Source organism: Schistocerca americana, chromosome 1 (genome assembly GCF_021461395.2).
Source record: "Schistocerca americana isolate TAMUIC-IGC-003095 chromosome 1, iqSchAmer2.1, whole genome shotgun sequence".
Taxonomy (NCBI): Eukaryota; Metazoa; Arthropoda; class Insecta; order Orthoptera; family Acrididae; genus Schistocerca; species Schistocerca americana.
This window is the reverse complement of record NC_060119.1, coordinates 1118771341-1119059698: the sequence shown is the minus strand read 5'-3', so window position 1 is coordinate 1119059698 and position 288358 is coordinate 1118771341. Positions and strand designations below refer to the sequence as shown.

Here is a 288358-nt window from a genome sequence, read left to right as displayed (position 1 = left end):
GGACCAACCCAAGAATATTGCCAAATAGGACTAACAGGAGTTATTGAACGTATACAGAGAAGGGTAGCAGGAATGGCCACAGGTTTCTTTGACCACGGGGGGAGTGTGGAAAGATGTTGAAGCAACTGAACTGGCAGACTCTTGAAAAAGACGAAAATCATCTCTAGAAAGTCTACTAACAAAGTTTCGAGAATCAACTTATAATGGCGACTCTAGGGATATACTAACCCCTTACATATCGCTCCATATGGATCATAAGGATAATATTATTTTAATTACAGCACACACAGAGGCATTAAGAAACGTAAACTGAAGGACGCCAACTGGAGTGTAAGTGACACAGTGAAGCCCTCTGGTCAGCTGCGGCGGCCTAAATACATGCTGTCGAGGGGACGCTGGCGGTGTGTTGCTTGTTGGTGTGGCTCTGGCCTCTCTCTTGAGAGGCGCGCTTGCTCCAGTGTCTACCATCGATCTTCATGTTGCTCTTTGCCGACTGGTATGTTGGCGACAGCTTAAGTCCTTTTGCCACTGTTGGGTTGATTTTGGGGGAAGAGTGTCATCAGTTTCATAGGATTAGGGAAGGATGGGGAAGTAAGTCGGCTGTGCCCTGGCAAAGGAACCATCTTGGCATTTGCCTGAAGCGATTTAGGGAAATCACGGAAAACCTAAATCAGGATGGTCGGATACAGGATGAACCATTGTCCTCCCGAATGTGAGTCCAGTGTCCTAACGACTGTGCTACCTCACTCGGTTTTTGCCACCATCTGAGGGCCTTTTGTGTCTGTTCTGAGCGGCAGTGTGTCTGAAATTTTTTCCTCGGCCACCTACAGGAAAACAACATGAATTCAGTGCTTTGTGTCACTGTTCTGACCTCCACTGCAGAGCAGTCAAAAGATGGGATGAATTGCGGATAAGAGAGGCTGTAAGTATGGCCTCATCATGTGTCACATACACGATGGCGTTGGGGAGAATTGTGGTGAAATTTAGTGTCAATGTGACATCATTAATACGCCTTACATCTCACATGGACATCTGAGATTTGGCCTTTTTTCAACTGTATCGCCACCTTGATATTTGAAGTGTCACCGAGACTGAGGGTGACGTGGCTAGGCACCGCGTTTTTGCACCATTGTTACAGAGGAAGGTTGTATGCACCTTTGAGCCAAACTTCAAGCTTATGCATGGCAATGGGAGACAATCACGGGGTTTTGGAAAAGAGATACTTTTTTATATGCTTTGTGCTTTAAAGATAAGAGCTTGTCTCCAACGAACATTAATACTTTTTATGTATCTAATCTCAATAACAGGATGATATGCAGAACGTTTTTGTATAAAGATATTTATTTGTAATAGCCGTTTGAATCCACCGAGATTCCCAAAAAATGCCTCTATCTTTAAAAAAATTCCTTTATCTATTCATGCATACATGGTCACGAAGTGGTGTTATCGATGTAATAAAAAGAGACCTGTATCATCTTCGCTTGGGGGAAATCATACAGTGAGATTACCACTAGTGACATTGTTAACTATGAAACCAAAGAAACTGCTTCGACAGAGGACATACATTGCCGGACAAAAATAGTACAGGCTTTTAGATGTTTCACATTGACTCAAGATTTATTGTTGAAAACTATTCTGGGATATCAGATATCGCCCCAAACTGAAATACCCATATTAGTACGTGGTGTTGCCTTCATGGGCGGCAATGCAAGCTCTGACACTGGCTTCCAGTCATTGTACAGATAGCGAATACTGTCCTGGGATACGTTATGCCACGCTTGCTCGACCTGATCATGTAGTTCTGTATGAGTTGTTGGTTGACAAGTAGCACAAGTCACTTCTCGTCACATCATATTCCTCATGTGCTCGATTGGAGACAAGTCCGGAGATCGTGCTGCCCATGGAGGTTGGTGTACGTCTTGCAAAGCACGTTGAGCGTCACTGGCAGTGTGAGGGCGAGTGTTATTTCTGCATGGCCGCCACCATCGGAAGCTGCTACACCCATCACAGCGTACGGCGCCGCCAATGGTCCCTAAGTATCGCTTTGTGAGCTATCTCGATCTTTTCAGGGTTTATGGCAACAGTCAGCGCAGGGAAAGAGGAGTAATCCAGAAACGCATTGACGCTTTTATGTACTTGATTACAGGTCTTGATGGTTTGCAGTGCCTCCACCAGAACCAAATTGGTGGATGTCATTTGTCCCACGATTCTGCTGCTTTTCTTCCCCCAGATTCACGTCCTCACAGGACTGCACGGCCTTTTTAGCCGCTCACTGGTGCCACCAGAGTACTCCAGGAGGAGCAGGTGGATGATGCCACATAGCCCCCACTGTCCCCGCTCACTGGCCCGGTGGACGTGGACCCGTCGTTGCCGTCGCCGTCATCGCCCCAGGACACACCCTCAGGCCTGGACATGTGCCCTGGCAGCAGTTTTCTGGAGGATATTCCTATTGCCGTGCAAGCCAGATGGCAGGGTATGGGAGTATGCTGTCCTCCACAGTCATGGCTCCCAGCTCATCTCTGTGTACAGCATCCTGCCTCCCCCCACCCCTCCCCCACCCGTTGTCGTTCTCATCTTCCCTACTCAACAACAGTGTGGCATTTCGAGGGAGAGGAATGTGCTGGCGCAAGTTTTCATCAGAACACCAGTCGGCAAAGAGGTAGAACGAATATCGATAGTAGACGCTGGATCAAATGCGCCCGTCATAAGAGAGGCTAGAGACACACTGACAAGCAACACACTGCCAACGCTCTCTCGACAGCAAGTATTAGGCCGCCGCCACTGACTGGAGAGCTTCACTGACTCACTCACATTCAAGTTGGCGTCCGCCAGTTTACTCGCAGGATACGATAGCACAAAGCGACTAGAGGTTACCAGCCACCCATAACAACATCCTCTCCCTTTCTTTCTTATGTTACAAGACTCTACAGTGGTGACAAATACACAAGTGAAACCACCCCTTCCCATTGAACGTTGATCCCTATACACATTTCATGGTCGAAAACGAGAATTCACAGTGTGATGAGGAGCAGGACGACATTCTTGCCAACAATCAACACTGCTGACCTCTATCTCTTCCCTCTCGCCCCCCCCCCCTCCAACCCCCCCCCCCCCCCCCGAGACGGTTCATCCCTACTCTAAGGACATCATGGGGCTGCAACCACCACACTAAACATCACCTGACCTGTCTGGAGTGTACTGCGATAGCAAATTTTACTCTAGTATATGGGGTGGAACAACTAGAGACAAATCAAAACCATCCGACGAATTTTTGGCGTGATCCAAAGCAGCAAAGAGTGTTTATACTTTTTCAACCCTCCCATGTCGCGCCCTCCTATGATGTGACCTCAGCTGCTGCAGCACTGAAATTTGCGTGAATAAAACGGCAAAGGACCCCTCTATGATTTCCCCCCCCCCTCCAGTTTGGCAATACCCTCAGTGTCAACCATGCACCACTGTTGAGCATGTTAAAAATGTATCTGTCACAGACTTCGATACCCATTCATCTGAGTGGCGCCTTGCGACTGCTCAAGCTCCTAAGGGCAGGCAAACCGATACCTCTTATCCTTTGCATCGTTACAGAGGAAAGCTGTTGGCGCCTTTAATCAATATTTCAAACTTACACGTCGCAATGGGAGCCAGTTACATGGTTTCGAAAAAGTGATATGTTTTTTCTGCTCAGCTCAGCGCATTATTCTTTAAGAAATAGCAGTGTACTCATATTTTAGTTAGGTATGTGTTATACAGGTAATTTGTAAGGTGTAAAACAATGGCATCGAACGAGTTGATTTTCACGCTTTGGCACTGCCGATAACCGCTGTACTTTGGCGTCATCGCCATCGTCATGTAAATGTTAAGTAAGCAGTAATAGATAAATAAGTACAAGAGGAAAAAGCAGTATATTCAAAAGCAGCGGTTTCCTGCTAATCTTACGATGTTCACTTCAGTTTGTGCAAGTACAAACACTGTTTAGCGATATTGAAAGGGGCTGGCCGCTGTGGCCGAGCGGTTCTAGGCGCTTCAGTCTGGAACCGCGCTGCTGCTACGGTCGCAGGTTCGAATCCTGCTTCGGGCATGGATGTGTGTGATGTCCTTAGGTTGGTTAGGTTTAAGTAGTTCTAAGTCTAGGGGACTGATGACCTCAGATGTTACGAGTAAGTCCCAAAGTGCTTAGAACCATTTGAACCATTTTTGATAGTGAAAGGTGAACAGAGTGTGCGGCATTAGTTTCTGATACTTGTTTATATTTATTAACGTTTAATTTGACTCTTTCCACTAGTATGAAGGGTCTACTTCATGACCCAGAGAAAAATATGAAAGACTGAATGACAGTCATCGTGCTGCAACCATATGTATAGCGACTTCCCCAGTCTCTAAATATTTGCAGTAGTTCGCTTTGCAATAAGGTGCACCCTAACATTCGCCTAATAAAATATGGGTCAATACGGTCGGCAGGTATGGCGTCAATTTATGCTTTTAAAGACCTTACATGCTCATATTAGGTTTTACATAATCAATTTGAATTACCTCACTCCAAAAACGACTTGTGGAAGTGAACTTAGAAAATGATGAAGTCTTTCAGTTCATGGCGGTCCAGCGCGAAAAATCTGTCGGAAAACAGTTTATCTACTGTCTGCAAAGATTTTGAGTTTTCTCGCAATTCTTTAAATATGTTATGTTAGTATTCTACAGAGATATTGTATCAACTTTTGCGCTTCTACCACTTGAAATTGTGGAATTATTGAATCCCATAAGGTATTAACTAAATATTTGACGTTTCAATGTTTACACCGCTCACTTCTCCCTTAACGATATGAGGTGCTGGGCAAAAATCCTCGTAAAACTGGTTTACACGTAAAAATATTTTAGTTACAAGAAATCACTCTGTTTGCGATCTGTTTCGAGATATGAGATCTTCAGACACTAAACATAATCAATGTTTAAACAGCGACAGTAATACTTAAATGGTACGTTTTTCCATGCTCCTTCAACTCTACTCCAGATTTAATAAACAGTCCAGGCCAGGCCAGCGCAACAGCCTAATACCTCCTGCGTCGGACGACGTCAGGATAGCACTAGCAACATGCTCTTGTGTTAGCTTGTTGGAAAATACGAGAGTAGTTTGAAAAGTTCTCGGAATGGAATAGAAAGAAACGCCTGATCTCGTCAGCGAAACTTTTTTACTTTTCGATTTAGTCTCCCTCTACACTAATGCACTTGGTCCAGTGGTGTTCTAATGTCTTGATCTCATCTTGAAAATCTGATTCCTCCAGGCCTGCAAAATTCACCGTCAACTTCGGGTATCAGTTCTTCATTCCAAGAAAATATCCGTGCCTGAGGAAAATTTTGAGCTCGGGAAAGAGATGGAAGTCTGATGGAGTCAAATCGAGCTAACAAGATGGGTGTGGCAACAATTCATATTTTACGTCATGTATTTTTCCGTGGCAACGACGCTTGTTTCTGGGCGCGCATTGTCTTGATGAAAGATGACTTTCTTCATTGCCAAACCCGGCCTTACCCATTTATTGTAGTTAGCTCAGGAGGTTTTGTAGTTGATGCAGGAAGTCAGTGTAGTATTGTCCTGTAATTGTTTGACCAGTGGAATATAATCTACCAACAGTATACCTTTCGCATCACAGAAAGCTGAGGCCATGACCTTTCTGGCTGACTGTATTGCCTTTTCTTTCGTTGGTGATGGTGGTGGTGGTGGTGGTGGTGGTCGTGGTGAATCAACATGTTTCCACTGCAGTGTCTCTGTGGTATAGTAGTGTACTCACGTTTCATCCATGGTCACAAGTCGGGGCAAAATATGTTTTTGTTTGCTCTGAAAACATGTCAAACGTTGTTCGGACATTTCCATTCTGACACATTGCTGACCCTCCGTTAACAGTGGCAGCGCCCATCTAGCAGATACGTTTCTCACATCCAATTCCACTGTCAAAATGTGGTATGCCCGTTCATATGACATCCCTACAGCTTCAGCAATTTCTCGAACTTTCAGTCGACGATCCTCCATGACCATTTTATGCCCTTTCGCAATAATTTGCGGGGCAGTGACACATCTTGGCAGAACACTATGTGGATCATCATTTAAGCTGTGCCGACTTAATTTTGTTGTTGTACCACGGTGGGTTTATCCCGTCCCTCACAGTTTTACTCGGCACGTACCTGTCTAAAACGCATTTTACGATTGCCTTGAACTTTTTCCATAAACACTCAACATTGTCAGTGTCGGAACAGAAATTTTCGTTTTGATCTGTTAGATCAAAACGCACGCACTACCAAGTTAGAACACTGTGTGTTTTGAGGATCAAACTGACTCACATTTTCACCTTCACCGCAATAATTTACGTTTATGATTCACTCTCCAGTCAACCACTCAGCAAACAAATGTCTTGAGATAATCCGCAATGTCGTCGATTTGCTGTGGCCGATCTGCGCCGAGAGCCAATCTGTCTGGAGGATAGTCTAAAAGGCTTTTATTTCTCTACGTTCGGTAGCTCCTACATAGATATGTTTCAGGATCCGGATCTCTCCACAAAGTAAATCATGCCTCAACTGAGAGAGATACGATTTTGTCTAAGTGCCTTCGCGAGTGCTTTGATTTTGTTTACACTTAGTTATTCTTTCAATTCTTTGCAGGTCTCACTTCCGGAGATAATAATGGGCGGATAGATGTATCACAATGATGTATACTGGATAGTGGATATATCCGTAGGATGACCAGTAGTGGGTCAACTCGTATGGTGCCGAAATCCCCACTTAACCTTAAAGTGCGTTTACACCTGTACAATTTTGCATACCCACAAGGTACATGCGTCCGCTGAACAAAGAGGCAAGGGACGCAGTCAGCGGTGCAAAGTCACGCATGCCGTTTGTTTGTACACGTGCGCCATCTTGCGCAGTTCCCGAAGCTTTCCCACTCCAGTCGAGGAGACGCAGTCTTGTGCCCGTCCGCGGTTCGTTTTACTATCTCTCACTGTTAAAGGTTTAGTTTCTTGCGCGTATTCAAGTTTACCTTTGCATTTAAACTATGGCCGGGTATCCTGACGAAAAACACGTCGAATTTAAGGGGGCTGTCGTGTTTTCCCTTGTTTGTGGCTTATCACTTCCGCAGATTATTAAGATAGAATAAAACCAAACGACTGTCTACAGTTCCTCAAAGGTAAATGTAATCTGGAAATAATAATGTTAAGCCACGACAAAATAAAAGAGCCTTCGTGTTTCCAACGAATATATGCTGAAGAGTAATTCTACGGCTCTTGATGTGCCGAAGCCGTCCTGGCTCTTTAAGAGTTACTTCAATACACGTACTGTTTGCATCGACGAGAGAAAATAAAAGAACAGCGAAATCATGCTTGTAATTGAAATGGCTTGTATGGGTACTGCAAGGCTACATATTTGTCGTCTGAAGCCCACAAACAGTAGAAATTTCATGTCAGTTCAAAATCTCGCTGGACATGCAGCCACACTTCTCTAGAGATCGGTAGCTGAAAGTGTCCAAACAAGAAGCTCAGATAATCTAATTAACTATAAACGATAAGCATCAACCGAATGTTTTGTTAGCCAGAGAAAGAAGCGTTCAGTCGTGACCAATGTATCTTAATGTAATTTTCTGAGGATTTTATCAGAGTTTGGCAATCTTCTGGGATGATATTACATATCGAAGCAGTAGATCCCTTGAAATGGAACATCAACACTGGCATTGTGTAACGTCCCCTTAGAAAAATTTATGAATTACTGTGCTGGTAAACCACTTACGTTATTTGATTTTCAAACAGCTGAGCTAAACTGAACGTACTCAGACATTCACTAAAGTGACACACAATATGTTTAGCGCAACGCAATCTGACTTTCAGTAATCCCTACAAAAGAATGGCCCTGACTAACAATAAACTATACCTTTAATTAATTCTTACCTCACAAAAATCTTCGTTACTCGAACTACTGCAATACAGCGAACGCCAATACTGCCAGCTAAATAAAAGATTCAAACTACTGAAGGGACTAACTGCTGATAGGCATAGTTAGCAAATGAAAGATTTTGATAGAGAACAAACAATGTATTTACCTTAATAGTGTTCAAAAGTCATAATATATATATGAGTTCCTTACATCCAGTCTTACAAATTTACTGTCTCTGTCCAGATCATCCGCTCTCAAAACTCCGCCATCTCACTCCCCACATCCACCACTGCTGGCGGCTCACCTCCAACTGCGCAACGCTACGCGCTGTTAACATCCAGCTGTCCAACACTACAATAGCAAACAACAATGCAAACCAGCCACAGACTGCACACAGCACAGCCAGTGATTTTCATACAGAGCGCTACGTGGCGTTACCAATAAAAAAACCTAAACAGCCTACTTACAATTGTCTTTGGTGGAAAGAATCTGAAGTGTCAGAGCAAATCTTGTCACCACTCTCTGTGTTGTGTAGTTTCCTTCACTATCAGTGATACAACAGCATGAAGTCACGTCTAAAATTTCAAACCAGATTGTTGCTACCATTCTTTTTTTCTTTCACCACACTCGCACATGCCTTATGCAAAATATTTGCACTACCCCAGTAATTTCTCTTATTTCTACAATTTTGTCTTTGTCTCAAACAAATACCAACAAGTTCGATGGCAGCTACAGCTGCTAGCAAAGCGGGTGTTTCGAACTTTGGGATAGAGTAAGCGCTTCTACCCAGGGGTGAATGGAATCACGCATGCGCACATGTTGAGAAAGAGACGTACCGCTTCACACATACCTCTTCTTGTACATGAGGCAAAAGAGAGCTCACAGCACTTGTGTGCGAACCGCAGACAGAATAAATTTTCGAGCTTTCTCCTTGGTTTCCTTTGCTGCTTACTCAATGTAGAGACTGAATAACGTGAACGATGGAGGCTACAACCCTGTCTCATTCCCCACACAACTGTGCACCTAAAGTCTGGTTTCTGCCCAAGTTATAGATTTTTCACTCCCTGTACTCGACGAAGTAGGAAATACCCTTGCCGTCTGCTTTTTTGCTGTATCTTGTGATTTCCGCATAAAGCTAGAATGTTCCTGGACGTGTCAACTCTATCCTTCCTCAGTCATATAATGTTATTTAGCTGACAAACCACAGCCTAACCGTGTTGTTCAGTCTTTCGTCGTATTTTTTTAAATATTTTTTTATGCATGCTGTTGTAAAACGAGTGTATGTGATAACGGTCAGCAGTCTGCAGAAAACTGGAACGACTTGTGACCAAGTTTTTTTTATTGAGTATAATGTAATAACATAACTACTTTATAGCAAAATTATACGTAAGGCAGATGTCTGGCCGCAGCAAGCAAAAAATACCCATGTAAACTAATGTATTCAACTGATGAGTGTAAATCCTCGAAACACGTCGCCATCATATATACAAAGTGTGGCTTATGCAGACAACTCATTTACTTTTTCTTTTATCACAAACAAATTAATTACAACCTACAAAGCGGGTGCAGTGGGATGTACCCTCTGGCATGTACTTCACATGTTCTGCAGATTATGGATGCAGAAGAGTATCAGATTTAAAAATACACAGTCCTACATGGATGAAATAAGTTAGGGTCAATTTACGACACAATGTTGTTAAGATTGTCAGCTGTCTGAAACCGAGAGTGGCTCGTGCGCTAGTCTCGAAATTTTCTACACGTCAGCAAGTGATCGCAAGAAGCCTCTCCCGAACCTTGGCGAGAGCACTGATTGGCCTCTGGGGTTTTGCAGTCGTAGAGGTATGTGTAATCGTACTTCTTAATAACAACATCCTTCAGACCTATGCCAAATCTCAGGATCCTTGTGCTGCTAAGGATGAAGTGTAGAGAAAGAAGAGGTGAAACGGGGTGCTGGCGCACAACCACTCTTCTCGAATCCCACCAATAGGACCGCCGGGCTTAACGCCCCCAAATCGATGGACCTCATCATCATTAGTGCGATACCGCCCCACTCCAAAACACAGTGCGGAGAGGTTTGAAATTTTATCACGGTCATTGGTGTGAGATTTGGCAATCGGGAACCCTATACCGTCTCTCTTTCACTTCGTGTCCGAATACCCGCAGCGAGAATTTCTTCCTCAGTTAACACAAAAACTGATTAGTCCGTGTACAAACGTTATTCGGCGACCTCGCCAACGACGGTGAGTTGCGTGTCCGTCGACTGCGCCTCATTAGGCGACACTACTCTGACAATGGTGGCAGGGTAATCACACACTTTGTCAAAGATAACCAGTCCAGTTCGTTAACAGCGTGTTCGAGCTTCTCTAGTTGCCCTTGAAATGCCTTAATCATTCCCTGTACGATGTCGTAGTAACATTCTTTGACTCCCACTTTTAACCTACCATGAAGTTTGATTACAGCGCACACTCTGCTGAAGAGTGATGACCATTACTAAAGCTTCCATCTTACAGTAATTTCAAGAAACATTAGCCAGCAATTCACATAAAATTTTCAGAACTTTAACGAAAAGAATAGTGAAGTGAAAAGTTGAGAAGTTGCAAACCGGTTTACAATTCGAAACTACCTTAATTTAGAAAATTAAAGATAATCTGCGAATCATTTATAAAAGGTGTGAATCGTGGTCTCTATGAAAATAGCACGAAAATAAGTTAGAAGCAGTAGTTTAGAGGATGTTGTGGCTAATCTGTCACGAGACCATGAATTATTCTTGGTGATCGACCTAAAGTCTACCAGTTGGCTTGCTCGAGCCTCGCTGCACTACATTCTTGTCATCGAGTCAGATCAAACAGCAGGCGAAAGAGGCCTAAATTAAATCACGTGATAATCGCTATTTTCAACAGTTAACAAGCCTTGAAATTTGCTAGTATTGGTCTGCATGGGGTTAGAGTAGAGAGATCGTGTCTACGCACGACTGCTAAAATTGCAACTTCAGTGGTACACACACACATCAAAAAAGTTTTGCATCACCTCGGTTCCAAGTGTTCCGGAACCTGTACAGAAAATTGGAATAGAGATCAACATAAACATCATTTTCGCCCGTTTTATTGCTCATGGAAACCACAAATTGCATGTTGTACCACCATACAGAGAGACCTCTAGAGGCGGTGGTACACATTGCTGTACTCAACTGTACCTCTAATACCCAGTAGCACGTCTTCTTGGATTGATGCGTGCCTGTATTCCTCGTGTCATACTATCCACAAGTTCATCAAGGCACTGTTGGCCCAGATTCTCCCACTCATCAACGGCGATTCGGTATAGATTCGTCAGCGTGGTTGGTGGGTCACGTCGTCCATAAACAGACCTTTTCAATCTATCCCAGGCATGCTCGATATGGTTCATGTCTGGAGAACATGCTAGTCAAGCGATGTCGTTATCCTGTAGGAAGTCATTCAGAAGATGTGCACGATGGGGGGGCGCGAATTGTCGTCCATGAAGACGAATGCCTCGCCAATGTGCTGTCGATATGATTCCACCATCAGTCGGAGGATGTCATTCACGTATCGTACACCCGCTACGGCGCCTTCCATGACCACCAGAAGCGTACGTCGGCCCCACATGATGATATCATAAAACAGCAGGGAACCTCCACCTTACTGCACTCGCTGTACATTGTGCCTAAGGCGTTCAGCCTGACCCGGTTGCCTCCAAACACGTCTCCGACGATTGTCTGGTTGAAGGCATATGCGACACTCATCGGTGAAGACGACGTGACGCCAATCCCGAACGGTCCATTCGGCATTTTGTTGGGCCCGTCTGTACCGCGCTGCAAAGATGTAGTGGTTGCAAAGATGGACCTCACCGTAGACGCCTGGAGTGAAGATGCGTATCATGCAGCCTATTGCGCGCAGTTTGAGTCGTAACATGACGTCCTGTGGCTGCATGAAAAGCATTATTCAGCATTGTGGCGTTACTGCCAGGGTTCCTCCGAGACATAATCTGTAGGTAGCGGTCATCAACTGCAGTAGTTGCCCTTGGGCGACCTGAAAGAGACATGTCATCGACAGTTCCTGTCTCTCTTTATCTCCTCCATGTCCGAACAACATCGCTTTAGTTCACTCCGAGACGCCTGGACACTACCCTTGTTGAGAGCCCTTCCTGGCACAAAGTAACAATGAGGGCGCGATCAAACTGCGGTATTGACCGTCTAGGCGTAGTTGAACTACAGACAACACGAGACGTGTATCTCCTTCCTGATGGAATGACTGGAACTGTTCGGCTACCGGACCCCCTCCGTCTAATAGACGCTGCTCATGTACGGTTGTTTACATCTTTGGACGGGTTTAGTGACATCTCTGAACAGTCAAGGCCACTGTGTCTGTGATACAATAGCCATAGTCAACGTCTATCTTCAGGAGTTCTGGGAATTGGGGTGATGCAAAACTTTTTTTGATGTGTGTATAAGCTTTGTCTCTTCGCAATATTTCTCGCACCCAGATATAATGACACTGCTCAATAGTCAGCTTCAAGTCAAGCAAACACATTGACAAATATACTCCAATATAGTTCAAGCTACTAATCACATGTCACAAATTACTAATAATTCAAGCACGATATACTGTTCCGCATTCCATACAGACATTGCGCCACTTGAGTCTGTTGCATCTCATTCTGTCCCCGCAAATGCGACTGTACAGTGTTTCGACCACGTCAGACCCACAGTCTCAGTATAGGCCTAGACGTTTGACGCCAGAGATGTTGCGAGTGGTGAAGCAGGAAATCCACAGCATGCTGCCAATGGGTATTTGCAGAGTTTCGAGTAGCAGCTAGGCAGCCCCAATCCATGTGGTATCTAAGAAGAGGAACGGATGCCGTCTATGTGGCGATTATCGGCAGCTCAATGCGAGGACCATCCCGGATCGAGACTTCTCTGACAACATTCGTGATAAGGCTATATTTTCCATTATTGATCTAGTCCGGGCTTATTATCAAAGCCCCTTTGCCGTAGAAGATATCTCCTAGACAGCAGTGACAGCACCTTTCGGTCTTTTCGAGTTTGCTAGGAAGCCTTTTGGTCTGTGCAACGCACAACAGACGCTTCACAGTTTCATGGATGAGATGACTAGGGACTTAGACTTCTGTTATGTTTACATAGATGACATTTTGATGATGTCTGCGACGGAAGAAGAACCTTTACGCCATCTGGCTCAGATACTTAAACGTTTACGCACACAAGGCATAGTAATCAATCCTTCAAAGTGTACTTAATAAGCGAAAAATGTGCAGTTTCTGAGTTACCCGGAAGACTGGAAGCCAGAAACAAGTACCCTCGTCCTATCACAGTCAGAGAGCTACTCCGGTTTTTAGGAGTCATAAATTTTTACCAAAGATTTGTATACAATCACGAATCGATATCGGCGCCCATGAATGAATTTCTTAAGGGTATTCCAAAGTCAAACGAAAGGTTGGATTGGACAAGCGAGGAAGACGACGCTTTTCAAGCCGTAAAAGCAAAAGTTGCAGACGCTGCACAGTTAGCACACCCTGTGGCACATACTCCACTTGCACTTACGGTTGATGCCTCGTCTATCGCCGTTGGCGCTTTACTGTAGCAACAGGCAGCCCATAGCGTTCTGCAGTCACAAGTCATCTTCGTAGCAACGTTGGGCAATGTATGGGCGCGAAATGTATGCAGCTTACGCCGCAGTCAAGAAATTCAGCCATTTACTCACTATTTATACGTTTCCTGTACGTTGCTGTAAAACCAGAGAAAGCATCGCCGAGGCAACTATGCCATTTAGATTACATTACTCAATTCACCACCTGCTTTGTTTATATACAAGGGAAGCTGAACTTAGCAGTGGATGCGCTATCACGTGTAGAGACATGCTCACCTGTTGAAGCTGTAGCGGCTACCAGTGATTTTGATGCCCTTGCACAGCCCAACAACGTGATGATGAGTTACTAGATTTGTTGAAACAACCAAGACGACTGAATTTACAATGTGTCGGGATACCTAAAGTAAATGTTGAATTGTATTGGGATCTATCTGGAATGCAGCTCGTCCTTTTGTGTCGCAACACTGTCGAGTACAAGCAATGGCATCAGTACACAATCTGGCACATCCAGGAGTACAATCTATTACTAGATTGGTCAAACAAAATTTCATATGGCCTGGAATGCAGGATTGTAAACATCTGTCAAGCAACGCATTGCGTGTCAGAGGGACGAAATCACGCAGCAAGTCAGAGCACCTCTAGGCGTGCTTCTGTCACCGAATTAACGTGTCGAACATGTACACGTCAATATCGTAGGCCTGCTCGCAGTCTCAGAAGGCTATAGTTAGTGTCTTACAGTTATGGACCGATTTACTGGATGGTCTGAAGCATACTTGATGAAGGATATCACAGCCGAATGGGTGTCACAGCCGCAACCGTGGCACAGGCATTTTTTCGGGGTTGGATCGCCCGAGTCGGCGTACCACTACGGATTACCACAGAGCAGTGACGACAATTCAAAGCCTACCTTTTCAAAGCATTAGCTACATTATTAGGCATGAAGCGTATACGCACCACAGCCTATCATCATGTATCAAATACCGTTTAATGGTATAGTTGAACGCCTGCATCACCAACTGAAAGCAGTTCTGCGATGTCACACGACGCAGAATTGGATGGAGACACTACCTGTTGTACTCCCAGGACTACGGACGTCATCGAAAATCGATCTAAAGGCTACGGCAACAGAGCTGTCGTACGGGCAGGCTTTACGTCTCCCAGGAGAATTCTTGCACAGCATGGCAGACGATACAGTCGATGCATCAGACTTTGCTGCTATATTGCGAGAGCACATACGACAGCCTAGACCAACGGCGGCAAGAAGTCAGGCTGCGAGACACTTGTTTGTGTTCGCAGATCTTGAGAATTGCACACACGTTTTCTTACGCAGTAACACAGAACGCAAGCCGTTGTAGCCACCATACGAGAGACAATATCCGGTGATTAACAGAGGCGGCCACACACTCCAGATTAGAATTAATGGTATACCTGCCACCGTCGGCACGTTTTTTGACGCTTTGAACGCAGCAACGACTGCAGGAGGCAAACGAGAAGACAAGGATACATCACCAGAAAACGTCGCCGTGCCCCACAGTCACCACGAGATAATACGGACGCCAGGTGCCTAGGAGAAGAAAATGACACCGAGGACTGGTACCTCTCATACCGTTGGAACCACCGACTGCAGTGGCACAATCCCAGGTTTCAAGAAAGCAGTGGTAGCGCATGCAGGGCGACATGTGAAGTTTAATTTGCGATATCGTTAACACTAGGGGAGGGAGTCATGTAGCATTTCATTTTTTCCCGGCAAATGCGAGCGTACAATGATGTATAAACATTTCGTGTGACTATTATTTGGGGTAGCATTCATCTCACGCTAGGTGAGGAGAACCCTACGTCATAGTGACGTAACACTACGTCATCGCTACGTAAATAACCTAAATCGACTGCATGAGTACGCACATCGATCTTTGCAGTTGTACTGATAACGTCAAAGCCAAAAAAAAAGGGTTCAAATGGCTCTGAGCACTATGGGACTTAACATCTGAGGTCATCAGTCCCCTAGAACTTAGAACTACTTAAACCTAACTAACCTAAGGACATCATACACATCCATGCCCGAGGCAGGATTCGAACCTGCGACAGTAGCGGTCTCGCGGTTCCAGACTGCAGCGCCAGAACCGCGCGGCCACTTCGGCCGGCGTCAAAGCTAAATGTAAATACATGTTTACAAACGAAGTGACAGAAGCTATCTGTTATGCTCATCACGGCTGAATTAATTATTAAGCTGTAATCCCAACAATTTGGGATGTTATTGTGTGTTTCAGGAACGTAATGAATGTCTGAAGGAAGGAACCATAACAAAAGTAAAAAAAAAGCTTTTAGTCATTTTTTTTAAAATCCGATGAATCTTGCATAAATCGTGTGGCTAGATACGTGAAATAATTGATTATTAAGCTGCAATCCAAAGAATGTGGGATATTATTGTATGTTTCATGAACATAACGAATATCTGAATGAAGGAATTATAACCATAACGAAAGTGTCTAGGCATTTTTAGTCCGATTAATCGTGCATAAATCATGTGGATAAAAACGTGAAATAGGGAGAAATTAAAGTGTTTCGTATTTTTATAAAAGCCAATGAATTGTATATAATTCATGTGGGCGGAAACGTTAAACTGAGAAAATGAAGTTCCGAAGATAATAATTCCTGATGTTGCTGGAAATATTAAACCATCTATTTCCATTTAATTTTGCCTTCATGTTGTAAATCAACTAAGAACAATGAACAATGCCGATTCAAGACGCACACAACAGTCGATGTATACAGAATGCACACAACAGTCGATAGGACAACTCGTGAAACTCATGATGACGCGTGCCTACGTCACCTCACCTAGCGTGAAATGGACGCTACCCCTATTGTTTGTCATTATAGTTACTCTTTGATGTTAGAGATTGAGACCATTCCATGCCGCTCTTTACAGTAACCGTTAAACCTTCCAAGCTTGTGACCTGTCTTATAGAGGCGTATTTTATGAAGAAATAAATATTCAATTCTATCAGATGCCACAAGTCGCTGGCTATCCTGAATCAACATTAATTCCATTCCATTAACACATGAAATAAATCTGGTCTGGCGCAGATAGATGTCTGTTATACAATTCAGTACAGGGCTGACATATTATAACGGTACTGTAACGTATTTCATTTCTTCGGGCGCTCCTTGGCTGCCGTCATATTATCTCATAGCTGTCGTCGAGCACAGCCAGCTACTACAGGTCCACCGCCCGCATCGAGAACAGAGAGACTCGAGCAAATGACAGACTTCTGCAAAGTCTACATACATAAAATCCCCCTAACGGGGGACCGTTGGCCTCTTAGCAGTAATTTTAGTCTGTACAAAAGTCCAAATAACCAAACAACGTACTCCCGAAATAAAATAAATTTTGAAGTGCTCCATAGGCGGTCCTTTACAATGTGTAGGAGAGGGAATAAAACATCCTGGACGAATAGGAAAGGCAAAGAACAATTTCTGTCTTTGTGGTATACGTGACGTCACCTTTCAGCATGAAAATGCAAGGAAGCCTGCTGCCCGTGTTGTCCTGACCTTCCTAGATACTGAGGGTGTTCGACTGGTACCCACTGAGAAAATCTCGTCACGGGTTTCTGGGAAGCCACCAATCGCCAGCTTGCTTTTTAGTATTCAATGAAAGTGATGTGAGCTCTATTTTTATTCGATGTATCATACTTCATATCGGTACACTGGATGTTTTTCAACATAAGTCTTCAATAGTCCAAATTAACTAATACATATTCATAAACTTGTTATTTTTAAGTTTCAAACATAACTGCCTTCCACTTACTTGCAGGTACGTATAGGAATTTCTCGATCGACCACCAAATATCGAAAACATTTATGAAAAAAATTTAACATCGTCATCTTTCAGTGTCAACTACAGTTGTTCCATTACACTGTGAGGCCTTAAATAACTTCTTCGCGTTAGAACAAGAGATGCATTGTATAGATTTTATGTCTTGGATTTTCGTTTCTTCTATGTCTACAAAACATAACTTTTTTTTTTGCACACTGATGCCAACTGACACACATGGCAGGGGCTGAGCATTGAATAGCTGGTTAGTGGGAACAGGACCGCATCTTTGACAAGTAGCTTGGTCTTTTCAAGCCCTGATGGTGAGGCTCATTAGGTTAGATGTATTCGGGCTAACTTTAAGGCAGAGAAAGCCTCCTTAAAATGCTCTGACAGCTTCTGTCAGTTGAATGTCAGCATGAAAGACGGTATTCTCTGCAGCTCATCATTAACTCTTCCCAGAGGTTCTAAGAACAAGCAATCTGATCTTTTGTTGTCAGTAGCATTGTCGTGCCAATAGCATGCAGTGAGAAGTAAGTGAGGGAGTTGGGTGTTGGTCACTCTGATGGGCAATTGAAATAACCAGCAGAACACAAAGATGCAAGCCGGAGGATGTTGCTTTTTGGAAATTTAATTTGATTAACCCTGCGGCGGGCGCACTGTACCTCCAATTCAGTTTTCTTCCCGTAATTATATTAGCGTGTCAAGCACACAATAATGGTCCTAGACATGCTTCGATGACGTTATCAGGCTACAAGTTTCACTACTGTCGCATTATAAGACCGTTCATAATAGGCGTGATTGATCTGTGAAGTGGACAACTACACTGGGGTGGCACTGCGTACCGCATGCACCCGCTGATGTAAGTAAATGTGGAATAATCTCTGCTGAAAGTTTCGGAGATCAGAAGCTATATTTTACAAAAACACTTTGACTGAATGATTATTTAGCTACTGAACATTAGTATTATACTTTCTCTATTGTCTTGAAGTTTCGCACAAGGAAAGCATTAACGCCAGACGAAATTGAGTGCCTTCTTCTGGAATCATCTAATGAAGAGGATTATGCTAATTTCTTTGACAGCGATGATGAAGCAGAAATAATCGAGGCTGCAGATTAGTCCAGTGAATCTGAAAAATCATACTATGGCGGGAATGAAGTGAATGAATTACCAGGTGATGAGTGTCATTTTTATATTGGTACGGACCAGGAAACTTTACAGGTAAATAATTCGTTAGTGGTGCCGGGTAAAATAAAATGTAAGAATATAATCAAGGTCTTATCTGGCCCGAAACGCAATGCTGCAGGAATTGAAAGTTTCAAAAAATGGTTCAAATGGCTCTCAGCACTATGGGACTTAACATCTGAGGTCATCAGTCCCCTACAACTTAGAACTACTTAAACCTAACTAACTTAAGGACATCACACAAATCCATGCCCGAGGCAGGATTCGAACCTGCGACCGTAGCGGTCGCGTGGTTCCAGACTGAAGCGAAACGCAATGTTACGGGAACTAAAACTGAAATTGAAAGTTTTGTCAAAGTTTTTGATCCTGAGATAACTGATTGTATTGTTGCGAAGACCAAATACAAAGAACAAGAGATTATCTGTGAATTACGGGAGGGCAGAGACTGCAGAAATATTTCTGCTTCTGAAATAATGGGTCTCTTAGGAGCACTGTTTGTCACAGCTGTATATAAAGGAGGACGCACAAACGTATTACAGCTGTGGGCATCAAATGGCACAGGAATGATTATTCTCAGGGCAGTATTTAGCTACAAGCGCTTTCTGTTCTTGCTCCGGTCACTGAGATATGATGATACTTCAACGAGAAAAGAGCGACTTGCAGTTGACGAAATTGCTGCCATCCGCGATCTCCACTCTTCATTTCTGAAAAACTGTAGAAATAACTACAGCCCAGGGGAGTTCACAACCACAGACCAAACGCTTATTCGTTTTCGTGGAGACCGAGCGAGGTGGCGCATTGGTTAGCACATTGGACTCGCATTCGGGAGGGCGACGGTTCAATCCCGCTTCCGGCCATCCTAGTGTAGGTTTTCCGTGATTCCCCTAAATCGCTCCAGGAAAATGCCGGGACTGTTCCTTCGAAAGGGCACGGCCGATTTCCTTCCCCGTCCCCCCCTAATCCGATGAGACCGATGACCTCGCTGTTTGGTCTCTTCCCCCAAACGACCCAACCCAACTCGTTTTCGTGGACGTTATGATTGTGTGCAGTACATGCCCAATAAGCTTGCCAAGTATGGTTTGAAGTTTTACACAATGTGCGATAGCAAGACATTTTACATTTGTAACTTTGAAGTATATTGCGGCATACACAATCCTGGACCAAATCTTTCATCTTACCAGCCTATGGATAATTTGAAGAGATTAGTTGAACCAATCAAGAGCACTCACAGGAATGTAACTACGAAAAACTATTATAGTAGTTATCCTTTAGGACAGCATCCTCTAGAAAATGGACTAAACTTCATAGGTACGCTGAAAAAGAACAAGAGGGAAATTCCTCCTGAATTTTTGCCAAACAGGTCGCGAGAAACTGGAAACTGTCTTTTCGGAATGATGACTTCTGTCTGGTTTCGTGCCAAACGAAAGTTAACAAGGCTGTGCTTTTTCTGTCGTCAGTGAATGAAACTGATGAAACAGACACTTCAACAGGAAAGTCTGTAGTAAATCAGGACTACAATGCAACCAGAGTTGGTGTAGACACTGTTGATAACATGTGTACATCCTACTCCACTCAGAGTTCAACAAGGAGATGGGACTTGGCCTTGTTTTTCCGCTATCTAGATATTGATGTTATTAATTCCCAAGTGCTATTCTTCGCAAATAGTCCTGATAGAAGGTTCAGAAGAAGAACGTACCTCACAAACCTGGCCTTGGCTGCTCTAATGGAGGGCCAGTTGAAAGTAACGGCTTAACTCTTTACTTTACCAAGGGACATCCAAGGATTTCTGTCACCTTGTCGATCAATCCCCGTAAGTAACGAAGAGGTTGTTAGAAGGTGTGGTGGTAAAAAAATAACAAAACTACTGTGAGTTGCAACAGTTGCAAAAGACTTGTTTTCAAGCAACATAGCCACAACATTGTGACTTGTAGTGATTCCAGAACTTCTCCAGAAGAACAAAGTGTGTGATTGTTGATACGTGTTCAAGATTTTTTTTCTTAATTCGATGTCTTGTTCTTTGTTATGACTATAGAATATTTCCGTTTCTCTTCACTATACATTTTTATAAGACTTGCTGTAATAAAGGCCTACAAAAGCACTGACATCTGTGCTTATAACTGTTTTACTTGTAGCTCAAAACTCCTTCTACAAGTTCTACCAGAAAACTAGAAAATTATCAAAAAGACGGTATTTGATGCTAGGCGTCACTGAGTGCTTCACGCGCCCGCTGGCTTAATTACACTATGCGATCAAAAGCATCCGGACACTCCCAAAAACATACGTTTTACATATTAGGTGCACTGTGCTGCCACCTACTGCCAGGTACTCCATATCAGCGACCTCAGTAGTCATTAGACATCGTGAGAGAGCAGAATGGGGCGCTCCGCGGAACTCACGGACTTCGAACGTGATCAGGTGATTGAGTGTCACTTGTGCCATACGTCTGTAAGCGAGATTTCCACACTCCTAAACATCCCTAGGTCCACTGTTTCCGGTGTAATAGTGAAGTGGAAACATGAAGGGACACGTACAGCACAAAAACGTACTGCCCGACCTCGTCTGTTGAGTAACAGAGACCGTCGACAATTGAAGAGGGTCGTAATGTGTAATAGGCAGACGTGTATCCAGACCATCACACAGGAATTCCAAACTGCATCAGGATCCACTGCAAGGTGGGAGGTGAGAAAACTTGGACTTCATGGTCGAGTGGCTGCTCATAAGCCACACCACACATCACACCGGTAAATGTCAAACGACGCCTCGCCTGGTGTAAGGAGCGTAAACGTTGGACGACTGAACAGTGGAAAAGCGTTGTGTGGAGTGACGAATCACGGTACACAATGTGGCGATCAGATGACAGGGTGTGGGTGTGCCGAATGCCCGGTGAACGTTATCCGCCAGCGTGTGTAGGGCCAACAGTAAAATTCGGAGGCGGTGGTGTTATGGTGTGGTCGTTGTTTTCGTGGAGGGGGGCTTGCACACCTTGTTGTTTTGAGTGGCACTGTCACATCACAGGCCTATATTGATGTTTTAAGCACCTCCTTGCTGCTCACTGTTGAAGAGCAATTCGGGGATGGCGATTGGATTTTTCAACACGATCGAGCATCTGTTCATAATGCATGGCCTGTGGCGGAGTGGTTACACGACCATAACATCACTGTAATGGACTGGCCTGCATAGAGTTCTGACCTGAATCTTATAGAACACCTTTGGGATGTTTTGGGACGCCGACTTCGTGCCAGGCCTCACCGACTGACATCGATACCTCTACTCAGTGCACCACTCCGTGAAAAATGAGCTGCCATTCCCCAAGAAACCTTCCAGCACCTCCAGCATTACCGATGGAGGGCGCCACGAACTTGTAAGTCATTTTCAGCTAGGTGTCCGGATACTTTTGATCACATAGTGTATCTTTAGTTCGCGTGCCACACTGTTAGACTGATTTGAGAAGCGTGAAGATATTCGGGTACAATTATGTTGTTGTTACATTGCTGGGTCGCAGGTAATTTATAATAAGTTTCCGAAAAGCAATATTTCAGGATTTTCTTGTTATTTGTTCTGGTCAGTTAGTCTGGATGACAAGACGAGATTAGGTGAAATCATTTGTTCACATGGCTTCCACTAAGACTTATAGTTTCACCACTTCTTTACCATTTTAGTAAAGTATTATATTGCAGAGTAATATTTTTAATAAGAAGTAATTTTTGTAAGGATGGTTGCAATTCTCAAGGAATGAGTTTCATTATTCACAATACATTTTTTGAGTGATAGTCTCTTTTCAATCATTTAGTATGTCGAGTTTCTACCATTATCTCTCAAATTTCGTTTTGCAATTGTGTGTCGCCGCACTGCACTAAGCGAACACAGTCACTCAAGGTAAAACTTTATGTGCTTAGTATAGCTACTTTTTCTTGCACTGTACAGGGCAATTTTTCTTTTCTTTAACTGGTTTGCTGCACTTTTTACTTTCAACTCTTTTGAGCAGTACCGAGTTTCCGTTGCCACAAGGTAAATCTTGAAAATTTGCTAAGGCCAGTTTATCATTACAGTCAGAACACAGATAAATCATTCATCAAGCTTTGCATTTAAAAATTAATATCAGTGACAGTTTAGGGAAGGTTTAGTTCAGATTTCGTTTCTTTGTCAGACAGACTTATTCTTACAGCGCGCGCACTATGTAATAACTGGAATTTCATTTACTCTGTTTGAGCGCATTAATTTACAGGGCATTTTTTAAAAAAGCATTTGGACGGTTATTCTTTCAAAATTTGATTTCTAATTTTATGTAGAATTTTTATGTTGTTTGTTTTGTGTGTTAGAACTGAAAGTCACGTACTGTAACGTCACGCCTTGTGACACTTTCACTGCACTGCGCCATATAGAATTTCACAGGACAACTTATTTGGTATACATTTTTATCTGTGGTAAAAGTTAACTGCAACACGGTTGTGAAGTTTCAGCTGTATTTGGCGACTACTTTTATCAGATAATGTTTGCGTAAGCACGCCGCTTGCATTGTTCAGATTAAAATTACAACGCAGACACTTGCGACAGTTCAAGTATAGGAAACCAGTTTGCAGCAACAATATTTCAAAAACACAAAAATCATAACTGTTACATGTTTGATTAATTCTGGCATACAGTTTTTACAGCACGGAATGACGTACCCATATCTGGAATCCCAGCTAAGTCAGAGCCGTTGTTGCTGTTTTGTGTACCAAATTTCTCGCCCTCTATACTCATAAATCACCTACAGATTTAATTAGTAGGCCTACCCTTTCTATGCACTATATATACACCATAAGCAAAATTTCGTTACGTTCCATCATTTATAGTCTCGCAGTTTTAATGACCAGCAGTGTAGCAATCCAAACTACTCATACGTATATTGCGTGATAGCTTTATCTTAAATTCCTGGGATCACCTTGGATCACTTAGTTCTGGAAAATGCTTTTGTGGCAAAAACTCGAGACAGAGACAGAACATCAGTAACGATCTGGAGGAATTGTGGAAACCGTATCAAATGGCTGATATCGGGAGAAAGCCGTGTAGCTATATGCTGCCGCACATACTGCGTGATGCGGTCGACACAATAACTGGAAGCCTAGTCCCTTGCGCTGTGAACTGGTCAGTGAGTCTTGCAACCTACTACGTTAACAGGCCTGACGACTTATGCACTGTTGCAGTTACGCAATCGTGGAAGAACTTCCCAGCCAGCTTCAGCGTCTCCGTGTTCTTCTCTGCTCGGTAGGTCACCCGACTCGTTTCCTTACGGAACCGTTGTCATTACAATCAACATGTACTTCATGCAGTCTGTATTCACAACAGATTGGACAGTTGCAAAAGATGCTCAAAGGGAAGAGGTTTCTGAATCTCCTCACTAATACAGTGAATTCCGGCTGTCCTTTCGTGTACAATAAGTCAGTGCGAAATACTTCGTGTTTATCTTCCGTCTCTCAGGCTGAAATCCCCTGCTATACCCGCAGGACAGGATAGGTAGTTTAATTTGTGGGAAGGGGCCAAAATGAGTGGCAGTCAGTTGCGCTCGAGCATACTACTTTATTCATTTGACAAACATTACAAGAGTAAAGAAAACATTGAAAACAAGCCAAACATTAATTTTAGAACTTAATTCCCGGCTAAATGCGCCATTCAATCTCACGCTTCAAGGGCAAAACAACTTCAATTTAAAACCGGTTGAACGCCAATCACTTAAGACTCTAAAACAAGAATTTGAATTTTAAACGCAGAAGGCCTTATCTTAAAACATTTCTCTAAATCACGGCCGGCCGGTGTGGCCGTGCGGTTAAAGGCGCTTCAGTCTGGAACCGCGTGACCGCTACGGTCGCAGGTTCGAATCCTGCCTCGGGCATGGATGTGTGTGATGTCCTTAGACTAGTTAGGTTTAACTAGTTCTAAGTTATAGGGGACATATGACCACAGATGTTGAGTCCCATAGTGCTCAGAGCCATTTGAACCATTTGTCTAAATCACGCTGAAGGCCCAAACGATCTCACGCCCTAAGGGCAAAACAATTGTAACTTAAAATCAGCTGAAGACCAATAACTTAAGGCTCAAAACAGGAATTTGATTTTTAAAAGGCAGAAGGCCTTATCGTAAAATTTCTTTAAATCAGGCTGAAGGATCAAACAATCTCACGCCTTAAGAGCAAAACTACTTTAATTTAAAATCGGCTAGAAGCTATACATAAACAAACAACAAGGACAAATAAGAAAAGGCAGCACATCAAACGGCGCTCAGAAGTTTCCAAGGGCCGGCCTGGAATTCAAACACTAACGCTCGCTTAGGTGAGACAGGCAGTCGGCCCAACAATTCTCAATTCGACGGCAACCCAACCGACAGACAGCCAACGGACCAAGCGAAAGGATAACTTCCGCTCCACCCGACCAGCACACAACAGGGAGCTCAATGGAATAACACAAGTATCGGCGTCCACAACGAATCACACATTCGGCTGTCAAACTACACGCCGTGCTGGACAGCCACAACAAGTCGAGGAAAATACACTGCCTGAGTTTACATCAACGGCGAGGGCAGATAACCGGAAAGTTAGCGGCCACAAGGCAGAAGACTCCGCTGGTGCACTTCAATTCAAAAATAATCAAGTTGAACACAGGAGGGCGGCTAGAATTTCGCCAACTTGGAAACACGTGTTGTTGCTCGCGGGAATGTCCCAGCAGGCTATAACGAAATTCAAACTACACAGTGTGAACAGTTGGGGGCTGGCTGGTAGATTAAGCAAAGACTCAACTTTCATGTCCGAGATCGGTGAGCCCCTCACACTCTTATCGCGCGTGGACGCCGCCTGCGGCCCCCCGCTAGACACGCGCCACGGAGACTTCCTCGCTGCTCCACGGAGGATGCTAAGTTCACCGGACTTGGATACGATGTGACGTCATTATGACGTGTACACGCTACATCGAAAACGATAGAAACCGTATATCGACTATTCGACTTTTGTGAACTTTCGAGAGATTGTGACAGGGTAGCGCTGTGCTCTGCGCCATTCGTTTAAATGTGTTTTGCGTTCCTTGCGTTTAAATCGTGTATTGTACTGTGTTTGTGTCCTGTGCGTTGTTTTTCGTTTGCTCGTCTCTAATTATGTGTTCAGCATTCGAGAAACTAATGAGAGAAAAGCCTACCACCGTGGAATGCTTTGACACTGCATTCAATCATTTCATACGTCAACCAGTACTAGACACTAACCTTTGGTTAAGATTACATTGAGAAATCCACTTCCCCTCGTATTTCATCTCCGGTCGACGATTTTTCTTCAACAATGCCTCATATTTTTCTTTTTAAGTTCGAAATTCAATCATTCTACACATCAGTCATTACTGGACACTACGGTACCTGTCTCTGCGATCCGAGTGTAAAATTACTTGGAATTATGGTTGATAAAAGACTATCTCGGGATGGACATATAAATTACTTAGCTAACAAACTTGCACGAGTTCTCTTTCAGCTATATAAATTAAGAAAAAAAGTCAGCAAGAGTATGCTGCTACAATCTAATATGTACTGACAAGACCAATTGTATGAAACCATACTAAAATGTTGATAATAAATAAATATTATTTTCGGCGTAAGCATTCAATACAATAATCACACAATCTAATCTGGTCGGGACATAAGAAGACTTCACTTCTTTACGTGGTGTTTTCAAGGCCACGGTCAGGAATATTTCTATTAACATCCAGCTCTTTTACTTTGGTGAAATACATATACGCTGCCACACTGAGCTGTTTTCAGAATCGCACGTGTCAGAACAAACCACTAGCCGACGACAGTTTAGAATCTCGAACGTTCGTAAAAGTCGATAGGTTTGTTAATCGACTAAAGCGTATATACGTCATAATGACGTCACATCATATCCAGGTTGGGTGAACTTAGCATCCTCCCTGCTCCACGCCTACCGACCAACTGCCCAGGCCTGGAAACGGTGAAAGGACCAAATATACGTCGGCCGATGAGACGACCAACCGAACGACCAACCAACGGTCGTCCCGCTCCAATCTGCCTCCGTCGGACAGTTCACGTGTGTCGCCAGAGGTCGGCGAGCACTGGCTGTCGGCGCCTCACCGGCGCTCCGTCCCCGACTTCACTGCTGCTGCGTCCCGACTGCACTGCTGGTCCGTCTCCAACTGACTGCCAGACACACGACGACCCGGAAATACTATCAATCGCTCCAGAGATGGTAGGACAGTGCACTTATCGATACGCGCTGCTGCTGCCACTCACGGGCAAGTAAGGCAGGTAGTCAATGACGCCAGTAAATGTAATAAGAAAACGAGGCAGCAGTACCGTAATAGATGACAATGAATAAATGGCATGAACACGAGCCGTGCATGGCTTATAGGCATTCAACAGTTTCAACTAAATGCAAATCAGCACTGGTCAGACCGATTTGTAAGACGGGTTGAAGAACATCAGCGTACGGCTGAAGACCATATTTGCCGAAAAAAAAAACATGTGATGCAAATTTCAGTGGCTCATATCTGGAGACCTAACGACATTTCTGAAGGTATCAACACGGTTTTTGAAAGTCCAAATCATATGAAACTCTGTCCTTTTATGAGATCCATACGCGTGTTGATAGCACACCCTAGGTTCAATTTCCTGCCGGGAATATGCACTGAGTCGTCACTCAGAGATTCAGACAGGCTACAAAATTCAACAGCTCGAAAACTTATCTGCTCCAGTGGTCATAAGACAGCAGCTTATAGTCGTACACTGAATTCGTACAGTACAGGCTCTTCGGGACATCAATGGTCCAAAACAGCATTCACCCAGAATTGCCTATCCGTTTGATTCCATCAATACTACACTACTACAACTACTACTACCACCACCACCACCACCACCACCACCACCACCACTATTACTACTTCATCAACAGGCCCCTGCTGCCCCATCGGCCCAAACCGCCGTGTCATCCTTAGCTAACGGCTTCAGTGGATGCGATATAGGGGAGGGGGTGGAGGGGGCGGCAAGGGGCCAGCACACGCTCTCCCGGCCGTTGTAAGTTATCGTGGCATGAAGTTGCAAGTACACTACTGGCCATTAAAATTGCTACACCAAGAAGAAATGCAGATGATTCACGGCTATTTATTGGACAAATATATTATACTAGAACTGACATGTGGTTACATTTTCACGCAATTTGCGTGCATAGATCCTGAGAAATCAGTACCCAGAACAACCACCTCTGGCCGCAATAACGGCCTTGATACGCCTGGGCATTGAGCCAAACAGAGCTTGGATGGCGTGTACAGGTACAGCTGCCCATACAGCTTCAACACGATACCACAGTTCATCAAGAGTAGTGACTGGAGTATTGTGACGAGCCAGTTGCTCGGCCATCATTGACCAGGCGTTTTCAGTTGGTGAGAGCTCTGGAGAATGCGCTGGCCAAGGCAGCAGTCGAACATTTTCTGTATCCAGAAAGGCCCGTACAGAACCTGCAACACGCGGTCGTGCATTATCCTGCTGAAATGTAGGGTTTCGCAGGGATCGAATGAAGGGTAGAACCACGGGTCGTAACACGTCTGAAATGTAACGTCCACTGTTCAAAGTGCCGTCGATGCGAACAAGAGGTGAGCGAGATGTGTATCCAATGGCACCCCATACCATCACGTCGGGTGATGCGGCAGTATGGCGATGACGAATACACGCTTCCAATGTGCGTTCACCGCAATGTCGCCAAACACGGATGCGACCATCATGATGCTGTAAACAGAACCTGGATTCATCCGAAAAAATGACGTTTTGCCATTCGTGCACCCAGGTTCGTCGTTGAGTACACCATCACAGGCGCTTCTGTCTGTGATGCAGCGTCGAGGGTAACCGCAGCCGTGGACTCCAAGCTGATAGTCCATGCTGCTGCAAACGTCGTCGAACTGTTCGTGCCGATGGTTTTTGTCTTGCAAACGTCCCCATCTGTTGACTCAGGGATCGAGACGTGGCTGCACGATCTGTTACAGCCATGCGGATAAGATGCCTGTCATCTCGACTGCTAGTGATACGAGGCCATTGCGATCCAGCACGGCGTTCCGTATTATCCTCCTGAACCCACCGATTCCATATTCTGCTAACAGTCATTGGCTCTCGACCAACGCGAGGAGTAATGTCGCTATACGATAAACCACAATCACGATAGGGTACAATCCGACCATTATCAAAGTCGGAAACGTGATGGTACGTATTTCTCCTCCTTACACAGGCAACACCAGTCAACTGCTGTTTGTGTATGAGAAATTGGTTGGAAACTTTCCTCATATCAGCACGCTGTAGGTGTCGCCACGGGCCCCAACGTTGTGTGAATGCTCTGAAAAGCAAATCAATTGCATATTACAGCATCTGCTTCCTGTCGGTTAAATTTCGTGTCTGTAGCACGTCATCTTCGTGTCGTAGCAATTTTAATGGCCAGTAGTGTAGCAATCGCTATCAAGAAGCTGAGTGTACACCGTCCAGTCCTCCCACCAAAAAAAATTCCTGACATTACCGGGAATCGAACCCGATTCCTCCGCTTGGAAGCCAGCTGCGCAGACCACAGCTACTGGAGCAGACTTCAATTTGATCAGTACCTGTTGGAATCCACACGTGATGCTGACATAAGATTTTATAATATTCTAATCTACGTACACAACTGGCATGAAAACTGCAAAAACAGATACGTAAGCTAATAACCAAAGTTTACTTATTCTGTGTATACACCGATCAGCCAGAAAATTACGACCACCGACCTACTATCGATACAGCGTCGTCCAGGCGATAGCAGCGTCACCTGGCGAGTAATGACTGCTAGCCAGACACGCGCAGGGTGCATGTAGTATCAGTGAGAGTGCTCTGTGCACGGAATGATGGAGGCGCGCGATCATCTGCATTTGACCGGTGGCAGATTGTGATGGTCCGGAGGCTAGGCACGAGCATTTCGCAAACTGCACGACTTGTTGGATGCTCGAGGAGTGCTGTGGTGAGCATCTTCATTACGTGGCGAAACAGAGGTGGAACCACGTCCAGGCGTCGTGGGGTCGGGCGGCCACTCCTCACTACAGACGTTGGAGCCGGCCAGGGTGGCCGAGAGGTTCTAGGCAGTACAGTCTGGAACCGCGCGACCGCTCCGGTCGCAGGTTCGAATCCTGCCTCGGGAATGGATGTGTGTGATGTCCTTAGGTTAGTTAGGTTTAATTAGTTCTAAGTTCTAGGGGGCTGATGACCTCAGAAGTTAAGTCCCATAGTGCTCAGAGCCATTTGAACAGACGTTGGACGTCGTACCCTGGCAGTCTAGGAAAACAGGTCAGGCGGCGAACTGTAGAGGAACTAACATCAGGCCTTAATGTTGGCGGCCGAGTTTAGGTTCGTTCTGCGCATCTGACGTCACAAAACACAGTCATCCAATGAACAGAGAACGACGTTGCCACAGCTCGACTGCAGTGCAGAGCACGGACGAGTGTCTTCAGTTTTAGAAACGTTCAGTCATAAATAAAGTAATTGAACAAAAGCAATGTCTGGATAGCAGACTTGCTTTTATAGAAAGTTTGGAAAAAGCATTCTTTATACCATTTGCTTCATATTCTATTAATTAATTAAACCAAACAAGCAATAAGCCTCCTAATTCAGGCGATAGCAAGGCAAGGTGTTTGTATTATTCTCACAATAAAGAACAGCGGTAATTGTTTATTTCCTATTGTACTTCGAAGAAACGTGAGTAATTCATAATCATACCAACAATGTTTATCGGTATTTTGTGCAATCTTTTAAAGTCCTTCGGGAAACAAATTGAACACCGAGCTGCGTTAGTGTAATGGTTAAAGCGTTTGATTGCTAAGCGAAAGGTTCTGAGTACAAACCTTATTTAATGCTTAATATTTTCTCTATTTAAAAACAATATCGAAGTGTCTTACTTCATGAATTTTATTCGTTTGAATGTAATTTTTTGAAATTTCTAGTGGCAACTAAAATCGACCATACGGAAAGTATACCATATGGACTTTTACCTCTGCAAACTCTTCAATATTTCGTGCAATGGTTTACTACATCTAATGCTGCACAATAACTGCGTTGAACATCGCAACAAAATTAAGTCATTTATGGGGGGAAGGTATCAGTCAAGAAGTTGTGTAAATATCAAATTTTTGGGCCAAATAGTTTTTGTGAAATCGAATGATAAAGAGTGTCAAAGCAGTCGAAACACCATGTGTCTGCACAGGCGAGCAGTGCAATGATGACAAAATCGCGCACAGCGCGGAATGCGGGGAGCATGTCTCTGTAGCAGCGAAAGGGTTAATGCGGCCGTGGTGGCTTTACTTCACAAACTGCGCGCTCCCCCCTAAACGTTAAGTTTGCGAACTATACTATGGCGCTGCTTCTCTTGGCGCGTACAACTGGCAACGCAGCAATCTCCCGCGTCTGAGCGGGCATGCGCGAACCGTCAAAATAAAAGAATTGAACTTTAATAATAGGCCTCCGCACTCGTCGAGCTATGCATGTGCCAATGTTAACACCACGAGATCGGCAACTATGACTGAAATGGGCACGTGACCATCGGCACTGGAAGTTGGTGCAGCGGAAAAGCATTGCATGGTCTGATGAATCCCTATACCTTCTTCATTATGCTGATGGGAGGCGCGAACCCGTCGTCTTCCAGGGAAACAACTCCTTGACACCTGTACTGCGGGAAGGAGCCAACCAGGTGGCGGCTCCATTATGCTCTAGAGAACATTCGTGTGGCATCCATGAGTCCAGTGTAGCTTGTGCAAGGCATCAAGACGGCCAAGGAGTTGGTGACCACGTACACCCCTTCATGAAGACCATGTTTCCGACAGCAGTGGCATTTTTCAGCAAGATAGTGCTCCATGTCACAAGACCAGGAGTGGGATAGAATGGTATGAGGAACACAGTGGCGAATTCAAATTGTTGTGCTGGCCCCAACTTGCCAGATCGGAAACCGGCCGAACACATCTGGGATGTGATTGAACTGGGCGTCAGAGCTTTTCGACTCCCACCCCGGAATATTCGGGAAATAGGTGAGTAGTGTGTGCATGTGTGATGCCAGCTCCATCCAGCGACCTATCAAGGCTTCACTGCTTCCATGTCACGACACGTCGCTGCTGTTATCCATGCTAAAGGTGGACATGCTGGCTATTAGGCAGGTTGATCAGTTTACGGCAAATAAGGAAGAATTAATAATTTGTAGGTAATCTTAGGGTATTCAGAGCGCGAAATGTAATACACAGACTCGCCTCTTTTGGAGGGAGTAACAACCCCTACACGGCGAGTCCTACATCGACATCTACATCTACATTTATATTCCGCAAGCCACCCAACGCTGTGTGCCACTGTAATTACCTCCCTTTCCTGTTCCAGTCGCGTATGGTTCGCGGGAACAACGACTACCGGAAAGCCTCCGTTCGCGCTCGAATCTCACTAATTTTACATTCGTGATCTCCTCGGGAGGTATAAGTAGGGGGAAGCAATATATTCGATACCTCATCCAGAAACGCACCCTCTCGAAACCTGGACAGCAAGCTACACCGCGATGCAGAGCGCCTCTGTTGAAGAGTCTGCCACTTGAGTTTGCTAAACATCTCCGCTTACCAAATAACCCTGTGACGAAACGCGCCGCTGTTCTTTGGATCTTCTCTATCTCCTCCGTCAACCCGACCTGGTACGGATCCCACACTGACGAGCAATACTCAAGTATAGTTCGATCGAGTGTTTTGTAAGCCACCTCCTTTGTTGATGGACTACATTTTCTCAGGACTCTCCCAATGAATTTCAACCTGGCACCCGCCTTACCAACAATTAATTTTATATGATCATTCCACTTCAAATCGTCCCGCACGCATACTCCCAGATATTTTACAGAAGTAACTGCTAACAGTGTTTGTGATGAAGTGCTAGAGGTGATAGCCTACGCAGATAACCTCCTCCTACTGGTCGGCGGCCGTAGCCGAGAAGATATAGAGCCCAAGATAGAAAGAGCAATAGAAACACTACAACTTTGGTGCCGAAACACAAAGATGAAGATTTCACCAACCAAGTCCACATACCTTCTTCTAAAGGGACAACTAGTTCGCAATCCAACTGTCAGGACAGAGGGCTCACCAGTTCTCCGGCGACGTGAGACTCGCTATCTCGGTATCATCATCGGCAGGCACATCGAAACCGTAACTCAAAGAGCCCTACAAGTACTCAACAACCTCATCTCCATTGGGCACAAACGATTTCACCTCCCACCACATCTCATCAAACTTTACCACAATAGCATACTCACCTCAATAGTGGGTTACGGCTCGGGAGTCTGGGCACACAGGCTCACGAGGGTGGTGCCCGCCATGACAGTGAGAAGAGTGCAGAGAAATATGATTATGAGATCAGTGGGGGCATAAAGGACTACACCGGGAGGAGCCCTGTTAGTCATAATGGGGCTCTGCCCCTTGGATATCAAAATTCGGGAACAGGCCGCTTGGTACTGGGCAAAGAAGGGGAATTTGGAGGAAACAGAGGAAATTCTAGGCAGCAGGACTGAGAACAAAGTTGAGATTAGGCTAAGAGGGGATCAGCTATGGCAACATTCGTGGGAAGGCGAAGAAACAGGGCGCAGAATTTTTGATTTTCTACCAGATGTTAGGGAAAGGATGGGAATGACATATTTCGAACCAACCCAGGGACTAATTCACTTTCTCACTGGACATGGACCTTACTCGACATACTTATGTCGATTCGGGAAAAAGGCTACATCTGCGTGTGACTGTGGTGTTCCGGAGGGTACTCCTGACCATGTAGTCTACGAGTGCCCCCTTTTCAATGATGTGGCCTCAGTGTTACGCGACCAACTACCGCACAGTGACACATATAGACTGCACAGACAACACGACACTTTTCAGACTATTAACGAACTGGCTAACACGGTATCACAGAAAGTCTTAAAGGACTATCTGAGAGAATTAAACCAGCACCTATAAGAGACTTACCTAAACACCGATAGAGTCCGGTACCCTATTCCCAAACCGCCTGGGCGCGGAAACTCGACTTCCTCAGTCTTGAATCCGCCGCGCCTCGGGACTTAGGGGGAGTGGGGTGCAACCTTACCGATCTGGACAACGCGCCTGATTCGACCTTAGGATAAGTTTAGTTGTAGGACTTAGTTTTTAGACACTATCCTTAGGAACCTGCAGCGATCAACATCTTGGCCCGCCCAGTGTCAGGGGCACGCTCATTGGGGTTAGCTCAATGAACAAGGCTCTATAGTAGGTTTATATTTCAACTGACACATTTGTAACGCTGTAGGCCTTAGTGACTAGTCTATAGTTAGGTTACCTGCTTAGTAGTAAATTAACACACTAATTTGCCTATTGCATTTTCCTCATAGCTTACCTACTAACTAGTTACTAAAATATAACTTAGAATAGCTGCAACTTATACCATTGTATCACTATTTCGGCCCACTAATCACATAAGGCAGTGGGCTAAATTGTACAATTAATAAGTTTTCTGGAAATAAAGAATTAAAAAAAAAATTAACAGTGTTTGTTCCGCTATCATATAATCGTACAATAAAGAATCCAACGAGCGATCTGTTGCGATAAAAACAGTCGCGAGCGCTTGAATTGTCCTACGTGAGCCTACCACGCATGAGGCAGGATGCGACACGCGATGCCACGAAGCGGACGTGATATGTTGGTTTCGTGAAGCTGACGCAGTTTCCGATTTGTCAAGTTATAATATCTAAGGTTTTGATCAGCGTTGTTCAAAACGTTGTGTACATTTACATTTACATCAATGCCCTGCAAAACACTGTGAAGTACATGGCAGAAGGTACGCCCAATGCACCATTTATTAGGGTTTTTTCCCGTTCCACTCACGTATTTTGTGCAGGGGAGCTTTTTTTGCTAGTTCCGATCGTCATGCAACCATACACAGGCTGATCAAAGGGGACACTAATTAGATATGAAACTATTTTAATTATTACCTTTTTTAGACATGCAGGTTAACAAAAAGTCTGGTCAGTAGTTTGACAATCAAGTGGCGAATCAAGTATCATAACCATACAGCTGAAGTTGACTAGTTAAAGCTAATTATGGACCTACATAGCTACTATTCAGTCTTTGATCAGTAAGAATGCTCATACAGCAAGCCGTATTGTTCTACAGGATGTGTGAATTTTGAAGATGGTGACAGGCAATTAAGCCTGGTACTTGGCATCACAGGATAAAAGAATCTCCAGAAGAGTACCAGATACCTGTCTACAGAGTGAAAAGTATTTAAACCGTCAAACTCTGGGAGGTTGTAGAGGACATCAAAACAAATATTTTCCCCTAATGTCATTTTTTCCTATGAGGAATATTTAAACCGGTGGAGGCCGTATTACGCTCCTCAGTTGTCAGAGGCCGTATTACGATCTTCAGTCGTTAGAGGGCGTATTACGCTCTTCAGTTGTAGGCAACTGCTGTCCACCTGTGTAGTAGTGCATTGTCTCTGTTTAGTAATGGAGCGGTACAGCTGGAGTGACTAAACTGATATGGTTGGTGCGCACTACAAGGGACGAGCTGCACAGCGGGTTTATCAACAACAATATCCTAATCGCCGTATCCCACATCTTACGACCTTTGCTGCTGTGTACCAACGTTTGCGTGAGACAGGGTCATTTAGCAGATTACCTGGACAAGGCCGCCGTCGCACGGTAAGAACGCTGCAATTTGAGGAAGCTGTCTAGCAGCATGTGGAGCGGGATCCTTCAATCAGCACACGTGCAATTGCACGTAACATGGGGACGAATCAGACGAATGTAAGAACAGTCCTTCGAGAGCAATTGTTACGTCCATTTCACTTACAGCGTGTCCGCAACCTGGAACCAGTTGATTATCTACCCAGAGCACAGTTTTCGCAGTGGTACCTGGTACAGTGTGAAATGCATCCTACATTTCCATCTTCTGTGTTGTTTACCGATGAAGTAACGTTCGGGCGTGATGGAGTCTTCAACACGCACAATTCGCATGTTTGGAGTGAGGACAACCCATATGCCACAGTTACTAGCGCTCATCAAGTGCGGTTCTTCGTTAATGTGTGGGTCGGTGTTGTTCGGGACTGTTTAATTGGGCCGTATCTGCTACCTAGGCCATTAAATGGCAGGCACTGTTACTATTTTCTAGCCAGAGCATTGCCAGAATTGCTGGAAGACGTCCCGCTCCTTACAAGCCTCCAACATGACGGGGGTTCCAACATGACGGGGCGCCGGCACATTTCAGTCGTCGTGTGCGTCGATTCCTGGACCGACGGTTCCCAGAAACGTGGAATGGCAGAGGTCGTCCTGTACCATGGCCTGCTCGATTCCCAGATATGTCCCCTCTGGACTTTTTTGTGTGGGGAGAGATGCGCAACCTTGTTTACGCAACTCCTGTTGCATCAGAAGAGGATCTGGTTGCCCGGATAGTAGCAGCAGCAGGAACAATTCAGGATACTCCTGGGGTTTTTATCCGTGTCAGACAGAACATGATCCGACAGTGTAACCTTTGTTTACATGTCAACGGAGGCATTTTTGAAAATCTACTGTAATTGAAATTGGGTTGTATTGATGTGTTATCTCTTGGTCATAAAAAAAATGGAAAGTATTTGTTGGTTTAATTAATTTGCCGCCAGAGATCTTCCTCTACCGGTTTAAATACTCCTCATAGGAAAAAATGACATTAGGGGAAAATATTTGTTTTGATGTCCCTTACAACCTCCCAGAGTTTGTCGGTTTAAATACTTTTCCCGCTGTATAAATACCGTTTCAGTAGTTTTATTGGAGAGACTAGTTGGCAAACTGACATCAAATATAGCTGTAAAGCACTCTAAAAGTTCTAAACAAACAAAATGCCTTACTGCAGATTGAAATAATGAGGACATGTAGTTATGTAGCGATTATATCTTGTGACGTAACCACAAAAAATTTCGATTAAAGCTAAGTAGCCCATATAAAATGTCATAAATATTAATGGGTGCAATGCCAAAGCATTCTTCTTTGATGAAAAATTACATTTTGTTAACAAACTAAATGGTTCCATCGAAAAACTGTAGTTACTCCATACCTCGATAAATTAAAAAGTTCCAAGCGCTAATCACATGGCGACGTACGCACATCATTGCATACTGTCATTTGAAAAAAAAAACAACTCATTTCGTTATCTTGAACCGTTTATGAGATACGACAAGTGTTATGACCACATTATTCAAGTTGTACGTGGACTGTACGGCGCGCACTGCGCGCAACCCTCCCATAAAAATACAAGCCATAACTTAGAGAGCAGAGGTGGATGTCGCTCTGCTCTCAGCTTTAAACACAATTTCGATATGTTAGTTACATTTCATATACAGCAATGTCTGACCTAAAATGAACTGCAATGCGTTTTCCCATCTGCAAACTCACAAAATTTCGTGCAGTGATTTATTGAATTTGATGCAGCACAATAACTATGACAGATAACGAAAAGAAATTCGGTACATAACCGAGTGAAGGTACCAGACTGTAAGATGCGAAAGAATCAATTATTTTTCAGTGAATAGTTTTCTTGAAATTGGATGATAAGTACTTCAGCGGGCGGCACATCTGTTCAAGCACTTTACAAACAATTCATGCAACATGGCTGTACTGCACACGTAGGACAGGGTAACCGCACCGTTTTGCATTGGATCGCTCGAATATTTGTGCAGTCCTGCAGTGCACCCTATTCACATCAGATTGCTCACACGGGAGGAGGGATAAGTCGACTGCGCTTCACATCTAACTGAGCTTGTATGATATACATGAATGTATCATTCCACGTTGCTGCAACAGTTAGGTAGCAGCCACCGGCCAAGACAAAGCAGTAACAGGAAGTAACCGATTTTGTGACGTTTTACGAGTTCTAACCAGGAGTGAATTATACGCTTCCATCTGTGTGCTTTGGTAGTAGAGATTTAAATTTCTGCATCTTAATGCAATATTTAATAGACACAGTTCTGGCGTTTCTTTTGTGTTGGAAAGAAACCGATTTTGTGAGATTTTACAAGTTCCTAACCGGGAGCGAATTACACAACTGGCCATTAAAATTGCTACACCACGAAGATGACGTGCTAAAGACGCGAAATTTAACCGACAGGAAGAAGATGCTGTGATATGCAAATGATTAGCTTTTCAGAGCATTCACACAAGGTTGGCGCCGGTGGCGACACCTACAACGTGCTGACATGAGGAAAGTTTCCGGCCGACTTCTCACACACAAACAGCAGTTGACCGGCGTTGCCTGGTGAAACGTCATTGAGATTCCTCGTGTAAGGAGGAGAAATGCGTACCATCACGTTTCCGACTTTGATAAATGTCGGATTGTAGCCTATCGCGATTGCGGTTCATCGTATCGCGACATTGCTGTTCTCGTAGGTCGAGATCCAATGACAGTTAGCAGAATATGGAATCGGTGGGTTCAGGAGGGTAATACGGAACGCCGTGCTGGATCCCAACGGCCTCGTATCACTAGCAGTAAAGATCACAGGCATCTTATCCGCATGGCTGAAACGGATCGTGCAGCCACGTCTCGATCCCTGAGTCAACAGATGGGGACGTTTGCAAGACAAAAACAATCTGCACGAACAGTTTGACGACGTTTGCAGCAGCATGGACTATCAGCTCGGAGACCATGGCTGCGGATACCCTTAACGCTGCATCACAGACAGGAGCGCCTGCGATGGTGTACTCAACGACGAACCTGGGTGCACGAATGGCAAAACGTCATTTTTTCGGATGAATCCAGGTTCTGTCTACAGCATCATGATGGTCGCATCCGTGTTTGGCGACATCGCGTTGGACGCACGTTGGAAACGTGTATTCGTCATCGCCGTACTTTTGTATCACCCGGCGTGATGGTATGGGGTGGCATTGGTTACACGTCTCGGTCACCTCTTGTTCGCACTGACGGCACTTTGAACAGTGGACGTTACATTTCAGATGTGTCACGACCCGTGGTTCTAACCTTCATTTGATCCCTGCGAAACCCTACATTTCAGCAGGATAGTGCACGACTACATGTTGCAGGTCCTGTACAGGCCTTTCTGGATACAGAAAATGTTCGACTGCTGCCCTGGCCAGCACATTCTCCAGATCTCTCACCAATTGAAAACATCTGGTCAATGGTGGCCGAGCAACTGGCTCGTCACAATACGCCAGTCACTACTCTTGATGAACTGTGGTATCGTGTTGAAGCTGTATGGGCAGCTGTACCTGTACACGCCATCCAAGCTCTGTTTGACTCAATGCCCAGGCGTATCAAGGCCGTTATTACGGCCAGAGGTGGTTGTTCTGGGTACTGATTTCTCAGGATCTATGCACCCAAATTGCGTGAAAATGTAGTCACATGTCTGTTCTAGTATAATATATTTGTCCAATGAATACCCATTTATCATCTACATTTCTTCTTGGTGTAGCAATTTTAATGGCTAGTAGTTTATTTAGTCTCATCTGTGTACTTTGGTAGTTTAGTCTTTGAATCTCTGTGTGTTAATCAAATTTATTAGACATAATTCTTCCGTTTTTGTCATTGTCTACAGTAGAGTTTCATAGCGTGTTTCGATAGTTGTTTGTTTGTATAGTGTAGTTTTCCACTATATTTAGTACAGCTAAGGACTGTGATAGCTCTGTGGCGAATGCGAACTGAGTTGGTGACACTTCACTCTCAGCTCCAGGCTGTGTTGGCTTCGCATACACAGCCTGAGTGTGCATTGGATGGGCAGCGCTGTGGTGGACCAGCCGTGGAGGTCCAGTATCACTCACGAGTCCTTCAATCGGTCCACATTGGTGGCCATCCTAGTTAATAGTCGCATCTGTGGACGAGCAGGAGTTCGCCTCGGACAATGGCAATCTCCGAAAGACTTCCCCAGAGTCCAAACGCAAGGCCTCCCCGCTTAGTCTGACAAAAAGTTTCCAGGTGCTGTCTGTGCCTGACGATGTCCCTCAGCCAGATGCAGTCACTCTTACTGTTTCAGAGGAGACCTCTCAGCCTACAAGATGCAGGCAGTCAAGGAGTGAGAGATTATTGACACCTGGGAGCTCCAATGTTAGGCGCATCATATAGGCACTTGGGGACATGGCTGCCAAGGAGTGGAAGAAAGCCAATGTGCACTCTGTGTGCATGCTGGGTGCCATGAAGAGCACAGGGTACAGTCATCTGCTGGTGGTGGCTAATGTTGATACCAATGATGTGTGTCGCTTTGGATCGAAAGAGATTCTCTCTGGTTTCGAGTGGCTACCAGAAGTGGTAAAGGCTGCCAGTGTCGCTTGCGAGATGAAATCAGAGCTCACCATTTGCAGCATAGTCGACACGACCGTTTGCGGACCTCTGGTACAGAGCCGAGTGAAGGGTCTGAATCAGAGGCTCAGACGGTTCTGCAACCGTGTAGGCTGCAGATTCCTCGACTTGCACCATAGGGTGATAGGCTTGGGGTTTCGCTAAATAGCTCAGCACTCCATTACACGCAGTAGGCTGCTACACGGGTAACGGGGGCTGTTTGGACTGGACTTGAGTGTTTTTCAGATTAGAGGGCCTTGGGGAAACACAGAAATGGCTTCAGAGGGTGCAGGTCGAACACAAGAATAACGCAGATATAGGAACCATCGGTACAACAGGTGTAAATTGTCGTAACTGTGTTGGGAAACTACCAGAGCTCCAAGCGTTAATAGAAAGCACTGACGCTCAAATCGTTATTGGCACTGATAGCTGGCTAAAGCCGAATGTAAGTTCAGCCGAAATCTAACGGTATTCAGAAAGGATAGGTTAAATATAGTTGGTGGCGGCGTACTTCTTGCTGTTACAAGTAGTTTATCTCGTAGCGAAATTGAAGTAGATAGTTTCTATGAGTTAGTGTAGATAGAGGTCATTCTTGGCAACTGGAATAAAATAGTAATTGGATCCTTTCACCGACCTCCCGACTCAGATGATACAGTTGCTGAAAGGCTGAAAGAAACCTTGACACTGATTTAAAATATGTACGTGACTCATAGTATTATAATTGATGAGGACTTCAATTTACCTTCGATATGTTGGCGAAAATACGTATTTAAATCCGTAGGTACGCATAAAACATCAACCGAAATTGTGCTAAACGCATTCTCTGAAAATTATTTCAAGCAGTTATTTCATGAGCCCACTCGAATAATAAACGGTTGTGTAAACACACTTACCTATTAGCAACAAATAATCCAGAGCTAGTAACGAGCCTGAAAACGGATACAGGGCTAGTGAACACAGTGTTATCACGGCGAGACTGAATACCGTAACTTCTGAATCCACCAAAAATAAACGAAAAATATATCTATTAAAACAAGCAGGTAGAAATTCGCTCGATGCATTCCTCAGAGACAATCTCCACTGCTTCAAAATTAACAATGTAAACGTAGACCATATGTGGCTTGAATTCAAAGAAATAGTATCGAGAGCAATTGAGAGATTATTATCAAATAAATTAACTAACGGTGGAGCTGGTTCACCCACGGTGCACAAAACAGGTCAGAACTCACAGAAACAATGAAAGAGCATCTCAAATTAAACAAACGCAAAATCTCCCAGATTGGCAATCTTTTATAGAAGCTTGAAATTTAGCGCGGATTTCAATTCGAGACGCTTATGATAGTTTCCAGAAGAAAACTTTGCCTCGAAAGTTGGGAGAAAATCGAAAGAGATTCTGGTCGTATGTAAAGCCTGCTAGCGACAAGACACAATCAATGCTTTCTCTGAGCGATAGCAATGTAAATACTATCGATGACAATGCTGCTAAAGCAGAGTTACTAAACCCACCCTTAAGAAATTCCTTCACCAAAGAAGATATATAAATATTCCTGAATTATAATCAAGAACGGTTGCCAACATGAGTAACCTAGAAGTAGATATCCTGCAGTAGCGGAGCACCTTAAACCACTTAATAAAACAAGTTTCCGGTCCAGATCATATACCGCTTAGGTTCCGTTCAGGCTATGTTGATGCAATAGCTCCATAATTATCAATAATATACAACCGCTCGCTCGGCGCAAGATCCGTACGCAAAGATTGGAATAGCCAATAGGAGTTGTTATTGTCTTCAGTCCAAAGACTGGTTTGATGCAGCTCTCCATGCTGCTCTAACCTGTGCAATCTTCTTCATCTCCGAGTACCTACTGCAACCTACATTCTTTAGAGTCTGTTTAGTGTATTCGTCCCTTGGTCTCCCTCTACGATTTTTACCCTCGGTGATTCCCTCCAATACTAAATTGGTGATCCCTTGACCCCTCCGAATGTGCCCTACCAACCGATCCCTTCTTCTGGCCAAGTTGTGCCACAAATTACCCTTCTCGCCAATTCTGTTCAGTACCTCCTCATTAGTTACGTATCCACCCATGTAATCTTCAGCATTCTTCTGTAGCACCACATTTCAAAAGTTTTTATTCTCTTCCTGTCTAAACTGTTTTTTCGCCCATGTTTCACTTCCATACATGGCTACACTTCATACAAATACTTTCAGAAAATACTTCCTAATACTTTAATCTATAATCGATGTTAACAAATTTCTCTTCTTCAGAAACGCTTTACTTACCATTGCCAGTCTACGTTTTATATCCTCTCTACATTGACTACCATCAGTTATTTTGCTGCTCAAATGGAAAAACTCATCTACTATTTTAGGTGTCTCATTTCCTAATCTAAATCTCTCAGCATCACCTGATCTAATGCGACAGCATTCCATTATCCTTGTTTTGATCTTGTTGATGTCCATCTTATCTTCCTTTCAGGACACCGTCCATTCCGCTCAACTGCTCACCCAAGTCCTTTGCTGTCTCTGACAGAATTACAATGTCATCGCGAAACCTCAAGTTTTTTATTTCTTCTCCTAGGATTTTAGTTCCTACTCCATATTTTTCTTTTGTTTTCTCTCCTGCTTGTTCAATATACAGATGAATAACATCGGGGAAAGGCTAACACCCTGTCCCACTCCCTTCCCAACCACTACTTCCCTTTCGTGATCCTCGAGCCTCATAACAGCCATCTGCTGTCTGTACAAATTGTTAATAGCCTTTCGCTCCCTGTATTTTACCCGTGCCACTTCAAAATTTGAAAGGCAGTATTCCTTAATCTATCTTCTAAGATAAGTCGTCAGGGTTAGTATTGCCTCACGTGTTCCAACATTTCTACGGAATACAAACTGATCTTCACCGAGGTCGGCTTCTACCAGTTTTATCATTCGTCTGTAAATAATTCGTGTTAGTATTTTACAATCGTGACTTATTAAATTGATAGCTCGGTAATTTTCACTTCTGTCAGAACCCGATTTCTTTGCAATTTGAATTATTATATTCTTCTTGAAAGCTGAGGGTATTTCTCCTATCTCATACGTCTTGCTCAACAGATGGAAAAGTTTTGTCAAGGCTGGCTCTCCCAAGGCTTTCAGTAGTTCTGACGGAATGTTATCTACTCCCGGGGCCTTGTTTCGACGTAGGTCTTTCAGTGATCTGTCAGATTCTTCACGCAGTATCATATCTCCCTTCTCATCTTCCTCTACGTCCTCTTCCGTTTCCACAATATTGCCCTCAAATGCATCTCCCATATATAGACCCTCTGTTTACTCTTTCCACCTTTCTGTTTTTCCTTCTTTGCTTAAGACTGGTTTCCCATCTAAGCTCTTGATATTCATACAGGTGGTTCTCTTTTCTCCAAGGGTTTATTTTTTTTTTAAATTTTACTGTAAGTGGCATCTGTCTTACACCTAGTGTATATGCTTCTTCATCCTTACATTAGTCCTCTAGCCATTCTTGCTTAGCCATTTTATTCTTCCTGTTGATCTTATTTTTGAGACGTTTGTATGCCTTTTCGCATGCTTCGTTTACCGCATTTTTATGTTTTCTCCTTTCATCGAATAATTCAACATGTCTTGTGTTATCCAAGGATTTCTACTAGCCCTCGTCTTTTTACCTACTTGATCCTCTACTGCCTTCACTACTCCATCTCTCAAAGCTACCCCTTCCTCTTCTACTATATTCCTTTCCCCTGTTCATGTAAGTCGTTCCCTAGTGCCCCCACTTAAACCCTCCAGAACCTCTGGTTCATTCAGTTTATGCATGTCCCATCTCCTTAAATTCCTGCCTTTTTGCAGTTTCTTGAGTTTTAATCTGCAGTTCATAACCAGTAAATTGTGGTCAGATTCCATGTCTGCCCCTGGAAATGTCTTACAGTTTAAAACCTGATTCCGAAACCTCTATCTTATCATAATATAATCCATCTGAAACCTTCCGGTGTCTCCAGGTCTCTTCCACGTATACAACCTTCTTTCATGATTCTTAAACCAATTATTATCTATGATTAAATTATGCTCTGTGCAAAATTCTTTCAGGCGGCTTCCTCTTTCATTCCTTACACCCCAGCCCATATTTACCTACAACTTTTCTTTCTCTTTCTTTTCCTACTATCGAATTCCAGTCACCCATGACTATTAAGTTTTTGTCTCCCTTCACTATCTGAATAATTTCTTTTTATCTCATCACACGTTTGTTGAATCTCTTCGTCCAATGTAGAGCTAGTTGATATATAAACTTGCACTATTGTGGTAGACGAGAGTTTCGTGTCGATCTTGGCTACAATACTGCGTTCACTATGCTGTTCGTAGCAGCTTAACCACACTCCTATTTTTTTACTCATTATTAAACCCACTCCTGCATTACCCCTATTTGATTTTGTATTTATAACCCTGCATTCGTCTGACCAGAAGTCCTGTTCCTCCTGCCACCGAACTTCACTAATTCCCATTAAATATAACTTTAACCTATCCCTTTTTAAATTTTCTAACCTACATGCCCCATTAACGGATCTGACATTCCACGCTCCGATCTGTAGAACGCCATTTTTATTTCTCTTGATAACGATGTCCTGCTGAGTAGTCCCCGACCGGAGATCCGAATGAGGGAATCTTTTACCTCCGGAATATTTTACCCAAGACCACGCCATCATCATTTAACCACACAGTAAAGCTCCATTCCCTCGGGAAAAATTGCGGCTGTAGTTTCCCCCTGCTTTCAGCTGTTCGCAGTATCAGCACAGCAAAGGGTTTTGGTTGATGTTGCAAGGCCAGATCAGTCAATTATCCAGACTGTTGCCCCTGCAACTACTGTAAACGCTGCTGCCCCTCTTCAGGAACCACACGTTTGTCTGCCCTCTCAACAGATACCCCTCCGTTGTGGTTGCAGCTAGGGGAAGTAATGGAATAAAACCTTGTTCTCCAAGGTAGTGAAATGATGCTGTCGCTTATTGTCTTGTGAATTTATCAGATGATCAAAACCAATTGCAAAACGATATAGATAAGATATCTGAATGGTGCGAGAATTGCCAATTGACTATAAATAATAAAAAGCATGAGGTCATACACATGAGTGCTAAAAGGAATCCATTAATCTTAGGTTACACGATAAATCAGTCAAATCTAAAGGGCGTAATTTCAAATAAATACCTAGGAATTACAATTACGGACAACTTAAATGGCCAAGAACCCACTTAAAATGATGTGGGGAAAGCGAATCAAAGATTGCTTTTTATTGGCAGAATACTTAAAAGATCCAACTGATCTACTAAAGAAATTGTCAATACTACGCTTGCCTGTCATCTTTTGGAGTACTGCAGCGCGATGTGGGATCCTTACCTGACAAGATTAATAGAGTACATCGAGGAAGTTCAAAGAATGGCAGCACGTTTTGTATTGTAGAGAAATATGAGAGAGAGTATCACAGACATGATACAGGATTTGGGGTGGACATCATTAAAACGAAGGCGTTTTTCGTTGTGGCGGGATGTTCTCGTGAAATTCCAATCAGCAACTGTCTCCTCCGCATGCGTGAATATTTTGTTGACGCCGACCTAAATAGGAAGAAACGATCATCATAAAATAAGAGAAACAAGAGCTCGCGCGGAAAGATATAGGTATTCGTTCTTTCTGGGCGATGTTCTAGAGTGGAGTGACAGAATTATTGTGATGGTGGTAAGATGAACCGTCTGCCAAGTACTTAAGCATGATTTGCAGAGTAGATGTAGATAACTTCTATGCCAGAATTCATCAGGGGGTGTGACTAGCTAGTGATGGCGTGCCAGTCTCTCTGCAAAACACGACCAGATGTTTCCAGTGGATGAGAGATCTGGAGAACGTGCTGGCCAGGGTGACAGTCGAATACACCCTGTGTCTGTTGTTGTTGTTGCTGTGGTCTTCAGTCCTGAGACTGGTTTGATGCAGCTCTCCATGCCTCTCTATCCTGTGCAAGCTTCTTCATCTCCCAGTACCTACTGCAGCCTACATCCTTCTGAATCTGCTTAGTGTAATCATCTTTTGGTCTCCCTCTACGATTTTTCCCCTCCACGCTGCCCTCCAGTACTAAATTGGTGATCCCTTGATGCCTCAGAACATATCCTACCAACCGATCCCTTCTTCTAGTCAAGTTGTGTCACAAACTCCTCTTCTCCCCAATTGTATTCAATACCTCCTCATTAGTTAAGTGATCTACCCATCTAATCTTCAACATTCTTCTGTAGCACCACATTTCGAAAGTTTCTATTCTGTTCTTCTCTAAACTATTTATCGTCCATGTTTTACCTCCATACATGGCTACACTCCATACAAATACTTTCAGAATCGACTTCCTGACACTTAAATCAATACTCGATGTTAACAAATTTCTCTTCTTCAGAAATGCTTTCCTTGCCATTGCCAGTCTGCATTTTATATCCTCTCTACATCGACTCCCATCAGTTATTTTCCTCCCCAAATAGCAAAACTGCTTTACTACTTTAAGTGTCTCATTTCCTAATCTAATTCCCTCAGCGTCACCTGACTTAATTCGACTACATTCCATTATCCTCGTTTTGCTTTTGTTGATGTTCATATTATACCCTCCTTTCAAGACACTGTCCATTCCGTTCAACTGCTCTTCCAAGTCCTTTGCTGTCTCTGACAGAATTACAATGTCATCGGCGAACCTCAAAGTTTTTATTTCTTCTCCATGGATTTTAATGCCTACTCCGAACTTTTCTTTTGTTTCCTTTACTGCTTGCTCAATATAAAGATTGAATAGCATCGGAGAGAGGCTACAACCCTGTCTCACTCCCTTCCCAACCACTGCTTCCCTTTCATGTCCCTCGATTCTTATAACTGCCATCTGGTTTCTGTACAAATTGTAAATAGCCTTTCGCTCCCTGTATTTTACCCCTGCCACCTTCAGAATCTGAAAGAGAGTACTCCAGTCAACATTGTCAAAAGCTTTCTCTAAGTCTACAAATGCTAGAAACGTAGGTTTGCCTTTCCTTAATCTTTCTTCTAAGATAAGTCGTAGGGTCAGTATTGCCCCACGTGTATCTTGTTCAAAAACAATGTAACGGGACCTCGAGGATAGGGGACAGCCACTGGCCTTAACTCGTCAGAAACGTATCGGTATTGTCCAAATTATTGGCTATGCGAACCGGAGTGATCGAGTTGTGCACCCAGTGACACTCTGTATCATCAAGCCAGGTGCTGGTCGTGTTTTACAATGAGAAAAGCAATCTAGCAACTTCCGTATGTTATGTACCTTTACAATCGTGCAGGGTCTAGTGAAGAATATGTCTGTCCTCCTGGGCGCTAGTCTTGTGGAGCCGTTGAGATCAGTGTGGTGTTGCAGGCCGCTGTGGCCGCTCGGTTTTAGGCGCTTTGGTCCGGAACCGCGCTGCTGCTACGGTCGTAGGTTCGAATCCTGCCTCGGGCATGGATGTGTGTGATGTCCTTAGGTTAGTTAGGTTTAAGTAGTTCTAAGTCTAGGGGACTGATGACCTCAGATGTTATGTCCCATAGTGCTCAGAGCCATTTGAACCATATAACCCTGTGTGATGTTGAGTATGACCTCGTGAAATCATCTGTTCCATATTCGCGTAACAGTAGCGGCATACCAAACAAGAACGATAAATCGTAGACTTGGAAGGGCTCAATCTTGCCACGGTTGAATTCTGACCCGAGGGATAACACTATCTTCTCAACAACAACCGCAATCAGATGCGATTTCTCAATGACAAATCCACTGTGTAATCTTTCCTTATATAACAAAATGTAAATAATAAAATTTCATGTGGTTCAGTGGCCTGGTGCAAGACTTACATTTGGACGCCACTTTGGCGACTTCCGTGTCTTCAGTCTATCGCAGTTATCCAACCCGGAAACGGGGACATGCCGTTTAACGGGAATCCGAACCACGTGTCGTTTCTGGTGGTTTTTCTTTTCGAATCATTCATAGGTGAAATCTAGGGTTAAAGGCAGACAGAATACAACACAGTCAGAATATTATCCCTCACAAGCTGTGCTGGTTTTTCTAAACACGTCTTGAACGGTGGAGCCGCGAATTAATGGCTAAGTAGTAAGTCACCGGAATTACACCCGGGAGGCCAGACGTTAAGATCCCCATTTGGCCACTGAGATTGAGATGTTCAGTGGGTTCCATACGCTGCTCAAGGAAAATACTGGTAGAGCTCCCTTGAAAGGGACACCACCGATTTTCCTTCCCATCTTTTCTCCAACTCCAGTTTGTGCTCCATCTCTAACAACTCATCGTCAAAGAGATCATCATATTCCTAGAAAGTGGAAAGGGACATAGACTGATTCCCCTGGTGAAAACCTGACACCACAGCGCTTCGTCCACACTGTGACCTTACAACTAGCTTGCCCATCATTTTCTCTAGCAAGTGGAATCCAACCACAGATATACCTAGTTATTTTTGTAGGAACGATTAATTAAGGTGGCAACAGAAAATAACTCCAACCACGACAGCAAGCTTTTTCTCTCTGTCTGTTTCCGAGTATTTCCACAGGAACCATTAGGATCAATCAGTCTCACTTTTATAGGTTTTATGGGCCAGTAAGAACCTACAGTCTGTGTCCCAGTAGTCAGTCGCCCACCGCAACTGACGACTGAAACGTGATAACCAACACAAGGGGGCTACGTTCCTCCGATTGCAGTGCAAGATCTATTCACATGCTTCACTGCATAACTGATTAACTTACGAGAGAGTTTTAATCGAATTTTTGATAAAAATCAACATATCACTTTATCCAAGACAGCTGCACTAATAGCAAAGTAATATGAGTTGACAGACATGATTACACGCCACACAAAACGTTTAGTTTATAAGATTTACACTTTCAACTGTTATTTTTAATTAATTGTTTTTAAATTCGCCTAATGTTGTCCACAATGCGAAATTGATTATAGTCACGTTAATTCTGATTGCAGCAGTGGAAAGAGAAGGAAAATTCCTGTAAGACTGAGGTGTCACACGTGTCTACACTGTAATCAGTAAAGGCACAGACATGACCTATTTTGATTACTGTTGCTAAAGTATGCAGTTGTCTAAAAGAAATTTGTGGCCAAACTACTACACGTAAATTAAGTATGATATCCCAGTTTTATTTAGATTTTTAGTGCCCATCTGATAGCGCATTCAGATTTTTAATTGCATTTGTATATAAAAAGTCGTAAGAGAGGCTGGTGACAGCATGAAGGCATTAAGCGACGTAGAGGCTTGGATTTTCCTGCAATGGGTGCACCGAGGGCTTAAGAGCGTGACGGCTATCATTCTCATTCACAGTTTACGGTTCAGTCTGGTAAAAGGCAGACCTACGGTAGTCTGAGCAGTGATATTCTCACTGACAGAAGTTTTCGCGTCGTCGGTCGCACCGCTTTGAAATACACTACTGGCCATTAAAATTGCTACACCACGGAGATGAGTGCTACAGACGCGAATTTAACCGACAGGAAGAAGATGCTGTGATATGGAAATGATTAGCTTTTCAGAGCATTCACACAAGGTTGGCACCGATGGCGACACCTAGAACGTGCTGACATGAGGAAAGTTTCCAACCGATTTCTCATACACAAACAGCAGTTGACCGGCGTTGCCTGGTGAAACGTTGTTGTGATGCCTCGTGTAAGGAGGAGAAATGCGTACCATCACGTTTCCGACTTCGATACTGGTCGGATTGTACCCTATCGCGATTGCGGTTTATCGTATCGCGACATTGCTGCTCGCGTTGGTCGAGATCCAATGACTGTTAGCAGAATATGGAATTGGTGGGTTCAGGAGGGTAATACGGAACGCCGTACTGGATCCCAACGGCCTCGTATCACTAGCAGTCGAGATGACAGGCATCTTATCCGCACGGTTGTAACGGATTGTGCAGCCACATCTCGATCCCTGAGTCAACAGATGGGGACGTTTGCAAGACAACAACCATCTGCACTAACAGTTCGACGAAGTTTGCAGCAGCATGGACTATCAGCTCGGAGACCGTGGCTGCAGTTACGCTTGACGCTGCCACAAAGGCAGGAGCGCCTGTGATGGTGTACTCAACGACGTACCTCGGTGCACGAATGGCAAAACGTCATTTTTTTGGATGAATCCAGGTTCTGTTTACAGCATGATGATGGTCGCATCCGTGTTTGGCGACATCGTGGTGAACGCACATTGGAAGCGTGTATTCGTCATCGCCATACTCGCGTATCATCCGGCGTGATGGTATGGGGTGCCATTGGTTACAGGTCTCGGTCATCTCTTGTTCTCATTGACGGCACTTTGAACAGTGGACGTTACATTTCAGATGTGATACGACCAGTGGCTCTACCCTTCATTCGACCCCTGCGAAACCCTACATTTCAGCAGGATAATGCACGACCGCATGTTGCAGGTCCTGTACGGGCCTTTCTGGATACAGAAAATGTTCGACTGCTGCCCTGGCCAGCACATTCTCCAGATCTCTCACCAATTGAAAACGTCTGGTCAATGGTGACAGAGCAACTGGCTCGTCACAATACGCCAGTCATTAATCTTGATGAACTGTGGTATCGTGTTGAAGCTGCATAGGCAGCTCTACCTGTACACGCCATCCAAGCTCTGTTTGGCTCAACATCCAGGCGTATCAAGGCCGTTATTACGGCCAGAGGTGGTTGTTTTGGGTACTGATTTCTCAGGATCTATGCACCCAAATTGCGTGAAAATGTAATCAAATGTCAGTTCTAGTATATTTGTCCAATGAATACCCGTTTATCATCTGCATTTCTTCTTGGTGTAGCAATTTTAATGGCCAGTAGTGTATTTCGCGCCTGTTCAGTGGGGGCTGAAAGAGTTATTCTGCAGTGGTCAAGACTGTTGTAACTCTGCCGCGCTTGAAGCTGAGTTGAACTTCGAGCTATTTGCACTGAGTCTGATTTTTAATTCAGTCTGCCACTGGGGACTTTGATTATTTTCGTCACTGATCGGCACTTAAGATTATAGCATCCAGTGCAGATTAGACTAATATTTGTTTGTGTTACTGTGGAGTTTGAGTGCTATCCATTATGTTCATTTTATTTACATAGTGTATTTGCCACCTACTATATTGGGGGCTCTAGCTAAATTCCATTTCACTTAATTATGATGAGATTAGATTAGATTCAGTTTTTCGTTCGTGTAGAATTTGTCACCCACCTACAATTTTTAAACGATCCTAAGAACAATAAGCTTTATTTACTAAACTTATCTACCTGTATTTAAAATATGTTATTTAGATTTAATGCACCTACCCTCATCCTAACATTATTTTACATCTGATTAGTATAACAATTTTATTATTTTGATTTAAGCCAACAATTACTGAAGTCAAATAATCGCCATCTAAGACGAAGTATTACTGAGCGGCACAAACTCTACTGCTATCGTTGGAAGGCGACTAGTTAGTTCAACGAGTCTCGTGTTTGCAAATATTTTCAAACGACGCAAGGCGTCGACAGCGGCGACGGTCAGCTGAGTTGTTTAACCCAAAGTGGCAAGCTGGAAAATGACCTGTAGAATAAAAGTGACAGATTTTTATTCGGTATGCCGATTTAAGTTATCGCAGTGCATTTGGATTCTTATAATAATGGTATGACTTTACTTCGTCATCTACAGTCTCAAGATTAAACGTGTACCGACGATGTTTTTTTTCTTTTCACGTCTGTAACCAGGATGGAGTACGGTGCTTCCGAGATTGCACAGAACGGAAACTTTTAATTCGAGTTCCAATTGCTAGAGAAACTGGTGGGCTGGTTGCAATACCGTCATAATTCCTCTTGGTTGTCTTCTGAAACCGTCGTGGAACTGTTTTAGGGGAAATATTAAACCCGGCAGCACCATCATGACTCATGAAGCTATCAAAAATGTGGACATAAACTAATCATCGGAACTGAATATGCACAATTACGAGCCATAAAACTAGTTGTACAGAACAAGAACACAGCTGACAGAAATTAGGATGTTATTCAAGATATCTTTTATGAGTATGCTGGTAGGGGGCCCGATGACTCCAGTGTCCGTTGCAAGGTAATAACGTAATTATAATTTATTCAGTGTATTATACCAGTTTCCTTTGTTTCGGTGAAAATAAAAATGTATGCCGCCACTAGTCAGCTGATATAGATGTTGATTTCAATATAATGACGTCATCTGCCACCTGTGTCTTCTAAGATATAGGGTAGGTTTTACTCTTCCATTTCAGGTTTCTAGGACGAATAAAATATGGCGAAATCCACCATGAATAGGGAGGCCTCATTATGGTCAGAATACTGTCGAAGGCGACAGCAGAACTGGTGAACCTGCTCCGAGACGTATAATGGAGTGAGATGGCGCACGTTTCCCGTAACCCAGTGATCGTCAAATTGCGGCCCGAATAAATTATTCGTGTGGTCCATGATTCTCAACCGTGTGTTATAACAATATTATCTGGAAACTAACAGCCGAACCCAAAAACGTCAGCCAACATTAGGAGCTTCTTAAGAGTGCTCACTAAAGCGAAACTACTTACAGACACAGTCATATTTTTGGATGTGCTTCATTTTAATTGACAGTGAATTCGACCGCGAGTTATGTTGGCTACTGACATCAGGAGAAGAAGGGTAAGTAGCGCGGCCGCGTCGAGAGTGGAGGACGTGAGAGGAGGAATGTTTTCTTGTTTGTCTTTCAGTTCTGACAACCCAAGGGCGTGTGTGACTGTTACGATCACCTGTTATACGTAGTATAAATGTCAAATGGAAGGAACATACACTGATAAGTCGAAACATTATGACCACTGCCCACCGCGGCGTTGCATGCCACCTGGTAGCACTGCGGGCACGTGACGCGGTAAAAAAAAATGGGTGTAAGCGGCACATACATGGACGGGGGATCACCCTAGCGAAGATGTGGGGGCCGGCCGCTGTGGCCGAGCGGTTCTAAGAGCTTCAGTCCGGAACCGCGCTGCTGCTACGATCGCATGTTCGAATCCTGCCTCAGGCATGGATGTGTGTGATGTCCTTAGGTTAGAAGGGTTTAAGTAGTTCTAAGTCTATTGGACTGATGACCTCCCATGTTAAGTCCCATAAGTCCCACAGTGCTTAGAGCCATTTGAATATATGGGCTCCAAATGGGGAAACCCATTGAGCTAAGCGGCTTTGACAAAGGGTTGATCATTATTACGCAGAGCCTGTGAATGAATATCTCGAAAACGGCGAAGCTGGTCGAATGTGGTCGTGCTACTGTCGTGAACATCTACGGAGAATGGTAGGACATTGAAACTTCCAATAGGTGCTAAATGGTCGGACGTCCACGGCTCTTCCCAGAACGAGTAGTTCGGAGGCTTGATTGCTCAGTAAAGTAGGATAGATGGTGATCTGTGGCATGTCTGCCGAAAGAGCACATTTCTGGTGCACGCAGAAGTGTTTCGAAGCGCAACGTTCGCCGCGCATTGTTGAATATTGAGCTCCGCAGCAGGCCACCCCTATGTGTTCACACGTTGACCCAACGAGATCGTCAATTATGACTGAATGTGCACTGGATCGTCAGGAGTCGACCGTCGATCGATGGAAACGTGTCGGTGTTCGGGTGAATCACATTTTTGCTACCCTAAGCCGAGCGTCGTCATCGATGTGAGCGGCGGCCCGAAACGTGCAGCGCGAGACGGACGCTGGCCGGTGGGAGCAGTGTTATGCTATGGGAGACATTCTCCTGCGCTTGCATGGGACCTTTGGTGGTAATCGAAGACACGCTGACAGCTGCGAAGCACGTGCTTCCCTTCATGCTTGATGTTTTCCCCGACAGTGATGTCATCTATCAGCAGAATAATTGTCCGTGTCTCGGACCCATAACCGTGCTGCAATGGTTTGAGGAGCATTATAGTGAACCCACGATGCTGTCTCTCTACCAAATTCGCCAGATGTAAACACTCTGGAGCCTAGGTGGATCGCTATCGGGCGCAATCATCGCGTTCGCACTTCAGCGGCTCCTTATTTACACGAGTTACATCACCTGTGCCTAGACATATAATGCCAAATACCTCCACAAACCTAGTAACAAACTGTCGGATCTCTGATACGCAACATCAGTGACGTAGCGCCCCAGCAAAACTATCTATAGCAATGGCGCGAAGACTGGCCGCTGGCCCCGCAAGCACTGATCGTTAAAAGTCGACACTATTCGGAACACTTCGTGTATACAGTTCTGTTTCAGTTTCCTGCCTCTCTGAGCGGCCACGGTTTATTGTAATTGCTTGACGAAGTGTCATGTTGTCTGTGTCAGACGATGATTAACTGATTAATACCAGAAACTCGCCGAGCGAGGTGGCGCAGTGGTTAGCGCACTGGACTCGCATTCGGAAGGACGACGGTTCAATCTCGCGTCCGGCCGTCCTGATTTAGGTTTTCCGTGATTTCCCTAAATCGCCCCACGCAAATGCAGGGATGGTTCCTTTGAAAGGGCACGGCCGACTTCCTTCCCCATCCTTTCCTAATCATATGAGACCGATAACCTCGCTGTTTGGTCTCTTCCCCCAAAACAACCAACCAACCAACCAGAAACTCGACTTATATTTAATTGATATATTGAATGTGAGACACATTCATAAATGTTACTAAGTGTTTTAAGAGTCATTTTTCTTCTATTGACTGTGTTGTATTACAGGACCCCTAATTTAATTTCTTACTTCTTGCTACAAATATATAACACATTTCAACATGACCGTCTCTACAACGCACACTGGCCAATTCATGTTACTCCGGGTCAAAATTTATACAGTAGCAATGGATCGGTGCGAGTCGCGAACGCCCGTCAGTTGTCAGTACTAGAAGATAACGAATCATTCGCCTTCTTATTTCTAGTAAGGCTGCAGTGTTTGCGCTACTTGCCCCTCTGCCCCTGAACTAAGTGGATAACTTTACTTAGATCACGGGCAAATTCACCAACGACAGTTAAAAGTAAGCACATTTTAAAATATTACTCTTCCTATAAGTACTTATTGTAACTGAGCAGGAAAAAAGCTCTTAACGTCAGTCGATGTTTATGGTTTCGGCTGTTATTTGCCACATGCGTATTACCGTAAAATTCGGCTGAGAACCGGGGGACGAACTAATATTTGATTCGGCACGCATGCGGCTCGCGGCCCGCAGTTGGAGGACCACTGGCTTTGCCACCTGCAGGACTCGCGCAGTCCGAACACGCACCAGTGCATGCGCCCAGCGGAGCAAGTAATTGGCGAAAGGCTGCCCGGCGGCGATAGGAGCGGATAGGATAGCGTAGTGTAGGACAGCGTAGTGGCGCCGCTTTACCAGGAGGGGGGGGGGGAGGGGAGGGGGGGGGCGGTGCGGTCGTCGCGGCTGTCCTGAGACTCGCGCAGTGTCACGACTGGGGCAGGCTGAGCCGGACGCCGCCGCAAAACACTCTCTCCACCATGGTGAAGCTCACGCCCACCGCCATACGTACGTACATCTCGTCTCACCTTACACTACTGCAGCTGTCTGCGTTCACAACCGAGCTATGCATCGACTAGTGTCGCCGGCTCCCATCGACGTCCAAAATGTATCGGATTTCGTGTATCGAGTTCGACGCCGTCATGTCACCTGTTGCGTGTTACTACCACAACTATTGATAGGGTCGCTTTCGCGCCAATGCTCAACCACCGCACATAGCACACTTGTATCGAATGATGACGTTTGGAAGTTTAAAATGTATCGAACCAAGACGACATGCTAAGTGCGACAGGTTAATTATATAGCCCGTTCTTTGTAGTTCCACAAGTACTACTTCGTATCTCAGATTCCTTCTGCTGTCGCACATAATGAAAAAAGAGCTAGAGATATTTGTCATCTGCTTTCTCCATAGAAGTGTCCATTATCCCACTGGATTACACCCACGTCCAAAATATATCAGGTCACTTACTACGTGTTCGACACAGCCACAAGTCAGTAGTAGCATATGACAAATTCATAACCAAAGACACAGTTGCTTTGGCGCCAGTGAAAAACCAAACTTGTCCCTAGGGATCAAATATTACAGATCGAAACCTGTCGAACTAAAGCAACACAGGAAGGCGTGACTCCTTAATTATGTAGTTAGTTTTTAGAATAATCCTGAATTAAAACAATGTGGATCAATTTCCTGTTGCTGTTACAACCAATGAGTGAAAAACTACTCGAACATGTTTTTGCTTCAGAAGGTCGTTTTTCGCGAAATTGAAATAATTTGATGGTTTGAGAGGCTGGTAATTAAGCATGCGGCGCGGAGTGAAACAGCGACTAATTTCCAATATCACATGAATACCAGAAATCAGTGGAATTTATTTTTCAGTTTATGTACCAGCCTCATATTTTAAGGTATTGTGTATGATTTTCGGCCCACGTGTAAGTGAGAAAATACACAAGTGATCAATTGCAACCGTAGCAACCAACGATGTTAAAGCTGTACCCGAAGATGAGGTTTTCACGCCTCCTGTTCAGCTGTGCGGTAAAGTGTGATAGCTTAATGACGTAGTCACTTTTTTTCAAATTTCCAAATTGATACATGGTAGCTCAGTTTCTTGTTGTAACTATCCGATGAAATAACGAGTAGTGGAATTTTTACTCTCTTTAGATCGCTAATTTTCAGTTGAAATTAAAAAGAAAAACTTGTTGGTTGACATATCAACATTATAGTATCCGAATACGTTACGTGAAATTCAAATTATTTTACGTTCACATTTAATCGCTTTTATTGTGCAGTTTTGTATGAGTTTAGTGCTTTACGTATATTAAAATACAGATCCTGAGTGAAAATTAATCTGAAAAATTCCGAATTGGTATTTTTTCCGTTATTTTTCGACCTGTTTACATTTTCATGGATGCAGCGCTAGCACAGTCTGAATGAAAAAGTTGTCCTGGTGGTGTGTGTGACGTAGAGTTTAAAAGACAGGCGCATCTGAAATGAACTTGTCTGTTCTGAACCGGAACATATCGTTCTTCGTTCCTTCTTACACTAGCACTCACGGTAAACATTCCCTTCTGCCATACGTTGCTCAGCGCGAAAGGGTGTAATTATAACATTTGCTTTTGTAATCCAGTCTTCTATCCTTCCATTGAGTCACTATTTTTTTATTTGCAACTACTTCAGTCCTTAAGCGTTCGTACTGTCGATTTAGACAGCGTAGGTTAATGCTATACAATAGGCAATCGCGCCAGCAGAGGGGTACCTGGTTCTGGACCGTCCAACAACACATACCAAACCATCCACAGTTTCTTACTTCTGTTCTCAGGAGGACGGAGACTGTCACCATGAACAGCATATAAATGAAATGAATTCGCGATTGCGAATATGGACAACCATCAGCTGTAGAACAGAATGACGACAACGAAAATTTGTGTTGGACTGGGACTCGATCGCGGATTTCCCGCTTATCTTGAGCGGTCGTTTTACTATTTAACTATCCGTGCACGACTCCGCCCAGTCTCAAACATCCATATGTTGTCAACGATGCGTCTACAGCCTGTACGCCTATATCCACTATGTGTATTGCTATATATTTCCGTACAGGAGAAACATTTTACTTGGAAGTCGCTTGGCCGGTGTCGGCGAATAAATACGACATTGCTGTGCCTATGTTGCTCCGATTTGTGACGCAAAATTCCTTTGGATATGAATGCATGATGGTTGCCCATATTCGCGAATGTAAATACATTTAACGTATTTCGTTATGTGGTATTCTTCCTGGTGTTGCAGTCTTAATGGCCAGCAGCGTAATTTTGTAAATCTCGTAACAATAACGAAATCGAAACAGAGAACGTCTAAGGCTGAATTGGATCAGTTATAGTGAAACGAGAAATTTGGGTTGAGAAATGTGAATGGCTATATAGTTGAAGACATTCAACTCAAAGAGTTTGACTTTTGGAAACTAGTTGAACGCTAATATTGTACGACGAATTGATTTGCGCATCCTCCGAGGATCGACTGTTTATTCACATTGTAAGTCATTCGGTAGACTTAGAGAAAGCTTTAGACAATGTTAACTGGAATACTCTCTTTCAAATTCTGAAGGTGGCAGGGGTAAAAAACAGGGAGCGAAAGGCTATTTACAATTTGTACAGAAACCAGTTGGCAGTTATAAGAGTCGAGGGGCATGAAAGGGAAGCAGTGGTTGGGAAGGGAGTGAGACAGGGTTGTAGCCTCTCCCCGATGTTATTCAATCTGTATATTGGGCAAGCAGTAAAGGAAACAAAAGAAAAATTCGGAGTAGGTATTAAAATTCATGGAGAAGAACGAAAAACTTTGAGGTTAGCCGATGACATTGTAATTCTGTCACAGACAGCAAAGGACTTAGAAGAGCAGTTGAACGGAATGGACAGTGTCTTGAAAGGAGGATATAAGATGAACATCAACAAAAGCAAAACGAGGATAATGGAATGTTGTCAAATTAAATCGGGTGATGCTGAGGGAATTAGATTAGGAAATGTAGACACTTAAAGCAGTAAAGGAGTTTTGCTATTTAGGGAGTAAAATAACTGATGATGGTCGAAGTAGAGAGGATATAAAATGTAGACTGGCAATAGCAAGGAAAGCGCTTCTGAAGAAGAGAAATTTGTTAACATCGAGTATAGATTTAAGTGTCAGAAAGTCGTTTCTGAAAGTATTTGTATGGAGTGTAACCATGTATGGAAGTGAAACATGGACGATAAATAGTTTGGACAAGATGAGAATAGAAGCTTTCGAAATGTGGTGCTACAGAAGAATGCTGAAGATTAGATGGGTAGATCACATAACTAATGAGGAGGTATTGAATAGAATTGGGGAGAAGAGGATTTTGTGGCACAACTTGACAAAAAGAAGGGACCGGTTGGTAGGACATGTTTGAGGCATCAAGGGATCACAAATTTAGCATTGGAGGGCAGCGTGGAGGGTAAAAATCGTACACGGAGACTAAGAGATGAATACACTAAGCAGATTCAGAAGGATGTAGGTTGCAGTAGGTACTGGGAGATGAAGAAGCTTGCACAGGATAGAGTAGCATGGAGAGCTGCATCAAACCAGTCTCAGGACTGAAGACCACAACAACAACAAGTCATTCGGAGGTACATGACAGCATACAATAACTGAGAAGTTCGGTATTAACAGTACAAATTAAAGGGAAAAATCTTTGTCCACACCGTTGTAAAAAAAGAGAGAAAATAGACACCGTAGGACTGACAACACACACATACATTAATGTTAGTAGCGTGCTTGTCACCGAACTTGTTGTCGTATCTGTGAACACTTGTTCAAATAATAGCTGCGCGCTACACTTCATAGGTTCCTAGCGGCGTAGGACGATCAGATGCGAACTTGGCCTTGTTAGGTAGAATGGAAGAGAAATTACGGTAGAAATGATAACTCGACAATGAGTCGCACCAGTTGGGCTTTCGATGGTATCAGCGTTTGCTGCAATTGCTTCAGTTTTCACGGCCCACTGGCACTATCTTCGCATTAACTACAAGTTTACTGCAGGTAGCGATCAAGGTACAGTGAAGGCCGTCAATAAGTCAGCTACATCTGCCGGCCCTCGTGGAGTAGTGGTAAAGCGCGTCAGGTCGCGGACTCGAATCCCGGTGGAATCGCTGAAATGTTTCCGTCTGCCTTTAAGCTAAACTACACCTCTCAGTGATGTGAAGATTCGCTAGGAACGAAACGTGGTCCGAATCCGACGTTAAAAAGTGTGTCCGCTTCCCCCGCTTGGGCTACTAGGTTAGGTCAGAGACACACATGTTGAAAAGAGGCGTCCATTTGAAAGACTTGCACCAGACTACTGAACTACACGAAATTATTGTTGGCTATATACAGTTGGCTGACAAACAGTAACTTTCTCACTTACGTGACTACAGATTTATTACGCCATGCTATGATTACATTGTTGTTTTAGAATCTCAACTTACAAAATAAACAGTACGAGGTTTACAAGCTGATAATATCACGATATACAGGGTGTTACAAAAAGGTACGGCCAAACTTTCAGGAAACATTCCTCACAAACAAATAAAGAAAAGATGTTATATGGACATGTGTCCGGAAACGCTTAATTTCCATGTTAGAGCTCATTTTAGTTTCGTCAGTATGTACTGTACTTCCTCGATTCACCGCCAGTTGGCCCAATTGAAGGAACGTAATGTTGACTTCGGTGCTAGTGTTGACATGCGACTCATTGCTCTACAGTACTAGCATCAAGCACATCAGTACGTAGCATCAACAGGTTAGTGTTCATCACGAACGTGGTTTTGCAGTCAGTGCAATGTTTACAAATGCGGAGTTGGCAGTTGCCCATTTGATGTATGGATTAGCACGGGGCAATAGCCGTGGCGCGGTACGTTTGTATCGAGACAGATTTCCAGAACGAAGGTGTCCCGACAGGAAGACGTTCGAAGCAATTGATCGGTGTCTTAGGAAGCACGGAACATTCCAGCCTATGACTCGCGACTGGGGAAGACCTAGAACGACGAGGGCACCTGCAATGGACGAGGCAATTCTTCGTGCAGTTGACGGTAACCCCAATGTCAGCGTTAGAGAAGTTGCTGCTGTACAAGGTAACGTTGACCACGTCACTGTATGGAGAGTGCTACGGGAGAACCAGTTGTTTCCGTACCATGTACAGCGTGTGCAGGCACTATCAGCAGCTGATTGGCCTCCACGGGTACACTTTGCGAACGGTTCATCCAACAATGTGTCAATCCTCATTTCAGTGCAAATGTTCTATTCACGGACGAGGCTTCATTCCAACGTGATCAAATTGTATATTTTCACAATCAACATGTGTGGGCTGACGAGAATCCGCACGCAATTGTGCAATCACGTCATCAACACAGATTTTCTGTGAACGTTTGGGCAGGCATTGTTGGTGATGTCTTGATTGGGCCCCATGTTCTTCCACCTACGCTCAATGGAGCACGTTATCATGATTTCATACGGGATACTCTACCTGTGCTGCTAGAAAATGTGCCTTTACAAATACGACACAACATGTGGTTCATGCATGATGGAGCTCCTGCACATTTCAGTCGAAGTGTTCGTACGCTTCTCAACAACAGATTCGGTGACCGATGGATTGGTAGAGGCGGACCAATTCCATGGCCTCCGCGCTCTCCTGACCTCAACCCTCTTGACTTTCATTTATGGGGGCATTTGACAGCTCTTGTCTACGCAAACCCGGTACCAAATGTAGAGACTCTTCGTGCTCGTATTGTGGACGGCTGTGATACAATACGCCATTCTCCAGGGCTGCATCAGCGCATCAGCGATTCCATGCGACGGAGGGTGGCTGCATGTATCCTCGCTAACGGAGGGCGTTTTGAACATTTCCTGTAACAAAGTGTTTGAAGTCACGCTGGTACGTTCTGTTGCTGTGTGTTTCCATTCCATGATTAATGTGATTTGAAGAGAAGTAATAAAATGAGCTCTAACATGGAAAGTAAGCGTTTCCGGACACATGTCCACATAACATATTTTCTTTCTTTGTGTGTGAGGAATGTTTCCTGAAAGTTTGGCCGTACCTTTTTGTAACACCCTGTAGACTTTTACCTTCGTTGTTGTTGTTAGTGATAGTCACATGACATTGCTGTCATTCGCATTACAGACAAAAGTAGATTCTTAGGAGAACATAAGGGTTTTTAATGACTCCAGGATGCCTAAAACTGTTAATATTAATTTAATCTTGTACTGTTGCACAGTTTCGGTGCTAGACCATTTTCAAGTACCTGGATACGTTTCTTAGTCCTTTTATGATTAAATATTTCTGATGGAACGTATTGACGCCTTCTATTAATATTAAATATTTGCCATCGTAGGTATTTTATCATCAAAGAGTTAAGAATCGCATCCATCCTGGAAAAGGCCTAAGGCCGAAAATGTACAACAGTACAAAAATAAAATAAAAATTAATAGTTGCAGGCGTCATGGACGCATGCAACAAATTCGCAGCGACTTTGATCTAGGATCGAAGAAAATAACACGAGAATGTAACAAAAAAGTCGGAAAGAGGACGTACAGAAAATAAACATAAAACGCAAACATACCCAAAAGAAATTATGGCATGCTTCAAATCATTGGAATCTGTCAAGCTGCAAATAAAATTACGCTTTTATCTCTAAAATGTTGAGAAAAGAAGAGGACACGACCACAGATTTATTAGCCATTCCAAAAGTTTTCTGTCACCACCAAAAACAAAGGGCAATTTCGCTATCAGTTTATCAACCACGATCTTGTTAGCAAAGTTGGTGCGGTCTTCATATACAGGGTGTCCCAGCTATCTTGTCCACCCAAAATATCTCTGGAACAATAACAGCTATTGGAAAACGACTTTCACCGGTATCAATGTAGCGCTGGGGCCCATGAATGTACATATTTGGAAACATTCTAAAACGAAAGCATATGTGTTTTTTAACACAAACTTATGTTTTTTTAAATGGACCTCCTATATTTTTTCTTCAGCAATCCATAGCATGACAAAGCACATACACAATTGCGTTGATTGCATCGCAATATTCCCATTACATCCCGAGATATTGAGACGCGAAGTTGACGCTTGAAACACCCGACATGCGCTGCTAGCGCACGTCCTGAGGCTCAGGCGTGAACCCCATGCTGCCCGTAATCGCGATGTGATTGACAAGTGTAATCACACCTCCATACTTATCAAGAGGTCCGAAACGAATAATACCGTCTGCTGCCATCAACTCTCATAAGCACATAATGGTGAGCCTGCTCAGGACGTGCGCTAGCAGCGCATGTCGGGTGTTTCAAGCGTCAACTTCGCGTCTTAATATCTCTGGATGTAATGGGAATATTGCGATGCAATCAACGCCATTGTGTATGTGCTTTGTCATGCTATGGATTGCTGAAGAAAAAATATAGGAGGTCCATTTAAAAAAAACATAAGTTTGTGTTAAAAAACACATATGTTTTCGTTTTAGAATGTTTCCAAATATGTACATTCACGGGCCCCAGCCCTTCATTGATACCGGTGAAAGTCGTTTTCCAATAGCTGTTATTGTTCCAGAGATATTTTGGGTGGACAAGATAGCTGGGACACCCTGTATATGCGTACGGATTAATCATAAGCCAGAAGCGCCGTATACTGTCCAGTCCTCTCACTAGAAGGACATTTAATCCGTCAGATGGATGTTTCCAATTCTCTATATTCGAAAATTATTTCAGGAATACTGACGTTAGCATCCACAAGGCGAATTGGTAGTAATGGAGAGTGCCAGCCTGGAATGTGGACTACAGATATTTTATACATTGCAGAATTCTTAGATACTTCTAGAAGTGAGTAATAAAAAGCAATTCTCTGGGATACAATAAGATTTTCGCGTCGCCTGTAAAATTTAGTTCTTGAGGCACGACATGTCTCAAAACGGACAAACTCATTTACGTCAAAACTGGTAATTTTTGAACCTTGCCTCCCCCCTAGTCCCCCGCGCAAACTTTTCTGCTGACGTCCATGAATACCGATCTAGCTGGATAAAAAAAAAAAAAAATATGTAGACGCATGGTTTAATAAATGCGATCGATCCTGGAAGATACCGCGACGATTTAAGAATTTTACTAATGAAATTGAAACCCTCATCAGGCACAGACAATATCCAGTCGCAAAACTCCTTATGTGATATTAAATCTTCAAACATCGCACAGCTAATTTCCTGTCATATTTTCAGAGTTCGAATCAACAAAATTGTGCCATGTATGTCCGTAATAGCTTGATTATTAGTCGTTAATTATTTTATTATCGTTGTCTAATCTTGCAATCTCTAATAATGATATTGCATCGTTATCTCGGAGGAACGGCAGATTGCTTAAGCAGGGAACTGACATTTTACTTCAAAGAGAATATTTGCCGCTTCATAAGTACCATGAGTCGAAATCACGTTCGATATGACCGTCCGTTAGTGGTAAACACTCTGCTTGAAAAATGTGTCACTCGTGTTAGTGAGCCACGCACATGACAATTTAAACAAAACAAATACTTGTCTCAGTTTTGGCATCACGCTGTTTGTATTCCGTCACACGGGACATACAAAATATGGTAATTTCGTTATTCCGTGAAGATACGATGGTTGTATTTACTTGGGACTGATTTCAATAGATATATACAAGACGGAAGTATCACTAGCTGTCTAAATTTATTCCATAGTAAAATTTGGCGTTCACAAGTTAGCATGAAAATTTACGCACAAATTGGCACAGATACAGAACCAAAATCTCCCACACCTAAAACAAAACACACCACCTGCTCATTTGCGTAGCTGCATAAAATATTTCTCATCTATGAAGTTGCATTTGCTTTAGATTATTTGCACAGAATGTCATAATGACTGAAAAAAGAGACCTTTACAAGTCGTTTAACATAATTATGCGCTCCCATATATTAACGGTACATTTACACCGATGAATATAGTAGTATATAAAAGGGGCAAAAGCTGTTTTGTAACACCAGTACGTTATCTTTACTTTTGCCGTAGTCCGTAAAATCAGTTGCAATAACATAAAAATAATGATCATAGTTGCAGTGATTCTTCCTCAGTTGCTAGCTCAAAGTCTTTTACCTTGTTATTTCACCTAAGTGTATTAGGCATCTTCGGTAGTCAACAAAGGAACCGAAGGAACGTCAGTGTAAACATTTTGTTTTGAGATATGTAGTGCTTCATGGCACCACATTTAGGTTACCTAAATGTTTACGTTACTTTCAAATACAAGAATGCGATTTAGCAGTTAATTTTGAGCCTGTTGTGCTTTGTGTGGATCCAATGAAGCTTGTGTAAGCATTTTAGCCTCACAATTCCTTTGAACAGCACGGTTGTGTCATTTTAATAAATAATGAATAGAAATAAATAATAATAATAGAATTCAGTTACAAAAGTAATAGTCATTCCCATCGAAAAAATACACAGCACTGGAACAGCGTATACTCAAAACATCGAACAAGAAATAGCACAACTAAATCATAAATCAAGTTGGCGAGTTTTTGTATTTAGGGTATTTGGATGAAACGAAAAGGAAAAGAGTTCCGACGTGCTTTTGGCACGCTAAATGAAAATGAAAGCTTCCGGCATCTCTGAGACGGAAAGTTTTCAATCATTGCGTATGAACTCTTCTGACAAATGACAGTGAAACTGAGCACTTAACGTGAAATTAATTCAAAAAGTGAGCCTTTCTGAGCGAGTAACTGAGAAGTGCATGTTGGGAATAACTGAGAGAGACGGGAGACCACACGAACTGCTTAGAGAAAAGACTGCAGTGAAAGGCGTGATGAATGCAATGAAAATGAAATGTTGAGGCATCGTGTAGTTGTGAATTTGATAACAGAGACAAATTTGGTGGTACAAATTGTATACGATATCATGGCTTTAATACAAACATGTTGAAATGAACGTATGTTGCAGTAGCTACGCAGAAATGAAGAGGCTTAAACAGGATAGACTAACGCGATAAGCTGCACCTTCGTATTGAGGATCACACCACCATTTTTTTACGAATCTGTGTGTGTGTGTGTGTTGGGGTTTATGGGCGCTCAACATCGAGGTCATCAGCGCCCTGACACACAGTAAAAGGAACGAATGTGGAGAGACCTAATAAAACTGAAAAACACACTCAAAGCAGGAAAAGAGGGAAAATACGACCTGAGAAGGTAAAACCTAAGGTAAGGGATAACATAGCGACAAGAATGACATAGGAAACCGTCAGTGTCTGGCCACGAATCTGTAAACAGAAACACTGAACGACACATATCTTATGAACAGTAGTCCGTTTTTTTATTAAATCTGTAAGTGAAAGCCCCAGTCTCAGAGCTTAGAATTTTATTGTGTTTCTTATTACGAACTGATAGAGCAGTCGTACTTAACGAATATTATCATCAATCAATTTAGTCATCAACCATTCAACATTCACTACTGAATGAAGGCTACCACCACACTATTCAGTGCAATACTCACTTCATATATCTGCATCCATATCACCATTGCGTGTTTCCTAATGTGATCTACCCACATTTCATACCTCCCGGAAACAGTCAAAGAACTTCCCTGATCTACATTACACCATTTCACCTAGTTGGATGTTTCGCCTGCTTCCATTTAATTTTAATTAATGTCTGTTGGAAATGCCTCGCTGTACAAACGTTGGTCGTGAAGGAAAGGGAAAAACGGAAGGTGCGAGCGTGGAGACGTTTTTAACTAGTCGAATAAGTGTAACAAGACAGTAAATGATGAGAAATGAAACGGTTAGGCAGATAAGATATGAGAAATCTCTAAATTATAACTTTGTGGAAAGCAGATTAAGATGATATGGGCACGTGAAGAGAGTGGATGAGAAGACGTGAACTAGAAAGAGTCGCTAGAAGGAGGGTATGAGCAAGAGAGGAAGGGGGAAGCCAAGGGATGAAAGGGCTAGAAGCAGTGGAGGGAAGTATTCGGAAATCAGAAGAAAATTAGCCCGGAATGGCGACAGAGAGGTAGTGGGAAGAATGCAGAAGATGGAAAGGCTTGCGATACAAACAGACCATTCCAGAGGCGAGAAAATGCACAGCATGATCGCGATAATGGTGATGATACGTCTTCCAATCCAGTAGGTTCTCTTATCCATTTAATTCATCTCCAGACTGTCAGTCTATCCTCAATTTGGCAGTAGTATAGTACGGAACTGTTTCTAACGCCTTTCAGAACGCAAGGAATACGATGTCAGCTTGGCCGTCCTTATCGACTGCCGCCTGGGTCTGGTGGACATACAACGCGAGTTGAGTTTCAGATGGTCCTTAGTTGTGGAATCCATGTTGGTCCTCACAGAGGAGAAACAGAGGAGATTCTTGGTCTCCAAAAAAGATCATAATGCTTGCGCATAAAACAAGTTGCATAATCCTACAACAGCGTCAATGGTATAGGCCTACAGGTCTGTGCACACGACAACTATTCTTGAAAATGGAACTGACAAACCCCCTTTTCCAGAAACGAACTACAAACTCGGAATATGTCAAGGATGGGGAAGGAAATCGGCCCTGCCCTTCCAGAGGAACCATCCCAGAATTTGCCTGCAGCGATTTCGGGAAATCATGGAAAACCTAAATCTGGATGGCCTGACGCGGATTTGAACCGTTGTCCTTCTGTAGCCGCTTAGAACGCTTCCCTCCTCCAGCGGCCTATGACAAACTGCTACTGGAAAGACAGCAAGTTCTCTCGTGTAATCTGTATACCGTACATCTAAGGCGTCAGAAGTGATTTCAACGCTTCACCGGTAGATTTGCAACACGCCTCGAGCAATCCTGTGAAAGGAAGCGGCAAAGGCAAACGATTCGCCGAAGGACCTTGCCCAGAGCGGATACTCGGGGTTCCCTCACCGCTCCACGATTTACGTCATGAGAATGCAGCCAGTGTTCCACCTGCTGCTCGCTATTGCGCAACTCCGCTACATGAACTGCAGCCTCCACTCTCAAGGGGGAGGCCTCAGAGACGGCCAATCGACTCGGCTCATACTGGGCACGTCGCTTTTGTAAAACCTAAAATGAAAGACTGCTAAGATATTTTGGCTCAACATCCCTCCGGGTTTGAGAAAACCTAGCCTAAAGTTCAAGCTGCGCAATCGACTCGAAGTTGACAGGATCGATAGGTAATATTTCATCATATGTGGGGTCCGCAAAGGCACATTTTCCTAGAAATCGAGGAAAGAAACCGTTAGAGCTGCCGCTGACATGCCAAACAGGAAAAATCTGACGTAATAACCAAGTCATCTAGTTGGGAATCAGAGAAATAGTGTTAGATTCTCAAATGAAACAGGCTCTAGCTTTTTTTAAAAAAATTGTATTTGTTTCCGTATCGAAACTGGTAGGAATAGGAGGGTAAATAAGGTAATCAATGAGGAATAAATAACAGACGAATAAATTATTACGCAAATTAATTTCTCAAGCGACTTGTATTAGTAAATAATTAAAATTTGAAGCACCAATTATTCAGGCTATATTATCTCATGCGTGGTACTTATTAAAATTAATTCCGAAAAAGAAATATTGTTAAATGTAAATCAAGTCTGTTTCCTGCCAAATCTTCGGAAGGAACGATGTAGTTGTGCGAAGATTGCATTCAATAGATATTCTTGGTGCCGCGAATATATTTGCTTCGAATGTTTGTATGACAAGTACAATCCAAGTAGTTACTCGAAAGAAAGTGAGGACATGTAACAGAGTGAGTAAAAGAGCGATTGTAAGGCGAACAGAATTAAAATTTTAATTCTTTACTGACCCGGGTCGTTTGAGAAGTTTCTTTGCTTACGTTGTTGTTATTCCTTATTCTTTACTTTATTAACCCTCCTAGTCCTGTCAGTTTCGACACAGAAAAAATACAAATTTCTACACCAGCGACACTTCCGTTGTACAGTGTTTTCCTTATGGTTACACAAGCGGCAGTCGTAGCAGTTTCTTTCCTCGATTTCTAGGACAATATGCGTTTGCACATACGACGATGAAAAATGCTCGGTTTCTAGTTATCTATCGATCCCGGCAATTTTCAGTCGCTTGTGCGTCGTGAGCTTTACGGGTGGTTTTCTCAAAAGCGGAGGGATGTTGAGCCAAAATATCTTAGGGTATTACAGTAACTGCCAATTTTTATTTTGGGGGCGTCTAATTACAGTTGAATGAAACAATTTTTTGAGCCGTACGCTTTTCGCCTTTATTGTTTGCAAATCATTTTCAGTGGCAGATTTCGCGCCTGTTGGTCTACATGTTGTTTTTTCTTTCCTTTGTTATCGCTGTCCATCTTGTTATAACTGCCGCTTGAAACTTTGTTTTCAGACTTCATAGCACTAGGAACTGAACACTCGTTTTGATATTATACGCAACTGAGGACGACAGTCACAAAATTTGAAGCTGTATCGTAGAGTCTTTCTTACACAAGCGACCTGCCAAATATGAGTCGAATCAATTTGGGTAATAATAACCGCTTCGGCTGTATTTAGTCATTTAATATTGGATCACTACCGGTTTCGTGCCACTAAAAGTCACATCTTCATGTGAACATGTGATTAAAACACTGGAGAGGAAAAGCCCGAAATCTTTTTACCCAACATTCGTTATCCGTACGCGGTTCCGTATACATCGGAGAAGCTATCACTATGGCCCGATATGTTTTGGATCCATCCAATATATTGGAAACTGGCAGATTTTAGTCTATGACATACCGTCTTTTAGCGCCGTATTGTTTTGACAGACAACAGAATGTTGGGTAAAAAGATTCTGAGCTCTTCCGCTCTAATGTTTTAATTATATTTTCACCGGAAGACATGGCACTTAGTGCCACGAAACCGGTAGTGATCCAGTAATAAAGGACTAAAAACAGCTGAAGCTGTCATTAATACCCAAGATGAATACTCATACTACAATATTGTATGTTGAACCGATTCAGTTGGCCGTGTCTGAGGCGTTCCCCTTGTCAGTGAAGCTTAAATGACGGCTGATTGATCCATTCACATTCACACACAGAGAAATCAATAGTGTTTGATAGTGAAAACGGCTTCCACAAGCAGAATAGTAAAGGTAAGGAGTACAAGATTTACCGTAAAAGTAAAGAATGGGGATAAAACCAGAATATTTTAGGTGATTCTGTTTCACTGTCAGTTTATGTTATTCGCGGTTTGGCCTCCAGATCAACATAAATCCAAAGCATACCTTTTGCGGCATCACTAATATCATACACCTGCCATTCTCAAACGACAACGATGCAAGTCAATCGGTTGTGGCGCTGCACATTTTTTTTCTATTTTTTGGCATTCGGAGCGCACACAGTATAACATTGACAGCACATCTACAAAAAATTTCAAATAATTACATATAAAGGGCATAGCAGCTATTAACATACCATAACAATATTCTGAAGGTGGCAGGGCTAAAATACAGGAAGCGAAAGGCTATTTACAATTTGTACAGAAACCAGATGGCAGTTATAAGTGTAGAGGTACATGAAAGGGAAGCAGTGGTTGGGAAGGGAGTGAGACAGTTTTTTAGCCTGTCCCCGATGTTATTCAATCTGCATATAGAGCAAGCAGTAAAGGAGCACAAAAGAAAATTCGGAGTAGGTATCCATGGAGAAGAAATAAAAACTTTGAGGTTCGCCGATGACATTGTAATTCTGTCAGAGACAGCAAACGACTTGGAAGAGCAGTTGAAGGGAATGGACAGTGTTTTGAAAGGAGGATATATGAGGAACATCAACAAAAGCAAAACGAGGATAATGGAATGTTGTCAGATTAAGTCGGGTGATGCTGAGGAAATTAGATTAGGAAATGAGACACTTAAAGTAGTAAAGGAGTTTTGATATTTGGGGAGCAAAATAACTGACGATGATCGGAGTAGAGAGGAGATAAAATGTAAACTGGCAATGTCAAGGAAAGCGTTTCTGAAGAAGAGAAATTTGTTAACATCGAGTATAGATTTAAGTGTCAGGAATTCGTTTCTGAAAGTATTTGTATGGAGTGTAACCATGTATGGAAGTGAAACATGGACGATAAATAGTTTAGACAAGAAGAGAATAGAAGCTTTCGAAATGTAGTGCTACAGAAGAATGCTGAAGATTAGATGGGTAGATCACATAACTAATGAGGAGGTATCGAATAGAACTGGGGAGGAATTTGTGGTACAACTTGACAAGAAGAAGGGACAGGTTGGTAGGACATGTTCTGAGGCATCAAGGGCTCACAAATTTAGCATTGGAGGGCGGCGTGGAGGGTAAAAATCATAGAGGGAGACCAAGAGATGCACACACAAAGCAGATTCAGAAGGATGTAGGTTGCAGTAGGTACTGGGAGATGAAGAAGCTTGCACAGGATAGGGTAGCATGGAGAGCTGCATCAAACCAGTCTCAGGACTGAAGACCACAACAACAGTATAGCAAGGCAATGGACAAATACTGGGTGACGCAAACGGAAAAATTTGAAGTTCATGTTGGCAGCCCTGCAGCAGAGGTGAGGGAACGGCGTCAAACTAAAGCAGTAAACGGACATTCAGTTAGGGTGCACACACAGTAACTTCGTCGTACTTGAGCGGGTATGGTAGGAGACAGCAAAATGTAGTACGTTCTCCTGTGTGCAGCCACCACCCAGCAGCACACGCGCATTACAACAGCTGACGCTGCTCACAAGCAGAACTTCTAAGCTACAAGTAGCGAGTCTGCAAACAAGCGTATTTTACACGTCATGCCAGTGCTACCAGCAGCTCGACGAAGCGCTTCGCTCTGCAGGCAACAACACATCACTAACGGCCGCCCCTACGGACAAGAGGTAGGCTCGCTCAGCCCTGAGAAGGACCACGCGTTAGTGAGCTACCAAGTTATCAGAAGCTAGTAAACTCCGACTGTGACAGTGAAAGTGAAAAGGTGGCACCGCATAACAGGCATTTTGTTGGTGTTCCTATAGTCAACTTCTGCATAATCTTCAGCGAAATTAAAGCAGAAGATAGAATGAAAAAAATCAAATGGCTCTGAGCACTATGGGACTCAACTGCTGTGGTTATCAGTCCCCTAGAACTTAGAACTACTTAAACCTAACTAACCTAAGGACATCACACACATCCATGCCCAGGCAGGATTCGAACCTGCGACCGTAGCAGTCGCACGGCTCCGGACTGCGCGCCTAGAACCGCGAGACCACCGCGGCCGGCAGAAGATAGAATGAATTTGATGGATTATACGATGGGTAGTTGTAAATTTTAGTTATCACCTGGACAACATAAAATTACGTAAATAATTTTCATTTGTATGCTAGTATCTGTCTGTAGTCTTGGTACACATCGAAATCTTTCCGACGCAATACCGCAGAATGCCGCTAGAGAACTCAAAACAAAATGGCGCAGCCAATTAGTACAGTGCAGTATCGTGCGGGATTCGTTGTCTGCATTTGAAGGGGAACAACGCTGAAGCAATACATGCGTAGTTGGTGGTAGTGTGCTACAGATAGGCGTCGTCATATGCCCCAATGGTCAGGTGACAGGCGCTTCCAGTCTGGTCAAACAACTCTGAAGTGGCACACCATCTCTCTGCGAAGAACCGACAATCGCAGGAAAACATCACAATCGAGGCGAAAGTCGAGAAAGTGAAAATCATTCAGGGATAGATTTGAGGCTTCTTATTTCGAACATGGCAAACCTCCCCACTGGCTGGGTTCTACGACTGCGCACATCCATCCAGAAAGCTGTCGAACCGAGGCAGCAGCGGAATTGCAGCCAGACCAGATGACTGTTTTAGCCAACTAGTAGCCAGGGACGAGTGCTGGGTGGATCAGGGCGTCCCCGAAACAGAGGAGCAAAGCTAGAAACGGAAACACGTGGATTCATCACTGCCGATGAAGAACATCCAACCATCGTAAGGCAACATTAGATTAGAGGTACTTTTCGTTCCAATTAACCCGTAGTGAGGGCATCCTTCAGAATCTAGAATATGTCAGAAAAATAAGAATACATAATAAACATTTACAATGAAAAACAAATATTCTAATTTAACCTACATAGATCCTAAGCAAAATGATCGTCATGGATGTGGAAAGACTAAAAAAATTGTAAGCATGTGAACATATAAATGGTAATAAATACTTGTCATAAAACATGTAAATGCTCAGTACACTCAGGTGCACATGATATTACTTCTGCTGTTGCAGCCTTGCATCATCAATCATGTTACAACATGACTGAAATTTCTCATTTTGAGAAACTAGAAGGAAAGAGGTCTTTTTCTTGGTAAGAAAATTTCTACAGCCTAGATCGCATAAATACTTATTTATTTTCGACAACTGGTTTCGACAGGCTAAGCTGTCATCTTCTGGACCTCAAAAATTTTTGTTACAAAACGTGTTCATTGTGAGTTGGAACTTAATTTCGAGTTGTCATACTAGAAGATAAAGTACAGCACACTATGCAAAGGTTTGTCTAAAATAAAACGTTTCTAGTCAAAAAGCACCTTGCGCACATGGCCAGCCGGCCGCGGTGGCCGAGCGGTTCTAGGCGCTACAGTCCGGAACCGCGCGGCTGCTACGGCCGCAGGTTCGAATCCTGCCTCGGGCATGGATGTGTCTGATGTCCTTAGGTTAGTTAGGTTTAAGTAGTTCTAACAAGGGGAGGCCACGACGTTTGGAACGCGGATTTACTGCAAACTTCGTACACTCGTAGTACTCCATGAGGACAAGAAAATGTGTAAGCAGTAGCGCGTACTTCTCAAGAGTTATTGAGACAATCGCAAGATAATTTCGGTCCTCGAATGTATATATGTGTGCGTGGCCATTTTAGCTATGAAGCGGGTGCAGCCGACTGGTGCCGGCACGGTAGCTCAGCGTGTTCGGTCAGAGCATTAGCTACCCTTTATAATAAAAGAAACTGAACGAACGGATCATCGAACAAACTGAATGAGCGGCATCGGACGTCCGCTCTGAACAAATTCCACGAACAATATAGAACAACTAAAAAAAAGAAAAGTGTTTGGCGTTCAAGCTGCTGGATCGCTGCATCGAGTTCCGTACGTCAGCTTTTTTTTTTTTTTTTTTCAACAGAGTCATTTTCTTTATTATTTATATTACAATTGATATAATGGGGAAAATACGTGTAATTGGATGAACTTTTATTAAATTTACAATGTTATTGGCAGTCTACTAATTTTTACTATCACAAATAATGTAATATTCGTAACTGTCGACTAGTAAATGACCAAACGCATAAAGTGATACTGGAAGTATATGCTTGTCCGTGATTTGAGAAATCCCTTGCACCTGGAAGGAGCCGGAAACGACTTGTTACCTCCAAGTTTTGACCGGCACAGACGGCTTTCGAAAGATGTACAATTAATCGTCGCTTTCGACATTACGAGTACAAGTTACAGGGTGACATTTTTCGTAAAAAGATGGAAAACATAAAGTTAAACGGCACCAGATGCATTGAATAAATGCTATGTTTCCGCATACGCGAGGTCTTTTGACGTTTTCCGTGGAAAAACAAACCTCGTTAACATTTTCAAAAACCTCTCTTTCAGACGATAGTTTCGAAGCAAACCATGCATAGAGCAGTATTTCCGTAAGAATCGGCGCTGATAATTGGTTTTTGCAGTATCGAGTGTATTTTAATAGCGTCTTCCGAGAAGCAATTTCTCGTTCTCTTTCGATTAAATACGAACAGTTTTGAAGACACGGACAAGCACACATTTTCAGTATCACTTCATGCGTTTGGTCTTTTACTAGTCGATTGTTATGAATATTATATTATTTGTGATAATAAAAATTAGTAGATTGCCAAATAACATTGTAAATTTAATAAAAGTTCATCCTATTACACGTATTTTTCCAGTTATATCAATTGTAATATAAATAGTAAAGAAAATGACTGTGTTGAAAATAAAAAAAAAAAAACTGACGAACAGAACTCGATCCAGTGATCCAACGGCTTGAACGCCAAACACTTTTTTTAAAAAACAAAAATTGGTCTATATTGTCCGTTGAATTTGTTCAGGGCGGACGTCCGATAACACCCGTTCTGTTTGTTCGTTCATCCGTTCGCTCAGTTTTTTATTAGAAAGGGTAGCTAATGCTCTGACTGAACACGCTTTTTTTAATCTCATTTTGTTCGTTTTCGTTCGTTGTATCTGCTCGGGATGGACGTCGAAAGACACCCATTTCAATTCGTTGTTGATCCATTAACTCAGTTTTTTTTTTATTACAGAGCGGCACCAATCCGCTGCAGCCGCTCCATGGTTAAAATGGTCACGCACATATATATATATATATATATTCGACGACCGAAATTATCTTGCGATTTTCTCAGTAGCGCTTGAGAAGTACGCTCTACTGCTTACACATTTTGTTGTGTTCATGGAGAACTGCGAGTGTACGGAGTTTATAGTAAATCCGCGTTCCAAACGTCGTGGCCTCCCTTTCTAAGTTCTAGAAGACTGATGACGTCAGATGTTAAGTCCCATAGTGCTCAGAGCCATTTGAACCATTTTTTGCACATGGCCATGTCCGTATATGCAGCGCTTCACAGATGACTGCTAAATTTTAAAAGCACAACGTAAGGTAAAATGCACAACAGCTCATCTGTTTACGTTAGCTTGGCATGTTCCATTCATTGGTAACCTACCTTAGACGGCGTATTAGTACAAAGAGTTGTACCAAATACGCCATCTACTATCGTTCATGATCCACGTTCCATTCGTGTACCATATGCGTCGTGTAAGGTTATAAACTTGGTAAACAAAGGGCTAAGGCACTATCACGTAACTATATTCCTACACTAGTGTCAAATTTTTTAAAGAATTACGGCACGCTCTTCATTATTTTCGTAATAATTTCAGTAATTTGCGTTTGCAGCAAAAACACCTGAATGTAAAAGGGTTGGTGAGCTAAGTGAATATAATTGTACGCGTTTGGAAATTAATGTATAATTACTGGGAAAATTCTAATCGAGAAAACGTCCTGAACTATATTTTACGATGCTTACGTTAACAACACATGTGTAAGTGACCTTGCGGAGGCACAAGTATTGTCTGACCAATTAACACACAAATTTTCTCGTTAACTTTCCGTGTGAGTATGCGTAACTTTTTTACGCCCGTAAGTTTCCGCAATCATGAGAAAACTAAAAACCTACAGATAATTCACCCTGAAGCAATTATTGCGTTTATTTACTTTGACCAAAAGAAAACATCACAATGTTATCAGCAAAACTAGAGTGGTTCATGTGAGTTGCACTGACACACATTCTTTCCTTGTTTACGCAGCTCAGGCTCCTGTAAAATTCCTCTAAAGTTGCTGCGAACGTTTTCGTGATAAGGCATTCCCATGCCAGACACTTTTTCCAGTTCTGATTTGCCGGCCGCGGTGGCCGTGCGGTTCTAGGCGCTGCAGTCCGGAACCGCGGGACTGCTACGGTCGCAGGTTCGAATCCTGCCTCGGTCATGGATGTGCGTGATGTCTTTAGGTTAGTTAGGTTTAAGTAGTTCTAAGTTCTAGCGGACTGATGACCTAAGATGTTAAGTCCCATAGTGCTCAGAGTCATTTGCACCATTTTTAGTTCTGATTTTCCCGTTTTCCTAATGGAGTCTAGCGGCAGCTGTGTTATTGAAGAATTTAATCTACTGCATACTAACACAGGCGTGATCTATGTCGCGTTTCTCAACGGCAGTTAGTACAGATTTCGTTGAAACCGAGTCAAAACATGTCCCACAATATGTATGAATCCCAGAAAAAGTTGTAATTCATACGCATAGCTCGTGTAGAAATCTCTCTGGCGGTGCAGCTGAACTTCCGAACTTCCACAGTCAGGGCATACCCTGAAGAAAGCCACATGCATACTATCCGAAAGTTGACATTACGATACAATCAACAACCTACAAAAGTTTATGGAAACTGGCCCCGGCCGTGAAAGATCATACTACAATCATGCCCTCCATGAGAACGCTCAAGTCTTCTTTTGACTCGTTTTGATCGAAAACGCATCTCAGACGTGGCTGTAGTTACTTCTCTGATCTGTAGCCTCACCTCATACATAGGATGTTCAGTGGGTAAGCTGGAGGACATGACGACATATTGTACGCGCCCAAGTTGATACAGTGTTTCTCGATTTTCGGAAGGCATTAGGTGCAGTTACGCACTGGTGCTTAATGAACACAATACGAACCTACCGAGCTCAGAAAATACCATTCTTGTGAAAAACAACTAGCTTTTTATTCACACGAAGTAACGAGTGCTACCAAAAGGAAGCCGGCCGCGGTGGTCTCGCGGTTCTAGGCGCGCAGTCCGGAACCGTGCGACTGCTACGGTCGCAGGTTCGAATCCTGCCTCGGGCATGGATGTGTGTGATGTCCTTAGGTTAGTTAGGTTTAAGTAGTTCTAAGTTCTAGGGGACTGATAACCACAGCAGTTGAGTCCCATAGTGCTCAGAGCCATTTGAACCATTTTGAACCAAAAGGAAATTCCTAATTGATACCATATTTCTAGATTTCCAGAAGACTTTTGACACCGTTCCTCACACGCTACTTTGAATCAAACTGCGTGTCTACGGAGCATCGTCTCAGTTGCGCCACTGGATTCTTGATTTCGTGTCGGAAAGGTCGCAGTTTGTAGTAACTGTCGGAATGTCATCGTGTCAAATACAGATGATGTCCAGAGTTCCCCAAAGGAGTGTTGTAGGCTCTTTGTTGTTTTTAAATGTACATAAACGATTTAGGAGTCAATCTGAGCAGCCCTCTTAGATTGTTTACATGACAAATCACAGAAATCTAAAGGCTATCAATACAGTTAAATATGTAAGGATTACAATTACGAGTGAATTAAAATGGAACGATCACATAGGTAATTCTGTGTGGAAGACGAACTGAAGACTCCGTTTTATTGGCAGAACGCTTATAATATGCTACAGGTCTACTAGAGACTGCCTACACTACGCTTGTCTGTCCTCTTCCGGAGTAGTGCTGCGCGTTATGGGATCCGATGGGATCAGATATGACTGACGGGGGACATCGAAAAAGTTCAAAGAAGGGCAGCTCCTTTCGTACTATCGCGAATGGGGAGACGGTGTCATGGATATGACACATGAGTTGGGATGGACATCATTAAAACAAAGGCGTTTTTCTTTCCGGTGAAGTTTTTGCACGAAATTTCAGTCACCAACTTTCACCTCCGAATGCGAAAATATTGCGCTGGCGTCCGCCTACGCAGAGAAAAATGATTATCGTGCGCTGTTCGAAAGTGGAACGACAGAGATATAGTCTGAAGGTGGTTCCACGAACCCTCTGCCAGGCACTTAATTGTGAATTGCAGATTAGTCATGTAGATGTAGATACAGTATGTGACGAGTCTTTGTAACTGGATTCAGGACTGCCAAGGAAACAGAACTCAACAAGCCGTTATTAACTGGGCAATTGTTTCCGGAGTATCACTCGGGAATGTTGTAATATCGTTACTGTTAACAGTATACACCGAGGTGACAAAGGTCATGGGACACCTCCTAATATCTTGTCGGACCTCCTTTTCCCGGCGTTTTGCCGCAACTCGACGTGGAAAGGCATGGCATTGTCTCCCCTGCAGAAATGTTGAGCTGCGCTGCCTCTATAGCCGTCCATAACTGCGAATATGTTGCCGGTGTAGGATTTTGTGTACGAACTGACCTCTCGATTATGACCCATATGTTCGATGGAATTCATGTGGGGGGATCTGGGTGGCCAAATAATTCGCTCGAACTGTCCAGAATGTTCTTCAGAACAGTCGCGAACAGTTTTGGTCCGGTGGCATGGCGCACTGTCATCCAAGATGATTCCATCCATGAATGGTTGCAAATGGGTTCCAAGTAGCCGGACACATCCATTTCCAGTTAATGGTCGGTTCAGTTGGACCATAGGACCCAGTCCATTCCATGTAAACACAGCCCATACCAAAATTTGCAAAGTGCCTTGTTGACAATTTGGTCCATGGATTCGTGGGGCCCGCGCCACACTCGAGCCGTACCATCAGTCATACCAACTGAAACTGGAACTCATCTGCCCAGGCCTCGGTTTTCCAGTCGTCACGAGTCCAGGAGAGGCGCTGGAGGCGATGCCGTGCTGTTAGCAAAGGCACTCACGTCGGTCGTCTGTTGCCATAGCCCTTTAATGCCATATTGCGCCGCACTGTCCTAAGGAATACGTTCGCCGCACGTCTCACACAGATTCCTGCGGTTATTGCACGCAGTGCTATTTCTCTTTTAGCGCTCACTACGCAAACGCCGTTTCACTCGAACGTTGAGTGAAAGCCTTGGGCAACCGTACAGGGCTATTACAAATGATTGAAGCGATTTCATAAATTCACTGTAGCTCCATTCATTGACATATGGTCACGACACACTACAGATACGTAGAAAAACTCATAAAGTTTTGTTCGGCTGAAGCCGCACTTCAGGTTTCTGCCGCCAGAGCGCTCGAGAGCGCAGTGAGACAAAATGGCGACAGGAGCCGAGAAAGCGTATGTCGTGCTTGAAATGCACTCACATCAGTCAGTCATAACAGTGCAACGACACTTCAGGACGAAGTTCAACAAAGATCCACCAACTGCTAACTCCATTCGGCGATGGTATGCGCAGTTTAAAGCTTCTGGATGCCTCTGTAAGGGGAAATCAATGGGTCGGCCTGCAGTGAGCGAAGAAACGGTTGAACGCGTGCGGGCAAGTTTCACACGTAGCCCGCGGAAGTCGACGAATAAAGCAAGCAGGGAGCTAAACGTACCACAGCCGACGGTTTGGAAAATCTTACGGAAAAGGCTGAAGCAGAAGCCTTACCGTTTACAATTGCTACAAGCCCTGACACCCGATGACAAAGTCAAACGCTTTGAATTTTCGGCGCGGTTGCAACAGCTCATGGAAGAGGATGCGTTCAGTGCGAAACTTATTTTCAGTGATGAAGCAACATTTTTCCTTAATGGTGAAGTGAACAGACACAATGTGCGAGTCTGGGCGGTAGAGAATCCTCACGCATTCGTGCGGCAAATTCGCAATTCACCAAAAGTTAACGTGTTTTGTGCAATCTCACGGTTTAAAGTTTACGGCCCCTTTTTCTTATGCGAAAAAAACGTTACAGGACACGTGTATCTGGACATGCTGGAAAATTGGCTCATGCCACAACTGGAGACCGACAGCGCCGACTTCATCTTTCAACAGGATGGTGCTCCACTGCACTTCCATCATGATGTTCGGCATTTCTTAAACAGGAGACTGAAAAACGGATGGACTGGTCGTGGTGGAGATCATGATCAGCAATTCATGTCATGGCCTCCACGCTCTCCCGACTTAACCCCATGCGATTTCTTTCTGTGGGGTGATGTGAAAGATTCAGTGTTTAAACCTCCTCTACCAAGAAACGTGCCAGAACTGCGAACTCGCATCAACGATGCTTTCGAACTCACTGATGGGGACATGCTGCGCCGAGTGTGGGAGGAACGTGATTATCGGCTTGATGTCTGCCGAATTACTAAAGGGGCACATATCGAACATTTGTGAATGCCTAAAAAAACTTTTTGAGTTTTTGTATGTGTGTGCAAAGCATTGTGAAAATGTCTCAAATAATAAAGTTGTTGTAGAGCTGTGAAATCGCTTCAATCATTTGTAATAAACCTGTATTGTCCGTGGTGAGAGGTAATGCCTGAAATTTAGTACCCTCGGCACACTCTTGACGCTGTGGATCTCGGAATACTGAATTCCCCAACGATTTCCGAGATGGAATGTCCCAAGCGTATAGCTCCAACTACCATTCCGCGTTCAAAGTCTGTCAATTGCCATCGTGCGGCCGTAATCACGTCGAAAACCTTTTCATATGAATCATCTGAGTCTAAATAACAGCTCCGCCAGTGCCCTTTTCTTACCATATGACTATCCCATGACTTTTGTCAACTCAGTGTATGTTAGTGATGTGGTGGAGAACGTCGGACGTTCGGTGAGGCTGTTCGCAAGAGATGACCTTGACTAATGACCTTTACTGTACGGAAGTTGCAACGGCAGAAAACTGTATTGAAATCCAGGAAGACCTGCACAGGACCGACAGCTGGTACAGCTACCGGCAGCTGAGCTGAACGAAAGTAAGCGTAAATTATTGTACCTATGTAGGAGAAGAGACCCATTGCTGTCCGATTACAGTATTGCCGATAAATCACTGTAACTACTGTGATCTAACGAGGAGTAACCATCTGGAGCTACATAAGTGGAAAGAACAAACAAAAGTTGTCGTAGGAGAATTAGTTGCCAGGCTGAGATTCGTTAGAATAATCTTAAGCACGAAGAGGTGGCTTACCAAACAGTTCTGGTGATCCTTGAGGTCTGTTCGTGAGTCTGGAACCCTTTTCTAGTTAGATTAATACAAGATATAGAGGGTTGTAGCCTCTCCCCGATGCTGTTCAATCTGTATATTGAGCAAGCAGTAAAGGAAACGAAAGAAAAGTTCGGAGTAGGTATTAAAATCCATGGAGAAGAAATAAAAACTTTGAGGTTCGCCAATGACATTGTAATTCTGTCAGAGACAGCAAAGGACTTGGAAGAGTAGTTGAACGGAATGGACAGTGTCTTGAAAGGAGGATATAAGATGAACATTAACAAAAGCAAAACGAGGATAATGGAATGTAGTCGAATTAGGTCGGGTGATGCTGCGGGAACTAGATTAGGAAATGAGACACTTAAAGTAGTAAAGGAGTGTTGCTATTTGTAGAGCAAAATAATTGATGATGGTCGAAGTAGACAGAATATAAAATGTAGACTGGCAATGGCAAGGAAAGCGTTTCTGAAGAAGAGAAATTTGTTAACATCGAGTATAGATTTAAGTGTCAGGAAGTCGTTTCTGAAAGTATTTGTATGGAGTGTTGCCATGTATGGAAGTGAAACATGGGCGATAAATAGTTTAGACAAGAAGAGAATAGAAGCTTTCGAAATGTGGTGCTACAGAAGAATGCTGAAGATTAGATGGGTAGATCACATAAATAATGAGGAGGTACTGAATAGGATTGGGGAGAAGAGAAGTTTGTGGCACAACTTGACGAGAAGAAGGGATCGGTTGGTAGGACATGTTCTAAAGCATCGAGGGATCACTAACTTAGTACTGGAGGGCAGCATGGAGGGTAAAAATCGTAGAGGGAGACCAAGAGATGAATACACTAAGCAGATTCAGAAGGATATAGGCTGTAGTAGGTACTGGGAGATGAAGAGGCTTGCACAGGATAGAGTAGCATGGAGAGCTGCATCAAACCAGTCTCAGGACTGAAGACCACAACAACAACAACATAGAGACGATTCAACGAAGAGAAGTGTATCTCGTCAAGGGATCGTTTTGTCCGCCCCAGAGCGTTACGGACATACTCCAGTGCCGGAGGGTATAGCAGAGGCGTTGTGCACCATGGAACAGTTTACTGTTGAAATTCTGAGAGTACGTTCTGGCAACATACCAGTTCCTATCGAATACGTCTCGGGAAAGGACCTAGGCAAGAAATTCAGAGAAATTAGAGTCCATTTGGAGATTTAGCGACAATCTTTCTTACCGTGGGGCATCCGCGAATGGAACAGGAATGGAGGGAAAAGAAGTGGTACCAGAAAACTCTCCGACATGCACCGTAAGGTGGTTTACGGTGTATAGATGTGTATAGAAATACAAGAGGCAGTAAAATGAAAACGAGACAGATGGAGAAAAAACTTTTCATTATTACGAAAGTAATTGCCGTGACTGTTTATCCCAATGTGAGACAAGACGGCCAATGCCTTCATGGAAAAATGTTTTAGGATGCCGACCGAACTATGGTTGTATCCAAGCATGCACCTTTTCGTCTGAAGTAAAAATACGGAAGTAAAAATACGGAAATCTGATGGAGAGATAATCGGGATTGCATGGAGCACGAACGTCTGCAGCGTAGTCGAAACAACCTTGGCAGCACGCTGTCAGACATTATCCTGCAACAAAATGATGCTGTCAGTCAACATTCCTGGGTATTTGGACTTGATGTGGCAATCCAATTTTTGCGAAGTGTCCACGTACCGCTGTGTGTTAGTTGTGGTGCCGTGTTCCAGAAAGTCAATGAGCAGAGGTCCGTTGCAGTCAAAGATAAAGGTCATCTTGACTTTCCTGGAGTTGACGTGCTTGCTGTTTCGACTAGGCTGTGCAAGTTCCACTAGACACCCTGAACATCCTCCACATAGTCCCGATATGTCCCACCACGATTTCCACATTTTTGCAGCGCTGTAGAAAGACATTCGTGGCCGTCGGTTTGCTTCGGACGAAGAGGTGCCCGCCTGTGTAATATAACGGTTCCTTGATAAATCGCTAACATTTTTCCATAAAGACATTGACCATGTTGTGTCATAGTGGGAAAAACGTATTAACGGTTACGGCGATTGCTTTGAAATAATAAACAGTTTACTTGCTTTTTAGGGTTCCGTACATCAGTCTGTAAAAATGAAACCCTTAAAGGATTACTTTGTTGACTGTCTGCTCGGCCGCTCAAAACATTTTTCCTCAGTAACGGATATACGTATCATGTTCAAATTTAAGTCAAATATTAAGGTTTATGGTCCTTTGCTGTCGCAAAAATGTGAAACTTCTAAGTCAATGCAGTAACAAAATACGGCCGTTTTCGTGATATATTTTGATACTCGTAAGCTTACTCATCAAAACCTATAGGGTACTTCCCTTTGGTCTACAATCGTGAAGTTTGGCATGAAGAAAGATTTCACAGAACAAGTAATGACAAAAATCCGAAATTTTTAATTTGTAGTTGTATCACATGGAAAAAAATTTGTCATTTGTTAACCTACTGTCTGTCTACTCCTTCGTCTGTTAAGGCCCCTTTTTCTCAGGAACGAGTACACGTATCACGTTTAAATTTATGTCACATAGTGAGGCCTATAGGTCTTAGGTGGCGCAAAACTTTTAAGCTTCTAAGTTAGTGCACTCAAAAGATACGTCCATTTACGCTAAATATTTTGACACAAACTCACTCAATAAAACATGTAGGGCACTTTCCATTGACGTAGAATCACGAAATTTTGCAAGAAGAAAGATTTCACAGTACAAACAAAGGAAAAGAATCAAAAAATTGTTGATTTGTAATTATATCGCACGAAAAAATAGCTTTTGTCATTTGTTATCTGACTTCAAACTTGAAATTAAAACATTCTCGAAAGTTTTGGAACTCATAGGAGCGATATCTTGCCAGTATCGACATCGATAACGGGCAAAAATTGTCGAGATCTCGACATACGAGATCTCGATATACGTAATTAAACGTGTGCGGAACCCTGAGTGCGCGATTTCTATTCAGACTTGGCCAATACTTTTTCCATCTATCTCGTTTTCATTTGACTGCCGCTTATACTAACAGTATGATTATAAAACCGCATCGCAACGCGACACCCTAGTTAGACTAGTGACAAACTGGTTCTATACACCACTGACGTATGCATATCGTCACAAAGAAAAATACGCTCACAGATTTGGATTTACCAAGTATGCTAAGATCCTCGAGAGAAGGTAATAGATGTCTATGGTGAACTCGTTAAAAGCCGGATACACACTCGCGAGCGATTATGTTCGAGACTGCTGATATGCGGAGATACGGCGTTGCTATCGCGACAGGGAATGGAATAGTTTGGCGTGTCACGTGAGTAAGAAGTCGTCAAGGTCTGAGTCGTGTGTCGGTGCGATAATCGAGAGCGGGGCGGGCAAGATGTGCGATATCGATGTATCCGTCCGCGGGCAGGCAGCTGGTAGGCGCCGCATGGCGACCTTTGCCTGCGAGGTCGAGAGGTCTCCGGGTTTTTCATGCTCTACCGTGTTGAGGAGGCGCCGTGAATTCCGAGAATCGGCTGCTAAGAGCAACACCTAGTTGCTGGCACGCAGCGCCGATCACTGTTACGGAATTTAGCGGCATACAGACGGGCTGTTGTTGTTCTGGTCATCCATCTGACTGGTTCGATGCAGGTCTCTTCATCTCTGCGTAACTACTGCAGAATACAGCCATTTTAACCTACTTACTGTAGTCAAGTTACGGCTAGCATCAACAATTTTTACACTCAACACTTTCCTCCATTACGAAAGAAACTCAGAGTTGCATGCGGTACGTCCCAGACGTGATTCAAGGAGCGTAAGTGCAATACCTATTATAAAACAAAGCCTCGATCATACGGGCGAGTGCAATTCTCGTTCTTTTCTCTGAATACTTCATGGAACAGATCGTTGAGTCTGGTCACTGTACGCAAAGAAAATACCGTCACAAAAAATGGTTCAAATGGCTCTGAGCACTATGGGACTTAACATCTGAGGTCATCAGTCCCCTAGAACTTAGAACTACATAAACCTAGCTAACCTAAGGACATCACACACATTCATGCCCGAGGCAGGATTCGAACCTGCGACCGTAGCGGTCGCAAGGTTCCAGACTGAAGCACCTAGAACCGCTCGGCCACATAGGTCGGCAATACCGTCACAGTGAGAACAACAAATTGGATGTACAACAAGTTATATTTGTTATTTGTGGATCGCGTATCCATGGAAAAGTCGTAGGACAGACGTTTTGGAGCGTATGCAACCATCGTTCTCACGCTTTCTGGGCGGTGCCATGGCGTCTTCGACTTCGATATACGCACATAAAAGGCAAAAACTCATTCTCTAGGAACGCCGTGACGGCAGGACGGGTGCCGGCACAGTAGTATGAAGCAGGCTGCAGCCACACTTCCTCAGAAACTGACGGTCTCCCCGGGGTGGCGGATTTGGGGGGGGGGGGGGGGGAGAGCACTCCTACTCCTCTCCCATTGAGATTCATTGACTTTCTTTTGCTGACAACAGGATTTGAGACCACATCGGTAGCGCACCGTCCCAGAGCGAAAAAGCGGAGCTTTTCTCCCAAGCAAACCAGCCCAGTACCCACGAAATAGTAACCGTGAAATAGTCGCAAAGAACCGTCCAGTTTAGCCGAGAGCGCTAATGCGTTGCTTCCTGGACTCGGGTAGGCGCGCCGGCCCCAGATCGAATCTGCCCGGCGGATTAACGACGACGGCCGGTGTGCCGGCCGGCCTGGACGTGGTTTCTAGGCGGTTTTCCACATCCCCCTAAGTGAATACCGGGCTGGTCCCCACATCCCGCCTCAGTTACTCGGCTCGTAGACATTTGAACACTTTCGTACTATTCCATGGATTACACTAGTCGCAGACAGTTGGGGTACACTAATTCCATCCCGGGGGGTACGGAGTGGCGGCAGGAGGGGCATCTGGCCACCCCTTCCACTAACATTGCCAAATCCGATTAACCATGCCGACCCTGCGTAACTGTGGGAAAAGGCACAAGCGCAACAAAGAAAAGAGAGAAAGAAAGAGATAGTCGTAGACAAAGAAACAATATCGTATACCACTATGTGACGGTAATATCACAAAATGTTTTTTGTTACCTCAGGATGTGCCCTATCAACCAACCCTTCTTTTCGTCAAGCTGTGGGATAAAGATCTTTTCGCCCTGGCTGCGTGGGGTAAACGCTCCGTCTTGAGCGCCTTGCCATGGTTCGCGCGGCTCCCTCCGTCAGAGATTCGAGTTCTTCCTCGGGCATGGGTGTGTGTGTTGTCCTTAGCGTAGGTTAGTTTAAGTTGGATTAAGTAGTGTGTAAGGCTAGGGACCGATGACCTCAGCAGTTTGGACCCATAGGGACTTACCACCACCACCACACGTTTTCTACCTGAATCCTTTTCATTGATTATCCTACGTAACCCTCTTATTTTCGGCAATATTCTGCAGCACTACATTCCAAAAGCTTTACACGCATCTTTGTACTAGTAATTATTGTACACGTTTTGCTTCCATATGTCTTTTTATGTTCAGGTTTTTATGTAATTCTATGTAGGTAGGCTGTTTAGGTTTTCGTGTTAGTAACGCCACGTAGTGCTCTGTATGAAAATCGCTGACTGCTTTGTGGCTGGTTGGACTCATTGTTGTAATATTCGTTAGTGTAGAGTTGGACAGTTGGATGTGAACAAATGGTTCAGATGCCTCTGATCAGTATGGGACTTCACATCAGAGGCCATCAGTGCCCTAGAACTTAGAACTACTTAAACCTAACTAACCTAAGGACATCACGCACATTCATGTCCGAGGCAGGATTCGAACCTGCGACCGTAGCAGTCACGCGGTTCCGGTCTGAAGCGCCTAGAACCGCTCGGCCACCGCGGCCGGCGGATGTGAACAGCGCGTAGCGTTGGGCAGTTGGAGGTGAGCCGCCAGCAGTGGTGATGTGGGGAGAGAGATGCAAGAGTTTTGAGCGGACGATCTGGACTTGTGTCCGTCAGAAAAAGGAAATTTATTTAATTGGATGTCACAAAATTATATATAATGACTTTTGAACGCTATTAAGGTATAGACAGTGTTGGTCTCTATCAAAATGTTTCATTTGCTAACTGTGCCTATCAGTAGTTAGTGCCTTCAGTAGTTAGAATCTTTTATTTAGCTGGCAGTATTGGCGCTCACTGTATTGCAGTAGTTCGAGTAACGAAGATTTTTGTGAGGTAAGTGATTCATGAAAGGTATAGGTTATTGTTAGTCACGGCCATTCTTTTGCAGGAATGATTGAAAGTCAGATTGCGTTGCGCTAAAAATACTGTGTGTCTGTTTAGTGATGATCAGAATAAGTAAAGAGAGAAATTTCTGAGACTTACCACCACCACCACCACCACCAACACCACCACCCGTTTTCTACCTGAAACCTTTTCATGGATTATCCTATGTATCGCTCTTATCTTCAGCAATCTTCTGTAGCACTACATTTCAAAAGCTTTACACTCTTCTTGTCTGTACTAGTAATTATTCCACACGTTCCGCTTCCATATTACGCTACACTCAAACAATATTTTCAGAACAGATTCCCTGTTCATATACTGGTGTGAAAAACTTAGCGACGAAGGAAAATTTCGCATGATGGGCCTCTACTACGTAATATAGCTCGATGAAACTTCGACCATACGTATAAAATGCTGCTATAGTATAGTACAGAAGGTAACTGAAAGAAATACACAATGAGACGAACGAAAACCGAGCGTGGTGCCGCAGAGCTTAGACACTGGACTCGCATTCGCGAGGACGACGGTTCAATCCCGCGTCCGGCCATCCTGATTTAGGTTTTCCGTGATTTCCCTAAATCGCTCCAGACAAATGCCGGGATGGTTCCTTTGAAAGGGCACGGCCGACTTCCTTCCCCATCCTTCCCTAAACCGATGAGACCGATGACCTCGCTGTCTGGTCTCCTTCCCCAAAACAACCCAACCCAACGAACTAAAATCACACTTTTATTCAAAAATGATAATTACACTGAAGTCACATGATTCATAACAGGGTGTGTGTTCACAACGAACGGCAGTGCATGCTCTGCGACGTGCTCCCACGCTGGCCAAGAGGTAAGTAAGGGCCGTGCGGTTCTAGGCGCTGCAGTCTGGAACCGCGAGACCGCTACGGTCGCAGGTTCGAATCCTGTCTCGGACATGGATGTGTGTGATGTCCTTAGGTTAGTTAGGTTTAACTAGTTCTAAGTTCTAGGGGACTAATGACCTCAGAAGTTGAGTCCCATAGTGCTCAGAGCCATTTGAACCATTTTTGAGGTAAGTAAGGACTTTCTGTAGCAGGGCGTTCCATTCTCCCACTAGCGTTGTTAACAATTGCTGGATGGTCGTTAGCGTGTGTGGTCGTGCTGCAATACGCGTCCCCAACGCACTACACAGGTGCTCGATAGGATTCAAGTCGGGGTCACGTACATGCCAGTCCATTCGCCGTACATCCTCTCGTTAAAAGAGCTTGTCCCCCTGCGCCGTTCGATGCTATCGCGCATTGTCATCCACAAAAATGAAATCAGAGCCAGATGGATCCCTGAGATGACGTACATGGGGAAGGAGTACGGTGTCATTATAGGGTTGACCGATGAGTGTACAATGTTCAAAGATGTGGAGGTCAGCACTCCCGTGCAGCTTTACACTTCCCCACACCATTAACACCTGCACCACCAAAACGACCATGTTCGCCAATGTTCGTGCGTGCATTGCTTGTTACCGCTTCTCGCCATACGAGGGTACGTCCAGAATCACGACTCAGACTGAATCTGTTCTCATCGGAGAAGGCAGGCGACCCCGGCCTCGTTGGTCCCGTCCTTATGCCATTGGCACCATCGAAAGCGGTACTGGTCACCGTGCAACTGTGGAGCGTGAGACTGTGTGCTTTGCAGTCCTGGTTAATGTCACTGCAATTGCATCCGCTGCTTGACGTGCATCGCTCCTTGTCGGTTGTACGATCAACATCTGCACTACTGGCCATTAAAATTCCTACACCAAGAAGAAATGCAGATGATAAACGGGCATTCATTGGACAAATATATTATACTAGAACTGACATCTGATTGCATTTTCACGCAATTTGGGTGCATAGATCCTAACAAATCAGTACCCAGAACAACCGCCCCTGGCCGTAATAACGGCCTTGACACGCCTGGGCATTAAGTCAAACAGAGCTTGGATGGCGAGTACAGGTACAGCTGCCCATGCAGCTTCAACACGATACCACAGTTCATCAAGAGTAATGATTGGCGTGGCGAGCCAGTTGCTCGGCCACCATTGACCAGACGTTTTCAGTTGGTGAGAGATCTGGAGAATGTGCTAGTCAGGGCAGCAGTCGAACGTTTTCTGTATCCAGAAAGGCTCATACAGGACCTGCAACATGCGGTCGTGCATTATCATGCTGAAATGCAGGGAGCGAATGAAGGGTAGAGCCACGGGTCGTAACACATCTGAAATGTAACGTCCACTGTTCAAAGTGCTGCCAATGCGAACAAGAGGTGACCGAGGCGTGTAGCCAATGGCATCCCATACAATCACGCCAGGTGATACGCCAGTATGGCGATGACAAATACACGCTTCCAGTGTGCGTTCACCGCGATGTCACCAAACACCGATGCGACCATCATGATGCTGTAAACAGAACCTGGATTCATCCGAAAAAATGACGTTTTGCCATTCGTGCACCCAGGTTCGTCGTTGAGTACACCATCGCAGGTGCTCCTGTCTGTGATGCAGCGTCAAGGGTAACCGCAGCCATGGTCTCCGAGCTGATAGCCCATGCTGCTGTAAACGTCGTCGAACTGTTCGTGCACATGGTTGTTGTCTTGCAAACGGTCCCATGTGTTGACTCAGGGATTGAGATGTGGCTGCACGTTCCGTTACAGCCATGCGGATAATATGCCTGTCAATTCGACTGCTAGTGATACGAGGCCGTTGGGATCCAGCACGGCGTTCCGTATTACCCTCCAGAACCCACCGATGCTATGTTCTGCTAGCAGTCATTGGATCTCGACAATCGCGAGCAGCAATGTCGCGATACGATTAACCGCAATCGCGATAGGCTACAATCCGACCTTTATCAAAGTCGGAAACGTGATAGTACCCTTTTCTCCTCCTTACACAAGGCGTCACAACAACATTTCACCAGGCAACGCCGGTCAACTGCTGTTTGTGTATGAGAAATCGGTTGGAAACTTTCCTCATGTCAGCATGTTTTAGGTGTCGCCACCAGCGCCAACCTTGTGTGAATACTCTGGAAAGCTAATCATTTGCATATCACAGCATCTTCTTCCTGTCGGTTAAATTTCGCGTCCTTAGCACGTTATCTTCCTGGTGTAGCAATTTTAATGGCCAGTAGTGTAATTTGGTATTGGACGGAAATGTGGGGCGAGGAGGGTTAAACTCAGGAGGAAGATCAATGTCTGTTTACGGTACGCAGGTTCAAATGGATGTAGATTGGAGCAGTTATTGAAGAGAGGAAGAGGTTTGTTCAGGAGACTCTAGCGTGTAGAGACCGAAGACAATAACAACGTTTATGAGGAAGGTACTAATATATTTGCACCGTTAAAACATGATATCAGAGGAAGTGAATGCGATATTAAACATGTAGTGGAAATAAGAGATTGGACGTTACATAAGAATGAAGCAGTCAGAGTTAAAACTCCAGAGCGAGGAGTTTATAACTCCGCGGAAGCGCATGTTGGCCTCTGCGAGTGGAGTGTGCATCAGACCTCGAGTTACGCAGTGACCCTGAACCTCACCTTCAAAGCGCATTGGAATCTTGTTGCGGTTGCGAAGGCATTAAACGGTGTACGTTACACGTATTGCATTCGTTATACCTACTCGAATACAGAGAAAAAACGTGATGGTGTGCATCGCCTCTGCTATCCTTACAGTTCTTCATCGCCTAAACTTTGTTTACATTTAAACCATCTTCTACGCTAAGGACGCTGTCCAGTCTTCGTAGTAGGTCTTCTCAGTCCTTACATCTGGACTGAAGGGCTATATCTAAGCAGTGCTATCAAACTTTCTTTAGCCTTTATTCCTCTTACGAAATAGTTAAACATCAGACCTAGAATACCGTCCGCTGCGGCCGAGCATTTCTAGGCACTTCAGTCTGGAACCGCGCTGCTGCTACAGTCGGAGGTTCGACTTCTGCCTCGGACATTGACGTGTGTGCTGTTCTTAGGTTAGTTAGGTTTAAGTAGTTCTAAGTCTAGGGGACTGGTGAACTCAGATGTTACGCCCCTTAGTGGTTAGAGGCATTTGAACCATTTTGGACCTAGAATAGTGTACATTATCTTATCACCTGAACACTCCTAAGAAATGGGGAATAGATTATTGTATGTTACGATAGGCAGACCCGCCAGTATAACAGAAGGCCAGAACTATAGTGTTGTCGAAGAGAAGCAGAAGGGGTGGTGAGGAGAGTTCAGTAACTTCGGAAATGGATATTAATTGGACGTCACCCGAGTAACAATTCCATGAGGAACATTTTACATCTACATCTACGTGATTACTCTGCTATTCACAATAAAGTGCTTGGCAGAAGGGTTCAATGAACTACCTTCATGCTGTCTCTCTGCCGTTCCGCCGGCCGGAGTGGCGGAGCGGTTCTAGGCGGTACAGTATGCAACCGCGCGACCGCTACGGACGCAGGTTCGAATACTGCCTCGGGCATGGATGTGTGTGATGTCCTTAGGTTAGTTAGGTTTAAGTAGTTCTAAGTTCTAGGGGACTGATGACCTCAGAAGTTAAATCCCATAGTGCTCAGAGCCATTTGCACCATTTCTACCGTTCCACTCTCGAACGGCACGCGGAAAAAACGAGCACATAATTTTTTCTGTGCGAGCCCTGATTTCTCTTATTTTATGATGATGATCATCTCTCCCTATGTAGATGGGTGCCAACAGAATGTTTTCGCAATCGGAGGAGAAAACTGGTGATTTATATTTCATGAGAATATCCCGTCGCAACGAAAAACGCCTTTGTTTTAATGATTGCTACTCCAATTCACTTATCATGTCTGGTTCACTATCTCCCCTATTTCGCGATAATACAAAACGAGCTGCCCTTCTTTTTACTTTTTCGATGTCATCCGTCAGTCCCACAGCAATATTCCAGAATAGGGCGGACAAGCGTAGTGTAAGCAGTCTCTTTAGTAGACCTGTTGCACCTTCTAAGTGTTCTTCCAATGAATCGCAGTCTTCCGTCTGCTCTCCGACAATATTATCTATGTGATCGTTCCAATTTAGGTTATTTGTAGTTGCAATCCCTAAGTACTTAGCTGAATTTACAGCCTTCAGATTTGTGTGACTTATCGCGTAATCAAATGGTTCAAATGGTTCTGAGCACTATGGGACTCAACTTCTGAGGTCATTAGTCCCCTAGAACTTAGAACTAGTTAAACCTAACTAACCTAAGGACATCACACACATCCATGTCCGAGGCAGGATTCGAACCTGCTACCGTAGCGGTCTCGCGGTTCCAGACTGCAGCGCCTAGAACCGCACGGCCACTTCGGCCGGCCTATCGCGTAATCGAAATTTAGCTGATTTCTTTTAGTACCCATGTGAACAACTTTACAATTTTTTTATTCAGGGTTAATTGTACCTTCTAAAGCAGCGCAAAATCACTGCTGATGATTTGAGTGTGAAGTGGTAACGGAAACAGCAGCCACAGATAAATTAAGAACTACCAGGTTTCATGTATTGCCGAGCACTGCGGAGGGTGGTTACAAAAAAACCCATGAAATTAGCGAAAGGAATCAGTCGTGAGTTTCAAGTTCTACAATCAGTCCACCTAGCGCAATGACTGTGCTTAGGGTTAAAAAATAATGGGGTACAACAGTCGAGCTGATCTTCATAAGCCACAGATTTCTGCAATCAGTGCTAAGCCTCGTCGCTTGATGAGGTGTAAAGAGCGACAGCTATGGACAGTGGACGACTGAAAATGAGTGATTTTCACTGATAACACACGCTAACCCTGTGGCAATGCGATGGAAGGGTTTGGGTTCGGCGAACGACTAGAGAACTTTACCATCATGTGTAGTGCCAACAGCGAAGTACGGGCAGGTCGTGTTAGGAAAAGGAGGTGTTTTCCACGCTTACAGTGTAGTTCCTTATTGCGCTGAAAGAATATGAACAAGTTTTACAGCATTGGGTATTGCTTACAGTAGAAGAACAGTTCGGAGACGATAACTGTTTTATCAGCATGACAACACAAATTGTCATAAAGCATCTGAGAAGCAATGGTTTGTAGACAAGAACATTCCTGACTTAGACTGGCCTGCCCAGGGAATAATGAAATGACATAATTTCAGAGACTTTACTGGTCTCATACAGATTTGATTTTATGTATGTAGAATAAAGTAAAGAGAGAAAATTTGTACCAAGGCCGGAAATCGAACCTACGTCTTCGGCTTACTATGCAGGTGCGTTAGTCACTACGGCACCTTGGCACAGCGATTCACACAACTGCACAGATTAGCCTGACACAGCTCCCTCCTCAACCAAAATTCTCAAATGGTTCAAATGGCTCTGAGCACTATGGGACTTAACTTCTGAGGTCATCAGTCCCCTAGAACTTATAACTACTTAAACCTACCTAACCTAAGGACGTCACACACATCCATGGCCGAGGCAGGATTCGAACCTGCGACGTAGCGGTCGCGCGGTTCCAGACTGTAGCGCCTAGAACCGCTCGCCAAAATTCTCACTGCCGCCCCAGTCTACTTTAAATTCCCGGCAATAATCTATGCAGCTGTTTGTACTACTGTGCCAAGGTGTCTTGGTGGCTAACGCAGGAGACCCGGGTTCGAGCTCCGGCCTTGGTACAAATTTTCACTCACTGCTTCGGTTTATACAAGGTGGTCCATTGATAGTGACCGGGCCAAATATCTCACGAAATAAGCGTCAAACGAAAAAAATACAAAGACGAAACTTGTCTAGCTTGAAGGGGGAAACCAGATGGCGCTATGGTTGGCCCACTAGATGGCGCTGCCATAGGTCAAACGGATATCAACTGCGTTTTTTAAAATAGGAACCCCCATTTTATTACATATTCGTGTAGTACGTAAAGAAATATGAATGTTTTAGTTGGACCACTTTTTTCGCTTTGTGATAGAAGACGCTGGAATAGTCACAAACATATGGCTCACAATTTCAGACCAACAGTTGGTAACAGGTAGGTTTCTTAAATTAAAATACAGAGCGTAGGTACGTTTGAAAATTTTATTTCGGTTGTTCCAATGCGATACATGTACCCTTGTGAACTTATCATTTCTGAGAACGCATGCTGTTATAGCGTGATTACCTGTAAATACTACATTAATGCAATAAATGCTCAAAATGATGTCCGCCAACAATGTATTTGGCAGTACGTGTAAAGAAATTCCTCTCAACTGCGAGTGTTTCGCCTTCCGTAATGTTCGCACATGCATTGGCAATGCGCTGAAGCATGTTGTCAGGCGTTGTCGGTGGATCCCGATAGCAAATATCCTTCAACTTCCCCCACAGAAAGAAATCCGGGGACGTCAGATCCGATGAATGTGCGGGCCATGATATGGTGCTTCGACGACCAATCCACCTGTCATGAAATATGCTATTGAATACCGCTTCAACCGCAAGCGAGCTATGTGCCGAACATCCATCATGTTGGAAGTACATCGCCATTCTGTCATGCAGTGAAACATCTTGTAGTAATATCGGTAGAACATTACGTAGGAAATCAGCATACATTGCAACATTTAGATTGCCATCGATAAAATGGGGGCCAATTATCCTTCCTCCCATAATATCGCACCATACATTAACCCACCAAGGTCGCTGACGTTCCACATTTCGCAGCCATCGTGGATTTTCCGTTGCCCAATATTGCATATTATGCCGGTTTACGTTACTGCTCTTGGTGAACGACGCTTCGTCGCTAAATAGAACGCGTGCAAAAAATCTGTCATCATCTCGTAATTTCTCTTGTGCCCAGTGGCAGAACTGTACACGACGTTCAAAGTCGTCACCATGCAATTCCTGGTGCATGGAAATATGGTACGGGTGCAATCGATATTGATGTAGCATTCTCAACACCGATGTTTTTGAGTTCCCAATTGTCGCGCAATTTGCCTGCTACCGATGCGCGGATTAGCCGCGCCGGTCGGACTGGCCGTGCGGTTCTAGGCGCTACAGTTTGGAACTGCGTGACCGCTACGGTCGCAGGTTCGAATCCTGCCTCGGGCATGGATGTGTGTGATGTCCTTAGGTTAGTTAGGTTTAAGTAGTTCTAAGTTCTAGGGGACTGATGACCTCAGATGTTGAGTCCCATAGTGCTCAGAGCCATTTTTTTGATTAGCCGCGACAGCAGCTAAAACACCTACTTAGGCATCATCATTTGTTGCAGGTCGTGGTTGACGTTTCATATGTGGCTGAACACTTCCTGTTTGCTTAAATAACGTAACTATCCGGAGAACGGTCCGGACGCTTGGATGATGTCGACCAGGATACCGAGCAACATACATAGCACACGTCCGTTGGGCATTTTGATCACAATAGTTACACATCAACATGATATCGACCTCCTCTGGAATTGGTATATGGCCATTTTAACACGGGTAATGTATCACGGAGCAAATACCGTCCGCACTGACGGAATGTTACGTGATACCACGTACTTACACGTTTGTGACTATTACAGCGGCATCTATCACAAAGCGAAAAAAGTGGTCCAGCTAAAACATTCATATTTCTTTACGTACTACACGAATATGTAATAAAAAATGGGGATTCCTATTTTTAAAAAGGCAGTTGATATCCTTTTGACCTATGGCAGCGCCATCTAGCGGGTCAACAATAGAGCCATCTGGTTCCCCCTTCAAGCTAGACGAGTTTCGTTCTTTGTAGTTTTTTTTGTTTGATTCTTATTTCGTGAGATATTTGGTCTTTGCAGGTGCGTTGGTCACTACGGCACCTTCGCACAGCGATTCACACAACTGCACAGATTAGCCTGACACAGCTCTCTCCTGAACCCAAATTCTCACTGCCGCCCCAGTCTACTTAAATTCCCGAGAATAATCTATGCAGCTGTTGGAACCAATGTGGCAAGGTGCCTTGGTGGCTAACGCAACTGCCTAGTAAGCAGGTGACCCGGGTTCGAGCCTCGGCCTTGCTATAAATTTTCACTCACTGCTTCAGTTTAAATGCGTAAAACCCTCGGGAAAAGCTACAACGTCAACTTCGCTTCAAACGCTAGCGTCGAACGTCAATACCTTCTTTATTTTCGGTTCTTCAGGAAGAATGGGTTGCGATTCCGCCACAGACTTTGACACCTCACTGAAAGTGTCGCCGGCAGAGTTCAAGCCATTATAAAGGCGAAGGTGGATACCCCACATTAATATCCACTAACAGGTGCCTGGATGCTTTTGATCGGATAACGTAGATGAAACACAGATGTTCACAAAAATGCGTTTCCAAGTTGAAAGTGGAAACTAACGCCTAGAATAAAAAGAAAAGAAGGAGCTTTTTAAAAATTAAGTTTCGGTTAGCGAATGTGTATATTAATGCCGGTCGTTAGTATACGCCACAGACTAAGCACAGCACGACTCGCTAGCATTTAAGTATTTTATTCGGCTGCAAAGAAAGACTTGGTATAATGGAACACCGCAATTGGAATATAAAAAGTGAAGAATCGACTACTAAAAAATTAAAACGACACTGCGGTACTCATTCACCAAAAAAGTTTCTGACAGTGAATAACTGAAGTTATTGTTCTCAGACAGCACCAAGAATGTCTAGTCTCTCACCGCTGTTCCTCTCGGTTGAGTTTACGCTCTGGGAACTGTTTTGCTACCTCAACAATGACGGAGCATTAACATGGCTGTCCGTCGTTCCGCTGTAGGGGACACAACCTTCGCTCTTCAAAATGCAACGTAACTTTCGTTGACCAGGAACGGTTAGGTAACGCTTGTGGCTGCCTTTTAGAACAAAAGAGCTTACCGTACAAATACGAAGGTTGCGAAGCTGTCGGTCTCTCATTCGAACCCTACAGGGCCATGCGGGTAGCACAGGCAACACAAAATATATCCAGAGATAGTTAACAAATCGGAAAGCGGTTTTCGGGGAGTTATAGCGGTCAATGTGGCGAATTATCTGACGTACGCACGTCATTTTTAACGCCTATAGCTGTCTAATTATGACATCTCGTTTATTTTCTTCAAAGTAAAACAAAATCCTTTCTTTCGTTGGCACTGGAAATAGCCTTCGAAGAGGATTGCAATGACATCAAACTCACTATCTGGTCAAAAGTAGCCGGCCAGTGCGGCCGAACGGTTCTAGGCGGTTCAGTCTCGAACCGCGCGACCGCTACGGTCGCAGGTTCGAATCCTGGCTCGGGCATGGATGTGTGTGATGTCCTTAGGTTAGTTAGGTTTAAGTAGTTCTAAGTTGTAGGGGACTGATGACCTCAGATGTTAAGTCCCATAGTGCTCAGAACCATTTGATCCATTTGATCAGAAATATCCGCACATCTACTAGAGTACATTACTATAGCGTGTATGTCCCCCTTCACTTTTATGACGAACTGAACTCTCTACTGGGGACGCTTTCAACGAGGTGTCGAAATGTCCGTGGACGAATGCCAGCCCATGCAAGAGCCGAAACCAGAGAAGTCAGCGATGGACCCTGTGGTCAATGGCGAAGTCGACGCATCAACTCATCCCAAAGGTGAAATGATAATTAAATCAAGACCCTACGCTACCGACAGGCGTTGATATACATCAACGGGGACAGCTGAAAATGTGTACCCCGACCGGAACTCGAACCTGGAATCTCCTGCTTACATGGAAGACCCTCTAGCCATCTGAGCGAACGAGGGCACAGAGGATAGTGCGACTTCAGGGATTTATCCCTTGCACGCTCCCCGTGAGACCCACATTCGCAACTTAATGTCCACACATGTCCGAAAGAACAGATACTATCTTCATACATCCCAAAAGTATTCCACTGTTTTCAGATCGAAAATCCGAGCAGGCCAGTCCATTCAGAAATGTTATTGTCAGAAAACCATTGCCTCAAAGAAGCTGTGTTACGACAGCTAGCTGTATACCAATTAGGTTCCATTCAGAGTATGCCGATGCAGTAGCTCCATACCGAACAATCATATATTACCGTTCGCTCGACGAAAGATCCGTACCCAAAGACTGCAAACTTGCACAGGTCACACCAATATTCAAGAAAGGTAGAAGAAGTAATCCAATAAATTACGGGCCCACATCATTAACGTCGATATGCAGCAGCATTTTGGAACATATGTTGTGTTCGAACATTGTGAATTACCTCGAAGAAAACGGTCTATTGACAAACACTCAACATGGGTTTATAAAACACCGTTCTTATGAAACATAACTACTCTTTACCCGTATGAAGTGTTGAGTGCTATTGACAAGGGATTTCAGACTGATTCCGTATTTCTGAATTTCCGGAAGGCTTTTAACACTGTACCGCACAAGCGACATGTAGTGAAATTGCGTGCTTATGGAATATCGTCTCAGTTATGTGACTGGATTCGTGACTTCCTGTCAGAAGTCACAGTTCGTAGTAATTGACGGAAAGACATCGAGTAAAACAGAAGTGATTTCTGGCGTTCCCAAAGATAGCGTTATAGGTCCTTTGCTGTTCCTTATCAATATAAACGATTTGGGAGACGATCTGAGCAGCCGTCGTTTATCGACTAATAAAGTGATCATAAGACCAAAACACGATTTAGAAAAGATATCCGTATAGTGCGAAAATTGGCAGTTGGCCCTAAATAACGAAAAGTGTGAGGTCATCCAGATGAACGCTAAAAGGCATCCGTTGCAGTTCGGTTACACGATAAATCAGTCAAATCTAAAGGCCGTAAATTCAACTAAATACCTAGGAATTACAATTCACATAGAAAATCTTGTGGGAGAAGGCTCACCAAAGACTGCATTTTATAGGCAGGACACTTAGAAAATGTAACAGATCAACTAAGGAGACTTCCGACATTACGCTTGTCCGTCCTCTTTTAGAATACTGCTGCACGGTGTGAGACCCTCACCAGAAAGGATTGGCAGAGTACATCGAACAAGTTCAAACAAGGGCAGCACGTTTTGTATTATCGCGAAACAGGGGAGAGAGTGTCAGTGAAATGATACAGTATTTGGGGTGGTCGTCATTAAAACAGAGGCTTTTTTCGTTGCGGCGGATATCTTCTTACGAAATTCCAATCACCAACTTTCTGCCCCGAATGCGAAAATATTTTATTGGCACCGACCTACATAGGGAGAAACGATCACCACGATAAAATAGGGGGAATCAAGAGTTCGTACGGAAAGATATAGGTGTTCGTTCTTCCCGCGCGCTATACGAGGTTGGAATAATAGAGAATTGTGAAGTTGGTTCGATGAACCCTCTGCCACGCACTTAAATGTGATTTTCTAAGTATCCATGTAGATATAGATGTAGATGGGTGCATGCTGATAAAAACAGTCATCGTCTCGGAACAGTTCCTCTACTGCACATAGTGCGCAATGCTGCAATATGTGTTCATACCCTTCCACATTTAGCGTTCTCTTAAGCACAATAAGAGGAACACACCCTAAGGACGAGAAACGCTCCCATGCCGTCACGCTATCTCCTCTATACTTCACTGTTGGCACTAGTGTGATGGCAGGTAACGTTCCACATGCACCCGCAAAATGCAAACTTTCGCATCACATTGCCACAGGGGTACAGAGTGATTCATCGCTCCTGTCAATCGTTTCTAGTCATCCATTGTCCTGTTGCGTCGCTCTTTACGCTTCCTCAAACGTCGCTCACCACTGACAATAGAAATGTATGGTTTATGAGGAACTGCTGACCCCTGTATCCATTCTTCCTAACTCCCTACAGGCAGCCATTGTGCTAGCTGAACTGCTGGTTGCACTTTGGAACTCAGGATGATTCCTTCCGTTGATTTCAAGCGATATTTTTTACACTCGCCCTCCGCGATGTTCGATGTGCCTTGTCGGTCAGTACATGACGTCTTTCTGATCTTGAGTTAACTGTGGCTGTTTCTTCGCGTTTCCACTTCGAAGTCACATCAACATTCGACTTGGGCAGGTTAAGAAGGGCTGAAACGTTCCTGATGCATTTCTTGCTCGGGTTACGTCCAGTTTCACTGAAGCGCCAAGGAAACTGGTATAGGCATGCGTATTCAAATACAGAGATATGTAAACAGGCAGAATACGACGCTACTGTCGGCAACGCCTATGTAAGACAACTAGTGTCTGGCGCAGTTGTTAAGATTGGTTACTGCTGCTACAATGGCAGGTTATCAAGATTTAAGTGAATTTGGACATGGTGTTATAGTCGGTGCACGAGCGATGGGACACAGCATCTCCGAGGTAGCGATGAACCGGAGATTTTGCCGTACGTCCATTTCACGAGTGTACCGTGAATATCAAGAATCGGTAAAACATCTAATCTCCGACATTGTTGCGGCCGGAGAAAGATCCTGCAAGACCTGAAGAGAATCGTTCAGTGTGACGGAAGTGCAACCCTTCCGCAAATTGCTGCAGATTTCAAAGCTGGGCCATCAACGAGTGTCAGCGTGCGAACCATTCAACGAAACATCATCGATATGGGCTTTCGGAGCCAAACGCCCACTCGTGTACCCTTGATGACTGCACGACACAAAGCTTTACGCAACGCTTGGACCCGTCAACACTGACAATGGACTGTTGATAACTGGAAACATGTTGCCTGGTCGGAAGACTCTCGTTTCAAATTGTATCGAGCGGATGGGCGTGTACAGGTATGGAGACAACCTCATGAATCCATGAACCCTGCATGTCAGCGGGCGACTGTACAAGCTGGTGGAGGCTCTGTAATGGCGTGGGGCGTGTGCAGTTGGAGTGAGTGCAGTTGGAGTGGGGCGTGTGGAGTTGGTGTGACACGTACGTAAGCATCCTGTCTGATCACCTGCATCCACTCATGTCAATTGTGCATTCCGACGGCCTTGGCAATTCCAGCAGGACAATGCAACACCCCATACGTCCAGAATTGCTACTGAGTGGCTCCAAGAACACTGTTCTGAGTTGAAACGCTTCCGCTGACCACCAAACTCCCCAGATATTAACATTATTGAGCATATCTGGGCAACGTGCTGTTCAGAAGAGATCTCCACCCCCTCGTACTCTTACGGATTTATGGACAGCTCTGCAGGATTCATGGTGTGAGTTCCCTCCAGCACTACTTCAGACATTTGTCGAGTCCATGCCACGTCGCGTTGCGGCACTTCTGCGTGATTGCGGGGGCCCTTACACGGTATTAGGCAAGTGTACCAGTTTCTTTGGCCCTTCAGTGTACTAGTCCTCGTTCCAAACTACTGAGTTCTTCTGGCAGACTTATTCTGCTGTTACTGTTTCTCTACAGACAACGAAATACTCTCCACTTCCGTAGGCCGCTGTGGTCGAGCGGTCCTTGGCGCTTCAGTACGGAACCACGTGGCTGCTACGGTCGCAGGCTCGAATCCTCCCTCGGGCATGGATGTGTGTGGTGTCCTTAGGTTAGTTAGGTTTACGTAGTTCTAAGTCTAGGGGACTGGTGACCTCAGATGTTAAGTCCCATAGTACTTTGAGCCATTTGAACCATTTTACTCTCCGTTTCCGTTGCTCGTACAATGGCGAGGTCGCCTCAGGTGATATCCAGATGTCATTTCCGCTTTAAATGGGAGTGTGTGGATAGTTTTGTTTAACAGCAAGGTAACAGCGACGCTGAACATCGTCCCGACACCGTGGGAGGAGAACCCTCAACGTCTGCAGTTGTGTACCAAATGTAAGGAAACACATACCGCAGGTACGATTCGTGCGTTTACTATGATGACTGTCATATCAATGACTCGATATGTTATGCTTCAGCACTGATACATGCTATAAACCGATTCCTGGCAGGCAATATTTGACACTGAATGTCATCTGGACTTACTGCAGCACACATCCACGGTACACAGCATGTCACGTCTTCGGAAGTCGTCTGTTTCCTTGTAGGCCTCTGGCGATATTTTCTCCTTCGATAATAGCCCAAAGCTGCTATGTCCAGTCACATAAAGGTCATTTTGTGCTTCCCGAATGACCAGCCCTACGATCTGTAAAAGTTTTATTAAGAAGTCCTTTAATTATCTGTGCGGAATGGGCACAACGTCGGTCGCGCTGATACCCGATGGACTGCCATATGTTTGCTGGGATATTTTTCTGCAGGTGAGAAAAATAAAAGTAGAGAAGTCCAGGGTACAAAGATACACAACAGAAGACAGGAAATAAATTAGTAACCTGACTATAGCAGATGTTTAAAGTGACCTCAATTCATCTCTTGGCACTTTAGGGCCCTGGTCAGCAAGTTTCTGAAGGCGGATCGAAGCTGAACTGAAGGAATTGCTGCAGTGTCATCCGAAATCTTCTCCTGCAGTTCTTGAAGATTACAAGGGTTGCTGTGATACACCTTATACTTGAGGGCTCCCCACGCAAAGTAATCGCACGCTGACAGATCAGGTGACCTGGGTGGACAGCTAGGGCCGCGACCACGCTGACCTCTGCCAACAACTGTCAGGCGTGAAGACTGTTAAGATGTGCACCAAGGTTCGACCGGTTGTATGGGCAGTTGCTCCAGCCTGTTGATAGTGACTGCAGGCCCTTTCCTCCTCCGTTTATGCTGCAACAAATGGTTTCAAAATGTTTGCGTCGAAGTCAGCAGTTGATAAAAGAAGATGGGACCGATAATGCGGCGTGCAGACAGTGCACACCAAAATCCAACCTTCTGATGATGCAACGGTATTTCGTGAAAGTTATGTGGAATCTTGGCTACCCATAACCTGTGATTCTGCGAGTTGACATAACCACTCAGGTGAAACCAAGCTTCATCAGACATAAAGAACAGCTCCGTATTCAAGCCATTCATTGTTACCTCAATGAACAGCCACTCACAAAACTGGAGGCTCTGAGGAACGTCTGCTGGTTTTAATGCATGAACAACAGAAACGTGAAAGGAATTAATGTGCATGTCTACGGAGTATTTGTCCACATGATCGACGTGACATGCTGGTCTCTTGCAACAGGCGTCGGGTTGGTTTGGTTGGACTCTGAAGCATTGTCTGGTGAACTGCAGCAATATTTTCTAGTGTGCGGGTACGTTTCGCGATGTTTTTTGAATTGTTCATAACAGATCATGTCTGACGCCATTTTCGGACCAAGTGTTGCATGGCACTTTGATACCATCAAACTTCTCAGCAAACAACTGACCACACCGTTCCCACGACTTTGTTGTCACCTGACTTTCTATAGCGAACACCCGCTGATTCACTGTGAGTACCATCATTCCCTCTGCATTGCCCGCACTACGCATTGCATTGTGCACCCAATTTTGTGTTAAAGACAACCTTAACGTGGTGTAGTGGACAATGTCGTTTTTTTTCTTCCTTTTTTGTGTCACTCGTGTACAGTGTGTTTCACGAGGAGTAGCAAATATTTTAGGAGGTGGTAGTAAAACCTAATTCGAATAAAACAGTTCAGATTAACTGTTCCAGTTGTATTCGGTTACAGAAATACAGCTGGTTACAGAAATTTTCATTTCTCGTTTTGCTATTCCAGTTACTGTGCGTCTATTTATCGAGTGTCATTTTTGTTTTGAAGTCGAAGTTGTCAAGTTGCACTTTAGTTCAAGTAATTGAATTTTGTAACTGTGATTTGTTGGCTGATTCTACTGTATCATTTAAGCATGCGGCACGTATGTGTGAATGCCATATATGCCGATATGGTATTTGTGTATTGGTTTCATATCAGATACGCTGTTACTGTTTATAGAGAATACGGTAGACGATTTCGTAAACACAACGTACCAGTTTCGAGAATGTCTGCTGGTGTTTTCACTAAAGTGCTTGAGGCTGGTGCAGCGGCCAACAGTCGTATTTCATCAAAACTTGGAAATGAGTAGAGTGAGGTTGAAGTAGAAGACATTATTCATTTGGGACAATGTAGTCATTGAACAAACGCCCGCAGAATTTCTACATGTATCTGTGTTTCACATACAAGAATACGGTGGACATCACGTATGCACGGCCTCTATACTTATCATTAACGGGAGATTCAACTCCTCTGAGAAAGAGATAAAGGTATATTTGGAATTTTGTCATTCGTTAATTCGATTTTGCCGAATAATCTCTTCAATACTCATTACTGATAACGGCATTTTCACTCATGATTATATCAGTAACTTGCGTAGCTCACACGTGTGCTCTGAAGAAAATCCACCTGCCTTTGTGGAGAGGCATTTCCAAAAACGCTTCTCCATAAATGATTGATGTGCTATGATACACAGCTTATTGGGCCTGATCTGTTGGTGCATTATACAACGTCCCATTTTCTAGACATTCTCAAAAAAAAAAAAACTTTCAGCGTTATTGAAAGAGGTACCGTTGTCTACAAGGATGGGTGTGTTCTCCCAGGATTTCGGAGGCTCTGTGCATTCTAATCGTCAGGTGATACAAAACATTCTCCGAAAGATAAATCGTCAGAAATGGGGCCGGCCAGAGTGGCCGAGCGGTTCCAGGCGCTACAGTCTGGAACCGCGCAACCGCTACGGTCGCAGGATCGAATCCAGCCTCGGGCATGGATGTGTGTGATGTCCTTAGGTTATTTAGGTTTAAGTAGTTCTAAGTTCTAGGGGACTGATGACCTCAGAAGTTAAGTCCCATAGTGCTCAGAGCCATTTGAACCATTTGTCAGAAATGGTCACGTTTCTTGACCACCAACGTCACCTGACCTAACCCCTTCATTTTTTTCCTGTGAGAATGGTTGAAAGGCGAAGCCTACAAAGAAAAAATTAACGCAAAAAACGGATATTTGTCATATGGATTACGAATAGCGCTGCCCTCACAAAGCGACGCCAAGACGACCTCAGAAGATTTACATGTGGAGTTCTCAAGAAAGTTCGAAAATCAACTTTGAACTTAATCGTTTATCTTTGCCTAACACCTTCCATGGGTTACATTCTAACAGCTGTATCTCTGTAACCAATCAAATTGGACGAAAGGTATATGGAATGTTTTATTAGATTTAGTTCATACTACCGCCTCCTAATATGTTTACCACTACTACGGTAACACCTGGTACAGAGCTTTGATTTGGCAGTGGCAGAGATGGCCAGTGGATGCAGTGTTACGGACTTAGCGCACTCCACCCAACGGTTATTTCCCGTACTGTCGTAGGGTGCGCGCACACTTACAAACAATATGTTTGCATGCAAAAATGTTGTCCCACTGAGCCTAAGCGGACCTTTGCGCTCGCTGAAAAAACAAGACAGCAAGTTTCTGGTTCGCGCCCAGCGGCTTTCGAACAACATACACACCAGCAGAAGTCTGTAAATTGAGAAGGGGCGGCACTCATTCGAGAAAAAAATGTGAACAGGTTTTCATGCTGTGTGTTTAGGTATATTTTACGTGCTACAAAGAGAAATATTTGCTTTGAGCACACTATTCTGTTCCTTATACACCGAAGCACCACAGAAACTGATACAGGAATGCCTATTCAAATACAAAGATAAGTAAACAGGCAGAATAGGGCGCTGCGAGCGGCAACACATATACAAGAAAACATCTACATCTACATTTATACTCCGCAAGCCACCCAACGGTGTGTGGTGGAGGGCACTTTACGTGCCACTGTCATTACCTCCCTTTCCGGTTCCAGTCGCGTATGGTTCGCGGGAAGAACGACTGCCGCAAAGCCTCCGTGCGCGCTCGAATCACTCTAATTTTACATTCGTGATATCCTCGGGAGGTATAAGTAGGGGGAAGCAATATATTCGATACCTCATGCAGAAACGCACCCTCTCGAAACCTGGATAGCAAGCTACACCGCGATGCAGAGCGCCTCTCTTGCAGAGTCTGCCACTTGAGTTTGCTAAACATCTCCGTAACGCTATCACGCTTACCAAATAACCCTGTGACGAAATGCGCCGCTCTTCTTTGGATCTCCTCTATCTTCTCCGTCAACCCGACCTGGTACGGATCCCACACTGATGAGCAATATTCAAGTATAGGTCAAACGAGTGTTTTGTAAGCCACCTCCTTTGTTGATGGACTACATTTTCTAAGGACTCTCCCAATAAATCTCAGTCTGGCACCCGCCTTACCAACAATTAGTTTTATATGATCATTCCACTTCACATCGTTCCGCACGCATACTCCCAGATATTTTACAGAAGTAACTGCTACCAGTGTTTGTTCCGCTATCATGTAATCATACAATAAAGGATCCTTCTTTCTATGTATTCGCAATACGTTTCATTTGTCTATGTTAAGGATCAGTTGCCACTCCCTGCACCAAGTGCCTGTCCGCTGCAGATCTTCCTGCATTTCGCTACAATTTTCTAATGCTGCAACTTCTCTGTGTACTACAGCATCATCCGCGAAAAGCCACATGGAAGTTCCGACACTATCTACTAGGTCATTTATATATATTGTGAAAAGCAATGGTCTCATAACACTCCCCTGTGGCACGCCAGAGGTTACTTTAACGTCTTTAGACGTCTCTCCATTGAGAACAACATGCTGTGTTCTGTTTGCGAAAAACTCTTCAATCCAGCCACACAGCTGGTCTGATATTCCGTAGGCTCTTACTTTGTTTATCAGGCGACAGTGCGGAACTGTATCGAACGCCTTCCGGAACTCATCCTGGATCCATTCATATACATTGTGCATTCCGACGGACTTAGACAATTCCAGCAGGACAATGCGACACACCACACATCCAGAATTGCTACAGAGTGGCTCCAGGAACACTCTTCTGCGTTTAAACACCTCCGCTGGCCACCAGACTCCCCAGACGTCAACATTATTGAGCATATCTGGGATTCCTTGTAACGTGCTGTTCAGAAGAAATCTCCACCCTCTCGTACTTTTATGGATTTATGGACAGCCCTGCAGGATTCATGGTGTCAGTTCCCTCCAGCACTACTTCAGACATTAGTCGAGTCCATGCCGGCACTCCAAATGGAACCACCTCGGAGAGCCAATACCGAAAAAAACACGCCAATTTCGATCAAATGTCGAAGTTTTGCTCATACGACGAAAACAGAACGCCGTCAGCTCAATCCGCGGGTTTGATCTTCCTGCAGTTCCTGACCGGTCGGAGACTTCGAATGATATGCGCGGAAGTTGTGCCTCCTGAAAATTCGGTCCTGAGCACTGCTATTCAGGACACCGCGAAAATATTATACATCGATATCTAAGCACATCAGCCAGAGACACCACGCTAATACCACCTACAACGCCGCCTGCACGCTTGATAATTGGCTGGGTTCACCGAGGAAGAGAATCCATAAGTTTCTTCAGATATGCCATATTCGGGCCAAAGAGATATACAAGCCCTGTGGCGTGCTTCACAACACGTGACCCAAGTCTTTCGAATGCCAGCGGTCATCTTCGGCATGAAGCGTGTTACTATTTCAGACGAGTCCAATAATTCCTAACTGCGCATTTAAATACATGCAAGCTCTCGGTAACACATGATAAAGTTAAGAATTTAAGTGGGTACCTTTTCACTTACGTTATCATTTCCCGTCTTGATCCGTGCATAGCTGAGCGTTCGCGATATTTGTCGGCCAAAGCAACTTGTGTGACGTCAAAAGTTTGTTGCTGGCACGTATTTCTCGTAGACCCCGTGCCTTATCCAGCTGACACTAATGATTGATCTTCATATGCCGTAGAGCTACGAAATTGGCGGGATGTTGAATGTCACGTTTCACGCGCTGTTCCAAATAGTTCCAGAGATTTGATGTGGGATTCAGATCGGATGATTTTGGGAGCCGAACGAGATGTAATAGGCCGCCAGTGTTTTCGTCAGACCAGTTACGTATGCATGCAACGCAGCAAAACAGTGCCGTCCTAATCTTAAATCTCACATTGGGCTCTCAGTGCAGTTAGTGCCCTGCATCGTTTGAAAACAAGTGTCCATTTTATGTCTTGTTTGGTATACATCTACACCTATATCACTGCTCTGCAATTCCCATCCAAGTGCTGGACAGAGGGTCCACAGAACCACTTACAGACACATTCGAATAGTACGTGAGAAAAGTGAACACCTAAATCTTTCCGTGCGAGCTCTGATTTCTCTTATTTCATTACGACTGCCATTTCCCCCTATGTAGTTGGGTGTCAAAAAAATATTTTAGCATTCGAAGAAGAAAGACGGTGATTGAAATTTTGTGAAACGTTTCGCCACAGCGAAAAACTTCTTTGTTTTAATGATTGACACCACAACTTCCACCATACACGTGACACACACTCCACTATTTCGCGATAATACAAAACGAACCGCCATTCTCCGAACTTTTTGGATGTTCTCAGCCAATCCTACCTGATAAAGATCCCATAATGCGCGCATCTACTCTAGCTGAGGATGGACAGTTGTACTGTAGGCAGTCTTTTTAGTAGATTTGTTGCATCTCCTAAGTGTTCTGACAATAAAAGGCATGATTCGCCTTCCCCACTACATTTCCTATATAATCGTTCCACTGGAGGCGTGTACTTTTAAGTAGAGTTGTGAGCAATAGCCATTGCGAGATACCCGATTCCAAATGTACGCTGCGTGCAATTCCCTTCGTAACGTTAGCTCGGAAATTGGTTGAGATGGAACTGCATCTGTCGGGTTTGAAATCAATGTTCGGTGAGAAGATGTAATACTCGCCTCTGGCCCCTGCCGGTTAGATTCTTACGTCGTATTACGTGGCTACAAGTCTAACACAATTCCTTGTTGACAAGTTGGATAGATCGCGTTGGTACACAAAAAAATCGAGCAGTTTCACTGATCGTGTGGTCACAGGAACGCCTAATACTCAATGGCTTCTTTCCGCCATTGTGGCATCCACACGCGGACACTTTGTCTCACTGCACCGTTCCATAAAACCGAATAGCACGTGCATTCCACCTTACTGCTGCCGCAGGCTCAGCCGTGGAGTGTCGCATGACCACGTGGTACCAGTTCTTCACCATCCATAGCGCTCCAAAGCAACCAATGTGTAGTTTTTAAGGGTGTACCTAATACTGGGTCTCCATTGGGCGAATCGTTTCCCCTCTAAATACTTAGGGACAATTTGAAACACAGAGTGTAACTGCAGACGTCGTGGCTAGCGGATCTGGAGCGAAATTTGGCGGAGGAAGCCACTGGAGTGGAACCGTAGCGCTGCTGCCAGTGACGGCTGTCAAGGCCGCAGACACCAGCCGCGGCTCGGCTTCGGAATCCCGCACACCTCTCGGCATATCTGACGTATTTACTTAAGCAACTGCATGGTCTACGTCAGAGGAAACGAAAGACAAGGTTCTCGGTTCGGTTTCCGACCCGCAACGTAGTGTTAAGCTAATAGGAAGTTTCAAAAGAGTGGATACTCTGAAACATCCCCTTAGAAAAATTTATAAATGACAGTGCTGGAAAACCTATACGTTATTTGATTTTCAAACAGCTGAGCAAAACTGAACGTACTCAGAAATTTCTGTCTTGATTTATTCTGATCAACACTAAACAGACGCACATTTTTTTATTTTTTATTTTATTATTATTATTTTTTTTTTTTTTAGCGCAACGCAATCTGACTTTCAATAACCCCTACAAAAGAATGGCCCTGACTAACAATAACCTATACCTTTCATGAATCACTTACCTCACAAAAATCTTCGTTACTCGAACTACTGCAATACAGCGAGCGCCAAAACTGTCAGCTAAATAAATGGTTCTAACTACTGATGGCACTAACTACTGATAGGCATAGTTAGCAAATGAAAGAGTTTGATTGAGAACAAACAATGTATTTACCTTAATAGTGTTCAAAAGTCATATATATATATATATATATATATATATATATATATATATATATATATATATATATATATATATATATATATATATATATCAGTCCATGACATCCAGCCTTACAAGTTTCCTTTTTCTGACGGACACCCGTCCAGATCGTCCGCTCTCAAAACTCTGCAACCTCTCTCCCCACATCGACCACTGCTGGCGGCTCACCTCCAACTGCGCAACGCTACGCGCTGTTCACATCCAGCTGCCCAACACTACAATAGCGAATATTCCAACAATGCCAACCAGCCACAGATTGCACACAGCACAGTCAGTGATTTTCATACAGAGCGCTACGTGGCGTTACCAACATAAAAACCTAAACAGCCTACTTACAACTCCGATGCAGATTGGAAGTTTCGTTCTGGAAACAATCCCCCTAGGCGTCAACATTCTGAATTCTTCTGGGCCTACAGCGTTATAAATGTACATAAGTACATTATATGTTTAGTAAGCCTTTGTATTACGATGTTATTTTTTGGCGCTATAAGCTTATTTCGGCTCCATGGCCGTTATCAAGCTATCTGCAAACATATGGAGTTAGTCCATATATCTCTGTCTGTTTGTAACTAATGACAATTCTGTATGTACAGTATCTTTTGTGTTATTTACTTCTGTAACTCATCGTTAACGCTGTTGCTTGTAATGCTGCATATCATAGATGTAGCGCAGTAGAAGTTATTGGACAGCAACAGCGTTAACGATGCGTTATGGAAGTAAGTACAAGAGATATATACAAATCTGTTATTAGCTATGAAAAGACACACACACATGCATATACATGCACCAACAACTCCACATGTTTGCAGACAGCTTCATAGTGCCATGGAGCCGAAGTAGACTTATAGCACCAAAACCTTAGGATGACAATAAAACGTCTTTGAATATAGCGGCGTTTTGTCTTACTAATCTTATAATGTCCTTACAAGAAATCCCTATAGGCTACGGTTAAGACATTTTTCCGCCGTACGGGTGTTCCTTTCCTCAAACTGATGCATCTGCACTTCTCTGTCACCTCTGAAACTATTTCCTCAGCTTTTAATGAAATTTTCGCCATTTGAATGTATGGTTTCATATGCACGTGTTTCACACTATCGCGATATCAGCTTTGTAGCCATTACCGAATGGAAGGTGAAATGTCACAAAATATTCGACATGTCTGAATGGCGTGTCATCTTCGATTGAAGCTGGAATCGCGATAGTCTGAAACAAATGAGTATTAAAATATACAGTCAAATGGAGGAAATTTCATTTAAAAACTGGAGCATGACTGCGGTCGCCAAAAAAGGAAAAATCACTATTTCTTCAGTATCAATAATGTTCCACCTTTACAAATCTTGTTTATTTTCTGAATGTTCCACCTTCCCTCCAGAATGCTTAGCGCTGCTGCCTCCAGTGCGGAAGGACTCGATTTCGATCTCCGGTACCTTCTCAGAAGTTTTCTGAGACAGCGAGGTCTAGAACGGGATCCACTCAGCCTCGTGAGACCTGACGAGGAGCTGCCTGAATAAAGAAGCAATGGCATCACAAGGATTCATCTACTAGCAATAACGGCTGGACGGAATGGGGACATATCCCACGATCAATTAAATGGTTCAAATGGCTCTGAGCACTACGGGACTTAACTTCTGAGGTCATCAGTCCCCTACAACTTAGAATTACTTAAACCTAACTAACCTAAGGACATCACACACATCCATGCCCGAGGCAGGATTAGAACCTGCGACCGTAGCGGTCGCGCGGTTCCAGACTGTAGCGCCTAGAACCGCTCGGCCACTAGGGCCGGCCCACGATCAATTATCTCGAGAGAAACGATCAAATAGCCAACACGGATTCAGAAAATATCGTTCCTGTGAAACGCAACTAGCTCTTTATTCTCACGAAGTAATGAGTGCTATCGACAGGGGCTCTCACATTGATTACATACTTTTGTATTTCCAGAAGGCTTTTAATACCGTCCGTCACAAGTTGCGCGCCTATGGCGTATCGTCTCATTGTGTAATTGGATTGTGATTTCATGTCGGGAATACCACACTTCGTATTAATTGACGGAATGTCATCGTGTAAAACAGAAGCGATATCTGGCGTCCCCCAAGGAAATGTTACAGGCCTTCCGTTATTCCTGAACTACGTAAACGATTTAGGAGGTAATCTCCCTAGCCCTTTTAGATTGTTTAGCAGGTGATGCTGCCATTTACGTCTAGTTAAATTAACAGGTGATCAACAGGAACCGCAAAATGATATAGACAAGCTATCTGTGTGGTGCAAAAAGTGTCAATTGATCCAAAATAGTGGAACGTGGGGAAGGCAAACCAAAGATTGCGTTTTGTTGTCAGAACACTTAGAAGATGTAACAGGTCCACTAAAGATACTTCCTACACTACGCTTGTCCGTCCTCTGCTAGAGTACTGCTGTGCAGTGTGGGATCCTTACCATATTGTATTGACGGACGGCACTGAAAAAGTACAGAGAAGGACCGCTCGTTTCGTGCTATCGCGAAATAGGGGAGAGAGTGTCAAGGATATGATACGCGAGCTGGGATGGAAACCATAGACTTTTTCGTTGTAGAGAGATTTTTTCACGAAATTTCAATCTCCAACATTCACCTAACAATGCGAAAATATTTTGTTAGCACTAACTCACCTACACAGGGGGAAATAACCATTGTAATAAAAGAAGACAAATCAGAGATCGAACGGAATTCGTTTTTTCCGCGCGCTGTTAAAGAGTGGAACTTAATTGTGAATTGCACTGTAGTCATGTAGATATAGTTATGTGGCTCCTCGTACTGCCTTGTAGCTAGCAAAATGGTTCAAATGGCTCTGAGCACTATGGGACTCAACATCTTTGGTCATAAGTCCCCTAGAACTTAGAACTACTTAAACCTAACTAACCTAAGGACATCACACACACCCATGCCCGAGGCAGGATTCGAACCTGCGACCGTAGCAGTCCCGCGGTTCCGGACTGCAGCGCCAGAACCGCTAGACCACCGCGGCCGGCTTGTAGCTAGCAGTCGTCCACTCGAAACACGAGTAAGTCCTAATCCATGAGTGGTGTCAGTATTGTCTCAAAACGGCATCTGCCCTTTCTCTTTTGGCCGTAGCGCGATTTCTTAGTGAAAAAATATGGCCATCTTTCATGCCCGGCGGCATAGCTATGCCAGACGAATGAGACTGAGCGCCACTATAGCAGGCGAGGCAAGACGCAGCAAATACCGAAGAAGTGAACAGTTTGCGCCACAGGAGAAATTGCCTCATTGTCGAAACTTCATGGCACCTTAAAACTATGTGTTGGACTGGGACTCGAACCCAGAACCTTGTCTTTAGCGGGCAATGCTTTTACCTACTGAGCTGTCCAGGCACGACTCACAACTCTTCCGCACAGTTGTACTTTCGCCAATACCTCTCTCTTACAATCAAAAATCCACAGAAGCTCTCATTTGCACTGGCATTCCTGGTCTTAGAACCTGTAAAACAACGTTCACTGACACTGAACGTAGGCTTACACGTTCTTTGTTTTGATGAGTAATTTTTTCAACTTTTAACTTTTTAATTTTTCATCTTTTCTAGCCTGATAATGTTTAAAAACACCTCTCGTTCTTGTTCTTGTTGTGGTATTCAGTCCGAAGACTGGTTTGATGCCGCTCTCCACGCTACTCTATCCCATGTAAGTCTCTTCACTTCCGAATAACTACTGCAACCTACATCCTTCTGAATCTGTTTACTGTATTCATCTCTTGGTCTCCCTCTACTGCTTCTACACCCCACATTTCCCTCCAACACTAAACTGGTGATCCCCTAGGTCTCAGAATGTGTCCTGTCAAACAAGTCCTTCTTTTAGTCAAATTATGCAACACATTTACTTTCTCCCCAATTCTATTCAGTAACTCGTCATTAATTACGTGATCTACCCATCTAACCATCAGCAGTCTTCTGTAGCACCACATTCAAAAGCTTCTATCCCCGTCTTGTCTAAACTGTTAATCGCCCACGATTCACTTCCACACAAGACAACATTCCAGATTCATACCTTCGGAAAAGACTTCCTAACACTTAAATCTACATTCTAAGTCAAAAAAATTATCTATTTCAAACGCTTTTCTTGCCATTGCCAGTCTACATTTTACATCCTCTCTACGTCGCCCATCATCAGTTACTTCACTCCAAAATGGCGAAACTCGTCTATTACTTTAAGTGTCTCGTTTCCCAGTCTAATTCCCTCAGCATCAACTTATTTAAGTCGGCTACATTCCATTGTCATTGGTTTGGCTTTGTTGATGTTCATCTTCTATTCTCCTTTCAAGATACTATCCATTCCGTTCAACTGCTCTTGCAAGTCGCTTGCTGTCTCTGTAAGAATTACAATGTCATTGGCAAACCTCAGAGTTTTTATTTCTCTCCCTAAACTTTAACTCCTGCTACAATTTTTTCTTTGGTTTCCTTTACGCTTTCTGAATGTACAGAATCAATAATGTCGGCGGTAGGCTACAAGCCTGTCTCATTCCCTTCTCAACCATTGCTCCCCTTTCGTGCCCCTCGACTCATAACAGCCGTCTGGTTTGTGTACAAGTTGTATATAACCTTCCGCTCTTTATATTTTATCCCTGTTATCTTCAGAACTTCAAACAGTGTATTCCAGTCGACATTGTTAAAACCTTTCTAGAAATCTACAAAATCTATAAAGGTAGATTTGCCTTTCCTTAAATAATCTGCTAAGAGAGGTCGTAGGGTCAGTTCCTATGTTTCTCCGGAATCCGAACTGATCTTCCTCGAGGTGTGCCTCTAACAGTTTTTCCACTCTCAAAATTGTGTTCTTTAATTCTTAATTAAACATCTGATGATTGCAGTAGCCGCGCCACGAAATAAATCTTCTGCAGCTGTGGAACAACATAAATACGACACTGAAACTTCGCCTTTTCCTTTTGCCTTTTGAGTTATATATCGTTTTTGGCGGTGCTAGTGGCATTTCGTGGCGTGATGTTCTCTTGACGCCACAGCTACTCTTGGGAAGGAAGCTGTCTACGGCATCTGTCTGAGAATAGAGTAAATCGCATATTCCATGTAGTTGGATGTAGGAAACCGGGAAACCGCGTAAAAGTCTGGCTGGTCTGCTCAACAGCCCTGCATCTACATTTACATACATACTCCACAAGCCGCCGTATGGTGCATGGCGGAGGGTACCCTATACTACTAGTTATTTCCTTTTCTGTTCCTCTCACAAAGAGAGCGAGGGAAAAACGACAGTCTACATGCCTGCGTAGGAACCCCAACCACGCCAATCTTATTTTCAAGGTCCTTGATGAAATGTACGTTGGTTCAAATGGCTCTGAGCACTATGGGACTTAACATCTGAAGTCATCAGTCCCCTAGAACTTAGAACTATTTAAACCTAACTAACCTCAGGACATCACACACATCCATGCCCAAGGCAGGATTCGAACCTGTGACCGTAGCAGTCGCTCGGTTCCGGACTGTAGCGCCTAGAACCGCTCGGCCACCGCAGCCGGCTGTACGTTGGTGCCAGTTCTCTAAATTTTCTCAGTAGTACTCATTGGAAACGTCGCTTTCCTTCAGGGATTCCCATTTGAGTTCCCGAAGCACCAACGTAATACTTGCGTGTTGATCGAACATACCGGTAACAAATCTAGCACCCCACCTTTGAATTGCTTCGATGTCTTCCTTTAGTCCGGCCTGGTGCGGATCCCAAACACTCTAACAGTACTCAACAACAGATCGCACTAGTGCCCTATATGCGGTATTCTTTAAGATGAATCACACTTCCCTAACATTCTTCCAATAAACCGAAGTCGACCATTCGCCTTCCCTACTACAACCCTTACATGCTCATTCCATTTCATACTGCTCTGTAAAGTTACGCCCAGCAATTTAATGGACGTGACTGCGTCAAGGAGTGCACTCCTAATGCTGTACCCGAACATTATGGGTTTATTTTTCCTACTCATCTGCATTAACTTACATTTTTCTACATTTTTTTATACATTTAGAACTAGCTGCTATTCATCACACCAACTAGAAATTTTGTATACGTCATCTTGTATCCTCCTAAAGACACTCAGCGACGACGTCTTCCCATATACCACAGCATCATCAGCAAACAGTCGCAGGCTGTTGCTTACCCCGTCTGTAAGATTATTTATGTGTATAGAAAACAAGAGAGGTTCTACCACTCTTCACTGGGGCACTCCTGACGAACACTCGCCGTCGAGGACAACGCACTGGCTTCTGTTACTTAAGAAGTCTCATACTTAAGAAGTCACATACCTGAGAACTTATTCCGTATGCTTGTACCTTCGTTAACGGTCGGCAGTTGGCACTGTGTCAAATGCTTTACGGAAAATTAGGAATATGGAATCCTTCAGTTGCTCTCCATCTAAGGTTCGCAGGATATCATGCGAGAGAAGGGCAAGCTGAATTTTGCACGAGCAATGCTTTCTAAAACCGTGCTTTTCCCTCTCAAAGAAATTTATTACATTCGAACTGCGACTATGTTGAAGGATTCTCCAGCAAACCGATGTTAAAGAGATCTGTGTGTAGTTTTGGCGTCCCTTCTCTTACACTTTTTTATATATGGAATTCGCCTACGGTTTTTTACAGTCGCTTGGAGATTCGGGTTGCGCCGAAGGTTCGCGATAAATGGTAGCGAAGTAAGGGGCCACGTTGTAGAGTACTCTTTCTAAAATGGAATTGGGATTTCATCTGGAGCTGACGACTTACTTGCTCTTAACTCTTTCAGTTCTTTCTCTACAACAGCGATGCTTATTACTACACTGATGCTCATAAATTAAGGATAATGCTGATACAAGGTGAAACGACGCTCTGGTGGGCGGTTTGCGGGTTTAAATCGCCTCGGGGTATGAGCATGCGGTGCATTTGACCTGCGGTCGTCGCACGGTGACGCTGGCAGCAGTCCGCATACGCAGAGGTGTGTTGGTGCATCTCAGAGTACGGTGCAGCGAGTATGTGTGCAGACGTTTTCAGACGTGATAATGGTGACTGTGTGTTGAAAATGGCCGGCCGGAGTGGCCGAACGGTTCTAGGCGCTACAGTCTGGAGACGCGCGACAGCTACGGTCGCAGGTTCGAATCCTGCCTCGGGCATGGATGTGAGTGATGTCCGTAGGTTAGTTAAGTTAAGTAGTTCTAAGTTCTAGGGGACTGATGACCTCAGAAGTTAAGTCCCATAGCGCTTAGAGCCATTTGAACCATTTTTTGTTGTTGTTGAAAATGGCTCAAAGAACACATATTGATGACGTTATGAGGGGTAGAATACTGGGGCGACTGGAGGCTGGTCAACCACAGCAGAGCGTAGCACGAGCCCTCCGTGTGCCACAAAGTTTGATCTCACGATTATGGCAACGATTCCAGCAGACAGGAAACGTGTCCAGGCGCTACAGTACGGGACGTCCACAGTGTACAACATCACCAGAAGACCGATATCTCACCATCAGTGTCCGCAGACGGCTACAGAGTACTGAAGGTAGCCTTGCTCGGGACCTTACCGCAGCCACTGGAACTGTTGTCTCCAGACAGACAGTCTACAAACGACTGACCAGACATGGTTTATTCGCCCGGAGACCTGCGAGGTGCATTCCACTGACCTCTGGTCACAGGAGAGCCCGTAAAGCCTGGTGTCAAAAGTACAGTACGTGGTCATTGGAACAGTGGTCCCAGGCTATGTTCACGGACGAGTCCAGGTACAGTCTGAACAGTGATTCTCACCGGGTTTTCATCTGGCGTGAACCAATAACCATCCATTAATGTCATTGAAAGGGACCTGTATGGAGGTCGTGGTTTGATGATGTGGGGTGGGATTATGATTGGTGCACGTACAGCCCTGCATGTCTTTGAGAGAGGAACTGTAACAGGTCTGCTGTATCAGGTCGTCATTTTGCACCAGTATGTCCGCCTTTTCAGGGGTGCAGTGAGTCCTACCTTCGCCATGGTGGATGATAACGCACAGCAGCACCACCATCGTGGAGGAGTATCTTGAAACAGAATATATCAGACGAATGGAGTGGCCTGCCTGTTCTCCAGACCTACACCCCATCGAGCACGTCTGGGACGCTCTCGGTCGACGTACCGCTGCACGTCTTCAAACCCCTACGAACTTCAAGAGCTCCGACAGGCACTGGTGCAAGAATGGGAGGCTATAACCCAGCAGCTGCTCGACCACCTGATCCAGATTATGCCAACCCATTGTGCGGCCTGTGTACGTGTGCATGGTGATCAAAAATGGTTCAAATGGCTCTGAGCACTATGGGACTTAACTTCAGAGTTCATCAGTCCCCTAGAACTTAGAACTACTTAAACCTAACTAACCTAAGGCTCTAGCGGCTAGAACCGCTCGGCCACCCCGACCGGCCATGGTGATCAAATCCCATATTGATGTCGGGATACATGCGCAGGAAACGGTGGCGTTTTGTAGCAGATGTGTTTCTGGGTGGTTTTCTCAACTTATCACCAATACCGTGGATATTCAGATCTGTGTAGTGTGTGTCCATTATGTGCCTATGCTATTAGCGCCAGTTTTGTGCAGTGCCACATTGTGTGCCGCCACATTCTGCAGTTATCCTTTGTTTATGAACATGAGTGTATGTCCTCCGTATTGGAGTCTGTGTGATGGTAAGATGATGGTATGTTCGTACGACTCTTCTGCGTGAACGATTTCTGAAATGAGAAATATAAAACTTCGACTTTACTTTTGCTATCTTCTATTGTCGTACCAGACTAGTCAACGTCGTTAGTCAGCGGGGCGGATTGGATCAGGGGTTGGCTCTCCTGCTCGTGTCCCAGAAACGGGCCGGTTACAGCTCTCGCTTGATCCTGTGGGTTAAATCTCTCAATAGCAAGGGGGGATGGTACTCTGGGCCCGCCTCTTGAAAATATTGTAATCTACTCAGGTAAACTATATTTTAAAATTTTGAAAAAAAATTAATGTTTCTAATGCAGGCTTCTACCAAACTTCATAAATGTTTTAAATTTTTTAGTTAAACTTCATCCATAAATTTAAATCCCAGTAGTAGATAGTATGAGAATGTAAGTCATATTCAATGTTTTCATGTTCAGTATTCTATCAACACATCGGTACCTCTTCAAAAAGTTTGTTGTTAATATAAAACAACAAAAGTTAGCACACGTTACTGAAAATATGTTGGTTCAAAAGGCTCTGAGCACTATGGGACTTAACTTCTAAGGTCATCAGTCCCCTATAACTTAGAAGTAATTAAACCTAACTAACCTAAGGACATCACACACATCCATGCCCGAGGCAGGATTCAAACCTGCGACCGTAGCGGTCGCGCGGTTCCAGACTATAGCGCCTAGAACCGGTCGGCCACCTCGGCCGGCAAAATATGTTGGTCTTGCGAGGGTTAGTCAAGACAGTGAAACTAACTGCGGCATATAAAACTTGAAATTACCGAGCTGTAATGAAAAGCTTTTTCTCTTTTATGTTGGACGCTCGTAGCCTTGGCCGCCAGCCAGTTTTCTGTAAGAAGCTTAGATTTTGTACCGAGTCCTTCCTTGTTGAGATAACAAGTGCCTGTCGTCCTTCTGCGTAAAAGTCTCGTCAAATTTATCACTCAGGTGTTATCAGTCGGGGTTTGCGTGACTTACCTTCGCTTTTCACTAACGAGAAAACTCGAAGGTACGCAACTATGCTGTCATTGTTTTACAAGTAGCGCTAATGACAAACTACAACAATAAGCCCCTTTCCAGTAAGTGCATCTGCACGTAATGGCGTCGCCTTGGTCTTTATTTCATTAGTTCTCATTTCGAAACTTAACTTGGCAGAACTCACTTTGGTAAACAAAGTATGTGGTTACCCTTTCGTAAAATTTTGGAAATTTGTGGCAAGGTCTTATGGGACCAAACTGCTGAGGTCATCGGTCCCTAAGCGTATACACTACTTAATCTAAATCAAACTAACTTACGCTGTAGACAACACACACACATCCATGCCCGAGGGAGGAGTCGAACCTCCTACGGGGGGCGGGGGGGGGGGGGGTGGGGGGGGGGGGAGGTGAGTCGCACGGACCGTGACAAGGCGCCTCAGACCGCGCGGCTTACCATTTTGTCTTATCAGTCACTTGACCATTGCTGGTGCTGCATCACTGAAGGTAAACCACCAAAGCTGAAATTCAGAAATTCATAGGGTAAGTAACAGATCACTTGAATGAAAAACAGCTGACGGAGAGTGCCACACGTTAAAACACAAAAGACCTTAGCGCAGCGTAACCTCGTTTATGCGGTCCTGTCCGAATCTCCGGTCCATCCGATTCATGTGGATCGATATATTTTTTTTTTTTTCTTTTCAATGCAGCAACTGCACAGTACTTGACAATCTGGAAGCAAGCACCTATATACGACGGTGATCATTAAGTTTAAATGCAGCCTAACGCTATACAGGCATTCTGGAACGATGTCAGTTAACAAGTTAACACTAAGTTGTACAGTACTGTATTGTTCCCATTCGTTGTGAGTGTAAACTGAAATCAAAGAGAAAGAAGACGGCTGTGATCGTGAAAAACTATTTTTTTTTTTTTTTTTGGTCATCAGTCTACTGGCTGGTTTGATGCGGCCCGCCACGAATTCCTTTCCTGTGCTAACCTCTTCATCTCAGAGTAGCACTTGCAACCTACGTCCTCAATTATTTGCTTGACGTATTCCAATCTCTGTCTCCCTCTATAGTTTTTGCCCTCTACAGCTCCCTCTAGTACCATGGAAGTCATTCCCTCATGTCTTACCAGGTGTCCTATCATCCTGTCCCTTCTCCTTATCAGTGTTTTCATCATATTCCTTTCCTCTCCGATTCTGCATAGAACGTCCTCATTCCTTACCTTATCAGTCCACCTAATTTTCAACATTCGTCTATAGCACGACATCTCAAATGCTTCGATCCTCTTCTGTTCCGGTTTTCCCACAGTCCATGTTTCACTACCATACAATGCTGTGCTCCAGACGTACATCCTCAGAAATTTCTTCCTCAAATTAAGGCCGGTATTTGAAATTAGTAGACTTCTCTTGGCCAGAAATGCCTTTTTTGCCATAGCGAGTCTGCTTTTGATGTACTGCATAAGGTGAGTAAAGCAGCACTGCTGCTGAACCATATGTCTGATCTTCAACGGTGTCAGATTCGAAGAATAACCGAAAATAACTTGAAGAATTTTGTTTAATATGACGATTTCTGACGAGGAAATTATCGCTGTTTGTTCCGCTGCCGAAAATGAGAGCACTGGTTCAAAAATGGTTCAAATGTCTCTGAGCACTATTGGACTTACCTTAAGAGGTCATCAGTTCCCTAGAACTTAGAACTACTTAAACCTAACTAACCTAAGGACATCACATACACCCATGCCCGAGGCAGTATTCGAACCTGCGACCATAGCGGTCACGCGGTTCCAGACTGTAGCGCCTAGAACCCCTCGGCCACCCCGGCCGGCAAATGGGGGTACTGACGACGGTTTAGCTGACGATGTTCGCGCCTAAATCTGAGGGCATTAAGACACATACAGAACCAACAACGCAGCTGGGCTTAATAATGGTTCATTTGTTGGTGAAACACCTGTGTGATCGTGTACGAACAAACGCTATACGAAACTGGCTCAAAAGATACTTAGTAATTATATCCGCATATAAACTCAGCCGCTTATTTTTCAGTATCTTGTCCAAATTTGTGTGAAACAAACGTCTCATTTGTGTACTGACGCGGAAAGATATACAACTTGTATGTTTACGGTATTTAACCCACGCCATAATACACTCCTGGAAATGGAAAAAAGAACACATTGACACCGGTGTGTCAGACCCACCATACTTGCTCCGGACACTGCGAGAGGGCTGTACAAGCAATGATCACACGCACGGCACAGCGAACACACCAGGAACCGCGGTGTTGGCCGTCGAATGGCGCTAGCTGCGCAGCATTTGTGCACCGCCGCCGTCAGTGTCAGCCAGTTTGCCGTGGCATACGGAGCTCCATCGCAGTCTTTAACACTGGTAGCATGCCGCGACAGCGTGGACGTGAACCGTATGTGCAGTTGACGGACTTTGAGCGAGGGCGTATAGTGGGCATGCGGGAGGCCGGGTGGACGTACCGCCGAATTGCTCAACACGTGGGGCGTGAGGTCTCCACAGTACATCGATGTTGTCGCCAGTGGTCGGCGGAAGGTGCACGTGCCCGTCGACCTGGGACCGGACCGCAGCGACGCACGGATGCACGCCAAGACCGTAGGATCCTACGCAGTGCCGTAGGGGACCGCACCGCCACTTCCCAACAAATTAGGGACACTGTTGCTCCTGGGGTATCGGCGAGAACCATTCGCAACCGTCTCCATGAAGCTGGGCTACGGTCCCGCACACCGTTAGGCCGTCTTCCGCTCACGCCCCAACATCGTGCAGCCCGCCTCCAGTGGTGTCGCGACAGGCGTGAATGGAGGGACGAATGGAGACGTGTCGTCTTCAGCGATGAGAGTCGCTTCTGCCTTGGTGCCAATGATGGTCGTATGCGTGTTTGGCGCCGTGCAGGTGAGCGCCACAATCAGGACTGCATACGACCGAGGCACACAGGGCCAACACCCGGCATCATGGTGTGGGGAGCGATCTCCTACACTGGCCGTACACCACTGGTGATCATCGAGGGGACACGGAATAGTGCACGGTACATCCAAACCGTCATCGAACCCATCGTTCTACCATTCCTAGACCGGCAAGGGAACTTGCTGTTCCAACAGGACAATGCACGTCCGCATGTATCCCGTGCCACCCAACGTGCTCTAGAAGGTGTAAGTCAACTACCCTGGCCAGCAAGATCTCCGGATCTGTCCCCCATTGAGCATGTTTGGGACTGGATGAAGCGTCGTCTCACGTCCAGCACGAACGCTGGTCCAACTGAGGTGCCAGGTGGAAATGGCATGGCAAGCCGTTCCACAGGACTACATCCAGCATCTCTACGATCGTCTCCATGGGAGAATAGCAGCCTGCATTGCTGCGAAAGGTGGATATACACTGTACTAGTGCCGACATTGTGCATGCTCTGTTGCCTGTGTCTATGTGCCTGTGGTTCTGTCAGTGTGATCATGTGATGTATCTGACCCCAGGAATGTGTCAATAAAGTTTCCCCTTCCTGGGACAATGAATTCACGGTGTTCTTATTTCAATTTCCAGGAGTGTAAATGTTTTCTTAGATTTTGTTTCATCAAAATTTTTCGATAATCCGGGTGACCTACAGTCCCATCCAGCCCCGACAAACGAAGGTCCAATTATGGAAGGGGCTTCCTCGCTAGGTCTCCAAAATCGCTCTGTGTAAACACTATGACAACACTCCAACCCCCCCCCCCCCATTAATTAGTGCAATGGTCATTCTGACATAATCCTAAAGTGTGCTGTAATACTGTGCAGTGGAGAACACGGCCGCTAGCGCTAAAAGCAGATACAGCCATCAGCATGATATTACATGATGCGATAGTAGCGAAATCAGACACTGCGACCGCACGGGCAGCCGGGACATTGAGTGTGTCCTCCACCCACCCAACCACGCACACACACACACACACACACACACACACACACACACACACACACACACTGGTGCAGTATTATGCAACAGGAACAGTTAGCGAATGGGAGCAGTCCAGACCTGAACCAGCTAACGCAGACATGCTTCTTATTGAGCAGTTTAATACAATGGTACAGAGGTTCCCATACAGAATACCGCAACAACAAAAAGCTGACTTCAAAAGTAGGAGATTCCTAGATTGGTTCCGGAACATGTTACAGGGCGGTCATGGCGATTTCAGTTACAAATGGAATTTAGTGCACTGGTTGGTCTTGACAAGTATTCTTGATCATTTTTTGCTAAGTAATACCTTCTGCGATATGTTCAAATTATTTCAAGACGTGTATAATGTGACACATAATGTGTAATTGTCTGCACATACTTTACATATGTGGACTGTTTTTTTTTCTTTATTGTTATTTGAAGCCCCTCGTCGCGCATGGGCCGGCAAAGAGCTTCAAAAATATAAACAAAGACGAGACAAATCTATAAAAAGAATTATTTTGTTGACGTTTATACAAAACATTAAAACTTTTTTCCTCGCTGATATTAACAATGAAGGACTAAAAAAAGAAACAAAATATATATTTAAACTGCATTGGAGAAATGGGTATTTCTTTCTAAAAAAAACAGCACTGCACATCATTCAAGGAGCTGAAGCACCTGCAGTGGGGGAAAACCTTTTGAGCAGAGGAAACCGTGTTCTATAGGGTTGAAGGGTGTGGGTCAAAAGTAAAGGGGGGCCATTGTGTAGTAACTATGGAGATGAAGATAATTAGAGTGGATAGTGGGAAGATAAGGTGAGGAGGGGTCTGGTGGGCGAGAAAAGCCGTGGAATCAAGAGGAGAAATATGGTTTTACTTATCATAGTCATTTTTCAGTACTATGCATACATTGATCACATTCTTCAGTTATGGATACATGTGTACCAAACCATACAAATGTAACAGTTGCTTTCTCAACCAATAATAAGTTAGGAAACCTACTCATCCATACTGTAAAATCAAATACACAAACATACAACAACAGCGGAGTGTAAAAAGTATCATGCCCCAGTTGTCCTGCCTACTATGTAGGGAAAACAGGCAGAAACTTCAAGACCCGTTTTCAAGAACATGTAAATGCTTTCAGGCTCAAGAATTTCGAAAAATCAGTCATTGCACAACATATGTTGGAAACGAAACATGTCATCAACAGTCTAGAAAAAAATTTGGTAATACTACATAACAAAGCCAATGGTAAAGCCCTAAGTCTGTTAGAACAACTGGAGAAATACCTCCACAAAATCAAAAAACCAGAATCTATGTTAAATGACCTAACAGATTTCGCAAGCCATAGTTATTTCAGTAATTTTAAAGACCTACTATAAAGTTATTTCTTGCATATGTCAATTGTTTAATAGTTATATCTTTAGCACTACGAATAAATTCATTTTTGACAACACCATGTGCAAAAACATCTGTGAAGTGTTTATAAACTATGTGTGCAAATGTACATCTTGAATGAAGCAACATGCACTAATAATGTTTGCCGGTAATAAAACGTTAAAAATGCTTTCCTTGGATGATGTGGTAAGTTTACACTGTTCATTTTCCACTATTTTGCACATCTTTTCCGCGATCGACTCACGAAATTCATAACCTAACATTAAACCTTTTCCTGACAGGAATAGGCATTTCACCCCATTCAGGACAAGAAATAAAACATGTATTAAGACAAATTATACCTGACGATGAACCCACAGGGTCTGAAATGCATCGTGTAGTTAATAAAACACGAAAAAGTTGTGACTGAAGGCGTTGTTTAATTCATACTTCCAATGTTTTGAATACAGTCACGTTTTAAGCTGAAAAATATGGATAAAATTAAATCCAATAAATATTGTTACAGTCATAAAAGGAATGTCTACATTGAGTAAAGCAATAGGCTAGCAAAGCAGCATAAATTACTTAATAAGGGGAAATCCTCCGGTCCTGTTAGTTTCCTTTTAGAGTATGGCGATATAGTAGCTCCGCATTTAACAATCATATACAACCACTCGCTAGTCAAAAGATCCGTATCTAAAGACTGGTAGGCTGCACACGTCACACCAATATTCAAGAATGGGGGTAGGAGTAATCCGATGAATTATAGACATATTTTTGACGTCGACTAGCAGTAGGACTTTGGAACATATGCTGTGCTCGAATATTATGAATCACCTCGAGGAAAACGACATTTTGACACACAGTCAGCATCGATTCAGAAGCCAGGTGGCGCAGTGGTTAGCACACTGGACTCGCATTCGGGAGGACGACGGTTCAATCCCGTCTCCAGCCATCCTGATTTAGGTTTTCCGTGATTTCCCTAAATCGTTTCAGGCAAATGCCGGGATGGTTCCTTTGAAAGGGCACGGCCGATTTCCTTCCCAATCCTTCCCTAACCCGAGCTTGCGCTCCGTCTCTAATGACCTCGTTGTCGACGGGACGTTAAACACTAACCACCACCACCACCACCGATTCAGAATACTATTGTTGTGATTCACAAGTAGATCTTTATTCTCACGAAGTAATGACTGCGATCGACAAGGGATCTAAAATTGATTGCATATTTCTAGATTTCCAGAAGGCTTTTGATACCGTCCCTCACAAGCGGCTTACAATCAAGTCGCGTGCCTATGGAGTATCGATCGTCTCATTGTGCAACTGGATTCGTGATTCCCTGTCGGAAAGATCACAGTTCGTAGTAATTCATGGAAAGTCATCGTGTAAAACAGAAGTGAGACGTGGTGTTTCCCAAGCAAGTGTTACAGGCCCTCTGCTCTTCTATATAAACTATTTGGGAGACAATCTGAGCAGTCATCTTGGACTGTTTGCAGATTATGCAGTCATTTACCTCCTAACATCAGGGGATCAAAACCAATTGTAAAATGATTTAATCAAGATATCTCTACGGTAATTGAATCCAAATAAAGAAAAGTGTGAGGTCATCCACAAGAGTACTAAAAAGAAAATCCGCTAAATTTCGTTTACATGATAAATCACACAAATCTAAAGCCTGTCAATTCATCTAAATACCTAGGAATTACAATTACGAACAATATAGATAATGTAGTGCGGAAGGCAAACCAAAGACTGCGATTTATTGGCAGATCATTAATTAGATCCAATAATTCTACTAAAGAGACTGCCTACACTGCGTTTGTCCGTTCTCTGCTAGAGCATTGCAGTGCTGTATGGGGTCCTTACCAGACCGGATTGAAGGAAAACATCGATAAAGTTCAAAGAACGACGCCTCTTTTTCTATTATGGCGAAGTGGGGAAGAGAGTGTCACGGACGTGATAAACGAGTCGGGATGGCAACCGTTAAATCGTGTTTCGTTGCGGAGAGATCTTGTCACGGAATTTCAACCTCCAACCGTCTCCTCTGAATGCGAAAATATTTTGTAGGCATCCACCTAGATAGGGGGAATTGATGGTTGTAATGAAATAAGAGAAATCAGAGCTCGCGAAGAAAGGTGTAAGTGTTCGTTTTTCCTGCGCGCTGTTAGAGAGCGGAGCAGCAGAAAAACAGTGTGAAAGTGGTTCGATGAACCATCTGCCAGGCAAACCTTCCACATCTTAATTTCCAACTGGAACTCGACCAATGCGAGTTCACCGGGCTCCAGTGACGTTCTGTCTGCTGGCCTCATATTACAACTACAAACAAGTTTTGCAGTGATGCCAACTGTGGTGCAGTGAAATCAGTGATCGAATGCTGTTGCGCTTATGTGATACGAAAATCGTAGTCACGGATTTCGTAATGCAGTTACGAATTTGAAAGAACTACGAAAAACAGCGCCTAATATTGCAATCTCATTACTTCTTCTCGAACAAAATCTTCTGCATCAACTTCTACATACGCGTATATACTCCGCAAGCCACCGCATAATGCATGGCGGAGAATACCCCATACCACTACTAGTCATTTCCTTTTCTGTTCCTCTCGCAAATACAGCGAGGGAAAAACGACAATCTACACTTATACTCATAAATTAAGGATGATTGCAGAATGTGGTGCCACACGAAGTGGACTACACAAAACTGGCGCTAATAGCATAGGCACATAGGGAACACACACGACACAGATCTGTAAGTCCATGATATTAGTGATAAGCTGAGAAAACCGTCCAGAAGCACATATGCTACAAAACGCCACTGTTTCCTGCGCATGTACCCCGACATCAATATGGGATATGGTCACCATGCATACGTACACAGGCCGCACAACGGGTTGGCATACTCTGGAGCAGGAGGTCGAGAGCTGATGGGTTATAGCCCCCCATTCTTGCACCAGTGCCTGTCGGAGCTCCTGAAGAGTTGTAGGTGTTTGAAGACGTGCAGCGATACGTCGACTGAGAGCATCCCAGACGTGTTCGATAGGGTTTAGGTCTGGAGAACAGGCAGGCCACTCCATTCGTCTGATATCTTCTGTTTCAAGGTACTCCTCCACGATGGCAGTGCGGCTGTGCGTTATTATCCAACATGAGGAAGATAGGACCCACTGCACCCCTGAAAAGGCGGACATACTGGTGCAAAATGACGACCTGATACAGCGGACCTGTTACAGTTCCTCTGTCAAAGACATGCAGGGCTGTACGTGCACCAGTCATAATCCCACCTCACACCCTCAAACCACGATCTCCATACAGGTCTCTTTCAAGGACATTGAGGGATTGGTATCTGGTTACTGGTTCACGCTAGATGAAAACCCGGCGAGAATCACTGTTCAGACCGTACCTGGACTCGTCCGTGAACATAACCTGGGACCACTGTTCCAATGACCATGTACTGTGCTTTTGACACCAGGCTTTACGGGCTTTCCTGTGATCAGAGGTCAGTGGAATGCACCTCGCAGGTCTCCGGGCGAATAAACCATGTCTGGTCAGTCGTTTGTAGACTGTCTGTATGGAGACAACAGTTCCAGTGGCTGCGGTAAGGTCCCGAACAAGGCTACCTGCAGTACTCCGTGGTCGTCTGCGGGCACTGATGGTGAGATATCGGCCTTCTGGTGTTGTTGTACACTGTGGACGTCCCGTACTGTAGCGCCTGGACACGTTTTCTGTCTGCTGGAATCGTTGACATAATCGTGAGATCGCACTTTTCGGCATATGGAGGGCCCGTGCTACGACCTGCTGTGTTTGAGCAGCCTCAAGTCGCCCTAGTATTCTACCCCTCATAACGTCATCAATATGTGTTCTTGGGCTATTTTCAACACACAGTCACCATTAGCACGTCTGGAGAGTCTGCACACTTACTCGCTGCACCGTTCTCTGACATGCACCAACACACCTCTGCTTATGTGGACTGCTGCCAGCGCCACCGTGCGGCGACCGCAGCTGAAATGCACCGCATGGTCATACCCCGAGGTGATTTAAATCCGCAAACCGCCCACCAGAACGTTGTTTCACCATGTATCAGCATTATCCATAATTTATGAGCATGAGTGCATATGCCTCTGTACGTTCCCTAACCTCTCCAATCTTATTTTCATGGTCCTTACGCGAAATGTATGTTGGGGGCAGCAGAATCATTCTGCAGGCAGCCTCAAATGTGGTTCTCTAAATTTTCTCAACAGTACTTCTCGACAAGAATTTCGCCTTCCTCCATGGATTCCCATTTGAGTTCCCGGTGCTAAAAAAAATCCACAAACTATCAACCAATGTCACTGATTTCCATTTGCTGTAGAACCTTGGACGCATCCTGTGCCCAAACGTGACAGGCAACAAAGATTCCATATATCTCGCTCTTGTGGAACCTAGTTCCCGCTTTTCTCTCATGACATACTGAAAGCCGTGGATCGAGGGAGCCAGGTAGATGCAGTATTTCTTGACTTCAGAAAAGCATATGACTCCGTGCCACACCAGCGTTTATTAACGGATGTACAATCGTTTGGGTTTGTTGTTGTTCTCGTGGTCTTTAGTCCGAAGACTAGTTCGCTGCAACTTTCCATGCTAGACTTCCCTGCGTAGTAAGCCTTTTCTTCTCATCATTACTACCGCAACATAAATCCACTGATGCCTACGTACTGTGTAAACCGGCCTATGTTTCCCTCTAAAAATCTCGCGCCCTCCCAACTCCTCTCTCTCTCTCTCTCTCTCTCTGTCTCACGCACGCACGCACGCACGCACACACACACACACACACACACACTTCCCATCATTACCAATTAACTATTCCTTGATACCTCAGAATATGTCCTCTCAACCTATCAGTTCTTGTTAGTCAAGTTGGGCCATACACATCATTTCCGCCCAATTCGATATAGTTTCCCCTCACTAAAATTAGTAAAAGTATGGTGCATCAAGCGCTGTTCGTGACTGGAATGATGATATCTACGTATGAAGAATGCAGCGTGTTATCTTGGGTGGAGAATCATGGACAGGTATGTGGAAGTGGCTTCAGACGTGTCCCAGGGAAGTGGGACCCTTGCTGTTCATGTTCTTTATTAACGATGTGGCTGGCGATATTAACAATAACCTCAAACTTTTTGCAGATGATGCAGTTATCTATAATCGCCTAAAAACTAAAACTAAACTGAACTAAAGCTAAACTCCTCCCGAACAGGCCATGAAGGCAGAACGGCACTGACCGACCGCCGTGTCATCCTCAGTTCATAGGCGTCACTGGATGCGAATATGGAGGAGAATGTGGTCAGCACACCGCTCTCCCGGCCGTATATCAGTTTCCGAGACCGGAGCCGCTACTTCTCTATCAAGTAGCTCCTCAGTTTGCCTCACAAGGGCTGAGTGCAATCCGCTTGCCAACAGCGCTCGGCAGACTGGATGGTCACCCATCCAAGTCCTATCCCAGCCCGACAGCGTTTAACTTCGGTGATCTGACGGGAACCAGTGTTACCACTGTGCCAAGGCCGTTGGCTCTATAATCGCCTACTGCCTAAAAAAAAGTTGCACAAAGTTCTAGCCAGAGCATGGTAAGATTTCCAATTAGTGTAATAATTGGCAACTTGAACTGGAATCGTTCGTCTTATTCTCTATATAGAAAAATAATGTGACGAACAGGGTGAGATGCAATCTGCGGTTATTTGCTGACGGGTAAGTGTCGTCGTTGAGTGACTGCAGAAAGATACATGAAAACTTATGCGAAATTTCTAGTTTGTGTGCTGAATGGCAGCTTGTTTAAATGTAGAAGAATGTAAGTTACGACAGAGTAGGAAAAATAATCCCGTAAAGTTCGAATACAATATTAGTAGTGCACTGCTCGACACAGCCACTTCGATTAAATATCTAGGCGTAACGTTGCAAAGCGATCTGAAACGGAACGAACACATGAGGGCGTTAGTTAGAAAGGTGAACGGTCGACTTTGGTTTATTGGGAGAGTTTTAGGGAAGTGTAGCTCATCTACAAAGGAGATTGCTTATAGAACTCTACTGCGACCTATTCTTGAGTACTGCTCGAGAGTTTGGGATCCCCAACAGATCAGTTTAAAGGATGGGGCTTCGCCGCTAGATTTGTTACCGATAGGTTCGATCAACGTGCAGGTAATACGGAGATGCTTCGTGGAATCAAATGGGAATTGCTGGGGGGAAGACGACATTCTTTTCACGAAACATTTTTGGACAAAGAGAACCGGCATCTGAAGCTGGCTGTAGAACGATTCTACTGCCACCAACGTATATTTCGGGTAAGGACCACGCTGATAAGAGAAACTGGATTCGTGTGGAGGCGTACAGGCTCTGATTGGCGTATGGAACAGGAAAGGGAATGACTAGTAGTGGCACAAGGTATCCTCTGCCACGCACCGTATGGTAGCTTGTGGAGTAGATGTAGATGTAGATATAAACTTAGATTAACTGATATGATACTGAGAAAATGCAGCATCTTCGAACGAGAATGCTTAGAAAACACCCGTGCGACCCACCCTAGAATATGGCTCATATGTGTGGGGCCCATACCAAATACAGGGTCTAGCAATAAAACCTCCTTCATTTTAATAAGATGTCAAAGAAAACATTAATATGATAGAGAAAAATTACTTTTATTTATGAAAAGTACATTGCCATTTTGGATTATTTTGTTTTAAAAATAATATCTGCTAGATAACGTCCTCCATTGTTGACACATTGACGAAGTCTATCCCGAAAGTTCTCCATACATCTTCGTGTCATTTCTCTTGGAATGGCTGCCACTTCTTGGGTAATGGCCTCTTTAAGTGCATGCAGTGTCGTACACTAGAGCCTTTAAACGTCCCCAAAGAAAAAAAATCACAAGGGCCACGCGATGTCTCCTCGCTAAGAGACAAGAAAACCAGGAACCAACTCGCGCAACATTTCCATAGAACACCGAGAGGTGTGAGTTGTTGCTCCGTCTTTCTGGAACCACACTGCTTGATCTTCATGATCTGCAATAAACTGGTTTAGCCTAGGTTGGAGGAAAGTCTCTAGCATATTACAATAACGGTTTGAATTAACCGTTCCCGTGTGGCCACCTTCTTCGAAAAAATACGGTCCCCACGCAAAACATACAGCAACGGCGCAACAAACTGTCAGAGAGCTGTGTAGTGGTCACTGATAAATTTCACGAGGTTTTTTTGCAGCCCAGTAGCGGAAATTCTGTTTGTTTACAGTCCCTGAAGATGTTTCCAGAATGAGATTTTCACTCTGCAGCGGAGTGTGCGCTGATATGAAACTTCCTGGCAGATTAAAACGGTGTGCCCAACCGAGACTCGAACTCGGGACCTTTGCCTTTCGCGGGCAAGTGCTCTACCATCTGAGCTCCCGAAGCACGACTCACGACCGGTCCTCACAGCTTTACTTCTGGCAGTATCTCGTCTCCTACCTTCCAAACTTTACAAAAGCTCTCCTGCGAACCTTGCAGAACTGCACTCCTGAAAGAAAGGATACTGCGGAGACATGGCTTAGCCACAGCCTGGGGGAGCTTCTGTAAAGTTTGGAAGGTAGGAGACGAGATACTGGCAGAAGTAAAGCTGTGAGGACCGGGCGTGAGTCGTGCTTCGGTAGCTCAGATGGTAGAGCACTTGCCCGCGAAAGGCAAAGGTCCCGAGTTCGAGTCTCGGTCGCGCATACAGTTTTAATCTGCCAGGAAGTTTCAGTTCCTGAAGAATTTCCTCACGCGCAGCTCTGCGAGTTTCAAAATCTCTTTCACTTAATTCTTGGGTAACCATCATTTTGAAGGGGTGCATATGAAGTTCTCTATTAAGAATTCTTATTACGCTCCTATCAGATAGTCCCAGGGCAGCTGCATGTTTAAGTGCCGAACTCATTGATGATTGTTGCACAGATAGTCTCACACGCGCCACATTTTCCGGCGTTGATGCAGTCCGATGACGGTCAGTAGGTTTTCTTTTCAGTGCTGAACCTGTCTTTCTAAAGTTCGCCAGCCACATTGAATAGTTTTTCTGTCCGGGACACGATCATGTCGGCCACGTTTGAATCGTCTCCGAAACGCTCTCTGAGTACTGATCACAGAACCACCATCACGAATTAATACCTCCACGACAAACGCACGATGCTCACCAAGCCACGCCTTGGCACTCACTGAAAATGGCACGTACACTTCTTTCAAACAAAACACACTTCCCATCAGTATCCTAACTACAGATCGCACGCCGGCTACATCAAATGCGGAAGGTTTTATTGGCGGACCCTGTAGAACTAACAGGGATATAGGACGCGAAAAACGAACGGTCGCTGGTTTGTTTGACTCGAGGGGGAGTGTAACAGAAAGGGTGATAATCCGAACTCGCAGACGTCTGAAGATAGACGAGTTATCCCACTAAAACATACTTAAAAGTTTTAAGACTCTCGAGGGGAATCTAGGTGTTTATTACAGCACTCTGTGTAACGCTTCCGTAGAGATCGGAAGATTAGAGGCTTTCTTCGCGCGCTCCATATACGAATGGAACGATAATGAGCATCAATACCTGGTACAATGGGGGGTACCACCTGTCATGCATTTCTCATTAGTTTTCATAATATGAATATAGAGATAAATGTATATTTCGTAGGCCACCTTACAGTGTGTGGCCGAGTCAATTTCCCATACCAATTACCATTTTACCTATGAAAACTTTTAGATATCTCTACCGTTTTCACCAGAAATTAAAAGCGTTCGATTAAGTAAAAGTAGCATGCATAAGAATTAGAAGTTAATGTAATTACAGCAAAACTAAAATTTTGTATGGTCAGTACTGGTAAACAAAAGTTATAAAGATCAACTTTCACAGTTACAGTTTGATGTGTACTGTGTGACCAAACTAAAACTCGGCTAGAAATCTCACACCTAATCTTAACATTAACCAACGGTTTTTCAACTTACAGACGAAGGTTTCCTGATGCATAGTGGAGCGTGCTTTCTGAATTCACGTACCTGAGACACTGAATCAGGTCTCATGTGAAGAAACCATGCACAGGTCTGAGCGCGCTTTGATTGGTACGAAAACTGTACATCGTGCAGGTCAGAAAATTTATAAAGTAAAAATGCAGGCCGTTGTTGATAATGTTCCCTCTGAATCTTTTAATTCTCAGTTGCAGAGTTGAACGGCGTAAAGGTTTTGCTGGACTTGGACTTTTCTCTAGGGTATCTTTCAATTGAACTTCCTATTGTATTCGAACTCGTTTCTGGTAGCTTTCTAACGATCTTTATCATTATTTTTAGATGCATCAGACTGCAAACAATGCATACAATATTTCTGTATGAATGTTGGATTACGGACTATGGACTCAAAAATATCTATACATGGACCAGTCTGTATTTTAAACATATTGTGAGACGGTGAGTATCGGAATGTCTAGTATCCTGTAATATCATTTCTTCCACGAGACATACTACTCCCTTCTTAAAATTACAGCTTGTAATCTTCTTTGAGTTGTAATCGTTATCTCCACCTTTCCTCTTAATAACAAAAAGGCTTTTTGTATTTTCTTACGACTTCTTAATTTCGGTTAGCAAACATATCAAACTTGCGATGCTCCATTGCGAATATGAATCTACTAAAACTGAAGCAGACACATTAGATATTGCCATGATATGACGTAGGCGAGTCGTAAAATATTATGGTAACTCACTCTTTTATTTACCTACTTCCACTATCTCATAAGCTTTACAGAAATTCTTACAATGGTGTGGAAATTATTGCCAGCGTGGGCACAACCTCAAGAGAAATTTTTTTCTCTCTTTCCCATTTGTCCTTCCTCTTTCGATGACAATGAAACTGAGGCGGCAACACTGATATAACATATCAAGCAGGCTGCTAACCCGTAGGACAGTACGTCAATGAAGATCAGGAATCTGTTGTAAACGAATCGCTTTACTTCATACCTGGGAGAGGTGTAATATGACAAGCTCGTGTGTCCCTCAGACTGTCTCCCAACTACTCTTGTATTAATAGTGGTATTACCTCATTAAAAGCAGTGAATTGTGATAACGAAGCCCTACATCAAATGTTATATAAGCTGTTTACACTACCAGGTTTAGGTACGCTCCGATTCGCCGTAGCTAATCACCGTTTATTGGATTTATGTGATATTCTTTTAAGAGCAAATGATGGAGTGCTTCCCAGGTGCCACCCTATCAGCCTCAAAACAATCTTTCACGTTATCTCGCCACGTGATTCTGCATGATCACGTTTCTCTTCAAACGGAACTAATACGTCTGGGAAGATACTGTAGTGCTGGAAATAGACACAGAGATTACCTTAATTCGTCGACCAGCAATAAAAAACCGCGGTACATTTGGTAAGATTTGAAAAAGTAGAAACAGCCCATATGAAGCTCTCAAGTCACAGAGGACGGCTTTTACCTGAAACTAGGGGGTACAATCTTGTTCTCTGTGCCGTCCACCACCAATAATAAAGGGGCGTTTGAGCACGAGGAATGTTTGGAGAAAACTATTGGAAACCTGGTGGTTCAAGCGTATGGTGTACAGAGGAGAAGATCGCGAAAAATAAAATATTTATGTGAGTACCGGTCGTCCCTCCCAAGGGTCGTCAGGTACATTTTTTATATGTTCCGGCAGATATTTGCAATTTCCTGTTGTAACGAGTGAAAGGAGTCAGGCCAGGGACCCAAACGTTAGCGACGGATAGGCAGTCGTCGTCAGGTCTTGCGATCCGTCTGTAGATCACATGCTCGCGCAAATCGCAGATTTCATCCACGGATGACTGATCGCTCCTAGTTCCTAAGCAATCCGATGAATTGTATGATACAAATCGGTCGTGTGCGGAAATATGGCTGCCTGTCTGTGGCTCGTTTGTCTAGCTATTAATCCTGGTTGTGTAGTTTCGCTGATCCACATAGAAGTAAGAATCTTACGTTAGAATTTACATTCATGTAATACGTACCATTCCGAAAAGTGAAGTTGAGGGCGGAGTTGAATCAAGAAACAATACAAATACCGGGTGTTTCAGTATGATGTTTGAAAAATTTGGGGGGGGGGGGGGGGCAGCCTTCTAACACACAAAAAAGCCGTATAAACATGGGCTTTTAAATGCACACCTGAAGAGCGATCAGCACTTGTTCATCTCCAATACTGTGAAACACATATCTTCTACTGCAAGATCTTTACTCCTCATATTTTGGGAGGAGGTAGTATGGACCAAAACAAGAAATAAATGCCCGGTAAATATGGTTCTAAAGGGCATACCTTAAGAGCTATGAACACTTGTTCTATAGAAGAGATGTTTCACAGCACCAAGGATGAACAATTGCTCATACCTCTTACGGTATGCGTTGTAGAGCCCATGTTTACAGGACATATTTTTCTTGTTTTTGGTAAGGAACTTGTCCCCATTTTTTTAAAACGATACTCTAAAATACGCTGTATAAAAGGAATACGAAAATAAAAACACCCATATTCTTGGATTTCGAAGTGATCATCATTTTGAATCTCGCTCTGCAGAATCAGAAATTCATGGAGAGTTAATAGTAATAGTCATAATATTAGGCACTCCAGTCGACGATTTTATTTGTGTAATGACTTGACGCACTATTAAATTTTTTTAATTTCTAAACAGAATAATGTATTCAGTGCGGTTAAAATTTAAATGTTTTAAACTACTGGTACACCTAGTCCAGAGCTATAAGTACCTTGCCATGTAATATAATCTAATTCTCCTATATACAGTTTCCAAGAATAGTTACGGGAACCATCTGGATTGCTATTGATAACATTGTCAGAGACACAGCGAGATTTCAAAGCTATTTTCAGAGTACTTGTAATTAAGCTACAAGATTAATAAATGAAAAAGGAATTGAGGAGTTAAAGATGTATCTGCGAAATACGACATATCCGGTGTTACTGAAAAATGTAATGTACTCTGTAATATATTCATAGACTACTTTGTGAACTGTTGTCTTAAAAAAAACTGGATAAGCAGATTAAATCCTTCTTCATCTACATCTATACTCTGCAAACTACTGTGAAGTGAATGGCAGGGACTACTTCCCATTGTATCTGTTATTAAGGCTTTTCCCTGTTCCATTGATGTGCGGAGTGTGGTAAGAACGACTCCATGAACGCCTCCGTGCGCGCTGTAATTAGTCTAAACTTGCCTTCGCGAACCCCGTAGGAGTGATATGTAGAGTGCTGTAGTATATTCCTAGGGTCCTCAGTTCTAGACTCTTTTCAAGTATATTTTCACGGGATAGGTTACAAAAAGGATCAGAATATCATATATGAGTCTTTACTTTGCATCAAGGGACATGAATGACAGGGTTAAATGACTAATTGTACAAGGGTCACTCCAAAAGAAATGCACACTATATTTGTAAAAATACAGTTTTCATTCTGCATGTGTGAACGTTTTACAGTGTGTAGATACATCCTTCCCGCTTGTTTTCAAACTTAGTTCAACATGTTCCCGTGAGTGGCGCCGTCACAGCATGTCTTCAAGATGGCATGGCAATATTCAGGATTGTCCTCGCAGCGGCAGGCCTCGTGCTGCACACACTCCAGACTATGTGCAGAGAGTTAACGAATTGGTGACTGCTGACAGACGCAACACAGTGAACGAATTGTCACGCTACGTTGGGACAGGGGAAGGAAGTGTTTGCGGAATACTGAAAGTGCTGGCGTTAAAAAAGGTTTGTGCCAGGTGTTGACAGTGGCTCACAAAGAAACAAGAAAAACGGTATGCAGCGAACTTTTGGAACAGTACGAGAATGGTGGAGATAAATGTCTTGCAGGAATTGTGACAGGTGATGAAACATGGCTCGATCATTTTTCACAAGAGACGAAGAGGCAATCAATGGAGAGGCATGATGCAAATTCAGCCAATAAAAAAAATTCAAAACCACACCTTCTGCTGGAAAAGTTATGGCTACAGTGTTTATCGATTCTGAAGGACTCTTGCTTGTGGACATCATGCCAAGTGTAACCACCATAAATTCTGAAGCATATGTGACGACACTGAAGAAACTTCAAGCTCGACTGAGTCGTGTTCGACCACATCGGCAAAAACAGGATGTTTTGCTGTTGCACGACAATGCACGGCCACATGTCAGTCAAAAAACCATGGAAGAGATCACAAAACTCGGATGGACAACACTGAAACACCCGCCTTACAGTCCTGACCTGGCTCCATGTGACTATCATATCTTTGGGAAACTGAAAGACTCTCTTCGTGGAACAAGGTTTGAAGATGATGACTCCTTTGTGCACGCTGCCAAACAGTAGCTCCAACAGATTGGTCCAGAATTTTACCGTGCGGGTACACAGGTGCTGGTTCCAAGATGGCGTAAGGCAGTTGAGAGGGATGGAAATTATATGGAGAAATGAGAATATTGTTCCTAAAGGATGTATCTACACACTGTAAAACTTTCAAACATGTAGAATAAAAGGATTAAAAAAAATAGTGTGCATTTCTTTTGGAGTGATCTTCGTACTATCAAATTCTAAGTAAAATCATAAGAGCATCGCAATGTATGTGTTTTCAAGAGTTAAATATGTTCCTTAGCAACGAGATAAGAATTACACTGTCCGGTTATACTAATGTGACCACATGCCAAAAGCCTGAGTAACCACTTTTTGGAGTGCAGACGTGCAGGAAGAGAGCCAGTGATGTTCTGGAAGGTACTGCCGGAGATGTGAGACAACGCCGACTACACTGCCGTAACCAACTGCGTTAGCTCTCTCGGTTGAGCGATGCGCTTCAAATATGTTGTAGAGGCAGTTATCCTGAGTACCTGGCTATCTATTTTTTTTAGCGATGGGCCTTGGTTTTTGAGAAAATCGATTTTTAAGTTCATTGCGCGCCTTGCATACCCGTAAAACTGCATATATTCCGAGAAAGTCAGCGCAGCGCAGCGGTAGAGGTTCAGGGCTTCCACGCTGGAGGTGCCGTGTTCGAATTCTGCTCCCATCTCTTTTTTTTTTAAAGTTTGCAAGAACCGTCCGGAAAGTTTGGTCCTAACGTTGAAAAACGAGTAGACAAATTAACTGGGAAATACAGAAATGTAATCGTGTCCTGCACGAAATCCGGGAGGTTCACGAAACTGGTGTACGAAGAATTTTTGCGTTCTGTAATTCTTCCGTACGTGAGACAACACATTTTTTTGTACATTATCGACTCGTGGGGAGGGCAAACCGATTCAACTTTCTACGATCATCTATTCACTGATGAAAGGAATGCGAGCACCTGCACACTAAAAGTGGTTCCACCAAAGTGCACTCCTTATTGCCAGCCCTGAGATGTTTATTTTTACCGCCAGGTGAAAATCCTCACGTAAATTATTCAGAATGCTCCCGACTTGATGAAACACAATAGAGAGATCGCTTTTAGGGAAGATTCAATAAAATTACATCTAAATCTACATCCATACTCCGCAAGCCACCTGACGGTGTGTGGTGGAGGGTACCTTGAGTACCTCTATCGGTTCTCCCTTCTATTCCAGTCTCGTATTGTTCGTGGAAAGAAGGATTGTCGGTATGCCTCTGTGTGGGCTCTAATCTCGCTGATTTGATCCTCATGGTCTCTTCGCGAGATATACATAGGAGGGAGCAATATACTGCTTGACTCGTCGGTGAAAGTATGTTCTCGGAACTTCAACAAAAGCCCGTACCGAGCTACTGAGCGTCTCTCCTGCAGCGTCTTCCACTGGAGTTTATCTATCATCTCCGTAACGCTTTCGCGAACACTAAGTGATCCTGTAACGAAGCGCGCTGCTCTCCGTTGGATCTTCTCTATCTCTTCTATCAATCATATTGGTATGGATCCCACACCGGTGAACAGTATTCAAGCAGTGGGCGAACAAGTCTGCTTTACCGACAATTAATTTTATATGGTCATTCCATTTTAAATCACTCCTAACGCCTACTCCCAGATAATTTATGGAATTAACTGCTTCCAGTTGATGACCTGCTATATTGTAGCTAAATGACATGGGATCTTTCTTTCTACGTATTCGCAGCACATTACACTTGTCTACATTGAGATTCAATTGCCATTCCCTGCACCATGAGTAAATTCGCTGCAGATCCTCTTGCATTTCGGTACAATTTCTCATTGTTACAACCTCTCGATATACCACAGCATCATCCGCAAAAAGCCTCAGTGAACTTCCGATGTCATCCAGCAGGTCATTTCTGTATATTGTGAATAGCAACGCTCCTACGACACTGCCCTGCGGCACACCTGAAATCACTCTTACTTCGGAAGACTTCTCTCCATTGAGAATGACATGCTGCGTTCTATTATCTAGGAACTCTTCAATCCAATCACACAATTGGTCTGATAACCCATATGCTCTTACTTTGTTCATTAAATGACTGTGGGGAATTGTATCGAACGCCTTGCGGAAGTCAAGAAACACGGCATCTACCTGGCAACCCGTGTCTATGGCCCTCTGAGTCTCGTGGACGAATAGCGCGAGCTGGGTTTCACCCGATCGTCTTTTTAGAAACCCATGCTGATTCCTACAGAGTAGATTTCTAGTTTCCAGAAAAGTCATTATACTCGAACATAATACGTGTTCCAAAATTTTACAACTGATCGACGTTAGAGATATAGGTCTATAGTTCTGCACATCTGTTCGACGTCCCTTCTTGAAAACGGGGATGACCTGTGTCCTTTTACAATTTTTTGGAACGCTACGCTCTTCTAGAGACCTACGGTACACCGCTGCAAGAAGGGGGGCAAGTTCCTTCGCCTACTCTGTTTAAAATAGAACTGGTATCCCATCAGGTCCAGCGGCCTTTCCTCTTTAGAGCGATTTTAATTGTTTCTCTATCCCTATGTCGTCTATTTCGATATCTACAATATTGTCATCTGTGCAACAATCTAGAGAAGGAACTACAGTGCAATCTTCCTCTGTGAAACAGCTTTGGAAAAAGACATTTACTATTTCGGCCTTTAGTCTGTCATCCTCTGTTTCAGTACCATTTTGGTCACAGAGTGACTGGACATTTTGTTTTGATCCACCTACCGCTTTGACATAAGACCAAAATTTCTTAGGATTTTCTGCGAAGTCAGTACATAGAACTTTACTTTCGAATTCATTGAACGCCTCTCGCATGGCCCTCCTCACATTACATTTCGCTTCGCGTGGTTTTTGTTTGTCTGCAAGGCGTTGGCTATGTTTATGTTTGCTGTGAAGTTCCCTTTGCTTCCGCAACAGTTTTCTAACTCGGTTGCTCGCTAAACCTACATCAATTCAGCGCACCTAATTTCGAAAGCATGATTAGATACGCATGGTTCGCATCGGAATTAGCGGATAAAAGAGAAATCTTTTTGAATGCAAATAAACTGTGTTTCCCGGCATCGCTCATGAAGAAACCGTGCGTCTGCAAAATGGTTGCTTTCATAAAATGCGCGTGGTGCAGCGAAAATTTGTGCTTTGGTTGCTTCTATGATAAGCATCACCCACAATATTGATCTGGCACATCAAGCAATGTGGACGATGAAAAATAAGATTTTGTAATATTGTATGGCAGAAAAAATTAATAACAGAATATTTCTTTATAATTTCGCACACCTTACACTGTGTGTTGATATTCTTTGAAATAAAACTGAAAAAATTCGTTCGATTTTGAAAAAAAGGACAAGAGCAGTATTCGAACATGGTATCTCCAGCGCGGTAGCCGTGAACCTTCGCCGCTGCGCTACGCTAACTTACTCGGAATACATGTAATGTTACAGGTATAAAAAGCCCACAATGAACTTCAAAATCGATTTTCTCAAAAATCAAGGCCCGTCGCTAAAAACCGAATAGCCAGGTACACAGGGTAAGTGCCTGTACAATATATTTGAAGCGCATCAGAATCCGTGATTTACAGTATGGAGGGTCCCCTCGTAAGTCATCCTCCATACAGTCTCGACCTGCCCCATCCCATTTTCATCTGTTTCCAACACTCAAAGAACACCCTCGAGTGATGAAGCGACACAATCAGAGGCGAAGTTGTGGCTCCGTCGACCAAGCCAAACGTGCCACAGAGACGGTATCAACAAACTGGTCTCCTCATTAAGAGATATGTGTTCCTCGGCAGAGCGACTACGTTGAGGAGTAAGTATGTTGACATCCGGAATAAAGACACAGAACGTTAATAAAGTTTGTTTAATTTAAAAAGCTTTAAGAGTTTTTATACACAAATTCCAGAGGCATTACCTTTCAGCACACCCTCGTGTTCTGTCCGGTAGCTTACTCACGTGGATAACCCGACTAGATGTTGGCGGTATAGGTGGCTGTACAGACCGAGGCTATGGAGTGGCTGCATTTCTCAGTGAAGAGCACTGAATCAGGCTCATTCAGGGACGGCATCGACATAGCGGGTCTGGGGCCGAACGCTTCGCGGTTCGGACACAGCATCGACATAGCGGGTCTGGGGTCGAACGCTTCGCGGTTTGGAGTGGCGACCTTTAGAGGCCTAGCCAAACAATCATTACTTGGGTACGCTCGTCACGGGCCCATTGTCTGTCTCGCACGTAGCCGGACAGTCGTCACCTCGCTGGCTGACCCATTCTTCCGACCGCAGAGTCGTCCTCCAGGGCAGCCGATCAAACATCTGTGGTCACGACACTGCAGATGTAACTAGTGCCGTGCTGAAGGTTGCTAGGCTGTGGTGCCATGGAGTTACCTTCATATTTACTCGCTCTCCCACGTTATCATCGTTTCCCATCATATCCCTCAAGTGCTTCTGTCGCTACGTTCTTTTTATTTGGTTGTATTTAAACTGTTTACCTCACCTTCAAGCTGAAAAGTAAGGTGTACAGTATTTTAACTGTAAACTGTAATATTGTTGTCATTCTTCTTCAAATTATTTCTTGTGTCAAGAGTCAACTATGGCATCCAGATGTCCAGTTTGCAAGTACGTTGTAAGACATGACAGTCCTGAAAACGTCAACTCACTCCAAATTTTAAAAAATGGTTCAAATGGCTCTGAGCACTATGGGACTCAACTGCTGAGGTCGTTAGTCCCCTAGAACTTAGAACTAGTTAAACCTAACTAACCTAAGGACATCACAAACATCCATGCCCGAGGCAGGATTCGAACCTGCGACCGTAGCGGTCTTGCGGTTCCAGACTGCAGCGCCTTTAACCGCACGGCCACTTCGGCCGGCCTCCAAATTAAAAATTCGTATGAAAATCGTTGTTCACTCCCATTATCCCTCCTAAACGTGCTAGTGATGTCTTACCCCAACAACACTTTTTTTTCAGGTAGTAAGTCATATTTATTCCATGTTCGCCTGAAATTGCTCCCATACCAGATCTCTTCATTCAGCATTAACTGTTCTTCGAACCATCAATGCAATGGACAAGACATGTCCAGTTATTCACTGAAATAAACGATCGTTTATTTGAAGGTGGTTCGCGAACTGTTACTAGTTTCGATTCGTGTTAAGAGCACCCAAAGAGGCGATTGGTCTTTAGTTTTAGATTCGTTCAAAGACAGCCCTCTTTGATACGCCTTATCTCAAGGTAAGCCATATACCGATACTTCTCAATCATGCTGCCGACAGCATCAACATTTTTTTGGAACAACAAACGACTGTGGTCGCTTTTCATGAAATTTATCACTGACGGAAGCCCCACCACGACGAACCTGCGCAGATAAATTGTAAATAGTCTTTTTCTGCTGTTCAGTTTCCCGGAGTAGCTTACGAGTAAATTGTTAGTATGCTTTTAGCTTGCACGTCCCATAAATGCACTCCGCTTTATTGGAGGTACACCTCTGCTGTCGTAACGGCGAGTGGAATAGTTCGGCGTAACACTTGCCTGGCATGACGTCATACCGTCGGAGTGACAGTTCAAGGCCGACTGGGTGGGCCTTGCCTTGCCATAGACAACGCTGACGTCATTCAGTGCAAGATATCTCGTTCAGCTGACAGGTGGCTCCTAGTTGCAGGTGTCTTGTGGAGCAAATGTTAATTTTTTTTTAAATTTAGTATTCTTACAAAGTGTTACACCCAGATATTTGTAAGCGTTGGTCGTATCCAACTGTGACTCATTGATATTATACTAATAGGATATTCCCTTTTTTTTCGTTTTACACTTCTCATCATTTAAAGCAAGCTGCCAGTCTTAGCTCCAATTTGAAATCTTGTCAGTATCTGAATGAATATTTATGCAGCTTCTTTCAGACAGTAGTTCATTGTACATAACTGCACCGTCTGAAAAAATTCTGAATTTACTATTAACAGTGCCTGAAAAGTCATTAATACACAACATGTAGAGCGACAGTCCCATCACACTTCCCTGGGGCACACCCGAAGGTACTTCTACATCTGTCGATGACTCTCCATCCAAGAAAACATCGTGCTGTGTCCTCCCTACCAAAACGTCCTCAATCCAATCACAAATTTGACTTGACACCTCACATATATATATACACTAATGGCCATTAAAATTGCTACACCAAGAAGAAATGCAGATGATAAACGGGTATTCATTGGACAAATATATTATACTAGAACTGACATGTGATTACATTTTCACGCAATTTGAGTGCATAGATCCTGAGAAATCAGTACCCAGAACAACCACCTCTCGCCGTAATAACGGCCTTGATACGTCTGGGCATTGATTCAAACAGAGCTTGGATGCTGCTTCAACACCATACCACAGTTCATCAAGAGTAGTGACTGGCGTATTGTGACGAGCCAGTTGCTCGGCCACCATTGACCAGACATTTTCAATTGGTGAGAGATCTCGAGAATGTGCTGGCCAGGGCAGCAGTCGAACATTTTCTGTATTCAGAAAGGCCCGTACAGGACCTACAACATGCGGTCGTGCATTATCCTGCTGAAATGTAGGGTTTCGCAGGGATCGAATGAATGGTAGAGCCACGGGTCGTAACACATCTGAAATGTAACGTCCACTGTTCAAAGTGCCGTCAATGCGAACAAGAGGTGACCAAGACGTGTAACCAATGTCACCCCATACCATCACGCCGGGTGATTCGCCAGTATGGCGATGACGAATACACGCTTCCAATGTACGTTCACCGCGATGTCGCCAAACACGGATGTGACTATCATGATGCTGTAAACAGAACCTGGATTCATCCGAAAAAATTACGTTTTGCCATTCGTGCACCCACGTTCGAGGTTGAGTACAACATTGCAGGCGCTCCTGTCTGTGATGGAGCGTCAAGGGTAATAGCAGCCACGTTCGCCGAGCTGATAGTCCATGCTGCTGCAAACGTCGTCGAACTGTTCGTGCAGATGGTTGTTGTCTTGCAAACGTCCCCATCTGTTGACTCAGGGATCGAGACGTGGCTGCACGATCCGTTACAGCCATGCGGATAAGATGCCTGTCATCTCGACTGCTAGTGATACGAGGCCGTTGGGATCCAGCACGGCGTTCCGTATTATCCTCCTGAACCCACCGAATCCATATTCTTCTAACTGTCATTGGATCTCGACCAACGCGAGCAGCAATGTTGCGATACGATAAACCGCAATCGCGATAGGCTACAATCCGACCTTTATCAAAGTCGGAAACGTGATGGTACGCATTTCTCCTCCTTACACGAGGCATCACAACAACGTTTCACCAGGCAACGCCGGTCAACAGCTGTTTGTGTATGAGAAATCGATTGGAAACGTTCCTCATGTCAGCACGTTGTAGGTGTCGCAACCGGCGCCAACCTTGTGTGAATGCTCTGATAAGCTAATCATTCGCATATCACAGCATCTTCTTCCTGTCGATTAAATTTCGCGTCTGTAGCACGTCACCTTCGTGGTGTAGCAATTTTCATGGCCAGTAGTGGAATCTTTTACGGTACACATCTAAACATTTCATTTACCCTTCAGAAATGTTCAATGTGCAGTGTGCCTGAGACACAACAATTCCCACACGATAGTAAAACTGGCTGCATACTTTTGAGAGCATGTCTTGAGTAATTGCATTCACTGAACAAATTGTTAAGAGGAAGAAAGCATTGCTACTAGGTAGTAGGGATGGGCGACGTCAGTGGTTCCCAATCTGCAGATAATTACCCATGATGGGTAAAATGTAATTTTCTGAGGTATAAAAGCAAAAGAGCTCAATTGTGTAAATTAAATTACTTTTAAAAGATCATTAGTCTTATTTCGTAAGACTATAATACTGATTACATAAGTTACAATTTATTTATTCATTTATTTATTTTCAAATACTAGCATTAACGTGTTTCACAATGTGGTGTTGGTTACAGCTTGTTGAACGAAACGGTTTACATATGCAGAGAATAAGGCTTTTGAAGTGCAGTGCTACAACAGAAGATAGCTGAAGATTAGATATGTAGATCAAGTAACTAATGAGGAGGTGCTGAATATAACTGGAGAGAAAAGAAATTTGTGGTGCAACCTGGCTAGAAGAAGGGATGGGTTGGTAGCACAAAACCTAAGACACAAGTTTAGTACTGGAGGGAAGTATGCGTGTGTGGGGGGGAGGCGGTAAAGTCTTAGAGGGAGACTGAGAGATGCATACAGTAAGCAGATTCAGAAGGATGTAGGTTGTAGTATTTATTCAGAGAAGAAGAGGTTCACACAGGATAGAGGAATAAGGAGACCTGCATCACACACGTCTTCAGACTCAAGACCACAACACCACACGAGTGTATGAAGATCTTCCACACATAGTCCATCCACTAGACACGTGCTCTGCATTTACTACTATGCATCTGTGACGGTAAAACTGAGACATATACATAACATATGCTTCAAATACCTCAAGAAAATGCCTTCTCTGAGTTACAGGTAGTTCCCGTAACACATTAGAAATGCTTCATAATTCACTTCACAACAGTTTACAAACCAGGTGACAGCACAACACGGTAGTAACTGTGTAATGGCCACTGCACTGGTGTATGGCATTGTGCCAACACTATATTATTATTATTATTATTATTATTATTAGTGGCGGTGGTCAGACACAAAACACTGACACGCTGTATTCTTCCAATTTCTGTCAGTTTAGAAATAAAGAAAGCTCAAATCAGGTGATTTACAAACATGAAGTATAGTGCAGAAATTTTAGCTTGCTTGTTTTTAAATTTGGGTGCAGGGTGTGAGTGAAGTAAGTACCGCTAGGAAGAGGTAGCATGTTTTGCAACAAGTGTTTGCCCTCAACGTGGATGCTTGGCTTTCTTTTCCGAGAAGGAAATGTAGGTAGCAGAACGATGCATTGCAAATTGTTTCACCGTTGTATAAACGAATGTTGTTGGAAATAAGCAGTATCAGTTGTCTCATCGACTTATGAGTTTGTGGTTTAACGACACACCTACGACACCTAGATATCATTTATCCTACCTCGTTTTAAAAAATGACAATGCTCAAAGAAATTTATGTAACATACTACACTTTAGTGAGGAGTAATATTGATTATGATGAAGGGAGGGGGCGGGTATGCCAGCTAATATCTGATTGCACTCAGAGGTAATGATTTCAGAAAAGCGGGGAATCGCCAAGCTAGGTGTAGACCCTCAGTTACAAGAAAGCTTGGGAGAGCGTATCAGGTTACCAGCATATTCAAACCAAATCTGGGATAAGTCAAGAAAGCTTCTTCACTAGTTTAAATAGTTCTGCAACAAGTACTCATAAGATAGCTTCTGAGATAGGAAATGATACACTTACTATACGTATGTCATAAAAAAAGTAACCATTGGAAAAAGTAACCTGGATCATTTTGCGCACTTAACAATGCTTCATTATAACATCCTATCAATAAAAAAATTAAATACAGCAATTTGACGTTGAGCTCCAATCTTTGATGTGAATTGCACTGTAGTTTGTGTCGAGACACAGAAATTCAATGTGTAGCACATTGTCCAGTCGCATTAATGCGACCATCCATCAAAAGCCTGAATAACCACGTTTTGCAGCTTGGACCGATGCGAGACATGTAGGAAAGGAGACAGTGGGGTTCTGGTAATATCGGATGTGGAACCATGCCGGGCCAGCCTGTGTGGCCGAGCGGTTCTAGCCGCTTCAGTCTGGAGCAGGCCTCGGGAAGTTCTCGGGGACTGATGACCTCAGATGTTAAGTCCCATAGTGCTCAGAGCCATTTGAACAATTTTTTTGGAACCTTATCGGCTCCAGTGCCGCTGGTTTCTCCGTTCAGTATCAGAAGGGTGAACAGCCTGATCGAGGTGATCCCACAGACTCTCGGTTGGGTTTAAATTCTGGAAGTCTGGTGGCCAGGGGAGTATGGTAAACTCATGCTGGTGCTTTTCGAAGCACACCCGTTCACTGCGAGTTGTATTAACGCGTTGTACTGTTCTGCTGGTAGATGCCATCGTGCCGAGGAAAAACACACTGCTTCCAGCGGTGGTCAAACTCTCCAAGGATAGATGCATGTTTGGTTGATCGACTGAGGCTTCCTGGATGACGAGATCACAGAGGGAATGCCACGAAAACATTCCCCAGACCGTAAGTTCCAATCTCGGGCCTGGAACCTTCCGACAATTGTTCCAGAGTGTTTACCATCTTTCTGAGGCGGAATAAAACAAGATTCATCCACCTGTCGTCCGCCCCCAGTAGCTGAATGGTCAGCGTGACGGATTGTCAATCCTCTGGGCCCGGGTTCGATTCCCCGATGGATCGGGGAATTTTCTCCGCCCAAGGACAGGATGTTGTGCTGTCATCATCATCCTATCATCCTCATCGACTGCAGGTCGCCGAAGTGGCGTCAAATTGAAAGACCGGCACCGGCGAACAGTCTACCCGACGGGGGCCCTAGTCATACGATTAAATACACTACTGGCCATTAAAATTGCTACACCAAGAAAAAATGCAGATGATAAACGGGTATTCATTGGGCAAATACTAGAACAGACATGTGATTACATTTTCACGCAATTTGGGTGCATAGATCCTGAGAAATCAGTAACCAGAACAACTACTTAACAGCCTTGATACGCCTGGGCATTGAGTCAAACAGAGCTTGGATGGCGTGTACAGGTACAGCTGCCCATGCAGCTTCAACACGATACCACAGTTCATCAAGAGTAGTGACTGGCGTATTGTGACGAGCCAGTTGCTCGGCCACCATTGACCAGACATTTTCAATTGGTGAGAGATCTCGAGAATGTGCTGGCCAGGGCAGCAGTCGGACATTTTCTGTATTCAGAAAGGCCCGTACAGGACCTACAACATACGGTCGTGCATTATCCTGCTGAAATGTACGGTTTTGCAGGGATCGAATAAAGGGTAAAGCCACGGACCGTAAAACATCTCAAATGTGACGTCCACCGTTCAAAGTGCCGTCAGTGCGAACAAGAGGGGACCAAGACATGTAACCAATGTCACCCCATACCATCACGCCGGGTGATTCGCCAGTATGGCGATGACGAATACACGCTTCCAATGTGCGTTCACCGCGATGTCGCCAAACACGGATGTGACTATCATGATGCTGTAAACAGAACCTGGATTCATCCGAAAAAATTACATTTTGCCATTCGTGCACCCAGGTTCGTCGTTGAGTAAACCATCGCAGGCGCTCCTCTCTGTGATGCAACATCAAGGGTAACCGCAGCCATGGTCTCCGAGATGATAGTCCATGCTCCTGCAAACGTCGTCGAACTGTTAGTGTAGATGGTTGCTGTGTGCGTCCACCGCGAAGTCGCCAAACACGGATGCAACCATCATGATGCTGTAAACAGAGCCTGGATTCATCCGAAAAATGATGTTTTGTCATTCGTGCAACCAGGTTCGTCGTTAAATACACCATCGCAGGCGCTCCTGTCTGTGATGCAGCGTCAAGGGTAATAGCAGCCATGGTCTCCGAGCTGATATTCCATGCTGCTGCAAACGTCGTCGAACTGTTCATGCAGATGGTTGTTGTCTTGAAACGTCCCCATCTGTTGACTCAGGGATCGAGACGTGGCTGCACGATCCGTTACAGCCATGCGGATGAGATGCCTGTCATCTCGACTGCTAGTGGTACGAGGCCGTTGGGATCCAGCACGGCGTTCCGTATTACCCTCCTGAACCCACCGATTGAATATTCTGCTAACAGCCATTGGATCTCGACCAACGCGAGCAGCAATGTCGCGATACGATAAACCGCATTCGCGATAGGCTACAATCCGACCTTTATCAAAATCGGAAACGTGATGGTACGCATTGCTCCTCCTTACACGAGGCATCACAACAACGTTCCACCAGGCAACGCCGGTCAACTACTGTTTGTGAATGAGAAATCGGTTGGAAACTTTCCTCATGTCAGCACGCTGTAGGTGTCGCCACCGGCGCCAAGTGCCAACCTTGTGTGAAAGCTCTGAAAAGCTAATCATTTGCATATCACAGCATCATCTTCCTGTGGGTTAAATTTCGCGCCGGCCGAAGTGGCCGTGCGGTTAAAGGCGCTGCAGTCTGGAACCGCAAGACCGCTACGGCCGCAGGTTCGAATCCTGCCTCGGGCATGGATGTTTGTGATGTCCTTAGGTTAGTTAGGTTTAACTAGTTCTAAGTTCTAGGGGACTAATGACCTCAGCAGTTGAGTCCCATAGTGCTCAGAGCCATTTTAACCATTTTTTAAATTTCGCCTCTGCAGCACGTCATCTTGGTGGTGTAGCAATTCTAATGGTCAGTAGTGTAAATAAATCCACGTGTCGCTCCTCAGTGGACGTCCAAGTGCGGTATTGGCGTGCAATTCCAGCGTTTGTCGCTGATGTACAGCAGTCAGCATGGGTGCATGAACCAGGCTCTAGGTGCGGAGGTCCATAAGTGTGGTGTGCGTACCTTCGGTACACACACCATCAGATTATTTGACTTGTCGCTGTAACGAAGTAGGCGAGTGTCAGCAATATGTCTCGTGGTCTTATCGTGGCGTGTTTATCTTCTGCCGTTAGGTCAGACGATAGAAATGCCACTTGCACGCTTAGTGTAGCAGATTGACGGTGACTAATTTTAAACAGAACTTCATTAATTTTCACTCACATTTATTAAAATAATATCAAGCATAAAAATAACTTAACTTGGTTCTGGATGCTATTTACAATTGACAATCTGAAGTTCCTTTGGTCTTATTCTCACATATCTATGAAACTTGGTCGTATTCTCACGTATCTCTGATACTTGACAAAGGGTCTATACATTTATCTTCATGGCAATGTACAGGAATATGATAATCTTATTAGATACAGACTGAAACTTTGACTATAGACTGGTAGAGACTAATGTAGTCTGGTACAGACAGGTGCAGACTGATGCAGACTGACTAATCGGAGGTCTGTACACTCGTTATAATACCTCGCGCGTTCAGGTATCACTGCGCGAATGTGATCCGCGAGGAGAAAAGGTGTTAAGTTAGCAGCAATCTCGTTGGCTGCGTTACGTATTAATACGCGGATCGGCGGAAGCAGAATTTGGTCCGTCTCTAAGACAGCGCCATCTCGTAGTGTGGAGACGGACGAGCGCTGCGCCTGCGCTGTTGTGCTTAGCGGAGCGCGCTCTATTGGGAAAGTTGTGTACGCGCTGACTACGCGGAACTATGTACACGACAATAAGCAACAACTTTCGCTGAGCGTTCGTTGTGAAGACACTATTGGGCAGTCAACTGTTTAACAGTTGTGCGTCTATTCGCCCGTATACATCTCCGCAGAAGTCGTAATCTATGGCCCGTGGTGCTTCACAGTTCCCTCGGCGGCGGTTTTGGATGGCACCATTTTGCCGTGCACGGTATACGAGGGTCACTCCAAAAGAAATTCACACTATTTTGGTAAAAATACAGTTTTCATTCTGCATGTATGAAAGTTTTATAGTGTGTTGATTCATCCGTCCCCCTTGATTTCAAACTTAGTTCAATCTGTTCCCCTGAGTTGCACCGTCGCAGCATGTCTTCAAGATGGCTGCTACACTTGACGTTCGTCAGAAGCAACGTGCTGTCATAGATTTCCTGTGCTGTGAAAACGAGACAGCGGGAAACATTCATAAGAGGTTGAAAAAGGTATATGGAGATGCTCCTGTCGATCGCAGTGCAGTTAGTCAGTGGGCAAGCACGTTACGTTATGAAAGCGGGTACGGAAATATTGAGGATTGTCCTCGCAAGAGCAAGCCTCGCACTGCACACACTCCAGACAATGTGAAGAGAGTTAACGAATTGGTGACTGCTGACAGACGCATCACAGTGAACGATTTGTCACGCTACGTTGGGATAGGGGAAGGAAGTGTTTGCAGAATACTGAAAGTGTTGGCGTTAAAAAAGGTTTGTGCCAGGTGGGTTCCCAGGATGTTGACAGTGGCTCACAGAGAAACAAGAAAAACGGCATACAGTGAACTTTTGGAACAGTATGAGAATGGTGGACATGCATTTCTTGGAAGAATTGTGACGGGTCATGAAAGATGACTCCATCATTTTTCATCAGAGACGAAGAGGCAATCAATGGAGTGGCATCATGCAAATTCACCCAAGAAAAAAATTCAAAACCACACCTTCTGCTGTAAAAGTTATGGCTACGGTGTTTTTCGATTCCGAAGGACTCTTGCTTGTGGACATCATGCCAAGTGTAACCACCATAAATCCTGATACATATGTGACGACACTGAAGAAACTTCAAGCTCGACTGAGCCTTGTTCGACCACATCGGCAAAAGCAGGATGTTTTGCTGTTGCACGACAATGCACGACCACATGTCAGTCAAAAAATCATGGAAGCGATTACAAAACTCGGATGGACAACACTGAAACACCCGCCTTACACTCCTGACCTGGCTCCATGTGACTATCATCTCTTTGGGAAACTGAAAGACTCTCTTCGTGGAACAAGATTTCAAGATGATGACTCCCTTGTGCACGCTGCCAAACAGTGGTTCCAACAGGTTGGTCCAGAATTTTACCGTGCAGGTATACAGGCGCTGGTTCCAAGATGGCGTAAGGCAGTTGAGAGGGATGGAAATTGTGTGGAGAAATGAGAATATTGTTCCTAAACGATGTATCTACACACTGTAAAACTTTCAAACATGTAGAATAAAAGAGGGATTTAAAAAAAATAGCTTGCATTTCTTTTGGAGGGACCCTCGTACCTTAACCAAGCGGGTATGTGCACAGTTTACAGACTTAGCCAATTCGGAAATGTTTTCACCCTTGGCCCGAAAGTCAATGATCACGCCCTTTTGGACGTCAGACAAATCGCTCCTTTCCCGCATGCCTATGTGACTGGACCGAATATTATCGTAGTATGAAGGGACGATGCTTGTGATGGTAGCGTCAGACTGATAAGGTGTCCAATCTGAAATCCATTGCTCATTATTGACGTGTAGCTAGCGCGTCGACAGGTGCTTGGAAAATCGGAATGTGCTCGAGGAATTCTCGTCCGCCCACGCCGCGCTGCTAATGGCTGATGGAGCTTCTTTGGCAGCTCGTTCCCGTGAGATAGCTCCGTCCTGATATCTGTTGGCAGAGATCTCTTGGCGTGATATTGCTCGCCGATGAGTAAAAAATGAAGACTAGTAAATAAAACCGTGTGTTCAAACGAACTGCGCAATCGGTTCAAGTGGCGACATTCCTAACATGCGCCGTCAAACCTGATATCTGCTCTGTTAACGTGTCCTTGTCACCGATATGGGAAATTTGCCAGATATGACGTTTACTGGTAACTCTCTTGAATTGTTCATTGTTCGCATTGCAAAGATAAACACATTTTACGAGGGTGTGTTGAAAATAGTGCCTCCGATTTTGTGTGTGTGTGTGTGTGTGTGTGTGTGTGTGTGTGAAAACTCTGAAAGCTTTTTGAATAAACGAAACTTAATTAACATTGTACACCTTTTTCTTTCTCAACATAATCACCCAGCCGACGAACATATTTCTCCCAATGAGAGACCAATATGTTAACACCGTCACTATAGAATGTTTGACTTTATTGACGCAGTCACATCACCACCTCTGATTGCCCTGCTTCATCACTGAGAAAGTAAGTCCTCGAATGTGTTCTTTAAGTTTTGGAAATAGATGAAAATCGGATGGGGTCAAGTCAAAACGGTATGGAGGATGATCGCTGACAGTGAACCCAAGGAGTCGGATTATAACATGTTGGAGCGCTCATGTGTGGTCTGGCAATGTAATTTTGAAGGACAGGGAGCTCCGTGTGGGACCAATTCTTCGAATTCGAAACTCGACCGTAGTATGCTGTTTCTTACTCACAACATAGGTACGTTACACTCGGCCATGATAAATGCTACAGCAGTAGATAGTTGTAACTTGCACCGGGAAAGTCGACCGAGTAATATGCATAACACGTAATACCTCAATCGATATTGAGAACAGATTAAAAAATTCGGAAGCACTGCTTTTCAGCACGCCCTCGTAGAAACACTGCTGTAAAATAAGAAGCTTTGATCGAAGTACATTGTTTACTGGGAGCAGTTCTTACCACATTAAACTATCGCAAATCTTACCTTGGTACCACAAGAACTGGCGGTTTCTGTGTTCTTTAAGGCCGACAATGGGCGAAGAAATTCTCGCCCCGATACCCAGATTTAGCGAACTTCCGTAACCAATATCGTGCACAAAAAAATTCAAATTTGGCGTAAAATACATCTCACGTACAAGTGCATTTAAAAGAACAAGAAAAAGAATTGGTTCTAAGTAAAAGCCGGCGCACATCAAAGCCGTCTTCCAGATGCTCGATTATTACAATAACATGGAAATGGCTGTGGATCGTGTTCCAACAAAATTATGGTGGTTGTTGTGGTCTTCAGTTCTGAGACTGGTTTGATGCTGCTCTCCATGCTACTCTATCCTGTGCAAGCTTCTTCATTTCCCAGTACCTACTGCAACCTACATCCTTCTGAATCTGCTTAGTGTATTCATCTCTTGGTCTCCCTCTACGATTTTTACTCCCCACGCTGCGCTCCAATACTAAATTGGTGATCCCTTGATGCCTCAGAACATGTCCTACCAACCGATCCCTTCTTCTAGTCAAGTTGTGCCACAAACTCCTCTTGTCCCCAATATTATTCAATACCTCCTCATTAGTTATGTGATCTACCCATATAATCTTCGGCATTCTTCTGTAGCACCACATTTCGAAAGCTTCTATTCTCTTCTTGTCCAAATTATTTATCGTCCACGTTTCACTTCCATACATGGCAACACTCCATACAAATACTTTCAGAAACGACTTCCTGACACTTAAATCTATACTCGATGTTAACAAATTCCTCTTCTTCAGAAACGCTTTACTTACCATTGCCAGTCTACATTTTATATCCTCTCTACTTCGACTATCATCAGTTATTTTGCTCCCCAAATAGCAAAACTTCTTTACTACTTTAAGTGTCTCATTTCCTAATCTAATTCCCTCAGCATCACCAGACTTAATTCAACTACATTCCATTATCCTCGTTTTGCTTTTGTTGATGTTCATCTTATATCCTCCTTTCAAGACACTGTCCATTCCGTTCAACTGCTCTTCCTAGTCCTTTGCTGTCTCTGACAGAATTACAATGTCATTGGCGAACCTCACAGTTTTTATTTCTTCTCCGTGGATTTTAATACCTACTCCGAATTTTTCTTTTGTTTCCTTTACTGCTTGCTCAATATACACATTGAATAACATCGGGGAGAGGCTACAACCCTGTCTCACTCCCTTCCCAACCACTGCTTCCCTTTCATGCCCCTCGACTCTTATAACTGCCATTTGGTTTCTGTACAAATTGTAAATAGCCATTCGCTCCCTGTATTTCACCCCTGCCACCTTTAGAATTTGAAAGAGAGTATTCCAGTTAACATTGTCAAAAGCTTTCTCTAAGTCTACAAATTCTAGGAACGTAGGTTTGCCTTTCCTTAATCTTTCTTCTAAGGTGAGTCATAAGGTCAATATTGCCTCACGTGTTCCAATATTTCTACGGCATCCAAACTGATCTTCCCCGAGGTCCGCTTCTACCAGTTTTTCCATTCGTCTGTAAAGAATTCGCGTTAGTATTTTGTAGCTGTGACTTATCAAACTGATAGTTCGGTAATTTTCACATCTGTCAACACCTGCTTTCTTTGGGATTGGAATTACTATATTCTTCTTGAAGTCTGAGGGTATTTCGCCTGTCTCATACATCTTGCTCACCAGATGGTAGAGTTTTGTCAGGACTGGCCCTCCCACGGCTGTCAGTAGTTCTAAAATTAAGGTAGCCTTAACAAATTTACAAGGCACATCGTATGTTTGTCCGGGTGGACGTCTATCAACTAATATAACATTTGCGTCCAGATAATTCCCTACAGATACACACAACTGCAGTGTTCATGAGAAATTTGTTTAAATTGCGATGTACTTTAAGGTGTGCATGTAAAGCAAACTGTACCTTCGCAGTTTATTGCGCCAGTGAAAACACACATCAGGTTTGGAATTGACATGTTGAGATTAGTGTTGCCAGGTTGTCGGGATTCGTCTGGGTTCTCCCGACATTTCATACGATGTCCAGACTCCGGACAATATAGAAAATCTCGCGACAAACAGCTTCTCGCAAACTCCTGCACAAAATATTAGTTTGAATTTGCCGCGCGCTTAAACTTTCATTCACTTCATTGTCGAACGGAGCGAACATGGGGAACCCGCTTTGTTTTCCGTGCCTCGTGGGTGGTGACGTTAGTGCTCCCTGCCGCCGTTGGATAAGCAGCTGCAGCAGCAAGTCGTATACTCCTAGCTCACTCATTTGTTACACAGTTTAATTCTTAATTTCTTTGCGTGTTTTTGGTACTTGCATTGTTTAATTCATAAATTTCGGGCGTATTATAGTATTTGAGAGTGTAGCATCGCGTTTTCGTACCTGAACAGTGTAAATTCGCGTAGTCTCCTTCCGCCGCCGAGCAGTGTCAGCAGTGCGCAAGTAGCAGCATTACTGCATTTACTAGGCAATCTTGTATTTTAATAACCGTTTAAATTTTGTCGATTTGTTTGCGCTCTCTGTAGATTAGTTCAGACGTTCTTTGCAAAACAGTTTTTAGCATGGATAGGGACTGCAACTGCTGTGTTCGGATGCAGGCTGAGTTGGCATCCCTTCACTCCCAGCTTCAGGCAGTGTTGGCTTCGGTCACACAGCTTGAGGCTCTTGCCAATGGGCATCACTGTGCGGGTCCGGATGGGGGTTTGTCGGGGACGGCCAGCTCGTCCCACGCATCCCCTGATCGGACTACGACTGTGGTTGCCCAGGATACTTACTGCCCGCATTGAGGCTGATCCCTCACCTGTGGTAGAGTGGGAGGTCGTCTCAAGGTGTGGCAGGGGGCAAAAGACATTCTGGAGGGCTGAACGGAAGGCCTCTCCAGTTTGTCTGACGAACCGGTTTCAGGCTCTGTCTCAGGCTGATACTGATCTTCGGCCTGACATGGCTGCTTGTCCTGTTCCAGAGGTTGCCCCTCAGTCTGCAAGATCCGGGCGGTCGCAGAGGGTGGGCTTACTGGTAGTTGGGAGCTCCAACGTCAGGCACGTAATGGGGCCCCTTAGGGAAATGGCAGCAAGAGAGGGGAAGAAAACCAATGTGCACTCCGTGTGCATACCGGGGTGAGTCATTCCAGATGTGGAAAGGATCCTTTCGGATGCCATGAAGGGTACAGGGTGCACCCATCTGCAGGTGGTCGCTCATGTCGGCACCAATGATGTGTGTCGCTATGGATCAGAGGAAATCCTCTCTGGCTTCCGGCGGCTATCTGATTTGGTGAAGACTGCCAGTCTCGCTAGCGGGATGAAAGCAGAGCTCACCATCTGCAGCATCGTCGACAGGACTGACTGTGGACCTTTGGTACAGAGCCGAGTGGAGGGTCTGAATCAGAGGCTGAGACGGTTCTGCGACGGTGTGGGCTGCAGATTCCTCGACTTGCGCCATAGGGTGGTGGGGTTTCGGGTTCCGCTGGATAGGTCAGGAGTCCACTACATGCAACAAGCGGCTACACGGGTAGCAGGGGTTGTGTGGCGTGGGCTGGGCGGTTTTTTAGGTTAGATGGCCTTGGGCAAGTACAGAAAGGGCAACAGCCTCAACGGGTGCGGGGCAAAGTCAGGACATGCGGGGACCAAGCAGCAATCGGTATTGTAATTGTCAACTGTCGAAGCTGCGTTGATAAAGTACCAGAACTTCACGCGCTGATAGAAAGCACCGAAGCTGAAATCGTTATAGGTACAGAAAGCTGGCTTAAGCCAGAGATAAATTCTGCCGAAATTTTTACAAAGGTACAGACGGTGTTTAGAAAGGATAGATTGCATGCAACCGGTGGTGGAATGTTCGTCGCTGTTAGTAGTAGTTTATCCTGTAGTGAAGTAGAAGTGGATAGTTCCTGTGAATTATTATGGGTGGAGGTTACACTCAACAACCGAGCTAGGTTAATAATTGGCTCCTTTTACCGACCTCCCGACTCAGCAGCATTAGTGGCAGAACAACTGAGAGAAAATTTGGAATACATTTCACATAAATTGTCTCAGCATGTTATAGTCTTAGGTGGAGATTTCAATTTACCAGATATAGACTGGGACACTCAGATGTTTAGGACGGGTGGTAGGGACAGAGCATTGAGTGACATTATACTGAGTGCACTATCCGAAAATTACCTCGAGCAACTAAACAGAGAACCGACTCGTGGAGATAACATCTTGGACCTACTGATAACAAACAGACCCGAACTTTTCGACTCTTTAAGTGCAGAACAGGGAATCAGTGATCATAAGGCCGTTGCAGTATCCCTGAATATGGAAGTTAATAGGAATATAAAAAAAGGGAGGAAGGTTTATCTGTTTAGCAAGAGTAATAGAAGGCAGATTTCAGACTACCTAACATATCAAAACGAAAATTTCTGTTCCGACACTGACAATGTTGAGTGTTTATGGAAAAAGTTCAAGGCAATCGTAAAATGCGTTTTAGACAGGTACGTGCCGAGTAAAACTGTGAGGGACGGGAAAAACCCACCGTGGTACAACAACAAAGTTAGGAAACTACTGCGAAAGCAAAGCGAGCTTCACTCCAAGTTTAAACGCAGCCAAAACCTCTCAGACAAACAGAAGCTAAACGATGTCAAAGTTAGCGTAAGGAGGGCTATGCGTGAAGCGTTCAGTGAATTCGAAAGTAAAATTCTATGTACCGACTTGACAGAAAATCCCAGGAAGTTCTGGTCTTACGTTAAATCAGTAAGTGGCTCGAAACAGCATATCCAGACACTCCGGGATGATGATGGCATTGAAACAGAGGATGACACGCGTAAAGCTGAAATACTAAACACCTTTTTCCAAAGCTGTTTCACAGAGGAAGACCGCACTGCAGTTCCTTCTCTAAATCCTCGCACAAACGAAAAAATGGCTGACATCGAAATAAGTGTCCAAGGAATAGAAAAGCAACTGGAATCACTCAATAGAGGAAAGTCCACTGGACCTGACGAGATACCAATTCGATTCTACACAGAGTACGCGAAATAACTTGCCCCCCTTCTAACAGCCGTGTACCGCAAGTCTCTAGAGGAACGGAAGGTTCCAAATGATTGGAAAAGAGCACAGGTAGTCCCAGTCTTCAAGAAGGGTCGTCGAGCAGATGCGCAAAACTATAGACCTATATCTCTGACGTCGATCTGTTGTAGAATTTTAGAACATGTTTTTTGCTCGAGTATCATGTCGTTTTTGGAAACCCAGAATCTGCTATGTAGGAATCAACATGGATTCCGGAAACAGCGATCGTGTGAGACCCAACTCGCTTTATTTGTTGATGAGACCCAGAAAATATTAGATACAGGCTCCCAGGTAGATGCTATTTTTCTTGACTTCCGGAAGGCGTTCGATACAGTTCCGCATTGTCGCCTGATAAACAAAGTAAGAGCCTACGGAATATCAGACCAGCTGTGTGGCTGGATTGAAGAGTTTTTAGCAAACAGAACACAGCATGTTGTTATCAATGGAGAGACGTCTACAGACGTTAAAGTAACCTCTGGCGTGCCACAGGGGAGTGTTATGGGACCATTGCTTTTCACAATATATATAAATGACCTCGTAGATAGTGTCGGAAGTTCCATGCGGCTTTTCGCGGATGATGCTGTAGTATACAGAGAAGTTGCAGCATTAGAAAATTGTAGCGAAATGCAGGAAGATCTGCAGCGGATAGGCACTTGGTGCAGGGAGTGGCAACTGTCCCTTAACATAGACAAATGTAATGTATTGCGAATACATAGAAAGAAGGATCCTTTATTGTATGATTATATGATAGCGGAACAAACACTGGTAGCAGTTACTTCTGTAAAATATCTGGGAGTATGCGTGTGGAATGATTTGAAGTGGAATGATCATATAAAATTAATTGTTGGTAAGGCGGGTACCAGGTTGAGATTCATTGGGAGAGTGCTTAGAAAATGTAGTCCATCAACAAAGGAGGTGGCTTACAAAACACTCGTTCGACCTATACTTGAGTATTGCTCATCAGTGTGGGATCCGTACCAGATCGGGTTGACGGAGGAGATAGAGAAGATCCAAAGAAGAGCGGCGCGTTTCGTCACAGGGTTATTTGGTAACCGTGATAGCGTTACGGAGATGTTTAATAAACTCAAATGGCAGACTCTGCAAGAGAGGCGCTCTGCATCGCGGTGTAGCTTGCTCGCCAGATTTTGAGAGGGTGCGTTTCTGGATGAGGTATCGAATATATTGCTTCCCCCTACTTATACCTCCCGAGGAGATCACGAATGTAAAATTAGAGAGATTAGAGCGCGCACGGAGGCTTTCAGACAGTCGTTCTTCCCGCGAACCATACGCGACTGGAACAGGAAAGGGAGGTAATGACAGTGGCACGTAAAGCGCCCTCCGCCACACACCGTTGGGTGGCTTGCGGAGTATAAATGTAGAATGTAGATGTAGATGTAGTTCACGTACGGTCGCGCCTTTCAGTTCATCGCGAGCGCGCGCTGCAACCTCGGAAAAAAAAAAATTACTGTTGTGTCACAAAATGATTCACGTACTTCATCTGACACGCAAGAATATTGGCTGAAGGGCACTAAACTGGAATAGGTAAGTTTATTTGTACAGTTTCGTATCTGTTGTTTCAAGATTACAGCAAGTCATTCTGCCAGTCGTCTTATAATCGCTCAATTCTTTTTTCTTGGTTTTTTTTTTTTTTTTTACTCGTGTGGCGAGCATGAGCGCGCGAGTGGTTTTAAGCAATTATAACAACCGACGGATCATTCTCAAATATCTGTTATTATTTCTTTTTGTTATGTATCGCCCGACTCTATCTCCCGTGAGTCTGTGTTTTACCTGGCCCTGGCCTCATATATTGTATCATAGTACAATACAGTTACGACAATACTGCTAATTTTTGTTATACATTGCGTCAGCAGCGCACCAAATGGACAGAAAGATACAATTATAAAAATGACTGACACAATGGAGTGATGCATCTACAGGGCGAGTAAAAAAAAAGAAACCTTAAGTTCGATTCACATGGTGCATCAGTACTTCATTGCGCCGCCAGGAGCGCCAGCGTAGTGTACAGTTAAAATGCCTACCTTCACTGCTGCGGAGTGTTATCGCTGTGTGTTTTGATTTCATGAAACGAAATCCGCAACAAACGTTCGGCGTAAATTTCGCGCAAAATGCGCTAAAGAACAACAAAGCAGCCTTACAGTTTACTCTTGACACAAGAACTATGTTGAGACGGCTTATTCACTGTGACGTAATAAATCACGACGTCGCCCGCGTGTTGATTATGTTGAACAGGTTTGGGAGAGCTTTGCCCGCAGTCCACAAAAATCAACGTGGCGTGCGTTTCGCGAGACTGGTATTCCACTACAGAATGTTTGGCGAGTACTGTGTAGACGTTTACACTTGAAACCATACAGATTCACAGTGGCACAGCACATCACTGATGCAGATAAGGTTGCTCTTGGGAATTCTGTGCGGAAACGTTGCATCGGTTAGAAGACGACGAGATATTCCTGAACACAATAATCTTCAGCAATGAGTCAACAATTCATATCAGTTATGGAGCGCCAGGACATCAATCGGAAATCGCCACTGTGTTCCTCGAACATCTCCATCACACTTCTCGCCCTGTGATACAGCGCATTATCTTGTTGAAAAATGCCACTGCCACTGGGAACCATGATCGTCATGGAGCGGTATACATGGTCTGCTACCAGTGTGCGATGCTTCTTGGCCGTCATGGTGCCTTGCACTAGCTCTACTGGATCCATGGATGCCCACTTGAATGTTCCCCAGAGCATAACAGAGCTGCTGCCAGCTTGTCTCCGTCTCGCCGTATAGAGTCGTCAAGGAGCTGGTCCCCTGGGAGACGACGGATTCGTGTCCTCCCGTTCGCGTGACGAAGAAGATATCAGGATTCATTAGACCATGGAACACACTGCCACTGTGCCAATGTCCAGTGTCAATGGTCACGTACCCATTTCAGTCGTAGGTGCTGATGTCGTGGTGTTCACATTGGCACATGCGTGGGTCATCGGCTCAGAGGCCCATCATTAGGAGTGTTCTGTGCACTATGTGTAGACACACTTGTCCTCTGCCCAGCATTAAAATCTGATGATAGTTCCGCCACAGTTAGCTTCCTGTCCCGTTTTAGCAGTCAGCCCAGCATACGACGTTTATAACAAGGGTTGGACGCCCAACCTCATGACGTTGGACCTTCGCCACTTGTTGAAGACACTCACTACAGCACTTCTCGAACGCCTGACAAGTGCAGTTTTCGAAATGTTCGTGTCGTGCCTCCGGGCCCTCTTAATCTGCCCTCAGTCAAACTGAGACAGCGCGCTTTCCATAGACTACACACGGACAGTACGCTCACTGATACTACAGGTACTGTGCGTGTGTCTGACTGGCAGTAACTCCTCGCCAAGTGATTCTGCTATCACTTGGACGGGTTTATATTGATAGTAGGTTGGCGGTCATTGAATCTTAAGCAATAACAAGCAACATACGTCCACAGTGCATCATGGAACGAAGGCACCTTCTGTTTTATATGAAAAGAAAAAGAAAATGTAACCCATCCGATATTATGGATGCGAGCAGAACGCAATCAGATTACGAGCAACATATTTACGATGCAATTCAAAAAGTGCAATACACACAAGAAGTCATAATCAGACAAAAAGTGCAATACACACAAGAAGTCGTAATCAGAAGCACAATGAGATGAAACCAAGTTAACTACGAGACGGAAACAAGCATGGAAGACTAAAAATCAGCCAGTAAGAACGCGAGATGATGATTGATAAACTTGCAACGCTCCTGGTGGCCTAGCAACGAACCAAGTCGTGTCCCTACATGAGTTTCACCGCTGTGGTGGTGGCTGCTGAGAGTAGTCAAGTCGGTTTTTATAACCAGTCTATTGTCCTATCACTGCCTCAAAGTGCGCCGGGCACAAAGGGTGGTTGGGGGGGGGGGATTAGGTTAGATTAGTTTTTCGTTCCATAGATCCGTGCTGAGGAGATCCTCGTGGATGTGGAACATGTCAATTTTTTTTAAGCTGAAATAACAATACTAATAGTGTGAATATATACAATACATCATTTGTTTCTATTAAAAAATTCGTCAATGGAGTGGAAGGAGTTGGCCACTAGTAAGTCTTTCAGGCTCCTTTTAAACTGATCTTTATTTGTAACTAAATTTTTTATGTTTACTGGCAAATTATTGAAGATGAGTGTTCCTGAGTAGTGGACCCCTTTTTGAACTAAAGTAGGCCTAAGTGCTTTTAAGTCCTTGTGCAGATCATTTTTGTACCTGGTATTGTATGTATGAACTGAGCTGTTTGTTGGAAAAAGAGATGTATTATTTATGACAAATTTCATTAATGAGTACATATACTGAGAGGCAGTAGTTAGTATACCCAGTTCTTTGAAGAGGTTTCTACAGGACGTCTGTGAATTTACTCCACTAATAATACGTATTACACGCTTTTTGACTCTGAAAACTTTTGTTTGACTTGAAGAGTTACCCCAAAATATTATACCATATGACATTATGGAATGAAAGTAGGCAAAGTATGCAAGCTTTTTCATTTTTATGTCGCCTATGTCTGCTAACACTCGAATTGCAAATACAGATTCGTTAAGGCGTTTCTGCAGTTCTGTGGTGTGCTCTTCCCAACTGAATTTATTATCAAGTTGTAATCCCAGGAATTTAAGACTGTCAACCTCTTCTATCTGCTCTTCTTCGTATTTTATGCATATGCTGGGTGGAAACCTCTTACAGGTTCTGAATTGCGTTTAGTGAGTCTTTTCGAAGTTTAATGTCAGTGAGTTGGCTTTAAACCATTTATTAATATCCATGAAAATATCATTAGCAGATCTTTCTAGAACTACACTTGACATACTATTTATTGCAATACTTGTGTCATCTGCAAACAAAACGAACTCTGCTTCTGGCAGTGTAACTGATGAGAGATCATTAATGTACACAAGAATAAGCAATGGCCCTAAGATGGTTCCTTGTGGGGAACCACATGTAATTTCTTCCCATTCTGATGATGACTGATGACTTAATTCACTAGTCCCTTGCACTGACACCCTTTGTTTCCTGTTAGTGAGGTATGACTTGAACCATTTTGCAGCACTGCCCGTGACACCATAGAATTCTAATTTACTTAAAAGGATGTTGTGGTTCACACAATCAAATGCCTTTGACAAATCACAGAAAATACCTGCTGCTTGTAATTTGTTATTTAATTAATTAAGTACATTTTCACTGTAGGTGTAAATAGCCTTCTCGATATCAGAATGCTTCAGAAATCCAAACTGTGTTCTTGATAATATGTTGTGTGGTCAGATGGTTGAGCAGCTGCCTGTACATTACTTTTTCTAAAATTTTTGAGAATGCTGGCAAAAGTGAAATTGGTCTGTAGTTTGATGGTATCTCTTTATCCCCTTTCTTGAATAGAGGCTTAACATCTGCATATTTTAGCCAGTCAGGAAATGTCCCAGTTATAATTGACTGATTACACAAGTAACTTAGAATTGTACTAAACTCACAAGAACATGCCTTAATTAACTTTGTTGATATTTCATCGTACCCACTAGAATGCTTTGTTTTTAAAGATTTTATTATGGAAGTTATTTCTTTTGGTGAAGTGAATGATATATTCATGTACTTGAAGCTATTTGTGAAGTCTAGTTTCAGATATTCAAGGGCATTATTTACTGATCCTGAAAGTCCCATTCTATCAGTAACGGATATAAAGTACTTGTTAAATAGATTTGCCACACTATGCCCAACAGTTACTAATGTGTCATCTACCCTTAGTGCTATTTGCTCCTGTTCCTTTCTGGTTCTACCAGTCTGCTCTTTCACTATATCCCATATTGTTTTTATTTTGTTCCCTGACATTGCTATCTTCTTCTCGTAGTGCATTTGTTTAGACGTCTGAATTACTTTTTTTAATGTTTTACAGTATACCTTGTATTTAGCTAAATACAATGAGGTTCCAGCACACGCGCAAGAATACATAATGCAATGTTGGCATCAGATTTATTCTTATATTGAACGGATTGTGTTGTTGTTGTTGTGGTCTTCAGTCCTGAGACTGATTTGATGCAGCTCTCCATGCTACCCTATCCTGTGCAAGCTTCTTCATCTCCCAGTACTTACTGGACTTACGGATTATAGACTCTAGCATCAGGGTCACGAGCACCTCTTCAGTTGTGCACATTTTAAGGAGCTTTTACGCATGCGCAGCTCGCGTGACGTAATTGCCTTGATTTGATAAAAACAAGGTGCACGGTTCAGGGTGTGCACAGCTAGCCCTTGCCACTCAACTAAAAGGTTACGTCAGTGCCATCAGGTGGTAGCATACTGTGGCAGACTTTTATCCCCATTCACTCGGCCTAAATCCTGCTAGGAGATAGCACAGTCCTCAGATATGCTAATTTACTCACTATATAGCAAAATTAGATCAGACATCAGTATATGTTACATTTGTACTGACAGTAAACCTATTTTGTGTGTTTCTGAATGAGTTATAGATATTAAGCTATGAACTTTATAATACAGTAATCCATTGTAAACAGTGAGAATCATAATGACCTAAGCACATCACCATCGATTTTGAGACTGTAGCATTTATTCATGCTTCTGAAATGTGTTGATCTTATGTTGAGTCAGGTTTATCTGTGCTGTAGGCCCACATTGTATTTATGAAAATTCACGAAAAGCTGTATCACTGGTTTCTCTGATATTCACTTAAATGTGGGATCGATGGTGGTGTGCTTTAGGCCCTTAAGGATCTCAGCGTCTCATTTGTATTCTAGTCAAGTGACCATGTTGATAGACATTAGTACTTAGTTTGCAGCTGGTTGTTTACTGTGGGGGAAGGGCCGGGTCGTGAGTCTTGCTTGGGTAGCGCAGTCGGTGGAGCACTTGCCTGCCAAAGGCAAAGGTCCCGAGTTCGAGTCTCGATCGGGCACACAGCTTTAATCTGCCAGATAGTTTTGTATCAGCACACACTTCGCTGCAAATTGAAAATCTCATTCCAGGAACATAAAACTAAATTATCAGGAAAAGTTAGCCACGATGGAACTAGGGCCTCCGAGAATAGATCCTTTGATTGAGAGAGTGACGAAATCAAATAAGCGTGATCACAAGCGAACATTTAAGAAGGTAAATGTACAATGACTACAAGTTGTTATGTGGGTGCAGTGTAAAAACATCTGATTTTCAGCCCGGAAGTAAATCTGTGAACTAATACATCTGTTAGGGACCTAGTACATCTGTCCGAAAAAATAGAAAAGTACAAAACTCATACATACATACTCAGCTGTTTACCAGGTAATAACAGCTTTCTTCAGCCATGACGCACTTTACGACAGTGGCATAATATCTGCAATATTTTTGAAACTGTGACCCCTTCGATAAAACCAACTGTCCTTCCACTGTCGAAATTGAACAGCCGACACGTTGTCGGCATCCTACAGTAGGACTGTTAACTGTGCAGTATTACTGTGCTATAACTGACTACTCTCTCCTTCAACATCTACGAAGGTCACAACTTACAACATATCTACGTAAGATACTCCTGAGAAGTGAGCTCCAGGGCGCCTATGCTGGTGGGACAGACTGGACGTCAGTGACCTGTACCAGGAAATGCATGCAGTTATATGGCTGTGAGACAGGCATGGATATGAAAACCATCTTTGTTCCCTAGCAGGTGTTGTTACTAAACTGTATTGATAGTGATTTTTCACTCTGGAAAAATTGTCTCAAAATATGGTTCAATCTGTTTCATGTAACCATTGTTCTGTATATGTTGCAGGCTCTGCCCTTGGCTACCGCCATCTGCAGGTGATGCTCATGTTCCTGGGAGTGACATTTGCATATGCCTTGAGGACAAATCTTTCAATTGCCATTGTCTCTATGACAGACAAAAACAGCTCAAATCCAAATTTTCCGGTGCGTTTCTGTTGGTTGTAATAATTATAAACTATATACTTTATATCTTAGTTATATACATTATTTATTTATTTATTATAATGGAAGGAAACATTCCACGTGGGAAAAATTATATATAAAAACAAATATGAGGTGACTTACCGAACAAAAGCGCTGGCAGGTCGATAGACACACAAACAAACACAAACATACACACAAAATTCAAGCTTTCGCAACAAACCAAACATACACACAAAATTCAAGCTTTCGCAACAAACTGTTTGTTGCGAAAGCTTGAATTTTGTGTGTATGTTTGTGTTTGTTTGTGTGTCTATCGACCTGCCAGCGCTTTTGTTCGGTAAGTCACCTCATATTTGTTTTTATTTATTTATTACAACACAAAATGCAGAAACTGCCTTATGCTCTCTCTCTCTCTCTCTCTCTCTCTCTCTCTCTCTCTCTCTCTCTACACACACACACACACACACACACACACACACACACACACTGAGATGAATGAGCTGGCTAAATTTTCATCCACTCCTCCTTTCATCCACTCCTCCTTTCTAGTTGTCATCAATAACATGCAGAACCCTTCTCTCTTCCCTCTACACTCAGCAGTTACACCTAAGACACAATATACTCATTTTCCAAATGAAAGGTACAAATTAAAATGAAAAAAGAATACACCACACACACACACACACACACACACACACACACACACACACACTTATTTTAAATTTTTTTATCGTTTAAGGAAGTGTGTCACCCAAATTATCTCCATCATGGAAGAACTTATGTAGTATCTACAGTTATCTGTTCACAACAATCAACACACAAAAAATACAATGGCAGTTAATAGAGCATCAGATTTACACAGGCACCTGAGAACATTAACGAAAAATTGCATCCCATGCCAAGTCAGATAATATGCAGTGATCATCATGCAAAATCACAGAACTGTTCTAGACAGTAAGAAGACTCTTCACTGAGCATGGCTGAAGCAAGAGAAAGTGAGGGCTTGCTGGCAGCATGCTACCAGCAAGACGTGACCAGTACTGGTGTTGACAGTGAGTGAAGCAGATGCTCTCATTTTGACCTTCCACTGATGGCATCAAATACAAATTCTCCAGTCACAATGGTGGCATACTTTGGTGTGCTGCCACTTCCCTCCCGTCCTTTGAGAAGCCATCACCACACGCATTGATGGCAGAAAATGTAGGGCCAACCAGGTGAGACCACTGCTGTTGACAGGCTGACATGGCCGAGAAGCCCAAAGGGTCCAGCCACGTGTCCCAACAGCGGCACAATTGGTGCTGAATGTCAACAGCGTTTGTCTACATCAGCTTAACAACAACCAAAGAGGCATTGCCATTGTGGGGCTGAACTCTCAGCTGTCAATGGCCATGCAGGACATGCAGCTAGAAGTGGCCCGGATGATGGAAAGCCAGGTGCCAGCATGGAAAATGCGCCTTTTGCAATGAGGGATGGCCCCAGTAATGACTGGGAAGGGGCGGCTAGGTGCTCTGGCAGATATGCGGCATCCAGGCAGCTGCTGTCATGTCGGTGGAGGGTCTGGTGCAGCTGGTAGTTGCATATCTACGTCTCTGGTGCCAAAGGCAATCAGGTGGAGGTGGCTCCATGGCCCCTGGCCCCTGGAGTGGAGCAGTGGTTTCTAGAGGGCTCCCCACCAGCGTTTTCTATGGCTGCAGCTGTGAGAGATCAGTGCCCCACTGAGGGTGCAACTGGTTCTGAGGATGGGAGAGTGATACCCTAATGGCTTCTACAATGATCATTCACTGACCGTGTATCATCCCCCGGTGCCCATGGAAGGTCACCAGGCATGTACAACAGAGGTCACGAACACACCTATTGCCTTGTCACAGATCAGAGCAGTTGCAGCAGTGTCCAGAGCTGTCGGCTGTGGAAGATCTCCAGTGAGCTATTGGCATTCAGTGGAGTGGCCCTGTAGGCTCTGGGAAATAGAGGCAGTGCCAAGTCAGTGGACATGTCCATCAATCACAATTTCAATTGTGCCTTAAAAGTGTGCACCGTACACTGTGCCACACCATTCACCTGTGGGTGAAATGGTGTGGGTATGAGATGTAGCACTCATGAAACAGTGGTGAAGTGAACTGTGGACCATTATCGGAGACGATTGTCAGGCGCAACCCTTAGATCGTGAAAGCCAGGATGAGAGCTTGCACAGTTGCTTCCATTATGTTGGAGTGCATGTGCATGGCATAGGGTTCAAATAGCTCTGAGCACTATGGGACTTAACTTCTGAGGTCATCAGTCCCCTAGAACTTAGAACTAATTATACCTAACTAACCTAAGGACATCACACACATCCATGCCGAGGCAGGATTCAAACCTGCGACTGTAGCGGTCATGTGGTTCCAGACTGTAGCACCTAGAACTGCTCGGCCACCCCGGCCAGCCATGGCATAGGGATAATTGGGCAGTGCGTCAATCAACAACAACTGAGTAGAATTATGGAAGGGGTCTGCAGAGTCAATGTTGATGATGTCGGACTTGGCCTGGGCCATGGAGCAGAAAGTTGCAACATCACCACCTGCTGCTCTGTATACTGCAGGCACTCACTGATTTTCATAATTGCTGAATTTATGTCAGGCCAGTAGACAAAATGACATGCAAGGACCTTCATTCAGGTCATACCCCAATGGCCATGATGTAGGAAAGTAAGGACTGGAGGGATGATGATGCAGGGGTAGTAAAGTTGGTACTAAAGAGGAGCATCCCAGTAACTACTGCCAGCTAATGATGGAGGAGAAAACAGTTGCAGAGCAGATGAGACTCCTTGGTGGGCAGTTTCTCAGGATAACCATTGCACACAAAGTAAATTTTCTGACGGAGCACAAGATTTTTCCAGGTGGCTTGTGCTATGCAATGGCCCATCACCAGAAGTCTACCTACCAAATGCTGCAAATGATCATCAATCTGAAAACAGACAACTTCAGCTTTCTCAAAGGTGATGTTGGGTCCCATGGGCAATAGCAATAACACACACACATTTGCATGCTGCGTTATCAATCTATAATGAATCTGAATCTCTTAATGCCAGACACTGAAAAACAAAGCCCAACGGTGGAGCCATTGTGCTGACCTGTCAGAACGCTGGGAATGGGGACCAAAGAGTGCCCCAAGTGGTTTATGGTTGATTATGAGATAGAATTTTTTGCAATAAAGGAAAAAATGGAACTTCTGGACAGCATACACAATGGTTAAAGCTTCCTTGAATGACTGTTAACATCTTTGAGGTGTAAGCAATATGCTGTTCAGAGCTAAGAGCATTTCTGTGAGCCAAAACTGCCACAACCCTGGATTGGGAGGCATCTGTGACAAGGACAACCTGAAGGTGCCAAGGCGCAGTGATGACTTGAACAGTGAGTTTATGTGGGTGAAAGCTCTGTTGCAGCCTGCCAACTAAAAAAAATGTACACAATTTGTATGAAAGGTGTTTAACAGAGGAATGAAATATGCCGCTTTGGGGAGTAGTTTGAAATAATAACTGGTTTTACCCAGATATGACTGGATTTCCTGCAGATTCCACAGTTTAGATAGGTTGTCAATAGCCACTGTGTGGTGCTCTGTAGGTTTGACACTGTCCTGTGCAAGATGGTGGCCCAAATATTTTATTTCTGTGTGTACTATTGTCTTCAGATGCAACACAATTCAGCCAAGGGAACTAAAGTCAACAAGGTGTGGTCACACAGCCAAGGCTTACGCATGTTTGTCACCATTCCAGTTTTTCACATAAACAAACTGGCATGTGCTAGTTATCTCCAGATGTAAAATTTGGTTAAACATAGCTGCCTGATTGTCAACTAAAATAAGAAGGGAATGAATTAACATCATCCTGCTACAGTCCCATAATCCCATGGAGTGTGTACTTCGTTATTAAATCTGTGTTTCTGTTGAAACATGAGTGGGGACAGATAGTAATGGGTTCATTTTTACTAGACTTAAGACCTGTGTTATGTAACAGTACCAGAGAAGGAAAGCTGCTACTTACCATATAGCGGAGATGCTGAGTCGCAATAGGCGCAATAAAAAGATTCGCGCAATCAAAGCTTTTGGCCATTAACGCCTTTGTCAGCAGTAGACAAACATAAACACACGCGCGCACGCACACACACACACACACACACACAACTTGCACACACATCTGTAGTCTCAGAGAGCTGAAACTATACTGCAAGCAGCAGCACCAGTGCATGATGGGAGTGTTGACTGGGTGGGGGTAAGGACGAGGCTGGGGCGGGGAGTGGGAGGGATAGTATGGTGGGAGTGGTGGACAGTGACGTGTTGCAGTTTAGACGGAGGGCAGGAGAGAAGGTGCGGAGGGGTGAAGAGGTAAGTAACAGAAAGGAGAGAAATAAAAATAAATTAAAAGACTGGTTGTGGCGGTGAAATGACAGGAATGGGAGCAGGGAGGGGGCTGGTTGGGTGAGGACAGTGACTAACAAAGGTTGAGGCCAGGAGGGTTACGGGAACATAGGATGTAATTCAGGGAAAGTTCCCACCTGCGCAGTTCAAAAAAGCTGGTGTTTGTGGGAAGGATCCATATGGCACAACTGTGAAGCAGTCATTGAGATGAGGGATATCATGTTTGGCAGCGTGTTCAGCAACAGGGTGGTCCACTTGTTTTTTGGCCACAGATTGTCGGTGGCCATTCATGTGGACAGACAGCTTGTTGGTTGTCATGCCTACATAGAATGCAGAACAGTGGTTGCAGCTTAGCTTGTAAATCACATGACTGGCTTCACAGGTAGCCCTGCCTTAGGTGCAATAGGTGTTGCTAATGACCAGACTGGAGTAGGCAGTGGTAGGAGGATGTATGGGACAGGTCTTGCATCTAGGTCTATTACAGGGGTATGAGCCATGAGGTAAGGGATTGGGAGCAGGGATTGTGTAAGGATGGATGAGTATATTGTGTAGGTTTGATGGATGGCGGAATACCACAGTAGGAGGGGTGGGAAGGATAGTGGGTAGGACATTTCTCATTTCAGGGCACGACGAGAGGTAACTGAAACCCTGTTGGAGAATGTAATTCAGTTGCTCCAGTCCCAGATGATACTGAGTTATGAGGCGAATGCTCCTCTGCGGCCGGACTGTGGGACTTTCAGAGGTGGTGGGAGACTGGTAAGATAAGGCACAGGAAATCTGTTTTTGCACAAGGATGGGAGGATAATTATGGTCACTGAAGGCTTCAGTGAGACCCTCGGTATATTTAGAGAAGTACTACTCATCACCGCAGATGCGATGACCACTGGTGGCTAGGCTGTACGGAAGGGACTTCTTGATATGGATTGGGTGGCAGCTGTCGAAGTCGAGGTATTGCTGGTGGTTAGTAGGTTTGATATGGACGGAAGTACTGATGTAGCCATCTCTGAGGTGGAGCTCAACATCTAGGAAGGTGGCTTGTTGGGTTGAGTAGGACCAGGTCAAGCAAATGGGGGAATGTGAATAAGGTGTCCTCACCTTCAGTCTAGATAGCAAAGATGTCATCAATGAATCTGAACCAGGTGAGGGGTTTAGGATTCTGGGGTTTTAGGAAGGATTCCTTTAGATGGCCCATGAATAGGTTAGCATAGGAAGGTGCCATGCGGGTGCCCATAGCCGCACCGCGGATTTGTTTGTAGGTAATGCCTTCAAAGGAGACGTGATTGTCGGTGAGGATATAGTTGGTCATGGAGACTAGGAAGGTGGTTGTTGGTTTGGTATCCATAGGGCATCTGGAAAGGCAGTGTTCGATAGCAGTAAGGCCATGGGCATTCGGAATGTTAGTGTAGAGGGAGGTGGCTTCAATAGTGACGAGCAGGGCACCGTGTGGTAAAGGGAAAGGAACTGTGGAGAGTCAGTCAAGGAAATGGTTGGTATATTTTATATAGGAGGATAGGTTCCGGGTAATAGGTTTAAGGTGTTGGTCCATGAGAGCAGAGATTCTGTCAGTGGGGGCACAGTAATCAGCTAAAATGGGGAGTCCTGGGAGGTTGGGTTTATGGACTTTAGGAAGCATGTAGAAGATGGGAGTGCGGGGAGTGGTATGGGTAAGTAGAAAGATGGACTCTGGGGAGAGGTTCTGGGATGGGTCTAAGGATTTGAGTAGTGCTGGAGATCCTGCTGGATTGCTGGAATGGGATCACTGTGGCATGGTTTGTAGGTGGAAGTATCTGACAGCTGACAGAGTCCTTCTGCCATGTAATCCTTGCGGTTCAAAACAACGGTGGTGGATCCTTTGTATGCAGGTAGGATTATAAGATCAGGATCAGTTTATAGATGGTGGACTGCGGTTCTTTCTGCGGATGTAAGGTTAGTATGCATGTTGAGGGATTTGGGGAATGATGGTGAGGCAAGGTTTGAGGATAAGAAATTCTGGAAAGTTAACAGGGGGTGGTTTGGAGGCAGTGGGGGTGGATCACGGTTGGATGGAGGAGTGAACTGAGTTAGGCAAGGTTCAATATTTGTTGTGGGTTGAGTCGGATTGGTCAGGTTGGTGGCAAAAAAGTGTTTTCACTGTAGGGACCAGGAGAAGGAGAGGGGGTCTTTAACTAGTCCTGCATGGTTGAATTTGGGAGTGGGGCAAAAGCTGAGGCCTTTGGAAAGGACTGATACTTCTGTGGGACTAAGGCTTCTGGAGGAAAGGTCCATGACTGTGTTGTGGGTCTGTTTAGGTTTTGGGTTCTGTGCGGTGGCGGGAGGGAGTTTTGGAGGGTGGGGTAAGTGTAGTAGGTCTGCGAGACAGGGTTTGGCAGCTATGAGGGGGCGTGGGGGAGGTTTGGAGGTTGTAGTAGAAGTGGTAGACAGTGGTACTCCGAGGTGGGAATAGGAAGTGAGCAGGATGGGGAGCTTTTTGAGGTGGCGTTGTGCATGTTGCTCAAGTTCCTGCAGGGCAAGAGTTTCAGTGTGTCTTATGGGTTCCAGGAATGAGAAATGTTCTACCCAATATTCTTCCCACCCCTCCTACTGTGGTATATGGTGAGTAGCAGCTTTCCTTATCTGGTATTGTTACATTCCATATTGGATTTTCCATTGTTTGACCTGTGTTATGTAGTGTTCTCAAAATGGCCAACAAGCTGCCTAGTGTACATACAAATCATGTATACACATCATTTTGACAGGAAATAATGAATGCAACATGTAATGAACTAACTAATTAACAAGTAAATATCTCCCTTATGTCAAAAGAAAATTCAATTAGGAACTGATGTTTCATACATTTGTCTTCCAACAGGAATATGACTGGGATCCACAAACACGCAGTACAATATTGAGCTCTTTCTTTTGGGGCTATGTGGTGTTCCAAATCCCTGCTGGGCAACTAGCAGAAAGGTTTGGTGCCAACATTTTCTTCTCTAGTGCCCTGTTCATCACAGGAGCTTTGTCACTTCTCACGCCAGTGGCTGCAGACCTCGGAGATTGGCCACTTGTCTGTGCATGCCGAGTCCTCCAGGGTGCCTCCCAGGTGAGATTTCTGTTGAATCATTCATCCTGCAATGCAAGGTGTGTCTTATAACACCATATTCTGAAATCCTTTGTATAATTCATTACAAATGAAACTGTTTGATTATACTGGGTGCCTCATAAGAGTTTCCAGGCATATTTTCTCTGGTATTTTGGCAGTTACTTACAACTCCACTTTTGCAATATGCACCTGGTGTCAGCCCAAACAAATATTGCTCTTCACACATTTCATGGGGTGCCCAGTGTCAACAGGATGCATCAATTTGTTTCCTGTTTCAAACAAAATTATTTTTAAATTGGAATTTTACATTCCTATTCAATACAGCACTGCCATATTAGTCTAGTGTGATATTTGTTTTGTTGACATGCATTAACATGTGACAGAAAATACAAAGAATAACCAGTACTCCTGCAAGAACTGAGCAGCCTGCTTCTGCATAGTGGTAGCAGTCAGGACAGGCCAAGGTAGTGTTTTCGCTGCTAGAGCACTTGTTATTCCTTGTGTTTTAGTGTCCTTGTTAATACATACCAGTAAAATGAATATCACACTAGATTAATTTGGGACCACTTTGTTGAAATGGCATGTAAAATTCCTCTTTAAAATTAGTTTTGTTTGCAGAAGAGCTTCTGTGAAGTTTGGAAGGTAGGAGACAAGGTACTGGCAGAACTGAAGCTGTGGGGGCGGATCGTGAGTCGTGCTTGGGTAGCTCAGTCGGTAGAGCACTTGCCCGCAAAAGGCAAAGGTCCCCGAGTTCGAGTCTCGGTCTGGCACACAGTTTTAATCTGCCAGAAAGTTTCATGACCAAGGATGACTGACAGCAGACTATCCCCACCAATAAATTTTCAGCCAATTTCGATGAAGATGCCACTAAGGCTGATTGTACAGGTAAAAGGCAAGTAGGCTGCAATGCATTGTTGGATATCTGCAACGTCTGCATGCTCAACTTTCTCACTCAATGCAAGGTGACTGTTCTTCAATGCCTCCTTATTCTCCAGATTTGATGTTGACAGACTTCTTTTTATTATGCCACCTTAAATTAGCCCTGAAATGGTTACTGTTTGTAAAGGTGCACATGACCACGCCGCTTTGAATGATTCCACAATAAGCTTTACAACTGATGCCAGAAGTGTGTTGTAACTACTGTAATGGTGATTACTTTGACAGTCAGTAAAGGTAATTTGTTTGTAATTTTTGTTTTCTTTATTTTCTGAGACCATTCATCAAATTTTTCAGAAACATCTTGTATTTTCTTTAACAAATACAATTGAGTAACTCAGTGCAAAAAGGGGATAACTCCACTTTTTCCCATAGCATATACCAGACCCTATAAGCTTTAGCATCTTACCCCATTATCATTTTGGTAGGAGAGAGGGGTAAATACTAGAGATATTCCTGTTTTGCACTGAATGTACACAGTCCAGTCACATTAATAAAACCACTTTCTACCTTCAACGTTGTAGAATGTGAGTCATCCCCTGTTTGCACTGATATCTTTAATGGTAATCAAGTAGATACTATGTTACTAATAGGAGATAAACAGTATCCCTACAATTAATTCAGAAGACTGCAGCCTTTTTCTGAGTAGCAGCTTCCTTCCCAATTTAATCGATTAAATTTAGATGACTTAAATGTGAATAGTATTAATAAGCATAATGATAGTTTACTGTGAATACAGAATACTTACTAAGTTTCTATGAGTCCTTTGTCTTTTGGTAATGTGTACCCTGACTTGTGCAACATCCCGGACTTTCTCCTTCTTGAAAGGGTCTATGGAACATTATGAATGAATGGATGGATGAATTAAAAGGCTGATTTTATGAGGATGTCAAACAGCAGTAATGCCAACAAAATGTGAAAATATACCCTTGGTAACAAGTACAAAGTGTACTGCTCTCAAACATGTCTGATCTCCCTTTATTGTGTAACAGTTATATGTTATTATTGCTTATCAGTGTCATATAATTAATAGGTAGATGAGCTTTTTATTCAACTAGCAGAAAAAAAAATAATTGTATGTGTAAACAGACATTGGTTAAATGAGAATCGACTACATCTTTATATGTCATCAAGCTGCAGTTTAATATAGATAGTTCCAATAATTATGCCAATAACAATCTTGAAAGAAAATGTAAGATGAGGTAGCCTAACTTCCTATGCCTGCTTCAGCAGGTGTGTACAATCAGGAGTCTATGGTGATGCATGTGTGAATGTGTGTACTTTTGCTAGAGGAAGAGCAGAAGCTTTAAAGTTAGTGTAAATACTGTTTTCTATTGTGTATTTCTACACACTACACTTCAGTCAGCTATAGGCTGCTTTCCTTTGTTTTATGTATTATTCCATCCAGGAATTTCCATTGTCAGTACCTGTTTATACAAATGTTGATGAATTTTTTTTATAGTTTTGACTACCTTCTTTCAGATATAAGGGGCAATAAAAAAAGTTTCCATTCAAAGGTCACACAGTCTAGAGTCTGTTTGCCAATCAGGCAAAACTGTCGGGAGTATTGAGGCATTGTCCTGCTGATGCTTCTGGTTTAAGATACCCATTTGGTAAAACACAGTGTCATGCTGTGTGAAGAAATCTGTAACTGCGTGCTGCACATCCTTCTCTGTCAGAAAATGTAGACCATTCAAGGCCTTTTTCTAGGGACTAAAGGCATGATAATCACGTGGGGAGGGATCAGGACTATAGGGCAAGTGCTCAAATGTCTCCCAGTTGAATTGGCACACCTTTTGTGTTATGACATTTGTGATACGGGGATGCACGTTTTTATGAAGCAGCAGCTCCTCTCGCCATGCACCATTCCACGATGGTGGTTTTCAATAGACATGCTGCCCCATACACATTCTTCATTCTTTGGTGGATATCTACCAGTGTTTGTATTGTTTGTCCTTTGGCAACCAAGAAAGGAATAACAGCACATAGTAACTGTTTGTATGCTTTTGGTAATAATGTCTCCATAGTTCACTTTTCTGCATTTACTGCACATTGGAAGACATGAATGCCACTCTGATCCCTTTTTCTGCATTTACTGCACGTTGGAAGACATAAATGTCACTCTGATCCCTTGTCTGCATGTCTGTTCTTAAATACCGACATCGGAGTCACACTATGTTGAATCTAAGCTGCAGCACTGCACTGAAATGGAAAGTTTCTGATTGCTCCTTATACATTTAATAAGTGTTGTCCGAAAGCAGTAGAAAGACATGTAAACAAATCAAACAAACAGTGACGTAAAAGTGTATACCAATGGTTTACACCTATCCCCAGAAAGGTACTTTCACAATGAATATTTAAGACAGATAAAAATACATTGCAACAGATGTACTTTGTTATCTTTAATTAAAAATCAGAAATCATAAAACAAATCAAAGTACAACATGGCCATGTACTGAGGAACAAATATTCTATGGAAATTTAAAAGTCTTGCAGTCAAGAAAACCTTGACAATACTGTATTTAATAGACTATCTGTTACATTATTACACTGCCACACACCAACAAACAGTAAATGACATCAAATTAAATAGAAATATTGTGAAAAACTAGTTACAAGTGAAATACACTGTGAAATAGAAGCTATTGGAGACTAAAACAAATTTTCATTTTCAAGACATATGAAATGATTAAGAGATGAAAGAAATGCAGTTCGTTTTTAAGTATCACATGCTCCATGGTAAAAGATCTAAAAATATGTAGAGTATTATTTGTGATAAAATTCTGAAACTGAAGAATTAACAGTATCTTCCAAACAGCTTTAATATGTTATACAGCATTTAAATGTGTACAACTCAACATTTTTGGAAATGCTGCATAGAACACAACCTCATGCCTCACAACAACAAAAACAGCAGACAATGTCAAAAACTGCTTAGGGCAGTCTAGTGCTTATTCTTTCATGTGATTGTAACACTAGTCACTAGATTGAAACACCAAGTGGGAAACATCATGTGTTCCTAGGTATACTATTCCACAGGACTTTTGTCTCCAAATGCTTTGGATCTGTAACTGCTCAAAAACTGCTTCTATTTCTATTTGGGAGTTTCTTTGTTGGGTGTCAGTCAATGAGTGACCCTGAAGGAATTTCTTCATCTGAGTTTTGAAAATGTGGATGATTCTATCAGCTTCTCCATTTGATTGTAGATGGAGGAAGGGGAGGGGGTATTGGAATGTACTGAATGCCAGAATTCTGGACCATTGTGAGTTATGAGCACTTCCAGTAGACCTTCAACCGCAACAATTTTTTCTAAGGCAGTGATGGTGTTGTTGGTTGACTTGGCATTGTATTGGACAATTTACAGAAATTGGGAGTAAGCATCATCCATTATCTAGAACATGGTGTTAAATACTGGCCCAGCAAAATCAATGTGTACCTGCTGCCACAGGTGGGCACAGGGTGGCCAAGAAGCAAATGAATGTCATGGGGCTGCCTGCTGGCTTTGGCGAGATGGACATGTTTGGGTGAGTCATTCAATGTCCTGGTTCATTCCCAGCCAGTAAGTGAACCTGCGAGCCAAGAGTTTAGTTCGGGACACCCTCCAATGAACTTGGTGCAATAGTTGTAGGATGTGCCAATGTAAAGAATAAGGAGTGACTAATCACGAGTGGCCCTTAATCAGAAGCAAGTGAAATTACTCCATCAGTCAACATGAGCTGATGGCAGGCATTAAAGAACTGATAGAATGCTGCGGAAGCCTTGGGAGATTGTTGTTCAGGCCGTCTGTGAAATATATGATTCCGGAATTGTTGGAGTATGTCATCACTACCAGTTGCGTCTGGGACCTGGAAGCTGGTAATGGGAGAAGAATTTACAGTGGCTTCTGCTTCTTCACCAATATGAAAACACAGAATATCTTCTTTGTCAAACTCTGAATTGGGTCCCCATGGAAGGCGGGAGAGAGCATCAGCTTTGGCATGCTCAGTAGTGTTGTGGAAGTGAATCTCTTACTGATAGTGCACCAAAAATAAAGCCCAGCACTGGAGGTGGTGAACAGTCCTGTCTGGAATATTCACTGCTGGACTGAATAAGGAGATCAGTGGTTTATGGTTTGTGATGAGGTGAAACTTTGAAAAACGTAGAATTTCTTTAATGCAAATATGGTAGCCAGTGCTTCTATTTCTGTTTGGGAATTTCTGTGTTGGGTGTCAGTCAATGTTTTTGTGCATAGGTCATGGGTTGCTCAGAGCCATCCCCCCTCCCCCAGGGGGTCCACAACTCTTTTGTGGATACGTGCGTGGTGAGCACGGGGCCCCGAGCTAGTGCAGTTCTCCTTCCTTTCCAGGCTGCCCTACCCCCCCTCCCCATCCCTCCTCGTCCCCAATCCTTCCTCCCTGCCCCCCCCCCCTTACCTCCCCTTCACATTCCCTCTTCTTGGGAGTAATGTATCGAGCCTTCGTCCGGAAACGGACGTTTGACAACTCCAGGATCCTGTTTCCTTTGTTTTTCTCCATCCTCACACTTTCTTCCTCTGTTGGTCTTTCCCTACGTTCACTCTTCTGCTTGCTTTCATGCCCTTACTTCTATCTCTGCCTCATTCTCCTTGCCCTATTCTCCTTGTCTTCTTTTCCATGTCTTATTCTCCGATTCGGTGTTTGAGATTCTTTCTTCTATCCCTCTATCTCTCTTCCCTCTCTTCTTTCCTCCCTGTGCGTGTCTGAAGGCCGACCCACACATCCGCATGTGTAGCCAGTGACGGGGTAATGCGTAATTCCCCACCCTGGGTAGACAAGTAAGGCATGAATGTACCCCCTGGTAAAGGTCAGGCCCAGGGAGGGGTGATTGCCTGAGCTGTTACCTTCCGAACATGCCAATTGGTCCCTCCGTCCGTTTCTTGGGAGGTGTGACCTGAGGTGTGAACAATCACCTAAGGCAGGAGTGCCCTCTGAGAGAGCCCCCCACAAGGATGGAGCGCGCCATCAGAGATGCTGGCAATCATCGGGGATTCATCCGCAATGGATTTCTCTTTTTCTTTTTCCCTGTCTTCTGCCCAAAAAAGAAAGCTAGATAAAAATCACGTTCCAAAAATTCTACCACTGGCACTGAAGTTTCTTGTTGTCACAAGATCTGATGGACACGAGTTCTCAACAGTCAACCCTTTCGTCATTCAGAAGGGTGTAGATGTGATTGCAGGACCAGTGAAATCTTGTATTCGGTTGTGCAATGGTACCTTGCTGTTGGAGACAGAGCGCCTTCCAGGCCCAAAAATTACTGCAAGCCACTCTCTTACACAAATTTCCTGTATAGGTGGAGGCCCACCGCACCTTGAACTCATTGCGTGGCGTGGTGTATACCAGGTCACTCGACAGTCTAACTGATGAGGAGATTCTGTCTTTCCTCTCTGATCAGGGAGTGACAGTTGTCCATTGGGTCATGAAAAGGGTCGACAAGGACCTCATACCGACCCAAACCATATTCCTGACATTCGCCAATGCACAATTGCCTTCACGAATTAAAGCAGGTTATGAGATCATTTCTGTTCAGCCGTATATACCCAGCCCTACAAGGTGTTACCAATGTCAGCAGTTTAACCATACGGGGCAGTCTTGTTCAGGTGCAGCTAAATGCGTTACCTGTGGCAGGGATGCCCATGAGGGTGACTGCCCACCTCCGTCCCCTCGTTGCATCAACTGCATGGACGACCATGCTGCCTCCTCTCATGACTGCCCCATCTACAAAGATGAGAAAAGTATACAGGAAATTCGAGTGAAAGAGAAGGTGTCAACCTCGGCTGCTCGCAAGTTATTCAATAGCAGAAAGCCCACTGTGCTTCCGGCCTACCAGGGAGGTAGTTACACAGACATGCGATCTAACATTTAGCGATTCGGTCGTCAGATCATCCGATGCTAAGATCACCCAATCAATGTCTCCTCTTCCTCCCATCAACCCTAAGGCTCAAACATCATCATCTGCTACTGCTAAGATGAGGACCTCTAAATCAGATGCTTGGACCTTCAAAAAAGAACTGATACGTGAAGATTTCTTGTGTATACAAACTTCACAGCCATCAACTGTTCTTTCAACAAAACGTAATTCTTCAAAGAAGGCTCATAGAAAAAAGAGTTCTCCATCTCTGCTGAGGCGCGTTTCTTCTCCTGTGCCACCCAGCGGTTGTGGTCCTCGGCCATCTTCAGTTTCGCCAGGCCCCACTGCTGGTAGCCGATCATCTGGCCTTTCACCGGCAGAGGAAGCTGCCCCTCCTGACCAGCTCAGGAAGGTGGCAGACACAACTGTTGAGTTGATGGACCATGACTCACCACCTATCGATTGCAGCAGTAGTGCTCCATTGAAGCCAGGCCCTCAGCGGGCATTGACATGACTCTTTCTTGTTTCCTCTTTTTCCTTTCATTTTCATAATGCACTTCTTCAATGGAATATTCACAGAATTCGGTCAGACATGATACACCTGATAGCTCAGCTTCCTACACCATTTTTGTTGATTGGAGACTTTAATGCCCACCATCCCCTTTGGGGCTCTCCAGCATCCTGCCCGAGAGGCTCCCTCTTGGCAGACCTTATCAACCACCTCAATGTAGTTTGCTTAAATACCGGTGCACCTACCTTCCTTTCGGACGCAACACATACCTATTCCCACTTGGACCTCTCAATATCCACTATCCAACTTGCACGTTGGTTCGAGTGGTATGCTCTGTCTGACACATACTCGAGTGACCATTTCCACTGCATAATCCATTTCCTGCGTCACACACCTTCTCTGTGTTCCACTAGCTGGAACATCTCCAAAGCTGACTGGGGGCTTTTCACCTCCCTGGCGACCTTCAATGATCAAAACTTCTCCCAGCTGTGATAGTCAGGTTGCATACCTCATGGACGTTATTCTCACTGCTGCTGAATATTCCATCCCTCATACTTCCTCTTCTCCACGTCGAGTCCCAGTCCCCTGGTGGGCTACAGCATGCAGTGATGCTATTTGTGCTCGGCGACGTGCTTTACACACATTCCAACGCCACCCTATGATGGCGAACTGTATCAGTTACAAACGACTCCGTACACAATGTCGTCATGTTATCAATGAAAGCAAAAAGGCTTGCTGGGTGGCTTTCACCAGCTCATTCAACAGTTTTACTCCTCCTTCGGTTGTCTGGGGTGGCCTGCGCTGACTATCTGGCACCAAGGTCCACTCCCCGATTTCTGGCCTGACTGTAGCGAATGCAGTCCTTGTGGATCCTGAGTATGTCTCAAATGCCTTCGGCCGCTTTTTCACGGAGGTTTCGAGCTCTGTCCATTAGCACCCTGCCTTCCTCCCCCGAAAACAAGCAGAGGAGGCACGGCCACCTTCTTTCCAGTCTTTGAATCGTGAAAGTTACAATGCCATCTTCACCGTGCGAGAACTCGAAAGTACACTCGCCCAGTCCTGATCCTCTGCTCCAGGGCCCAATGGTATCCATATTCAGATGCTGAAGAACCTTTCTCCTGCAGGTAAAGGCTTTCTTCTTTGCGCCTATAATCACATCTGGACTGAAGGTCATGTTTCCACATGCTGGCATGAAGTAATTGTTGTTCCCATACCCAAACCAGGAAAGGACAAACACCTTCCTTCCACTTATTGCCCCATCTCCCTTACCAGCTGTGTCTGCAAGGTGATGGAATGCGTGGTAAATTCTCGATTGGTTTGGCTCCTCGAATCTTGACGCCTCCTTACCACTATCCAATGCAGCTTTTGTAGGTGCCGCTCTGCTGTTGACCACCTAGGCTGTGTTGTTCGATTTGGAGAAGGCTTATGACACCTGTTGGAGGGTGGGCATTCTCCCTCCACACCATGCACACTAGGGGCCTTCTTGGTCACCTCCCTCTTTTTATTAATGCATTTTTAATGGATCGAATATTCAGAGTACGTGTGGGTTCTGTTTTGTCAGATGCCTTTCGCCAGGAGAATGGGGTGCCCCAGGGCTTCGTTTTGAGCGTGGCCCTTTTTGCCATAGCTATCAATCCAATAATGGATTTCCTTCCATCTGACGTTTCAGGCTCCCTTTTCGTGGACGACTTTACAATCTTCTGCAGTGCTCAGAGAACATGTCTCCTGGAGTGCTGTCTTCAGTGTTGTCTAGACCGTCTATATTCCTGGAGTGTCGCTAACAGTTTCCATTTTTCTGGTGAGAAAACGGTCTGTATGAACTTCTCAAACAGTTTCTTCCACCATCCTTACATCTCGGTCCCGCTGCTCTCCCAATCATGGAGACAACAAAATTTTTAGGTCTTACATTTGATAGGAAACTTTGCTGGTCTCCACATGTGTCTTACTTGGCTGCTTGCTGTACCCATTCCCTAAATGTCCTCCGTGTTCTCAGCAGTATGTTATGGGGAGCATATCGAATGGTCCTGCCTCGCTTATATCGGTCCATTGTCCAATCAAAGCTGAATTGTGGGAGCTTTGTCTACTCTTCTGCCCGGCCGTCAATCTTACGCTGTCTAAACCCTATCCACCGTCGGGGGTTACATCTGGCGACTGGAGCATTCTACAACAGTCCTGTTGAGAGTCTGTATGCCGAAGTTGCCACATTACTGCTAAACTACCGGCGCGATATGTTGCTTTGTTGGTACGCCTGCTGACTGATGTCAATGCCCGACCACCCATCATATTTCTCCTTCTTTGACGACTCTCTCGACTGTCAATATGGGCTGTATGCCTCTACCCTGTTACCTCCTGGAGTTTGCTTTCATCACCTGCTTCAGCAACTTGATTTTACCCTCCCTATGACTTTTCGGGTGGGTGAGACCCCGAAGCCACCTTGGCTCCAGGCTCAGGCTCGCATTCACCTTGAACTCAGCTCACTCCCAAAGGAGAGGACCGTGGATTCGATATACCGCTTGAGGTTTGTCGAACTTCGTTTGAGGCTCACTAATAACGTCTTTATTTACACAGATGGCTCCAAAACTACTGCTGGCGTCGGATGTGCCTTTGCCATTGGGGATGATACCTTTCAATACCAGCTCCTTGACCAGTGTTCAAGCATTACAGCTGAGCTTTTTGCTCTCTATCAGGCTGTTCAGTGTATCCACCACCATTGTCATTCTCCCTATGCCATCTGCTCTGATTCTTTGAGCGCCATTCAGAGTCTCTGTGACCCATATTCAGACCACTCTCTCGTGCAACGAATTCAACGGTCTCATCAGTCGCTAGCTGATACCGGCGCTCATGTCCTTTTTTTTGTGGATTCCTGGCCATGTTGGTGTGCCTGGGAATGAAGCTGCTGATGCTGCAGCCAAGGCTGCTGTCCTCCTGCCTCAGACAGCTTCCTTTTGTGTCCCATCAACTGATGTTAGTGGGGTTCTTTGTCAGCACGTTTCATCATTGTGGCATGAGGCTTGGTCCTCTCTCCATGAAAATAAGCTTAGGGCCATCAAACCAATCCCGATGGCTTGGACGACCTCCTCACACCCTTCCCAGCAAGAGGAAGGGCATTGCCGATTTAGCCACCGCTACCTGTTGTCCGGTGACCCCGCCCCACAGTGCCCCTGTGGTCATCCATTGACAGTGCACCATGTTTTATTGTCCTGTCCCCGTTTTATTCACTCTCATGTTGTCCTGTGTCTGCTGTCTACCTTACAAGAACTTTTAGCTGATGATGCTCGAGCAGCTGTTCGTGTCCTTAGTTTTATTACATTGACGGACTTGTCCAAAGAGATCTAACTCTTTTATTTTGTTTATCGGAGTCTTTGTAAGTACTTTCTAGTGTCGCCCCCTTGCGTTTTTCTATGCTATAAGTGCACTAATGTTTGTGACTGGACGCTAATGACCTTAGTAGTTGAGCGCCCTAAACCAAGGCCCCCCCACCCTTATGTGCCAGGACCGTTCTGATCAGATGCGTCCGTTGCAATAACTATCTGCTTTGTTGGATCAAAATGTGCGAGGCACGGGGCCATCAACAACTGGGATTTCGGCCTGTGGAAGATGCACTTGCAAGCTGGCGTCCAGTGTAAAGGCACTCCTTTCTTGCACAAGTGGGGTGAGGGGTCAGTTTCTGTTGCTGCTGTGTGTAAGAACTTTTGGTAACATGATATCTTCCACAGAAAGGAACAAATTGCTTAAGCATTATTAGTCTGGGAAGTTTGATTATGGCTTCGACATGTTCATCAGGTGGACAAATGCTTGAGCTGGAAATGATGTGGCTAAGGTAGTCAGTCTCAGGCTGGAAAAACAACATTTTTCTTTTGTTCATTTTAGGCCAGCTTCCCTTAAGACGCTGAATAAATATTTTGGATTGTGAAGGTGTTCCTCCATGGTTCTCCCTGTTCCAATGATGTTTGATTATGGCTTCGACATGTTCATCCAGTGGACAAATGCTTGAGCTGGAAATGATGTGGCTAAGGTAGTCAGTCTCAGGCTGGAAAAACAACATTTTTCTTTTGTTCATTTTAGGCCAGCTTCTCTTAAGACGCTGAATAAATATTTCGGATTGTGAAGGTGTTCCTCCATGGTTCTCCCTGTTCCAATGATGTCATCTAAATAGTTAATGCTTCCATCCACTTTGAGTACTAATTGTTCCAAAAACCGCTGACAGATGGTGGGGGTATTTGCTATACCAAACATTAAGCATTTCAAATGATAAACCCCATGTCACACATTAAGTGTAAGAATCTGTTGAGATTATGCATCAAGTGGAAGTTGGAGGTATGTATCCACTAGGCCTATTTTAGAGAAGAAGGTTCCACCTTTTAATTTGGACAATAATTCTTCTGGCTTCAGAATAGGATATGCCTCAATTTCTGAATGGGGGTTGACAGTTACTTTAAAATCACTGCGCAGGTAGATCTCCCCCAATGGCTTTCACACTATGACTAATGGGGTAGCCCATTGACTAGAAGGAATAGATTCTAGAACTCCAGTTGTTAGGCAATCCAATCCTTTCTTTACTTGGTCTCTGAAAGCTAACGGAATGATGTGGGCTCAAAAGTACTGAGACCATGCATTGCATTTCAGTGCAATGTGCGCCTCAAAATCGCCTGCAGTGCCAAGTTGTGGGTGAACAGGTCCTCATAATCCTGGCAAAGTGTCTCTAGGTCTGAGTATGGAACATCTTCGTATACCAAATTCACAGAATCATCTATTTGAATACCCAAAGTTCTGAAAAGAGTCAAATCCAAACAAGTTCTCAGTGGAATCACTGTTAACGACTAAGAAGGTTGTGTGGCAGATGACCTATGATTTGTCATTGGCAGTTCAACCTGACCACATCCTGGGATGGTATATTCATTATACACCATTAGATGTCTCTTTGTTTCCTGCAAGGTAGGAGCTCCAAGTTTCAAATAGGTACCATAGTTCAGCATGTTCATGGCTGTGCCAATTCTACTTGTAATTGACCTGGTTTCTCTGCAATTTGGACTTCTATGAAAAGGTTATTCAAGGTCTTTTGATGGTCTATAGTGGCTACCAGATTAACATCCATCTGTTGGGCTGGAGGCTGTCTTGCATAAGCCTTTACGTTGATGTTTTCTAAAACAATCTAGACATGACGGCAATCGTTTCAGTACCCAAGACTGGTTTGATCAGGTCAAGTGGGGTGGAGGACTTTGTTGGTTAATGAGACAGCATCCCACGTGTACAGTTGCTATGTCCTCGTGTGGTCATTGGCTGCTAGCTAGGATGTGTTTACACTAATGTTACATGTTGATCCACAACTCCAGTTTCTTGCCTACTGCTTGGGTCACTTTGAAGCTTTGTACTAAGTCCAAAACTTTGTCTAATGATGGGTCATCAAGTTGAAGTGCCTCATGCTGAAAATCCCTATCTGGAGTACCCTGGATGATCATGTCCCTCATCATATCTTCTGCATATGACTCCTTACTTTTGGGTGTAACAAAATGACATTTTCATGCTAAATCTAGCACCTCTAAGCCCCATTACTATGAATCTGGTTTAGTTTTTTCTCGCATCAGTAAAATGCTACCCAGGAGGAAATAATGCCCCTGGTAATATTTAGTCTGCAACAAACGAATATTTGAAAAGATGAGCTATGAAGCCTTAGATAAGGGGGCCAATTTGCACAGTAGCCAGTAAATCTTAGGTTTTGACCATGACATAAACAAAGATTTCATGAGGCTGGCAGCAGTTACCTTGAAGGCATGGAAATGCTCCAATAATCTTTATTTGCAGGCTTTCCAGTCCTCTAAAGGCTTCTCAAAGGAAGGTAAAGCCAACAATTGCTGTGTTATAAGAACGTAGGCTTCCGCAGCCGGTATAATAGTGATTAAAATTCTTCTGGGTATTATGCCGCGTCATTGCTAAAAACTAACAACAATAATAAACTAAAACTGACATTTCAGCCGAATTGCAATGGCCTTCCTCAGGGCACGAGGAAGGCCATTGCAATTCGGCTGAAATGTCAGTTTTAGTTTATTATTGTTGTTAGTTTTTAGCAATGACGCGGCATAATACCCAGAAGAATTTTAATCACTTTCTGTGTTGCTTGTGACTGCAGTAAGCTTTGAAGAAATGGTTGGAAGGTGTTCAATAGCAGCTTCTGGTCCTCATCCTGCTGATGAATAAGTTGCACAAGTAGAGCTTCCATTGTAGATGGTCACTGGCTCATCGCCATTTTATTGCTGTATAACTAGGCATTACACAATAAATATATCACCATTCTCAATTTATTGATGCAATACTGATACAAATAATTCTGTTACTAAGTGCCAAGTTGTAGATGAACATTTCATGGAAAATTATATAAATTGATGGTAATTGTCCCAATGTCCAGGAAGAGCAAGTGAAATGTAGAATTTTGTCAGAAGTCACAAGTCCGTTGACATACAAAGCCTAGTGAACATTGAACACCAAGTTCCAGTATAGCATTTGGACTCTAAGTCCAAAGCACAGCCGAATCAACATTGAACAGCAGGTCTATCACAGTGTCACATTTCTGAGTTGTGGAGTAGAAACATAGCATGATGAGACCTGGCTTGTAGACATCATCAGCAGCATTAAATAAGGCTTCATAGTTAATGGAACTGACGGCTGTGGTCATTGTATTTTCTCAGCCAATCACTGAGTGTTATGGGTGCTCAATTGCTGTGTTTTGAAATGCATGCATGCAAAGGCAGCCTGCAATGTTGATAGGGGGCCATGCATGGAGAAGCGTGGCCAACGGTGTGTTTCTCGGCCGCTCGTAATGGAGCATGTCGTTGCTCAGTGTGGAAATTTAATAGTAGTGGATATCACATGCACCTAAGGAAGGTCATACAGTCTCGGTAGTACACTGCCATATGGTCTTAAGTGCTTGTGGTCTCTGGAAGTAATGAGGAAAAATTCGGAAATGTACATGTCTTCCATTCCACATGCGCTGTAGGGTCTTGATCAATCTGGCAAGTATGTAGACACTAAGTAGGCCATACATCTTCTCCAAGTATGAACTATAAGATCTTTAACATCACTATGTCCAGCTCCTCTCAGAGATTTTATGGTGCTGCCCTTTCTTCAGAGGTTATATTACTGCATTGAGGAAGAGTTTTCAAAAGAGAACAGCAGGTTTTCCTTCTTATTTCTTTGGCACGAAGTTGGTCTTCCTTTATGGCCTATAGTGAGTAATAGTGACACCCCCAAATATGATTTAGCCAAAGACCTTGCTTTCTTGCTGAGATCATTGGTTGGCAAATGTCCATGCCATACACGGAACTCAGCTGATTTTGTCAACAGACTGGAGGCTGTCCACCCAAGTAGTTTAGATCTTTAAGTGAGTTTTGATGTAGTACATCTTTTTGCAATGGTACCTCTTGCTGATTCTTTAGTGCTGATTGGTAAACAGTTTCAGGTGGACATCACTGCTTTGTTTCAGCATGTTCTTTCTTCAACATATTTTATGTTTAACCAAGAATGTTTTGAACAGACTGACAGCGTCACCATGGGCAGCCTCTTGTCTCCCCTCGTGGCTAACTTTTTTATGTAGGATTTTGAGGAAAGGCACTTGAGTCAGTGCTTGTTAAACCACTTGTTTTTTGGAGGTATGTGGATGATACTTTCTTACTGTGACCCGACAGATAAGATAAGTTAATGGAGTTTTTACATCATCTTAACTCCATTCTTGAGAACATTCATTTTACTATGCAATTAGAGAAAAATAGTTGTCTCCTATTCCTGGATGCTTTGGTTAGATGGAAGAGTGACAGCTTTCTGGGACATTCTATTTATCATAAGTCCCCTCACACTGATTTGTACTTACACTCTCAAAGTTGTGGTAACCCATCCCAAACTATGAGTGTGCGTAAAACCCTTGTACACAGAGCCCATATAGTGTTGGATGCAGATAGTTTGCCTGAAGAGCTTGCACATTTAAAGACAGTGTTCAGAGACAATGGATACTCTACCTGGCAAATTAACAGGGCATTCTTAGTTAATACCAAGAATTGGGAAATGGATAAAGAGGAGAATGCGCCAGCAAAGTCCAAAGCTTTTCTTCCCTTTGTTGGAAATATATCCTTCAAAATAGCAAGAATCCTTAGTAATTTTCAGATGAAAGTGATTTTCTGCCCACCATCTAAGATTTCAAACCTGCTGGAATCAGAGAAGGACAATTTGTTATTGCAGAAGGTGGGAATATACAAAATACCGTGCCAGGGTGGTATGGCCTATATAGGACAATCAACGCACACAGTAGAAAAAAGCTGCAAGGAACATAAATATTGCATTCACCTTCTGCAACCCAGCAAGTCTGCAATTGTGGAACATTGTATCACCAACAGACATTCAGTGGAATGTAACAAATCATTAATTTTGGTCACAGCAACATCATTTGAGACTCCTTCATAGAAGAATCCATTGAAATACACACCGTGGAAAATCTAATTAACCATGGCAGCAGCAGCAGCTGGGTAATGTGTAGAATCCTGTCATCTCTGAGATTTGCTCCAGATGGTAACACCAGAATACTCTGATGACTGGAGCAAGCAGCAATGCCAAAGACAGCTGAACTTTGCTGTTACACCAGCGATGGCAGTGCCATGGTGCCATGGTGTGGTCCTTCTCTCACCATGATTCTGGTGCATGCGCAGCAATACTTTCAGCATGTTATCTAAGGCAGAGCAGAGAATGTCTCCATCAGTCTTAAATGGCTCACCTGAAGATGACTAGCAGGTGTCCAATTGAAATATCGTGGAGTGAAGTTTACTATGTCTGGCTGCAATCCTGAAATCTCTTCAAGCATTTAATTTGCTGGTAAAATTTTAAATTTCACAAGTTTTCATCTATTGGAAGGAGGAAGTTAGATGTATTTTATGTGTCTTAAAAACCGGTATGTCCTGTAGCCCACCTTTCAAACAACTATGATTATGGAAGTTTCTTCATTATTTACACTCAATTGTCAACTACAAAAATAAGAAAATTAGCAAGACTACAAGTTAAACAAACAGCCAAAGTGACCATGTGTGTGTGAGTTGTGCTTAAGTGAATGTGTGTGTTTTACCTGTTTCCAAAGAAGGCCTTTGAACTGAAGTCTTAAATGTTTAATGGTCTTTTCATTGTGTCTGTCTGTGACTCAACATCTCCTCTATGCAGTGGGTAGCAGTTATCCTTTTCATAACACTGTTGTTAAGTGCACAATCAAATGACTGACCAGCCCACTACTAGACTTAGTAAAACCCAAAATGGTCATACAAATATAGACATTAAACTTCTCATTGTACTTTGTCTCAAGCATATACAGTCCCATTAGAGATTTTCAGGAATGTTATACACAACTGGCTAAAAAGGCACTTTACACAGTTTAGAAATTAATGGGTTATCAGAGAAAGATATTACATTTTGATTGTCATTACTTTTATTTTTTATGTTAATTTGTATGTTACACTTTTGCCCTTACTGTTGGGTTTTAAAGTTATACAATATACAGCTTATACAAAGTGTTTGTCTTTATTCTTGTGCTTTACTGTTCTCCAGTTCACATTGTGTTCCATAGAACTGTACTTTATATAATTTGGTTTGTACAAAGTATGATTACATTAAATAGTGATGAATGAATTGAAATTCGGATTGAAAAATGTACATTCTGAATGATATTTATCCTTCTGTCTAATCCAGACATTAAAAGCATTAGTTACTCGTTCATACCAGACTTGTAAGTTTTAAGATACGGTCGAGCCTCAAATTCTAAATTAATTTTTGTTATGATAAGTGATTGAAAGGATTTCTGCTTTGTAGTGGAATTAGTGTTTTATCTTTTCTTCTTTTTCAGGGTTCCTTCATTTTTAAGTTTGTGTGATTTTTCACTTCCCAGAGTATATAAAAAAACTAATAGCACGTTTAACGTAACTAGGTAGATAAAAAAATCTATTCATCATGTGGTGGCAGGAGGATATATATGTAAAAAAAAGGTTTTACTTATGCAAGCTTTCAGAGCTGTGGGGAAGAAAAAGGGGTGAAGGGAAAGGAACTAGAGAGGTTTAGGAAAATGGGGAAAAGGGATAGCTCCCTCTTCTTCCCTTTCAACCCTTCAGCTGGAAGGAGGAGCCACTGGTTCCAAAAGCTTGCATACGGGAAACATTTTTTTTCTCCTGGTGTTGCTTGGTGAGTAGATTTTTTTATCTATACAGTTAAATCATATTGTCAAAAATTGCTTATATTCATTGTTATTATAGCACATTTATTTATAACTTAAGTTTTTTTAAAACAAATAACACATTTATTTATAAGTAAGATTTGTTTTACATTTTACAAGCCTAAAGAATTATTTATAGTCTGGCTATATGGAGTACTGTGAACGGTTGGTGCATATGGAAATTGAATTTAGTCTTAAACACCGTTAACAATAAATAACAGAATAGCATGTGCATCTTTCCAGTTTTGCTATATTTATATTTTAGCTGAGGTTGAAATTAGCAGAGTCCAATCACTATCATACTAGCTTACTGAAGTAATGTACAATGTGCACGTACAGAAATAGCAGGAGTCAAACCAGAGAAAATGATGAAATTGAATTATATGTTAAGGAATTAAAAGATTTTTCAGCCATGAACAGCAAATAAACTCACATTTCATCAGTTTCCATTCATCCTTTCCAGGGATTCCTGTACCCTTCAATACACACTCTACTTTCATTATGGGTGACACCAGAAGAAAGTGGGCTGTTGGGGACTATAGTTTATGCAGGTAAGCTAGTTTAACTTGCTTTATTAGTTAGGTAGTTGGGCTTACTGGTCTGGCAGTAAAGCACTTGACTGGAAACTGAGAGTTCGCAGTATCAAATCCCAGTCAGACCAAATATTCTTGAGTTTGTGTTTTAACCAAACGAGTCATGTGAGGAGTCACCAGGAATGATACAAGGTACAGGTTTCATGTTAAGCTGTAGGTACCTTTCCCTGACTGGATAGCTGAAGCACTGACGTCCATTTGAAAGATTTACATCAGGCCATTGAGCCAAAAAAATTATTACATTATTATTTAGGCATATTACAAGCTTTAGTAGTTGATGAATATTGCAAAGCTCTGAAAATAATTCATTTATTTATCATTATAATGATGTACTTTGATGATTGCACAGGTTTTGGAAAAGCTTTTCATATAAGAAAGGTTGGGCATATCTGCAAGTACAAGGTATTGAGTTACCCTTAATATGGATTCAAGAAGAGCTAATCTGCTGAACATTCCATCTATCATTTCACTGAATGCATATTAAACTATCCGAATGACAAGATGCTGGAATATTTTGTGATCAAAGTCGTTTGACTAGGCAGCTCACAACACTCTTTTGGAGAAATTTAAATTTTGTGGCTGTTGAGGTACAATGAGTGAGTGGTTCACATCATATTTAACTGACAGGAAGCAATGGGCAGCTCTCAGCATGAATCTTTTTCTATGTCAACATATACCTCTACATCTGTAGCCTGCAGACCACTGTGAAGTGGTGACAGAAGGTATGTCCCATTGCACTAGTTATTGAGGCTTTTTCCCATTCCATTCATGTATTGAGTGCAGGAAGAATGATTGCTTGAACAGCTCCATGCATGCTGTTAGTCTAATCTTGTCTTCACAAGCCTAATGCAAATGATATGAGAGGGCTGTAGTATATTCCTAGATCATTACATAAAGTTGGTTCTAGAAACTTTCTTCGTCTGCCAATTCAATTCTTTCAGTTCTTTCTGAGAGTCTCCCATGGGTCATACTAACCTGTGACCATTCAAGCTGCCCTTCTTTTTATCTGTTCAATATACCCTAGTAGTCCTATTCAGTATGGATACTACACACTTGGGTAATATTCTAGAATGGGTTACATGAGTGTTTCCGATGCAGTCTCCTTGTAGACCGATTGTATTGCCTTAGAATTCTCTCAACAAACCACAGTTTGCTACCTGCTTTACCTATTACTGAGTCTATGTGATCATTCCATTCCATACTACTATAAACTGTTACACCCAAGTATTTGTATGGTTTGACAGATTCAAACAGTGACTCACCACTGCTATAGTTATAGGATATCACACACTTTTTTAATTTTGTGAAGTGTACAATTTTATATTTCTGAATATTTAAAGTGAATAACAATAACAACACTCATCATTCAATAACCATTCAAATTATCATAAAAATTATAACAGTTAAAAAGTTAAGAATGCTGAGATGTTTCCAAAAGCTACATAGCTGCACGAAGGTGCTTTTATTCACAACTACTGGTTTCACATCAGTATAGATGCATCTTCATGTTTATCTGTCAAGAATACCAATTTTTGAAATATTAGAAATACAGAACCATAGCATTGGCATTCAACAAAAAACAATGATGTATCCTCACAGTGGTTATATTCCCATAATGCAGATGGACAATTTCAGAGTCCCAGTTTTCGGAATGTTATCCATATTCAGAGTCAAACCACAATGGTGGGTCATCATAATAAAATTGAGTACACCCAATGATTCTTGTCAAAATGTACAAAGCATGACTGCTAAATGAGCCAGGACCAGAAAAAAGTGGGGGAAAAAACTAATAATGAATGGGATGTTACTGTGAACAGAGATCAAATGCTGAAAAATTAACTAACGTCTAGGGAAAGTTCTGTAAGTACACGGGAAAGATCACCCAAATATAATACTCTATTATGGAACTAAAATGTTGAGAATGGAAGAAATCTGAAAAATAGCTTATTGGGTAACACCTCATAGGATGTGTGATAAGATCTTATCGACACCAGCTGTATAAAACTAAAGAAGTAAAACTTAAATTCCCGTGTAATGTGTACATTTCCCCCATATTGCTATCAGGCTGACGTGATGTAGGTAGTCCATGGAGGTTAGTAATACATTGAAAGGCAGAAGGCCATGGTGCTTAAGAGAGAAACAAAGTACACACATGAGCAGCTTCAAGGAGGAGATAATAACTAGTAAAACAACCAAAAGCTGGGACTCACATTATGTAATCTGAAATTGTAGGTATAAAATAAAGAATAAAACATAATCTGGTTTATATTAGTATCTTAATATTATAAAATTGCCAAAGGAGTAGTATTTGAGTATTATGCAGTTGCTAAATTAATGTGAAAATCATCCGAATAGCTACTGGTCATAGCCCAGATAAGCAAAATTTGATAGATATTATTTATTCTATTCAACCTTTTCACTTTGCCTTCATCTACTACCAACATTCCTCGGAATAAAGAATGCTGGATGGATATTTTTCTTTTCTAACTTTCTGCCAACATATTCTGATACACTACCAAAATAAGGTACTCTGTGATAACTTGGCCTGACACTATTTTGATCATATGGAATTAACTTGTGGCTGAACCAATAGTGTTTGCTGAATGGACAGAATGAGCAGACCTTTTCTTACTGAAGAGAAGATCAATAACGAAGTCACCTGTAAGAGGAGAAGATCTATAAAGATGAAAAGATTTCCCTGCTCTGTCCATTTAGCGAGCACTACTGATTCAGCCACAACATTAATTCCATCTAATCAAAATAGTGTAGGGCCAAGTTCTTACAGAGTACTGTATTTCAGCAGTGTATCAGAAAAATATCCATCTAGCATTTTTCATTCTGAGGAGTTTTGGTAGAAGAAAAAGGCATAATGAAAAGGCTGAATAAAATAAATATAAGGGTTCTGGGTTTTTTGATATTGCTTACAGTGGATGCCCCCAGAAATATGTAGATCAGATGGGGCACTATTTTAATATATGGTTGAAAAAAACACTGAAATCTTGCTGGCCCCAAATCAGCTATCCTAGCTCATCTAAAAGAAATAGGTCACTCTATTTCCAATATTGAAAAAAAATTGTGTATTATATTTAAGGGAACAGAAGGAAACATTTTAAATATTTTGGATGAAAAACATATCACAAATACATAAAAGTGAGCCACAGGTTCAACTTTGAATAATCAGATTGAACTGAGATACTACAATATCATATTGAATCTTGATCATCTTAATTGTTGCTGCTAGCTACTAGGATGATTTTCATGTTAATTTAGTGATTGCACAATACTCAGATACCATTCCTTTGGTAATTTTATAATACTGAAGTGCTGATGTGAAGCAGATTATGTTTTATTTTTTATTTTATACCTGCAATAAACTACAGATTTTTTGAAGCTATATAATGTGTTTCCCAGCCTTCAGTTGTTTTCCTAGTCATGATTTCCTCCTTGCAGTTGCTCATGTGTTTACTTTGTTTTTCTCTTAAGCATCATGGCCTTCCACCTTCTACTGTACTGCTAGCCACCATGGTTTGCTTAACCACATTGGCCTGCTAGCAATATGGTGGAAGTACACACATTACAAGGAATTTTAAGTTTTACTTCATTAGTTTTATATAGTTGGTGCCAAAAGGATCTTATTGTACATCCTACGAGGTGTTTTCCGGTAAGCTATTTTTAAGATTTCTTCCATTCTCGACACTTTGATTCCATACCTGAGTATTATTTTTGGATGATCTTTCCCATGTACTTATAGAACTTTCTCTAGATGTTAGTTAATATTTCAGCGTTTTGTCCCCGTTTACAGTAGTGTCTCACTCATTTTTAGTTCTTTCTTCTGCTTTATTATAGGCCTGGCTCATTCAGCAGTCAAGTGATGAGCATCTTTTGGGTGTACTCAATTTTATTATGATGACCCATCATTGTGGTTCGTCTCTTAACATGAATAATTTTCTGAAAGCTGGGACTCTGTAATTGTCCACCTGCATTATGACATGTAACCATTGTTAGCATGTGTTGCTGTTTTTTTGTTGAATGCCAATACTGTGGTTCTGTATCTCTAACATTTCAAAAACTTGACAGATAAACATGAAGATGCATCTATACTGAGGTGAAACTAGTAGCTGCAAATAAAAGTACTTCCATACAGCTATGCAGCTTTTGGAAACACCTCATCATTCTTGACTTTTTAGTTGTTATAATTTTATGATAATTTGAATGGTTGTTGAATGTTGTTATTGTTCCTGTTATTGTTAATGTCTCCGAGCCGTGATGGCTTCCTGAGAAAGTTGTTTGTATTTAAAGTGAGATGCCAATTTTTGCACAACTTTGAAATCTTATCACAATCTGACTGCATATCAGGCTGATTTTCTTATACAGTAATTCTTTGTAGATAAATGCATCATCTGCAAAAGGTCTGAGGTTAATATTATCTGCAAGGTCGTTAAGATAGAACATGAACAGCAAGAGTTCGAACACACTTCCCTGGGACACATCGGAAGTTACTTTTACATCTGTCATTGACTCACTATCCAAAGCAATGTTGTGGATCCTCCCCACCATGAAATCTTCAATCCATGCACATGGATTGAAGATGGTACCCTGAAGGAACGGAATAATAAGTGTATGCATGGAACTGAGTCAAATGCCTTTTGGGAGTCAAGAAACACTATCTGTTTCACTGCCTTGATCCATGGCATTCAGGACATCTTGTAAGAAAAGCACAAATTGGGTTTTATGTGGTTGATGTATTCAGAATTTGTGCTGGTTGGTATGAAGGAGGTCTCTGTGTTCGAAATACTTCATTATGTTTGAGCTCAGAATATCTTATAAGATTCTACAACAAATGAGTGTCAAGGATATGGTATGGTAGTTTCATGCATCACTTACGTTGCTCTTCTTGTAGATGAGAGTGATCTGCACTTTCTTTCAACCACTGGGCATAGTTTTTGGTTCAATGGATCTTTGGTACATTATAGTTGAAAGAGTGCTATCTCAGCTTAAAATTCAGTATAGAAGCTAATAGGAATTCCATCAGATCCTGGAGCTTTGTTTGGTTTTAACAACTTCAGTTGTTTCACACATTTTTGCAGTGGTACACAAATTAAAGTGAACAATAATCTTGAGCTTTCTGTTGTAAAGGGAAATTTGAAAGCAGGTTACGCATTTCTGCTTTTGTTTTGCTGCTCTCAATTTTGGTTTTTGTCTCATCTGTGAATGACTGGACACTAACTTCAGTGCCATTAATAGCCTTTACATATGACCAAACTTTCTTTGAGTTTTTCGAAAGATGTTTCAGTACTATTTTGATATAGTAGTCATTGAAGGCTTCGTGCTTTGCCCTAATGACAGCTTACCTAAAAATTAACGATTTGGAAATAACTGATAGTAAACAGGTAGCAGACACATTTAACAACCACTTTCTAAATGTCACCTCTCAAATAGGTTGCAGTGGTGACCTAAGGGAAGCTGCAGATATTCTGAAACTTAACCTCCCACAATGTTTTAATGATATAAATGTAACACCCATAACTGTTAATGAAATAAAAAAAATAATTCACTCATTGAAAAGTAAAGGATCTTCAGGTATAGATAACATCTCCAGTAAACTGTTGAAAGCCTGCAGTAATGATGTAAGTGTAGTACTTGCTCACATTTGTAACACATCTCTTTATGAGCTTTTGGAAACACCTCATCATTCTTGACTTTTTAGTTGTTATAATTTTATGATAATTTGAATGGTTGTTGAATGTTGTTATTGTTCCTGAGAGAATAGTAGTCATTGAAGGCTTCGTGCTTTGCCCTAATGACAGCTTACCTAAAAATTAACGATTTGGAAATAACTGATAGTAAACAGGTAGCAGACACATTTAACAACCACTTTCTAAATGTCACCTCTCAAATAGGTTCCAGTGGTGACCTAAGGGAAGCTGCAGATATTCTGAAACTTAACCTCCAGAGAGAATGAAATATGCCATGGTGAGACCTCTCTTCAAGTCTGGCGATGCTACAGATGTCAAAAATTATCGTCCTGTCTCTCTCTTAACAACATTTTCAAAGGTTCTTGAAAAGGCAGTGTATAACAGGATTGTGGCACATCTTGATAAACTTAATATTATTAACCACAGACAGTTTGGTTTTCAAAAAGGGGTTTCCACAGAGCGTGCCATATATTCACTCACAAATGATGTCTTGGAGTCTATTAATATTAAGAAGTCACCAGTTGGTGTCTTCTGTGATATTTCCAAAGCCTTTCATTGTGTAAACCACAAGATACTCTTGGAGAAGGCCTATCATTACGGAATCAAAGGGCCTATAGGTAAATGGCTAAAATCATATCTTGAAGACATGAAACAAAATGTGGTTCTAAATGGCTGCAACAAAGGATCTTCTAATCTAGTGGATTCTGAATGGGGCAAAATTCAGCATGGAGTTCCCCATGGATCTGTGCTTGGACCCTTGCTGTTTTTAATATATGTTAATGATTTACCCCTGTCCATTAGTAAAAATTGTGAATTCACAATGTTTGCTGATGATACAAGCATTGTCGTAGATGGTAAGTCTACTGCTGATCTGGAGACTGATGTCATTGATATACTCAGAGAAGTTACAGCTTGGTTTTCAATTAATTCTCTTTCAGTTAATATTAAAAAAACTAATTTTATACAGGTCCACACAAAAAATAAAACTCTAGAAAATATAGTAATTGCTCATGACAATCAGGAACTAGAACAGGTGCACTCCACTAAATTCCTGGGGGTTCACATTGACAGTAGGCTCAACTGGGAACAGCATGTGTCCCTTACTCTAAAAAGGCTTTCATCAGCAACTTTTGCTCTAAGAATCATTACTCATTTTGGGGACATCAACATTTTAAAATCAGCTTACTTTGGGTACTTTCACTCATTAATGAGTTACGGCATAATATTCTGGGGTAACTCACCAGCCTCAAAAAAAATCTTAACTGCTCAGAAGAGAGTCCAACACCCTGACTCCAATTTTGGTTGCTATGTATGTGAATTCCAGAAAATTTTATGTACAGTACGTCATTCCGTGTAGACCATTAATGGACAACTCTGGTATCTATAAGTAATTTTCTTGACTGCAGTTGCATAATATTGGTTTTTTGAGATTAACATTTAAAATTTGTATTTGAACCTGTCATAAGTTGCAAAACAATCATCTTGTGCCTGAAATGGGTGTTTGTATGTCAGTACCATCAGCAACATTGTATTTTTTGTGTAGTCATTTAACATATTAGCTAGGTCACTGATATAGGTAAAAATGGAAACAACACCAATACCAAACTTTTTGGAACATCATATTTTATGTTTCCCATCTGGGTTTAGATTAAAAAACTTGTATAAGATGTAAAGTTAATCTAAGTATTTTAAAAATTGAAAAATATAAATGTTTCTCTTTGTAAGTTTCTGGCTTAAATTAAGATACTATCTGTAAAGGGAACTTTCTTTTCACATTGAATACTGTACCCAAATTGTAATGAATGTTTAATTATTTAGAATTGTCATGAGAATCAACAGTAATAATAATAATAATAATAATAATAATTAGAAGAAGAAGAGGCAGTAACCATGATGAGAAGGACATTTACTGTAAACGAGTGTTTTCTGTAACAGGGGCTCAGCTGGGAACAATCATATCTATGCCTCTCTCTGGAGTCTTGGCTAGCAGCAGTCTTGGCTGGCCTTCTGTCTTTTATATATTTGGTGGAATAGCAGTAGCTTGGGGTATCTTATGTGCGATTGTTGGAGCCAGTAGCCCAGCGAAACACAAATTCATAACTGGTGAAGAGAGAAAATTCATTGAAGAATCTCATACAAACAGATCATCGGATAAGGTATTATTTTCATAATTATAATGATGTATGAAACTTTAAATATAACTTTATAAGAAAACTGCTCTGAGTTTCCATATCTCATTAAAATCACCAAGCCAATGTTGTGAATGTCCCTGCAATTATAAGAGGATGCTGAATGTTACTGTAAAATATATGGAGCTTTCCATCCAGGTCAGTATGTGTGACAGCTGTGTGCACATGTACTGACTGTCTCAGTCTGGTAAATTCTCCTTCATCCCCACCTCTCGTTGAGCTGATAGATCCCTCTCAATGTGTGAACTTGGTGACCTACTGCTCGCCCCCCTTCTACCACTACTTTATCTGATTGTATTCCTAAGTGTTTATATGTGCTGTAATAAATATTGACCAGATGATCAATTTTTAACTCAGTTTAATATTTCCATATTACATTATTCTTAAATTATCATATTAATAGTCTAGTAATTTTTTTCCCAAGGGTAAACATTGTGGAGATTATTACCTCCTTGTGTCTGTTTTATACTTGTTGGTTAAAACAAATTGTTAGATATCCATGTTTGCAAAACAGTTATTTCTGAGTCTTTTTATATCCTAATCACATTTCAAGGAAGACATGTCACCTTTTATGGCCTCTCTGTCACTGTATGACAGTGCACGGTATGCTCGAAAAAGTCGTGTCCAAAAATATGTTTTTTTCATTGGATCATATCTCAGTTTCTAGTGATCACAGAGGTAAGGGGTGAAGCCTTGGGCTAGTGACCATTGGCATACCTATCGGAAAAACTAGCATACTGTAGCAATCCTACAGTACAGGGTCAAAATTTAAACATTACACGCTTCCTCTAGCACAAACAAACTGAGTTAATCAGTTGGTTCTTTTGCATTAGATTTAGTCAGGGTAGGCTGTAGGTGGCATATAAAAGTATGACTTGCTCATGAGTGCTTCCTGAGAAAACTACAAAAAATCATTTTTCGGTAAGAAAAATATCAGTTGTGGGGATAGCCACTTCTTTAACTTTTATTCATGGCAGATCATCAAAATTTATAACATATGTTCTTAAGATGATTTTCTAAGGTAACCATGAAACTTTCTACAATATCATGATTTGTTATCGAGATCCAGAGGTACGAAGTTAGCATTCTTGAGCACATAAAATATGCATGTAATATCAGGTCTGAGGGGTAAATGTAGTTTAACTGACATAGTGAACACATGGAAAGGGTAGTAGCATCATTGCAAGGGTTCTGAGATCATCAGACAGTGTTTTGAGTCAGTGTGTTTTCACCAATAAAACTTTATGGTGTGCTGTCTCTGTGTAATGGGCACTTACTGCATATAGAAATATGCCCAAAGGGGTACTGCAGAGATACAAAGTGGGCTACAAAGGTTTTTAACTTCCCTGGAAGGAACTTTAAATGATAGCCAAAAATTATGTAAAACTGGAAAGATTGTTAATTCAATAAAATATTTCTAGTAACATTTTTACTCTCTTAAGATACAATTCATAAGATGGACAGATGAATTTCAAACACTGAGCAAAGTATCCAGAAAAATTTAAAGCAAGAAATTTTGTGTGACCTTGTATTATACATATTTACTTCTTGTTCATGTGTCAAAGTATATAAATATGTCAAAGTATATGAATAAAGAGTCAGGGCATTACAGAGCTATAGAATTCGTTTTATATAAGCAGCAAACCTTGCTGTAACAGGGAAAAGATGGGTACCAGTAGAAAAATGCTTCTGCCAGAGCACAAGAGGGGCAAATATGTTCCTTCTTAAAAGATTTTTGACAGAAAAGTGGGGGACCAGCTGCCTTAATTCCCATCCTGCCTTTGTGGCAGGTGAACATAATTCACACTTTTTTGTGCAGTAAGAGAGAAGAGAGAGAGAGAGAGAGAGAGAGAGAGAGAGAGATGGATGGTGATAGAAGCAGTGGGAGCAAAAGAGAGAGAAGACAGTGGAGGTAAAAAATACAGATGAACGGAGACCATACATATACTTGGGGGCTCTGGATCCTCCCAGACTGGCGAACTTTAATACATAGCGATAGGGAAGTTGGAACTTGGACCAAAAATTTAAACACATGAATACAATGGAAAAAATTAGTTGAACCCCCACAGTCTGTGAGCTACCAAGGTTTGGTGGGGATAGTGGCAGTGGGAAAGAAAGAAAAAAGGATACAGTGTAAGTGAGAGAGGAGACAGTGGTAGCAGGATATACTGTAAATCAGTGAGGGGTAAAAAGAGACAATTGGAGAGATACTTATACAGACAGTTGTAGTAAGATGGAGATGGTGAATATGAAGGCTTAACTACAATGGGAGACTGAGTAGAAGGATTCAGAAAGTTATGTGTTAAAAGAGCGCAAATATGTTTGCATGCCAATGTTTTTGGTGCAGAAAGCAGAATGAGGTTTGAGGCAGCTGTTTCTCCACTTTTCTGTCCCTATCTTTTAAATAGGAATATATTTGCCTTTTTGTGTTCCAACAGGACCATTTTTCCATTGGTACAATTTTATTTGAGATTTGTTTAACATGAAAGTGGCCAGATTTTTTACCCAACTTTTCGTTGACAGTAATGTTTTTCTAATATTTATCATAAGACTTTGGTATCATACACCACAACATCTGCCACTTATACCTACATCACTATTGTAGATTATTTTTATGTTTTGATCCCACAAACAATTCAAAATAAAATTTCTGGTCAGTAAATAAAAAATGTCCATTGAAGTTAAACAAGTACTTTGTTGTTGTTGTTTATATTGTTATGGTCTTCATTCCAGAGACTGGTTTGATGCAGCTCTCCATGCTACTCTATCCTGTGCAAACTTCTTCATCTCGAAGTACCTACTGCAACCTACATCCTTCTGAATCTGCTTAGTGTATTCATCTCTTGATCTCCCTCTACAATTTTTACCCTCCACGCCGCCCACCAATACTAAATTGGTGATCCCTTGATGCCTCAGAATATGCCCTACCAATCGATCCCTTCTTCTAGTCAAGTTGTGCCACAAATTCCTCTTCTCCCCAATTCTATTCAGTATCTCCTCATTAGTTACATGATCTACCCATCTAATCTTCAGCATTCTTCTGTAGCACCACATTTCGAATGGTTCTATTCTCTTCTTGTCTAAACTATTTATCGTCCATGTTTCACTTCGATAGATGGAAACACTCCATACAAATACTTTCAGAAATGACTTCCTGATATTTAAATCTATACTCGATGTTAACAAATTTCTCTTCTTCAGAAACACTTTCCTTGCCATTGCCAGTCTACATTTTATATCCTCTCTACTTTGACCATCATCAATTATTTTGCTCCCCAAATAGAAAAACTCATCTACTACCTCATCTACTACTTTAAGTCTCTCATTTCATAATCTAATTCCCTCAGCATCACCTGATTTAATTTGACTACATTCCATTATCCTTGTTTTGTCCTGTTGATGTTCATCTTCTAAACTCCTTTCAAGGCACTGTCCATTCCGTTCAACTGCTCCTGTTCCTCCATGTTCTTTGCTGTCTCTAACAGAATTACAATGTCATCACCAAACCTTTTTTTTTTTTTTTTTTTTTTTCCTCCTGCTTGCTCAATACACAGATTGAATAACACCAGAGGTAGGCTACAACTCTGTCTCACTCCCTTGCTACAACTCTGTCTCACTCCCTTCTCAAGTTTTATTCTCTTTCATGCCCCTCGACTCTTATAACAGCCATCTAGTTTCTGTACAAATTGTAAATAAAACTTCCTGGCAGATTAAAACTGTGTGCCCGACCGAGACTCGAACTCAGGACCTTTGCCTTTTGCGGGCAAGTGCTCTACCATCTGAGCTACCGAAGCACGACTCACGCCCGGTACTCACAGCTTTACTCCTGCCAGTACCTCGTCTCCTACCTTCCAAACTTTACAGAAGCTCTCCTGCTAACCTTGCAGAACTAGCACTCCTGAAAGAAAGGATATTGCGGAGACATGGCTTACCACAGCCTGGGGGATGTTTCCAGAATGAGATTTTCACTCTGCAGCGGAGTGTGCGCTGATATGAAACTTCCTGGCAGATTAAACTTTGTGCCCGACCGAGACTCGAACTCGGGACCTTTGCCTTTCGCGGGCAAGTGCTCTACCATCTGAGCTACCGAAGCACGACTCACGCCCGGTACTCACAGCTTTACTCCTGCCAGTACCTCGTCTCCTACCTTCCAAACTTTACAGAAGCTCTCCTGCTAACCTTGCAGAACTAGCACTCCTGAAAGAAAGGATATTGCGGAGACATGGCTTACCACAGCCTGGGGGATGTTTCCAGAATGAGATTTTCACTCTGCAGCGGAGTGTGCGCTGATATGAAACTTCCTGGCAGATTAAAACTGTGTGCCCGACCGAGACTCGAACTCAGGACCTTTGCCTTTTGCGGGCAAGTGCTCTACCATCTGAGCTACCGAAGCACGACTCACGCCCGGTACTCACAGCTTTACTCCTGCCAGTACCTCGTCTCCTACCTTCCAAACTTTACAGAAGCTCTCCTGCTAACCTTGCAGAACTAGCACTCCTGAAAGAAAGGATATTGCGGAGACATGGCTTACCACAGCCTGGGGGATGTTTCCAGAATGAGATTTTCACTCTGCAGCGGAGTGTGCGCTGATATGAAACTTCCTGGCAGATTAAACTTTGTGCCCGACCGAGACTCGAACTCGGGACCTTTGCCTTTCGCGGGCAAGTGCTCTACCATCTGAGCTACCGAAGCACGACTCACGCCCGGTACTCACAGCTTTACTCCTGCCAGTACCTCGTCTCCTACCTTCCAAACTTTACAGAAGCTCTCCTGCTAACCTTGCAGAACTAGCACTCCTGAAAGAAAGGATATTGCGGAGACATGGCTTACCACAGCCTGGGGGATGTTTCCAGAATGAGATTTTCACAATTTGCAGCGGAGTGTGCGCTGATATGAAACTTCCTGGCAGATTAAAACTGTGTGCCCAACCGAGACTCGAACTCGGGACCTTTGCCTTTCGCGGGCAAGTGCTCTACCATCTGAGCTACCAAAGCACGACTCACGCCCGGTACTCACAGCTTTACTCCTGCCAGTACCTCGTCTCCTAACTTCCAAACTTTACAGAAGCTCTCCTGCTAACCTTGCAGAACTAGCACTCCTGAAAGAAAGGATATTGTGGGGACATGGCTTACCACAGCCTGGGAGATGTTTCCAGAATGAGATTTTCACTCTGCAGCGGAGTATGCGCTGATTTGAAACTTCCTGGCAGATTAAAACTGTGTGCCCGACCGAGACTCGAACTCGGGACCTTTGCCTTTCGCGGTCAAGTGCTCTACCATCTGAGCTACCGAAGCACGACTCACGCCCGGTACTCACAGCTTTACTCCTGCCAGTACCTCGTCTCCTACCTTCCAAACTTTACAGAAGCTCTCCTGCTAACCTTGCAGAACTAGCACTCCTGAAAGAAAGGATATTGCGGAGACATGGCTTACCACAGCCTGGGGGATGTTTCCAGAATGAGATTTTCACTCTGCAGCGGAGTGTGCGCTGATATGAAACTTCCTGGCAGATTAAAACTGTGTGCCCGACCGAGACTCGAACTCAGGACCTTTGCGTTTCGCGGGCAAGTGCTCTAGCAATTGAGCTACCGAAGCACGACTCACGCCCGGTACTCACAGCTTTACTCCTGCCAGTACCTCGTCTCCTACCTTCCAAACTTTACAGAAGCTCTCCTGCTAACCTTGCAGAACTAGCACTCCTGAAAGAAAGGATATTGCGGAGACATGGCTTACCACAGCCTGGGGGATGTTTCCAGAATTAGATTCTCACTCTGCAGCGGAGTGTGCGCTGATATGAAACTTCCTGGCAAATTAAAACTGTGTGCCCGACCGAGACTCGAAATCGGGACCTTTGCCTTTCGCGGGCAAGTGCTCTACCATCTGAGCTACCGAAGCACGACTCACGCCCGGTACTCACAGCTTTACTCCTGCCAGTACCTCGTCTCCTACCTTCCAAACTTTACAGAAGCTCTCCTGCTAACCTTGCAGAACTAGCACTCCTGAAAGAAAGGATATTGCGGAGACATGGCTTACCACAGCCTGGGGGATGTTTCCAGAATGAGATTTTCACTCTGCAGCGGAGTGTGCGCTGATATGAAACTTCCTGGCAGATTAAAACTGTGTGCCCGACCGAGACTCGAACTCGGGACCTTTGCCTTTCGCGGGCAAGTGCTCTACCATCTGAGCTACCGAAGCACGACTCTTGCCCGGTACTCACAGCTTTACTCCTGCCAGTACCTCGTCTCCTACCTTCTAAACTTTACAGAAGCTCTCCTGCTAACCTTGCAGAACTAGCACTCCTGAAAGAAAGGATATTGCGGAGACATGGCTTACCACAGCCTGGGGGATGTTTCCAGAATTAGATTTTCACTCTGCAGCGGAGTGTGCGCTGATATGAAACTTCCTGGCAGATTAAAACTGTGTGCCCGACCGAGACTCGAAATCGGGACCTTTGCCTCTCGCGGGCAAGTGCTCTACCATCTGAGCTACCGAAGCACGACTCACACCCGGTAATCACAGCTTTACTCCTGCCAGTACCTCGTCTCCTACCTTCCAAACTCCGCTGCAGAGGGAAAATCTCATTCTGGAAACATCCCCCAGGCTGTGGTAAGCCATGTCTCCGCAATATCCTTTCTTTCAGGAGTGCTAGTTCTGCAAGGTTAGCAGGAGAGCTTCTGTAAAGTTTGGAAGGTAGGAGACGAGGTACTGGCAGGAGTAAAGCTGTGAGTACCGGGCGTGAGTCGTGCTTCGGTAGCTCAGATGGTAGAGCACTTGCCCGCGAAAGGCAAAGGTCCCGAGTTCGAGTCTCGGTCGGGCACACAGTTTTAATCTGCCAGGAAGTTTCATATCAGCGCATACTCCGCTGCAGAGTGATAATCTAATTCTGGAAACATCCCCCAGGCTGTGGTAAGCCATGTCTCCGCAATATCCTTTCTTTCAGGAGTGCTAGTTCTGCAAGGTTAGCAGGAGAGCTTCTGTAAAGTTTGGAAGGTAGGAGACGAGGTACTGGCAGGAGTAAAGCCGTGAGTACCGGGCGTGAGTCATGCTTCGGTAGCTCAGATGGTAGAGCACTTGCCCGCGAAAGGCAAAGGTCCCGAGTTCGAGTCTCGGTCGGGCACACATTTTTAATCTGCCAGGAAGTTTCATATCAGCGCACACTCCGCTGCAGAGTGAAAATCTCATTCTGGAAACATCCCCCAGGCTGTGGTAAGCCATGTCTCCGCAATATCCTTTCTTTCAGGAGTGCTAGTTCTGCAAGGTTAGCAGGAGAGCTTCTGTAAAGTTTGGAAGGTAGGGGACGAGGTACTGGCAGGAGTAAAGCTGTGAGTACCGGGCGTGAGTCGTGCTTCGGTAGCTCAGATGGTAGAGCACTTGCCCGCGAAAGGCAAAGGTCCCGAGTTCGAGTCTCGGTCGGGCACACAGTTTTAATCTGCCAGGAAGTTTCATATCAGCGCACACTCCACTGCAGAGTGAAAATCTCATTCTAAATTGTAAATAGTCTTTCACTCCCTGTATTTGACCCCTGCTATCTTCAGAATTTGAAAGACTGTATTCCAGTCAACATTGTCAAAAGCTTTCTCTAAGTCTGCAAATGCTAGAAAAATAGGTTTCCTTCCTTAATTTAATTTCTAAGATAAGTCTTAGGGTCAGTCATAATATTGCCCTCAAGTGCTTTTCCCTTGTATAGACCCTCTATATACTTCTTCCACCTTTCTGCTTTCCCTTCTCTGCTTAGAACTGGTTTCCCATCTGAGCTCTTGATATTCATACAGGTGGTTGTATTTTCTCCAAAGGTCTCTTTAATTTTCCTGTGGGCAGTATCTACCTTATCCCTAGTGAGATATGCCTCTACATCCTTACATTTGTCCTCTAGCTGCTAAGCCATTTTGCACTTCCTGTTGATCTTATTTTTGAGACGTTTGTATTCTTTTTTGCTTGCTCCATTTTCTGCATTTTTATGTTTTCTCCTCTCATCAATTAAATTTAATATCTCTTCTGTTACCCAAGGATTTCTACTAGCCCTTGCCTGTTTACCTACTTGATCGTCTGCTGCCTTCATTACTTCATCTCTCAAAGCTACCCATTCTTCCCCTACAGTATTTGTTTCCCCCACTCTTGTCAATCGTTCCCAAATACTCTCTCTGAAACTCTCTACAAACCCTGGTTCTTTCAGTTTATCTAGGCTCCATCTCCTTAAATTCCCACTTTAATCTACTGTTCATAACCAACAGATTGTGGTCAGAATACACATCAGCCCCTGGAAATGTCTTACAGTTTAAAACCTGGTTCCTAAATCTCTGTCTGTCCATTATATAATCTATCTGAGACCTTCCAGTGTCTCCAGGCCTCTTCCACATGCACTACCTTCTTTTATGATTCTTAAACCAAGTGTTACCTATGATTAAGTTATTCTGTGTGCAAAACTCTACCAGGCAGCTTCCTCTTTCATTCCTTACCCTTTTTTCATATTCACCTACTACTTTTCCTTGTCTTTCTTCTCCTATTATCAAATTCCAGTCCCCCATGAATATTAAATTTTCATCTCTCTTCACTGTCTGAATAATCTCTTTTATCTCGTCATACATTTCTTCAATCTTTTCATCATCTGTGGAGCTAATGGGCATATAAACTTGTACTACTGTGTTAGGCATGGGCTTCATGTCTATCTTGGCTACAATAATGCATTTGCTATGCTGTTTGTAGTAGCTTACCCACACTCCTAGTTTTTTACTCATTATTAAACCTACTTCTGCATTACCCCTATTTGATTTTGTGTTTATAACCCTGTATTCACCTGACCAGAAGTCTTATTCATCCTGCCACCAAACTTCACTTATTCCCACTGTATCTAACTTTAACCTATCCATTTCCCTTTTTAAATTTTCTAACCTACCTGACTGATTAAGGGACCTGACATTCCTCACTCCGATCCATAGAACACCAGTTTTGTTTCTCCTGATAACAACATCCTCCTGAGTTGTTCCTTCCCAGAGATCCGAATGGGGGACTATTTTACCTCCGGAATATTTTACCCAGGAGGACGCCACCATCATTTAACCACACAGTAAAGCTGCAGGCCCTTGGGAAAAAGTATGGCTGTAGTTTCCCATTGCTTTCAGCCGTTCACAGTACCAGCACATCAAGACCGTTTTAGTTAATGTTACAAGGCCAGATCAGTCAATCATCAAGACTGTTGCCCCTGCAACTACTGAAAAGGCTGCCGCCCCTCTTCAGGAACCACATGTTTGCCTGACTTCTCAACAGATACCCCTCTATTGTGGTTGCACGTACGTTATGGTTATCTGTATCGCTGAGGCACACAAGCCTCCCCACCAAAGGCAAGGTCCATGATTCATGTGGGGAGACAAGGATTTTAAACATCTAAAACCATTATATTTGCTACTCACCATATAGTTGAGATGCTGAGTTGCAGTAAGGCACAACAAAAAGACTTTTGGAAAGTTAGCTTTTGGCCAACTATGCCTTTGTCAAAAATAGACAACATACACACACGCTCACACTTACGCATAAACAACTCAGACACACATGACCACAGTCTATGGCAGCTGGAGCCAGACTGCGAGCAGCAGGATATTATGGAAGAGGCAACCTGGGGGAAAGGACAGGGGGGGGGGGGGGGGAGGGGAAGGGGGTATGGAGGAGATTGGGGCAGAGAGGGGGAGAGGCAGCAGGGTCTTCATGCTCACAGGGGCCCTGCACGATATTAGGCAGATGTACTAGTTTCTTTGGCTCTTCAGTGTATTTGGAATGGGTCCCACACACTTCAGCAGTGTTCTGAGTCCAGATACACAAGTGACTTGTCAGTAGTCTCATTTATAGACAGACCACATTTTCTCCATATCCTGCCAACAAACCGAATTTGCCAGCTGTGTTACATGTGAATAAGCCTCTGTGATCATTCTGTTTCATATCCCTACAAACCGTTACACCCAGGTATTTGTATGAGTTGACTGTGATTCATTGTAGACAGCTGCATTATTTATGAAAAGACTGAGGTTGCAGTTAATATTGTCCACTACCAGATCATTAATATACAAGATGAACAACAGCGGTCCCAACACAGTTCCCAGGGACACACATATACATCTACTTCTGCTAATTACTCTCCATCCAAGATAACGTGTTGTGTCCAGCCAACAGAAATCCTCTACCCCATTACAAATTTTGTTTCATAACCCCTGTAAACATACAGGGGTTGAACAAAAATAGGGAAACACTGAGAGAAATGAATACCTGACCATAACTGCAGTTGCTAGCCAAGCCTGCAGTTGGCATTGCTTTATCTGACCATGAACAGCAAATGTGCAATGCCCTCAATACATTGCAAGTTTCAGTTGTGGTGAGAAAAGTGTTCTTTGTAGTTGTAGGTGCATTATGCCTGAGCTAAGTGAATCAGATGTGGGCATATCGTTGGTGCTTGTATGACGGGTGTTTCCACAACCAAGATAGCTACAGTACTTGGTATTTCAAGAGGCATCATACCAAGATGAAATAGGAGACATGATACTGCATGAAGAGTTTGACAAAGCATTGAAAGACCTAAGTTGAAACAAGGCCCTGGGAGTAGACAACATTCCATTAGAACTATTGACGGCCTTGGGAGAGCCAGTCCTGACAAAACTCTACCATCTGGTGAGCAAGATGTATGAGACAGGCAAAATAACCTCAGACTTCAAAAGGAATATAATAATTCCAATCCCAAAGAAAGCAGGTGTAGACAGATGTGAAAATTACTGAACTATCAGTTTAATAAGTCACAGCTGCAAAATACTAACGTGAATTCTTTACAGACGAATGGAAAAACTGGTAGAAGCTGACCTCGGGGAAGATCAGTCTGGATTCCATAGAAATGTTGGAACACGTGAGGCAATACTGACCCTACCGCTTATCTTAGAAAATAGATTAAGGAAAGACAAACCTATGTTTCTAGCATTTGTAGACTTAGAGAAAGCTTTCAACAATGTTAACTGGAATACTCTTTTTCAAATTCTGAAGGTGGCAGGCATAAAACAAAGAGAGCTAAAGGCTATTTACAATTTGTACAGAAACCAGATGGCAGTTATAAGAGTCGATGGGCATAAAAGGGAAGCAGTGGTTGGGAAGGGAGCGAGACAGAGTTGTAGCCTATCCCCGATGTTGTTCAATCTGTATATTGAGCAAGCAGTGAAGGAAACAAAAGAAAAATTCAGAGTGGGTATTAAAATCCATGGAGAAGAAATAAAAACTTTGAGGTTCACCGGTGACATTGTAATTCTGTCAGAGACAGCAACGGACCTGGAAGAGCAGCTGAACAGAATGGACAGTGTCTTGAAGGGAGGATATAAGATGAACATCAACAAAAGAAAAACGAGGATAATGGAATGTAGTTGAATTAAATTGGGTGATGCTGCAGGAATTAGATTAGGAAATGAGACACTTAAAGTAGTAAAGGAGTTTTTCTATTTGGGGAGCAAGATAACTGATGATGTTCAAAGTAGAGAGGATAAAATGTAGACTGGTAATGGCAAGGAAATTGTTTCTGAAGAAGAGAAATTTGTTAACATCGAGTATAGATTTAAGTGTCAGGAAGTCATTTCTGAAAGTATTTGTATGGAGTGTAGCCTTGTATGGAAGTGAAACGTGGACGATAAATAGTTTAGACAAGAAGAGAATAGAAGCTTCCAAAATGTGGTGCTACAGAAGAATGCTGAAGATTAGATGGGTAGATCACATAACTAATGAGGAGGTATTGAATAGAACTGGAGAGAAGAGAAATTTGTGGCACAACTAGACTAGAAGAAGGGATTGGTTGGTAGGGCATATTCTGAGACATCAAGGGATCACCAATTTCATATTGGAGGGCAGCGTGGAGGGTAAAAATCGTAGAGGGGGACCAAGAAATGAATGCACTAAACAGATTCAGAAGGATGTAGGTTGCAGTAGGTACTGAGAGATAAAGAAGCTTGCACAAGATAGAGTAGCATGGAGAGCTGCATCAAACCAGTCTCTGGACTGAAGACCACAACAATAACAACAACATACTAAGGATTTATACTGAATACAGGGAAAGCAGAAAAATTCCATCCGCTAAGTCACAATGTGGTCAGAAGTCTGTGTTGAGTGATCATGGTGGAAAGTCATTGAAGAAGATTTTGATGAAAAATAAAGAGGATGCCAGCTGCAAAAGTCACTGCAGAACTGAATGTCACACTCACAAACCATGTTAGCACCAAAACAACATGTCGGAAGCTCCATAAGATGGGAATTTCAGTATGAGCTGGAATTCCAAAACAACACATCAGTGATGCATATGCCCATGACAGGAAAACATTGTGCCAAAGCCATAAGACCTGAACTATGGAGCAGTGGAAGAAGGTTATTTGCTTAAATGATTCCTGTTTCATGCTATTTCCAGCTTCTGGCCAAGTATACATCTGGTGTACACCATCCCAAGCCTATGATGCAGACTGCTTGTTGCCAAAAGTGAAAAAAGGTAGGGGTACAGAGATGGTTTGTACAGCTATATAATGGGCCCCGTGGTTACTCTGCAGGATCACATTACTTCCAAGGAGTACGTGAAGACCTTGGCTGATCAGGTTCATCCCATGGTACAATATTTGTTTTGCAGTGATGACACTGTGTTCCAAGATGACAGGCCCCCTGTTCACATTGCTCATATAATCCAGGACTGGTTTTGTGACCATGATGATAAATGGTTGCATCTGCCCTAGCTACCACAGTCACCAGTTCAATATTAGTGAGCCTTTGGGGCAAAGAAGCATATATGATGGCTATACTCCTCCATCATTGTTACCTGAACTTGCCCCTATTTTGCAGGAATAATAGTATAAGATTCCCATGAAAACCATACAGGACCCGTATTTCCCCACTCCAAGACAATCAGATGCTGTTTTAAAGGGCAACAGCTTTCCTACATTGTATTATGCATAGTGACATGTTGTGTTTTGGTATTTCAATATTTTTGCCCACCACTGTATTTTTGTGAACAAACACTGGTGTGGTACTGAGTCACATGTTTTATAGAGATCAAGAAATATGGAATTTCCATGATTTCCTTTACTCGTGGCTTACAGGATGCCACATGAGGAAAGCACAAATTGGGCTTTGCATGATTGATGTTTTTGGAATGCTCACTGATTGGCATGCAGATATAATTCTATTTCACAAACAACAGGCAGACATAAATGAGATTGGATGGTGGTGTTGTGGATCATTGCTATTGTGCTTCTTGCACATAGTTCTTTCCTTTCAAGGGATTGGTGCTATGTTGTGGTCAAAATGAGAACCATCTCGGCTGCAAATTCAGTATATAGTCTGATAGGGATCTCACTGGGCCTTGGAGTCATTCAAGTTGAGCAATTTTAGCTGTGCTCAGTACCACTGATTACAATAACTGTATTATCACTCAAATATTTTGTGGCACAAGAAATAAACTGAAGAGTAAATCTGTATCTTCTATAATAGAGTAACATTTGGAAACTGAGTTGGACAATCAGTCTTTCATACTCAACCTGTCCAATAAGCCTCTGCTGACTTGAGTTTTTGGGTGAGTTTTTTTTTTATAAATTTTCCTGTTTCCTAACACTCAACAGTCCTTTCCTTCTCTCTCTGACTTTCCCTTCAACCATTCTGCCAGTAGAGGTCACTGAATCCAAAAGCTCATCCATTTCCAAATTTTTTGTGTTTTCTCCTGGCATTATTTGGTGAGTAGATTTTTTTTTATCTACGTATATGTTTTTGTACTACCTTGTGGTAGTAGAAATGTGACCCAATAGTGTGCTGTGTTTGTTTTGGGCACTATATTTTGACCCGTGTTATTTGGGCAATTACTTTAACGTACAATGTAGTACTAATACTTCTACCACATGATGTTACAACCAAAATTAATACATTTCAGAGATATTCAACCCCTTGGCTTTCTATTATTACATCACCTCCCATGATAGCACTCACAATTGTCCATGCTTGCCAATGTTGGGGATTTTGGACGCTTCTTACAGAAATGCCAACTTACATGTCTGACATCCTTAAGTTTGACATTTCTAAGGTAAGTGCACATAATTATTTTTCTCACATGTACGCCTCATGGCGTCCAAGGAATTACTTCCATTTCTTTCACTGAAGTTCTACTGCTTTCTTCATATTCATACTTGAAATGCACTGAGATTGAATATGTGTTTATTTATTTATTTATCATCACATTTACAGCCTATTATCTAGCAAATTAAAATGAGGCCAAACAGTCACTTTTTGTGGATAGTAATAAATGTACATATTAATTATTTGTTCATGGTTCTTATAAATAAACACTTTTTAAAAAGAACAAACTTGCAAAAATTTTCACTTTAATTTTTGCAAGTTGCATAAATTTCAGTTTATAACACTGCCCATCTAGTAAGTTCAACACTAATATGGCATGTGATACTTTCAGTAGGGAAGACAAGTTTTCAAAAACAATAAATTAATTAATACTCATCTGTTTTTTAAGACAGCAAGAGGTTGGCAGTGGCATCTAGTAGGTCTGAGGTGTTTGATTAGTTTGTATGAAACATATATTTGTTCTTTTCCAATTAGTTATTGTCCTTTCGAGTTACTGCATAATATCTTCATAAAACTTTACAAAATCATTTCCATTAAATGCAGACAGCAGAACACTGCAGAAGACAACTTTGATGAATTTCACAATTTTACATATGCTACTACTGAACTAAATATCGTGTCCAAAGAGCCACTGTCACACTTCACATTAATATTTGTATGTTAGGTATTTGTGCTAGATGTTTGTCAAAGATAATGGATTTTTAATTGAAATAGAAATTTAAACACAGGTGTATATTTTTTGTCTAGAAAACTTAGAGCAGTCAAACAGTGACAATAATGGTTTTAGATGATTGCATTTTTTGGTTAGAAACTTCTACAAACCTAATTTTTTAAGACCATGTACATCTTAACAAATGTGCTTTTTGACAAACTAAAAGGTTTTTTGAATGTGATATATTACAATTTTTATAACTTTGTATTTTTTTTTTTTTACGTATTAGGTTTTGTTTATTTTTTCACTTTCACTCATACTTGTTTGGATACATCAGTTCTGATGAAACAAACTGTATGACTGTAGTCACAAAGTGAAAACTAAAATTATATAATAAATTTCCGCATATAAATGATTAGAGTAAATTTATTTCAAATTCATAGTATGACATGTTGCAACTAACATTTTAACAAGAGGTCTAAAAAAAAACTGATTACTAATTTCACACACACTGATAATTTTTGAGAACGTTTCTCATGGATAACAGTGGTTTATTTTACTTGAAAATGAACGTGAACAGTTACAACTGCAATAAACTCCTTTTTTTATTATATTTTTTATAAAGTTCTCTGTTTTGGTTTAATTTAGGCCATCTTTAGACATATCACCATGATTGTAGATAGTGGTGGTGAACAGAGCAGGCACTATGACTCCACAAATTAGTATTTGTGGAGTCATAGCACTACGACTTCACAAGTTTTGTGGAGTTGTAGCACCAACAATAATGGTCACCGCCACTGTCTACCATCATGGTGGTAGGTCTGAAGATGGTCTAAAACAGCCCGAAATGGGTGACCTCATAAAGAAGAAGTTTCTTGTGGTTGTGATTGTCCATGTTCATTTTCACATACGTTACATTTTTATTTGTTCCAAATGGGGTTATAGGATGACAAAATTTGTTTGAGAAAAACTATGTCTCTGTATTCTATAAACTCATGATTGATAGGAGTGCTCACATTAATTCTGACAAGTTAAAGTAATTTGGTTTCTGCATAAGCCCATATATCTTGTGGAATTCATGTGTAAACATATATTTGAACTACAAACCTGGAACTATATCGCATGATACAATTTGAGGTTGGTGTCGGTCTCTTTATTTTGTTAGTTTTTGCCTAATTCCTGGTAATTTACACTTTCTAGCCACTCATATTCATCATTAGGGCCCAGATTTTTAGAAAATGAATTTTAATCCTTCATTTTCTTGGAATAGCTGTTTTTAGTTGGAACAAACTATTTTAGCATTTTTGGAATATTTTAATAAAAATAATACTAATATTAGAATATGAAAGTTTTATTGTAATTATGACACAGTTATTCTTGTTCTTTACAGAAAGTAAAAATTAACTGTTCTTTATATTTGCACTTGAAAAAATGCAAAAAAAGTTGAGATATTTACCAATGCTACAGTGGTCTTTTTGTAGTACTTTAATGAAAAGTCTTATACTGAGAAAATTCTTTTTGTGTGTCACTGACATAAAAACACACTTGAGATGTGTACCTATGTATGAGCACAATCCATATCCTAATCTGCAGTTAACAAGAAATTTGCTATTGCATTTTGATATTGCAGTACACAGTTAACCACATTTCTAAGTTTTGCAAAGTGAAACTTTTTCTTTTGTTTCTCAGTGCATTTTTGTAGGCTGAAAATGATCTCTCTACAGCAAAAGAGGTCAATGATGCATATTTCACAACCATAATTACTTGTGATCCCCAATACAGTACACCTTCCAACTTCTCCTCCTGAACAATTGTGGACACTTTCATCATGTGTTACATCTGTGATTCGTCTGAAGAATAATCCATAATTTAGTGATGTATGCTGTACCCACTGAGTCAGATATTTCCTCCAGATACTTCTGCATGTAAGAGATAACATCCACAGCATCTTTCAGTGGTAGAGATGTGGGCTCAGGGCATTGCATTGCAACAGGTAGATGTTGAAAGTAATCTCCTAAAAATTCCAAGGATGTGACATTCATTTTGTTCTCAAGGGCCATCTTGTCTTTTTCAGTAAAATCTGATTCACTAGAGTCGAATGTGTACACTACCTCTTTGACTTTTTGGTAGTATCCAGTGTAGTATAAAGCTGTCAAGAGCCAGCTGCACCAGCATTTAAGTATGAGTTCGGGTGAGAAGGGAATGCTTGAACCTATTTCCTTAAAGTACTGAGTGCACACAGGAGCTCTGAAAAATACTGCATTTGATATTTTTAACCTCAGGAAAATTATTTCTGACTTCCTTTGTTAGACAGTGTAGGCCAAGAGTAAGGCAGGTGTAATGGCTTATATGCAATGGATCATACTGGGATATAATTCCTTCATTGTTGTTCCTGCCTTTAACATAGGCATAGCACAGTCTGTTAGCAACAGCAAAAATTTATCATCCCTATCTTCTCCTGGCCACAGGATGTGCATGGCATCCCTGGCAGTGGAGGCTACAGTTTTATGATTCATGTTCACCAATTCTTTACACTGGAGTAGGTGGGATTTTCCTGGTGTCATGGAATCTTATTTCCCCCTGATGATATTAGCTATAAATTTACCCAACTGTCAGTGGTCTTACCAATTGAAAGTGAAACATAATGGTCACCAATGTATGTTTTCATACTAGCAATAGCCTTTTCATACACCTGTTCTAAATCATTTTTGCACAATGTTGACTCATCTGGTATATTGCGCTCATTGAAACTCTCCAAGAAGCCCTTAAAGGTAGAATTCTTTAGCACATTCCATGGCACATTAGTTGGCACTAATCTTACACAAGTTTAGATAAAAGCTAAGCCCTACACTTCTTGTCATACAGGAAATTGATGGTTGAATTTATTGTTTATTCTTTTTCCTAGTAATGCTCTTAAAGTTAGTTGCAGTATCTTTGTGTTGAAGGAAATATGAATTTATATCATGGTTTACCAAAATTAAAACAAACAAACACCAAGGAGATGGCAGTAGCATAAAAATAAGTATGTAATCACATAAAATGGCAACTTCAATTGAATTGCATATGCACTTCAGAGAACAAATTGCAAATTATGATTTGAAAATCTGAGGGAAGAAGACTGACTAGCACAAAGACTGGTAGAGGAAATTATTGATAAAAATAACATGCTTACTTACTTGTTTTTGACAGGCTTGGTAAAAAATTACTCAGCTGCCAGTATTACCCAATCCATTGCTTCCAAGACTAACTTTTGATGATATGTGTTTAGCAGGCATGACAAAATTACACTTGAAGCACACCACTCAATAGGAGTCAATGCAATATCCAACTTTCCTTTGTAATTACAAAAATAAACAGACTCAAGTGTCACTGATTTGTCCCTTTAATATATCTCTCTAATGGTAGATGACATTTAAGTAAAGACTAGCTAGGTTTTTCCAAGTGCAATGGTGTAGGGACATATTCTGAAAGTGACAATGCACCATACCCTATGTTGATTACAGAGTGGGCTGTATTTCTTATACATTCCAGATTACAAAAATAAGTAGACTCAGGTGTCACCAATGCAGCAGCTTGGTGACACATTATCGAGTTATAAAGACAAGCAACAGTTGTTGTTGTTGTTGTTGTTGTTGTTGTTGTGGTCTTCAGTCTTGAGACTGGTTTGATGCAGCTCTCCATGCTATTCTATCCTGTGCAAGCTTCTTCATAAGTGTATGCATCTCTTTGTCTCCCTCTACGATTTTTACCCTCCACGCTGCCCTCCAATACTAAATTGCTGATCCCTTGATGCCTCAGAACATGTCCTACCAACCGATATCTTCTTCTTGTCAAGTTGTGCCACAAACTCCTCTTCTCCCCAATCCTATTCAATACTTCCTCATCAGTTACGTGATCTACCCATCTAATCTTCAGCATTCTTCTGTAGCACCACATTTCAAAGGCTTCTTTCTCTTCTTGTCCAAACTATTTATCGTCCATGTTTCACTTCCATACATGGCTACACTCCATACAAATACTTTCAGAAATGACTTCCTGACACTTAAATCTATACTCGATGTTAATAAATTTCTCTTCTTCAGAAACGATTTCCTTGCCATTGCCAGTCTACATTTTATATCCTCTCTACTTTGACCATCATCAGTTACTTTGCTCCCCAAATAGCAAAACTCCTTTACTACTTTAAGTGTCTCATTTCCTAATCTAATTCCCTCGGCATCGCCCGACTTAATTCGACTACATTCCATTATCCTCGTTTTGCTTTTGTTGATGTTCATCTTATATCCTCCCTTCAAGACACTGTCCATTCCATTCAACTGCTCTTCCAAGTCCTTTGCTGTCTCTGATAGAATTACAATGCCATCGGCGAACCTTAAAGTTTTTATTTCTTCTCCATGGATTTTAATACCTAATCCAAATTTTTGTTTTGTTTCCTTTAGTGCTTGCTCAATATACAGATTGAATAACATTGGGGAGAGGCTACAACCCTGTCTCACTCCCTTCCCAGCCACTGCTTCCCTTTCCTGTCCCTCGACTCTTATAACTGCCATCTGGTTTCTGTACAAATTGTAAATAGCCTTTCGCTCCCTGTATTTTACCCCTGCCACCTTCAGAATTTGAAAGAGATTATTCCAGTCAACATGGTCAAAAGCTTTCTCCAAGTCTACAAATGCTAGAAATGTAGGTTTGCCTTTTCTTAACCTAGTTTCTAAGATAAGTCGTAGGGTCAGTATTGCCTCACATGTTCCCATATTTCTACAGAATTCAAACTGATCTTCCCCGAGGTTGGCTTCTACCAGTTTTTCCATTCGTCTGAACAGAATTTGCGTTAGTATTTTGCAGCCATGACTTATTAAACTAATAGTTTGGTAATTTTCACATCTCTCAACGCCTGCTTTCTTTGGGATTGGAATTATTATATTCTTCTTGAAGTCTGAGGGTATTCCGCCTGTCTCATACATTTTGCTCACCAGATGGTAGAGTTTTGTCAGGACTGGCTCTCCCAAGGCTGTCAGTAGTTCTAATGGAATGTTGTCTACTCCCAGAGCCTTGTTTCGACTTAGGTCTTTCAGTGCTCTATCACATTCTTCACGCAGTATCATATCTCCCATTTCATCTTCATCTACATCCTCTTCCATTTGCATAATATTGTCCTCAAGAACATCGCCCTTGTATAGTCCCTCTATATACTCCTTCCACCTTTCTGATTTCCCTTCTTTGCTTAGAACTGGGTTTCCATCTGAGCCCTTGATATTCATACAAGTGGTTATCTTTTCTCCAAAGCTCTCTTTAATTTTCCTGTAGGCAGTATCTATCTTACCCCTAGTGAGATAAGCCTCTACATCCTTACATTTGTCCTCTAGCCATTCCTGCTTAGCTATTCTGCACTTCCTGTCGATCTCATTTTTGAGACATTTGTACTCCTTTTTGCCTGCTTCATTTACTGCATTTTTATATTTTCTCCTTTCATCAATTAAATTCAGTATTTCTTCTGTCACCCAAGGATTTCTACTAGCCCTCGTCTTTTTACCTACTTGATCCTCTGCTGCCTTCACCACTTCATCCCTCAGAGCTACCCATTCTTCTTCTACTGTATTTCGTTCCCCCATTCTTGTCAATTGTTCCTTTATGCCCTTCTTGGAATTCTGTACAACCTCTCGTTCTTTCAGTTTATCCAGGTCCCATCTCCTCAAATTCTCACCTTTTTGCAGTTTCTTCAGTTTTAATCTACAGTTCATAACCAATAGATTGTGGTCAGAGTCCACATCTGCCCCTGGAAATGTATTACAATTTAAAACCTGGTTCCTAAATCTCTGTCTTACCATTATATAATCTATCTGAAACCTGTCAGTATCTCCAGTCTTCTTCCTTTTATGATTCTTGAACCAAGTGTTAGCTATGATTAAGTTGTGCCCTGTGCAAAAATAGTATACCATACAAATTCTTGGTTTCAGTGCAGTGTACAAATGTATTCATTATGTGATTTCTTAAAATGTACAAATTCACATTATTGAGTTTCCCCAATACTAATACAAATTGAAATGAGCGTTTGGCGTCATAGGCCGGGAGGTCCACTGCCTCTGAAAGTTTGCATAATTATAAACCTTTTTTCTTATGTGCGTGTTTTGTTGCCACTTGGTGAGTAGATTTTTCAGCTATGCATTGTTAGAACTTCTATCCCACATCATGAACATGTCCATGAACAGCTCCATTGCGGGGCAGGTCTGGCCACCTTGGTGCAGGTCTTATTACATTCGACACCACATTGGGTGACCTGCACACCAGATGGGGATGAAATGATGATGAAGACAACACAACACCCAGTCCCTGAGCAGAGAAAATCTCCTACCCAACCGGGAATCGAAGCCGGGCCCGTAGGACAGCAATCCATCATGCTGACCACACAGCTATCGGGCGGACAATACTAATACAGAAAATCCACCTAAAAACCATGTTTTTCTGCAAAAGTTCTCTTTACCCTCTGCTTTTTCTTTGAAAATACTATTTAACCCCTTTTTGACCTTAAAGTATGATTTAGCCCTTTTTAGGTTCTATAAGGTTAGAACCTTCAAATCTTGGTTCTATTAATTATTATGTGGTTATACTCAGACCTCAATTACATTTATTTATTTATCTGCAAAATCATGTTCATGATGTGGGATAGAAGTTCTAACAATGCATAGCTGAAAAATCTACTCACCAAGTGGCAACAAAACACGCACATAAAAAAAAGACAGTGGCTCCTTCTTCCAACAGAAGAGCTGAAGGAAAATGAAGAGGGGTGAAGGAAAAGTATCGAAGAGGTCTAGAAAAAGGGGTACATTTTGGAAAAGCCATGTAGAGCTGTGGGTCAGGGGTGAGTTAACAGACGGGATGAAATGGAAGGACTGATTAATGGGGACGGCACCAGGTGAGATTTGGAAACCTGAGAGCTTAAAGGCAGAAGACAGGGTAATATGAAAGACAGAGATTACTGCTAAAACATCATGCACGAGTTAATAAGAGTGAAAAGCTAAGTGCATTGCACATAACAGAGGTGGGAGTGGAATGGCAAAAAATAGACAGGTAAGAGATTGAAAGATGTAAAAAACTAAAGTGGAGTGAAGAAAGGAGTAGCTATTGCAAAGAAATGCTGAGACTGAAGAAATTAATGTAAATGAAGACCAGGTGGGTGGCGAGAACCCAGGACATGTTGTAGTGCTAGTTCCCACCTGCAAAGTTATGAGAAACTGGTGTCTGCAGGAAGAATCCGGATGGCGAATGGGGTGAAACAGACACCGAGGTCATGACTGTCATGTTGTAGGGGATTTCTGCGACAGGATATTGTTTGTTGCGAGTATACACCGTCTGCCCATGCCCATTCATCCTAACTGATAATTTGTTGGTAGTCATGCTGCTGTAGAAGGCCAAACAATCTTTACATAACAGTTGGTATATGATATATTTCATTTCACATCTGGTTCTCCACTTTGATACTATATGTTTTGCCAGTTACAGGGTTGGTATAGGTGGTGGTAAGAGGATGCATAGAGCAAGTCTTGCAGTGGGTACAGTCACAGGGGTAGGAACCATAGGGTAGGGAGATGGATGCAGAAAGAGCATAGGGTCTGACAAGGATATTGCGGACATTGGGATGGTGATGAAAACTATTCTAGGTGTGGTGGGAAAAATCTCAGACAGAATGGTTCTCATTTCAGAGCATGATTTTAGGACATTATGGTCTTCTTAAAGTAGATGATTAATACATTCCAGACCAGGATAATACTGAGCGACAAGTGATGTTCTCCAAAGCTGTTTTTTTTTTTTTTTTTTTTTTTTTTTTTTTTTTTTTTTTTTTTTTTTTTTTTTTTTTGAGAGATCAAACTTCAGAGCACACCACTTGTCACTCAGCATTCTCCTGGTCTGGAATGTATTAATCAGCTGCTTTGACAAGGCCATGACTTCTAAAATCATGCTCTGAAATGAGATCTGTTCTGTCTGAGACTTTGCCCACCACACCTAGAATAGCTTTTTGTCATCTACACTTGATGTTAACAAATTTCTCTTCTTCAGAAACGCTTTCCTTGCCATACACAGTATACATTTTATATCCTCTCTACTTTGACCATCATCAGTTATTTTGCTCCCCAAATAGCAAAACTCATCTACTACTTTAAGTATCTCATTCCCTAATCTAATTCCCTCAGCATCATCTGATTTAATTTGACTACATTCCATTATCCTCATTTTGTTTTGTTGATGTTCATCTTATAATTTCCTTTCAAGACACTGTCCATTCCATTAAACTGCTCTACCAGGTCCTTTGCTAGCTCTGACAGCTATGCTCTTGAGTATATACAATTTTTTCTATTATTTTTGACACATTTGGAAGTAGAGATATTGGTTGGTAGTTGTTGACTTCATGCTTGTCCTCTTTCTTGTGTAATGGAACTATTTTGGAGGTTTTGAGTAGTTGAGTGAAAATGCCAGTATCCATGGAGCTCTTGATTATGTTGCAAAGTGATTGTACAGGGTTCATTATAAAGCTAGGTAAACCATCAAGGTCAGACAGAAGGGAATTTTTCATATTCCTAATAATTAGGAGAACCTTCTTCAAAGCTGCAGGTATTAGAATTTTTACTCTTTGGAGAGAAAGATTTTGTTGGTGGAGAGTGACCAACTGAAAGACTGTTAGCAATTCCAGAAAAGGGTGTATTGAATGTATCATAAATATATTTGGTGACTATTACATTGAAGAGATTCTGATGTTTTCTGTTTGATATCAGTTTGTAAGGTTTCTCTGACAATACCCCACATGGCTTTACCTTTGTTATGAGAATCATTTATGTAGGCTTTATTTGCTAGTTGTTTTAGTTTAGATAGTACTTTATGAAGGACATTCTTGAATGTTTGAAATAACTGTGCAAAACTTGAATCATCTGTTTTTACACTTGGCTCATACTGTGACCTCTTAATCTTACATGGCATTCTTATATTCGTTGTCATCCACCTATTATCCATTTTTCTGGGAGAATATTGTACTTTGTTTTGTTTTACTGGGAAGGCCATATTGAAATGATGACCCAGTATGTCATGGGTAGTAAAGTTTTCATATCTACATCATCTTCATTGTAAATAATATCCCAGGACTGAGAATGGAATAAATTTTTAAACATGCCAGTATTGCTAGCATCTACGATGTGTCTTCTGGTGAGAATACAGCCAACTTAGCCATTGTGGAATAAATGGGGAACATTGTTGCTTCCTCCACAACAAGTGCAATGAATATTCCCTCTGGTTGTTATCCAAGATTGACAATTAAGACTTCTGCAAAACAGTACAAGTTGACAGTTAACAGCTTCAGGTTCATTGCAGAACTGTGCATCATCCAGATCACTGTGGTTGAGGTGCACGGCTCATAGTAGCCATTAAGATAAATGAAAAATAATCACTGTAATTTTGTAGCTTGTTGTTAATTAACTGGCATATATGTGAAAAAACAAATATAAAGAGAAACTATTTTGTAAAGGTGTCAGTACATTATTAAACAGTTAATATTCATTGCTCAGATTTACTGAAATTCACAACAGATAGAGTAGTATTAACAGCAATTTCTAGTGGAGGCATTGGAATCCCTGAACTGCTGTGCCATAACATAAGACACCATCCACGAAACTAGTACATATCTCAGTTGTATGAAAAAATTCAACACTAATGCTTTCAAAAGAACAAATGAGAATTGAATGACAAATAATGCTTTGATGGATAGTCTAAGTGACTGGATGAGAGTGATTTAGTAAATGAGAAAACGAGTTTCCTTAGAATTTCTTGTTTAATGAAGTACTCCCATTTTTTATATGATAGGCAGATAACTAGATCACCTTTAACAATGAGGATTAAGTTTCATGAAGGCATCACATAAGAACCCAACTTCTGGCTCCACAACCAGCTCTTCATTACCATCTGGATATCTTCATTGGAGCAGTAGTGGTGCCTACAAAGGCCTTTTACCTTTCGAAAAGAGATGAAAATCACAGGGTGCCAAATGTGGACTGTATAGCAGATGCAGTGTTGTCACAAGCATGCCACCTAAGCTCTTCCATGATGACATTTAGTTTATGGCCTGGCATTGTCTTGTTACAACAAAACATTCTCATTCTCCCCTCGAATTTTCCTGAGGCACTTTTTTACAGGTCAAAGAGACTCTTCTCATCTTCTCTTGTGAAATTTGCTATTTGCTGAAAAAGTCCCTACAGTTCTTTGTTTGTCACACAATTTCAATACTTCAAGCCTGTCAGCCTTAGCTGTGTTTACCCAGCACCACACAGTGCTAACATCAACACATACATTGTCGTAAACTGCTTTGACACATAATAAATTTGTTGTTGGGAATGTGTTGATAGCATATTGTTTCAGTTGCACTGACTAGCTCCCATTGACTGCTCCAATTTGACCACAATAACAATGCAACAAATCACAGCAGTAGCTTGCAGTTAACTGAGTTGCACATAGACTCCTCACAACTTATTGAAATCAGTTAGATCTCAGTGCTCCATCTATTGAGGAATACAGTGCATAGAGGCATTACTTACCACTCAAACCTCCAACAGTTGTGTATAACATAATGTCTGAGGTTTTCCTGGGACAAGTATCTTTCAAGGAATTTAAAGTCATGACATCAGAAACTGTGTATTAGATAATCAATTCCATAGCTATGAAACATCAAATAGAGATGATTTTCATAGAGAAATACTCACAACCTTGTATCAAAAAAGGTACATTTTATCAGCCCAAATATTCTATTCATTGCTTACCTAAGTAAATAAAAAAAAAAATCAGGATTCCACATATTTTTAAAAAAGTAAAGAAATATTAATTAATTACCAACAGCTCTTATAGCACTGAACAATGCGTGAATCAGCAGCATTGAAAATAGAGCAGCTAATTTCCTTCACTATAGTGAAGAGAGACCCCCCCCCCCCCCCCCCCATGAGGCTTGCATGCCTCAGTGATACAGATGGCCATACCGTAGGTGCAACCACAACAGAGAGGTATCTGTTGAGAGGCCAGACAAACATGTGGTTCCTGAAGAGGGGCAGCAGCCTTTTCAGTAGTTGCAGGGGCAACAGTCTGGATGATTGACAGATCTGGCCTTGTAACATTAACCAAAACAGCCTTGCTGTGCTGGTACTGCGAACGGCTGAAAGCAAGGGGAAACTACAGCCATAATTTTTACCGAGGACATGCAGCTTTACTGTATGATTAAATGATGATGGCGTCCTCTTGGGTAAAATATTCCGGAGGTAAAATAGTCCCCCATTCAGATCTCCGGGTGGGGACTACTCAAGAGGACGTCGTTATCAGGAGAAAGAAAACTGGCGTTCTACGGATCGGAGTGTGGAATGTCAGACCCCTTAATCGGGCAGGCAGGTTAGAAAATTTAAAAAGGGAAATGGATAGGTTAAAGATAGATATAGTGGGAATTAGTGAAGTTCGGTGGCAGGAGGAACAAGACTTTTGGTCAGGTGATTACAGGGTTATAAATACAAAATCAAATAGAAGTAATGCAGGAGTAGGTTTAATAATGAACAAAAAAATAGGAGTGCGGGTTACCTACTACAAACAGCATAGTGAACGCATTATTGTGGCCAAGATAGACACAAAGCCCATGCCTACTACAGTAGTACAAGTTTATATGCCAACTAGCTCTGCAGATGATGAAGAAATTGATGAAATGTATGACGAGATAAAAGAAATTATTCAGGTAGTGAATGGAGACGAAAATTTAATAGTCATGGGTGACTGGAATTCGTCAGTAGGAAAAGGGAGAGAAGGAAACATAGTAGGTGAATATGGATTGGGGGGAAGAAATGAAAGAGGAAGCCACCTTGTAGAATTTTGCACAGAGCATAACTTAATCATAGCTAACACTTGGTTCAAGAATGATAAAAGAAGGTTGTATACCTGGAAGAATCCTGGAGATACTAAAAGGTATCAGATAGATTATATAATGGTAAGACAGAGATTTAGGAACCAGGTTTTAAATTGTAAGACATTTCCAGGGGCAGATATAGATTCTGACCACAGTCTCTTGGTTATGAACTGCAGATCGAAACTGAAGAAACTGCAAAAAGGTGGGAATTTAAAGAGATGGGACCTGGATAAACTGAAAGAACGAGAGGTTCTAGAGAGTTTCAGGGAGAGCATAAGGGAACAATTGACAGGAATGGGGGAAATAAATACAGTAGAAGAAGAATGGGTAGCTCTGAGGGATGAAGTAGTGAAAGCAGCAGACAATCAAGTAGGTAAAAAGACGAGGGCTAATAGAAATCCTTGGGTAACAGAAGAAATATTGAATTTAATTGATGAAAGGAGAAAATATAAAAATGCAGTAAATGAAGCAGGCAAAAAGGAATACAAACGTCTCAAAAATGAGATTGACAGGAAGTGCAAAATGGCTAAGCAGGGATGGCTAGAGGACAAATGCAAGGATGTAGATGCTTGTCTCACTAGGGGTAAGATAGATACTGCCTACAGGAAAATTAAAGAGACCTTTGGAGAGAAGAGAACCACTTGTATGAATATCAAGAGCTCAGATGGCAACCCAGTTCTAAGCAAAGAAGGGAAGGCAGAAAGGTGGAAGGAGTATATAGAGGGTTTATACAAGGCGATGTACTTGAGGACAATATTATGGAAATGGAAGAGGAAGTAGATGAAGATGAAGTGGGAGATACGATACTGCGTGAAGAGTTTGACAGAACACTGAAAGACCTGAGTGGAAACAAGGCCCCGGGAGTAGACAACATTCCATTAGAACTACTGACGGCCTTGGGAGAGCCAGTCCTGACAAAACTCTACCATCTGGTGAGCAAGATGTATGAGACAGGTGAAATACCCTCAGACTTCTAGAAGAATATAATAATTCCAATCCCAAAGAAAGCAGGTGTTGACAGATGTGAAAATTACCAAACTATCAGTTTAATAAGTCACAGCTGCAAAATACTAACGCGAATTCTTTACAGACGAATGGAAAAACTTGTAGAAGCCGACCTCGAGGAAGATCAGTTTGGATTCCGTAGAAATGTTGGAACACGTGAGGCAATACTAACCTTACGACTTATCTTAGAAGAAAGATTAAGAAAAGGCAAACCTACGTTTCTAGCATTTGTAGACTTAGAGAAAGCTTTTGACAATGTTGACTGGAATACTCTCTTTCACATTCTGAAGGTGGCAGGGGTAAAATACAGGGAGCGAAAGGCTATTTACAATTTGTACAGAAACCAGATGGCAGTTATAAGAGTCGAGGGGCATGAAAGGGAAGCAGTGGTTTGGAAAGGAGTGAGACAGGGTTGTAGCCTCTCCCCGATGTTATTCAATCTGTATATTGAGCAAGCAGTAAAGGGAACAAAAGAAAAATTTGGAGTAGGTGTTAAAATTCATGGAGAAGAAGTAAAAACTTTGAGGTTCGCCGATGACATTGTAATTCTGTCAGAGACAGCAAAGGACTTGGAAGAGCAGTTGAACGGAATGGACAGTGTCTTGAAAGGAGGATATAAGATGAACACCAACAAAAGCAAAACGAGGCTAATGGAATGTAGTCAAATTAAATCGGGTGATGCTGAGGGAATTAGATTAGGAAATGAGACACTTAAAGTAGTAAAGGAGTTTTGCTATTTAGGGAGTAAAATAACTGATGATGGTAGAAGTAGAGAGGATATAAAATGTAGACTGGCAATGGCAAGGAAATCGTTTCTGAAGAAGAGAAATTTGTTAACATCGAGTATAGATTTAAGTGTCAGGAAGTCGTTTCTGAAAGTATTTGTATGGAGTGTAGCCATGTATGGAAGTGAAACATGGACGATAACTAGTATGGACAACAAGAGAATAGAAGCTTTCGAAATGTGGTGCTACAGAAGAATGCTGAAGATAAGGTGGGTAGATCACGTAACTAATGAGGAGGTATTGAATAGGATTAGGGAGAAGAGAAGTTTGTGGCACAACTTGACTAGAAGAAGGGCTTGGTTGGTAGGACATGTTTTGAGGCATCAAGGGATCACAAATTTAGCATTGGAGGGCAGCGTGGACGGTAAAAATCGTAGAGGGAGACCAAGAGATGAATACACTAAGCAGATTCAGAAGGATGTAGGTTGCAGTAGGTACTGGGAGATGAAGAAGCTTGAACAGGATAGAGTACCATGGAGAGCTGCATCAAACCAGTCTCAGGACTGAAGACCACAACAACAACAACAGTGAAGAGAACTGCTTAGTTTAAGAAATATATTTACATAAAATATAGTAACACTCCTTCTACTATGCTAATTTTTATTATGATTGTTTTATGTATGTGGCAGCTATATCTACATCTGTACTCTGCAAACCACTGTGAAGTGCATGGCTGATGGTATGTAATATTGTACCAGTTATTAAAGTTTCTTTCCATTCCATTCACATATGGAGCATGGGGAGAATGATTATTTCAATGCAGTAATTACTCTAATCTTATACTCATGATTCCTACAGAGTAATATGTACGGGGGGGGGGGGGGGGGGGGGGGGGGGGGGGAGGGGGGTGTAGTATTATTCTACAGTCATCACTTAGTGCTGGCCCTTGAAACCTTGTTAACAGACTTTCTCAGGATAGTTCATGTCTGTCTTCAAGCGTCTTTCAGTCCAGTTGCTTCAGTATCTCTGTGACAGTCTCCCATGGATCAAACAAACCCACCATTCATGCTGCCCTTTTCTGTACACAATCAATATTACTGTTAGTCCTGTTTGCTATGGGTCTCACACACTTGTGCAATCTTCTAGAACCAGCCACACAAGTGATGTGTAAGCAATCTCCATAGTAGACTCATTGCACTTTTCCAGTATTCTACCAATAAACATGATTTACCCACTACTGAGCCTGTGTGATCATTCCATTTCATATCCCTACAAAATTACACCCCCAAATTTGTATGAGTTGACTGATTCTAACAGTGACCCATTAATACTATATTCATAAGCTACCATATTTTTTTTGTTTTGTGAAGCACATAATTTTACATTTGGAACATTTAAAGCAAGTTGCCGGTCTTTGCACCACCCTGAAATCTTATGCAGCTTCTTTCAGACAACTTCTTTATAGATAACAGCATCATCTGCAATAAGTCTGAGATTACTATTTACATTGTCTGCAAGGTCTTTAGTATACAACATGAACAGCAAGGGTCCCAACACACTTCCCTGGGGCACACCTGAAGTTACTTCTATATCTGACAGTGACTCTCCATCCAAGACAACATGCTGTTTCCTCCCTACCAAAAGGTCCTCAATCCAATCACAAATTTCACTTGATACCCCATAAGATTGTACTTTTGACAATAAATGTAGATGTGGTACTGATTCAAATGCTTTTTGAAAATCAGGAAATACTGCATCTACCTGACTGCCTTGATCCAAAGCTTTCAGTATATCATATGAGAAAAATGTGAGTTGGAAAAAATGTGAGTTGGATTGCATATGATTAATGTTTTTGAATCCATGCTGCTTGGCATTGAGGAGGTCATGCTGTTCAAGATTTTTCATTATGTTTGAGCTCAAAATATGATTTCAGATTCCACAACAAATGGATGTCAAGGATACTGGATGGTAATTTTGTGGGCCACTTCTACTACCCTTCTTGTAGATGGGTGACTTGTGCTTTTTCCAGCAACTGGGCATGTTTTTTTTTTTTTTTTGTTCAAGGGAGCTGTGATGATAGATTATAATTAAAAGGGGGTGAGGGGCTAACTCAGCGGCAAATTCAGTATAGAATGTGACAGGGATTCCATCGGAGCCTGGAGCTTTGTTCAAATTTAACAAATTCAGCTATTTCTCAACACCACTGACACAAACACTTTTTTCATTCATCCTTTCATGGGTATGAGGATTAAATTGGAGAAATTATTGTGGGTTTTCTATCCTAAAGGAACATTTGCAAATGGAGTTAAGCATTTCAGTTCTTGCTTTGCTACCCTCAATTTCAGTTCCTGTCTCATTCACATGTGGTGAGACAGAAGGATTCTAATAAGTTGAATTAAATTGGTATGGGTTTTACAGTTGAGCAATATTCTAGGATGGATAGCATGAGTAACTTGTAATCAGTTTACTTTGTAGACTGATTCCATTTCCTCAGCATCCTACCAATCAACTGAACTCTGTCATTTCTTTTACTTTGACTGGCCATTTCATTTCTTATCTCCACAAGTTGTTAATACATTTATTTCTATGAGCTGAGTGATTCCAATTGTGATTCATTGAGTTTGTAATCCTAGGATACTACATTTTTGTCTTTTGTGAATGTTACATTCCTGAACATTTAAAGCAAGTTACCTATCATTGTGCCATTTTTAAATCTTACCAGAATATGACTGGATAATTGTGTAATATTTATCAGATAGTACTTCATTATAGACAACTGCATCATCTGCAAAAGAAAGTTACCATTAATGTTGTCAGTCAGATCACGAATATACAACATTCCAGTGAAGGTCCCAACACACTTCTTTGGGGCATCTGAAGTTATTTCTATATCTGTTGATGACTCTTCATCCAAGATAACATGTTGTGTCCCTAATATAGTAACAAATTTTGTTTGATTCTATATGTGATCATACTTTTGTTAGTATGTGTTGTGTGGTACTGACAAGGGAACCTCCCCATCGCACCCTCCTCAGATTTAGTTATAAGTTGGCACAGTGGATAGGCCTTGAAAAACTGAACACAGATCAGTTGAGAAAACAGGAAGAAGTTGTGTGGAACTGTGAAAAAATTAGCAAAATATACAAGCTGAGTAGTTCATGGGAAGATATGTAACATCAAGGACACTGGGACCAAAGGAGCGCCGTGGTCTCGTGGTAACGTGAGCAGCTGCGGAACGGAAGGTCCTTGGTTCAAATCTTCCACCGAGTGAAAACTTTAATTTTTTATTTTCAGTTTATGTGACAAACTCTTATGTTTTCATCACTTTTTTGGGAGTGATTTTCACATCCACAAGAAAACCTAAATCGGGCAAGGTAGAAGAATGTTTTTACCCATTCGCCAAGTGTACAAGTTAGGTGGGTCGACAACATATTCCTGTCATGTGACGCACATGCCGTCACCAGTGTCATATAGAATATATCAGATGTGTTTTCCTGTGGAGGAATCGGTTGACCTATGACCTTGCGATCAAATGTTTTCGGTTCCAATTGGAGAGGCACGTCCTTTCGTCTATTAATCGCACGGTTTTGCTATGCGGTCGCAAAACACAGACACTAAACTTATTACAGTGAACAGAGACGTCAATGAAATAACGGGCAGATAATAACTATGCAAAAATAAAGAAAGTAAAATTTTCATTCGTGGGAAGGCTTGAACCAAGGACCTCTCCTTCAGCAGCTGCTCACGCTACCGCGGGACCACGGCGCTCCTGAGCTCACGTTCTCCTTGATGTTGCCTATGTGGCCCATGGACTACTCAGTTTGTATATTTTGCTTACTTTTTCACAGTTCCACACAACTTCTTCCTGTTTTCTCAATTGATCTGTGTTCAGTTTATCAAGGCCTATACCCTGTGCCAAGTTTTAACTAAATCTGAGGGGGGTGCGATGGGGAGGTTCCCTTGTGAGGCTAATGCCATTCCTATGATTGTCATGTGGTAACAATGACTGGAGATATGAAGCGTAACAATTACACAAACACAGTTGTTAGCAAAGTTAATGGCCATCTTTTATATATTCATAGGATACTGGCAAATTGCAGTTTGTCCTTGATAAAGATTCATTAAAAAACATTTGAGCAGTGCAACGAATGCAGCTCAAGCCTGTGGTGTCCGCATTAAGATCAACTGAAATACTGCATTGAATGTATATAAGAATGGCAGTATGAATGATTACAGGCTTGTTTATCTCAAGGGTAAGTGTAAAGGAAGTACCGTGGAACCTTGTGTAATGGGTATAATTTGTTACAGAATCTTACTTGCAGTGCAAAACACTCATTAAGTGAAACAATTTATCCCATATAAATTAATGTAAAATATGATAATGCATTCCATGCAGAAAAAACACTAAAAGTTTTATCTTATTCATGCCATTTATTCAAAGAAAATTATACATACAGTATTATGTACTTTATTATTATAACTAATTCTTTTTGCTAGGAAACTATCTATAGTCATTTGTATCTGCTCATAATTCAGCACTTGGCGAAAATGTGAGACAGCATTATCGTCAAATAAATTTGTAGCGCACGTAGCCACTGCTTTATTGCGGTGGTGATTTTCAATGTACGATGCAACTGATTCCCATGCTTTCAGCATTTCTCTTACTGTGCCAAAAGATTTCTGCTTTGCTGTTCCTACCTCCTCCTCCTCCACCTCTCCACAACTTCCTACTGTGAGATACACTGCAACTTCACAAGCTCTTCGGTGGTCATTTCTTGACTGTGATCTTCCACGAGTTCATCAATATCATTGTTATCCACTTCTAGTTCCATGCTCTTAGCCAAAGACACAATCTCTTTGACTACAGGCTCCACAGGTACTGTCTCAAATATTTGCACACAACAAAAACTGTATGAATACAAGTTTAGAAAAATGTGTGATCACAAGCTGCATTAAGATGGTAGCAGAAAGAGTGCTAAACCCAGACTGCAGTACATACTAAAGACATTGTTCATATGCCACTGCTGACAATGAAAGGTGTTCATATTGTTGAATGTTTCCCCTGCTACATGTGTAATGGTTGGTGACGTCACACTAAATCGTCATCACTTGTTATGTGAAACATCTCTCTTAAGCAAGTAATTTTTTTACAATTTGTTTTGCTTTTTATGTGAATTGTGCAGTATGGGAGGTACTTGTTCAGCGAGGTTCCACTGTACATGAAAATTACATCAGGAAAACTGTCAGAGACAGACAATACCACACAGAAATATACTTGGAAATTTCTTCAGAGTACAACTTCGGTTCCTTGATGTTACTTCTATACAGATATACACTCCTGGAAATTGAAATAAGAACACCGTGAATTCATTGTCCCAGAAGGGGAAACTTTATTGACACATTCCTGGGGTCAGATACATCACATGATCACACTGACAGAACCACAGGCACATAGACACAGGCAACAGAGCATGCACAATGTCGGCACTAGTACAGTGTATATCCACCTTTCGCAGCAATGCAGGCTGCTATTCTCCCATGGAGATGATCGTAGAGATGCTGGATGTAGTCCTGTGGAACGGCTTGCCATGCCATTTCCACCTGGCACCTCAGTTGGACCAGCGTTCGTGCTGGATGTGCAGACCGCGTGAGACGACGCTTCATCCAGTCCCAAACATGCTCAATGGGGGACAGATCCGGAGATCTTGCTGGCCAGGGTAGTTGACTTACACCTTCTAGAGCGCGTTGGGTGGCACGGGATACATGCGGATGTGCATTGTCCTGTTGGAACAGCAAGTTCCCTTGCCGGTCTAGGAATGGTAGAACGATGGGTTCGATGACGGTTTGGATGTACCGTGCACTATTCAGTGTCCCCTCGACGATCACCAGTGGTGTACGGCCAGTGTAGGAGATCGCTCCCCACACCATGATGCCGGGTGTTGGCCCTGTGTGCCTCGGTCGTATGCAGTCCTGATTGTGGTGCTCACCTGCACGGCGCCAAACACGCATACGACCATCATTGGCACCAAGGCAGAAGCGACTCTCATCACTGAAGACGACACGTCTCCATTCGTCCCTCCATTCACGCCTGTCGTGACACCACTGGAGGCGGGCTGCACGATGTTGGGGCGTGAGCGGAAGATGGCCTAACGGTGTGCGGGACCGTAGCCCAGCTTCATGGAGACGGTTGCGAATGGTCCTCGCCGATACCCCAGGAGCAACAGTGTCCCTAATTTGCTGGGAAGTGGCGGTGCGGTCCCCTACGGCACTGCGTAGGATCCTACGGTCTTGGCGTGCATCCGTGCATCGCTGCGGTCCGGTCCCAGGTTGATGGGCACGTGCACCTTCCGCCGACCACTGGCGACAACATCGATGTACTGTGGAGACCTCACGCCCCACATGTTGAGCAATTTGGCGGTACGTCCACCCAGCCTCCCGCATGCCCACTATACGCCCTCGCTCAAAGTCCGTCAACTGCACATACGGTTCACGTCCACACTGTCGTGGCATGCTACCAGTGTTAAAGACTGCGATGGAACTCCATATGCCACGGCAAACTGGCTGACACTGACGGCGGCGGTGCACAAATGCTGCGCAGCTAGCGCCATTCGACGGCCAACACCGCGGTTCCTGGTGTGTCCGCTGTGCCGTGCGTGTGATCATTGCTTGTACAGCGCTCTCGCAGTGTCCGGAGCAAGTATGGTGGGTCTGACACACCGGTGTCAATGTGTTCTTTTTTCCATTTCCAGGAGTGTATATGTTTATAGTGGATCACAGAGTATTTCTTTAGATTTTGGAAACCACTACACTTAAGAGTTTTGAATGCTCAAAGAAAACAATGGAAAACATAGGAGAAGCACACAATGATAGTTTCCATAGAAGTGAAATTTCAATTAGTGATGTTTGCCATCATGTCACAGTTACAACCCTCACAATAGAAAGGGTAGTTCAGATGTCATTAACACCATAATGGGAGCAGCTTGAAGATTCATTGTGTTATAACACTGTGATTAATTCATTAAAGGAGAAAATCAGATTTCTCAGTGATTCAGTGCTTTATGTAATTAATTAAAAATTACTTTCTTCTGAAAAGATCATTTGATAAAAATTGTTCCAGCAGTTCGAAATTGGTCCTATCTGCTTTTCTACAACTATCACAGCAGCAGAATATACAAAACTCTTAAACAGTTTGAAACTTCTAGTTGTATAAACTATTCTAGAGATTGAAATTTAACACAGTGAATTTCAGTCATCATCCAAACGTGACATCACTGTATTGTTCATTCAATAGCTATTCGTGCTCACTTCTTAGCCTGTAATGTGCACTTAGTACAATAACAATCTATGATTATCAGTTATGCGGTTAGATAGTGTATAAGGCAGATACAAAAATTTTTATGTACTTTCATTTTCTTTTAAGTTTTCATGGAGGATCCTCTGACTGCAGGAAGTTTCAGTTAGCATACTTTTATTGCTGACTGTTATTGTCATTTCTCAAATGGATGCTCTAGTTGGCATCATTCCAAGCTGACAGTATTTTCTTCCATGGGTTAATTTTAACTTTGTATTCTAAAATTATCTGCATGTATGTGTTTTTTTTAGAATAATTATTGTCCAGTTTGCATAAGCTGTTAGAATTATCTCATTGTTAAATAACTGCATTATCTGTGCCATGTTTATGATACACTGTCATTGTACAGAATAGATTGTTCTGGGTTTCAGAATGGATTGCTCTCTGCATTACCATACTTGGTGATGTGGCTGTTGAGTTTTGTTATGAGCCCTGTCTCATTCTGGTTGCAGAGGAGAGAAATTATAAGTCTGACAGCATCCAGGAAACTTTTCAATTCTATAGGTAATTTTTCAGTATAATTATTTTTAATCTTAATCAGATGAAAATGTTGCTTCTTTTATCGAATGAAAGACTTGTCAGTGGGTACAAGAGAAGCTAAACTGTTAAAAATGGATATAAGAAATGCTGACTGTTTTCATTTTACTTGATGTGTATATGTAACTCTTGTGACAAGATCAAACAATGGAAAATACAGGATGGAATATAACAGTATTATGAAAAGGATAGATGCCTCACACCATATAGCAGATATGCTGAGTCACAGATAAGGGCAACAAAGGACTGTCACAAAATGAGCTTTCAGCCAACAAGGCCTCTGTCGAAAATAGACAGCAGATCTCAGTTCACTCCATCCAACTGTGATCCATCCCCACTGCCCCCCAAATCAGCTCCTGTTAACTTTCTAGAATTTCTTAGGATTGAACCTTGCCTCGGCGTCATTCCCCAATCCGTCACAACATGCAAACTAACCCTACACCCACAGAAAGAATCACAACTCACCACCTAAAAACTGATCCAACCTTATAATCCTACCTGCTGACAAAGGCTCCATCACTGTTGTTTTGAATTGCAATGATTACCTGGCAGAAGGACTCTGCCCGCTGTCAGATTCATCCACCTGCAAACCATGCCACAATGACGCCATTCCATAAATTCAGCAGGATGTTCACTCTCTTCTCAAATCCTTGGGCCCATACCAGGATCTTTCCCCCGAGTCCATCTCTCTCCTCACCCCTACTACTCACTGCATGCCTACCTTATAGATGCTTCCTAAAGTCCATAAACCCAACCATCCAGGATGCCCCATTGTGGCTGGTTACTGTGCCCCCACTGTGAGAATCTCTGCTCTTGGAGACTGACACCATCAGTCTATTACCTATGTCCTACTCTCCTATATAAAAAATACCAACCATTTCCTCCACCAACTCTCCACAGTGTTTGTTCCTTTACCACATTGTGCCCTGCTGATTACTATTGATGCCACCTCCCTTTACACCAACATCCCTAATGCCCATGGTCTTGTCACTACTGAATGCCCAATGCCCAGTGCCCAATGGATTCCACACCAACCAACTCCTTCCTAATTGCCATGACCAACTGTATCCTCACCCACGGTTACTTCTCCTTTGAGGGCATTATCTACATTCAAATCCAGGCTACAGCTATGGGCATCCACATGGCATCGTCCTATGCTGACCTATGTGTGGGGCATCTAGAGGAATCCTTCCGAAATACCCAGAGTTCCAAACCCCTCATCTGGTTCACATTCACTGATGACATCTTCATTATCTGGATCAAGGATGAGGACACCCTATCCACATTCCTCCAGAACCTCAACACCATCTCCTCTATTTACTTCGCAGGGTCCTACTCAACCCAACAAGCCACCTTCCTTGATGTTGACCTCCACCTCAAAGATGGCTGCATCAGTACCTCTGATCATATCAAACCTACTGACCACCAGCAATACCTCCACTTTGACAGGTGCCACTGATTCCATATCAAGAAGTCCCTTCCATACAGCCTAGCCATCTGTGGCCATCACATCTGCAGTCACAAGCAGTCACTCTCGAAATATACCAGGGATCTCACTGAGGCCTTTATAGACTGTAATTAGCCTCCCAACCTTGCACAAAAACAGATTTCCCATGCCTTATCTTTGCAGTCACCCTCCAAGGCCTCACAGTCTGGCCACAGAGGAGCATTCCCCTCGTGGCTCAGTATCACACAGGACTGGATCAACTGAATTACATTTTCCATCAGGGTTTCAACTACCTTTCATTGTGCCCTGAAATGAGAGATGTCCTAGCCACTATCCTCCCTACCCCTCCCACAGTGGTATTCTGCTGCCCACTGAACCTACACAATATCCTAGATCATCCCTACACAACCCCTGCCCCCAACCCCTTGCCTCCTGGCTCATATCCCTGTAATAGACCTAGATGCAAGACCCATCTTCCCACCACCACCTACTCCGGTCCAGTCACATACATCACCTATCCCATCAAATAAAGGACTTTGTGAGAAATCAGTCATCTAATTTACAAACTAAGCTTCAACCACTGTGCTGCATTCATCGTGGGCATGACAGCCAACAAGTTGTCCACCTGTGTGATGTCCATCAACAAACTGTGGCCAAGAAACAACTGGATATATCCTCTGTTCCCAGAACCCTCCTGGCTTCAACCTTCCCTGTTCGCATTCCAGTACTACATAGTCCTCCGCCATAGCTGAGTGGACAGCGCACCGGCTTGTCATGCCGGGGGGGCCCAGGTCCGATTCCCAGCTAGGTTCTAGATTTTCTCTGCTTAAGGACTGGGTGTTTGTTTCATCTTCATCATCATCATCATTTCATCCTCATGGACACACAAGTCGCCGATATGGCGTCCCCTCAGGCAATCAGGTCTACCCGCTGGGGGCCCTCACCACACAACATCTCATTTCATTTCAGTTCTACATAGCCCTCTATTCCACCAGCACACCCAGTCTTTTTACTTCTCTCCTTTTCCATTACCCACCTCTGTCTCCTGCCCTCTGCCTAACCTCCTGACTGCACCTGGCTGTCATACCCTCTCTCCATCTAATCCCTGAACACTCCCACTTGCAGTAATTTACTGTCCCCCATCCCTACCCTGCTATCCCTCCCCCTCTCCCATGCCTCTCCCATCATGTGCTGCTGCTTGTAGTCTGGCTTCAGCTGCCAGTGACTGTGGTCATGTGTGCATGAGTTGCGTTTGTGTGTGTGTGTGTGTGTGTGTCTATTTTTGACAAAGACCTTGTTGGCCAAAAGCTCATTTTGTGACTTTTTTTTTTTTTTTTGTTATGCCTGTCTGCGACTCTGCATCTCCGCTATATGGTGAGTGGTGAGTAGCAACTGCCCTTTTCATAATATTGTTTTATGCTAAGATAATGAATGTGCAGAAAGTAATTGATATTACAGGCGCCCCAGGTGATAGAATGCAATACATTCTCCAGAAAAAGTACCAAAAAGAGCCCATAGTGTGCTGAATGCTGAAATTGCTGATCTCTTTTTTTTTTTATGTAACTGATGTTGGTACCAGATTGTAATCCCCAGAGGTTACTCAGGGAAAATCATACCCATGAAAGACATCTCTTTTGTTTTATTTGTGGATTGTTTGTCCCTGAAAGCCACCAAGACTGGCACACAAGAAAATGGTTTTTCACCAGAACGGTGCTCCAGCCAACATTCATTTATTGAGCAGTCACAATGGTGAAAATAGCTAGAATTCAAATCAGTGCTATCTTATTTGCTTTATTCAACCCTACACTTAACTTGGAAAGATGGTCTTGGCAGGAAGAAACTTTCAACAAACAAGGAACTGATTAGCTCCATACTGGGGTACTTCCCTGAATATGACAGAACCTATTTCTTGTATGAAATGAAGAAAAAATTTGGTATCTCACTGGGTTATGTGTACTGAATAAATTAGAATTTGTGAACTATTCCTTTGGACTTTCTTAGCCAGGTTTGCCGTGTGTGTGTGTGTGTGTGTGTGAGAGAGAGAGAGAGAGAGAGAGAGAGAGAGAGAGAGAGAGAGAGAGAGAGAGAGAGAGAGATGGAGGGAGGGAGGGAGAGTGTGGGGGGGGGGGGGGGGGGCTTGTATAACCAAGCCAGATCAACTTTTGAATTGTCTAGACTCCAATCAGTCCATCTTTCTTGTAGATTGGAAGAAATATTTTGTAAGCATCAACTTGTAACACAATACTTCATAGCTGGAAGAGCACTCAACACAATTTAGCTCTGGAGTTTCTGTCTGTGTGCAGGCAGTGATTTGTACAGAGTTTTCTTTGCAAGAGGATATATGTATTACAGCTGATACAAACAGGAGATCTGCTTCTACTATGCTGCAATATCACCAAGGGCAAGCACTAAAAGTGTTGCACTGTTATGCTATATACTTCTATTGTTGCTGAAAATAATACTGTGGGGAACAAGCCAAAGCTGGACATCAGTAACTTGACATTGATCAGTACTATAAAGGATGACGTCAACACTAAAATCTCTAAATACAATGACTTCTCACTTATTTCTTTTATCTGTAATTTTTAAGTTATGAGTGAACAATGAAACAAAAGTTACTGAAACTTGTCCCATAAAGCAGTAATTTTTTATCATAATGACCAGTATGTTGATTAATAGCAATAAAGGTAAATTCTGGATACAACAGTACATAGTAGATTGATATGTGGCACATAAACACATGTAACAGAAAACAATGTTCACTAGCTTTCAAGTGTTTACTTCTTTCCTAATAGAAATTACACACATTCAGGCACAAAACCTCATGGACAACTAAACACACACTACTATGCCCACACGACACTGAGTATTGATTTTTAATTATTGAGAACAGTTTTCTGAGCTAATAGATTTTGAGAGGGGGTAGGGAAGGATGCATGATATCTTTCTTTATTTCTTTCTATTATTGTGCAGCCAGTGAGTCATCTGTCTGTCCCACTCTTATCTTGCACAAGCCCACTACCCCTTCCTTACCTCATGCATCCTTCCCTACCCCCTCCACACATCTGTTGCCCAAAATAATCATTCTCAATAAACAAAAAACAGTAATCAATGTTGCTCTGGCAGTGCGCATTTCAGTGTCTGTCTGGTTGTGTATGTGAATATGTGTAATTTCCATGAGAAAAAGATCCAAAGCTTGAAAGCTAGTGATCCATTGTTATGGGATTTACTCAACATTATGAATGAATGAATGAGTTGTTCTTACTTTGAACAACAACTGCTGTTCAAACTAACTGATTTATTTTTTTAGTCCTAAAAGACATACCAAATTATTTTACTTCAGAACACAATTAATGACTATTTTAATCTTAAATAACAAACTGCAACATCAAAACCAAGCTATTAGTTCTCTCTCAATAAAACATTTTGGCATAGTAAAGTAAAAATAACAGGATGGATCATAAACTGTAGAAGTATAATCAAATACAGTTCATTCATTTTATCATTTTCCATCGGCTGATCACGAAAGTACTGGAGTTGTAACAGTGAAGTGCTCGTAAGTAAATTATGGGAACACACAAGTAATGTTTCTCAAGTAATACTGTAAATGCTACATATATGCATTACATATTTGTATAGCTTGTTTTCGTTCCAGTTGTTCATACAGTAGAGGAGCGTGTTGTACCTTGAGGATAGTGTACCCTGGAACACACAATATTTCCTAGTCAGTGTTTCAATCTAGTGGTTGAGTTTGGAATTAAATGAAGGAGCATGCATTGTAGACTGTCATAAACTGTTTGCAGCATTTTCTGCTGTTTCTGTTATTGTGAAATACGAGGTTGTGTTTTGTGCAGTGTCAGTAAATACCATGTTATGAGTTCTACATATTTAAATGCTGTATAATATATTTATGTTGTTTTGAGGTTACTGATAATTCTTCCATTACAGAGTTTTATGGCAAGTAAATTACAATATATTTTAAAACTAGCTACTTAATGTGTGGACATTTAAGTTGTATTTTGTCAGTCTTGTACTACCTAGCACCTAGAAATGGATTTTTTAAATTTTTTTTAAGTATAATGTTTGCAAATGAACAGAGTTTTTCTAATGTCCTAACAATTTTACTGCCTCAAAAATGGAAATTTGCATTAGTTGCCAATAATTCCTATTTCAAAATTTTAGGTTCTGACTGGTTTTTGATAATATTTTGTCTTATATTACTGGTATGGATAATTGAGAAATAATGTAACACACAGACTATTATAGACTCTAATGACAAGATTTTTCTTGGCTGCAACACTTTTAAATCTGAATAGAATATTTGTTCCTTGGTACATGACCATATTGTACCTTGGAACTGTCTTTCACATTTGGAGGAATCTTACTTTTCTGGAGCAATATTTGTAATTTTAGAAAAAGACTGCAGCACACAGAAAGTGAATGCTATCTTTTCAGAATGCAGAATGGAATAAAGAGGCAAAAGACTAAAAAGTGTTTCAAGGTGTAACACTGTGTCCTACCAAAAGGGAGAAAGTGTGTAATGAAAACAACACTTTTTTTACAGCTCATTATGGTCCTGCTGCAGCACTTATTGGCGTAGCATTAGCCCCTGTGGACAACCCAGACTTGGTGGTTGCACTTCTCACAATTGCTGTTGGTCTCAATGCTGGAACTTTTGTAGGCTTCCAAATAAACCATGTGGATCTTTCTCCTAATTTTGCTGGAACTCTGATGGGAATAACCAATGGGCTTGGAAACATCATGTCTATTGTAGGCCCACTTGTGGTTGGAGTCATTCTTGGCACTGAGGTAAGTAGTTGATTTATTACAGCAGCAATATGGCTAAGTTTTTGGATAATTTGAGTAGAAATTAGTTATAAAGGACACACTGAAAGCTTACAAATGTTTGCAGATTTTACTGTGAACCCACAGAAATACATCAGTTAAGCTGCTTGTTTGTAATGATTATCTAAATAATGATGTGGTATAAACTTAGTATATATACATAAAAGAGGAGCAAGATTCAACAAGAAGCAATTTTTGCATTTTATTCTTCGTGGTTTAGTGGCAGGTTGCTGAATTTAAGTATATTTGTGCAATGTCTGTAAGTAAGAAGTGTTCATAGAGTCCAAAAATTTATATGTCTGACCAGATTGTGGCAAAAATTCCCAGTGACATATTCAGCGAACACTGGCTAAACACATGCAACCTCACTTGTGCTACAAAGATCTTTTACATGAAAATTTGGGTAAAACAAATCTTTTTACTAAAGGAACCACTGAGTTTGTTAACACACACATAGAGTCCCATAAATGCAATTCTAATAAGATTATCTCATTATTAATAGTATTGAATGAAACCTGTGCTCATCTTGTATGTGAGAGATGGCAGAGCACATGACAAGAAGTACACCAAGGAAAGAAAAATATGACCTCATATGCAGAAAAAGTCATGAAGACCTTATTAGTTCTTATTACTCAAAGGCAGAGTCTTAATGAAGATTGTTATACTTCACTACTGAACAATGTGTAGCATGCTGTTCTGGTTGAACATCTACATTTACGTTAGATGGCACAGACGAATGAAAGTTCCTCTGACCACATTCCATGTGTTCTGTGTGTGTTGCACACTGTAAAATTGACACAGCATACCATAAGGAGCAGAATGGTCTGATATTCATCTCAGGAACAAGCTGAGATGGTGTTTGTGTACTACCAAACGATGGAAACGGTTGAGAGGCAGCATACTCTGTAGAACACAGTCCTCCAAATCTGGTGTATGTGCAGCACACCAACTCCCTGCATTTTCATCTGTCTGAAAGGACCCATTGAAAATCCAGGATGGGATGTAACAGTGTCATGAAAAGAATAGCTGCTACTCATAATATAGCAGAAATGCACAGCAAAAAGACTGTCAGAAAGTTAGCTTTCGACGAACAAGGCTTTTGTCAAAAATGGACAACAAACACAAACACATGCAACTGCAACTCACCCACACTCCTGTTAACTAGTCTAGGTATTCTGACATTGGCCCCTCTCTCTCTCTCTCTCTCTCTCTCTCTCTCTCTCTCTCTCTCTATATATATATATATATATATATATATATATATATATATATATATATATATATATATATTCCTTACAGTCGTTTCTTGTTAACAATATCAACTTATTACCAAGAATAAGCAGCTTCCACTCAGTTAATACTCAGCAGAAATCCAATCTTCATTTGGATCAGACTTCCTTAACTCTTGTGCAGAAAGGTGTGCAGTATACTGCTGCATCCACTTTCAATCAACTACCACAAGAATTCAAAAATCTTAGTAGTAATCCATGCGCTTTCAAATTAAATCTGAAGAGTTTCTTCATGGGTCACTCCTTCTATTCTGAGTTCCTTGAAAAATTAAGCTGATCCTTATGTTGTATTGTTGATTGCATTTACTCAAACCTATGGCTTGACTTTTTTTTGGATTCATAAACATTTTATCTAATCTTTTATTACATTATGTTGTAATTTCATGTACTGACACGCTCTGTGACGTTGGAGATTTGCCCCTCAATTTGGTCCTAGATGCAGGGGGGGGGGGGGGGGGGGGGTGGAAGGTGTAGTGGGAAGGAGAGAAGTAAAAAAAGTGTATGTGTGTGCAGGTGCGGGTGTGTTCTGTGTATTTTTGATAAAGGCCTTGATGGCCAAAAGGTAACTTTCTGACAGGCTTTTTGTTGTGCCTTTCTGTGACTCAGCACCTCTGCTATATGATGAGTAGCAACTATCCTTTTCATAATACTGAAAGGACCCATGATCACACAAACAACTAAAGTGGGCTTGAAATGTTGTGTGATGTGGTTGGTGTCTATGAGGGTACTTGTTTTGGAATAGCCGTGCTTCCTCTTGATTGTTTCCATCTGCTTGGCCATCTCAGTTTGTTCTTGGACGTGAACACCTGACCATTCTGCTGCTTAAAGCACACTGTATAAATCACAGTCTGCAGCACACAAGGAACACACTACATGTGGTCAGAGGAACTTCCATTTGTTGGTGCCCTCTACAATGGCAATGATGCAATTCTGGTCACATGTTCACAGGACATTTTGGCCTCCCTGGAGTTTGTTAGTTTTGTTAATCTTAACCCTTTATACATAAATGACATCCCATACTGATTACGGAAAAATGTTCTTTGTTGATGATGCAAAAAATAATCATCACTCTCAACAGAGCTGGAACAATAAGAAGATCAATAAATGAAATATTCAAAAGTACAGGGTGTGGTGTGGGAGCTTCCTTATTTTTAAAAATCATAAAAGAGGAAATATTGGAGATATCAATTGAATTCTCTTTTTCTTCATAAAGAGGCACATTTAAAGTTTTATTTCATTAGGCTTTGAAAATGATATCCTGAAAGTGGCCTCCATTGTGCCCAATGCACTTGGAGCATCGAAATCAGAAGTTTAGGTCCAGTTTGTCCAGAATGTCTCTGTGTTGACAATAATAGCATGAATATTGTTCTACAGCTCACACAGAGTCGGTGGATGATTGGTATACCCCAGGGAGTTAAGATAACCCCAAAAGAAACAAATCAGAGGGGGCTAAGTCTGGTGAGTGTGCTGGCCACTGAAGAGCACCCCTCAAAGAGTTTTCACACAAGAGTGTCATTGGTATTCATGCTGTGTGAGATGTGATGCCATCTTGTTGGAACCAGACATCAGCCACATCCATTTCTTCAAGTTTAGGGAGAAAAAACTCCTCAGTCATCTGGACATAATGCTCAGAAGTGACTGTAAGTGCCCTCTCATTCTCTTAAAAAAAGCATGGGCCAGTAATGTCAATTTTCAATAACACACACCAAACTCACAGTCTTAATGTGGGGACTTCATGAAGTTTTTGCAGATTTCATGCTATTCTGGTATCCCATGTTTTGTTTATTCGCACATCCAGACAAAGGAAATGTGCCTCATCACTGAAGAGCATGAGGACATTATGAGGCAGGCTTTTGATCAAGAGTTTATATGCATTTTTGTGAAACAAAATAGTGTGGATTGAGTGTGTGAACCACTGCCAGTTTGTTTGGATGAATTTCAGGTCTTCGTGAAGAATTTGTCTCAATGTGTAATCAGAAATTGAAAAAGCAGCTGCATGTTTGAAAGCAAATCACTTGGGGGAATTCAAAATTGCCAACCTTATTTTCTTGATGTTTTCTGGTGTGCTGGTTGTTTTTGAAGGTGCTGGTCTCTGTTTCTGCTCATCACCAGTATCCATAAATATGCCCACTCTAACCCCAAAACCTATAATTCCTGATTCAAGTAATTATTAAATTCTGTCTCTGTTGATTTTTCATGACGTGAATTTCATCCTCCTTAACAGTACACTGAGCAAACAGGGTGGAAAGTTCAGAAATGCCGACTGATCGAAAGAATTGGTACTTAGCTGGTAAAATTCTTCTTCATTGTTTCTCATGGTTCACATCTAGGGGTCTTCTTTATCACTTTCCTGTGGAAGATTGATAGAATATTTGGATTTGCAGGAGCTCATAGGTTTGTTCTTGTTGTATCAATTTTGATTAAAAAAAAATGGACACATTTCAGTTTTCACTGTGTTGATATATTCTTGAAATCATTTCATTAATTTTAAGTAACACTTTTTTTTGTGGTTCACAATTATAGAAAGATACTTTTGAGCATTGTTATTTAGACATAATGGGCAACAATCACCCAACATGTAGCCATATATAACTCCTCTCGGCAAACTAATCCCCAGCAGCTAACTTACTTTACCTGCTGACAGTCCATAGATTGTTAAATACAAAGATAACAACACATTTGTCTACGATTATTAAATTTCTCCATGCTTATATACCTCTCTGACATTTACATCCATCAAAATAATGAAAACAATTTTTTTATCAGAGATGTTTACAAAATTTATGACAATTAAAAATGGGTATCATAAAACATATCGTATCAGAATTTACACTTGGTGCATAGAACAAGATGTAGTCATACCATTTTCATTCCACAAGTCCACCAGTCAGAATGTGAGCATGAGAATGACAACTAACAGGCTGATGTAAACATAAAGGGAACTGGTCTCACTACAATTTTACACTTTATACAGTACAAAATAGTCTGTTAAATGTAATTGGATAAATAAAAAAAACTACACACCAAGTGGTGACAGAACACACACATAAAAGGAGATTATAATTAGGCAAGCTTTCAGGCAGAAGGTTTGAAGGGGAAGGAAGAGAAGTGAAGGAAATCAGCAACATTTGAGCTATGTGTAATTGCTGATTTTGGTGGTGAAGACATCAGAGAACTATCTTACATTGCATACTTCCTTGATGTAATATAGAGTAATTTTATGGTTTTACGGGGCAATTGTGTGTGCGTGCGTGCACACACACACACACACACACACACACACACACACACACACACACACACAAAGTATTCCTTTCACGTAATCATGTTGTAAGGATAATGTCTAGTTTTAATCCTCAAACTTCATTTAGGCAACTATTTAAAAATATAAACATACATACAGCAGTTTGAAAATATTTTTACTGTCTTATGATGTGTATTTGTGATGAATCTGGTATTATCTGAAAATAATAGTGCTATTCATAAACAAAACACTAGGAACAAAATGTGTCCGTACTATAGAAGAATTAACCACATGCAGAAAGGACCACAAAGTATGCAGCAATAAAAATGACTGATCATTTCCCTTGTGAATCAAAGCTGCTGGCAGGTAATTAAAGTTTTAAAAACAAAGTGAAATTATTTATGCTTGACAACTCTTACCCCATTAATTAATTTATGAGTAGATGATATGTGTGTGGTTGGCAGACTTTCATCAAATTTTATTGTATATCAAGATTAAAACAAAACATCCAGTTTTGTAAATGGCCATTATTCATTGAGATAAATTTTATTTGTTAACCTACTGATAAGTTCCACATGAATATGAACCATGGAACATAGGAAGAAATTAATCTAAAATATAAACTGCGCATAGTGTGGTGAAACAAAAGACTGGTGCCTAAGCCTAAATGCATTATAGCTGTCACACAGACTGACTGTCTAACTAGCTGCCAAACAACAAAACTGACTGGAAACTTCAAAGTTCTGCTATCAATTGATCACTATGAAAACTGATCATACTGATTTCAGGCTCTGATGCTTAGAAGCATCCAGGCCTGCTGTAACCATAGGTCTGCAAATGTATGGCACTGTTCACATGTGTCATGAAACTCTTTGGGTCATGGCAGGAGAATATAAAATTGTCAGAATGCTTACTCCAATGTGCAGTTCTGTTGGAAGCCATTATTCTAGTCAAGGTGAAAGAATATTGGAAGGAGTATACTCAGGGAACACAATGGATTCTGAATGCTTGACATGCCAAGTTTTTTCTATCCTCACACATAATTAAACAAAGTCTGGTTAAACAGACTATAACATGAACTTAGAATACCATCTGCTTACACCACTCTTTAGCTGTTATTGTTGTTGTTGAGGTTTTCCATCTGTAGTCGGGTTTGATGCAGCTTTCCATGTTACTCTATCCTGTGCAAGCCTCTTCATTACCAAATAACTACTGCAACTTACACCCTACTGTAACTGCTTATTCTATTCATCTATTGGTCTCCCTGTAAAATTTTTACCCCCTGCCCCCCTGTGCACTTCCCTCCAGTACTAAATTGGTGAACCCATGACGTCTCAGAATGTGTCTTATCAACCAATTCCGTCGTCTAGTCAGGTTGTGCAACAATTAATTTCTTTTTCTGTTCAGTATTTTCTCATTAGTTATGCAATCTACCAACTTAATCTTCAGCATTCCTCCATAGCACCATATTTTAAAAGCTTCTATTCTCTTCTTGTTTAAACTTTTTCGTACATGTTTCACTTCCATATGGGTTACACCCTATACAAAAACTTTCAAAAAAGTCTTCTTAACACTTCAATCTGCATTCAATATTTTATACCCTCCCTACTTCAGTCATTGTCAGTTGTTCTGTTGCCCAGATAACTAACTCATCTACTACTCTAAGTGTCTCGTTTCCTAATACAATTCCCTCAGCATCACCTGATTTAATTTGTCTATATTCCATTATCCTCATTTTGATTTTGTTGATGTTCATCTTATATCCTCCTTTGCAGACTCTGTCCATTCTATTCAACTCGTTTTCCAAGTCTTTTGTTATATCTGACAGCTATCTGGCAGATTTGTTGGGAAACATCAAGAAATCAGTGTCCAAAAATCCTATGGCAGTACTCAACATGCACAAACTCAGATCAGTCATTATGAAATAGGAATAATGCAAACAGGAGGATAATGACCAATCAGTTATCTTTCAGATCAGTAATTTTTGGATATATAAAAATGTTATATGCCTTGAAGTTCAGATATTCTGTTCTTTTTAATTAGTATATTCAGACTAAGTCAAAATAATATTTATGGGACACCATTTTTGTCATGTAAATGATTTTAAATTAATATAAGCTGTAATGCTGGCCAACAGTGGTACACATATTTAATGAAATTACTATTAATCACTATATGTGTCCATGCCAGTTGAGTGTCCAAACTGAAATAAATAGTCAGAATCTTTGCATAATCTTATTACTAGATTCACTCTCTGCGGAGGATCACTACAGTCACAGAGGATCTTGTGTGCCTTCCTAGTCAGTGAAAAATTTTCACAATACATTCCTTTCCTTTAACTACTTGAAAAGATCATTTGCTTCATTTCTTAACATGTGGCACTTTTGAATCACTTCTTATAATAAAGGATTTGCACAAATACACACCAAGTTATACTATAAAATCAAGCAACAAGCTCAGTGTCCAAGAAAATGGTTGGACAGTCATTGATAGAGGGGATTTATTTATCCAAGCATTCATGAAAACAGCAAAGAAGTTGCAGGTATGAGGAAAACAAAACAAAAGAAGACCTTAAATGGAATTAGGCAAATATTAAAAGGGAATCAAGAGGGTAAGGCAAACAGTAAGAGGGACATGCTGAATAACACCAGAGTATTCAAAAAGTCATTGAGAGGATATGGGAAGATACTATGAACTTATGTTTACAGAAACAACTGAAAACAATAAGTGTATGAAGAAGGCAAAATATAAACTTATGTTAAAAAAAAGGAGAGAGAGAGAATTGTAGATGCATTTCAAGACTTATTAAAATGTTTGTATAGTGTAGTAAGAGATAAATTGGATGAGGCACAGAATATTACTTAAGGCAGGAATAAACTTACAGAAGAATTTTCAGAATGTCTGCAGAGGAAGGCAGTTCCCCAAATCTGGCACAATGTTGTAATTATTTTACTTCACATGAAAGGACGCAGAAAAGACCAAAAATGATACAGTTTTCTCCCTATTATCTGTAATGGACAAGATATTCATTAAAATTTTCACCTACAGCTTAGAAAAACATTAAATTATACGTTGCTGCAACTGAAATCATCTTTGCACCAGTGAGTGATATCACCTGTTCGATGGTTGGTTGCTTGTGCAGGGCGTGGCTGGACCATTTCTCAGTGCAGTGCTGAAAAGAATATTTGTCCTTTTCATATCTTAATACAGGTGATATTGCACAAGGAGAGGAGGGAGACAGTGTGGTCAGCCGTAGTGTGATATTTGGTCCATTGGAGTGGAATGAGGGAGTCGTGGAGCTGTTCTGTGGAGGCAGCATTGTAGTTGGAGTTGTGTCAAACTCTGTTTTCTCATGCTTAAGTGGTAGGTGCTCCCCTATGGCTATATGGCAATGACGGTAAAGGCTTAGTCAGCTGATAACCATGACATAATCATGTTTGGATTATTGATGTGGTGGGGGGTGGGGGGGGGGGAGGGGTTTGTAGCTGCAAGTTAATTGTCTTGGTAGAGACCCTTTGTTGGACAGCCTTCCCCATACTGTCTTACAATGACATGGCTGGTAGCATTACAGTTAACTGGCCGAGACACAACTACTGGCCATGCAATTACTTGATGTCCTACACAACATCATAACTGAATTGCAAATCAAATGTTCATCACATATTATTCCTGGTTCATCTGTGCAAGTTTTGGGTGACATATCACAGAACTGCTTTAGACCCATGTCCTATTCATCATGCAGAAGGCTATTTTCAACTGACTGCATGGGCTGTCACATCTTGGTGTTCGCGCGCTAATTGTAATTTTTCACAGACTATTTCAAATGGCCAAATGTCCAACGTGATTGTAATTACTGGACTCAAGCTTGTAGAGCCTACCAACACTCTTAAGACAGACCAAAATGCTTGCAGTTTGATATCCAAGACCAGTTCCAGCATGTGCACCTAGACCTTGTCAGGCCCCTCACTGAGTCAGAAGGCTTCTGTTACATTATGTGGATATGGAGGCACAGGAGGTTGGAGAACAATGAACTACCCTGATGCAGATGCACTGCAGAAGAAAATCCCACTAGTATGTCGTTGCATGGCCCAGCTGACCGGTTTCCATATGATGTCACAATTTGGTTCAGTGGAAATGTTCCCGTTTTGGCTGGCATGATCAACACAGATGGCATACCACTGTTTCTGTCTCCAACAGTCTGATGACTAGTGTCTCATTGGTAGGAAAATTGGTTACACTCATTGCTGAAATCATTCAGAAGGTCATCAATCACTACCCATTGTTCATGTACACAAGATTCATTGTTGCTACCAACAGTACAGTGCAGTACACATTTAACAGAAAATGTAGATTGTTCCTGCTGATCTTAAGCACTAAATGAAACACTATGGAACTGCCTTGCACTCAGTGTTCACCTAAACTGTAATTGGTTCCATTGTCAGCACATAGATGATGAGATGAAGTACACTGAGCGATCTGTAGTTGGTGTTGACATTCTTCAGAGGATCATGAATGTGGCAAAGGGTCCAGGTAAGAATGCTTGTGTGGAATAATGTAGGTAGCAAGTAGGGACAATTTATTGCTGATATCTCAATACACATGGCAATTGTTGAGTTTCAAATGCTGGCCAAAGACAGCGCTGTAGCAGAGTTCTGCCATGCTAAACAAAAAGTTTGCCAAGGCAATCAGTGATTGAGTCATTACAGGTTAATGAGTGATACCTGCTCCCCCTAGGAAAAAAATATCTTCACTTAATATAGAGTACCAAAAATTAGTTAATTAGTTGTCTGTGGTGAATTTAATATTAACTTTAAAAGTTGGATAGGAACTGTGATTGCTATGTACAGATGTGAGCTGAGTTGGTGACCCTTCGCTCACAGCTCCAGGCTGCTTTGGCTTCTATCACACAGCCTGAAGCTGCTGCCAAGGGCGTCACTGTGGGGGATCGAACGCGGGGATGCGAGGGACGTCGAGCAAGTCCCACGTGTCCTCCGATTGGTCCACTGCTGTGGTCGCGCTGGGTCCTGCCTGCACTGAAGTTGACCCCTCACCCGTGGTCGAGTGGGAGATCATTCCAAAGTCTGGCAGGCAACAAAAAACTTTTTGAGGGCCCGATCTTAGGGCCTCCCTGGTTCGTTTGACAAACAGGTTTTTGGTGTTATCTGTGGCTGACGATGTCTCTGAGCCGGATGCAGTCATCCACCCTGTTCCAGAGGAAGCTCCTCAGCCCACAAGGTCTGGGCATTCACAGAGGGTAGGTTTGCTGGTAGTTGGGAGCTCCAATGTTAGGCGCATAATGGGGCGTCTTAGGAACATGGCTGCAAGGAGGGGAAGGAAGCCGGTGTGCACTCCATGTGCATTCTGGGAGGAGTCATTCCGGATGTGGAAAGGGTGCTTCCGGATGCCATGAAGAGTACAGGGTGCAGCCAACTGCAGGTGGTGGATCATGCTGGTACCAGTCACGTGTGTCGCTTTGGATTGGAGCAGATTCTGACTGGTTTCGGGCAGCTAGCAGAAATGGTAAAGACTGCCAGTCTTGCTTCTGAGATTAAGGTGGAGCTCACCATCTGCATCATTGTTGATAGAACCGACTGTGGACCTTTGGTGCAGAGCCAAGTGGGGGGTCTGAATCAGGGACTCAGGCAGTTCTGTGACCATGTAGGCTGCAGATTCCTTGACTTAGCCATCGGGTGGTGGATTTCCAGGTTCCGCTTAATAGGTCAGGAGCCCACTACACACAGGAGGCGGCTACATGGGTAGCGGGGGCTGTGTGGAAGGGAATGGGTGGTTTTTTAGGTTAGAGGGTCTCAGGGAACCACAGAAGGGATGTCTGTCTAAAAGTGGGCAGGTAAAACACAGTAAGGTAGTTGTAGAAATGATTAGTATTGTAGTTGTAAATTGTCATAGCTGTGTTGGGAAAGAACCAGAGCTCCAAGCCCTAATAGAAAGCACTGAAGCTCAAATAGTTGTAGGTACAGAGAGCCAGAAATAAGTTCAGCTAAAATTTTTTCAAACAATCTAACATTGTTCAGAATGATCTAATAGTGTTCAGAAAGGATCGAGTATTTATTTCTGTCAGAGGTAGCTTGCCTTGTAGCGGAATTTAAGTAGATAGTTCGTATGAAATAGTATGGGTAGAGGTTGTACCTGACAGTCGGACTAAACTATTAATTGGACCCCCCGCCTCAGAAGATATAATTGCTGAATGGTTCAAAGAAAATTTGAGTCTCATTTCAAATAAGTACCCCACTCATATAATTATAGTCGGTGGTGATTTTAATCTACCCTCGATATGCTGGAAAAATTATACATTTAAAGCCAGCGGCAGGCATAAAATGTCATCCAAAATTGTACTGAATGCTTTCTCAGAAAATTATTTTGAACAATTAGTTCATGAGCCCACTCAAAGTGTAAATGGTTGTGAAAGCATACTTGACCTTCTAGCAACACAAAATCCTGGCCAAATAGTGAGTATTGTGACAAATACAGGGATTAGCGACCACCAGGCAGTTGCTCCTAGGCTCAATACTGTAACACGTACAATCAAAAAGAAACGCAAAGTATATCTACTTAAAAAATCTGATAAAAATGCTCTTAATGCCTTTTTAAGAGACAGTCTTCACTCTTTCTGATCTGATCATGTAAGTGTAGAAAAGTTGTGGAATGTTTTCAAAGAGATAGTATCGACAAAAATTGAGAGATATATACCACATAAATTAATAAGTGATGGTACTGATCCCCCATGGTACACAAAATGGGTCAGATCATTGTTGCAGAAGCAACAAAAAAAGCATGCCAAATTTAAAAGGACACAAAATCCCCAAGATTGGCAAAGTTTTACAGAAGTTCAAAATATGGCACATACTTCAGTGCAAGATGCTTTTAATAATTTCCACAAAGAAATTCTGTCATGAAATCTAGCAGAAAACCCAAAGAGATTCTGGTCATACATAAAACACACCAGTGGCAAGCCGCAATCAATACCTTCACAGCGCGATAACAACGGTGAAGTCGCTGATGACAGTGCCACTAAAGCAGAGTTATTAAACATGGTTTTCCAAAAGTCCTTCACCAAAGAAGATGAAGTAAATATTCCTGAATTTCAATGAAGAACAACTGCCAAGATGAGAAACATAGAAGTAGATATCCTCGGAGTAACAAACCAGCTTAAATCACTTAATAAAGGCAAGACCTCCGGTCCAGATTGTATACCAGTCAGGTTCCTCTCAGAGTATGCTGATAAAAGAGCTCCTTATTTAGCACTTATATACAACCACTCGCTCACAGAAAGATCTGTTCCTAAAGACCGGAAAATTGCTCAAGTCACACCAGTACCCAAAAAGGGAAGTAGGAGTAGTCCGCTGAATTACAAGCCTATATCACTAATGTTGATTTGCGGTAGGGTTTTGGAACATATACCGTATTTGAACATTATGAAGTACCTCAAAGAAAATGATTTATTGACACATAGTCAGCGCTGTTTCAGAAAATATCGTTCTTGTGAAACACAACTAGCTCTTTATACTCATGAAGTAATAAGTGCTATCAAAGGGGATGTCAAATTCATTCCATATTTTTAGATTTCCAGAAGGCTATCTACACCGTTCCTCACAAGCAAGTGCGTGCCTATGGAGTATCGACTCAGTTGTGCGACTGGATTCGTGATTTCCTGTCAGAAAGGTCACAGTTCGTAGTAATAGACGAAAAGTCATCGAGTAAAACAGAAGTAATATCTGGCATTCCCCAAGGAAGTGTTATAGGCCCTCTGTTGTTCCTGATCAATATTAGTGACATAGGAGACAATCTAAGTAGCCGTCTTAGATTGTCTGCAGATGATGCTGTCATTTATCATCTTGTAAAGTCATCAGATGATCAAAACGACTTGCAAAATGATTTAGATAAGATATCTGTGTGGTGCGACAAGTGGCAATTGACCCTGTGTAAGGAAAAGTGTGAAGTTATTCAAATGAGTACTAAAAGAAATCAGCTAAATTTCGATTACGCAATAAGTCGCACAAATCTGAAGGCTGTAAATTCAACTAAATACTTAGTGATTACAATGACAAGTAATCTAAATTGGCACGATCACATAGATAATATTGTGGGTATAGCAAACCAAAGACTGCAATTCATTGGCAGGACACTTAGAAGGTGCAACAGATCTACTAAAGAGACTGCTTACACCACACTTGTCCGCCCTGTTCTGGAGTATTGCTGTGCGGTGTGGGATCCCCATCAGGTGGGACTGATGGATGACTTTGAAAAAGTACAAAGAATGGCAGCTCATTTTGTATTATTGCAAAATAGTGGAGATAGTGTCACAGACATGATTCATAAATTGGAGAGGCAATAATTAAAACAAAGGCATTTTTCGTTGTGACGGGATCTTCTCATGAAATTTCAATCACCAGTTTTCTCCTCCAATTGTGAAAACATTCTGTTGGCACCCGCCCTCATTGGGAGAAATGATCATCCAATAAAATAAGAGAAATCAGGGTTCACACAGAAAAATTTAAGTGCTCATTTTTCCCGCATGCCGCTCGAGAGTGGAATGGTAGAGAGACAGCTTCAAGGTGGTTCATTGAACCCTCTGCCAGGCACTTTATTGTAAATATCAGAGTAATCACATAGATGTAGATGAAAAGTGATTATACAAGGAAAAGAATGTTGGAAAGTCTAAATTCATATCATCTGGTGTAGACTGTATTCTTTGCAAGCAGAGTACAGAGAAACAGTAGCTTAACTACACATAACATTTTTATTCAGTCTTCAGTACTAGAGGGCCATTCTGTTAGTAAAAGCATGAATGGCCTTTCAGACCTGATGTACAAATTTTAACCCTAAAAGGAATTTGTGGACACAAACATGTTAAATATAATTACATACATCTTTAAGAATGTGAATTCAGTGGCAACAGATACTTTTTCAACTACATTAAAAAAGTGTGTCAGGTTGTTTATAGTGCTGATAAAATAGGTGATTAATATAATGCTTTCCTCAACATGTTTCTCATGCCCTTTGAAAGCTGCTTTACAGCAGATAATTTAAAACAAGGTACTAAAATTAACAGATAACCTGGGTGGCTAGCTAATGGGAAAAGGATATCATGTGTTACAAAGGGAGAATCATATTAAAATGTTAGAAATAGCCATAATTGAGGTGCAGTAGCTCATTATAAACAACACAGTAAGAAGTATGTCATTAAGAAAGAAAATGCATGTTGTATGCAAATAGAATAGCTGACTCAGGATAAAATTGAAACAGTATGGTCACTAGTGAAAGAAGTGTTGGCCAACTGAACAAGCTCAAGGACAGAAGGGCAGTACATAATACAAATGGTTTTCTTACTGCCAGAATAAGTATACAGTATTTAACAATCACTTTCTGAATGTAGCAAGGGAATTACATTAAAACTTAATTTCTGTGAATTAAATAAAGACTTAATTTATACAGGGAATCTTATATTTCTCATAAAAAATGGCATAGAAACCGCTACCTGAAGTACTCCTCTGAGATACTTGCATTGGAAAGACTGAGTCAATAATCAACTCGCTGGAAACTAAGGACTCTTGTGGATATGATAGGGTACCTAGCAGGGGGCTAAAGCACTGTGATGCATGTTTTAACCCTTTTACTTAGACACATCTGTAATTTTTCATTTAAGAATGGCAGTTTCCTGAACGATTAAAGTGTCCTGTAGTGAAAGTGCTTTTTAAAAATGGCGGAATGGATAATGTAGATGATTTTAGACCTTTTTCTATGCTATCAGTGTTTGCAAAAGCAATTGAAAAGGCTTCACGTGTAAGAATAATTGATACTTTCAGTTCACACAAAAATGTACAATTTAGTTTTGGGAGTGGTTTAACACCTAAAAATGGTACATTCTGTTTTCTCTGTGGGGCACTGGATGGATTAAACAAAATGTTGTTAGGGGATAGGCAGCTTATTTGATTTAACTAAGGCTTTTAACTGTGTTGATCACAAACTATACTGCAGAAATTGGACCATTGTGGAATAAGAGGAGTGGTTTAGAACTGGTTCCTCTGATACTTTAAGAACAGGTGGCAAAAGGCCATTCTCCACAGTGATGTGAATGATTGTGAGGTGGCATCTGATTTAGATGTGGTTAAATTGGTTGGTTGTGGTGGAGGGGTGGGAGAGAGGGAGGGAGGGAGGAAGGGGTGCCTCAGGGTCAGTGCTGGCACCATTACTGTTTCTTATACATACAAGGTGCAACTGAGAAGTTCAGCGAATGGTTGCAGAAAATAAAGAAAAAAAGAGTTACAAACAAAATACCAAAATACCTTTCCTGGCCTTCAATGTAATCACCATTAGCTAAAACACACTTCTGAAATCAGTTGCAAAACTGCGAATGCTTCAAGTGGAGTCACTTGAGAGAGAGAGAGAGAGAGAGAGAGAGAGAGAGAGAGATGTGGAGTAACGAGAACACAAAAGTTTCATCATTCTTTGCAAATAATTAACACACAGAACTGCTTCTAAATTATGTATTACAAAAATGCATGTGAGAATGTATTACACAATACAGTTGTTCCATTGTATAATTATCTAGAAGTGATTTATCCATATTATTGTACTAAATGATCAAAAATGAATATATTATTATTATTGTTATTATTAGAGTGTTCAGCCCAATCTTCATGTTGAAAGAGCTTTCGATTTTTTTATTGAAAGAAAACTGGACAAATTAACAGTGAACTAGTAAACCACTTGATGAATTTGTGTATTTAGGGCAGTTGAAGACAGTTGAATGGATTGTAAATGAAATGAGTAAGACTTTCCTGGTTTGCTTTTGATAAACTAAATAATGTTTTCACAGCTAAGTGTTTGATGTGTATAAAAAGAAAATGATAATATAAATTATTATGCAGTTGCATTGTTAATGTGTACTTTGATATTTTTCACATTCTTTTTCATTTTGATCCTTGTGTTGGAGTCAGCAAATTCTACAGCTTTGAAGATTCTCTTCATTGTAGGATCTACAAAACAAGATGACTGGATGAATAAATCAATGTAGTTATATGTAGACTTTAAACTCCTGTCTATCTGATGATTATTACTTTATTTTATTTTTGTTTCATACAGAGCACCAGAGAAAAGTGGCAAATAGTTTTCTATATTGCTTCGGGTATATATCTTTTTGGAAACACAATTTTTGTTATCTTTGGAAGTGCAGTAGTGCAGCCTTGGAATGAGCCAAAGAAAAGTAAAGGTAGGAAAATAATTTCTGCATTTATATTTGTATTAATTTTGATATTATAAAGTACAGTGTTAACATGTCATGAAAGGATATTTGCTTGTTTTATGAACGTTTTCAGCTTCAGTGTAGAAACACATTTAAGAACACTTTTTCTCTGAACAACAGGTGTCACCACTGACTTCATTTTATCAGTAATTTCTTACAGCTGAATGAAACAGTGGAAAGTTCAGGATGGAATAACATCAATATTATGAAACCAATAGATTGCTACTCACCACATAAAGGAGGTTTTAGTCTAATGGCTTGAATACAGAATCCAGTCATTCAATTGCTGTTTTACTTTAGTGTCATTTTCATCCCACATCAAATCATCATCTGCAAAGGCATGAGCCTAAAATTGTGATACAGTGATGAATAAAATTATGAAAATTCCTTCCTGTGCACCCTGCTTAGTCTCAAACCACAACTGAAAAATAAGCACCTATTTGTGAATAAGTCTGCCAGTGTTCATACAATCATCTGTATATATTAATTAATTGAAACACACATAACAAGTCTTTTCTCAAGGTATTCTCAAATTTTCTGCTTCTGTATACTGTCATGATCCTCATCAATATCTAAGAAAGTGAATGTGACATATTTTCCTTTTTACTCGTGCTTCTCCATAATTGTTCTTGCAGACAATACTGAACCACATTGTTCTCTTTTCTGTATAGCCACACAGATCTTTTTCAAACTATAGTTCAATAATGGTTCTAGTTTCTGGAGCATATTCTGAGATACTGAGAAAACTTCAAATGACTGTTTGTTGAGGAGATATTTTAGGCACTGAATGAAAATTTATGTTTTGCCTTTAACACTGATGTTACACAGAGAAGGAGTTATGGACACTGGCTGCAAGCAGGCATTGATTTAAATTTGAGTCAGATGGGGATTCAAACCCAAGTCTCCTGGTTATTAGACAGATGCACTGCTACCCTAGAACACCTCCCATCAGCCCAAATTCCCTACCTATCCACTCACTACTGATGTAGTGCAACTTGCTCATTAGTGGTTGCTGGGTCAAAGTGGTGTTTATTCTTTCGGATGCCTTCCTGTGTACCCTGCTTAGTCTCAAACCACAATGGAAAAACAAGCACCTCTTTGTGAATAAGTCTGCCAGTGTTCATACAATCATCTGTATATATTAATTAATTAAAACACACATAACAAGTCTTTTAGCAAGGTATTCTCAGATTTTCTGCTTCTGTATACTGTCATGACCCTCACCAATATTTAAGAAAGTGAGAATGGACAGTATCGATATTTCATAAATAGTGATGATCATTGATCACCCATATTATTTCCAAAATAGTTGATACATGGAATCTAAACTGGAAAAATGTTTATTGCCATCATTAGTTGAATGTCCCCCCCATGAACCATGGACCTTACCGTTGGTGGGGAGGCTTGCATGCCTCAGTGATACAGATGGCCGTACCGTAGGTGCAACCACAACTGAGGGGTACCTGTTGAGAGGCCAGACAAACATGCGGTTCCTGAAGAGGGGCAGCAGCCTTTTCAGTAGTTGCAGGGGCAACAGTCTGGATGATTGACTGATCTGGCCTTGTAACACTAACCAAAACAGCCTTGCTGTGCTGGTGCTGCGAAGACCTGAAAGCAAGGGGAAACTACAGCCATAATTTTTCCCGAGGGCATGCAGCTTTACTGTATGGTTAAATGATGATGGCGTCCTCTTGGGTAAAATATTCCGGAGGTAAAATAGTCCCCATTCGGATCTCCCCCATTTGGATCTCCGGGCAGGGACTACTCAAGAGGATGTCATTATCAGGAGAAAGAAAACTGGCGTTCTACGGATCGGAGCGTGGAATGTCAGAGTCCTTAATTGGGCAGGTAGGTTAGAAAATTTAAAAATGGAAATGGACAGGTTAAAGTTAGATACAGTGGGAATTAGTGAAGTTCGGTGGCAGGAGGAACAAGACTTTTGGTCAGTTGAATACAGAGTTATAAATACAAAATCAAATAGGGGTAATGCAGGAGTAGGTTTAATAATGAGTAAAAAAATAGGAGTGCAGGTACGGTACTACAAACAGCATAGTGAACACATTATTGTGGCCAAGAGAGACACGAAGCCCACGCTTACTACAGTAGTACAAGTTTATATGCCAACTAGCTCTGCAAATAATGAAGAAATTGATGAAATGAATGATGAGATCAAAGAAATTATACAGGTAGTGAAGGGAGACGAAAATTTAATAGTCATGGGTGACTGGAATTCGTCAGTAGGAAAAGGGAGAGAAGGAAACATAGTAGGTGAATATGGATTGGGCGTAAGAAATGAAAGAGGAATCATCTGGTAGAATTTTGCACAGAGCATAACTTAATCATAGCTAACACTTGGTTCAAGAATCATAAAAGAAGGGTGTATACATGGAAGAATCCTGGAGATACTAGAAGGTATCAGATAGATTATATAATGGTAAGAAGGCGATTTAGGAACCAGGTTTTAAATTGTAAGACATTTCCAGGGGCAGATGTGGACTCTGACCACCATCTATTGATTATGAACTGTGGATTAAAACTGAAGAAATTGCAAAAAGGTGGGGATTTAAGGAGATGGGACCTGGATAAACTGAAAGAACCAGATGTTGTACAGAGTTTCAGGGAGAGCATAAGGGAACAATTGACAGGAATGGGGGAAAGAAATACAGTAGAAGAAGAGTGGGTAGCTCTGTGGGATGAAGTAGTGAAGGCAGCAGAGGATCAAGTAGGTAAAAAGACGAGGGCTAGTAGAAATCCTTGGGTAACAGAAGAAATATTGAATTTAATTGATGAAAGGAGAAAATATAAAATGCAGTAAATGAAGCAGGCAAATAGGAATACAAACGTCTCAAAAATGAGATTGACAGGAAGTGCAAAATGGCTAAGCAGGGATGGCTAGAGGACAAATGCAAGGATGTGGAGGTGTATCTCACTAGGGATAAGATAGATACTGCCTACTGGAAAATTAAAGAGACCTTTGGAGAAAATAGAACCACCTGTATGAATATCAAGAGCTCAGATGGAAAACCAGTTCTAAGCAAAGAAGGGAAAGCAGAAAGGTGGAAGGAGTATATAGAGGGTCTGTACAAGGGCAATGTACTTGAGTACAATATTATGGAAATGGAAGAGGATGTAGATGAAGATGAAATGGGAAATAGGATACTGTGTGAAGAGTTTGAGCGATGAAAGACCTGAGTTGAAACAAGGCCCCGGGAGTAGACAACATTCCATTAGAACTATTGACGGCCTTGGGAGAGCCAGTCCTGACAAAACTCTACCATCTGGTGAGCAAGATGTATGAGACAGGCAAAATACCCTCAGACTTCAAGAAGAATATAATAATTCCAATCCCAAAGAAAGCAGGTGTTGACAGATGTGAAAATTACTGAACTATCAGTTTAATAAGTCACAGCTGCAAAATACTAGCGCGAATTCTTTACAGATAAATGGGAAAACTGTTAGAAGCTGACCTCAGAGAAGATCAGTTTGGATTCCGTAGAAATATTGGAACACGTGAGGCAATACTGACCCTACGACTTATCTTAGAAGAAAGATTAAGGAAAGGCAAACCTATGTTTCTAGTATTTGTAGACTTAGAGAAAGCTTTTGACAATGTTGACTGGAATACTCTCTTTCAAATTGTAAAGGTGGCAGGAGTAAAATACAGGGAGCAAAAGGCTATTTACAATTTGTACAGGAACCAGATAGTAGTTATAAGAGTTGAGGGGCATGAAAGGGAAGCAGTGGTTGAGAAGGGAGTGAGACAGGATCATAGCCTCTCCTCGATGTTATTCGATCTGTATATTGAGCAAGCAGTAAAGGAAACAAAAGAAAAATTCAGAGTAGGTATTAAAATCCATGGAGAAGAAATAAAAACTTTGAGGTTCGCTGATGACATTGTAATTCTGTCAGAGACAGCAAAGGACTAGGAAGAACAGTTGAATGGAATGAACAGTGTCTTGAAAGGAGGATATAAGATGAACATCAACAAAAGCAAAACGAGTATTATGGAATGTAGTCGAATTAAGTTGGGTGATGCTGCGGGAATTAGATTAGAAAATGAGACACTTAAAGTAGTAAAGGAGTTTTGCTATTTGGAGAGCAAAATAACTGATGGTGGTCGAGATAGAGAGGATATAAAATTTAGACTGGCAATGGCATGGAAAGCGTTTCTGAATAAGAGAAATTTGTTAACATCGAGTATAGAGTTAAGTGTCAGGAAGTCGTTTCTGAAAGTATTTGTATGGAGCGTAGCCATGTATGGAAGTGAAACATGGACGATAAATAGTTTGGACAAGAAGAGAATAGAAGCTTTCAAAATGTGGTGCTACAGAAGAATGCTGAAGATTAGATGGGTAGATCACATAACTAATGAGGAGGTATTGAATACAATTGAGGAGAAGAGGAGTTTGTGGCACAACTTGACAAGAAGAAGGGGCCAGTTGGTAGGACATGTTCTGAGGCATCAAGGGATCACAAATTTAGCATTGGAGGGCAGCATGGAGGGTAAAAATTGTAGAGGGAGACCGAGAGATGAAACAACTAAGCAGATTCAGAAGGATATAGGTTGCAGTAAGTACTGGGAGATGAAGAAGCTTGCACAGGATAGAGTAGGATGGGGAGCTGCATGAAACCAGTCTCAGGACTGAAGACCACAGCAACAACAACAACAACAACAACAACAACATGTTGAATGTGCACAGTTCTGAGTGTTTAGCTAAATATTAACAACAACACAAAAAATGCTTCTTGAAGAGTCTTCCACAACTAATCAATTAACACCATAGAATGTAAATACTCCTTCAGGAAAGTTACTGTGGCATGAAGAGCTGTTCTTCAACACTGTAGTAAGCAGTTCGGTCTTACAAAATGTCAATAATTGGAAGACAAATAATCAAGCCCTTTACTGCATGTTATAACTGGCAGCACACTCTTCTTGAATGTCAGTCTGCCCAGAGCATGAGTAATGGAAAAGTTAGTGGTTATAGCTACAATCATCAAAATGATGACAGAGTCCAGATGCACTATCCAGCCACGGTCCAGTCCCCAGGGGTGCAACATCTTGATTGAAGAACGGCAATGAATGACAGACTGGAAGATGACAGCGGCGGCAGTTCTAGTGTAGTTCATCGGTACTGGGCTTGCAACGTCACTGCCTTCTACCAGCCTGGTGTGAGCTTAAATCCTTGATGTGCAAAGTTCTGCATCTTCCCAGTTGGCTGCTTGGCTGGGCCACAGAAGCAGAACATGGTCTTGACCAGCGCAGGCTGATGCTAGCTGTGTGCAATGAATGAGATTTGATGATATACTTGCTGACCTCATGGCCCTTCCATGGTTCGAGTGGAGCCATAATCATTTGAATTGTGCAGCTGGCAGCCATTTGGCTGCTGGACCTCTGTGTTAGGCATGCCACAGCAACCCTCTCGTCCTAGAATGGGGGTGTTTAGGTGGAGACAAGTTGTTGTGGCCTCACTGACATTGATCCCTCAAATACCAGGAGGGGGGAGGGAGGGGTGGGGGGGGGGGGGGGGTGAAGCTCCAGCTGACAGATTGACGGCCATTGGAATGTTCCGCTGGGGCAGCTGTTGAGCTGCTGGTGGTCAGATAGTCCTTCCAGGCTGGCACCTGGTCCTTGTCAGCTGCTGGCACTGGGGTTCTTGGAACAAATAGTGGTGTCAGACTTTCTGCCAGTTGTGAAGGTACCCATGATGGGTAAATTTGGTTAAGGTGGCACTTGTTTTTTGACCCATCAGTATATGTGATTTCTACCTTGGCCCTTCTGAGGAGGTGCTAAATGGTGGCTGGGACGCATTATGGCCTACACCTGCCCACACCTGGCCTTGTGGGGCATACCTGTGATGGTGTAGGCGGGGGTTGATGTGATTGAACTGTTGGGTGGGTGATGGATAGTTGAGGATGTAACGGGCATCCATGTATATTTTTTCCACAAATTGTTCAACTTGAATATAATGCACATTCATATGTGAAGAAGAGTGGCAGATCTCCGCTTTATGTCCTGTTTTGCCACAAGATTTTCATCTCACTTTTCGAAAATGACGTTGCTGGCATGTGTGTTGTATGAAACATTGCATGCATGATGGGAGTGGCTATTGTGGGCATCCTCTTAGGGGTACCCCATCCTGCTTGTGGAATGCCGTTGGGGTCCACAGGCAGGCATGGCTGGCGTGGACACAAACACCAAGGTGAGATCCTACAGGGGTGCTGAAGAGTGGAGCAACTGTTCATATGCACAAATAATTGGGAAACACACATCAAGTGAAGAGCCCTTGAGTTTAAGGAGATAGTGCCTCATTGTTTCGTTGAGGGCATGCACTGAAACCATGTTTATATCTAGCAAGGAAGCGTAAGATTAATGGCACTCTCTATTAGTACACATGAATTTACAGTCTCTGTAATTGGCCAATACAATCATGGAATGACTCTGATTCTATCTTTTAACAGCTAAAAAATTTATGCTTCCCTGCCTCAATGTGGATCTGTGAATTGAGGCTAGCCTTGATGTATCATAGGGGAAGGCTTGGGGCTCTGCTTGAGGGTGTAGTTGTTTAACTAATTGGAACACTGAAGGACTTGCATGAGCCAGGTGGAAAGCATGGGCTGCAGGTCACCTGTAAACTTATAAATGCAGAAGTATTGTTCCATTTGGGTAACCTAGCTGTCCTAAGGTTCCACTTTCTGGTCAAAGGGCAAGGCACTTGATGAAGATTCCAAACCAATGAGTCTATCTGTGTTAATTGGTCCAACACTAGTGGCGTGGACTGGTATATAATCTCCAGCCTTGCCACCAACCTCTCATTAGTCTGCTCCATCTGCTGGAGAAGTATGAGTACAAGTTTTTTGATATCCACGGTCTCTGTTGGAGCTGCCATGGAGAATAAAAAAATCACCAGGTCATTTTCTGCAACAGCATGTGTAAAACACAGTTTTTAACTTATCACCATTGTTATATATGACACAACTGTTACATGGAATCTAAACTGGAAAAATGTTTATTGACACTATTACACTGAATGTGCACAGTTGAGCATATAGCTAAATATTAACAACACAAAAAAATGCTTCTTGAAATGTCTTTCACAGTCAGTTAACACCGTAGAAATTAAATACTTCATCGAACACTTACTGTGGCAAGAAGAGCTATTTTTTACCTCTGTAGTAAACAGTCCATTTTTAAAAAATGTCAATAACAGGAAAACAAATAACCAAGTCCCTTGCTGAGTAACAGCTAAAGGTCCAACAGGCCACTGTGGAGCATACTCATTGGGATTACTATGCCTGTGCAAAGCACAAGTAATGAAAAATTTAATATTCCAATGTTACAATCACCAAAACAAGGAGAGAGTCCAGACATGCTGAGCTGGCAGAGTCCAGTCTCCAGGGGCATGATGTTTTTGGTTGAAGAGCAGCAGTGGACGGTGGACTGGAAGGCGATAGTGGCAGTGGTGCTGGTGAAGTTCATCAGTTATGGGCTTGTGATGTCATTGGCTTCTGCCGCACAGGTCTGAGCCTCAATCCATGATGTGCAGAGTAGTACATCTTTCTGATTGTCTGGGTTGCGGAAGCCTTTCGCGGGCAAGTGCTCCACCATCTGAGCTACCGAAGCACAACTCACGCCCGGTACTCACAGCTTTACTTCTGCCAGTACCTCGTCTCCTACCTTCCAAACTTTACAGAAACTCTCCTGCGAACCTTGCAGAACTAGCACTTCTGAAAGAAAGGATATTGCGGAGACATGTCTTAGCCACAGCCTGGGGGATGTTTCCAGAATGAGACTTTCACTCTGCAGCGGAGTGTGCGCTGATATGAAACTTCCTGGCAGATTAAAACTGTGTGCCCGACCGAGACTCGAACTCGGGACCTTAGCCTTTCACTGAGCTACCGAAGCATGACTCACACCCGGTACTCACAGGTACGCAGGAGAGCTTCTGTAAAGTTTGGAAAGTAGGAGACGAGGTACTGGCAGAAGTAAAGCTATGAGTACGGGGCGTGAGTCGTGCTTCGGTAGCTCAGATGGTAGAGCACTTGCCTGCGAAAGGCAAAGGTCCCGAGTTCGAGTCTCGGTCAGGCACACAGTTTCAATCTGCCAGGAAGTTTCATATCAGTGCACACTCCGCTGCAGAGTGAAAATCTCATTCTGGAAACATCCCCCAGGCTGTGGCGAAGCCATGTCTCCGCAATATCCTTTCTTTCAGGAGTGATAGTTCTGTAAGGTTCGCAGGAGAGCTTCTGTAAAGTTTGGAAGGTAGGAGACGAGGTACTGGCAGAAGTAAAGCTGTGAGTACCGGGCGTGAGTCGTGCTTTGGTAGCTCAGATGGTAGAGCACTTGCCCGCGAAAGGCAAAGGTCCCGAGTTCGAGTCTCGGTCGGGCACACAGTTTTAATCTGCCAGGAAGTTTCAAGCCCTATACTTTTGTGCATCTGTTCAATGACCCTCAAATGTTTTCCTGGTGACCAGAGACTGTTTGGTACTGGGGTGCAAGACTCACACGTCTCTCTCGAGTGATTTACGTATTGTGTGCAGCCGATCTTCTTCTCAGGACAGATGGCTGTGTCAATCTTCGCAATGCTTCTTCTCCAAAGATTTTGTGCTGGTGAGGGAAATGATACTGAACTACTTCTCTTCTTTCGAAATGATTTCTTACTCCCAGAATACTTTCATATCAACTTTGCTATAGTTTCATCTTCACAATAAAACAACTACACAAGTTTCACATGTGCTTTCAAGTCTCGCAAGTCAACCAGTCTGGAATACTTTAGTACTTAACATATACCAATACAGTCTCTTTTGGTTTTAATAAACCTTGTCAAAACAGTTCTTGCTCCTAGAAAGTCGAACAACAGAGTATATATGAGTCTCTAGGTAAAACCTATTTCATTTGTTCCCAACAGTCCCTACTATTTCACTGCATCAAAGAGTAGCCCTTGATTACTCTTTGTACTGGACATATGGCTTCCAAGGCATGTGTGGCCACCACTTGTCAGGGCCCATAGACCGCCACAACTTAAGTCTTCTCGTAACACACGCCTGTCCTGCACACACACAAACTGTGGTGCAGTAGACACATTTCCACTCTCACACACTCATCCTTAAAATATCGTGTGTTTGAGATGGTGAAATAAGAGTGTCTCTAGAATTTATCCCAGAGTTCTTGAAGCAGAACAACCCTTCTTGGAGACAAGAATGACCTGTACCTATTTTTTCAATCACTAAGAATGCTGTGCTCCTCTGGCAAACCACAGTACATTGCTGCTGGAAGTGGAACAATTACTTTTGCATACTCTACATAGAATCCTATCAGGTCCAGTTGGCTTTCCTCTATTGAGTGATTCAAATGATATCTATCATATGATCATTTATTTCAGTATCTGTAATTTTGACATGCATGAGAAGATTTAAAGGAGGAATTGGAGTAGGAACTTACTCAGAGAAACAATTTTGAAAAAAGAAATTTAGTATTGCAGTCCTTTCTCTGTCATCTTCTCTTTCAGTGTCACTATGCTCAGTGTGGGTGTGGGAGATAGCTTTGATCCATTTTCTGATTTAACATAAGACCAGAACCTCTCAGAATTTTCTGTAAGAGTGGTAGATTGAATTTTGCTTTTGATTTCATTGAACACTTCATGCATGGCTCTCCTTAAGCTAATTTTGGTTTTGCTCAGTTTTGTTTGTCTAAAAGGTTTTGGGTGCATTTAAATCTGCAGTGAAGCTCTATCTCTGTTTTTGGAGCAGCTGACTAACATGGCTGTCGAAACATATTCAGAGCTCAAATCCAATGAGGTAGATCAAACATAATTACTTCCTCCACACTAACCAGGATGGATTCCACAAACACTGGTCATGCAAAACCTGATTTGCACTTTCCTAACATGACATTCTGAAAGCCATGGATGATGACAATCAGATGGGTGCAGTAATTCTTAACTTTTGAACAGCATTTGACTTTGTATCACAATGATGCTTATTAACTGAAGTATGATTATATGAGGTGCAAACAAAATTTGTGACTGGGTCAGATATTCCTCAGTAGAGAGAATGCCACATGTCATCTTAGTTAATGAGTCATGAACAGCCTTAGAAATGTCTAACAGCATGTACCCTTACCGCTCACGTTATATGCTAATGATATAATAGACAATATTAATGATAACCTCAGAATATTTTTATATGATTTAACTATGTATCCACAATGAAGTACTATCTAAAAAATAGACAGTTTTCCAAAGGTTGGCAGTTTACTTTATTTTCATAAATGTAAACTGTGCCCTTCATATGACACAAAAATGAAATATGATGTGACTGCAGTTTGGATCAGTCGACTCATACAAATGGCTAGATGTAACTATGAGGGTCATTCAGAAAGTAAAGGACTTTTGTTTTGGCATGTGATCATGTCACCCCATTGCCACCACTGAGTGGCCACTGACCTTGGGTCTCATCTACTTAAGTTTGATGGCAGGTATGATCTGATACACTTCCTTACTACTTAGTCGTGCAGTTTTAAAATATGTGACAAAATTGATGATCCCACCAAATTTGAGGTGCATAGTGTTATCTACTTTTTAAATGTGCGGAATTTATAGATAGGTAACTGAGGTCGGTTTGGAAGTGGTGTATCATATGTAATGGCGAATAGGAGACTGGTCACATGAAGATTTGCTGTTCACATGAAGATCACTTGGTCTGGCTCTGAGTGGTGATTGATGGACTCAAAGCAAGGACTGAAAGGAAAATCCAAGAAGATAGGCATTTCACAATTAGTGGACTGCACTTACTCTTTTCAGATATTTCAAAAACTGTGTTGTAACGAGATCGTTAGTGGAGATCTGGGCTATAAAAAAGTGTCTGCCAGGTGGGTTCCTAGAATTTTGCCATACAGACACAAAACCAAACAAATGGCAGCTGCATTGACATAAAGTCACTGCGAAAAGGATGGTGATGAATTTTTTGATTCACATTGTTACTGGTGGTGAGACTTGGATATCACATTTCACATCAGAAACAAAGCACCAGTTAATGGAATGACGTCACTTGCAATCCCAAAAGAAATCAAAAAAGTAAAACAAATTTTGAGCACAAGACAGGTTATGGCTGCACTGTTTTGTGATCATAAGAGTTTCCCACTTATCAACTATGTGTCTATAGTGAGACCATAAATGCAGTGGCTTACTGTCAGACTCTTCAGCGACTTCACTGTGGCTTTAAAAACAAGCAGTGTGGAATGCTAACCAGTTGGAGTCATCCTTCTTCATGATACTGCATGTCCACATACAAAAAGTGACAAAGGACTTGCTTCAGTGGTTACAATGAGAAATGTTTCAACATCCGCCATACAGTCCTGACTTAGCCCTAAGTGATCATCCCCAAATTGAACTGTTAACCAGTGCTTCAACAACTTGGTGGCAACTGAGTATGCAGAAGGCATAGAAAAGCTGGTTAAACAGTATGACTAGGTAGAAGAGTAGCTTGGGTATCAAACTGTATGTACAATACAGTTTTGTTTAATTACATCAAATAAAAATTTCTGTAGAAAAAACATTCTTTACTTTCCAAAAGAGCCATTTCATTTGTGAGAATATAAAATGGAAAGATCACAGTGACTCGGTCATAGGTAAAGCTTTTGGTAGACTTTGGTTCATTGGTAGGATATTGAGAAAATGCAGTCATTCAACAAAGTAGATTAATAGGAACACACTTATGTGACATGTCTTAGAATACTGCTCGTGTGGGACCCATAACAAACAGGGCTAACAGGGAATATTGTACATATACAAAGAAGGCAGAATGAATGGTCACAAGTGTGTTTGAGTCATGGAAGAGTGTCTAAACAATTCCTGAATAACTTTAAATGGCAGATGCTTGAAGATAGATGCTTGCTATCCATGAAAAGCCTACTTACAGAGTTTTGAGAACCTACATCAGTTATCCCTTAGCAGCCTTTTTAAAAATTTGAAGAATGAGTAGTAAGAGACAAATCTGGGAATGTGCCATGTCTGCCTTTGTATTGCTCCAAGTATACAAGATTAGACTAATCAAATCATACATAGAGGTGATATAGCAGCCATGAATGAAATGGGAAGAAACTCTAATGTGTGGTATAATGAGAAGTACCCCCTGGCCTGCACTTTGCAGAGTACAGTTGTAGATGTAGAAATTTGGTCTCAGAGCAGCTATTGAAGTTTTTAGGAGCAAGTTAATAGTTCTTTTGTGTGACACAGACCACGTAATAATAATTTCATACAAAATACTAAGTGAGGTGGAAAGATTTCATATCTGTCTGAAGAGCTGTTGTTTGAAGAAGGGGAGTCCAATAATTATGCAGTTAGAAATATTGATGATTAACAAAGTAACAGGAATGGATGTAGTGGTTTTGCTGAGGGTGTTTGTGCATGCCCAAACAAATCATAGGAGTAGAGATGCACAGCCATAATTAAAAAATATTTATTTGACTTTCCATTTACCTTCCCTCTTGCACACCTATGACAATTTCTCTGTCACTTCTGATGCCTTCACTTAACATTCTTATTTCCCAATCCACCTCTTTGTCCATGCTCAGTGGGACCTGAGCTGACATCCTGCCTAGTTTCCCTCCAGCCCTCCACTGTTCTTATTCACAGATATCGATTCTTTGTCACCTAGAACTTCGCCGGCCGGTGTGGCTGTGCGGTTCTAAGCGCGTCAGTTTGGAACTGCGTGACCGCTACGGTCGCAGGTTCGAATCCTGCCTCGGGCATGGATGTGTGTGATGTCCTTAGGTTAGTTAGGTTTAAGAAGTTCTAAGTTCTAGGGGACTGATGACCTCAGTAGTTAAGTCCCATAGAACTTCCTCATTGTCTTCCTTCTACACTATGATGCCCTCTCCCCTTCTACACTACTGACAACCCCATGGTTCTTTATCCAGACAGTGCCTAACTGTCTATCATCATTTTCTGTTCTGTGATCCCAAGTTTACAAAAGACCAGGCATTCTATAGATTTTGATAAAACATGACAACTTTAGATACATAGAACCATTTTAGATGTACAAGAAAAAAGGATAAATAACTCACAACCAAGCATGACAATGTAAAAGAACAAAGGCTAAGTCTCTCATAATGAAGCATCAATAAAGGCTCTCGATCTAAAGAACACAAAAATGTGTGTGTTCACATGTGTATGTATTTGCCTGACATAAATCTTTTTTATTTCAGTAAACTTGCTTACCATACTTGTAAAACAGTTTCAGAGTTCTTAATTGTTTTTATGTTTATTTTTACAGAAAACGCTGAATCAGCCCCCACTGAAAAGGCGTAATGCGGAGGATGTACTGCTTCAGTAAAAGAAGTTACTGATGGCTCTTGATGAAGTGATGTCATCAACAGTTTATTGTATCACTCAGCTGACACTGAAAATGATATTACTGACATTTTTAAGCTAGTGAAGCAAAAACAGTGTTACAATGACAGTTGAGTCAGCAAAATGACTTTGTGTGCCACGACTAGTTGTGGTGAACAAGCAAATATCATTATAAAAGCACCAGTACTGAATCTCATCAGCATAACATCAAAGTTTATTTTGCAGAAGATAAACTGAAAGGGAAAAATAATAAAGTGTACACTGTCATGATTGGATTTGAACTCTTATTTCCTGATGAAAACTGTTTAACTTCAAACACTCAAGATTTGGTACAACTGTTTTGTTATGTTGTCAGTCTGATTGCTGCCTGCATTTTATAAACATAAATACATAAAATATATCATACCTCAGAATTTTACCTCCTTTTATTGTAACATGGGCAACATATTCAGCTGAAAAGATAAAAATGTACAAACAATGTAACAATAGGGTTATGGAGTTTGAGGTGCACAATTATTTATGTGAAAGAAGATAAACAAACATGAAATTAGTACTGTGTGCTTTAGCATCACATCAATTATTAAAAGAATATAACAGCAGTGATTCAATTGTTTAATGTAATCTGGAAAACATTTTGTGTAAGTATATTGACAGTTTCTCATACTGGACATGAGAAAACATGTGCTCATATTTCAAATATAGTTTCTAACAGAATAAGTATTTTACTTTCTTCTGCTGTAGAACTGAAATACTGGCAGAATAGTTTTACTGATATGAAATGGACATATCAGCTGTAAATTATTCTTCACTTCATATAGTAAATTTTAAATTATACTGTGTCATTCTATTTTTTTGAAAAACTGATTAACCTTTTTTTTAAACTTAAGGTATAAAGTCTAATTTTATAAAGTTAGAGAAAGATTCCACTTATCAAGTTATGAAATTATAAAAATTTTAGGGGAGAAAGATTTCAAGACATAAATTTTTTGGGTAATGGAAATTTTAGTCATATGTTCCAGGAAGCTTTCCTCTACATCTCATAATTTCACCTATGGTATTTCTATCAGATAAAGTTGCAAATATAGTAAGGAAAGTTGTGGCAGAATGTTATAAGCTCTCCTGAATAATTAGGTGGGATTTGTGTGTTGCTGGTGAACTCTAGTTTACTTTCTAGTAAACCAGAGTTTACTGCTGACTCTCTCTAAGACACTATCATTAACAGTGTTTTCAGCCTGTACCAGTTGGGTATGTTCTGAAACAACTAGTCTCTCAAATGAACTACTGTAAGTAGTCTTGTAAAAATTGTTCCTGTTTTGTAAAATATATGCAATTTGTTAAAAACATGTGTTCTCTCTCCATATTTATTATCCTTTTATTAACTTTTAAATAAGATACGCTTTTCAAAATTGTCTGCGGCAGTCTTTAATGCTATGATAGAATGGATAGAAACTTGTTTCATAGAAAAAGAAGCTATGGGATATGAACAAACAAGATGAATTTCAGATACAAACTCACTATGAATATCTACAATAATAAAAACATTCAGACCAATGCAAAACTAAAACATTACAAGACAGTAATCTGACCTGAATTGTTATAAACTGAAAAAGTCTGAATCTTGTATAAATAGGATTACTTAGGAGGCTAGAACTTATGAAATGAAGGACTTGCAGGATGACATTGGAACTCAGAAGAACATGAAATGATCAGTATAGAAGACCAATAAGCCAAGAATATTATAATCAGAGAGAGAGGATCTTAGACACTGTCAGATAAAGAAAAACTACATGCTTTGGACACGACCTAAGAATGGATCAGGAAAGGTTGACACATCAAATAATGCAGTTGCTTTTCAACACAACAACCAAAATACAGTGAATCTGAGAGGTAATAAGACATATGGAAGAAATGGGAATAAAGGAAATGATAAACACAATGCAAAAGTTTTTAGCATGAGTTGTCATTGCCCACCCTTTTACAACCATTTACAAAACCACTAATCCCAAAATACAATACCTAAACATTCCAAAAGAAATTATCACCATCTTATCTTTATTATGATAAAGGATTTACTCAGCCTGCCTGAAAAATTCAAACAATTGGTGAACAAAAATGCATACATGTGTATCAAAAACTTTTATTCATTCAATTTTTCACATAATCATTATGTCAGTAAACACTTGTTTATTTAAGAAATATGTTTGCAATGACTTTCACGAGCTTATCACTGCTTTTTAATGACAGTAATGTGCTCATAATGTTTTACATACAAAGCAAATGTCAGTTTTTAAGAAAAGCTGAAATTAGCAGATACCAAAGGAAACAAGTATTGGGGAGGATTTTCACTTTTTTAACCAAAAATAGATTGATAGTTAGTGAGGCAGCAGGTTGACCATTGTTACACAGCAGAAACCTCTTGTTGCTTTGGTAAAGATGACTCTTTTCAGTAATTTATCCGAAACATTTTTGTATAAATCAAACAATGGAAACTCCAGGTAGGAATATCAACAATGTAGGAAAAGACAGACTGCTACTTGAAGACAAGTCAAGTTGCAGACAGGCACAATTTAAGGCCACTTACTTAAAGCCTTCAGCCACAGCCACAATAAAAAAAGAGACACATACCTAAACAAGCAAGCACACCTCATGCATGCACAACCACTAACTCCAGCATCTCAGGCCAGAATGCAACTGCCACATGGGATGCGAGCAGCAATCTGGAGGGGTCTGGAAGGGGGAAGGGATAGTAGTGTACAGTGGGGGGAGAGGGAGGGAGAGAGAGGGAGAGAGAGAGAGAGAGAGAGAGAGAAACTCTGTCTGATGGAATGTGCAGGGACTAGAGTGCCAACAAGAGCAGTGACAGGGGGTTGTGGGGCAGCAAGGTGGGGAAAAAAGGAGCAAAAAAGGAGAGAAGCAGGGAAAGATGAGCAAATGCATTGGAGAAGGGCTACAAATAAACAGGGTGGAAGATGAGAATGCAGAGGAGGTGATAGGACAGAGGGGTGGAAACTGTTGGGTGGAGGGTTTGGAGACAGTATCTGACTATGGAAAAAGATAACCTTTCAGTTCAGTGATACTGCATAATCCAAACAACTTCTTAGATTTAGGATACACAAGTCTGTATGCACTACGATCCAGATTATCAAGATTTTCTAATGATCCCATATAAATATTGTAAAATTTCTTTATCCCAGATGTTGGCACTCTTGATTTCTCTTTGGCTTTCTCCTACCTCAAACTTAGAAAATCTGCTTTTACCATCATGTCTCTGCTTTCTTCTATCCCCCTCCTTTTTCATCATCTCCCTGACACACTCTTCCCTCTCTTGCGATGACAGAATTTTACATGTAAGAAACTCAACAGTCTCAGAAATGAAGTTAGCTAGTCTGCAATCAAACATGATTTCATATGATGAAAAACCTGTTGAAGAAGTTTGTAAGCTGTTCATGATATCCTCTAAACCACCGACATAATCTATCCAACTGGTATGATTCTTACTACAATATGTTCTAAACAGTCTTCCAACCTTCTCATATATCTCTCTGCAGGGTTACTTCACACTTGGTACACTGAGGTTAGAATATACCTTGTTTTAGTGTGATCAACAAAATCTTTACAAGCTTATGATGTAAACTAGAACCATTGCCAGAGAAATTTTTTTTAGGAATACTCACCTGATGAAAATAAGTATTTTCAAACTTAGAGATGAATTGCTTAGTGGTAGCTTTCTTAAGAGGAAACAGCTTTATGAACTTCGAAAATACATCAACCACCACAAAAACATAACAAAACCTATTCTTAGACATAGGCAAAGGTCCATAAATGTCCACAGACATGATGTCTAGGTAACTATTTGGCAGTATGTTTTGCATTTGGCCTCTACTTGTTTGATTACTTTCCTTCAGTCTTTGACATCTGTCACAGCTGGCAATCTCCTTCTTGACTCTCCTTCCTATGTTATAAAAATAGATGTTTTCCTGAATTTTCTGTGTACATTTGGTTGATCCACAATGACCAAAACTCTCATGTGCATAAGTAATTAAAGTATCGATGCATGGTTCCAGCCAACATAGTTTCCAATCATCTAAGTCAGTCCCGAATAAATTACCCTTGTATACCTTATAATATTGTTCTAAAAACCAAGATGATGTAACTTACCAAACGAAAGCATTGGTATGTTGATAGACACACAAACAAATACAAACACACACACAAAATTCGAGCTTTCGCAACCTAAGGTTGCTTCATCAGGAAAGAGGGAAGGAGAGGGAAAGACGAAAGGATGTGTGTTTTAAGGGAGAGGGTAAGGAGTCATTCCAATCCCAGGAGTGGAAAGACTTACCTTAGGGGGAGAAAAGGATAGGTATACACTCGCGCACACACACACATATCCATCCGCGCATATACAGACACAAGCTCCCGGGATTGGAATGACTCCTAACCCTCTCCCTTAAAACCCACATCCTTTCATCTTTCCCTCTCCTTCCCTCTTTCCTGATGAAGCAACCTTAGGTTGCAAAAGCTTAAATTTTGTGTGTGTGTTTGTATTTGTTTGTGTGTCTATCAACATACCAACACTTTCATTTGGTAAGTTACATCATCTTCGTTTTTAGATATATTTTTCCCACGTGGAATGTTTCCCTCTATTATATTCTTATAATATTGTTCTGTCTTTTCTCCTCCTTTCTTACCCAACATGCTTTTAACCAGTTTCCAATTTTGATCATGGATTTAATACCTGCAGATGTCGTATTTTCAACATCTCTTTTTCCTCTTTCACACCTCTCAAGTGCATAATTTTAAACTCTTGTTCTCCTTCTCCAAAGTTGTTAGATGATTCACTCCATAAAGGTAGCCTAGACAAAGCATCAGCATCTACACTGTATGTGCCCTTAATGTATCTGATTTCATAATTGAACTGCTGTAAAAACAAGGCCCAGTGAGTAATTCTGTTATGGTACAGCTTACATACCTGGAGATAACATAATGCTTTGTGATCAGTATAGATGATGACTTTGTGACCTAGTCGATAATTTTTAAACTTGTTAACTGCCCAATGTACAGCCAAAACTTCTTTTTCAGATACAGTGTATATCTTTTCATGCTTCTGCAACATTCTACTAGCAAATGCAAGAGATCTATGTTCAATAACAACTTCAATCTTCTGAAATAAATGAGCACCCAAACCAACATCACTACTGCCTTTCATAATACAAAAAGGAAGAGACAAACCTGGTCTGGACAATATCTGACTTTGACATAACTGCCCTTTCATCTCATAAAAAGCATCCCACATTCCTGATTCCAATTCCAAACACTATTCTTCTTCAAAAGTTCACAAAAGCATGAAGCATTTAAAGCTTTGCTGCTACAAAATTTTCTATAGAATCTTGTTAACCCAAAAAACCATCTAAGCTGTTTTTGCAGTGGGGACTAGGAAAATTAGCAACAGCATCAAGTTTCTCTTTATCAGGTGTAACTCCTTTCTCAGATACAACACGTCCTAAAAATTTAACTTCTTCCATACCAAATTTACACTTACCTATTTTCAAAGTCATACCTCCTGATTCCAATTTTTAAAACACATCTCTTAACAGATCCAAATGTTGTTCCCAAGTCTTCTCAGTGACCAAAATGTCATCAACGCACACAATTAATTTTGAATGCACTTCACTTCCCAGCTCTTATGAATTCAGTTACAGATACTTTTAGCCCAAACGGCACCACACAGTATTGAAAACACTTACCTATAAAGAAAAATGCAGTATACATTCTAGAACTAATTTCAAGTGGGATCTTGTGAAATCCAGAAGTTAGGTCCAATTTACTCATGTATTTTACATAATCAAATTTGTGTAATAGCTCGTTCATGTTCTCAGGATGGTCATTGATAGTTTCTAATGTTAAGCATGCACTGATAGCCTTTCACTTTCCCTGGTTTTTCACTAAACACACTTCTAAATTCCAATAAAAATTTCCTAAGTTGTTCTTTTTGTTGGTCATTAAGAATTGTAGCTTCCTTTACTTTAGAATCTACTACATTTTCAAAATCCTGATCCTCAGTCTCATCAATATCTATATCATCATCAAACACCTGGTACTCACCTCGGTTCACAATGTCTTTCAAATAGTTCAACTTCTCCCACAGCTTAAAATACAGAAATTAGTTTTCATGTAAGTATTATTTTTAGGTTCCAAAACAAACAATTCTTCATCATTCAAAACAAATCAAGCCTCAGCTTTCACTATAGAGTCCACACCAAGAATGATATTTTCTTCCAGACTAGGGCTCACTAAACATCCATGTTCAAAGCTTTTGTCTTCTATACTAAAAGTTAAAAGTACCTGAGATTTTACCAATTTGCTTTGCTTACCTGTAGCTCCTCGTATCTTTACACCTAGAATGGGCATTTCCACAAAATTCTTTCTAAATTGTTTCTCAATAGTTCAGATATATGGTACCACAAATTGGGCTTCCTGTATCATTCAAACAGTTCTAATGAAAAATTGTTTTCAATGGACTGGTATTCCATGCATCTCACTAACAACATCACGTACATCACTTACCTTATCTGTATTGTTAACATCATTCACAAATAACTCTAAAACTTCATTATCCTTAAACTCCACAAATACTTGATATTCATCATCATCATATTCCTCCAAAATTACCTCATCAACAGCATCACTAACAACACAAGTCTCATCTCCATCAAAGTCACTTATCTCATCTACTTTCATTTGCAATAAGCTACTAGTCTCAAGACTTATCAACCTCAGTTATTTCACAACTCTCATTCATATCTATATCAAAAGCACGGCCTATTTCTGATCCAATACAGTCATCATCCAATTTACATACATCAATAACACTGTTTTCTGAACAAGAAAAGAAATTATTAGTACATACTATATCAAAATTCTCATCACTCTCACTTTCTGGTTTGTGATTAGCACCTACATCACCATAATTAAACATATTATCCCATAACTTTTGATCAAAACATAAATGAGAAATTTAATATTCCTTCTGTTCACTGTCAGGTACATGTGCCATATCATGAACACTGTTATTCTTGTTTAATTGCAAGTGTAACTTGGGGGCCCTGTGCTTGTTGTGTTTCCTCACCCCAAAACTTTGGATAGAGATGAACTGCCGTTTCCCAAGTAGTTAGGTCTATGATTGTTTCTCCTATTAAAATGCCCATGGTTATCCCCATTATTCCTATCCTGCTGATGTTCAAAATTTTTCCCTTTATCAACACTTTGATCCTGATAGAAGTTACCATTATCTCTGTTTCCATAATTATTCTCATTATGAATTCTATCATTCCAATTATTATTATTATTGTACATACTTCTTTTTAGTGCCCTATCCAGCCTGTCAACATATCGTAAAAATTGTGCAAGACAATCATCAGCTCCATGTACAAAATCCCACTGCAACCTTTCTGTAATCTTCTTTTAAGTGCATCAACAAAGATCATTTCGCCAAATGGTTTGTCAACATGTGTTAATTTTTTAAAGTTGGTTCTTACAAAACTCTTTCAAAGTACCCTCCCTATTCCTATAATTGGGACCATTCAAAAATTCGCTTTTAATTCTCCCCTGTTCAGCTTCTGACCAAAATTCATTTAAAAAACTTTTCTCAGAACTTTGATATGTTTCCAACAGACTTAAATTTAAATTTATCCATGATAGACGTTTGCCTTCAAGATATCTTGTAACAAATTTAATTTTTTGATTCAAACAATGGAAAATCCTGGATGGAATGTAACAATACCAGAGAAGGAAAGTTGCTACTCACCATATAGCGGAGATGCTGAGTCGTGATAGGCACAACAATAAGATTCACACAATTGGCCATTAAGGCCTTTGTCAGCAGTAGATACACAGACACACACGCACACACACACTCATGCAAACGCAACTTGCACACACGTCTGCAGTCCCAGAGAACTGAAACCACACTGCGAGCAGTAGCATCAGTGCATGATGGGATTGGCGTCTGGATGGGGGTTAGGAGGAGGCTGGGGTGGGGAGGGGGAGGGATAGTATGGTGGGGGTGGTGGATAGTGAAGTGCTGCAGTTCAGACTGAGGGCAGGACAGAAGGTGTGGAGGGGGGAGGGGGTAAGCAGCGGAAAGCAGAGAACTGTGGGACAGGGATTGTGGAGAGTTGGTTGAGGAAATGGTTGGTATCTTTAATGTAGGAGGACAGGTTCCGGGTAATATGTTGAAGGTGTTGGCCTATGAGAGCAGTGATTCTCTCAGTGGGAGCACAGTAACTGTCCACAATAGGGCCACTATCCTTTCCACCCCTCCTACCATGGTATTTCGCCATCCAACGAACCTACATAATATACTCGTCCATCCTTACACAACCCCTGCTCCCAATCCCATACCTCATGGCTCATACCCCTGTAATAGACCTAGATGCAAGACCTGTCCCCTCCTACCACCACCTACTCCAGTCCAGTCACTAACATCGCCTATCCCATCAAAGGCAGGGCTACCTGTGAAACCAGTCATGTGATTCACAAGTTAAGCTGCAACCTGTGTGCTGCATTCTATGTAGGCATGACAACCAACAAGCTGTCTGTTCGCATGAACGGCCACCAAAAAACTGTGGCCAAAAAACAAGTGGATCACCCTGTTGCTGAACACGCTGCCACACATGATGTCCCTCATCTCAATGACTGCTTCACAGCCTGTGCCATATGGATACTTCCCACCAACACTAGTTTTTTCTGAATTGCGCAGGTGGGAACTTTCCCTGCAATACATCCTACGTTCCCGTAACCCTCCTGGCTTCAACCTTTGTTATTCACTGTCCTCACCCATCTAGCCCCCTCCCTGTTCCATTTCCAGCACTACACAGCCAGCATTTCACCGCCACACCCAATCTTTTAATTTCTTTTTATTTCTCTGCTTTCCACTACTTACCCCTTCCACACCTTCTCTCCTGCCCTCTGTCTAAACTGCAGCACTTCGCTGTCCGCCAGCCCCACCATACTATCCCTCTCCTTCCCCATCCCAGCCTCCACCATTGTTTACACATATACTTTGGTTCACACATTTTTCCTGCTGAAATGTTTTGGTCTAAAACAGCTACGTTAGTTTGCATATTGTTTTCAACATTTAAAATTTTTTGGTCTAAACTGGTGATGTTTTGTTCCATTTTTTCCACTACAGCCTTCTGTTCAACTCTGACACCATTAACATTCTTCGGTTGTCTTGCCGATAACTTATTGTCCAAAACAATAAATTTATTTTGTAAAACATCAACTTTTTCATTCAGACTTTCTAACCCCTTTGACAATCCGTGTTTTAGCCCTGAAACTTGATTATTAAGTTGGTCCATTTGGTCTTGTAACCTGTCCATTTTACTATTATTTCAGTTTTCAGGTCATTTAATTGTCCTTGCAGTGAAGCAAATTTACTATTGTTATCTGTTCTTATTTCAGTTAATTGATCATTAACTGCATAAACTTGGCTATCATTATCTGCCTTCATTTCCTCTAGTTTTGCCAAAACTGCAAGATACCAGTTTTTACTGCTTCTTTGCTATGATTTTACTCAGCTCAGACACGCCCTGACTGGATCCTACAGTTTCCAGTTCTACATCACTCCTACCCTTGTCTCTATTCATTTTGTTAACAAGCACATGGGTCCACAAAGAAATTAATTTCACACATAGTTTGTACTTATGTTTCCTTTTTGATGTCCCTTGTTGTAATTGTAAAGTGCTCTTTCATTCGATCCAGTCAGTCATTGTTGGTAGTACATCATCACTGCTGATGCAATTTACTTTGTTGGACAGACCTTGATCTTCTTTCTTTGTGTGATTGGAAATCCATTTATACATAAACTGCAGATGACATAAATCACTCTCCCTTCTTCAGCAACCAACAAAACTTCATTATTAGGCAATTGATCCCATATGATGCCACCACGTGTAATCTCCCCCTCCCACTATTTGTTGTTGTCATCAATATTATTGCCGATGGTATGGTCTAATTTTTTTTAAAAATATGAGAGGAGTCAGATTTACAATAAACTTTTTACTTATCTTCTTTTCTCATAGTTGGCTCCAGTTCTTCACATTTATTCTTGAAGCTGAAATTTTCATATTTTAGGATCTCATGGTTCCAATTGATGTAATTAACTCTAAAGAAAGCCTGCACTATATCTTATGTTTTCACAAATATTTTATTCTGTCACACTTCTCTACATCACACTGTATTTTGAATTTTGACTTTAACAAAGATGAAATTACGTTGTTCTTCCGAAATATAAAAACATGTCCAGTCACATCAGAGGTGTGCCCACTACTACTTTACTCTGCAGTACTAACAATACTTCAAAGGGTTTACAAATTCCCATGACAAATGAATTTCTATTAATTTATGTCATTATTTTATACATGTATCCAGAAATAAACATAATAATTAGCATCAGATTGTGTAATTAATAATAGAAATTTTAAGTGTGCCAAATATTTCATAGTTTCAAATGTTTCTAAAAAAAGTAATTTTAACAGTACATTCAGAGCTGATATATATTGAGTGTAACAAAGAAAATAATGTAATTTCCTTCCATAGATTTTAGCTTGAAATATAACACCTCATGTACAAAATCAAATGAAATTTTATAGAAAAACAGCTGAGATAATATTGACCTATTCAAAATTCAAAAACACTCCTGGTATTGACTATTTCTGTTGAGAAAAAGTAATGCTAGAGGAGGGTGTCCCTTTACACTGCCCCATCAGGGGCTGGGTCACCTGTGAAAGCAACCATGTCATATATCAGCACTGCTGCAATCACTGCACTGCTTTCTATATTGCTATGACTACCAACCTGCTGTCCATCAGAATGAAAGACCACTAACAAACTGTGGCAAAGAGCAAAGTAGACCACACTTTGGCACAACATGTAGCTGAACATAACAGGTTCAACTTCAATGGCTGCTTCACTAACTGAGCCATCTGGATCCTTCCCTTCACCACCAGCTTTTCAGAACTGCACAGCTGGGAGTTATCCTTACACACATTCTCCATTCCTGAAATTATTCAAGCCTCCAACAATGGCAACATACTGTCCCCCCTCCCCTCCACCCCCTGTGTTCTGTCATCTCCTCCCTCTTCTTGCCTCACACTCTCTGTGTGCCAGCTTCCACCAATGCACCTGCCCATCTTTCTTTTTCACTCCATTTGCTCCCCCCCCCCCCCTCAACCCCCTTCCTATCTCCGTTCTCCACAACCTCCTGACACTGCACTTGTTGGCAGTCTAGTCCTTGCGCACAGTGGCAGACAGAACTCTTCTCACCCCTCACCCATACACTGCTATCTCACCACCCCTCCCCCCCCCCCTCTTCAGATTGCTTTCCATGTGACAGTTGCAATCTGGGTGGAGCTGCCAGAGGGGGCAGTCATGTGGGTGCGACATGTACTTGCTTGTGTTAACGAATGCATGCATATGTGTGTATGTGTGTGTCTACAACTTAATGCATCATCTTTATGGTAACTATCAGCCTATCTTTTCCTTACGTTGTTTGAATATTACTGTGTGTGTGTGTGTGTGTGTGTGTGTGTGTGTGTGTGTGTGTGTGTGCGAGCAAACATGTGAGCATATACATACACACATTTTCTACTAAGAAAGTTTGTTACATTTGTGGAGTAAGTGACACATTCTACATGATAGTGAGTGAATGCAGTTACAATTGATGGAATGAGTAAATAACTATCTAATTACCTTTTACTTTCCAGGAAATATAAAATTATTATGCATGCAAACCAGTTTTTGTTGCAACTTTTTGGAATGCACTTTCATAAGTCACAATTTGTTTATTCTGGCACACAAAATACCACAAGAATATTTCAAAATGAAACAACTTTCATGCACACACTTATCTTTATAGCACAAATCTTTATTCAGTATTGACACACAAAATGTGGGAAACATTTATTTAATGAAAAGAGGTAAATACATAATTTCACAAAAATATTTTATTATATTTTACGTAAAACAGTAATTTCAACTGAAACCACTTTTCAAAGTACAGTGTAGGCTACTGTATTATATTGATACACATTTAAATATACCAGAAGTACAGTAAGAAGGTACACTTTACATTAGATAACTTTTTATTTGAAATTCTGTAATGCACTACTAAAAGAAAATTATTTTGAGTCTATCTTTTTGCTAAAATGTTCATCTTTATTTAACTTACTACAGTATATTACCTTACTCTTCATTTTGAACTGCAATGAGCAATAAGGTACTTCTCTGAATTTGCTCCTGTTAGCAAATGTTGCCCATCAGAAGGAATGTTTTTGGATGTGGAAAATGACCTCTCCACATCACATTACATTGATGGTCCAAATTTTAGGAGGTGAAATATTCCTGGATATTTGTCAGCTGAATCATCTTCTTCTGTCCCATTGATGATATTTTAGATAGCAGCAAATTTAAGTAGCAAGGTTTTCTTGCCGAAACGGCATCCCACTTATGACTACCTTCTGCCCAGTCAGCCAGTTTTCATTTGACATTCTCAGTAACTTCTAATTATTTCCATAAAGGGTAATTCTTTAATACTGCTGGCAAGAAGCCAAAATCACTATGGACATATGCCAGAGAAATTTTGATTTTATATTCAATGAAAGCATTTTTTGTCTCTTGTACTGAAATGGAAGATTCTCTCAAAAATGAATCAGTCACAGATTTCATGGCTTGAAAACATTCATTATAAAAACCAACAGCTTAAATCTCTGTACCCCATGTCGTTTAGCACGGGCTCAGGAAGCAATGTTAGGTTTGGCAACATTTCTCTGTGCAGCAACACACAATGTGAGGCTTTGAGAAACACTTTGTTGGTGTAAAAGTTATTTTATTTACTTATGGATAGCTGTATGACCCACTCAGATAGCCACATGCATTACAGCACCAGCTCTTGGGTCACAAGAAGGTGTGCTGGCCATGGATTGAATCTTCTTGATGACTGACATCCAGCAAGGTAAATACTGGGCTGGTATCCACATCCTGCATCAGTTACACACTAAACAAACATTTTGAATATGCAGCCACTGTCACAATCAATAAAATTCTTCTGGGTATGTGAGCACATTGTCAGTGTTTAAAATTATCCTGCATTTTGGCCACTGTTGCAAATAGCCTCCTTCAGTGTGTTTTTGTTAACTGCTGAATGAGAAAAGTTTCATTTCTTGTATACTGGCTGAGGGGGCTCTTATCACAATCTGATAAGGTGTTTAGTATGAGGAGAAGAGGTATCATACATCATTATTGTTATTCTTCAGGCTTCCCCGGCGAGGCATTGTCATGTTGATTAATCAGATTTCTGATGGTCATTCGTGTCCTTCCTGCATAATGTAAGTATTGGACAGCATCTGAAGAAGAGTGCGAGTCACGCAGTTGGAATATTGTGCAGGAAAGATGCGAATGACTGGCAGAAACCTGATTAATCAACATCATTATTGTTGTTTGCATTATTTCTTTTCATTGATGGAAATAGATGTTCTTGACTGTGGGTGCTGTGGTCTCCCTGACAGTTGTGTGTGTTGCTTTGCATGAGCTGCCATGCTGTAGCACTGTTACTGCTGGCAGCCAAGGCACTAGAAGCCTGTACCCACCCTCTCTATTCATGTTAGTTGGTCACTTGGCTGTTTCTATCACCTCTCTGATCTTTCTCCGAAAGTACATGGGCTTCTTGGAATTCTATCTGCTTGCCACACTCATCCCAGTGTTCTGCCACAGCTAAGTTGGTGTGTTGTCTTGAACAGACATCTTTCATGTTCTGATATCCATATGCTGATTGGTCACTCCTTTTTGCCTACATGCTCTAGTCTACACTTGCACCTGATTTTGTAAACTCCACTAGCATGTAACTTGTCAACTGCATCTTTTGTTCAGCCAGAAACATCTTTTATTCTGTTGCTGTCTCAGAAAACAGGCTTGATACCTCCATGGCAGAGGATTTTTCCCCCAAGTTCAGAGACACCTTCAAAGTACAGTAGTAGTCTGATGTTTTGTGCTCCATTCTGCATTTTCCTATTGCCTTCTTTCTTTCTCAATGTAGTTTGATCTCTCATCTTTATCCCACAACCACTGACACCAAAAATGGACCTGAAGTTTTGTAGTTCAGCCTTCAGATATTTGTCCCTAACACTGTGAGCCCTCTTTGTTGTAATGTACAGGTCAGATTTCTTCTGTGTAGGGTGATAATGGTAGGAGCCATGTAGGTGCCTGTCCATGCTGGTGGGATTTATATATACTCTATGACCAAGTTTACCATCAGGATTTTGATAAACTTCTGCATAAAGGAAAGGCAGCACCTCATTCCTTTTTTATCATCATAGTGAATTGGATTTTGCTGTGCTGCTGACTGAGGTATTAGTGTGAGTTCTTTACTTCTTCTCCATGTGACCAAATAACAAAGGTGTCATCAAGATATCTGAGCCAGCATTCTGGGCATAATGGTGCAACTTGGAAGGCTATTTCTTCAAAATTAATGCTTCCATGAAGATGTCTGCTGCAACAGATGAGAGAGGGGAATCCATAGCTACTCCACCTGTCTGTTCATAGATCCCCCTTTCTACCTAAAAGAAGTTGTCATTAAACAGTGATGCACTAATTCTCAGATATTGGGTGTCATGTGTTTCTCTAAGATGTTGATGGTGTCTGCCTACATACATGAATAAAAATTTCACATTGAAGCTGATCATCAGCTGACACGTTCCATGACCTTGGAGATTTGCCCTGCAATTTGGTTTGGGTTGGGTTGTTTGGGGGAAGAGACCAAACAGCGAGGTCATCAGTCCCATCGGATTAGGAAAGGATGGGGAAGGAAGTCGGCCATGCCCTTTCAAAGGAACCATCCTGGCATTTGCCTGGAGCGATTTAGGGAAATCACGGAAAACCTAAATCAGGATGGCCGGACGCGGAATTGAACCGTCGTCCTCCCGAATGCGAGTCCAGTGTGCTAACCACTGCGCCACCTCGCTCGGTTGCAATTTGGTCCTATGGAACTTGACGTGTAAATAAAACAAAAAATAAATTTAGCCAAGATACAGTTTTCATTAAACACTGCTGAAATGTGGTTGGAGTATAGGAGTCTGTGGATTTCACCAAATGTAGAAGCTTTGAAGCCAGTTCCTTTGCTAGACTCTAGGTCAGTGAATTAATGCTATTCATAATGGTCCATAATGGAAGAGCATCTCTGTGCACCTTTGGTGAACTATATTTCCTAGATGCCTGTGGAACTTGTGGGATTAGACTTCTGGCCATGTCAACATTCATTTGTTTTTGGAGTGCTTGCATTGATTTGATTATCTTGGCCATCAGATCCTCCTTAAGTTTCTTATAAATGGGTGAACTGAGAAGATCCTCCATTCATTTGTTATGACCTGCCGTGTGCTACACAGCGGTGGCATTTTCCTTATCTTCTTGAGTTATCATTAAATGAGAGTTATTCTTCAGTTCTGCAATAGCATGATGTTCCTCCTTGGTGTTTTTTTGCTTCAGAGGATATGGAAGACTGGGAGGTCAACAGGTTGACATCTCAACAAGCCACAATGTTGAGAGATAGTACCGCCACCTGTCAGACAAGGAAGTTTGACAAACTATGGCAGAAAATAATGGAGGAAGGAGTGATGCTGGACACTTGACATCCTCCAGCTGCATCTTAAGCAATGCAGTCACAAAAATTCTGGCTAAAGGGATGAATTTTGCAATCACAATGAAACGATTTCTGAAAGACATCATCAAATCAGTTGAGGCCTCAGTTCATTATCTATGACAAGCTGAGGCAGAGAAGGCCTGGCAAAAACCAGTATGTGTCCTGATGCACACAAAACCTCCAAAACAGAAAGCATCTGCAAGGGAGAACGTCATGTTATAGTGGAACTTATGAACAATGCTCACTTAGTAGTTACACGAGCAGACAAGAAAAATACCACCACTGTCTTGGGCATGGCAGGTCATAACAAATGAATGGAGGATCTTCTTAGCTCATCTATTTATAAGAAACTTCAGGAGGATGTGATGGCCAAGATAATCAAATCATCACAAGGACTGCTAAAGCAAACTAGAATGAGCATCAACATTACCAGAAGACTAATCCCGCAAGTTACACAGGCACTGAGAATGTATAGTTTACCACAGATGCACAGAGATGCTTTT

General features: G+C 42.3%; 1 protein-coding gene and 1 pseudogene across 1 annotated transcript; one reads left to right on the top strand and one right to left on the bottom strand.

Annotated features, from left to right (window-relative positions):
* The first annotated feature begins 55246 nt into the window (after positions 1 to 55246).
* LOC124618957 (putative inorganic phosphate cotransporter) lies at positions 55247 to 273502 on the top strand. The gene is made up of 10 exons (XM_047145389.1): positions 55247 to 55319; positions 166795 to 166931; positions 174172 to 174402; positions 192409 to 192496; positions 200170 to 200390; positions 214341 to 214490; positions 236559 to 236691; positions 242736 to 242980; positions 258653 to 258779; positions 272085 to 273502. The coding sequence occupies exons 1-10, from the start codon at positions 55292 to 55294 to the stop codon at positions 272117 to 272119; spliced, it is 1395 nt and encodes a 464-aa protein (XP_047001345.1). The 5' UTR covers positions 55247 to 55291; the 3' UTR covers positions 272120 to 273502.
* Positions 129951 to 130068, bottom strand: LOC124559360 (annotated as a pseudogene).
* Positions 273503 to 288358: the final 14856 nt, after the last annotated feature.

Coding starts and splice junctions, on each gene's coding strand:
- LOC124618957 (XM_047145389.1), top strand. CDS start 55,292: ATGGTGAAGCTCACGCCCACCGCCATAC. Junction 214,491..236,558: donor TTAAGTTTGACATTTCTAAG/GTAAGTGCACAT, acceptor TCTGGGTTTCAG/AATGGATTGCTCTCTGCATT. Junction 236,692..242,735: donor GAAACTTTTCAATTCTATAG/GTAATTTTTCAG, acceptor CTTTTTTTACAG/CTCATTATGGTCCTGCTGCA.